Here is a 243793-nt window from a genome sequence, read left to right as displayed (position 1 = left end):
CAAAACACTCATGCCTACCCACTTTCACGCAGTTCCTAGGGTAATATAAAGAATTACAGTTAAATATACAAGAAAATAATTGCCATTTTCAATAGACAGCCCAATACAAAATACCAAAAATCAGTAATCAGTAATTGCAATAGGAAAAAATGTGACGTTACAAGAACTACTGACTAAGGACACCCTCTGGCAGAGTCATTATAGCGGCCTGCTGGTGTCTTTTGTTCAAACAAAGTAGTTTATTTACATTTCTTTATTGAAACATCAAGGTTGTCCTCAAGTATAGCATAAAATACTAATATAGTATGTTCTTCAACAAGACCATCATACTCAGTGAGATGGATTTACATGTAAACAATTATCAATGTGTGTGTTGTACTGATAAAACCGATTAATGTGACATAATGACATATTAACAATCACAGTCACTTTACGATACGCATTTAAAACAGTAATTTGGCCAGTTAATGTACACTACAAAAAATATTTTCTTAATCAGATTTTTTTTCTCTTGGTTTTCAGTCAAAATATCTAAATATTGTTAATAAGATGTATTTACTTGATAAACAACAAAAAAATACATATACAGAGAATGTTTAAAATGTATACACTACCGTTCAAGGTTTGAGGTCAGTAAGATATTTAGAAAAAAATCTGTAACACTTCACAATAAGATTTCATTAGTTAACATTGGTTAAAGGAACACACCGACTTTTTGGGACTTTAGCTTATTCACCGTATCCCCCAGAGCTAGATAAGGCCATATATACCATTCTTATCTCTGTGCATGCCATAATTGCCATAACTAGCCTACTGTTCCATAAGTGATAAAATAACGGCAACAAGCGCTGCATAATATCATTGCATCACTGGACCCATGGTACGGCAGCACAGTTCCTTGATTATTACACAGGAATGAGAATATAGTTACTAGTCTATATATATACTAGTCTATCGGTCTAGAAAATCACAATTTTTAATTTTCCGTCGTTCTTAGGGCACAATGTAACTATACACATCACAACATATAAACAGGAAAATGTTGGTGTTATTTTGTCACTTATTGAGCAGTAGGCTAGATCGAGCTGTTTACCTCTCGTCTTTGTGCAAAACTAGGCTAGCGGTGGGTGCATCAGACAGAGCTAGGGCACGCACAGAGATGAGAATGGTATGCATGGACTTATTTAACTCTAACTCTTATTTAACTCTAATGTCCCAAAAAGTTGGCAGGTTCCTTTAACTAACATGAACTAACAATGAGCAGTACATTTGTTACTTTATTTGTTAAAGGGTTAATAGTTCACCCAAAAATGAAAATGTGATGTTTATCTGCGCACCCCCAGGGCTTCCAAAATGTAGGCGTGTTTGTTTCTTTAGTAAAACACAAATGAAGATTTTTAACTCCAACCATTGCTCGTATAATGCATGTCAATGGGGCGTATTTCTATGAGAGCCACTATGAGAGTAAAAACACATAGACATATGAATCCATATTAAACACAGCGGTTTGTGGTGATATCTTGATGTCATATGACACGAAACGATCGGTTTGTGCGAGAAACCGAACAGTATAGTAACTAATATATTTACAGTAACTAATATATTTTTTTAGCTCAAATACAACACTTTGTACAAACGCACTTACATCACTTCCTGCAAGTGAGGTCAAATGTACAAAATACGGTGTATCTCAATGGCAAGCGGCGGAAGTTATCTCTTGCGAGTATCTACGCCATATTGTGTAATTTGACCTCACTTGCAGGCAGCAATGTCGTGGGGACAGCTGATTTACATAGTGTTGTATTTTAGGTAAAAAATTATATAAATACTGTTTGGTTTCTCGCACAAACCGATCGCTACGTGTCTTAAGACATCAATGTGTCATCACGAGCCGCAGGGTTTAATATGGATTCATATGTCTATGTGTTTTTTACTCTCATAGAGGCTCTCATAGAAAACATCCAATTGACATGCATTATACGAGCAACGGTTGGATTTAAAAATCTTCATTTGTGTTCTACTGAAGAAACAAACACGCCTACATCTTGAATGCCCTGGGGGTGCGCAGATAAACAACACATTTTCATTTTTAGGTGAACTATCACTTTAATCTTTGTTTACCTCTGATACACCCCTATGTCCAACAGACTTCAGTGCGCGAACATATATCAATATCGTGTACAGACCTTACATACTCGAAAAGTGATCGTGCATTGAAGGCTGTTGGACATAGTGGTGTATTGGAGGTAAAAATTATATAAATACTGTTCGGTTTCTCGCACAAACCGATCATTTCGTGTCTTAAGACAGCAATGTGTCACCACGAGCCGCAAGGTTTAATATGGATTTGTATGTGCATGTTTTTTTTTCCTCTCATGCGTTACCATTCATATTATTTGACTGACAGACTGCAGCGGTTCAATTAAAAATCTTCATTTGTGTTCTACTGAAGAAACAAAGTCACCTATATCTTGGATAACCTGGGGATAACATTTTCATTTTGGGGTGAACTATCCCTTTAATGTTAGTTAATATAAATCCAGCTGCTCATTGTTTATGTTACTTCACACTGCATTAACTTATGTTAACAAATACAACTTTTGATTTTAATAATATATTAGTAAATGCTTAAATTAACATTAACAAAGATTAATATATTCTGTAAAAGTGGAGTTCATTATTAGCTCATGTTAACTAATGAAACCTTAATTTAAAGTGTTACTGAAATCTCTAATGCTCACCAATGCTTGTAACTGATTTTTTTATATATTTTAAAGTGCAATTTATTCCTGTGGCATTAAAGCTGAATATTCAGCAGCCATTAATATTTTTATGGAAACATTGACTTTTTTAATATCATTTAATGAATAGAAATATAACTCTTTTGCAACCATGTCAAAGTCTTTACTATATTGCTTACATCCTTGCTAAATTTCTTTTCAAAATAATAAAAACTTTTGAATGGTAGGGTATGTTATTTAATGAAATTCACCATCCAAATTTTCAGTCAAATCGAACAATTTTTCATTTATTTATCTATTCCTTAGATATACTGTCCGAAAATAATTCTTACGCTTCAAGTAAATGTATCTTGTTTTAAGGATGTTTTAATATTTGTACTGGAAAAAGAGACAAAAATACTGGTTAAGAAAATGCTTTATTACAGTGTGAGCACTGCTGCAGTCAGCTATTGCCACTTTCATTTACATCAAACACATTATGTTCGTCTCAGTGCCACTTATATTTACAACACGGGTCAGAGACAGGCACAAGAAAAACCACGGCTGGTTATAAATATGCTTCTGCAGTGTACCAGAGAGCTGTGAGTTGTGGCGTGACCCGTCAGAGAAGTGGGCGGAGTTCAGCAGCAGCGGCCCTCACTGTCAGACTCTGTTCTGTTCTGGCTGAACAGAGCCTGGCCGACAACAGTTCGGACCAGGTCGCCACACTGGCACAAAAGGTTAATGTACAGTTTTGCAAGTCCGTCTGGCCACAAACGGGCTGTAGACAGCCGCCCAGAGAGCAGACAAATGCCTGCAATATTAAAACAGAGGGATTATTGCAAGAGTCAGCGCTGCCACCTGTCCGAACAGCGGGATACTTGCCCTCCCTTTTCCTCCGTATTGTTTAGGCATGAGGAAATTTGATGTTTCCAGATATCTTCTTTCTTCCTGATGGGGGATGTGAGGAATCCTTCGTAGGATGTTAAATAAATCCAGAAGCTCCCGACGTACAACTCCAAAGCATCACGGACGGATGAAACATGGACGTAATTGAATTCCTCTGCTGAAACAGAGCATCAGGACTCAAAGTTTGTGTGCTGCTGTGTCAGATCCATGCGGATGGCACTTCACTGAAGAGTGTTTATCAGCTCAGGTTGGATTTGTCTTATTATATGGTGTGTTATTTCAGCAGAAGTAGTAAAGATGCTGTTGGTTTGAGGGAGGAGAGAGATTGTGAATTAAGGTATGTTCACACAGCAGTCACGCTCCAATGAGCGCCCGAATAAATCTATTTCATTATGAAAATCATCAGAGAAAATTACAAATGATTCCCATTGAGCCTGACGCAGGCCACAGACAGTAACAATCCAATCATTATTTGGCAAAAAGGAAGAACGCTGTAGTCGGAACATGTCTGGGCACTCTATTTGCGGATCACTGGGCCCAGCAGAGAAGCCCCCCAGTTGCACATTTGCATTCAGATTTGCATGGCGAGATATGATATGAGGCAGTGGGAGGCCCAGGCTCTATTAATAATCCTTCAGCCTTTTCTACAGTCCTGATTATGAACGAACCAGAGCGGGAGGAAAACCCTCTGATTTAATGCAGAGGTTTGGAAGGATGTCGAGGCACTAGTACTGTCCCTAATCATTTTTTCCCCTATTTGACGGGATTAAGCCTCTAAATTATTCAAGGAGAAAACTGACACTGCTAGGGCCTGAATACAAATTTTGGGTTATTAATTCAGCAAAACTAACATTGCGTTTTGGAATATTTTACAGCACAATTGTGGTGCGATGAGAATATTAGATTTGTGCTCATTTGAAATTTTCATTTAAATCAAATTTAAAATATGAGCATGCTCCATTCTCATACAAAATCTCTGTATAATGATTAGAGGCGAAAATCTTTTTCTTTTTTCAAAATACATTTTTAATCACAAAAAGGAGTAAGTTTCAACCCAATATAAGGTAAATCCTCTTGATGCATTTTAATGTAGTATAAACATTTGTTTTTATATATAAAAAAGGAAGTATTAATAATTAAATCTAAATTTCAGTTTAGATCTTATTTTATAGCTTTTTTGTATATTTTAAATCTTTTTTTTTTTGTCATTTTAAATCATTTTAAACAATCTCGCTACCGAATGTGGCTTACCTAGGCCCTGTCCACCGAGAGATCAATCCCATTAGTCCTCTTTCCATCCCTCCAATGTTTCTCTTGGGTCAGGGAGTGGTGTCACCACGGAGCATGGACCCCCGTGCCCACATGGTATGGCCTGGACCACCCCCGTGGTCCTTGTCCGTCTCGGGTTGGCTCTGTGCTCGTTCTGGCTTAGGGTTGGGTGTCATTGGCGGCTCAGGCTGCTGCACCGACATCGTGCGACGAAGGTGTGTGCGCTTACACAAGAAGTCTGGTTTGGCCGAAAGACCAAACGAGCCCTTTCGAAGCACCATTCGCACTGAAGCCGTCTTCTTGGGCCGGGCTCTGTGACTGAACTGCAGGGAGGAGAGATGTACCGCATAGCCCTCGCTCAGGAACTGTGGTGGATCACAAGATTAAATTAGAAAATATTAGAGAAAACTTGATCATTTTTACCAGTTATGGAGGAAACTGAATGAAAGACAAGGAAGAATCAAAGTCAGTTAACCTGGCACTGATTCTGGTACTTCTTGGAGGGCCGTCCCACTATATATATCTGGTTGGGGCTGAGGCCCAGCATGCTATAGACGGAAATGTCCTTCATGGAGCCGTAGGCACAGTTGATTTTAATGTGACACTGCCAACATGAGAAAAGGGCAAAGTGTGATAGACGGCCTAAGGATACACTACGTAAACACCTAAGTTCCTGTGTGACTACTCATGCATGAGATGGGAAGTGAGCGTGAGAGAACTAGGCCAAGAGATGCGGAAATAAAGGAATAAAGAAAAGTGACTTACGTATGATACTTCCTACTATGTGGTCTTGTATGATAATTCCCATCATATATTTCTAATATACACTGCCATTTCAAAGTTTGGTGCTGGTAACATTTTGTGCAAGGAGTCTCTTATGTGCAATGTGGCATTAGATTTTGGCAATACATTTTAAAATGTAATTTATTCCTGTGATGGCAAAGCTGAATATTCAAGCAGCCATTATGCCTATTTTCAGTCACATTATCCTTTAGAAATCATTCTAATAGGCTGATTTGAGGCTTGAGAAAGATTTCTTATTATCATCGATGTTATTGCTGAATAAATGTATGAATTTATTTTGAAAAAATTAACTGATCCCAAACACAATTAACTGAAAATAAGGGTGAATTTTTGTTTACAATTCTTCCATATTCTCAGGTGCTTCTGACCTGAAAATCTGGCAATTTAATAAACAATTGAGGAATAAATTATAATATTTCAAAACAAAGCATGTTTTCTAAAAAAAAAAACTAAACAACAAAACCGTGTTTACTAGTAATTAATCTAAAATTATAGGTCATCAACTTTCATTTTCTATCAATTTATACTACTAAAAGGAAATTCCTCAATGACAGCATCCTCCAGCAAGTGACATAATTTTTTTTTATTGGGAAGACAACAGCAAGTTTTGCAATGGAAATCAATGGATAAGCAATAAATATGATGAAATCCGTGATGTTTTCTTGTATGGGATGGTAATATTTTTTACTCTTATTTTTTTAATCATAAATATCTATATGATAAATATTATTATTGAACAATAATCAAAATTAACACCCTCATCTTGATCCCTCACTGAGCAATGTTTAAATTCAGCTTGTGACTTCCATCCTATTCATTTTCCACTTTGCACATAAGAAGTTATGATTCATACAATTGAAGTGCCTGAGCTTGACTAAAGCATATTTCTGAAAGTCTAGGGTACCCTTTTGTAGAAACACTTCATTAAACTACAATGCAGCCATATTCAAATTTTACAAGTTACAGAGTTCAAAAAAGTCCTGCAGAACAGGAATGACCTATATATGCATGGACACGGTACCATACCGACTCACCTCTTGCACCAGGTTCCTGAGGAAGATGGTTTTCTGGCGAAGTGGGTCGTGCACCAACCCCTCCGAAAAGAAGATCATTCCCTGGGGGAAGTTGTGCTGAGAGAGCCAGGACACAACCCTCTGCTTCTGCATGTCTGGACGGCCAGTAATGTAAATGATCAGGTAGCCCAGGTCCTGCCAGTGTCTGCACGCAAAATACCATAATTTACCCTCAGCACAATCCCATGATTTGGGGACTGATTTCTGGATAGTCATGGCGCCTGGTCCTCCAACAACAGATTGCATTTGACAAAGCAGTAAATTTGCCCAAGGACAGTCTGGGAAACAACCCAAGATTGTCCATTTGTGAATCCCAAACCCCATCTGATTTCTGGTATCAGCACTTCCCTATCTCTCTATTAAATGAAATCCAATTGTGTTTCACTGGCGGGCCGGTTCTTTTCAATATTGCTATGGCATGAAATGAAAACATCGATTCTCTCTCACACACATTTACACACAAAACCACTCAGTGAATTTGTTACCTGACCACATCCACAGCTCCAGGCCGTACTTTAGGGTCACTGCCCATAATAGAGACGCTAGCGGCAAATGAACCATCGATGCTAAAGACAACACACTCCATCCCCCGTGGCAACACCGTCAGGAAGGCCTCTGCACTCGTCTGGTCACCCCTGCGAGGAAAGAGTGACATGAGGTGTGAGGAGAACAAAGATCCGGCTCTTGATCAAACTTGAGATCAATTTAACAACGAGAAGCCCTCAGGGTGAGAGTTTTACAAGTGCCAATTGAATGCTTCTTGGAATCCTCGCAAATGATCCCCGCTGAGACAACCTTGAAATGCAGCCCTTTGGATACATTACAAGTAATCTTCAGAGAATCTTCCCATTGACTTACTTGACAACCATTTTTATGGGATAGACTCCCACGGCTAGCTTTTTGCTTTTGGGGATGGTGTAGGTCACCCTGCCACTGCTGTTTGTCACCTCAGTGTCTAAGTGCACCCATCGACCCGACTGCGGCTGGGTCATCACATACACGTCGACCTAAAAGACAAAACAACAAAAAAACAGACAGTGAGGAGGAGCGAATGAGATTGAGGGAGATTATTGAGGCACACTAGGGTTGTCACGACACCAAAATTTCAATAGTCAAAATGTTAAATGTCAACGATACCCTTTATTAGAGTTAATTGACTTAAATATTGATATACAATACTGTTCAAAACTTTGGGGTCATTAAAAGTCCTGTTCTTCACGATTCCATCTTTTAAACTTAAGTTAGTGTGAAACGTTGCTGTTGGAGCATAAATAATACCTGTAAAATGATAAAGCTCAAAGTTCAATGCCAAGCGAGATATTTTTTTTTACGACGAAAAAACTGCGAACGGCCGGTTTGGACTACACCCCTGCACTTCCTTCAGGAATGACGTCACTAGAACCGTTTGTTGACTAACCCTCCGCCCACAAGAACACGCAAAATAGGGGGCGTGGTCTTATTGCTCTCCCACGTGGAGAAGAGCGCACATTCAGCGCTTGCATCTCCCCATTATGGTAAGAGGCGGGACCTTTCCGGGAAAAGTGTGCTAAGCTTCTGTCCAATCACAACACGGGAAGCGCTGGCCCAATCAGAACTCGTTACGTATTTCTGAAGGAGGGACTTCATAGAACAAGGAAATCGTCTGGCCGTTTTTAGGACAGAGGAAACAGCGCTGTACAGATAAGTAAATTGTGTGAAAAATACTGTGTTTTTTTACACGCGAAACATGAACTCATGTTATATTGCACACTGTAAACATAATCAAAGCTTCGAAAACACGTGAAGAATGGGACATTTAAGATGAATGAATACTTTTATTCAGCAAAGATGCATTGCATGGATTAAAAGTAACAGTAAAGACATTTATATTGTAACAAAAGATTTCTATTTCAGGCAAATGCTGTTCTTTAAAAAAGTTAAATTCATTAAAGAATCCTGAGCTCAAACCTTTGAATAGTAGTGTAAATATTAAGTTGTGCAAATATTGTTTTCATATGAATAATGTATAATATGTGATCATGGATCACAAAACAGTCATAAATCACATGGCTATATTTGTGGCAGTAGCCAACAATAAATTGTATGGGTCAAAATTATCAAATTTTCTTTTATGCCAAAAATCATTAGAAATTTAATTAAAGATCATGTTCCATGAAGATATTTTCTAAATTTCCTACAGTAAATATATTTAAAATGTATTATTATTAATAATATGTGTTTCTAAGGACTTCATTTTTTATACCCTCAGATTACAAATTTTCAAATAGTTTTTTCTTGGCCAAATATTGTCCTATCCTAACAAGCCATACATCAATGGAAAGTTTATTTATTATGAAAATTGACCCCATATGACTGGTTTTGTGGACCAGGGTCATATATGTTGTATATAATGTAATATATATTACATTATAACTTCCCCAAGATTGCCAATATATTGATTATTGAGTTCAATATGTAAATAATGAATAATTTCCTTATTGATACATCACTAATTCTAACTGTTTACTAATGCAGTAACATATTACCACAAGGTGCAAGAATTGGGAGTGGGTACTGATACTGTAAAAGATACTAGTAAGGGAACATAATTTTATACAGATTTGTTTGTTATTGCATACACATAGCTTGTTTAAATGCATAGTGAACCCCTGTTCTCTTACCTTTTCTCCAGTCAGGGTTACCATATCCAGAGGACCGTACATGAAACGACCAACAAGGGTCTGATACCCATCCTCGGTCGCAATGACATCATTGACTCTGTGGTTGCCAGTGACATTCTGCCGACGGAAAATGGAGATGTTAGGTTGTCTCTGCTTTTCAACTTGTTTATCTTTTGCCACAAGAGATCCTTTGCCACAATATGAGCAAATGACACTGATAATACACCATTACTGACAGATGGGGGGAAAAGAGAAAGGGGCAGTATCATAAGTATGCAGTACAAAGTCCTTCCAAAAGAGGGTGTCACACTCTAATCCTTCCCTCCTTCAATACATTTCATTTTAATGATATCGCTGTTTTGCACAGAGCCCAGTGAAGACAAAATCCTACAGCCCCTGCTGAGGCAGCTGTGTTTAAATGTGAAATTAAAGCAAGCAAAACACAGAGCTATGCAAATCCTGAAAATAACTGTCCGCAGTCACCTTCATGCCAGCAGAGGAAGCAGACAAACATAGAGAGGAAGATAAACACAAGAAGCTTTTATTCTGCCGCTTTATAGATCAAAGACAAGACTTTGAGACAGCGTCTGAATTCACAAAAGCTTCCACCATAAGCCCGACTCAAATGTCCCTAGCTATTATAGTTCAACTAATACTCCATGCATGACAAATCTTCATAGTAATACTTGAATTAGCAATCCCCACTCAAAAAAATCTCAGTTTAAGTTAAGTACTGTGACTTTGTTAATATTATGCTATCATGTTAGCATGGCATGAGCCCACACAGAGCTGTACAACCCCGTAAATCATTAGCCCACACAAGCTAATGAGACTGATTGTGCAGATTTGTCATTTAATGAAGCGGTTAAACATTACCCAGCTTGCAGCCATTTGCATATTGATTAAGTCAGTCAATAAATCATCTTGGCATGGGCCTATACATGATTGCCATATGATGGGCTATCTAAATAGACACGTACTGGTGCGATTTCCACACACAGCCAATAAGCAGCCGGTGATACACCTGAGTGGACCTTCAGACACAAGGCTGATCCAAAATAGGAGAATGCTGCTAAGTAAGAAAAACATGGATTCAGGTTGGCGCCGACTTTATGCCTTGCAAGCCGTTTACTGAGCCAAAATGATGCTGCATATATACACACATGCACAAGTGGATAAAGACATTCAGGGTCTCACAACAGAATCAGGAGAGTCTTTCGAAAACAACACGACTGCATAGAAAAGCCTTTGAAAGGCTAGCAAGAGCTCAGATCAAACTCTATTGAGGCCATCAGCGCATTGAGAAGGGCTCAGCGGGCGGAAGAAATAACCACGATTTCAGATCAAGGTCTTGAGTGATCAAAACACCATTCCCTGTGAAAAGAAAAGGTAGCGGTGATAACACACAGGAGTGTTTCTGTGAGCTATACTTAACCTCAGTGAAGGACTGGGAAGAATTGGTCTTTATTATGGCGGGTTCTTTTGAACGCGAGCCTAACACATACCCAAGTAAACCTTCTCAGGCTGTAGTTTTCAACAGCACTGTTAGGTAATTGTGTTGATGTACCTCCGAGCAGTATCAAGGTCGGCCGTGATGCTTATTTTCGTAAGGCGCAGATTTCTGCCCACACACACTGAGCTATTGTGCTGCATTTGAGAAACTCAAAGCATTGGCAGGGAATGGATATTTTTAGTTCTTCTACAATGTCAGGACTCTGCAACAGTCCACATTTTTACTTGAGTGATGTGTGTGTGTGTGTGTGTGTGTGTGTGTGTGTGTGTGTGTGTGTGTGTGTGTGTGTGTGTGTGTGTGTGTGTGTGTGTGTGTGTGTGTGTGTGTGTGTGTGTGTGTGTGTGTGTGTGTGTGTGTGTGTGTGTGTTTATACATCTGTCTGCAGACCAGAGGTTGAAATTAGTCAGGGCTCTGAGGGGGAAATGTCCTTAAAAGGGAGAAAGTGTATAAAAGTCCTGAATATTTAAGGCAATTACACCAAATCTACAGTGATACTGACAGTTTACTTTACAATCGGACATTGAGACCAGCCAATTATTTTCAATTAGGCACTGAAATTAAAATAGTGGCACATATTGATAAGCTGATTAATTATTATGTATGTTTCATGGCCGATAATATTCTAATAATAAAGTATTAAATATTAAACATATTATTCCAGAATATTTTATTTAAATTAATAAAAAATATAAAACAGACAGTTAAGAGAAATAATTTGAATGGAAATGTACTCTTTCTGTTTTCTAAATGTATCCTATTGATCTTATTGTGAACAATTCATCTTTATGTATAATGAGTGGATTATTCGGTGAAAATAATATATATACTATATAGACACTTTTTTGACTTTAAGGACAATAAAAAATAAAAACAATCAGCCGATAAGCCAAATAGTACCAATATGTCATGCAGTGCGATTTTTATTGCTAGAAAAACAATATTCCCACATATTAGCTGCTGAAAATCAATTCCAAGGGTCACATATTACCTCTTAATAAAAATCTGCTGCAGATGGATATTTCTATCACACTGACATCTAACTGATTACTCTGACTATGACTAACCTTACTCTGCAGATTTCATGCACAGAGGTCTACAATTAATTACAATGGACACTTATAAAGAGTAAGCTGAACGTCCATCACGTCAACTGCAGGCCTGGGTGAAAGCGCAAAGCTTAATGGTGTTTGGAGGTCTTCCAATGCATGTGAGAGCGTTTTTTTTTACCCTGAGCTTGACGTGTGTGCGTCTGCGTAGCCACTTTTCTCTTGGACTTGAAGGGGAGAAGGGGGCGGAGTCGGCGTTGTCTTTCTCTTGAGCTTTCACATAGTCGCAGTGCATCACCTGTCAATCAATCACAAAGATATTAGCAGCCATTCATTAATGTCATCAAGAGGCTGTTCAACCTCTAAAGGAGAATAAAGGTGAACTGTGTCATTTCAGCGGCACTAGAAACAGCATTGTTTTCCAATTGTTAACAAGTCAAACAACGTTTGTTGTTAACATCCTGTTTGCCCTTGGTTGGGCCAACATATAATCCTGCCCTAAATGTATGCCACTGGTTAAACCAGATCTAGAGATAATAGACAGCAAATTGCTTATGATAGCATCTACATATTATGGATATAAAGTATTCAAAAAGGACATGCTCATTTTTATTTTTAAAGCACTTTATACAATACAGATCACTCATAAACTTAAATTATGAGACATTCAAATTCTGCAGTAAAGTAGCTCTAAAAGGACAATAGTGTCATTCAACTCAAGCCAGTTCTGTGTTGGTTCAAAATGTAAACGTGAAACACACTGCACACATACACACTGCAATCCACGGACACACACACACACACACACACACCTGGAGCAGTGGGCAGCCATGGATTCAGCCATGGATGTCCTTTTTTCTTAAGGGATGAATAGTCAAGCTGTAATCGTTTTGCATCCAAGCACTGATAATAAGAAATGCTATTTTCCTCAAGGATAAACAGCAAAACATTTTTTAAATGCTGCAATTGTACAGGTCTGATTGAATCCGAATGCGGGTATAAAAACTTTTTTCATGTTTTTCTGTTTCCTGCAGCAATATAACTTGCTACTATGAGAAATATGCCAACAATCAAAAGCTTTTTTTATGACCTCTGGTATTTCAGAAATAAATCACTCAGTGGATTCAGGTGTAGATGAAACGTCTTTGTTGCTGACATTTGAGCCATATCAAGGGGATCATGTTTACTAGTGATTCGCATTACTCTTAAGGCTTGAAGATTTGCTGAATGTAAGACGATAGCTGCACTTGAGGACAGAAATCTCTGCAAAATTATGTAAATCTTTGACTTTGTGTTGAAGTTGTTTATATTGTATGCAGACTGTCAGTGAATGCTCTAACTGAATACAAGTAACCCATCATAAGACAAAATCCAAGTGACCAATTTTCTGTTCAAACTATACACTTTAATATACAGATGTGGTTGGAAAAATTTGATTTTAGTGATGCTACAGAAATAGAAATCACATAATGTCATTTTAAGTTTTTCTTGTTTATTGTTAACTAAATATAAATCTTTTTTTTTCTCTGACTGAAATTAAGCTGAAATAAAAATAAAAAGTTAATATTAGATTAAAAAAATTTAACTTGGAATTGTTGCCTTGCCAATTAACAGAAAATACATTTTAGTACTAAAACTGAATTAAATAGAAATAGAAATATACAAACCAGATTCCAAAAAAGTTAGGACATTGTACAAATTGTGAATAAAAACAGAATGCTTAGACTAAATGAGACAAGTTGCTCAAGTTAAGGAATAGGAATGTTGTCCCGTTCTTGTCTAATAAAGGCTTTTTAGTTGCTCAACTGTATAAGTTCTTCTTTGTCGCTACCTCTTTATGATGCGCCAAATGTTTTCTATGGGTGAAAGATCTGGACTGCAGGCTGGCCATTTTAGTACCCGGATCCTTCTTCTATGCAGTCATAATGTTGTAATTGATGCAGTATGTGGTCTGACTCTGGCATTGTCATGTTGGCAACTGAGCACTGATAACAACTTGGGTTGTCCTTGTCCTCTTTAGTCTGGACGACATGGAGTCCAATTTTTCCAAAAAGAACTTCAAATTTTTATTCGTCTGACCAAAGAACAGTTTTGCACTTTGCCACAGTCCTTTTTAAATGAGCCTTGGCCCAGAGAAAATGTGTTCTGGATCATGTTTAGATATGGCTTCTTTTGTGACCTATAGAGTTTAAGCCGGCAAAGGCGAATGGCATGGTGGTGTTTATCGACAATGTTTTCTGGAAGTATTCCTGAGCCCATGTTGTGATTTCCATTACAGTAGCATTGCTGTATGTGATGCAGTGGGCACTAAGGCCCCGAAGATCATGGGCATACAGTATGGTTCCCTTTCAGTCGGTCATGTTCGACGTACGTCGGACTTAGACCGACGAATTGGGATCACTTCTGGGAGCCCCTATCAGCTTCGAGATATAGAAAACGGGCGTGCGTGCTTTGCATATCGCATCCCGCCCCGCTGCGCGGGTATAAAGCGGAAGCGATCATCACGCACCGTTGTCATTCACTTCGGACTTTGGAGCCGAACGGCGTTGATGAAGCATCTGACTGCCTGCTATCTAGCAAGAGAGAGAGAGAAAGCATGTGCCGGGGGAAATCGCTCGTGTTGGCCAGACGGCACAAGACAGCGCGACTGCGATCTCACTGCTGCTGAGAGAGCTGCTGTTTTCACAGCAAACTGAGCAATTGCACTCCACACACACACACACACACCACACACAGTTGGTTCGGTGGGCTTGTTCCTTTTTCTGGTGAGAGCAGAAAACAGGCTGCACACAAAACTTTGGTTGTTCCCCGTCGCCCGCTGACGGTCACAAGCGCTGTATCATGTGACTGGGCTTAGAGCACGCTGAGGCGGCGTTTGTGGATAGTTTGTGTTCTCACTGCGGGAACATGACTATCTCGGCGCTTAGGTTGAGACTCGCCTACCTCCGGGAAGGTGGAGTCCCCCTACCCATAGCTCAATTTAGGTCTATTCCTGCCCAGCAGAATAGACCTACTTTGACGGATGGCCGGGGTGACCTGAGGATCACGGTTAGGGCAAACCCGTCGAGTGAGCCTCCGCGGGACCCTAATCCCTCACAAGCGCCGCAACTGGTGGTGCTTCCGGAGGACCCCGTCAGCCCCCCAGATGCACGGCCGACAGTGTCTTTTGGGGCACCCGCGGACAAGCAGATGTCGATCGCTGCATCGAAGGGGGGGTTTCAGTCCTCTGGGGGAGTGGCAACGGTCGAGTTGGACCCGGAGTTGATGGCTGTGCTTTCCCGGGCCGCCGAAAAAGTCGGGCTTGAGTGGAACCCTCCACCACGTCCCGAACCTTCTAGGTTGGACAATTGGTTTCTCGGGGTGGGCCGCGCTGGTTCTCAGCATCCCACCCCGGTGCCTTTCTTCCCGGAGGTGCATGAGGGGCTGACTAGGTCGTGGAAAGCACCGTTTAGCGCCCGTGGGTGACCTAGTGGCTCCTCCCTCCTCACTACCCTTGACGGCGGGCAGGCCAGGGGGTATGAGGGTCTCCCGCCGGTGGAGCGGGCCGTCGCGATGCAACTATGTTCGACTTCCGCCTCTAAATGGCGCGGGGACCCGAAGCTCCTGTCCTGTAGAGGTCTCTAGAGTCTCTTCCGGTCTGACCGCGAAGGCCTACAGGTCCTGTGGCCAGGCCGCGTCCACCCTGCATGCCATGGCGTTGCTTCAGGTGCATCAAGCACAGGCACTCATGGACATGCACGAGGGTAGTCCTGGCCCAGAGCTCCTCCGGGAGGGACAGACGGCAACGGACCTCGCCCTATGGGCGACGAAAACTGGGGGCCGTACTATTGGCAAGGCGATGTCCACTTTGGTGTTCCAGGAGCGGCATCTCTGGCTCAACCTGGCCGATATGAGGGAGACCGATAAGACCCGGTTCCTGGACTCCCCTATTTTGTCGGCAGTGTTGTTCAGCAACGCGGTCGAGAGCTTTGCCCAGCAGTTCTCGGCCGCCCAGAAGCAGATGGAGGCCATCCGGCACATCCTGCCCCGGCGGTCTGCTGCTGCCTCCACCCCGCCGCCGACGGCAGCACCTCCGCCTGCTCGTCGCCGAGGGCGTCCGCCTGCTGCCGCCCCCGCTCCCGTACGAGGTCCCACCCTTCGGGCTTATGGTGCTCAAGCACCTCAGCCAGTTGGGGCTTCGGGTCAACTGGGAGAAGAGCGAGCTCTGCCCGACGCAGAGGTCCCCTTTTCTCGGTTTGGAGCTGGATTCGGTCACCCTGACAGCGCACCTCAACGAGGAGCGCTTCCAGTCGGTGTTGAACTGCTTGAATTCATTCAAACGCAGGACGGCGGTCCTACTGAAACAATTTCAGAGGTTCCTGGGGTATATGGCTTCCATGGCGGCGGTCACACTGCTCGGGATGCTCCATATGAGACCGCTTCAATGCTGGCTACACGACCGAGTTCCGAGGTGGGCGTGGCACAGCGGGTCCCTCCGTGTCTTAGTTACACCGAGGTGCCGCCAAACCTTCAGCCCGTGGTCGGACCCTGTGTTTCTACAGGCGGGGGTGCCCCTAGAACAGGTATCCAGGCATCCGATTGTCTCCACAGATGCCTCATGGGGTATGGGATGCCACGTACAACGGGCTTGGGGTTTCAGGTCTGCGGACGGGGCCTAAACTGCAACGGCACATCAATTGCCTAGAGTTGTTAGCAGTTCGTCCTTCCCTGAGCCGCGTCAAGACTGGTCCGTACAGACAGTACTGCAGTTGTAGCGTACATCCACAAACAGGGTGGTCTACGCTCCCGTCGCATGTCACAATTCGCCCGCCACCTCCTGTTATGGAGTCTGAAGTATCTGAGGTCACTTCGTGCCACTCACCTTTCGGGCCGGCTCAATCATGTGGCAGACGAGCCCCCACGGCAGCCAGTGCTTCCGGGAGAGTGGAGACTCCATCCCCAGGTGGTCCAGCTGATTTGGGATCGCTTCGGGGCCGCACAGGTAGACCTGGTTGCCGCCGTGGACACGGCCCATTGCCAGTGGTTTTATTCCCTGAACGAGGGGACCCTCGGCACGGATGCGCTGGCACACAAACATGCGTTTTTCCCCAGTGAGCCTTCTTGCACAGACACTGTGCAAGGTCAGGGAGGATGAGGAGCAGGTCCTGTTGGGGCCCAACAGGACATGGTTCCCGGAACTAGTGCTCCTTGTGACAGCACCTCCTTGGCCCATTCCTCTGAGGAAGGACCCTCTGACTCAGAGACGGGGCACCCTCTGGCACCCGCGTCCAGACCTCTGGAAACTCCATGTCTGGTCCCTCTACGAGGCACCTCTATGCGTTGAAGTGGAACCTGTTCGTCGACTGGTGCTCTTCTCACCGAGAAGACCACCGAAGGTGTTCGGTCAGGGCCGTGCTTTCCTTCCTAGATGGGTTGGAGAGAAGGCTGTCTCCCTCCACCCTCAAGGTGTATGTGGCCGCAATTGCCGCCCATTACAAACTACTAGAAGGTAAGTCTTTGGGGAGGCAAGACCTGATGGTCAGGTTCCTGAGGGGCGCAAGGAAATTAAATCTCCTGAGGGGCGCGAGGAGATTTGGGCCGGACTACTCTCACGTAATCCTGAGACCCCGGCCTGGATATGTGCCTAAGGTTCCCACCACTCCCTTCCGGGACCAGGTGGTGAACCTGCAAGCGCTGCCTTCGGAGGAGGCAGACCCAGCCCTGGCTTTTCTCTGTCCTGTCCGAGCACTCAGATGTATGTGGACAGAACGCAAAGGTTTAGGACCTCAGAGCAGCTTTTCGTCTGTTACCGAGGACAGCAGAAGGGAAAGGCTGTCTCCAAGAAGAGGATGGCCCACTGGATAGTGGATGCCATTGTCTTGGTTTATAAGTCCCAAGAAGTGCCCTGCCCGCTCGGGATTAGAGCCCACTCCACCTGGGTGTAGCTTCTTCCTGGGCGCTGGCTCGTGGCGCCTCGCTGACAGATATTTGTAGAACTGCGGGATGGGCGACACCCAACACGTTCGCTAGATTTTATAGCCTACGTCTAGAACCGGTATCTTCCCGTGTACTCACTTCTCATAGTCGGTAGCACCGAAGTGCGTGTTCTAGTGCCGGCTTGCTGCGCCACTCCCTTCCTCATGGAACGGATAGTTGCGCTTATATGCTCCAGTCGAGTTCCCCAGAATGGCGAACCCTGTCGAGTCCTCCGCAACCCGCGGCAGTCAGACGTGGCGGAGCGTCTGACGCCAGGTCTAACACTCGTATGCAGTGTGGAACTTGTGTTAGGCTGGATTCCATATGTAGTGACCCCCACGGCGGTCCCATATGTGCATTCTCCACGGTACGGCTCCCTACGGCGAGCCCGTGTCTTTCCCTTGGCAGAGCCCGCTCTGCCGTCTCAGTGCGGTGACTGTCCCCCGCCCATCTGGGCCGGGGCCACCCCTGGGACTCCCGTATGTAGCACTGCCCACGGCCAGTCCATACGTGTAATTTCCACACGTTATCTCCTTCGGGGGAGTGTGGCTTCCGCAGCGGCCTCCAGGGGCACGCTTTCCCAGCGTTATCCAATAGTCCACTGTTTGGGTCTTGTGGGATAGCAGTAGGGCTCTCCCTACTGAGACGGGGTCCAAGGGACTCCGGCAGGGCGCTGGAAGTGGTAGTAACTGTGGTGTTTTTCATAGGGATCCCAATTCGTTGGTCTAAGTCCGACGTACGTTGAACGTGACCGACTGAAAGGGAACGTCTCGGTTACGTATGGTAACCCTCGTTCCCTGAAGGGAACGGAGATGTACGTCCCATCGCCACAGTTGCTGTACCATCACTGCAGTTCGAGCCTCGGTTCGGCTCCTCAGTGAAAAACAACGTTGTGTGGTGATCATTTCTGCCTAATACCCGCGCAGCAGGGCGGGGTGCGATATGCAAAGCACGCACGCCAATGTTCATTGGCCCATTTTCTATATCTCGAAGCTGATAGGGGCTCCCAGAAGTTATCCCAATTCGTTGATCTAAGTCTGACGTACGTCTCCATTCCGTCCTTCAGGGAACGAGGGTTACCATACGTAACAGAGACGTTTTCTGGCCTCTTATTGCTACCTGTCCCAACTTTTTTGGAATGTGTAGCTTTCATGAAATCCAAAATGAGCCAATATTTGGCATGACATTTTGAAATGTCTCACATTCAACATTTAATGTGTTATCTATATTCTATTGTGAATAAAATATAAGTTTAGAGATTTGTAAATTATTGCATTCCTTTTTGTATATATATATATATATATATATATATATATATATATATATATATATATATATATATATATATATCTCCTAGTTTCCCAAATTTCTGATTGACTCTACCCATTTCAATGAGACTCCATCCATTCACTTGACATTACAAAATGTATAAGTGGTGTGTAATGACTTGATCCTGACATAATTTTGTCTACAATGATAGCTTTCCATTTAGCAGGCCCTGAGGAACGCATAATACGCTAAGGAGAGTTTACACAAACAGATTAAACTAAATACATAAAACATGAAACCAAAGCACAAAATTTGCACATAGATAACAACACTATCTGGCATGACACCTAAACCGTACACTGCAGCTGTACCTATTGTCAACTCTGTCTCCCTTTCATGTATGCAAAGACAATTATGAAGTAACTGCATTCAGAAAGATAGATTGGTCTATGATTTGCCTAAATAGACTACTTCCTCCCCACCTGTGCCGAGACATCTTCTTAAGACTAAATTTAATAAGAGGTTCCATTTGCATTTGACACTCTTAAGTGAAGCCTGCGTACATCTGCATTGAGAAGTACATCAGTGATTTGATCTTCAAAAGTCTCTGAAAATGAAGGATGTGCCACATTTATTTGTCTCTCAGCCAGAGGTACGGCTGATATGGATAAAAAAGGCACATTAGAATAGGATACAGCCCTTCGGATGAATAAAAATTTCCAGCACAAAAGATCAAGAGGAAGTAAAGGGATGAGTTAGGGACATATCAAGAAGAGCAGACAAAGATACTCTTTTGACAGAGGACAGACTAACTGTAAGAACAGGGTTTCTAAAATCTTTTTTTCCTGCAGTCTTTTAATGTTGTAATGTGCTTTCTCTGGTATGAGAGCAATAGTCAGGGAGTTTGAAATGTTCTTTACATTTATTTGACCATAATCCTCATCCTTCCCTCGCACAATGGTATCAAATCCTTCCCTTGCGGGTCAAAATGACCCAATGCCCTAAAATGCAACTTTTTTTATTTTGATATTTGTTCAGTTTTTTATGAACAATAATTTTTACTAGATTGTATCAATAAATAAAAAATAAATCATAATTTAAGCACATTATTCACATTCTTTTAACTTAAATTCCAAATAACTCACAATTTCATGCATAACCCTTTTAATTCAGTTAAAAATATCTTGCATTGGGTGTCGTTGCCGACCTCTTGTTGAAAAAATATAACATGACTCTTGCCACTGGATGGCCTTATACCTCTATATGGAGAAAATAAGCTGTTCCGCTGGGTCCTAAAGTCTTTTCTCTTCAGGATGCATTCAGATATGGATGAAGACATCATAAAATAAAAAATTTTGGTAAAGTTTTTAGAAAGCATTCCTCACATTCCATTCATTCCTAGGGGGGTCAAATTGACCCGCGTGGGAAGGATTTCTTACTTTTAAAAATTTCTCCATGAATCCAGTCTTTTATTCACCATTCAAGAGTGACAAAAGTTCAAGGAAACTCTCAATGTAAAACAAAAACAATAAAAAAAACTTTCGGGTCAAAATGACCAGAGGGAAGGATGAGGGTTTTAATGATGCACAAAAAATTAAAAACAAAAACAAAATCTGTTTTACAAAATCTGTGTGGGGCTTGGCTGTGATTTGCTTTGAATGTACCTGTCGCAGAAGGAAGGCAACCACATCGGTGGATTCCCAGTAGGAAGCGTGGAACAGGTGAGGCAGAGCTACTGTGGGAAACGCCGTCAGGACATCCGGGCAATACAGAGCATAATCCAACCGCTTAGTCCCCCACCATGTGCTGGAGACTACACACGCACACGCACACGCGCACACGCACACACACACACACACACACACACACACACACACACACACACACACACACACACACACACACACACACACACACACACACACACACGCACACACACACACACACACACACACACAGTTTAGTTCAAAGGTTTGTGGTCAGTATGGCTTATTTATTGTTTTCCCACTTTTAAGACCATTTTTATAAATAATACTAAACATTATGGCACAATAGCCTCTATTGTACCATTATATATTTTTCATTAGCGACAGATAGATTCAGATAGATTGTGTAAGAATAAAGACGACCATGTTTTGGACTAATAACTCCCATTATGTCCTTTCTCTGCAGCTGAGATATGATCAGCTTGAACAGAGTTAAATACACTGCAGCAGGTCTTTTGGCAGCACAGTAAGCTCTTAACACTGCATTGCTTGGCTGGAGAGCAAAAAGCATCTCCAATTATGAGGCTTGTGCTGTACGGAGTAAAAAGCAGGTCTAACGAAAGATCAAGGAGCTTTAGATAAACTTAGCCAGAGTTTAATTTTGTGCCCAAAGCTTGCCCACCCGCTGCCCACTCACTGTTGGCGATGGTGCTGCTCAGCCTGCTTTCCCAGCAGCCTGATAACTGGCTGTCCATGCTGGTCAAACTGGACCTGCGGACCTCAACGCCCACCCGCCCACCTGTGCTGTGTTCCGTCTGGGGAGAGGAGGAGTGCGAAGCGCCCACCGGAACCGCACTACCGGGAAGGAACACGTCAGGGTAGCTGTGGATATCACTGACTAGAGGGAAAACAGATAATGATGGTGAAAGTTTGAAATGTAGACAGAGTAGGGTTGGAACTATATAAAAATGTTGTCTTCGGCGCAATATCAGCCTCTGGTACTAATCTCAAATCAATACCTTAGGCTGCAGAACAAACAATCTTGGGTGACTGATGGAATGAAACAAAAAGCTGCAATAATACCACAGTTCTCCATGTTACATGTTACAAATGCATACATTACACATTATATTAGGGCAGAATGACTCATCAGTTGGGCAATCGTTTTTAGATTATCTTTGATTCAATATGAATATGAATGTGTGTTCGCATGTGTGTGAGAGAAAGACAGAAAGAAAAAGACCTGAATTGATTATAGACAATTCCACATCATGACCTCAGAAGAGCCTGTTTAAATTGAATTTATAAAACCCACAGCCACTGCACAACCAAACAACAAAAGCCTCCCTTTCACTCTCAATATAACTCACCACAATGTCAAACTATGTTTGTGCAATGCTTCCAAAATGCTTCCTGACAGAGATCAAGCGCTCTCCTTTTCTCCCTCTTTGAGAATACAGAATGACATGCAGGCAGAAATTCTTTAAGTGACCGTCCTAGCTAATCTGTCCCTTTATATGCCTGCTGTCTCATGCACACATGGCCTGTTATTTCTGACAGGGGCAAATTGAATCTGTTTTCATTAGTCTAGCAGCCTGTGCAGAAAACATCCCATTAGGCTGGCCCACATCATTGGCGCAACCGCACGCATGTGTGAGTGTGAATATGTGTGTGTGACCTTGGCAGCTGTGTGCCACTGACCACTACAGGTGGTAAAGAGCACCTCTACTCTGTCATTCTAACAATTGGCTTCCTTCTCATTTGCCATTGCCACTGGCTCACAAATGGCCAGGACTTCAATTATGATGACAGTCACTGAAATGTGGGGGATGGGGATGGCTGGATGTCAGGAGCGTAGGAACAATTTGAAAAAGTGAGGGGTGGACACATTTAAAATCATATCGGACTCTTTTCACAAGTATAACCTGGTTTTAAATGCCTAGTTGCCACGGATACACTTATATAGAACATTTTAAAACAAAACTTGATACAAATGTAGCAAGCGTTATACACTGTAGTGAAAACTATAATAAAAGAGACATATCTATCTATCTATCTATCTATCTATCTATCTATCTATCTATCTATCTATCTATCTATCTATCTATCTATCTATCTATCTATCTATCTATCTATCTATCTATCTATCTATCTATCTATCTATCTATCTATCTATCTATCTATCTATCTATCTATCTATCTATCTATCTATATAAATAAAGAGGAATCAGAGGGCTGGGAGATGAGCAGGATGGAGGGCTGGTGGACAGGGAGCACAATCCTGAGGCTGTGTGTGAATTCTAAACAGGGGCAGCCCTATCAGTGCTGGTCATCAAAACGAGCTCCTGTGATTTTATTGCTTTCCAGTCATGCTGACATCTCTGAGAGCTGGCTAAGGCGTGTTCAGAATGTGCTTATGCCCGCTCCAACCGTAGCCACAAATCCGCAAAAAGCTGCAGAGAGCTGAACGTTCTTCTCTCCTATCTGGGTACGTTTTTGCAGAGTTAACCCCCACAGTCTCTCAGCTTGACCTTTTCCGAGGAGTTTTTGCCCGGCACAGGACGCATGGCTACGCTGCTTAATTTCTCATGTCACTAAAGGCACCAGAGCCAGACGGAGAATACAAATTCACAGGAGCTCTCGCTTCAGAAAGCATGGACTGGAATCAGACAGCACCATTACACTAATCCTGGATGAATACAGGAAAGAAGACTGCTCTTTATGCAGACACGAGGAACGGACAGGGAGACTGATCACATTTTCGATACGGAGTTCATTAGCGTTATCCCAAACCGTCATCTATTTAAGTGAGCGATGGGCTTTTTACAATAATCCTCCTCAGTCTTACCAAGATGAAGCTTATAAATGCTAGCAAACACATTCTGTTGTGATCACGACACTGACGAAAACCTTTTTGTGAGAGATTGGTTTGACAAATGAACAAAACCTTGACATGTACAGCAAGAGCACACAGATGCAGTGCGAATACATTAAGAAATATAACCGAAAATATATAATTAAATAGTCACTTCCTAAGTTCATGAGTCATCCATTCAATTATAATTGACAAGTGAGACATGAGCAACAGAGAGAATAGGAGATAAGAGATAAATGAAGACTGGGAAAGGGGAATAGAAGGTGAAATCGAGGCTGTAACAGTGCCAATGCTCCAGAATGTGACCAAAATGCTTGCAAACGCAAAGCAAAGTATACGTTATTCAAAATTATAGGTAAAATTTATCACCATCAACGTGTGGTCAGATGTCACTTGGTCATCCTTAGACAGCATGTACACCAACGGTTCCAAGTGAATGGGGATCGTTTTCACAATGTTGGAAAAAGCTTAAAAACTCATTGCTTAGTAAATTGTAAATGTAACCTTAGTGAATATAAAAGCTTCTTTCAAAAACAAAAATGTTTTAGAGAACTTTAAACAGTATTGTATGCGTTTCCTATTCTGTATCTTTCTGTTGCACTTGACTTAAATCAACAAACACAGTAGGACCTGACATATCTGAATTGCAAAAATTACTCTAATTAGCTGTTTTTTTTAAATAAATCAGATGTTTCTATAGTTATTGCTTTAAATCAGTCTAATGACTCCCCAAATCACTAAGTAGATTGAATCAGTAGCTGAGTAAACAATACATTACTGTGAATCATTTCCAGTATAGTTTGTTATATGAGCTTACTGAGACTTCTTTTACATCCCTTTATCCCATAACATGTCAGGGATTGCTGGTTAATGAGCTATACACTTAATTAACACTATACACCAGGGGTGCATATCTCAGCCCTTCCAACCCTACTAATTCCAATTCCATTGTTTCGTCTCAAGACACACACCAGATGTTTATAAAAACCTAATTGAACCTAAAAACCTTTAATGTCCTAATTGAACTACGGCCTTTTCCTGGCTTAATCTAAACCCTATCTGGGAATTTATGGGAGACCTAGCTGAAGGTCAAGGACATGGTGGGACATGGTGGAAGGTTTCAACTTTCATGGGAAAAAAAAGGAAAAATGAACTAGAGCGCAATAAGAGAGGCCAATTGAGCAAGAGGGCTTGCTCAAAATACAGGCTTATTGGTCTTCAAAATGATCTGCGACTCAGAGAAGATTGAAGACTAGAGCACAGCAGGATACAGCGCTTACTGCACTGTAAAATAACACAAGGGAGACCTTTGAGATGAGGGTGAGGTGGAATATGAGCTCTGGGCATGAGGGGCTGATGGCAATACGGAGAGGAATATGGGGTTCAGTGGAAAGAATCATGCTGTTCTTCAGCATAATGAGAAAAAGAACTCTGTGATGTTGCGCCACATACAGCTTTAGGATCTCATTCTCCAGTTTTCAACTACTTGAAATGAATGGCTCCGGATTTTCCTGCCGCCAAATGAAACGTATCAATCCAAATGCACAGGAACAGCATAAACACGAAAACAGATGGGTATCAGATACATTTCTCACATTAAATGCCCGCTGAGTAAATCTGTAATGATTCATAATGAAAGAACCTTACACATGGGAGGCCAATCCAGAGATACTCTATTAGGATGGCAATTATTAACTACTGCATTAAAACAGAGCATGTGTGAGTGGTGTGTGTGCGCATGCATTAAATTAGACACATCCACGCCTCGGTATCTAACAAATATTGTGACATTCTTCGCCTATGATCAGCAGAGTGAGACTTGATATAATTAAAAGTCAGTGTCACATTTCCTGTGAGACACAGACTCTTTCCTCGCAGTGTGGCTGATGCCTGTCTCAGTTGCATTGTGTTGATGAGGGTTATAATGCTTTCTTTTTTTTTAGGAAGAGATTTCAGGAAGCTTTCCTGTCAAATGATCTTTAAAACAGATTATATGACACATATTTGGTCATATTAGTACAGTTTTTATGTTTCTCAATGTTTCTTCAAGATTTTCAGATTTACTTTTTTTTAGGTTTACTTTTCATTATTTTTAATTTAAATTTTCATTTCATTTTAGTATGATTTTGTTACTCCTAGTTCTACAATATAGGACGAGCCTAAAATGGATGACATGCAAGTTAAATATGTCTGCAAAGCAGGATAAAATGTGCTCTAAATAAATCAGGACCTCATTACAGAGCGAGACACCAGTCTGCTGAACTTGGTAAAGCTCCAGGGAACCTGACACGGAGTAAAATAATGTAAGGCACAGCACTGCTCAGGTTAGCAGTTATCTGTCATGAAAAGGATGCATACAAAAAGGGAAGTCATCAAAAATATCCAATGAGAAAGACTGTAGCTTCTTCCTGAGAAACATTGTTAATAACCTCAAAATAGCACATAGAGATAATTGGGGAACCCAAGATAAGCGCATTACTGTGACAACGCAATTATGAAACATAATAAAAGGAACAAATGAGTGAATATTGTGTTTTATTTGTGCATGAGGTTTAGCGGTGAACAGTTTAATTGATTCTCAACGGGATATCTCACTCACCGATAAGGGCGGAGCGGCCGTCTCCCAGAGGGTAGCGCTGGTAGCGCGGCACAGGAAACGGAGGCAGTTTGTGGAATTGGGAGTGCAGCAAAGGCTCCAGTCTAGAGGCCGATGGATCGGAAGGGTAAAACAGGTTGAAGATCTGTGAACACGCAGGCCGCAGCTGACACACTGCAGGATAAAAACAAAAGATAGAAATGACTAAATGAATTGTAAATAAGACTAAAGAGGAAAATCTAATGGGAATGTCTGCCAGTGTTCAAGAGGACAATGCGTTCTGGTCTTTAATTGGAGAATTTCCACACCAACCCTGGACGGCGGGAAGCACAGTGCGTCTCATGGCTAGCACCAATCCAAGAGGACTGCCCAGCAGAAAACAATCCGACACCTCAAAGTCAAAGCGACCTGGATTCAACATTATACTGGTGCTGCTGCTGCTTGGTCTCAGGTCTGTTCCATCCTGTATCAAACTGAATACACACATAAAGATGACATTTACTTCAAAAGTTATGGCACAAAGTTTTTGCCTTTGGACGACTCTGAACATTCTGGGAGTTGTTTAAAAGTGCACTATGTAGGATTTTTGCAGTAAAATATCCAAAAACCACCAGGCCAGTGTTATATATTTTGTCAAGCAGAGTTCTTACAATATCCCAAATGTTTCCAACTATGAGAAAATTTCTATTTTAACCAAGGAACCGGAATGTCTGAGGTAGTCGCCTGTCAAATGCGTCATATCTGCGTTACCCTCGGTTTCCGGTTTTATTTGGCAGAAACGCTTTTCTCTTAGCAGTGCAACAAGTGTCACAGCAGCCGCTGAGCGAACGCACAAAGTAACATAATCCAGTCATTTTAAACACACTTAAATGTGTCTAATATGATAAACAGAGTTGTATTACCTCATACTCCTGACCGGAAAAGCGGAAATGGCGCCAGCGACTGTGTCTCGTTATAATAAAAGTCCTGCTGCTCGCGAGGCGTGTGTTGCGCAACAAACGCTCCAGCGGCCTTGCTCAGCTCCTCAACACTCAGTCCTGCTCTGCTTCATACTACAGTAACGTTAATAATTGCATCCATGAAGTTGATTTCTACCCGAGTCCTATCTCGATTCTTTTCCACCGGCTGTGAGGTGAAGACCACATGTCCCAAGAGTCTGTGCTCAAACTTGGCGTCATCAAGCTACGCCTTTGTATTGAATAGGCGACCTATAGCAGACGGAAAAGTTACATAGTGTAGTGCACAATAAACAGTTGTGCTCACAAATAGCTTATTTGCTACTAAGTGCTTCGACATAACTTCAGATTATCTGTTATCTGGCAACTTTGGCAAATTCAACAATTATTTCTTAATCGAATTGGAATCAGAACCAGTTTTCCTTAAAATTTTCCAGATAAAAAATGGGCATGTCCTGATATAAAATTGTATCTAACCCAAATGGATTACAGCAAGAATCTTTCTGTTAGACTGTCAACAACTATTAGTCTTTTCCTCACTCGCTTTTGCACATTGTTTGTCTTTATTACCATCACGCTATGAGGGATGGCAGAATAGCTCTTAAAGACTCTGACTGGCTATCTCACCTCAGACTGAGTGTGAAAAGGATGGGGTGTACAGAGCCCCGGGGACAGATGATTGGGAGTGAAATGTAGTAGAGCTGAGGGGTATGGTTGAGCTGAGTGATAAGTCTCCCTCAGGTCCAGCACTATCAGTCCTGGGTGAGAATCAGTGCTTTTGTCCGGCACTTCTCTAAGCGGCCCTATAGTGCCTGCACAAAGGCCCAAGATATAATAAATTATGGCAAGATAACGTGCAATGCAAGGGCCAGTAATGAGAAGGTCGATAGATCAATTGTCAATATCAATCACCAGCACCATGGAGCCCTTTATTGTTGCATATAAATATGCATTTTCTACATGGTAGATAAAATTAGTTTGATCAAGTTTATCAAAGAAACATGCATATAAATATACAAAAATAGGTTGCACATATCATGGTTTTGGTGAATTACCAATATAAAAAACTCTTTTGACAAAAGATTAGGCATGACACCTTTGGGGTAAAGTTAGCCAGATGCTTAAGGTTAAGCTGTGCAACTTGCTAAACTAATAGTGATAGCAAGCTTTGCATCCAGGAAATATTAAGTAAAAAGAAGTTTTAAAATGCCACTACAAAAAAATATACTTAATATTTAAAATAATATGTAATATTAAATATATATTTGTTATTTCTAAAATAATAATTATTCTAAAATAATAATAATAATAATAACATTATAAATTTCATACATACAATGTACAAAATAGCTTTACATCTTCAAAATACTGAGAATAATAGTACAATATCAATAATAAAATAGATAAATACATACATAAATAAAACAATTGTTAAAAAAAATCACAACTTTTTAGAAAAATATTCTATTTATAGTTTAATATTATAGGATCATAAAATATTAATATTGTCCTGACTGGCTTATGTGATTCAAGATTTTTAAAATAACGTATTTTTTCTTATCTGTGTTTAAATTGTATTTAAAACAGTTAAGGTATTCTACAACTTACCCCTTGACATGACAGCTTAGCCCTAACTCACATTATTTGATATGTAATTTTAAGCACAATAACATAACAAATAGCTAGCTCTAAAACAACTGAATGTTACTGTTCTACACAAAGATTTTAGAACAGGGGGGAAAAAAGAAGAAAAATAGCTGTGCTGCAGGTTTGTGACAACAGCAATGCTGAGAAATTTCTCTTGACACATCAATACCCTAAATAGGATCGTTTAGAAGATAAACAGTTGGATGTTGGGTCCTTTACTGCTGTGGCATTGAGCAACTTCTATTGAAAAGGCATCGTTCAGTCTGCGCCTCATTCCCTCATACAGTACTTCCACACTGACTGCAGCTGTGACTATTAATAGCACCGAAACACGCAACATGCCATCGAGCAGCCAATATTGATAAACAGAAATGGGGAAAAGAGTAACACATTTATGGATGGCTTGGCCAGGGGGACACATCTGGGTAATCTTGTTCTGATTTCTTATTACCAAAAAAGAAATATATTCATTGGTAATCCTAAAAATAGAGAATGACTTAGCATGATGATCTGCACGAAAAATAATTTTAAAAAAGAATACCAGTTTACTTCCCTTCTGCCACTGTTTGAATAAAATCATAGTCCCACCTCAAACTCACGCTATTGGTTAGGCCAATATCAACATGTTAGACTGAAAATGCCTCTCCAGGCATTGTCTCTGCATGGAGATAATATTGTGATAGAAACACTCACAGCATCATAAAACAGCACTTGGTTTCTGTTCTTGTATGCAGTACCTGCTGAGGAACGGGCGGTCTCCATCATATGAGTCACTCTGTTTGCGGCTGAGTGGAGTTTTCCTGTTGCGGGGCTCACTGGGGGCAGATAGATCGATGTTGCTCCTGCTAAGACGTTTGCTGGAGCTCAGGCTCGGACTGACCTCAGGGTTATCCTGAGTATGTGGAAAAAGTTAGTCAGTTGAATAGTCATTATTTATAAAAGTCCCTATTAACACCTGGAATTAGGATGTGTTTTGGTCAATCCGATGGACAACTCTAAATACAGGTGTAAATGGAGTCTAAAACATTTTGAGCTTAAACACTTTCGACCGCTTCCAGTGGTAGTCGAAAACGCATTCGACCATATTGCTTTCGGAGTGTAGACACTCATATGGTCAAATGCGTTCGAACAGCCACAAAAGAACGCATATTCTCCGCCTACTGATCTTATGCACAAACATTATGGAATGAGCAAAAAATATACCAAGCACAATGTTCTCTCACCATTCCTGATTTCTAACACGCACTTACAGTGTTCGGAGTCATCTTGTGACTGTCAGAGGAGAAACTAAAGCTCCTGCTCTCCATTTGTTTTTCCATTCTCTTCATGCACTACGTTTATTTTGTCCATTAGATTGAAAGATCTGGAAAAAATCCAAACATCCAACCCCCCACCCCCCAGCTAGCATGTGTTTCCCTCATCTACTTGTGATCCGATTAACCAAATCGCATCTTAAAAAGCACAGTAAAAAGGACCCAAATGAAAAAAAATATATATTATAAGTGAGTGCTGAAGTAGAGTGTGACAGATGTTCTGTCCTCGCTTAATATCACAGAAATGTAGTTGGAAAACCCTCAGGAATTTGCTCAGAAGTTGCTCTTTCATAGCTCAGAGGACTAAATTGAGTTGATAGTGATGTTTCTTTATCGACTTTGTCTCAGAGCGTTCAGAGATAGAAATAGACACCAATGAGATAACTGTCAACATTCAGAGTTAAAACTATAAGATAAATGCAGATAGAATAGCTCAGATTATTTTGCTATGAATTTTAATTAGACATTTTGTATACTGAGCAGAGTTTACAACATTGCTGGGATCTCATTTATAACTTTAAAGATGTGTTCTTCATTTGTTCTCCAATAATATATAATACAATATATATATATATATATATATATATATATATATATATATATATATATATATATATATATATATATATATATATATATTAATAATAAATACCAATAAATAAATAAATAAACTGTACATAATACATATATATATATATATATATATATATATATATATACATATATATATATATATATATATATATATATATATATATATATATATATAATGTATAGTTTATTTATTTATTGGCATTTATTGGTATCAGTTGATATAAGGCATTTCATTGTGTGTGAGCAATTTACCTGTTTGACCTTTTAAAAACTTATTTGAATGTTTTCCTTGTAATCTAAACTTTAAAAATGAAAATCATATATGTATACTCTATACTGTACATTATAAAGTTGGGATGCCCCACATGTATATTCCATTTTAACATTTAAAATGATTGATTTAATATATTTTTTTAGAAATTGTAAAAAAAAAAAAAATTACAGATCAACAGAGCTTTCCTACTAAAAGTGATTTAGAAGAACCACTTTAACACAAGAAAGAAAAGAATGCAAGAAGTTACAGATGTGTTTTCAGTGTTTAAGGATAACATACCTTTAAGCTCTCTGTGCTGTTATGTCGGGTACTGTGTCGTGGGCTGTTGCTGAAACAGAGAGCGTCGAAACACAGCACACCTCCTACACAGTCCCCCAACAAACACACCTGTAGAAAACACACACAAACACAAACTAATTCAGCCAGAATCAGTGCAGCGTTATTGCATGCAATCAGCACTGTCAGGCAAATCTCAGGATTGCATAATGACAGCTCAATCTACAGTGCAGCCTGACAATTTAATTAATCATACAGAAACAACACAGCTGCAACTCTAGCACTTTCCTATTTTATGTTGATGAGCACCTCTACGGTGAGCTCAAATAATGTATAGATGCTTCAAAAACAAACAAATCCACAAGTCTAATTATCAGTGGGTGCGTTTACACCCTTACGAAAGGAAAATATATTTACCAATATATTATTTTGACATATTATTAATACTTTGATAATATATTATTTTGATATATTATAATATATTGTAAATACATGGAATAATATATTGATGGTATTATGAAATATATATTCCTGTCATATATTGCAAAATATACAAATGATTAACGCTTTCATATATTGTAATATATTGGAGAATATAAAAATTAAATACCATATATGTGAATATATTGCCTAATGTATTACATGATGTTTTCCAATATACTGCAATATATTTTTGTTTCGTTAGGGCATGCACATTCTTAAGCCGATTATGCCCAATAAGCCGACAATGAACATGGTCACATAAACGCGGTAACCCGTTTTCTTTTATCGGAGAAAGGTCATAAACGGCGTAAGCAGAAACCGGTCGGGACAGGTAGTTCTTTGCCTCTTACCTCGATTTTGTGCTGCATGTAAACGCATTAACCTGCTTTCTGTCGGCTATTTGAAGTGTGCATGTGTGATGGGTGACAAAAACACAAACTTAGAGCAGATTTAAACACATCCAGACAGAGCGAGCTAGCGTTTTGCATGAAATAAGGACATATCACAAACGCAGACTCTTTTAAGACCCAGAAAATTGTAAAGATGTGTTCTCTTCTTCTCATGCAGCAGAAGTAGAAGAGGTTCAGTCAAATGGTGCACACTTTATTTAATATCACAATTGATGTAACATTTGAAAAACTCAGTCAGATACGGACATTATTATTTTTGACGTCACTACATGGAAATAACCCGGTTTATTAATAAAGTCATGTAAACGCGTTTTACTTGCATTGTCAGTTTACTGGTTTGCATGTAAACAGGGAAAACTGATTATTTCAGTAAGCTGATTTTTTGAGTTATCAGCTTACTGGTGTGCATGCAAATGCACCCAGTGTCACAAAAAGCACACCAATTTGTCTGCAAACCCAGAGGTCTAATATGCTATTTGAATAGTCCGGCTCCCTAGAAAGTCAACACTGCTGTCGCCACTTCAAAAAATCATTGTGACTCTTAAATTGACAGGAGTGTGTTATTGTATTAATCGTGAGATTATGGAGTAAGACGAGTGGAAAGACCCCCTCCTTTTCGTCTGTTTTGAATGACTCATTACTGATGAGTCACTATCCCTGCCACAGACTTACACACCCTTCTCACTGCTGCTCCACACAGCATTTCCCTTCCTAACACTGATCTGGGACCGCCTTCATCTGCCTGTGTGGCCAAAACTCGATTGTCATGGAAAAAACTGTCAGAAATGGTTTCAGGGTTGAGATGTGGTCACATTTTCAATTGATTTCGTGGACCAAATTCATCCATTGCCTGCCTACTTTTTTTGATGGCGGTCCCGAAAGTATTATTTCCATTCGCTTTTCCTATCGGGATTTTTGTTCAAATGTTATAAGCCATGGGCTGAACCAACTAGCTACAAGGTAACGTTAGGAAACTTTGATTTAAAGCAAAAAATTATTTGAAAATCTACAAAACACAAAAGGTACAAGATTGTGTATGTAACGGTTTGTAAATTTTTCTTCCACTTATGCATGTGCCACTCATGTTCAATCTATCACACGAATTGGCCGACAGAAAGCCGCTTGATTTAAAATGGACTTCTGTGTCAGCAATGCTTTATGCATGGACCTATTGCCCATGTCGAATAAGACCACACCTTAAGATAGTTGGGCACTCCTGAACTCACCTGTCCTGTGAACCCCTGTCCCTCTGGAGACTGCAGAAAGCTGTGGTACACCTGGTTGGCCCGGGCAATCACGGTTGCAACAGCGTCTTGGTAGTGTGGAGCAGCTATGGCGAGCAGCGGTAAAGCGGCCAGAGGTAGATGGTCTACACTGCTTGACACGCAACTCTCATCGTAGCTATACGGGTTCAGACTGTGGAAAAGAAAAGCATGTTAGAGTCCACACTTGTGGCCCTGTGACAAAGCAATTAACACATAAATCTCCTTTCTGAACTTTAAGAGATTTAGTTCCCAAAACACTACATCAGCAAGTTTTTAATAACGGCAGTTTGGCAGGTGCCCAAGTACTTACTCAAGTTGATGCCACTTATGTACGTCAAAGTCAATGTCTCTTTTTAAGGAAAATACATCTTATAGTTGCCAGTTTCTAGTCGGACTAAACCAAGCTAATCCAAACTGTTGTACATTAGCTGAATAACCAGCTACTATGTTACAAAAACCAGCCTGACTACTCTAAATTAGTAAGACCTGGTAATAGCTGGTTTGTTTTGCACCACAATAAGTGTACAACTGATGTATGCTCAACGGCTAGAGAATACCCATAATGCATTTTTGAGAGTCACAAGCTGAATCAATTCCCACGTCTCTCCAATCAATCATCATCTGTTTTTCTAACGCACTGGTCCATGGTAATATCATAAAGGTATACATTCCTTATTATCCATTATTAACGGTGTCATGAACTGGCTTTTTAATTTTTTTGTATACTGTTGTCTGAGGTCAGCTAATGATGTTCGTGTGGTTTTTACATTCAAAAACATCATAACTAATAAATAATAGGCTATTGTCTACACTGGAGACTAGGATAAGATTTGCATATTTAATGAGCTTAAGCTCCCCTGTCAGTGAGGAGAGATTGAGGGAGAAGCGGCAACCAGAATGATTCTCTCGACCACAGGGCTTGTAAACGTCTTTATCAAACAAAAACAATGATTTATTTCTCATCGACCCACGATTGATTGGACTATTATTTTTTTTATATTACACATAGCCCACAAAATCGGACGAGTCTGTGGGCGGAGATACTGAATTAGACGTTCTGTAGAGACGGTGTTTCGTCGAGTAGTGACATAAGTATGAAGCACAGGACCGTTTGCTGAGCCTGGTGTCTATAAAAGCTTTTCTTTGACTAACAAGGAAGTTTTCAGCTCTGAAACTCAGAGGATATTCTTATATTACCATGATACTTTTATATATCAAAAGCTCAAGGGAAAGTTGATTTCTCAATTCATCACCCCTTTTAACTGTTTCATTGCAGTCTATAAATGATAGTTTCCATGGCAGAGTTCAATATAAATATTTTCATTAGGCTGCTACTGGAGCTGCCAGTTTGGTACTTTCAAATATTTATTAAACAGCAAGCAGAAACTATGCAAAAGTGGCAGCCCTTTTCACACACTAAGTGTCAGAATTCACTCACTCGTTTTCATTAGTGGAGTAATGTAGGGAATAGTGAATGAGGATACGGGGGGAGGCTGGACCAGCTCATACTATGGCCTGCTTGGACTAACTAATGATCACCTTAGACCAACTTAGACCAGCTAGAAACCAATTCCTAGCCAATACACTGTAAACAGCAGCAGAAAAGTTGGATTTTTCTGCAGGGATGATTAAAAGTGTGACTCGGGTCAGAGAGATTACGATGACAGAACGCAAGAAGAGGAATTACGGAGCTTGTCCAAGTACCATTGAGCAGACCAAGGTCCTTTATCATGCTGCGCTGCATGAGTCTGCATGAGCCCACAGCATAAAAAAAGAAAAAAGTGCAAGACTGCCCTGCCCCAATGTTGTCACCTTGCACGGCTGTACTACCCCCAGAGCCATTGATCAAGCACAGCGATAAGAGACCTGAAGGCTCTGACAGAGAGAGAGCAGTGCTTGGGGTGTGATTACTGACTTGGGACTGGGGCAAGAGCTCCAAAATAACGTGAAGAAACCCAATCAGTGGTCTAACTGTTAGGATTGTGCAAAATGTAGAATTTAACAATTGGTGTACTCTCAGTTCAAGATTTGGAACTTGAATTAAATATCCATCCATCTATGCATCCATTCATCCATCCCTCCATCTATGCATTCATCCATTGTTCTTGGTTAGCAAGACCAATACATGTTCAAATGTCATGTTTGTTTGTTTTTTGCAAATAAGGCTTTATCAAACAAAGTTTGACAAACTCCCCTTCTAGTTTAAAAAAATATAGTTAGAATTTTAAATATTTACATTCAAATTCAAATTGCAATTCTGCATTCAGTACATTCAAGTACTGATTTGGAATTGAACAGGCATTCTCAATTCTAATCTAAAAGGTGCCAACCCCTGGCAACAAAATGGCAGTGACGTGCAGAGCAAAGATATGAAACTTCCCAGGTGTGTAGTTGTGATAGACTGTTACTTGGCGAAGTGTGGCTCAGGCTACTAGTGATAAATGACTGTTGAAGGTGATGCCTCCAAGTGGAAATGAACAAGTCCCAAATGGATCTGTCTGCTGGAGACCTGAAATAGTAGTCAAGCTCCTTTTATCATCCTGTTGTCTGGGGGAACTGTGAAGCTCAAGGAGGACTGTGAAGGAAGTCAAAGAGGAGTCACTTCTCTGATTATAATGACAACCTCATTGTAATCAGTCTTCGGTGAAATTGTCTTGTGTTTCACAAAAGCGGGTCCCATTTACATTGTACTGAGCAGAGAAAGTCTGCTTTTATTTTTTCCCCACTTTCTTTTGATCTACTGCTATATTTCTTGTAGTATTCTTCCTACAACATGCTGAAATTTCCTCAAAAACTATGCTCTGGCTGCTGATCTTTCCCCTGTCTTCTTACAAGGCTAAGCTAATGCGCAGTGTGACCCAATGTGAACAATAGTACCTGTCATGTTTACATGAACTCTCCTGGCTGGAGAAGGACACAGCCATTACAGTAGCAAGCCTGCAGACCAGGGGCCAGCCCTATTAGACACGCTCCACAGCAGGAGAGGGTTCAAAGAGCACCTCCAAACCACTCAGTATGCCCCCTAACCGATTTTATTATTTATTTACACAGTCTGTAATTAATGTTTGACCCACGCTAGCAGCTGGCATTGTTGCTGAGGTGCCATTTTACCTCACTAATAAGAATATGCCAGGCTGGCTGGGTAATGAAGTCTAACAACCTGTCATCTTTCTTTAAGGCTAATGACTGTCCGTTCTGAGACTACGTATCTCTCAAGTGTAGCTTTGTAGGCTGTCCTTTACAAATTCAAATTGCTCTAGTAACACAGAATAACAATAATAAACTGTAAAAACAAACCATGTTACAAAATGCCACTAAACCTAGGCTAAACTAACATGATACAGGAGTATTTTGTTGTTGTTGTATTAGAGTGTTAGCTATGCACTCGCTAATGTATTTTGAGTAATACATGCCAATGTTGTAGCTAGGGTTTGCTAGGTGGATACTAATGTTCTGTGTGGTTGCTAGGTGGTTACTTCAGTCAAAAGAGCCAATTAAGCCCAAGTGAGTCTCTGCTCCCTTCATCGCTAGGTGAGAATTTAAAGTCAGATTGCTTTGAAAAGTAATAGCACACCTCCTCTCAACAAGCCAAATGACTTGGCGTGTTATCCTGTCCACAGCAAAAACAGCATCCTGAGAACTGTTTTCTGTCAAAAAATGTCTTTATTGAGACTCCTACACCCTACCTGAAGGAACTAGAAAAAGAAAACAAATTGTGAGGAAGAGGCATAGAAATTCAGAGAGAAGAGGAAACAAGAGAACGAACACTGAACTTGCTGTTTGACATAAAAATATTGATTAAAAGATCTAGTTTCCCTCCCTTCAAATAATTGTCTTTCTTTTGAACTTTCTATTCAGATTCAAAATAAGAAAAAATGTATCATGGTTTTCAACATTTAATGTGATAATGAAAAAAAAAAACGTTTTCATCACATGTTTTTTTTTTTAAAAATTGTAAATATATTTTCCCAATATTTTAGTTTGATCTGTTTTTTAATCAAATAAATACAGCTTTGTTGAGCATAATAACTCATTTTGAATGGTAGTCTTGAGACTGTGATGAATATCATGTATTCATGTTATAAAAGCATAAATAAATAACACAAGCATTTATCCATCCATCAACATCTCACTAATCCTACCACCCTAATGAAGAAGTGAACCCTGTACTTTCAAAGACAAAACCTTTCAAGCCTACTCAGAACAAATGAAGACCCTTGTACTTCCTGCTAGGCTGCTCCACGGGCGATGGCTTCTGGGTCTCAAAATAACCCATCTCCAGCTGAGGGGGGTGAAAGGAAGGAGTTTTGATCAATAAACCACCTTTAGACTGCCAAAAAACCTCTTGCAAATACACAAGTGGGAGCTGAAATCTAACCAGACATTCACAAACACTGCTGCATGTAAGAAAGACATCTGTTTGAAGATCTAATTTGCAGGGTAGTCATAAGTCTCATTTCTGTTCATAAAGCATTATCTCTCATTAATGGGATCTCTCTTCCGACCATTAGGGCAATATGGCTCAGATAAAAGATATTTATCTCATAAATACATCTTTCTATCACTCAAGTGACATAAGTTTCCATAATGTTAGGGACCTAATTCATGAGGCACTAGCCACAAACAAATCCATTTGTTTACAACAATAGCTTATGGGTGGGCGATATGACCCAAAATATTATATCACAAGTAATTTTATTTCACCATAAAGATATATGTACATATCACCATATAGTTAATTTAGCTTTAAACAAGGTTATATTATCAACATTTTGATAACTATAATGAAATATCATTATTCTTTTCACCATTTTCAATATAATTTAAAAAACGAATACTAACCTCAAAAAACCGCAAGCTTACTGAAGACAAGTAAACAGTGATAAAGTAAGAGAAAAGAAAAAAAACGTAAAAAAAGACGTACCTGAAAAACTTCAAGCACAATACAACAGAAATAATCTTATTTAGTAATCCAAAAATATTATGTATAAAATGTATAAAAAACTAACCGTAAATGAACCGTTTCATGCAAGAATTATGATAACCTCAGTCAGTTTTTTGTTTTTATCTCTTAGGGCATGAAAAACAAGATTGATAATATATATTTTTTTTTTCATTAGAGTGGACAGAACAGACTACAAATGTGCAGTATATGGTTTACTTTTTCATACTATTATAGCGAAATGCAAAGCGAAAAAAGAATATATTCTTGAGGAAAAGAATGCAGCGACTGAAAGGAGCTCTTGCATTGATTTTCTCGTTATAACATGCGATGTATGTTAAAATACCAAGTGTTACGTTATTCTCATGATGTCTGAAAATAAAACAAGAAGGGAAATTCACAACACATTCAGTCAAACTGACAGATAAGATTTATTTGTAGGGCAACCTTATGGTTTGAAATTATTTGTTGCAGTCTTTTTTTAATGGAAGTTCCCCAAACCGTAAGTGCTGCCACCCACAACTCAAAACTTTAGTAGGCTCGTCAGGAATAGGATAGATTTGACAAAAATCTAAAGTATATTTTTACAGATCTGCCGAAAGCTTCAGAAAAGTGAATGAAATGGATAGATGAAGTTAAGCGCAAATTCTGCCAGGAAGACTCAATCGTTACGTCACTAATTACCTTCTCATCTATCCAATCACATCCTTTACCGGAACATATAAAGGTTGTACTTACTCATGTTTGAGTTCGCAGATACTACTGCTTCAGCACCACCACCATCCTCCCCACCACCACCAATATGGGACCTTTCCTCCATCCCCCCCTACACAACCAGCCAGGCTTTCATATCATCCTCAACACCACCAGACGGGATCTCCCCTCTACCCTGGAGACTTCAGGATGTCTCTCCCTCCATCCACCCCACCACCACCAGATGGCCCCCTTTCGTACTTCGCGGGGGGTGAGCTGCGCCCCTGCCTCTGTAATCAGGCAGGATACGCAGATTCCGTACCCTCGGAATGCGAATTACAAATGGGGCCTACGCCAAAGAACTTGATTGCTTGCTGAGCTCCTAAATAAATGTTATTGTTACAACATTAATTCTTCCGAGTCTTTCTGGCAGAACTGCAGTTCACAGAAACAACTGGACTCCAGTCAGCGAAACGTGGATCCATAGTTATCATTTTGTGTCAATATGTTTTGGGGTAAAATTATAATCTATATATTGTATTGTTATATGTTGGATTGACAACTCATCAATTAAATATTTCTCATCTTATATTCTGCATGATTGGATGTTTTTAAATAAGTAAAATGACAAAAACGATACAAGTTTTAGGGCTGGTCAAAATGACTAATATATTATATATATATGCACATTTGGTAATTTAATAAGGGAAACTGCGAAAATCCAAGCTAAAATTATTATCAGTTTAAACTAATATATATATATATATATATATATATATATATATATATATATATATATATATATATATATATATATATATATATATATATATATATATATATATATATATTAGTTTAAACTGATAATAATTTTAGCTTGGATTTTCGCAGTTTCCCTTATTAAATTACCAAATGTGTCTAGCAACTAGATTTACACTCAGAAAAATAAAAATGTCATAGTGATAGATTAGATGATATTTACACGAAGTGTAAATGCTAATAACTGTAGATGCTATTTACTAAGTGAACATAGTGATACATTCTATTTACACCTTATAAAGTAGCAGTTCTTTGCAACATAAATAGTAATTTCATGTAATTTACTTTATTTTGACAGATACAGACTATTTGCCCCTCAGCATTGTTGTACATTAACAGGATGCAATAATAACAGTGTAAATGATTATATTTATTTAAATTATTAAATGGATGCCATCTTCAAGGGAAAATAAATGCTCTCCCTACACCTATTCCTAACCCTACCCAATAAATGCTTTATGATTATTAAACATTTCGTTAGACACTTTATTTAAACATTTAGAAAAATGTCTTAATTTTTACTGAAAGTAAATGCTTTTCCAATGTGATTTGTGATGAGAAAAGAGAGAAGAGCAAGCTCTGCAAAAGGCGGATTCGAACCCGGGTTGATTGCGTTAAAACAATGATCCATTAGCCATATGCTTTATTGAGGCATTGTTAGGCAGAGCTAGCCAACTAGACACGCTATTTGCACTTGGTGTTAACAGACACTCTGTATCTTTTTTTTTTAAGAATATATACAAATATAATTAATGTCATAGTTTTTCAAGAGATTTAAAGCAGTTTTTGAAGAGTGCACACTCACACCAACATGGTTGAACAACAAATTTGTGACAATGCGGTTTCGGGAAACAGTTGAGACTAGCTATTTGATTTCTTCAATGATCCATCATACTATGTCAGACAAGCAGCGAGTTATTTAATTGTATGAGAAATGCACCCCTGGTTGAAGGAATGATTCAATGACTCACTATTGCCAGATTGAATCAGTATCTTTGAACGAATCAGTTTATCACTGACAGTAACCTGTTGGCAACTACTTATGCAACCATGTAAAAGCCAATCAAATCTCCACCACTAATGCGCAGACTGTTAAAAAAAATCATTTGAACAATATGTTGTAGAAATGTTGTATATCATATATAATTTATAACAAAAAACAAGTGAGGAGGAAATAATGCAAACTATGAAAGTGAAATGGCAGATTTTGATTTCATTATTGTCGGCCCTATTGTAAAATGTTTAAAGGGTAAGAGGAGTTGTTACAGGTTGTAATCGCAAAAACATGAGGAATACTGAGCAGAGTTGCACTATCAACACTCACAGGTGCAGTCCCAGAGAGACGAATCAGTGTGCACCTCCTCCTATCTGAGCTGTGACAGAGCCCCAAATTGTTTTACTCCAGGAATCACGTATTGAATTGTCTTGCACACCGTGCTTTGGTGAGAGAAAATCAATGCGGAAGCTTTTTTGCCCAGGTTTGCTAATTGGAAATACTGTGTGGAGGCGGCACAAAGCTCCATAACATTCTGCCCATCCTTTGCTTTTGTGTGCTTTTTTTCTCCACAAACACTAATGCATGTTTGAGTGTTTTCTGTGTATGAGAAGCTGCTTCATACACACACTTTAAAGCCGCATCTGCAAGCACACCTCATTAGGAGATGGAACTCATTACCACCCATGATGGCTTGGCAAGACTGCCACAGGTCTCAAAGACAATTCCCAAAGCTCTTAAACAGAGGAAATGAGAACATACATGCATGGCAGCTGTACTGACAGAAGATGTGTGTGCTATAAAAGGGGCTCAGGCAGTGAGCCGTTCACGTCTGGACTGTCTGTCAATGGGGAGAGGGCAGTGAGAGCAGTGAGCCTTGACTGACTGATTCTCACAAAAACACAAACACGCCAAGGTCATATTTTACCCTAATACCAATATAGATATATAATTGATTATATATATATATATATATATATATATATATATATATATATATATATATATATATATATATATATATATATATATATATATATATATATATATATATATATATATATATATATATATATATATATATATATATATATATATATATATATATATATATATATATATATATATATATATATATATATATATATATATATATACACACACACATACATATATAGGTTTTGTTTGATTCACCCCATTGTTTAGTTCTCACTGCTGCTGTCCAATGTCCAACAGGCTGCCAAGCCCCAGCAGAAGATAAAATCAGCCACACGTCTCTTCCTGGAGCAGGAAGCCTTCTGATGTTGTTTTGGCTGATCCTGGACTAAGTAACAGCATAAACTGCCCACCTAATACTTTCATTAACCATGTGTGAAGCAAAAAGGAAGTCGTGTCGATGAAAAGAAAACCCTATTGTATGATTCTGAAGCATGCACAAATGTGTGTTTATGTGTATTTTGTATCCATGGAGCACGATTATGACTTGCAACAATTACTCAGTCTCTCCCAGCAGGCTGATGTTCTTTATTATATCACTTTTACTAAATCCACTTTCTCAGTAGTGGACAAATGCAGACAGATCGGCATAAAACTGGTCATGGTTTCTGCATCTATTCCTTTGTCCTTTGCTCAGGTTGGGTAATATTCACTGCGTCTCCAGCCGCTCTGAGCACTGAACCATAAAATCATAGCAAAAGAGCAAATGCTGTTTGTATGTCACTCATGAACAGGGTTTATCATGTTAATCTCTGCGGTACCCCAGTGATTGACATTTTTTATAAGGCTGTGTGTGCGCCATGGGAGCGGGCAGAGATTGTGATCATGTGATCAAAGATCCTTTTCTGCTCTGTTTGTTCTTACTCTATGGAGCTCCTCCATTTTCACTGCTTCACCCAAGTGATGACAAAGACAGAACAAACTGTCACAAAAGGCCTAAAGCTATAGAAGAAATAACTCAGAAGGGCCCCGAGCCACTGAGCTCTTGAAGCGATGGATCTACTTTCACGGCTTAAAGGAACTCTGTTCATTTTAAAGGCCGATTCTCACAGAAAGCATTAGCGTTACATGCTTACTTAGGGCTGTCTTCTTACTTCTTACTTATCCCTTATAAATAAACAGCAGCAGAGGGCCTAAAAAAATTCATTATGTCTCGTCAAGCAAAAAAAATCATGCTAAGCCTAAGCTTTGTATCTTATCTGCACTCTTGTTCTACCGGCATGAGATAAAGAGATGCTGTGCAAAAGGCAATGCAATTAAAATGAATTATTATGAATTCTCCCTAACCTTGCAAATTTTCACAGAGAAAATCGACAAGAAAGATATAAAAATGTGTAATAAAAATACTGCATTCCCTTCTGGACTTTTAAGAGTGAAAATTAACAATTAATAAGCTCAGTGTCCATTATTAATTATTAATGTTCTTTATTAATAATGATAATAAAGAATGTTTCTTGAGCACCAAATCATGTGACAATGAAGCTGTTATTTTAAAGGTCCCGTTCTTCGCGTGTTTTCGAAGCTTTGAATATGTTTACAGTGTGCAAAATAACATGAGTTCATGTTTCGCGTGTAAAAAAAACAGTATTTTTCACACAATTTACTTATCTGTACAGCGCTGTTTTCTCTGTCCTAAAAACGGCCAGACGATTTCCTTGTTCTATGAAGTCCCTCCTTCAGAAATACGTAACGAGTTCTGATTGGGCCAGCGCTTCCCGTGTTGTGATTGGACAGCAGCTTAGCGCACTTTGCCCAGAAAGGTCCCGCCTCTTACCATAACGGGGAGATGCAAGCGTTGAATGTGCGCTCTTCTCCACGTGGGAGAGCAACAAGACCACGCCCCCTATTTTGCGTGTTCTTGTGGGCGGAGGGTTAGTCAACAAACGGTTCTAGTGACGTCATTCCTGAAGGAAGTGCAGGGGTGTAGTCCAAACCGGTCGTTCGCTGAAGGCTTTGAAAGGGAACTTCTGTTAAATAAAATATCTCACTTGGCATTGAACTTTGAGTTTTATAATTTTACAGGTATTATTTATGCTCCAACAGCAACATTTCACATTAACTAAAGTTTGAAAAATGGAATCGCGAAAAACGGGACCTTTAAATTGTAATTTGCAAAATGAATGTTTTCCAAAGGCCCTATTTTAACAATCTAAGCGCATGGTCTAAAGCGAATGGCGCAAATGCACTTAGCAGTTAGCACACCAGATGCATGGTCCAAAAGTGTTGTCCCTATTCTCTTAATGAGTAATGGGTGTGTTTTGGGCGTAACATGCAATAAACAAATCACTGTTTCATCTCCCATTTCCTTTAAAAGCCTGTTGCGCTCGTGGATTTGCTATTTACACAGTGAAATTTGCAAGCGGAAAAACTGCTTCTCTAGCGAGGAAACTAATCTAATCGTCCAATGACGCATGTGTGCTTGTCATTACTGCAATATGTAGGCTAATTCTGATACATCCAATAATATTCATTATGACATGTAGGCATTTTTATATTTATGCACACGATAAAAATCTTTTACATTTTAATCCTTTAATTTTAAATATTTAAAAATTACTTGTGGTGCCCCGTGTGTAATAAGCAGAGTGTATGTGGATGTGGACCCGCCTATATGCGCATGTTATGCGGGGTGTATGATAGGGCCCTAAACATTTGAGCCAAAGGGCTCTTACTTGAAATAACTCTGGCCAATTCACACTGTACCGACAAATGGTGACCAACAACAACAGACACTTTGTCTATTGTTGTTTTTGTTTTGTTTTTATCCGTCGGCATCTGATGACGTTTGTCAGCAATGTTTTCAACATGTTCAATCAGTGTTTGTCAGGTTGTGGAATGTTTCTGAAGTCTGTATTTGCAGACTGCATAAAAACGTATGAATTGAATGCAGACTTCCCACTCTAGTTGCCCACTGTCATATTCATGTCAATTTCACTGTGCACAAACTAACCAGATTACTGAGTGCCCTGTTGGTTACAGTGTTTCATTTCTTTGTATTAATATTTAAAGGTGCCCTAGAATGATTTGAAACAATTTGTTAAATTGTTCTCTGATATTTACATAGAGGGTATGTGGCTTATTTAAAGGAAAAAATTGTCCAGATACAGTGTCACAGGTCCATTTACAACCCTATAAATTGTCCCCAGGATGTAATGCTCTGTTTTTGCCTTTTTTGGAAGAGTCATGAATATTAATGTTGAGTTCTGCTCTGATTGGCTTATTTCAGCAGCTCACAAGTTCAGCTGTTCAGCTCGTGAGTCCTGACCGTCCTGACAGAAAACAGACCGACTAAATGAAACTTTAAGCAAAACATCTCAAATGGAGATTGATAAAATGCAGCTTACTTGTTTATTGGTGTTTTCAGATCATCCGCGCGCAAGAAAGAGCTCACATTCATGCAGTTGCCAGATTTCAGTAATTAAATCCCCCAAACAGAGCTTTTCTGTGAAAAGAAACCCGTGTACACTCCGATTTTTACCTAAACATCTCCAATCTGTCAACCATATGCACGCGAACTCAGTCTCTCGCGTGCCGGTTAACTGAAAACACCAATAAACAAGTAAGCTGCATTTTATCAATCTCCATTTGAGATGTTCTGCTTAAAGTGTGTCATTCAGACTACATTTTAGGATTGTCTTTTTTCATCAACGATATTGCATGTTTATATAACGTTAGTCACAAATGTACGCTAACGTTACACAGTGGCTGTGATGTAGCCTAATCTTAAATACAAATAGGCAAAAACATCATAGGAAACACCATACTTCAGTTCTCAACTTATATTTTCACAAAATGAATAGCCTTGTCAAATGATTATCGTTTTAAATTATATGGTGGAAAAGGTGACGTTTGCTAGAAGGATCGAGTGAACGATCTAAGCAAAGTATATACGGTTATTTTGTAATACAAAATAATATTACCCTTTGTCATTAGACACACTGTATTGTACTTGGTGTTTCCTATTGTTAACGTTACTGTACTAGCATCTTGCGTTATCTAGACAATGCTGTCTCTCTAAGAAACTTTCAATTTAATCAGAAATTGTTTTAACAGTCAATAAGTGGAAAAATCGCTATTACTGCTTGCAGGAATATATTTGCCACTTTCTTCAGTTTAAGACGCTGAGCAAAGCTTGCTTGAAATGGGCCGAACAAACGAACAATCTTGAATTAAATTGTTGTGGTGTCGGATTATAAACATCAACCATGACTGTTGACATTTTTTATCTGTGGGAAGGGTAGAAAAGTCCTCATAACAGCCTGGAACATGAAGTGTGTCCATGCGAGCAGCTTGTTTTGATAATTCTCTCCATTTCCGCCTGACAATGAACATGTTTGGACATGGTATTTTTTTACAGTCTATGGTTTGGACAGATGCAAATGTTGGGGGCGTGCATATAAATGATCCCCAACACTTGCGTCACTGTTGGGTTTATGTTGAGAAGCACTTTTTTTCCGTGGAGTTTTGGATTCATAAGAGTTTACATAAGAAGTAGGAGGCAAAGATGTTTGAGACTCACAGTATGTGATGTCCATGTACTGAACTCTTATAATTTCACTATGGCAAGGTTCATTCATTTTTTCATTCTAGGGCACCTTTAAAAAAAAATACTGAAATAGGTATACTGGCCGTCAACTACCCTGCTCTCTACAATATCAGCATTGGCGCCGGCCGTCAAAAACCAATATTGTATTAACACTGGCTCAAATATTCTTGAATCAAACTTGAGTTGCTCAGCGAGTTCACAAAAACAACTGTCAAGAACAACTGCAACTGAATCTGTTAGCATGTCCACATAAAATGAGTTCATGCATTCAGCCAGTTTCACCTAAGGGTGTTCCCATGACGTCAGCACAAAACTTCTATGCATGTGGCATCTCATTTCATAGTGTATTTGCACAATGGAGCAAAACACTCCATGCCAGAAAATGCAGTCAGTCCACTCCAACCAGTTACAAAACAGTACGGTTGAAAGGAAACAGTGATGATAGCATCAAAGAAGGATTTTTACTTCAAATATTACCATGGCACATTTCCAAAAAACAAACAAAACATGGTCATTAAAAGTTGCTTTCTGTAATATCTACTTACTTTGACACAAGACAGAAGGCCTCTGCGCATACGGCTGGGCACGGCACCAACTTGATGACGACATGCTGGGCTGCAGCTTGGAAATGAGCTTGAGATACTTTCTCCAGCACTGAGGATAGTGTGTTTACATCTGCGGCCTTTGCTCCTGGCTCTCCGCCCGCAGGGTCTAGTATGTTCCCCCCGTGAACCACCAGCACCAGCACATGTGTTTGACATTTCTTCTGGAGGACAAGGGACACGGAAAAGTCACAGCACAATTGTATAGAAAAGCGGCAGTAGAATGTCAAATACTCAAAAAAATAATCTTACCTCAGCTTCCTCTAGACCATCAATGCTAGTCTGAGGGACACATTTTGGCCTCCTTACATGGTACAGGCTCTCTGAGCCCATTAAGGAAAGAGCATGAGATGGATAGATGGGGATACATAGAAAAAAAAGAGAAAAAGGGTGATTATAGCCACTTTGCACAGATGCACAGCAAACAAAACAATGATTATCGATCCTTCAAAGCACACTTATTAATGCTTTTTTTTTAAAACCCATTTTACCTTCAATTTATTTTCTTCATAGTCTGACAGAAAATGCAGTGTCATCATCCAAACATCATACTGGTACCATCATATTTCAAAACAGGTCAATAAGAAACAGACCAGAAACAGATAAGTATCAGGCAACTCTTTCATTTTGATGTCAGCCGGTGTCACAAATTACACATAAGAGGAACTGAACAGGATTAACGCAATGTTTTTTGGTGTCTCCGAATCTCCAAATAAGACTGCTGGCCTTTAGCCAAAGTCATTATACCTTACCTTCACCATTGCATGCTCTATTTTTTTTCCATTTGTAGCTTCCCGCTCCGTTCTGCCATCTCATTCTCACACTCATGATCTAGCGCTCCTGATCTGGCTGGCCTCCAGTCATTCTGACAGCATGGAGCTTGCGCCCATGCCTTCTCCGTATATTCCAATTATATTCTATTCTATCTAGACTTCAAGGAATTCAAGACCCTTTACATTATAAATACAGCATTTCCTACATGCCTTCTAAAACCAATTGGATATTTGACAATGGCAAACTAATGAATAATGAATGATTGCTGGTGGTTTTCTTTTCTTTTCCCATATTATTCAGTGCTGGAATTTACACTATTATTAGTGTAAATTCCAGTTGTTTTTTCAATGATCTAACCTGCAACAGTTATTGAAGTCCAATCCCATTATTCTGTAATGAGAAAATATCATCTGAAAAAAAAAAGCCAGTTAAGAGTTTATACAAACAAAAACCGGATTGATTCATAATCCATCCTTTCGCAGACAAATGTGGGAAACCGCACGTATTTTGACCACCAAGATGATGTCATGACAACCCCGAGCTGCTATGAAATCAAACCGACGATAAACCAGACTACTTCTCTTAATGGCATTTCCATTCACTTTTAAATCACTAGGTCTCCAAGGAGCAATTGTGTTCATTGAAAAGCTGTACCCAACTGCAGAACACCCTTCCAATAGTGAGAGCCTGGGCTTAACCCAGCTGCAGGCTTTCATTCTCATCCGCGCCATAAGGAAAACAGCCGGGGTACAGAGATGAGTTCTCTCCTGTGTTTAACACTGTATACTGCCAATAAGCCGCAGCAATTTTCAGGCTAAGTGACACTTTCTTACCATAGCCTATCTGACTACATCCCCAGATGCATGTAAGACAAACAGATTCAGCTCAAATAATGAGCCATATGGATCATTAGAGAAACTGTGTAGATAGAATGATAAGACAGACAGACAGACAGACAGACAGACAGACAGACAGACAGATGGCTAGATACAGACAGACGGATGGACAGTGAGGTTTGTGTGTTAATGAAATTCCACAGCAGGACCTTAATGTTCGGCCAGAGCGGCAGAGCGGGAAACGCTGAGAACTCCCACAGTTTAGTTTCAATTGGGCTCAAAAGGTGAGAAACTGATAGCGAAGAGATGGGGAGAAAAGGAGAGCAAGCAATAAGGACAAGACAACGAAATGACAAGGTGGGTGCAGATCAAAATGAGAGACCGGAGTATTGATTCAGCTCACAGCCTCTGCTCCAGTATGCCACTTGTCCATAAATGCAATGGGGACATTTTGTTCTTATTCACTCTGCTCTGGAGTTGCCTGTGTCTCTCTTGCTTTAGCTCATGTCCTCTATTTCCCACAGCAGCCTAGTCACCCAGCACTACCCCTGCAGATTTATAGCATCCTGTAGAGAAACACAGTATCAGCAGACAGGGAAAGAGACAGAGCAATTACAGAGAGCTACGGACAGAGAGGGCATGTGAAAAATGTGATAGAGAAAGGAAGAAAAAAAGATAAAGGAAGAAAATCTGACCAGGGTGTATTGTGTATTGACTGAGTCCATTCCTCCTTTTGATTCCACAATCATATAGTTTAACAAAACGGCTCTCTGCCAGGCAAACCTGAGCCAGCATAACACTACAGTAAGGACATCCTCACTATAAAATTTTAATTTGTCTTTTTTGCAAGCAGCAATATTAAAGGAAGAGTGTGTAAGATTGTGGCCAAAACTGGTACTGCAGGTGTATCCCCTCTCCCCCTCCCCCCTGACTCGAGGTTGCCAGATTGGCTTCAGGATCCAACGGAAGGTTTGTAGCTGCAGCTGTAGTAAGAGCAGAGCTAGCAACCCGGATGCCCAAACACTACTGACTTCATGATTGGTCGATAGGTGGAGGGTGGAGCTTCAGGCCAAAACACAACATGTCAACGTCAACATCAGTTGAGGGCTGCAACAACAACTTTTAAATGACAGTACCCTGGCTGGACTACTGCTGTCAGTGATATAAGTATTTGAATTTAACATGATTTCTTAATGTCTACACTGTATAAAATTATTTAGAAAAAAAGTTACCTGGTTGCCTTAAAATTTTGAGTTTATTGAAATAAAATTTTTGAGTTAATACAATGAACTTTTTTTGAGATTCGACAATATATTAAAATATAATTCAAAGATTTTGTAATCATATTGGGTAATTGTGTGTGTTTTTATTTCTGATGATGCAGTAAAACATGCCAAATTGTGCTATTTTCATGATTTATCAATTTTTTTATGTGGTTCAGATACAATAATATTTTGAGATTCTATTTATTAAACTAATTTCCTTCATTGTATCAACTCAAAAAAATTTATTTCAATAAACTCAAAATTTTAAGGCAACCAGGTTACTTAGTTTTTTAAGTTAAACCAACAATTTCTTTTTACAGTGTAGTGACGTATCAGAGCCATTATATGATTAATTGAAATACATTTCTTACAGTTCCTTTAAAATGCACATGTGCAAGATTGAAAATAAATGATATTGAAATAGCATTATATTTTGATTAGTTAGTGAAAAGAATATTAAAATAAATAAAGGGGTCTGGATGATGCTAAAACAATTTGGATGGAAAAATTTGTATAGGAAAATAATGCCACTGTTATCTTGTGTTCACCAACGAGAACATTTTTCAATGAGGTAATTTTCTCAAGCTGAATAATAGTAGAACAGAATTTCTTCTCATTGGATCAAAACGCACAATAGCTAAGTCAAACATTTCATCCGTTACAATAAATAAAAGCTCTGTTCCTCTCTCTAATCCGGTTAAAAGTTTGGGTGTCATCCTTGACAGTACCCTGTCTTTTGAAGCCCATATGAACAGTTACTTGTTCTGCGTTCCATCAAATTAGGAATATCAATCGTCTGCGTCCTGTTCTTTCAATCAAGAGTACTGCTACTCTTGTGCATGCTCAACATAACAAATTGACTATTGTAATGCCTTGTTTTATGGGCTTCGTTTTAAATCTCTTTATTTCTCTATAAAATCTCTATATAAACATATTACTCCTGTTTTACAAAATTTGCATTGGCTTCCAGGTAAGTTTTGCGTAAATTTCCAAATATTACTTTTAACTTATAAAGCACTATTTTGGCTCCTTCGTATCTTCTTGATATATACACACCTTCCCACACTCTAAGATCAGCTTCTGCACTTACACTTGTTCTTTCACGCTTTAGGACCCCTTCCATGGGGTCACATTTGTACATAATAATAATTTAATAATAATGATCAATTCTGAAAATGTTAGTATAAAAGTTTCCAAACACAAAGGACTTCTGCGGACTCACACTAGAAAAGAGCAGAAACTAAGATAATGATAAAGTCTGATAAACTGATGGATGGCAACAACTGCTAAGGTAGGATTGGTCTATAACGTTTTAAAACACGACTCTGTAAAGTATCAAGACAGAGAGACATAAAGAAAAGGGATCAAGAAGAGAGAGAATGACTGAGCAAAACGAGAACAGATTGATTGAGATATTGAGATTGAAAGAGATAGAAAGAGGGCTGTTCAGAATGCAGATATGCATTTATAGAGGAGATAAACATGAAGTGTTGCCAAAAATATCTCTTAGGTTGACAGCGGCCGCAGGCTGCCTTTTAACTCAGTGATCGGATGAGCTCTCGCAGAGACTCAACAGAGAAGTGAAGAGTAAAACTCAACTGAAGAAAGCTGGAGATGATATCAAAGAAATGTTGCTCAGATCATATAGAGAACCAGAACTGCAAAAACAGATTTTAAAAATTGTATTGTAAATTTATACTTTATTTAATTCAGTTTTGTTTTTCAGTTATTTAAGTGAAGTTAATAAACGTAATTTCGGGAGGAGTACGCCCATCTAATCTTTCAATTAATACCAAGGTATAAAACCAGCAGCTTACCTCTTCCCCTTTTTGGTTCCTGGAGCATCCCTCCTCCTCCCCTGCTCCTCCTTTTGTACACCACATTGGTGGTGGTTGAGGAGAGATCCCTGACATGAGTGTAAAGCGCTTTGGGTGTACAGTAGTACATATGAAAGCGCTATATAAATGACTCATTCATTCATTCATTCATTATTTTATTCATTCAATTTGCCTGTTATAGGGGGGCAATCGGAGCTCGGGTAGAATATCCTCTCCGAGCCCCTCTATAGCAGACAGCAAGCCAAATCTGTTTACCACTTTCACTAAGATTATATGGGCACACAAACTCGTGAAATGCCCTTTGCATGCTTTCATTGTATCTTCTTCGAAAGAACTTCGAAAAACACTCAGAACATTTATAAATACACATCCCAAATCAGCAATGTATGGCATTCTGGGCGGTATTGAAGGGGCCATATGATGCGTTTTCATGTTTTCCTTTTCCTTTAGTGTGTTATAGCTGTTTGTGTATGTATAAGATCTGCAAAGTAACAAAGCTCAAATTCTCCTACAAATTCACCTTGCTAAAACATCTCAATTGAATTCTCCTTTGCTGACCTGTCATTAGGTGGAAATATTTGCATAATGCCACCCAAATACATATGCAAAGAAATAAGCCGTGGCTTCAGGTATCGTAGCAGTGTTGTCGGCGCCATGTTGTGGATGTGCTGTTTCTCAATGCGAAAGCAAAAGTAGCACTTTATTTATCCTTCCAAAAATGGATGCAATTAGGAATCAGTGGTTAAGATTTATTTACAACACTCTCAAAACAGTACAAAACAAATATTTTCCTCATTTCGTTCAATTATTTGCTATTGACTGTGTGCAGTGTAGAGTAAATGCATAGTATTTGTCGTTCTTACGATTAAAAGTGATTAAAAAATGGATTTATGTTTACAAACATGTATCTTCTGTTTTCCGCTTATAACTTGTGGTGAAATGACAAAAAAATGCACTACGTGTTCTGTTTCACACTGGTCTCTCAATCAGAGCTTTCATCTTACCACTGTGAAATGTTCTTCTGAAGTCACGGTTTCGAACGATCGGCTAGATCATCTGGATTTTCAGAATCCGACTCGGGCTGGAACTGATATAGTAAAACTGATGACATAATTAAGTGTCTTTATAATTGCTTTGGAAGCTGACGCTTGTTATTATGGTAAGGGCGATACAATTTCAGACACCCGCTTGAGCTGTTTGGCCAATCTCAAAGTACTGAGTCAACTCGCCAATCAGAGTACACTACGTTTTTCGGAATGAGGGGCTTTATAGAAATTTTGAAAGATGAGGCATAGAGGAGCTACAATAATGTACCGTATGTGAAAAATAATATATAACAATATTCTATGAAACCCAATACACAAAATAATGATCTTTGAAAATAGCATCATATGACCCCTTCAAATGCTTTGCTTCTGCATGGTGTGATGTTTACTCAAAGACTGATGCTTCACAGTGAGATACATCACAATGATTTTGGTGCCACTGCCACATGTGAAAAGTGCGATTTCAGGAAGAGCAGAGTGGACATTTCTGACCATCTGCTAGACAGGGAACACACCTGGCTGTACCAAATCCCAGATGCAGAATGTTAAAAATAACAGATTCCAGCTTCTCGTCAAATTTGCAATGGAAATACATTTAACAATCTTCCCCCAGCACTCTCAGATAAGAAAATATGAAGGAAAACATACAAACATACGCGCATACAGCTATATACTGTCACAAATTCACAGTGAAAAGCACATAAGCTGAATTCTACCCAAATACAAGTCTGTGTATGTGAGCATGTGATTGAAAACACTCCAGCGGAGCGTCTGTACCCTCTGCTGTGTGTATGTTGGCATGCTGTCACTGTGTGTAGACAAGTCTGGGCACCCTCGTTGCACAACTGACGAGTCCAGGTCTAACACCTGTCCACCAACACCATTCTAGACACATCAACCTGGGAGGACACATCATCACAACAGGTGTGTAGTGTTACCACTGAACAAGACCATTTATTCTGACTAGATGCATCAACAGCATTCATCATCCATTGTAGGATAGAAATGTGTCAGCCACTATAGATTCGGCTGTAACATTAGTACTGAGGTATATCTTCACAGTGTGATTGAAAAATATGTCAAAACTATTCTACTCTGCACTTTAAAGTATAAACAATTTTGTTGATTATAATGGGATTAAAGCAGTTTTACCAGCTATTATCCAGTGTAAGGATGGTACTGTAGGTTTTTAACTTAAAATTAAATTAAAAAGAACATTAATAGATTTTAGTCGTTTTTTAAATAGATTTTTTTGTGCAACTGTAGGGTTTTAAAATAAAATAATTACTGTAATTTTTTAACCAAAAACTAAATTAATTAATTAATTTAGTAAAAACATGAAAATATGATTTTGTTCAGCACTTTTTTGTTGTTGGCTGAAGCCCTATTCGGATGGGATTCGTTTTACAAGTAGATGGAGTAGTGTAATTTTACCACAGGACTTAATATGTAATATTAATATTCTGTGCATTTGCACAGGTTAAAAACCCAGTAAAACAAGCAGAAGTGGGGGAGGTAACTCAATTTATACACCGCCATCACCTTCATCATGTGCATATTAATTTGCGTCCTGATATCACATACGCAAACACATAATCTATATATATGATTAGATAATAGATTATTAGATTATCTAAATTTTAAAAAACAGCATCTTTTAAACAGGGATCGACTGAATATTTACGTACATATTCACAGCAGGTCTAATCGCACTGGATTAGTATTATTTGAGGTAATTTTTCCAGACTTTTTTCCAGAAAGTAAAAGTCGCCGTAATCTTTACTGACATAGTCCATAATGATTAGTAATGATTACTAAGATGGCACATTTGACGGGGCCTCATATCACTGGGAAGCTCGGTTAATAATTATTTTACCCCACCGTTTCATGCTTAACTAATCCAAATAGGGTTTTAATATAATAAATATTCCACATATGGTATAATATGTCACCACATGGAATTCTGGATAAAGAGGAAACTTTAGACATCCTTGATAAACGTATGGAAATGTTGTACTGATGACAAAGGCAATTGAGCCGCAACATATCGCAGGCATGACTAACATGAGGGAGGGCCATCATTTGTTCTATTCATCTTGCACGATGTAAGGTTGCACTCGTACCAGAATAAGACACTTTTTGCTTAGACTTAGTGTTTGGCAAGCGTTAATGTTGGACACCAAACACATCATTTTCTGAACAGTAGAATCTGTCACAGTCAGGAATCAGTGTCCTTCAGTGCTGGCAGATACATGCGAGTCAATATAGCAATCGTGAGCTTAGCCCTCCTCCTGTGCCAGTATGCTCCATCATCACCTTTCATTATGGTTCTTTTCCTCCCTTCTCTCTCATTCTTTCTCTCTGCGAAGTCATCCTATTGTTTCTAGCTTTGTGTCTTCAGTTTTCCCTGCTTGGGGCATTCTATGGTTAAATGGACAAAAGAAAAGGAAAGAAAAAGTAATTAAATGGGAATTAGCATGTGAGGGAGATATTGCCTACAAGAGGCATATGTTTAAAAACGACTTGGCAGAGGCTCATGTGGGGAAGAATACAGATGAGGCGTGTTCGAGTGTCTGGCTGCGGTGAGGCAAGGAGGGGCAGAGTCTGCGAGCAACCAGAAGCGACGTGAGCCTGTCAGATAAGCTGAGTAGATAACGTGTGTTTCGATCAGCCAACAGTGGCTGGGGCTCTTATTTTCTGCATTAATTCGTCATCTTTTTAAATGTGAGGTTGAGGTCTAATCAGAACCTGCACTGCACAGAGTTTGCTTTTGTCACAATGCTGCCAACTAGTTGATTAACACTTGAAAACTTGAGTAAAATAGTAAGGTGGTTTTTAAATGTTTTACATACCACAGCTTTAACTAAAACTAAAACCATAAAAAAAATGTATTTCATTTTACAGTGCATCCGAAAAGTATTTACAGTACTTAACTTTTTCAACATTGTTATGTTACAGCCTTATTCCAAAATAGATTTAATTCCTAATTTTTCCTCAAAATTCTACAAACAATACCCCATAATGACATTGTGAAAGAAGTTTATTTGAAATCTTTGCAAATGTACAAAAAAAAAAACGAAAAGCTTTACATGTACATAAGTATTGACAGCCTTAGCTCAATACTTTGTTGAAGCAGCTTTGACACCAATTACAGCCTCAAGTATTTTTAAGTGTGATGCTACAAGCTTGGCACACCCTATTCCTAGTTTTGGGCAGTTTCTCCCATTCTTCTTTGCAGGACCTCTCAAGCTCCATCAGGTTGAATGGGGAGCGTTGGTGTACAGCCATTTTCAGATCTCTCCAGAGATGTTCAATCGGTTTCAAGTCTAGCTGATGGCTGGGCAATTCAAGGTCAAGAACATTCACAGAGTTGTCCCGTAGCCACTCCTTTGTAATCTTAGCTGTGTGCTTAGAGTCGTTGTCCTGTTGTGAGATGAACCTTCGCCCCAGTCTGAGGTCAAGAGAGCACTGGAGCAGGTTTTCATCAAGGATGTCTCTGTACATTGCTACATTCATCTTTTACTCGATCCTAACTAGTCTACCAGTCCTTTCTGGAGAAAAACATCCCCACAGCATGATGCTGCCACCACCATGCTTCACTGTAGGGATAGTTTTGGCCAGGTTATGAGCGGTCTCCTCCAGACATAATGCTTGCCATTCAGGCCAAAGAGTTCAATCTTTGTTTCATCAGACCAGTTAACTTAGTTTCTCATGGTCTGAGAGTTCTTCAGGTGCCTTTTGGCAAACTCCAGATGGGCTGTCATGTGCCTTTTACTGAGGAGTGGCTTTTGTCTGGCCTCTCTACCATACAGGCCTGATTGGTGAAGTGCTGTAGAGATGGTTGCTCTTCTGGAAGGTTCTCCTCTCTTCACAGAGAAATGCTGGCGCTCTGTCAGAGTGACCATCAGGTTCTTGGTCACCTCCATGACTAAGGCCCATCTCCCCCCGATCGCACAGCTTTAGGTCCTGGTGGTTCCAAATTTCCATTTTTAATTTGTATTTATTTTCATTGGGACCTAGCCTGACAAGCCAGACCCACATCAAGATGTTTGGTCTGGAAACTCACCATTGACAGGGCTCAATCCGAGGGGCGGGATAAACGGTTGTCTTTTAAACTCCCTCTGCACGCGATAGGATAGCGCTACAACCAACCAGAGCAACGAAGGTGAAGCAGAGCTCGTTGATAGCATAGACGGTTAATAGATTAAACATTCGCCGTATCCGGTCGGCAAAACTCGAACACATCTTCCCTTTTTAAGAATGACTTCAGTGCCATTCTTTGTTTTTTTCTCAGAAAAAAGCTTAACCCCAAGTCTTCCAGAGTCGCGGTCAAAGCTGATTCGAAAGACTGCCGCCGTTCGCCAGTTTCTGTGTTTACTAGAAGCACGCAAACGCAACTCGGCTGTCGTCATTATGTTAAGCCCACCGACTCTATACACGATGTGATTGGCCCAATCAGAGTTTGGCGTTTACAGCTCAGACGTGTATTGAGAGTTGCTAGACGACACTCGCGGGGAGATTAGATTTGCTGCCGTTAGGGTGCGTCTAGATTTCTAGGCTAATTGGGACCTTCAATGCTGCAGAATTTTTTTGTAATTTTCCCCAGATCTGTGCCTTGATACAAACCTATCACGGAGGTCTACAAAAAAATTCTTGGACTTCATTGCTTGATTTGTGCGCTGACATAAATTGTGGGACCTTATATAGACCAGTGTGTGCCTTCCCATATCATGTCCAGTTAACTGAATTCACCACAGGTCAGGTCATCATCTCAAGGATGATCAGTGGAAACAGGATGCACCTGAGCTCAATTTTGAGTGCCAATTTTGAGTGCCATGGCAAAGACGTGAATACTTACATACCCGTGATTTCTTTCATTTTTTATTTTTAATAAATTTTCAAAGATTTCAAACAAACCTCTTTCATGTTGTCATTACGGGGTATTCTTTGTAGAATTTTAAGGAAATAAATAAATTGTGCTTTGAATACTTTTCAGATGCACTGTACATGAAATTTTAAAAATGAATGTCAAATGAACGGGCACACAGGCAAACATGAAACTGAACACTAAATCAAAACAGAACATAACCATTACAAAACTCCCCCCTTCCGGAAGGTGCAACCTTATTCTAAAATGAGTCTAACCGGGAGGGAGGGAGGGCATTTGTGGAGTTGTGGCATGTAACGAGGACAGTGCTAGCAGATTAGGGGACCTCCAGCACGACACAGGAAATACATGAGCCAGGGTAGCACCAGTAGCTCGGGGGGCCAGGGAGATGCCAGTAAAGCCAAGTGTGCCGGAAGCCAGGGAGCCAGGAAGCCAGGAACTGGACTCTGGAGCAGGCTCATGGGCTAGAGCAGGCTTAACGGGCTGGAATAGATTCTTGAGCAACCTCATGGGCTGGTGTCATCATAATGGACGAAAGGGACCAGATCCAAATACCTCTGTTTGTGGGCAAAACACTCAGGAACAAAAATCAAACACTCAGGAACAGAAGTTATGAGTTAATTGACAAGATACACCTGAACAGAATACTAAATCAATCAGTAACCATGGTGACAAACAGTTAGGGAACGGAGGATGACAGAAACATCAATAACAAATTTTAAACAAACTCAAAACTTGACAACAAGTAAATAGGGTTGATAGGTAAAATTATAAAAATATAACACAATAATATCAAAATGCAATAGAAATAAATATGATGCAATAAAATGCTAAAATTAATCAACTAAAACATAATAAAAACTATATATATTGCATCATTGCTCAAGACAAACTTTGTTGCATCATGCCCACCACAGCAGTCTCTGACAGTAATCGGATATTGAGAAAAAAGAGGTTCTGGTATAAAAATGGAAGTTTTGCCTGGTTTGGCCCCTCCTACCATTTCCAAAGCATGACAGGACTGTGGCAGGACTATGGGAGAGTGATTTCGCCAAGAGAAGCTTTGAGTTGTTCAGAGGTGGTTTTGGGGTGAGTGGCAATATTTGCCAGGATTTACCAGCTTATGGGACCCCCCTCACACCTGTTACATATCTGTGTTTCTGTTGTGATGTTTTCCATGTATTTCCTGTTTTGAGTTATCACATTTTTCTTTGTTCTCAGTTTCCCGCCACTTGTCTGTTCCTATAGTTACCCTCGTTAGTCTAGTTCTGTTCAGCTGTGTTAGTCATCTGTGTCACCTGTTCCCCTCATTAGTCTAGTCATCAGTGTATGTATTTAGTTCCCTCATGTTCATTCCTTCCTTTTCCGGTCTAATGTTAAGTTTATGGTGTTACATGTTCTGTTCTGAGTCTTATTTGAATAAAGCCCATTTTGTTTGGAAGTCCTGGATCTCCTCATCTCTGCTGCATCCGACACCCATAACAACACCATTATTAGCCAACATTTTGGTTAAATTCCCCTATTGTTTTTATACTGCATAATAAGCCAGTGATTATCAAAGACTTTTGACTTCCAAAGCCCCCCATTGTCCACAACAATATTAAGCCCCAGTTGTTCATAATTTATGGGATAAAGATAAAGACTTAGAATAAGAAATAAACAGTTCCAACCCAATTAAATATATTCATTATAAAAGTTGTAATACTATTTTATTCATTTAGTTTTCTAGGTTTAGAATTCACACTTTTAATATGGCAATTCCTCCTATTTTCAGATTTTTGAAGACCATTGGTTTTTCAAATAAATTAAACAGTTATTAAAGGATGATTTAAGGGAGTTGTTTAAGGGAGATTTTTAGTTGTTTTGTCTTATTTTGATGCTGTTTTGTCTTATTTTAAATTATTTAAGATGGAAGTGAAGTATGAGGAAAATTTGGAAAGCCAGAGAGAGAGGAGGTGTCTGGTTTCTGTCTGGTGCTTCTCTTTGAGGCATCATCAGGTTGTTTCTATGGTCTCTTCATCCAAGCTCTGTTAACTGTCACATAAACACAATGCTCTCACCTAGCTAATACACATGTAATCAAGAATATTAGGCAATGCCACTGACTGGAAAGTAATGACTAGAAATAGTAAATGAGCACAAACAAAACCTCAGCCCAGAGCTGCCGCATGAGGATGTACCTGGTTCCCAAGACACAAGTTTATAGTCGGAGGAGAGAGTGTCACAAAAGTCTCCAAATCCCTAAACTGTCTGGTGTGGCTCCAGCTATCAGTCACGCATGTGATTTCTTAAATAATCAGGTCGTCAATTAGATTGTCAATCAGGTAGCCCTTAGGGAAGGAATACCAAATCCTCTACATCAGAGATTGATGAGAATTTTACCTGTGAGAAACTGCAATTAACTAAGGTGTCTGCTTTAAAAGTCCTAATGAGCCCCCATTAAACTGATTTATAGAATCATTATCATCTTGCTATGAAAAGTAAAAATGGTAGCATGGATAATGCATAAGTCAGATTTTAAAAAGTACCTACTGCTTTCATATCAAGGGAAGCAGATGGAATAAAAGCAATCCCTCAACCTCTAAGAGTTTAGAAGCCAGTCAAGTACAGCAGGAAACAAAGAGCTTGTTTGACTGATGACAAGCCAGACTGTATTAAGAAACAAAGAATAAAAGCTACAGGTACTTCTAAGAAAGAAAGAAAAAAGACACGTCTCTTGATTTTACTAGACTTGACATCAATGGACTTGATATAAAGGACAATCAAAATAGCTCTAGCTCACCTTTAATGCAGAGAAAGAATATTTAAAAGGAATGTCCATCATTCTAGTCAAAGATATTGAACGCTCTACTGAGACAACGACTTTGTATGCCAAACAAATTATGCTCCACATAGGAGACTGACACAATTGATTTCACTAAAATTTGACATTAGGATGTTGCATGTAAGCATTCTAAAGCATTATGCATAGCATTTATAGATAATACAATTCTAAAATAAATAATAGTAAACTATAATTTAATAAAAAATCTAATTGAATTACATTATACCGTAATTAAAATAAAGTATACATGAATGAAATACAAGTTTACTTCTTAGGCCTCTTTTCATTGTGCTCGTTGTAATAAATGCATTCTGGAATCGTCATCTCCGTGAAGATTAATTGTGATGCTGGCTAAGAATGTGACAATTTTAATGAATAGAGCACGCATCTATGATGCCTCAAATTGCCTACATAGAAAGGTTAGCCAAATGTCAAATGCTCTGACAGGTAATTGTAATAGTTGAAGGATGGACACACAGGATGTCAATATTGGGCAGGAACATACTGCTGTCACTCAAGTTTTTTTCAGTACTGTACACAAATCACTCAAGAAACCCGCTACATTACTCCACGACAGGATCAGACAGCATCCAGACGGAATTGCTGAAATCAAGCTGGCTGGAACCTGGACAGGGAGGACCCCTGTTAGCAGCATCTGAAAGTAGATTCAGCGCTGTTTTCTAATTAACATCAGTCTTTAGCACACCAGGTAGAAATCCCCCTATTTGACAGGCTAATTCATCTGAAACCTTGATCGCCCACATTCTTCACTGTACCTTCAACACGTAATCCTGTCAATAAAATATCTCAACTGTAATGGACTATGGGGAAATAACTATTCATATAATTAATGCTAAGTTTAGAAACAGAAAATTCCCACATAAAGAAGAGGTTCGAGGTATTAGGGCTGAGAGTGATATAATGTCAATATTTTTCATTCTTATGATGAATCATCTATCATCTGAATCTATCTATCTACACACACACACACACACACACACACACACACACACACACACACACACACACACACACACACACACACACACACACACACACACACACACACACACACACACACACACACACACACACGCACGCACACATATACTGTTCAAAAGATTGTGGCCAGTAAGGGTTTTTTATTTTTTATAGAAATTAGTACTTCTATTCAGCAATAATTTATTAATTTAATTTTTAAATATAATGTAAATATATTGCTAATGCTATTCATCAAAGAATCCTGAGAAACAAAAAAACAAAACAGCATTGCTATTTTAACTTGTGCTGATAAGAAATGCTGAGCACCTAATCATTTATATTATGAAGTATTATGAATTTTATATTAAATATATTATTTAAATTACTGCAAAATATTTGATTAATAAAAAGTATTAATGAAAAAAGAGTGAACCAGACTCAATCAAACAGTCATTGTAGCCAAAAACGAAATATTTGTATGATTTCACCCTATATTTTACTAAAATCTCAATATTTATATTACCTAAATATATTTGTATTATTTCCCCACATATATTTTGACAAAAACATTTATAATGAATGAAAAATCCACAAAGAGATTTAATGGTGCATTTGAGTTCTCAAGTGACAAAACAAGTACAAGTTGCAAAACTAGTCTAATGGCATGATCTTTTAGAAACTTAATGGCCAAATAAAACATTTAACAATGTTGCTTAAATTTGTACTGCCAACTAAAAAGTCCAAAATATAGCCTAGTGAATATTCAAAATTTCACCCATTCAACACAGTCCTCAAGCAGCCCACATTTAGATAATATACAAGAATCAAAGAACACTTCAATAAAGCAATATTCAATAGAGCATTAACAAAATTGTTCTAATATCCTGTAGGCATGAACTTGCATGTTCAATTAATATTCCATTTTTAGGCATAATGAGAGCATTTATTTTGGACTGAGTCAAAGTATTAATCACAGCACTGGTCTTGAGAGGAGCATTTACGAACGACGAGCAATTTCACTAAAGGGACCGCCTAAAGCTAAAATCTCTTTCATCTCGCAGGAAGAAGCATTCTGTTGCAAGACACTTGAAAACTAAGCTGATAGGGGCCTGGTGGGTCAACGCCAGCCTCTCACTTAGCTCATTTATCGCTTGGTCGCTTCAGCAGAAGTCTCCATCCCCCTGGGTGCCGTCCAATAGACCAATCATATTTCACACAAGAGGTAAACAAAAATGTGAGAAAAGGTCACCTGAATAATTGAGGCGAAGAAGGGTGAATTATCTTGATGCAGTCTGAGGTAAAACGGCATTTTCTCTAACTGGTACAAAAAAATGTGGAATACAGGACAACAAACAGCTTAGAGAACGGCTCGGGTTATGTATATAACCCTTGTTCCCTGAGAGGGAACGAGCACTGCGTCGAAACGCTTTGGGGATGCTCCCTAAGCATCAGCGAATCTGAAGCCTGAATAAACACTAGTCCAATCCGATTGGTCGTGCGTGATGACGTCATTGTGACGGCGTACCCGGAAGTATAAAAGGGGAGCCGGCGCATAATGGCGGCAGTTCTTGCTCTGAAGCATGCGCTCCAGGCGTGCCGAGGTGTGGCGGTACGACGCAGTGCTCGTTCCCTCTCAGGGAACAAGGGTTATATACATAACCCGAGCCGTTCCCTTATCGAGGGAACTTCCCACTGCGTCGAAACGCTTTGGGGAACGAGTACCCACTAGGCCACACCGAGGGTAGCGCCTGTCCTAGTGTGAAGCCGGAAACCGGGCACAACTAGGGTTGGAGCACCCTCGCGCCAGGCGTCGCAGGGAGATCCAGGCTATAAAACCTGATAAAAGTGTGTGGAGTAGCCCACCCCGCCGCCTCGCAGATATCCTGCAGGGGGACCCCAGAAAGGAGGGCCACCGAAGAGGCCATGCCTCTGGTGGAATGTGCCCTCACGGCTACAGGTGAAGGCAAACTGCGCACCTGGTAAGCCATGGTTATTGCCTGGACTATCCAGTTACTGATAGTCTGGGTAGACGCAGGCAACCCCTTCTTGGGTGAGCCAAAACACACCAACAATTGTTGCGATCTCCTCCACTGTGCGGACTTCGCCAGATACACCCTGAGTGCCCTGACCGGGCAGAGTAGGTGAAGCCTCCCCTCTTCCGCCGTCACGTGAGGCGGAGGATGAAATGCCTGCAGAACCAAAGACCTGACCACCCTTGATGGGACCTTGGGCACATAGCCCGGCCTAGGGTGCAAGATGGCCTTTACTCCACCCGGGGCAAACTCCAGGCAAGTCGGCGTTACTGCCAAGGCCTGGAGATCCCCTACTCTCCTTAGAGAGGTAATGGCGAGTAGAAAGGCCACCTTAAGGGTCAGATTCTTAGGTTCTGCTGACTCTAGTGGCTCGAAGGGGGCCTCAGCCAATCCCTCGAGAACCACTGCCAGGTCCCAGGTTGGAACTCTGGACTGAGCCACAGGCCTCATCCTCCGAGCCCCACGGAGGAACTGTACAACCAGCTGGTGCCTACCCAAAGGCCCATCACCCAGAGGAGTGTGGAAAGCCGCAATGGCAGCCACGTACACCTTGAGTGTGGACGGGGTTAGGCCCGCAGAGAAGCGATCTTGGAGGAACTCCAGCACTGAAGCCACTGGGCAGTTAACTGGGTCCTCCTCACGCCTCCTGCACCAAGTGGAAAATACATTCCACTTGAGGCTGTACAGTCTCCTTGTGGACGGAGCCCTGGAGCTGAGTAAGGTCTCTACCACCTCTGCCGACAGGCCAGCCTCTAGGTACCTGGCCCCCTCAGGGGCCAAACCCAAAGGTTCCATATCTCCGGCCGGGGGTGGAAAATCGACCCCGCCGCCTGAGACAGGAGATCCCTCCTCAGAGGAATCTGCCATGGATGACCTGCCAGCAGGGCTATGATATCCGAGAACCAAACTCGCGTCGGCCAACGGGGTGCTACCAGAAGTAGACTGACCCCCTGCCGACGGACCCTCTCCAGGACTCCCGGGAGCAGAGCAATCGGGGGAAATGCGTACAGACGCAGCCTCGGCCACGTCTGCACCATGGCATCCAACCCCAACGGGGCTGGATGCGTGAGGGAGAACCACAGTGGACAGTGGGACGTCTCTTGAGACGCAAACAGATCCACTTCCACTGGGCCGAACCTCTCGCATATGGCCTCCACCACTTCGGGGTGGAGCCGCCACTCCCCGGGCCTCAGCCCCTGCCTCGACAGGATGTCTGCTCCCTGATTTTGAACCCCCGGGACATACATTGCCCTGATGGACAACAGTTTCCCCTGGGACCACAGGAGGATTAGATGCGCCAATCTGCACAGAGGGCGCGATCTTACCCCTCCCTGGCGATTGAGGTACGCTACGACAGCCGTATTGTCTGTCCGCACCAGGACATGTTGGCCGCGGAGGTCCGGGAAAAAACTCCTGAGAGCTTTGTAGACCGCCATCATCTCCAGGCAATTTATGTGCCAGGAGGAATGACGGCCCTCCCATGGGCCCCTCGCAAAGCGGCCGTCCATGACCGCGCCCCAACCAGTGAGGGAGGCGTCTGTTGAAACGGATTTCCGGCAACAGGACGCTCCCAACACTGGTCCCTGGGACAGAAACCAAGGTTTCTTCCATATGACTAGGGAACGAAGGCATCTGCGCGTTACCCTGATCATACGAAAAGGATTCCCTCTGGGGGAAAACCCCTTGGTTTTCAACCACCACTGGAGGGGTCTCATGTGTAGCAGGCCGAACGGTATCACGTTGGACGCTGCTGCCATGTGCCCCAGCACTCTCTGAAAGTGCTTCACAGTGATGGTGTGGCCTAGCCTTATTCCTGAGACCATCGCCAGTATGGTCTCGACGCGCGCGGGAGACAATTGTGCCCGCATCGTCGTCGAATCCCATACTACCCCTAGGAACGTAGTCCTCTGGGACGGCGTCAACACACTCTTGTTCGTGTTGAGTCTCAGCCCCAAGCACTTTATGTGGGCTAGAACGACATCTCGATGCCGAACCGCCATATCGTACGACTGGGCCAGTATGAGCCAGTCGTCGATATAATTCAGTACACGGATGCCCTGAAGCCTCATAGGAGCCAGGGCTGCATCCATGCACTTTGTGAATGTGCGTGGGGAGAGGGCTAGGCCGAAGGGAAGAACTCGATATTGGTACGCTTCGCCCCCGAAAGCGAACCTCAGGAACTTCCTGTGACATGGAAGGATGGAGATATGAAAGTATGCGTCCTTCAGATCTATCGTGACGAACCAGTCCTGGGACTGGATCTGACTCACGATCATGGGGATAGTGAGCATTTTGAATCTGAACCTCCTTAGAGACCGATTCAAATCCCTTAGATCTATAATCGGACGCAACCCTCCATCCTTTTTGGGAACTATAAAGTACCGGCTGTAGAAGCCGGACTCCCTCTCTGGCGGAGGAACATGTTCTATGGCCCCCTTTGCCAGTAAGGTCTTTACTTCTAGTTCCATTACCCGACCCCGCTCTGGTACCACTGTAGTCCAGGTCACCCCCCTGAACCCAGGGGGAGGCCGACCGAACTGCAGTCTGTACCCATTTTCTACAATGCGCAGGACCCATGTGGATACACTCGGAAGGCATTTCCATGCGCCGAGATAATCTACTAAGGGAACCAGCCTCTCGAGGCTGGCGTCGGGTGTTACACGAGCCTCGTCCCCGACCCCCTGAAGCGGTTGCCCGGCAGGAAGTGGTTGGGGACGAGTCTCTGTGTGCGGACGCGCCAGCTGCCCAGCCGCAGGTCTTTCCAGAGGCGGCTGGAGCAGCGTGCGTTCGCGGGAAATCGATGTGGCCCGAAGCGTCGTAGACGGCGGGATTACCACATCGATTTCCCCAGGGCGCCGCGAAGGAAGCAACCTCGGTTGCCCCCTCGCGGGAGGGACCGCCCTGAGAAGTCCTGCCGAGGCTAGGACTTCTTTGCGGCAGCCTTTCGCGCCTGAAGGACGTTCCTCAGATCGCCCTTCGGAGCGGAAGGCTGCTGTTGAGCGCGCCGCCTCTGTTGCCAAGCTCCCGGAGGAGGGGCTCTAGAGGCGACGCTCTCTTTTTGCATCTGACGATGCGAGGAGGAGCTGGTCGGCGGCTGAGGCTGCCCGCTAGGGCCAGCCTTCCCGGGCTTAGAGCGGCGAGGGAGGTACTGCTGGAAGGCCGCTGACTGTCTCTTCGCCTCCTGGTGTCTGGAGACGACGGAGTTAACCGCGTCCCCAAACAGACCAGAAGGCGAGATCGGGGAGTCCAGGAGGAAGGATCTGTCCTTCTCCTTTATCCCCGACAGATTCAGCCAGAGATGTCTCTCCGTTGTCACCATAGCTGCCATGGAGCGGCCGATGGCACGGGCCGTCTCCTTGGTAACACGGAGAGACAAATCCGCGACCTTCCTGAGTTCCAGTACGTCCTCCGGAGAGGGACCCTCGCCCTCATCCAGCTCTTTTAGAAGGTCAGCCTGGTAGGCCTGCAAGATCGACAGAGTGTGCAGCGCACTACCAGCCCGCCCAGCCGCCATATAAGCCTTGCCCACCAGCCCTGAGGTGTCCCGACAGGGTTTGGTGGGCAGCACCGGGGTTTTAAGGGACGATGCCGATTCGGGCGAAAGATAGCTCGCGAGAGCATCCTCCACCCGCGGCATCGCCCCATAGCCCGCCTCGCGTGCCCCCAGAACGTTGGAATAGTCCAACAGTGGGGGATTAGAGACACGCGAGGAATAGGGCTTCCTCCACGATCTACACACCTCGGTGTGCAGATCGGGGAAAAAAGGCAAACCCCGGCGCGGTGTTTGGACCCGGTGTGCGAGGAACCGGTCATCCAGCCTACTGGGTGGCCGAACTTCCTGTTCCTCCTGTGGCCACTCAATGTTGAGTTTAGCCACAGCCCGGGTCAACACCTCGACCAATTCCTCCTGGGCGGGCGGATGAGGCGATGGAAAAACCTCATCCCCCGCCCCGATGCCCGCGCCCTCCGGCTCCTCAGAACCGGAGAGAACGAGCATCGGACCCTCCGCCCCGGGGGAAGAAGCCGCAAAGCGGGCTTCCACACGGGGAGGAAGATCATCGGAACTGTCCGAGGAGGATTGGGAAAGTGCCGCAGCAGTCCCAAAGCCCTCGGACAGATCCCGCTGTGAGCCCCATGATCTGCGACGCCGCGACGCCTCAGCGACCGCGGGTCCAGAACCCTGGGGCTCACGAGGCTGGCCGGTCTCATCGAACACGGCCAGCCTAGAGCGGAGCAGCCTGAGTGTCAGCCGCTCACAGTGCTCACAGGCGGCTCCCTCGAGAGCCGCCCGAGCGTGCTGCACACCCAGACACTGCACACATAACAGGTGTGTATCCGATCCCGAGATGAAGCGGGGACACGGATGCACACACTGTCTAAATCCGCTCTTTCCTTCCATACTTTTACTATAAAGTTTTCACTCACACACACACTCGCAACTGGACAGACAACAGTAAATAGACAGACCAAACAGAGAGCGCTATGCTGAAGAGCAATAACTGCCGCCATTATGCGCCGGCTCCCCTTTTATACTTCCGGGTACGCCGTCACAATGACGTCATCACGCACGACCAATCGGATTGGACTAGTGTTTATTCAGGCTTCAGATTCGCTGATGCTTAGGGAGCATCCCCAAAGCGTTTCGACGCAGTGGGAAGTTCCCTCGATAAGGGAACTCAATAATATATGGGAATGTCATGTTTTTATGGAAATTGCCATCTGGTTGTTGTGTGTGGGGTTTTTATACGGTGGCTTTACACCACTGGTATCACTCAATATGGGCAAGTAAATCGATACGTAATTGCTGTGTAATTGCATATGCCACAGGCAATAAATCACCAGAGAGAGAAATATTTTGTACATCAATTCGATTTAGACGTATCAGCTACTTCACAAGCAATCCCAGCAGTAATGTACACTATCCTCCTTCCATGTTACACTGACCAATGTTGAATGCAAAGCTTTCAGAAACTTAATATAACACAAGAACAACATCGAACCAAACTCATCTCAGCAGTATTAGCGTGACGCTAATAAGACTTTTAAGTTTCACATATGGACCTTTGCATAATGAATATGAGCTATTAATAAATAGACCTGAGGCTACATTATAAAAACCAAGCCTGAAAGCAACTCCAAAAAGAGAATACCGAGAGAGCGAAGAATCCCGATGTTTGTTTCACTAATGACTCGCGCTAGCTAACTCTTATCATTACAAGAATAGACCGGAAAAGAACAAAGAGTCAGAAAAATCAATGGAGACAGCTGAGACATGATGCTGCTTAATGAAGCCTGACGTCTGTTTCCTCTGTTTTCATGGTGAAATGAAAAATTTACAGATTCGTTTGGCAAGCAGCTGTTGAACAATTTTTGTGACATGGGGTGGTTAATGTAAAACATAACGAGATGCGTTATAAAACGCCATTTCAGATTACAGTCTCCTTTGTTTTCGAGGATATGAGCTGGTGATGTGCATTTGGGTCATTTTGACTGCTAGGGGACTCGGACTGAGGTTGATGGGTAGCATTACATATAAAAATAAACCCTCACAGCTAATGATGTAAATATACAGGGCAGTGTTTCAAAAAGCACAGTAACTCATCTTTTTCCTTAATTCATTAAAATAACTGGCTTTAAGATTAATTTTTAAGAACTGCTACATTGGCTGCACTGTATACTTTGAGCCACAAAAAAAAGACTGGTCATTAAAGCGGGGGTGAAATGCTGTTTCCTGCATACTGAGCTTTTTACACTGTTAAAGACTTGGATTCCCATCCTAAACATAGACAAAGTTTCAAAAACTAATGTTGGACGTTTGATGGAGTATTTGTCACGGTTCATGAATTCACCTGTTCGCCCTGCACTGTGTTATGTGGTACGTGAGTGTTGGTGTATGTGTGTGGTGATGGGCGTGGCATCTGATTATTTCCCCGCTGATTACAGCACCAGCTGCCACTTGTTTCCTGGGTCTACTTATACCCATTGTCTAGCGTCTTGTGTTTGTCAGATCGTTGGTTTCGTTTCCCTGTGTTGGTGTGTGTGGTTGCGTAGGCATTCTCTCTCTCTCTCCAGCAGGATCGTTGGCGTTGCCTGAGTTTGGACTTTGCCTTTCTGTGTCACGGAGGATCGCTCTGCTTGCTTTCCAGAGGATCGCTCTGCTTGCTTTCCAGAGGATCGCTCTGCTCTACCCTCGAGGATTGTTCCCTGGCAGATCTCTGACCTTCTCTGCCTTCACTGTGGATCTTGCCGTCACCCTCTGCTGAGGGTTCATCACACACACACACGGGACATCGTCACACACGGGATTTCATCACTCTGCAGCGGTCATCACTCACGGTTGCACGGACCTGGGATCGGGATTGTCCATTAGGTTCCTGCGCTACCAGTGCTGTCTTCGTCATCACCCCATCAGACTCTGACACTCTTTACTTCTTGCATTATCTAATAAACGAGTTTGCACTTGCTTTTGAATCCTCTGCCTTTATTCCCGTGACAGAACGATCTGACCAGATATGGATTCAGCGAGTGCACCAGGATTATCTGAATTCGTGTCTCGATGCGTCACCCTCATGGATCAACAGGAGGAGCAGATGGCCGCGACTGGTCGGGCCATTCAAGCATTGGTAGCGCAGGTGTCCGGGCTCACCCAACAACTACAACAATCGCATGTGCCCGCTGCGCCACCCACGCCGCCTGCACCCCCCACTCCATCCTCCGGGGAGAGACCCCGCGAACCACGACTACCCACTCCAGAGCCCTATTCCGGTGAGCCCAATTTTTGCAGACCATTTCTGACGAAATGTTCACTGTTCTTCTCACTGCAGCCCATCACATTTGAGTCTGAAGCGTCTAAGGTGGCCTTCGTGCTGACATTACTCACTGGACGGGCGGCTCAGTGGGGTACGGCGGCGTGGGAGAACCAATTACCATGCTGTTCCTCGTTCCAAGACCTTCAAGAGGAGATGCGGCGAGTGTTCGACCGGGCGGTGAGCGGACGAGAGGCCGCTCGCGTGCTGGCTGATCTTCGCCAGGGGGCCGGATCCGTCTCGGACTACTCCATCGAATTCCGAACACTCGCTGCCGAATGCAACTGGAACGAGGAGGCGCAGTGGGACATGTTCCTGCATGGGTTGGCTGACCGTGTCCAGGCGGAGATTTACGCGCTGGACCTGCCTAAGACCCTAGAGGGACTCATCGACCTGGCCTTACGAGTGGATGCTCGTCTTCATCGTGCGGAGTCAAGAGTTCTACGGTCCAGAGTCCAGAGTCGGCAGGAACATCCACTGGCGATCGGCGATGACACGGTCAGTCCGGATTGCCATCACGAACCCATGCAGGTGGGTGGAGCCCGGCTCTCCCGGGAGGAGAGAGAACGCCGGAGGTCCCGGAGGCTGTGCATGTACTGTGGTGGCGACGGTCACTTTCTCAAGGACTGCCCGGTAAAAGATCGAGCCCGGTAGTAAGTAGGAGGCTACTATCGGGCGGAATCTCCAGGAAGAATGCCTCCTCATCAACTCTCCTCCCGGTGACACTCCAATGGGCAACCCGATCTCATCGCTGTCAAGCACTGTTGGACTCGGGGGCCGAGGGAAGCTTCATTGACACTAAGCTCGCTCACCAGCTGGGGATAACACTCACACCTCTCACCAACCCGATCCATGTCAACGCACTCAACGGTCAAGACTTACCCCGCATCACCCACCGCACGGAACCGTTACGCCTCACCATATCCGGGAATCACTCCGAGGAGATATCCCTGTTTGCCATGGACTCACCTCAGATTCCGGTGGTGTTGGGTCACCCCTGGCTGGTGAAGCACTGCCCGCAGGTGGATTGGGGTCGGAGCGCGATCCTGGCATGGAGTAAGGAGTGTTATGCCTCTTGTCTTGTCTCTGCCTGTTCGTCTGTTTCTAGTGTTGTTTTACAGGAGGAGCCGGTGAATTTGTCTAACGTGCCCGCTGAGTACCTCGATCTGAAGGAAGTGTTCAGTAAGTCCCGAGCTGCCTCTCTACCTCCGCACCGTCCCTACGACTGTGCTATAGATTTACTGCCAGGTACGTCTCCGCCTAAGGGCAAGTTATACTCTCTCTCGATTCCTGAGAGGGAGGCCATGGAGAAATACATTTCTGATTCACTAGCAGCTGGGTTCATTCGTCAATCTTCTTCTCCAGCGGGGGCGGGGTTCTTTTTCGTTGGTAAGAAGGATGGTTCTCTGCGACCTTGTATTGATTACCGAGGGCTGAACAACATTACGGTAAAGAATACCTATCCTTTGCCGTTAATGTCTTCAGCCTTCGAGAGGTTGCAGGGAGCATCTTTTTTCACGAAATTGGATTTACGTAATGCTTATCATTTGGTTCGCATAAGAGAGGGGGATGAATGGAAGACTGCGTTTAACACCCCTAGGGGCCATTTTGAATACTTGGTCATGCCCTTCGGGCTGTCCAACTCCCCTGCCGTTTTCCAAGCACTCGTCAATGACGTGCTGAGAGACATGGTAGATCAGTTCATTTATGTCTACCTGGACGACATACTGATATTTTCGTCGTCTCTCCAGGAACACGTTCAGCACGTCAGACGAGTGCTCCAGAGGTTGCTAGTGAATGGGCTTTTTGTCAAGGCGGAGAAATGCGATTTTCATGCACAGTCTGTTCCTTTCCTAGGTTACATCATCTCATCCGAGGGAATACGCATGGATCCCGAGAAGGTTAAGGCTGTGGTAGAGTGGCCAAGTCCAGATTCCCGTAAGGCCCTACAGCGGTTTCTGGGGTTCGCCAACTTCTACCGGCGTTTCATTCGCAATTTCAGCCAACTAGCCGCACCTCTGACTGCCTTGACCTCTCCCAAGACTACGTTCAGGTGGTCTAATGCTGCCGAGGCGGCATTTTCCAACCTGAAGAGCCGCTTCGTTTCGGCTCCCATCCTGATTACCCCTGATCCATCATGTCAGTTCGTGGTAGAGGTCGACGCGTCAGAGGTGGGGATAGGAGCGGTTCTTTCCCAACGTTCTTCCTCGGATGACAAGATGCACCCATGCGCGTTTCTTTCTCATCGTCTATCGCCGGCCGAACGCAATTATGACATTGGTAACAGAGAGTTGTTGGCAGTTAAGTTCGCGTTGGAAGAATGGCGTCACTGGTTAGAAGGGTCAGGGGTGCCTTTTATAGTCTGGACCGATCACAAGAATTTGGAATATATCAGAACTGCTAAAAGGCTTAACTCTAGGCAGGCTCGGTGGGCTCTATTTTTCGGTCGCTTCGATTTTTCGCTTTCATACCGGCCGGGTTCGAAAAACATCAAGCCCGACGCGTTGTCTCGTGTTTTTGACCGTTCCGAACGCCCGTCTACTCCCGAGTGTATTTTACCGGAGAACATCATTGTTTCCACACTCACATGGGAGATCGAGTCGAAGGTCCAAGCGGCCTTAGAAGGGGTAACGCCTCCGCCCGGTGGGCCACCGAGTCGTTTATTTGTGCCAGAGGGGCTACGTTCAGACGTTATCCGTTGGGGTCATTGTTCTAACGTAGCATGCCATCCAGGAGCTAATCGTACCAGTTTTTTGGTCAAGCAACGATTCTGGTGGCCAACTATGGCTCGTGACATCCGAGATTTTGTTTTGGCTTGTTCGGTCTGTGCCACAGGTAAGACTTCCAATCGCCCTCCAGATGGGTTACTCCAACCGCTGTCTGTTCCTTCGAGACCCTGGTCCCACATAGCGCTAGATTTTGTTACCGCCCTCCCACCCTCCCAGGGTAAGACGGTGGTTTTAACCGTCGTGGACCGGTTCTCGAAGGCAACTCATTTCATCCCCTTGGCCAAATTACCTTCTGCCAAGGAGACAGCGGTGGCTGTCATAGACCATGTCTTTCGCTTACATGGCCTCCCGATAGATGTGGTCTCTGACAGGGGGCCCCAATTTGTGTCCAAATTCTGGCGTGAGTTTTGTAGATTGCTGGGGGCGACGGTTAGTCTGTCTTCGGGTTTCCATCCCCAGAGCAATGGGCAGACGGAGCGAGCCAATCAGGATCTTGAGAGAGTGTTACGATGTATGGTTGCCAAGAATCCTTCCTCCTGGAGCCAACAACTCTCTATGGTGGAGTACGCACACAATTCGTTACCAGTGTCATCCACGGGCCTCACTCCGTTTGAAGCTAGTATAGGGTACCAGCCACCTATTTTTCCCAGTCTGGAATCCGAAGTCGCGGTCCCCTCCGCTCACGCCTTCGTCCAGAGGTGCCGCCGCACATGGACCAGAGCCCGCGAGACTCTGCTCCAAGTGGGAGCACGCACCAAGGCTAAGGCCGATCGCCACCGGTCGAAGCCACCCGTTTACGTCGTAGGCCAAAAAGTGTGGCTTTCTACCAAGAATATTCCGATCCGCGCCGTTAGCAATAAGTTAGCTCCCAAATTTATTGGCCCGTTCACTGTCACCAAGATCATTAATCCGGTGGCAGTCCGCCTCAAACTCCCTCCAGTGTACAGGAGGATCCATTCCGTATTCCATGTTTCCAAATTAAAACCAGTGTTTCATTCACCTATTAATCCGCCGGTCCCGGTTCCTCCACCGCCGCGTCTCGTAGATGGGGAACCAACATATTCGGTTAATCGTATCCTGGACTCGAGACGGAGGGGACGCGGATTTCAGTATTTGGTGGACTGGGAAGGTTACGGTCCGGAGGAGAGAAGTTGGGTTCCTGCTAGGGACATTCTGGATCACTCTCTTATCGATGATTTCAATCGACAGGTAGGTCCTCCTGGGAGCGCCAGGAGGCGCTCTTAGGGGGAGGGGTACTGTCACGGTTCATGAATTCACCTGTTCGCCCTGCACTGTGTTATGTGGTACGTGAGTGTTGGTGTATGTGTGTGGTGATGGGCGTGGCATCTGATTATTTCCCCGCTGATTACAGCACCAGCTGCCACTTGTTTCCTGGGTCTACTTATACCCATTGTCTAGCGTCTTGTGTTTGTCAGATCGTTGGTTTCGTTTCCCTGTGTTGGTGTGTGTGGTTGCGTAGGCATTCTCTCTCTCTCTCCAGCAGGATCGTTGGCGTTGCCTGAGTTTGGACTTTGCCTTTCTGTGTCACGGAGGATCGCTCTGCTTGCTTTCCAGAGGATCGCTCTGCTCTACCCTCGAGGATTGTTCCCTGGCAGATCTCTGACCTTCTCTGCCTTCACTGTGGATCTTGCCGTCACCCTCTGCTGAGGGTTCATCACACACACACACGGGACATTGTCACACACGGGATTTCATCACTCTGCAGCGGTCATCACTCACGGTTGCACGGACCTGGGATCGGGATTGTCCATTAGGTTCCTGCGCTACCAGTGCTGTCTTCGTCATCACCCCATCAGACTCTGACACTCTTTACTTCTTGCATTATCTAATAAACGAGTTTGCACTTGCTTTTGAATCCTCTGCCTTTATTCCCGTGACAGTATTTCTGTGTCAAAAATACTCCTTCCGGTTTCTCACAAGTTTCGGAGAGTTTTTTTTGAGTATGGGTCCGTTTGACGTCGACAGAGCGGAAGGTCCTTGTATGGGCCGTACGGGCTCTTTTCCCGGAAGGGTGCGCGCGTGACTAGAGCGAGAGAGAGTTTTTGATGGAGCGGTGACGATAAAGGTTCGGTCCTGCTTTGGAAACAGGCGGTGAGTAAAACTGCTTCAAATGTCTATGTTGTTGGCTATCGTCGCGTAAGTAAACATCAGTAAACAACACGATCGTTTATAACTTTAGTTAATGTATCAATGGAGCATGCGATATATGGTGTGTGTTTAAATACATTTGTTTAGCTGACCAATATAGGTGTCAGTTTGTTTATTGTAAAACCACCCAAACATAAACCTAGCCTTCTCACAAAGCGTGCTTCGTCATTCAAATGTGCACGGTTACTCCATTGTTGTTCTATGTATAACGTTACACTAGTCTGACGTGCAAAACCGTTTTGCTTGCTACGACTAATGTTTAGTCGCATACAATAGTCCATAAACCAAATCATGTCCTCATAAACTTCGAGTAAACACACACAAATGTTGACAGGCCACTAAATACAGTACATACCACATCCTGCTGTTGTTACTTCCCCTGTTCAATTTATTTCAGCCTCCGGATCTGATTCTGGATCATATATGTATTAATCTGTTGAATCTGATTTAGGGTAGAGTTTTCTTCTCCACGCTTGAGGACGTCACCGATTTGTGTGCGCTCGCCATTCTTTAGCTCCGCCCAGACGTTACGCCTCCAGCCAATCGTTTTTTTTTTTTCGGAAAGACTCGGTACAGACTATATTTCTTTTATAAATATAATAAAACTAAAGACTTTTCGGAGATATGAAGCATGCAATACTACTCTATAGGTCCTCAAGATTGACATGAGATTGACTGAAAAGGAGTGTTTCACTCCCCCTTTAAGAGAAATCCAAATTTTTCCATTTAAAGCACAAATACACATATATCAACAAACATAAAATGTAGAAAAAGTGCAACACTGCAAATTTCATTACCCGCTCCAAAACTCACATTAGATCCATGGCATCAGTCTCAGGTGTACGTGCACTCAGCTGTAAATGATTGAACTTTTTGCAAAACATTTGTAGCATCTTCATGTATCATATACGTACGATTGCTGACTGGAAGCATAACATTTCCATTTATGAGCTCTTACCCTGTGTCTGGTCAATGTGGCCCATGGTTTCGATCTGCTCAACCAGATCATTAGAGTTCCACTGACTCATCCCCAAAAGCATTGCCGTCTTCCCCTCCAGCACCTCTGAAAGACATCACACACAATCATACACTCAGTGAGGTTTTTGATCAGGATGAGACAATCAATCATTTAGCTCATCGTCAAAACAATACAGATAATGTTACGCTCCTTTCAGAATGCAGCAGTACATCAAAGACTATTAGTATTCATTGAATTATCTTTAAATACAGCTCAAGCCATAAAGTGATGTCTGACTAATGAGCACAGAGTGAGCGATCAGCCACTCCGTCGGTCCTTGTGAGACAGCCCGCGTGCTTGATGGAGGACCCGGCCGCGCGCTTCACAGCGTATGATAGCGAGCTGCAAGCCCAGTGCCGTGTCAGATCTCGCTGGGTGATATTTCAGTGTGGAAGAGAGGTTGTGACAGGACTCCGTCAGGCCTGCTCATCTGAATCACCCACTTGAGCCGATCGGTCGCCGTTTGTCACAAGCTATTTGCTTTACTGTCAAATTAACCGTTTTTTGACTTGGATCAAACAAGGGTAGACAAACACGTGCACACTCACAGAAACAATGCAAGGGAAGCTCAAAGTTGAGAGACGAAGGGCTTTAAATCATAATCCAAATACTGGCAGTTACTGAGTCGTGTCGAATGGAATGGTGCTTAGAGAGAGCAGGAAGAACATAAATCTTCTGAAGTGTGAAATGTGCTTAGCACAAAGAAGAGCAACGAAAGCAGCCCAGCTCCTAAAGGAGAGACAACCACCTATTTCACTAAATATAACAAATAAACTGTTAAAACACAAGGGTCTGCCAGCGAGGCTCACTGCGAAAGGATGACAGCGAAACGTGGGAGTTAAAAGGAGAAAAACAGAGAAAACCAACAATGTAAAAATGTGGGAACATTCTCTGAGTCAATGAGCTGAGCAGAATATTTCGTTTTAAAGTATTCAGTTTAATCTGCACCCAGGGCTCCAGTCTAACGTTTTTCACTAGGGGCACAGTGGCCCCCCAACTGAAAATTTTAGGGGCACAACCAGAAAATTTAGGGGCACACACCATAAATCAACATGCTAATTTCTACTGTATCACTAATAAATATTCAAAGAATGACAAAATCTCGAGCCAATTACATTACGAGTATGAGATGTGATGGAGCATGTGATTTGTAGAATTTAGTGAACGAATACGCCCTATACTGAACGAGATACTTTTGAGTCTGAACGAGAGATTGAATGAACTGGTACATGTCGTTCGTAAAGTTAACTTAATGAACCAGTTGTTGAACGATACTGATCGTGAACAGGTAGAGCTTTGGTCATGTAGTTTGGCATATTTGCAGCAAAGAAAGAAATGTACACTTTACCATTGTAATGACAACAGCGTAATAACGCAGGCTGATGGTTAAATGATTACTGTACAGAGTATAAGCACTGCTTCTGTGTTTGTATTATGTATGTTTGAACAGGTTTCTTCTTTTAAATAAAATGACTTCAATACCTTTAAGTCATGTACTTCTATACAAAACTGTAAAACAAATAAAAAATGTTAAAGTATTGGTTAAATAGATCTCATGTGTGTCACGTCAGCAAATATAGCATCTATTGAACAAACACGCCCAAATTTACTGGTTACACATGTGCAACAGGATGTAAAATTCAGTTGCACACTCTCAAATTTTGGTAGCAAAATGCAAACATTCGGCAGCAGTCTGGAGCCCTGTCCCCACCATTATGAAAAACGCTTGTGCAATCTGTATTACACTGTATACTAGTTCCTATGGAAGTTAGGAATGTGCAAAACAAAAACATTTCAAACAACCTTGTAAACGCCACTTTCCCCTAACACACCTCACAAAAAGAGCTCTTACGGTTGCTTGTGAAGGAATGTCTGAACAGGTAAAAGTAGGCTACTTTCAATAAAAGGTCCAAAACATTAGAACTACAGTGGGTGCATGCTGATGCTGTATGGTATTGAATCGTCTATTGTAGCGCATTGCACATTGCAATGCCCCATTTGCTTTAAAGTGATCGAGACCTGTATAATCTTTGAAGGTCTAAACGCAGCAAAATTTAGCTTGCAGTCATGTACCAATAGAGATGCACTGATCCAATATTCAGTATTGATATCAGCTTCGGTAAAACTCCAAGATGATTCAATGTTCCCATTATTATACTCAGTCTGTAGACAGTAGGTCTGTGGATTAGCATAAAAAGGCTTTATCTTACGGAAGTGTATTGCTGTTTTTAAAGGACGCTGTAGATTTGCTGGTGTGCTTGCGATCATTGTCTTGTTGCATGACCCAATTTCGGCCAAGCTTTAGCTGTCGGACAGATGGCCTCACATTTGACTCTAGAACATATACAGAGAAGTTCATGGTCGACGCAATGACTGCAAGGTGCCCAGGTCCTGTGGCTGCAAAACAAGCTAAAAACGGATGGACAGTTGGTATGAGGTGTCTTGTGTTTAGTTTTTGCCTAAATTGGTGCTGTGCATTATGGCCCTCTTTGGACTCACTTTGGTCCCATCGGTCCAATATTGTTCTAGAAGTCACGCTGCCATGTGTTTTTTTTAAACAGAAGTAGCTTTCTCTTTCCAACCAACACGCCATACTTTCCCCCGTTAGTTTTCTAATTGTACTGCAATGAACTTAAACAATTAACATGTTTACTGAGGGTTGTAGAGTCTTAGGTGTAGCTCTCTGTATTTTGTGAGCATTGCATGGTCTGACCTTGGGGTGAATTTGCTGGGATGTTCACTCCTGGGAATATTGGTAACTGTCTTGAATGTTTTTCATTATTCTTTTGAATCATGGACTTAAATAGTTTGGAAATGGCTGTAGAACCCTTCTCAGAATGATGGCAATAACAATCACTTCTCTAAGATCATTGCTGATGTCACACACCTGGATGCCCCAGACCAGCAAACTGTCACAACTTCTGATGATCAATTTAATAAAGACATTTGATTTGCAGCGCTTACTTAACCTCTTAATTCCTATGGAAGCAGTAAGGGTGTACTTACTTTGTCACAAATGGCTTCTCCATTTTGGCCTAGTTTTTGATAATAACACGATGTAACATGTCATGTGTTGTAGTTCATCTGAGGTTGTATTTACCTAATTTTAAGACCTGCCAAATCTATTTGTAGTCAAGTTTGGCTAAATGTACACATCACATTACATTTGTCCCCAAATGCTGTTACAGCTAAATCAATCTAAGAAATTGTTTCTTGATTCACACCCTTTTAAATTCACATTTGCAAGCAAAAAGGTTTTAAAAAATGTGTTAATAATTACTTACTAATCAAACATCCTGGCCCATCCTTAATGTTTGTGTATGAAAAATTCCCTGAACAATGGTGGAGCAGTTTTACTTTTTTATCTTCCCTGAGTGAAAATGCTTTCACAAAAAAAGTGCATGAAGCATTTATTGTATTTTGAATTAATGAAGAAATAAAAGCAACAAGGTGGAGAAACAAGTTTTTTTTAAAGAGGTACAATAATAAAAGGAGCTTAAAAGAAATCTGAAATGGAATTTATAGGATCCTAGAAAGGCCTATAAGTGCAATGAGGCACAGAGTTTACCCATTAACATATTCTTCATTTCATCTTTACACTTGAATAGAGTGGGCATAAAGACCCAAATAAAGAAAAAATAACAGGCATAAAGAAATAAATAGAGTCAAAGGACATGCCCGAGTGGGCTAAAAAAATACCTTCAGTATATGAACCAAATTTACAGCAGAGAGCATATTTTCTTTTCTCTATGCCTATAATGTTTTATATAGGTAATTTTTACACATAACATTTTTTTAACATCTCACAATTCTGACTTTTTTCTTGCAATTGTGAGTTGATATTGCAATTTCGAGGGGGGGGGGGGGGGGGGGAGTCAGAATTGGGGGATATAAACCAGCAATTCTGAGGGGGAAAAGGCAGAATATTGAGTTTATATTTTGCAATTCAGATATTTATTCTTAGAATTGTGAAATATAAGCTTGGAAATGTGAGAAAAAAGTCAAAATTGTGAGATATAACCTTGAAATGACATTTTATTGTTTTATTATGTGCTACTGTAGAACTGTCATTTTCTGCCACCAGGTACGCTCCGCCCACAAAACATGTCATTGATGTTAGCAAACACCTAAATGGTTTATAGTCAGCTTCATTAAAAGTTACAAGTAGAAAAAAAAGCATATTTTCTGTGTGCACAAACATAATTTTACACTTATTTTGTTTGGCTAATGCTTTTTCCATGACAAGAACATGACCATAGATGCCTGTGGCTGTGAAGAGGCAAAGAACATAAGACTGCGTTGTCTGACTGACACAGTTTCGGGAAAAAATGCTTCATGTAAAATCTCCCAAATGAAGGCCCATATTTGGTTATGAGAATCACACGTCTTGACCTTCTTGTTAACACAAGAGTTGAAACACTGGGATTTAAAACTTTAACTAGATTTAAAGAATAGGGATTTGAAACACAAACACTAAGAAGAAATGGATCTGACAGTCTTTAATAATAGGACATGTTTTTGTATGTCACAATTTAAGATATTATGCATTTAAATAGCCTAAATTAAAATGAAAGACAATCTGTAAGATGGCTTAATGATATTCATATAAGCTCTTATTGAAAATCATGCAACTAAGTCCTGATGCTAAAAAGTTATTTTCAAATAAACAGGGTCTTTATATTAAAAATCTAAGGCAACCAGATTTAAGAGATGCCTTTTAACCTGATAGACATTATAAATAGCCAATTTCTTAGTTGATTTGTCAGTGCAGATGAATCTTGTGTGTGAAGGGCCCAGGGCTACTCGATTGCAGAGAACAATCAATGCAACAGAAAAACACTTCAGCTCAAAAAGCAAAGCCTATGTAGGTAATGCTAATCAATTAGCATTAACAATAACAATGAATGAATGTAAATACGTACAGCAATCTGTCTCCAGCTAAAATTTACACCGTTTTAAACGAGTGTCCGGTTTTATTTCAGGTTGTACAAATGGGTTCTGTTTAGGCACACTCTGACAAATCTCATTACTCAAATGCACACGCTCCAATAACAGACCTGAATTAACCTCCTTAGACATTTGCCAACATATCAGTTAAAAATGATCCTAAATGCCCTCATTTATTATCAAGGGCCTTATTTTTAAAGACCCCATGACATCGCTTAACAAGCACAGTTTTCTCTGCTGTGTTGGCGTATTTCCAATTAAAATGTGACGTCTGGTCAGACCGACATGAACTCAGGTCGCCTAAAGCTCTACTGCGCTTTGAGTCCCGACTCGAGGTCCTTTCCTGATACTGTTCCCCGCTCTCCTCCCATTGCTTCCCATCTCCTCTAAACTGTTCAATTCAATAAAGAATATAATATAATATATATAATATAATCAATATAAAATGGATATATAATAAATAAATATATATATATATATATATATATATATATATATATATATATATATATATATATATATATATATATATATATAATCAATATAAAATGTATATATGTATATATATACATACACACTCACCTAAAGGATTATTAGGAACACCATACTTATAATGTGTCTGACCCCCTTTCACCTTTAGAACTGCTTAATTCTACGTGGCATTGATTCAACAAAGTGCTGAAAGCATTCTTTAGAAATGTTGGCCCATATTGATATGATAGCATCTTGCAGTTGATGGAGATTTGTGGGATGCACATCCCGGGCATGAAGCTCCCATTTCACCACATCCCAAATGTTCTATTGGGTTGAGATCTGGTGACTGTTGGGGCCATTTTAGTACAGTGAACTCATTGTCACGTTCAAGAAAACAATTTGAAATGATTCGAGCTTTGTGACATGGTGCATTATCCTGCTGGAAGTAGCCATCAGAGGATGGGTACATGGTGGTCATAAAGGGATGGACATGATGGATGATACCCCGTGCCATCTACTGCTGTTGTAGCCCCTCCGCCTCAAGGTTGTGTGTGTTGTGGCTTCACAAATGCTTTGCTGCATACCTCGGTTGTAATGAGTGGTTATTTCATTCAAAGTCGCTCTTCTATCAGCTTGAATCAGTCGACCCATTCTTCTCTGACCGTTAGCATCAACAAGGCATTTTTGCCCACAGGACTGCCGCATACTGGATGTTTTTCCCTTTTCACACCATTCTTTGTAAACCCTAGAAATGGTTGTGTGAAAATCCCAGTAACTGAGCAGATTGTGAAATACTCAGACCGGCCCGTCTGGCACCAACAATGCCACGCTCAAAATTGCTTAAATCACCTTTCTTTCCCATTCGGACATTCGGTTTGGAGTTCAGGAGATTGTCTTGATCAGGACCAGACCCCTAAATGCATTGAAGCAACTGCCATGTGATTGGTTGATTAGATAATTGCATTAATGAGAAATTGAACAGGTGTCCCTAGCCATTGTCCAGGTTAAGTAATTTTTTGATTGATTCATTTCTGTTGTAAAAATCATTAGTTAATTACTTAACGCTTTCACAGTGTTTTCAACTGAAAACAGAAAACTATTAATGCATTCTTGCCATTTCGATGAACAGTGGTGTAAAGTATTTAGTTACTGTACTTAAGTATATTTTTGGCTACCTTGTAGTTGTAGCTGAGTATCAAAGATATTAGCAATTTTTACTCTCTACTTGACTATATTTTTGAACAAGTAAATGTACATTTTAGTCTAATACATTTTTGTTGAGTAATGCAGTTACACATTACATTTTGCATGGCACTTAACTTTTTCTGCAGATGTTTGTTTCTGCTACAATGAAGCTATGTTTTCGCCATCTAAGGACATTGAAGGTACTATATATTATACATTTTGCCTTTACTCAGCCAAACATGTCAACAAGGCTATGTTTCATAAATACAAGTGCATTAGCAGGTAGTTGATTAATCGCAAGTGTTTGATTTATGAGAGGAGGTCATGACTGCAGCCGTTGATGAAGCTGAAACCAGCACATCTCAAGAAGGCTTTGACTGTTTAATTTTACTTAACATAATTTTTTTTATCTGCTATATTGATAAACTATTTTTGAAGAATATTTGTTTACTTATGGCCTTTTTGTGAACTTAAGCTTAATTCAACTTAGGGCTGCACGATTTGGGGAAAATATATAATTGCGATTATTCTGGGTAAAATTGTGATTGCGATTTAAAATGCGATTATTGTTATTATAATTTTTTACAAATGAAAAGTGTGTGTATATAACATTTTGTGTTTTTTATATTAATGTGACTATTAATAATTATTATGATTATTATTACTGCAAAAAATATTTTTAAAAATAAGAAATATTACCATTACAATAACATTTTCATAATTACAAATAAAAAAAGGGTATGTCAGAATAAATATAACAATATAATACTAATACTAATTATTATTTTTATAATATTTTACAGAAAACTTATTTTACAAAAAAAAAAAAAAAACTGCTGGGTTACCTATTAATATGCAGACAGCCTATGACTAAAAACATTAGAAAGGTCTAAACCTAAGGAGTTATTCTTAAAGTCTGTCTTTAATATGAAATATGAAATGGGGGGAGGGAACTCCTGTACATTGAAGAAAAACATGGATTGTCCAACAAATTTACATATTTTTTAAGTTTAGTAAGTTTTAAAATGTATTAAGCATTATTTTCTTATTATTGATTACCCAAAAGTTTTTGATTCATACTGAAAGCCAGAGGGCGCCCTCGAGCGGAAAACGCCACAGTTGCCTCAGAGAAGTAATTGACGTTAGTTTTCAGGAAATCCATGATGTGAAGCTAACGTGGTGTAAACAGAAGATAGAGACGCTTTGATTAAACATGACGACAATAAACACGACTGCAGCAAAATATGGTGTATTTGAGTTCTTCAAGACGTCAAGGGTATTTTCATAATAATAAAGTGTATTATAATGCAGTGCTGATTGACATAGAATGCTATAAAATAATGCATCGTCTGCCTCAATCTGATGAGAAGCCACATCAGCTCACACACTCGACTGACGATATGAAGTGAGGTAAACATGTTATTAAACGTTGTCTTTTGTTGAACAGGTTTATGAACGCTTCACTAGTTTGTGAAGATGTTTCACTCGTGTTGCTTTTTCAAACGCACGCTATAAGCGACTCAAACTCGCAGTCTTTCAGACGAAGCAGCTTTTATCACAGAGCCGCTCTTCGCTAACACACTGGGCATTTATTTATTTAATTCAAATCGCAGCCTTTGAGCTTTCATAATCGCACACAAGCCAAATCGTGATTGCGGTTCGATTTCGATTAATCGTGCAGCCCTAATTCAACTGAGACTTGAGAGTTTTGTAGACGTTGTTGTGTCGACGTTGATTTATTGCAATATTAAGGTGTTCAGTTTGAATTTAGAAAATAAACATGATTTCTTATCTTATCAATTGTTTCCTATTTTAACTGGTATGTCTCTCAGGTGTCGAGGACTAGTGCATCGTTGAGCCTATATTCAGTATGAATAAAATACTTAAGTACTGTTAAAATCAAATACTCTTAGACTTTTACTTAAGCTGTATTGGAATTGGTGACTTGTAACTTGTAATGGAGTCATTTTCGCTGTAAGGAATCTGTACTTTTACTCAAGTATGGTGTTCAGGTATTTGTTACACCACTGTCGATGAATGTATCCAAACAGTTGCTCAACTGTCTAATAAAAAACATAATATATTAAAGCATCTTTGGTGTTTCCATGGTTTTGCGGTCATCAAGGGTAACACCCATAGGATGTCATTGATAGGCAATGCACAGACACGGCCCATGTCCTCATTCAAATATCCGATTTCTCTGGATTTAAACATTATTCTAAACATTTAGGATAAGGCAAGTAAACAAGTCAACAAAATTTATAACACTGTTCTAGTTTTTTAAAGAGATTTATACATCATCTACTGAATAAATATAAAAGCATTCTATAGATGTGTTATTTTGCTAACTATTTGACGATCTGGTGCAAAAAAAAAAATCTAAATAATGAGAAATTTGCCTTCAAAGTGGTCCAAATTAAGTTCTTATACATACATATAATAATAATTATATTTACTGTAGGAAATTTACAAAATATCTTCATGGAACATGATCTTTACTTAATTGATTTTAGGCATTTAAGAAAAATCGATAACGTTGACCCATACAATGTTTTGTTGGCTTTTGTCACAAATATACCCGTGCGACTTATGACTGGTTTAGCGTTCCAGGTTCACATATCTTATGCTTTTTTTTAATCTGAAGAGTATCACAGTGTACTCACCAGTGTCAATTTTTACTTGCATTTGGCGCTTGGTGAGTGTTCGTTTTGGACACTGGTTGAGATGCTGTTCTGCACATATATGCTACATAGTGGCACTAGATTACACAGTGCTGTCAGAAGCTATAATTATCCATGCATTAATTTTAATTGTATTTGAAAATGCAGCAATTTTGAAATTCTTGATGATGATGATGATGATGATGATGATGATGATGATGATGATGATGCTTTATTTGTCCCCCTAAGGAAAATTACATCCATGCATCCTTTAGAGAGAAACTCTATGATGCGACTTGAAAGAGATCAACCCAGCGGATATGAGAGGCATGGAAAGGGCAAGTGAGAGTCTGACACACGTGAAAGGGGCTTATGTGTCATGGAGGTGAAGGCAGGCTGACAAAGCTGGAACCGTGATGAGCATCAATTTCCCTGCCGCTCACCGCTCTCATCATCTGTAGCATACACTGACTGACAGGGGTCAATCTCACAGGTCAGTGAAGAGAAGTCGTCAACAGCCAGTCACGGAGAGTATCCACACAGACCCATAAAGACACACAACCTCTGTGATTTCCCAAAAACACATTTGAGGTGTCACTCACACAAAAAGCCATTAAGTTCGCACTCAAAGTCTGAACTAAAACACTTGACTGTGGCTCTACTTACAAAAAAAGATGGCTAAACAAACACTCAGCCACAAGAAAACAACATTTAAGTGTGCACAACATTTCTTTTGTCATAACAGATAGAGTTCTCACAGGTGAAAACAAGTCTGAAAATGACAATTATCTGCAATTCTTTGAATCATGAAACTGACAGGTTTAATTATTTTATTAAAAGAAAACCAAATGTACTAAAAGAATAAACAATCTCAGCATTAAATTAGCACTAGAAAACTATAGAGCTGTATGATAATTTAATGTTAATTGCTTTGGATGGCCCTGCCCAAAGTGGATTCTCTTTGGACCAACTACACTACTGTTCAAACTACTGGTTGCTAACATGTTTTTAATGTTTTTCAAAGTCTTTAATGCTCACCAAGGCTGAATTTATTTGATCAAAAAATTATTAATACAGTTTTAAATAACTGTTTTCCACTTTAATACATTTTGAAAATGCAATTTATTCCTGTGATGGCAGATTGATTCATTCATCACTCCAGTCTTTGTCACATCAGAAATAATTATAATCTGCTGATTTGGTGTTTGGTGTTGCAGGTAAAATTTCTTATTATTATCCATGTTGAAAACAGCTGTCATACTTTTTGGATTATTTTATAAATATAGAATTTTAAACAAGAATTAAAATCTGCAAGCAGTGATTAAAGGGCCCTCGCACCCAGGGGTCACCACAGTGAATAATGGGTGACATGCATTTAAGCATGTAAAATTTGAAGAAATAAAGCAAAATTATTTTGATGTACCACACTTCTTGGTGCCAGCAGGTGGTTAGGACTATTATCAAACATGAAATTAAGGGCAGACTGGACATTGCATGCCTGAATTACAACAATTAATTTTTTCATGGTGTAAATCGCATACATTAGCACTTAGCCAAGTGTTGGTACTTTATGGCGTATTTAAATGTGTTTCAATGAGTGAATCAGTGTAAAGTAGGGGTGTCTCTGACTAAGGATTTACGCATTCAAATCAGAATTGTCGAATCTTTCTATGGTCGACTAATCATCTGTGTGTGTGTGAATGGGTTGGGAGGGGCACGACACTAGTCAGCAGGAGGGTAAAACTATTTTTATTTTCCTTTACACACTGCACAGCAGCAACTTTTAATAAAGCGATCAAAACCGCCTGCCAACTGACAGACGAACTGACAATGGCTTTCTTATGTAGATTGAAATAAAAGGTAATGTGGTGGATAAACATTCATAAAAAATTTCCTCATAAGATCACAGTGTAATCACAGTGTAAAACATGTCATGACTGTACCTGAATATTGTCATGTATGATGTCTTCAGGCCAGCACTCTTATAAAACACTGAACAAATATGATGTTGTTCTGGTTAACTCTAGGATGAGTTTGTTAAAGTACAACGTCTGGAAATGGCAAAAACCGCACACATTTTTCAGAAAATATGTCACTCCCTGTTGGGTTTTCAGATTTTGCTCCTAGGGACTTTTTTTGTAGATATTAGGCTGTTACATATGTCTACCAAATTGCATACTATACGTGAAAATTAGCATGAACTGCACTTAATTTAAAATTTGTAGGTTGTGCTATCGACCCATTTTGCCACACCTTATTCTGAAACCTATACCAGATGTAAAGTTTTCGAGCATGTTTAGGCCCTCAAAAATTAATTTCTGAGAAGAATATTAGACTCAGCAATTACAATGGGGTCCTCACACCATCGGTGCTCAGGCACTAAATATAAATATTTTGTAGTCAAAAGTTTTGCAATCATCGCCATAGTCCTTAACAAACAAGGCGATGGTCCTTCTGTGCCTCCAGCCTCGGTTTAAAAAAAATGCAACGTGGCAGTATAATTCTTAAGAAGTCCCTTCAGGGCAAGTTATTTCAGTCAACAGTCATCTTGGTAATGTACCCAGGCAGTTATTTTCTAAGTGGGAAACAATGTCACTACAGTGCTCTAAAGCAAACAAACTCTCCCATGATCATTCCCGAGTAATGCTAATGCTTCATGCTAACTCTTCTCTAAGTCTAGACAAAATGCTCAAGTAAGAAAACCCTTTACATCAATCAAGCTCATATATAGACTACCATTTAAATTTTTGGGATTGGTGATTTTTTTATTTTTATGCTTATCAAGGCTGCATTTAGTTGATCAAAAAACAGTCAAAACAGTAATATTGTGAAATATTATTAAAATTTAAAGTACCTGTTTTCTGTTTTAATATTTTACAATGTAATTTATTCCTGTAAAGCTGAATTTTCAACATCATTACTAAAGTCTTCAAGAAAATGTCTTATTATTATTATCAATAGCCACTTCTCACTGATAAACTGTTCCATTCCATGCCGATCCGACCCAGTCGTTATGGGTATGGTTTCATTTTCCACTGTGGGCCTGATAACATCCGCTCTTTGTGAATGTAATACAAATGTGTCAGTCAATCCTTGCCTTGGTAACGCAAGAGTTTACAGACATATGAGATGTAGATTGTTACAATTTATTTTATTGTCATTGTTACAGTGTAATTATGTATTTAAGTACTGAGTAATATAAATAAACTACATGTACTTACTATTAGGGCTGGGTATTGACAAAAAATTCATGATTCGATTCACAAGCTTGCAACTCGGTTCAATTATAATTTTTACTAAATATGATTCAATATTGATTATTGTGGATATTTATTAGATATAGTACATGGCAAATTATCTTTAGGACAAAACGTAAACTATACATGCTAGTCGGTTGGTACTATATTACTATAGGCTAATATTGAGGACTAAAATTTAAACATAAATTACACTCAAGGATTTTTTTAAAACATTTAAATGGTGGCTGCCATAAAAACTTTATGGATTTATTCTAAGATGCATTAATATAGCAGCCTATGTAATGTGGTGCATATATGCTCATAGCGTTTTTCTAGCTGACTAATGAGTTTATGGACACCGAGGTAAATGTTCCAAAATGTGACATATTGTTCACAAGCTGACGTCTTTCCCAGGGGTTAAATCATAGATTGAGCGACTACATGTGATGTGATTTCAGTAAGTTGTAGTCTATCTTTTAACATATCTTCAAACGTTCATTAATGTTTATTTTGCACTGTGAGGAGATCTGTTCATGTGAGCTGCGTGTTGCCGCTGCTCTTGAACCAAGGTGCTACTGTGATCAGTCACGCCACATTACACTCAAAAAAATGCTGGGTTAAAAACAACCCAAGTTGGGTTGGAAATGGACAAACCCAGAAATCGGGTTGTTTGAATGGTTCCATTCACTGGGTTCAAAAAACCCAATTTCTGGGTTTGTCCATTTCCAACCCAACTTGGGTTGTTTTTAACCCAGCATTTTTTTGAGTGTAAACAGTGCCAAAGCAATTTATTTTTTAAAAATCATAATAAAATAAGTGTAATTATAATTTTGTAACTGTAATTTTGTTGCATATCAAAAGTAACAAAGCACAAAGATGATTGTGATTTATTGGATGTGAGGGGCTTTACAAAGTTCCATTCAGAGTTCCAATGATAATCGATTAAAATCGAGAAATCAATATTTTTAACCAGCCCTACTTACTGTACAATAGGATTAGGGAAGGATTAGTGTTTGGTTGAAGGTTAGTTGCATGTAATTAAGCATAATTTAATGTTATTACTATGATAAGTACATGTAAAAGGTAGCAAGGACACTGTAAAATAAAGTGTTACCAATATTTATTTTAACTTTATTATTAACTTGTTTAATTTGTTCAAATAGCACTCTTAGCCAGCATTAACAGAGAACGCTTAGACAGAGAAACATATATTTCCAATATTAAAATGTCTTTACCGTCACTGTTGATCTAAAACATATATATATAATATAAAAAACCGCCAAAAACACATCAGGGAGCTATCTGGCATGTTCCCCAATCTATCCCACTGTAACATCTGGACTTTAACTGAGGTTCTGTTCTGTGTTGTTTTGGCAAAGAGGGGGCTCTTTAAGAATGAATGAGAAATGTGTCTCATGAAAGATAGATGTGGAAACATACAGGTTACCGATTACATTATACACTGCTACAACCCATTCTTTTACTATTTTTTTTTATTAATGTGTGGGAGACAACAGCTCATATAGATGTTTTTTAATTAATTATAGCATTGAATTTAGCATAAATCATAAAGCTAATTTTATTTGGAACACCAAAACAATCAAAGGAACCCATTTGGCGATGCGACTCAAGAGACAAAGTGAATTTTTTTCAACTCTCTTTACTTATAGATATGTATGTAGCTGCTACACTATACCCCTCCAGACACGTCAGCACCCACCATCTTTTAATGGCCAACGTGTCATCACTCACAGTAAGAATCAATGATGCCACATTATGCAGCTTTTGGTTGTAAAATTGCAGAGATGTTTGACCGTTCCAATATGGCAGATGATATGCGCATAATAAGAACTAGCAAAAATTATTCAGACACCAGATATAATTTTTTACTAGTCGGAGTGAGGATAGCAAAGTGAAGATAGCAAAATAAAATAAACTGAGACATATTATACCCTAAAATTCTTCATACAGTGGACTACCAGTAAAAGTAAAATTCTTCATACAGTGGACTACCAGTAAAAGTAAAATTCTTCATACAGTGGACTACCAGTAAAAGTGATAAAAAATTTGGGACCAAAATGATTCAGACACTTTGACCTGACCATGTTTTGCTGGTGTTTTTTTCTTTAATTGCTATGGCGACCTTTTACACTACATTCTGAACAAAATAAAGCACTGCTTGGTAATTGGATGATCAAAATTGGTATTACCTAATTGTTTACATGCGTAAATCTAACAGCTGACAGCTGATTGGTTGATTGTAATCCATTACACACCTTTCTATCAAAGTTATCTGACATTATCAAAATGAATTTGTTTAACTCTAGTTCTTGTCATATTTTATTACCATTTTCTAAACTATGGCAAATGAACTGTGATCATGTGAGAAAATGTTGAAGGTGTCTGAATACATTTTTGTTTGACTGTATTTGTGTCTATGTCTTCCCTGACCAAATGTAAGTGGCTGCTCTGGGACTTGGCTGCCACAGGTTTGAAAAGCACAGTATTGTGCTATAAACTAGCAGGAAACTCCCTGTATCTATTCATCTGCTTATTTACATGCTCCATTCAAAGCTGACCCTATTTGCCTAATACATGTTCCTCATGTTATTGAAAAAAAACTTCCTACCATACATTTGTTTTGTTAAACATCCAGTACGGAAATAAGTCACAAAAGGAAATAAAATGGGTTGCAATGGGTTGCTTGAGTACGATACATCCTTAAGTTGCTATACCTGCATGGTAAGTTGCTTTGAATATAGAAGTCAGCTAAATGTAAATTCTTCCTATGGAAAAAGATAATAGAAGTGTAATGCTGACAAAGGCAGAGTGAAGCCCAGTCCAAGATAGAGGATTTTGTTAAATCATGGCGTTTTGCTGAAAACGCAAATCTTGAGCTATATTGCATGGGCCTCGACTGGCTTGCTGGTGCAGGAGCACTTTTATGAGCTGACAAGCACATGGCTTTCATCATTCTGATTATAAAAGCGTGTTATTTGGACCCCATTACAAACAAAAGAAGGCTAATGTTAAATCAAGGATTGATACATGCTAATTTGGAGGACACACTACACTGTTCAGCCATGTCACATCACAATAAAAGAATGCCACGGTTTAGCATTAGTGTTCATCATGAAAAAGGCCCTCAAATATACTTTTTAGTGGATACTTTAGAGGAATACATATTTTCATGTTAATCCATAATGCAAGGAGACACCTGTAATAGACAGACTATATGATGGACATAAAAAAGAGAAAGAGATTAGGGCACAGATGCTGAAGAGCTGGAGCCATCAGGTTATTACAAAGGGTGGGGAATAAGTGACACTTACCTCGAGCATCAAAAAACTCATCATCCGAGCTGTCAACAGATTCCTGGGCGATGTTCTGCATGCGCCAGTGAGAAGCGCTGTGCTTGCGCAGGGTCGCTAAGGGGAGAACATGAAAAAGATATGATCAAACCAAAGGTCACAAGTTCTGCATGCAATTACTGAGCATTGTGTGACTAATTAATTAGACATGCATGACGATAGTGTTATTTAATATTAAGACGTGAAGGCGTCCAAAGCAATGGAGCGGTCGAAAATTAATTGAAAGTGTGTTTTTTAATTAGTTTTTAAGACTAATGTGTAAATCAAAGTGTAAAATTAAAAATAAATTGTGTAAACTTATACATAAGACCCATTTTATTTCTATTTTCACATATTCAACAAATTAATTAATTTACACAATTTACATATATACACATACTTAATATACTGATACTGTACACACACACACACACACACACACACACACACACACATATATATATATATATATATATATATATATATATATATATATATATACACACAAATACATAAATTAGATTAAAATATATATATACAAAATATCGCTACAAGCAGCCATTACCGGGGGCCAAGCACAACAACAGCAAACAAGGAAGATAGCAGCTGACCAACTGCAAAAATAAGTAAACATTTGGAGACAATTTTAAGCAAAAAAGTTAAAACCCCATGTTAATACATTGAGTTATATAGAGTTCATTTTTTGTTTAATTATGCCACCACCAAGAGGCACAATCCTACCAATTTTTTTGTGTGTCCTCGGAATGAGCCCATAGATGTGTGTGTGAATTTTGGTAAAAAAAATATAAAATTTTGTTTTGGAGTTGAGACATTTATGTCAAAAACACATACAAAATGACTGACACCTGACTTTGATTGGATTTTACTACCCCTTTCTATCATTATTTTGACATTTGGGCTTATACCTTTAGCTATCCGAACTTCTGATGCTGGTTTCGTCGAAGATATCTGCTAATGTTTTATAAGCGCTCAATAACAACGCTGCACAAACCATACATCGAAACCTGGCAAATGTTTTTTTTTTTTTTTTGCTTTAAGTTATAAGCAAAAAGCAAAAATAGCCATTTTTCGTATTTCCGGACCAGTAGATGGCGCTGCGCCGAAATGCTGCATGTTGCCTCATGTTGCCCCATGCTTGTGATGACATACCGAGTTTGGTTTGAAAACAATAAAGCCTTGCAGAGATATAGACTTTAGTGTGTTTTTGAAAATTTGTTCGCACGTTTATCAAAAACAGTTTGACAAATCATCTTGAATTCCATAACTTTTTTTCAACATGGTCTGAAGATGATCTAGTTACATGTTCATGTAAATTGGACCAACAGCCTAGGAGGAGTTAGGAAAGTTGGTTTTCAGGTAATTAAAAAAAGTGGGAAAATTAACATGACGGAAAATGACATCATAGGGTGACATAATCGAATCGGCTTGAGCTAAGGAATCAGAGGGAAAATGTTGTTCATACCTAGGGTTCAAATGTTATTAGCATAAACATGAGGGAAAAATTGGACAGTTGGTGGCTCTAAAGGGAATGATTTATCGACTCCAAATTTGGTGTGTTTACTATTGGTAATGACCTCCATCAGTGTACCAAATTGCATAACTTTCCTGCAAGTGGTTCTATTAGCCGCCATAGACTTCAACGGCAGAAGAAAAAGAAAAAGTAGCAGAATAATAATAGGAACGCTAACGATTTCAAGAGGGGCTTCACACCTTTGGAGCTTGGCCCCTAATAATTTGAGTAGGAGAGGACTTAGTTTTGATGACTAAAGTGAGGAAAATATTATTAGAATGATTATAGGTAGGTGTTAATGTTTGACTGGTAGTAAAGTGATTGCCACTTTTAGTTTAATATGAATCACCAGCATTATGGTGTTGAAAAGCACCTTGAGCTATATCATGCCTGATCTCCAAAAGCTTTAGACACAAAAATTATTTCTAGAAAGTCATCCATTCAATGGCTGAAGACAATCAAGTATATCAGTTTCGTAACCAAAAGTACAATTGCAGGGTATTTCTGTTACATAAATATGTAAATGTAATTGTAGTATAGTTATTTAGCATAGGATAAATGTATTTCAAATATATTTAGCTATATTTATTTTTCACTAGGGTACAGACAGCATGAAAGAAATCATCTTCAACAAATTATTTCTAACTAATGATGTGCTCACAAAGCATAGTCACAATAATCGGGGCCTTTTGGAACAACACATTCTAATAATCATTGGAGCCCTGGGCTGTTTAATTCTAAAGTTAATAACTTTCTAATCTAATGACAGATAGCAGCAATAATGCAAATTACAAATCAGTGTAAGTCAAACGAAAGTTATCCTCTCCCAATCATATTAAGTAGGCCATGATTTAATAATTATAGCTCTGCGTTATTGTGAGTGAACATATAGCAATGGGGATTTTGACGCTTTATAGCTCAAATTGCCTCTTTACTCAAAGCATTAAATCATTTTGCATAAGTAATGTAAATCTCGTAATTCACGCAGCCAGCGTGCATATGGCTTAAAATCAAAGCACACTGAAACAAAAACAACAAAGCAAACCAATGTAATCACTGAGAGAATTTCATTTATATTGATTCAGTAAGCAGATTCGACTTACAAACGAGGAAAAATACAATCACAAGAGATTAATAATGAAGAACTATTATCAGCAGGGCCACAGTAAATGGTTTTGCCAATTTGGTTGGTATTACTCAAAAAGTGTCACCTAAGCTGCCAAGCTGACAAATTCGTCCCCCTATACTGTCAGTGCCTGGACCTCCACATGATCCTGCTCACTCTGTTGAAACAATAACATCTCATCTTCCATTCCTGGGGCTATGAGTAGCTCAAAGGTTTTAATTTTCTTACTTTGACTGCTGAACCCCACATCACCATGCAGGATTTAATGAGCTTTTCATCTCTCCAACAAAGCCAGCAGGTCAAAAGTTGGCACTATTAACACGTTCAACGCGTTTGACAGCGGCATCAACAGCAATCGGCCTTTTCATTCCTGGGGCCTTTGTCTGGACCCTACTGAGACCGTATCACCTTCCAAATCCTGCCAGACATTGTCTAGAGATAAGCCACCAAATAAGCTACCACAGAATTTCATTAAGGCAAAGAGTTAAAAAAAATTAGCATTATACAGCGGCACCAAAAGTATTTAGATACTGTAACCACACTTAAAAATGTGTACTTCAACATAAAACAAATGGCCTCTTCTTAGCTCTATAAAAGGGTTAGTTCACCCAAAAAGGAAAATTCTGTCATCATTTACTCATCGTTAATGATGACTCAGTAATCGTTTACTTCAGGCGAAACATTGGTACATCTTTTGCCCACCACGGAACCGCCCACATCGTCGTTTTGATTTTTGTTAATAGAAATAAAATAATTTGGTTCAGTTAGAGAACAGACACTACAATTAAAAACTGAACGTGTCTGCTCAATACAGTGTGAGGCGAGAGTCGCAGCAAAACCTAGAAGCAGGAGACAGATTTCATTTATCACAAGAGCGAGGAGCTGACAGACATGATGATCGCGGAAGATTTGGTTTCAAAGCGAAATGTAAAAACACCTATTTCAGTGAGTTTGTCATTGTGCTGTTTTGTTGTTGTGTTTTTTTTATTAAGAATAATATGCTAATGAACCCACCATTCAAGCACATCGCCCCGAAATTGCAGTTAATTCTGAATCGAAAGTAAAGTGTGCAGGGCTGCACTGTCATTCATTTGCGGCCAAACAGTCATTCACGGTGCGTGTCCACTGATGTGTTTTCAGTTCATGCCTACGGAAGCTTAACTTCCATAGGAATTCATTGAAAACACTTACTTTGCTCCACTCTGTTATGAATGCCCAAGCAGCCGTGCGCATTCGGTTTAGAATAAGTTATTTAAAAGCCCCCACATGATGATACCGGTATTACCCGTGTTGTCACATGACGTCGATTAATCGGTGGGAAAATGTCCTCACAATGACATCCCTACGCAGCACAAATGAGGTTCGTTTTTGCGTGTCAGGCAGGTTCCGTTGAGCTTCTGTTTATGTTTGGTGATCAATGTTTATATGTAAATAAAAGCCTAAATTTAATCTGTTCATCATATAAAGTGATATTCTTTTCAAAGTCTCTTCAGGAAATTTGGACTAAACCGCTCAATTCATATGAATTAGTTTCACCATATCTTTATGAACTTTTGGTGTTCCCAAGATAGAAGAAAGTCTTACGGGTTTGGTATGACATGTAAATGATGAGAGAATTTTAAACATTTTTGGTTGAACTAACCAAACCTTTAATAATGTTGTTTTATCATTTAAAACCAAACATTTTTGTTCAAACAAATATTTTCTTATCTAATGCAATAATATGGTGTCCACATTCTTGAGGAAACCGCATATATAAGATTTATAATATATCATTGAAATTTAAGATGAAGATTACATATACATTAAATAATCGTTACTGTATAAATACTGAACCAATTATCTCAAATAAATGATGGTAATCGTAGAGCGAACAAAAACATACAATTTTAAATACTTTGATGGAGATTAAATGCTTTTCCCATTGGGATGCAGGAGGGCAGGGGGGACTGTTTCATTAATGCTTTCTAAACATTGAGAAATAGCTTTTAAAGCTTGGTAAATAGATTTACAGAGGAGATAAATAGGTGCAGATTAGTTTTGAATGAGAAAGTCCAGTGAGGCCTGTCTTCAAAGACAGGAGGGTGGATATAACCTCAGCTCTTGCACTAAAGCATTTCTAATTGACTCTATTCAGCGTTCCCATTTTCACATTTCTAATCACATTTGTCCATAATTCACCCTGGAATGAAAGGGAAAGGTTTACTTTTTTGGCAAAGGAAAAACGCATTAGAAAACATGAATAGCTTCGACCAGTAACAAAGGTGGTCATGGTTTTGCAAGCTATAATCAAAGTAATATTATAAACCACTCCATAGCAGAGCCGAGATGAATTTCATTACTAGTGGCATCGTTTGCCTAGCTTCAGTCTAGCAAGTCATGCAGGTGATGCTTTTGCACTAAAACAGCAACACAATAAATCTGGCTGAGACGAGAATGTACTTCAGCCATGAAATTAGTATGGTCTCATGAATGATACATTTATAGAAAACCAGATATATACAATGACAAATCATTTGTCCAGCTTCCTCAAGGTCAGTATAGCTGCATGTGTGCTCTTCTGTTTAATTCCATCTTCCTACAAGGGTATTAAATGAAACTGAATGCATGCTAATAAAATCCTTCCTTTAAAAATTAAAAACTAAATTAAACTAAAAGCTTGTCTCATTTGTGTTAGGACAAGTCATACTTTACCTTCAGCCATCTGCACTAGTAAATCGTAAGTGGTAATATTCAGGTAGCTAACTATAACAAATTAATGTGTTAGCTATCCCAAGATTTCTTATAAAGGGAGATTCTAATATTTATAAATGATATACTGGTCCCATACAAGACATAATCAACATATTTTAAGCCACTACACTCTCACCATGTATTTAATTGCACGCAGAAGCAATGCAAAAGCTTTGGCATAACAAATGTTTAAAAAAAAGCCCTTAAAACTGAAACCATAACTGAATCGTGCACTCAACCATTTCATTCAAAAGCACTGATTAATTCACGAATGAACACCACCGTTACTGTGGTTTGCTTGGAGACTTTTAATAGGTGGAACAAAAACGGTCAATTTTGTGTCTAAAATGTAATTTACTCAATATTAACTTCTTGTTTATTGAACTGTAGTAAACCCAATTCAAACAGATATGTTTGCTCCTAACCAGTGTAACTATACCTACTTACCTTATTTTATAGTTGTGAGTTATGAGTGCTGGGATAGGGATTGTGATTAGGGTTGTTGTCATTGTTGGATATGTCCCCTCTCCAAGGCAACACAGTACAAAAATGGCATTTTCTCCTGAGCACTCATGACACGAATCACTGAGAGACTTGCTCTTAATCAAAAACATAATAACTGCTAGATAGCAGCTGCTTTCCTCCAGCAATCTCTCGTTCCTCTCTTTCTTTAATCTTTATATCTCATACTCCCTTTTGCACTTTCTCCCTCTCTCTCCTAACCTTCAATTCCTTCCTCTTCCCCTCTTAAGCCTCACCCTGTCACCCACGCACTCAAAAAGCTCCTCCACTATTTCTACTAATTTGCTCATCTGCCTCAAGTTAAAGCTCTCTAGAGAAAAGTGCTGAGGTAAAGGCATCAGAAGGATCCCATAGGCTTACTGCACTGGTTTTAAGATTTTGTGTGTGTGTGTGTGTGTGTGTGTGTGTGTGTGTGTGTGTGTGTGTGTGTGTGTGTGTGTGTGTGTGTGTGTGTGTGTGTGTGTGTGTGTGTGTGTGTGTGTGTGTGTGTGTGTGAGCGTGCGCGTGTGTGTGTGTGTGTGTGTGTGTGTGTGTGTGTGTGTGTGTGTGTGTGTGTGACAAGACAATAAATGGCCATAATGGCATACTTGTTGGAAAATAATATGATTTTATTATTGCCAGGTTTGATTGGGGGTGGGGAGTGGTGGCATGGATCCATTCAATAAGTGATTTTTGATCAAACCATTTTTTCCCCTGTTTTATTTATGCATAATGAGAAGTATTTTAAGTGATACAGATATACAAACAATTTAATTTATATATCATGTTCCTGCAGCTGAAACTGAGTTTTAACTGCAGGAGCTGAAACAGAGGAGTGTTATACTAGCATTGCCAAAGTCACAGGTTCAAAGGGGTCATATGATGCAATTTCTTTTGTGTGTGTGTGTGTGTGATTTACAAAGCTCAAAGTCTCAAACCCAAAAATATATTTTTTGTAAAAGTTAAGGCTCAGCCCCGCCTTCCTAAAATGCTTCATTCAAACACGCCCCCACAAACACGCCCCCACAATTATGTCAGTCTGTGGGGGTAGAGTTTTATAGCACCGCCCAAATTTTATATGCGAAGAAAGAAGGTGTAACTTTTATTCTCGCTGTAGTATTGTTGCCGCCGGGACCGCCATGTCGTGGAAACTGTGTTTTTCTTTGCGAAAGCCAAACTACTTTGTTTGGCCTTCCAAAAGAGGACACAGTTAGGAAACAGTGGTTAAGCTTTATTTACAACACTGTTCTAGAACAGTACAACCCAAATATACTATATTCCAGAACCTGAGAAAGTACAAGGCCGGCTGTGCACAAAGGCAGTCTGGCGCTTCTGGCTCAGAGTATTAATGCAGTATTAATAGTGTTAATGTAATTCATGTTGTTCTTTCCCATTGCCCTCTTAAACACACAAACCGTAAACAGACATATACTTTTTTTTAAAAGAAACAAGCATAAAATAACACCAGTTCTTAATCAGTTGTTTCATGAAATTACTCAGAGGAATACGCTCATCTTTAAGCCTGAATTACCAAAGAAAGTGTGTGCGCTTGCAGCATATGTGCCGTGCGGCTTGTAAACACCTCCGTTTGGCAGCTCAAAGCAGCACCGCACACGCTGTGAAACGGCACATATGCCACACAAAAACACTAGTGTGATAAATAACTTAGCATTACGAAGCAGAACTGTGATACTAGCCTAAAAGACCACAAATGCAAAAGCTGATGCTGCCAGACAATACAAATACTGACAAAACTTGTATTTTCAGGCAGTTTAGGCTAAAGTCCACTGTTTTCAGTCCTTTACGGTTGTTGCTTGTCACATCTTGGGTAAAAGCCAAAGGAGACGTGCAAAATCCATGATCTTAGGACTTTGGATATGATTGACAATGCTGACTGGTCAATATTCCTGAAAATTTGTGTTAAGACGGCAAAATCATATCAACAGACCGCCTGCAAGAGGGAGCGTAAGCAGGGGAGAATACAGTGGGAATACCTCATCAGAGTCACAACATCAAGAAGGGATTGTGAGTAAACTGCAGGGAACAGAGCCACTTGATTGGGTTACGAGAGCTGCCTCCTCCACCAAAGCTCAGCTGAGGACTGAAGCTCGCTCTGATGGGCATTAATTGTGCCTTTACATAACCGGGGAATACAAACACAATCGAGACACTCTGTTAACAAGACAGTGCTGTCGTATCGCTTCCAATCTGTGATCAGTTTTTGCCACCTCAACTGTTCAACAGCTTTGAAAGGAAGGGTTTGTTGTCATGTGAAAAGGTGAAAATGTTAGGTATAAAGATCCAATTACGATGTACACAGTCATTATCTATATCCTTATTGATCATGTTGTTGTATTACATGAATGCGTGCTAATCACCAACACCTACATGGTATCAAAGGCATGCAATGTCTAGAATAATGATTTATTTTTGTTTACGCCCTCCTTTGAGCCACAAAAAAATCATGTTGTTACTGTCCTGTTAAACAATAAATAAAAAGTCATGTATATTGAAGAATGTAACTTTTTATTAATTGGGCGTATTGTACTATTTATACAATTTATAGTGCTTTCTTCTTGGTTTTCTTAGATAAGTCACAGCTGAAGGGTGTTGTTAGGCAAGACGTTAAGCGGTTTATCCACACAAATGGTTACCCCACAATACAAATATTAAAGCAAAAAAAATAAATTTATTTCATTGAGTAAAATCACCAAAATCCTTACTTCCACTGGAAAAATACCCCCTTATCATGAACAGCTACAGAAATTGCATTATTACGCCATTATATGCGGCAAAGACTGTCTAAATGAATGAATCACTCAGTAGCAAAGACTTTTATTTTGAAAGGACTGAAACTTGTGAACACGGAACAAGATGCAACAAGACAACTTTGCATATTTTGACTAGAGCTGTCAGTGTCAGGGCATGGGAAAACCCCTTAACTGTTAAAAGGACAAGATATATCACAGTGGACTAATTTCAAGCCGATTTTTTTATTATGAACATAAGACTGACCTGAAGGAAAATGCTAAATCTGAATGCAGTTAATACAATTGGTCACTATAGATATCTCTCACAAAAGTATTCTACATAATACACTAAGATTTAATGAACAATATCAATTGAGAAGAAACATAATGTTTGCATTGCTAAGAGCGGTTGCTAAGGGTGTTGTATACACAAGGCATTTCTCAATGTCAAGGAAGGATCCTCGGAAGCCAGAATTCCAAGGATGCTACGTCATCGACATCCGACGAAGGACTGTTCCAATGTCAAGGATCCTCGGAATTTCAACCAAGGACTGAGTCCTTCGTTCAAAAAATATGCCATATACAGGAAAGGATGCATATGAGTAGCCTTCGCGCTCTTCGCGCTCTCAAATCACCCACAATCCTCTGAGCGCAGCTTTGCTATCTTCAGACGTTGGCGGAGTGTTAACGGGGCAAATATGCTTGTATCGGGGTTCGTAGATGGGAAGGAAGGAGGCGGGAACCGGCGAACGTTCAACAACTTTATAATAAATAATAAACAAAACGAAAGTAACGCGGGCAGCCCCTCACAGATGACTGCCCGCACACATATCATAAAATATAAACAAACCATAACATAAAGTCCAGGCCTGGTCCGCTCTCATCTTCCACGCTCCTCCATTTATACCCCCGTCACTCTGCCGTGAGACGGGACCGGTGTGGTGCGCAGCTGCCGCTCATTATCACTCGCCACCGGCCCGCTCTCACGGTCCCTCGCCTCGCTGCTTGCCACAATGCTTTTATATTTAAGTATATTTACGTTACCAAACATTTGTTATAACCGTAGTAAAAGTCAAGTTTAACGTTTAAATGCCGGTACAAGTTACTGTATTGATATAAAAATATATATATATACAAATAACGTCACACATAACGTTATTGATGGCCAACGGACCTGTCATTTAACTAAGCTTGGTTGCCATCACCAGCATTTCTTTTATAAATAACTAGTTAAGTTGTAGGCCTACAAATTAATTTAACGTTAATATTATACTATTCACAGCATTATTAATAGCTTTCTTTGTCTTTTTAAACAGGGACCAAGGAACAAACGGAGGCGTTCATACCTTTTCACTGACACAATGCACTTGCTAGCCTGTTCCATTTAAGTGTTCTCCGAATACTTAAGAGGAGCCTCGCCTAGCCTCTGAAGGAAGTGACTTGGAAGGATCCGTCCTTCCAAGGAAGCATCCTTGGCATTGAAAAAAACCTACAGAATCGTTTGGTGAAGCGGTCATAGCCATAGATATGTATACATATCTGTGGTCATAGCTATGTTTTGTCGTGAATAAAAGCTGTTGAGCAATCAGAAACAAGGGCTGGAACTGTAAAAAAATTAAAATAATAATAATAAACTATTTAATATAATATATAACTGTTTATACAATACACAATATCTTGATTGAAAAAAATGTACTAAAATGTGTTTTTTCAATTATAAAGAATAAGTATACAAAAATATCCACCAATAAATAAATAATCCAATAATTATATAATAATTCACCACCAAAAGCAACACTGTTTGAAAATGAATTAAATAGAAAAGAGATTTATTTCTTTAATTTTATTAAAGCAGATGTTTTAAAATAGCCATCTGTCTACTGCAACAAAACTCAAACATTTACACCATAGTTGCACATTTTATCTCATCTAGTTAAAGCTATAGCCTCTGGTTAATGAAGCCAAACCATACTGTATTCTCATAGCTCATAGAATCATTGCATAAAAATAACAAAGAAAAAATAGAAACCTGGATTGCCTGTAAACACACAAAAACCAAACTGCAGCACTACATACGGTCATGAAAGGCTGTCATTCTCTTTCTCTCTCAGGACCACAGGGTAGCAGTGAGTCTGTCACTGCCTCTCGTGCAAGGCTATTTTTAGCACCGTGCTCTACCCAAATCGTTGTGCAAGTTCGCTAGAACACAATTATTACTGAGGAAACCTGAATCTGCCCTGAAATGTTCCAATTGTAATGAGGTGTCAGGTAGCTTCTAAGCATTTTATTAACAGCTAAAGAACATGAGAAAAATGGGACTGAGACATTTGGTTTTAGCAAGGGAAAGAATTTTTGCAGATATCAGGTAGGTTTAAGGTTTCTACATGTTGATACACGGTTTCTATAAGGCTCAAAATCTTTCATTTGACTGACCTGCCCAAGACGAACCTGCCATCACTTGTCGTAGTTTCACAACTTCCAACGAAGAGAACATGTACTGTACACCATGTCGTAACCAAAATACCAATTTCACTAACATTTAAAAAACGAATTGCTAAGTCGACATTTTGTCAACAGTGCTGATTACTCATTACTGTCAACAAAACTGATAAACATGGAGGTCATATACAATACCGCTCAAAAGTTTGGGGTTGGTAATTCTCCTATGCTTCCCATCCCCAAGGCTATATTACTATAGTTTAACATCAATTTAACTACTGTAATTTAAAGGTGTCATGAACTGGCTTTTTTTATTTTTTTATACTGTTGTCTGAAGTCAACTAATGATGTCTGTGTGGTTTTTATATTCAAAAACATCATAACCAATAAGTAATAGGCTATTTTCTACACTGGTTTTGAGACTCTCTCCTAAACGCTGGGTTTTGATGAGCTAGGCTAGCGCGAGCTGATAACCTCCATGAGTCGTTGGGCGGGGCTACTGGATTAGACGTTCTGTAGAGGTGTGTGTTTCGTAGTGCTATGACGTAAGAATGAAGCACAAGATCGTTTTCTGGGCCTGGTGTCTATAAAAAATTTTCTTTGACTAACAAGGAAGTTCCCTTTCAGTCGGTCACGTTCGACGTACGTCGGAACTGACCGACAAATTGAGATCACATCGACGTACGTACGTCTCCGTTCCTTCCTTCAGTGAGATGCTTTCAGCTCTAAAATGTAGAGGATATTCTTATATTACCATGACCTTTAATATATTAAAAGCTCAAGGGAAAGTTGATTTCTTTATAGCTTTACACACACACACACACACACACACACACACACACACACACACACACACACACACACACACACACACACACACACACACACACACACAAACACACACACACACACACACACACACACACACACACACACACACACACACACATATATATAATTATTTTAGTTTTTTCATCTCTACTGAAAAAAAATGTATAATGTAAATTGTTCCTGTGATGGCAAAGCTGAAATTTCAGAATCATTACTCTCAATACAGTCTTCAATGTTACACGATCCTTCAGAAATCATTCTCATTTGGTGCTCAAGAAACCAAAACTGCATCCTTACAGTTTAAAAAAAATCTTTCTGACCCCAAACTTTGGATGGTAGTTGTTTGTTTTGGGGTAGGACGTGATCTTCTGTCATGTGCATTGCATTTTTTGCTTGCGATATCAGACACATCTTACGATATCAGCATGATAGAGTACAGTTTGTGGCATTTACAGTGCTTGGATTATTTGAAATTAGCTGCATTTTGCGACTTACAGTCGAATAACATTTTTCAAGTTATATTTGGTAATTAGGGCCTGAGCCCCGATGGTGTGAGGAGGACCCTATTGGAATTGCTCTGTTTATTTCTTTAAATTTTCTTTAAAATGTAGTGTTAGTTAAATTATCGGTCTGCCAATTTTATCGGCCGATATGAGCCTGTCACAGATATATCCGCATCGGCATATATGCCGCAGATATGCCACCAATATGAACGTGCGAATATTCACACAAAATTATGTCAAAATGCCAGTCTTCTCAAGTATCATCATAAACAGTCTGTTATGTCTAAAAAAAAAGTTTTGATAATCCCGTCATTTTTCATAATTATCTGCATATAAGAGATCACTCTGTTCCTGTTTCTTCTTCGCCTGTGTTTTGATCAGATTCTGTACTTGTTCAGGAGAAGCGTAATAGTGCCAGTGGGGTATACCAGTGGACAAATCTCGTCAATGGCAGGGAAGTGTTTTCTCATAATAGACGCGGTAACAAAAGACAAGAAAATGGCTCTTAACTGAATAACTTTAACAGGGGTTAATATATATTTATACAGTGAAGATTATGAAGTGATATTTGACATTTGATTACTATTTCTGTACCTGAAAATCTAGATTAGACCTATAAAAAACCTGAAAACAACAGTTTATTTAATTTATGTTTTTTTCTGTTGTATCTATTAACTTAACATTGAGAAATCATATACAGTAGTCCCAGTCAAAAGTTTGGGCACTCCAATGGAAAAGTGGGTCCATACTTTTGACTGGTACTCTACCATAATGTACACATGAAAAATAGTGGCCGGTATATCGATATCAGACTTTTTTTTAATCGGTATCAGTACCCCAATCGCCTTGTGAGCTAAGTGTATCGTCATACCCATAATTGCAGTATATAGTAGAATATAGTACATAACAGTACAACACGGCAACCCTTTTTTCAATCCCTTGCAGATCTGAAGGACCCAAAAATCTGATCAGTAAAGGAAATAAGAGAGATTTAAACTAACATTTAAATCAAATTTAATTGCACATTTTCTTGTCATGCATCAATCCATGCATGGTCTCCCTATTTGGGAGCCACCGATCTAGAAGATGCTTGGTGATCTATTCTGCTTTGCTGGGTTACACAAATGCATGAGTTTTCATCAAGTATAAACGTCCTTGATGTTTTTAACGGGAATAACAGTGATTTCGCACTATACTGTGTGGGTGCAGCAAGTGCTGAATTATTGGGTGTGGATAAAAATAGAATTTCATTTTCTCAGTGACAAAAACCAAGCAACAAACAAAATAAACGTGAAACCAAAGTACATGCTGTTTGCTGTGAGATAATGCTAGATCATCTGAGACTCACGACCTGACAGCCACACTATTGGCTGAAATGCCATTACACAGATATAGTGTCGCAATGCGACACAATCAAAACAAAATTCAATTCAATCAAAAACCCAGTAAAAAATTAGCAGGAAACAAGAACAAACAAAACAGAAAAAAAAGAAACATAATGGTTCTCATTTGAATGTACATCACAGGACGCCACAGGACAGACAGCTCCCTTATTCAGGAGCACGTTAATTGGTTTAAACTTTGCAATTCAGTCTTACTACTGAAGAACACAATCAGTATTCCCAGTTTTTATTCTCAACCAAAGTCACGCAAAATGAGTTTTTGAGAACTAACACAGAAATGCTGCTTGCTTATCTGCCACTAAAAGGTCACTTCCTGAGTGGCTAAGATTAAATATATATATATATATCACTGGTGCACCCACTATGACCCTAAGGCTATATGTTTATATGAAACATGTAACAATACATTACTAGCTTTAATATTTCAAGAAATAATGTGAAGAAACAGCTACCTCTTACATCTGTAACTGTATTGTGAACCATTTCTACAGAGACCTTCACCAGCCTCAGCATGTAAATAAATTCCTAGTAGAGATGCGTTCTTAGATCTCTTTTTCCAGAAAGCCTTCTTTTTTTCCAAGAAAGGCAACATGGATGGATTGTGCGCACAATGAAATGAATTTTGTGCAGAGGGAAATCGTACCCCTTTGAAGCTTTGAGATCATGCAGAGCTAGAATTACAGACAAACATGACATGATGGTTTGACTTGCTGAAACCTCTTTTGATGCACTCTGGGGCTCTTCTGCTGAAAGAATATAGCTTTTAAATAACAGAATAAATGCTAATATTAATTTAAAGGTCTGTATCCTCCTGGCCGAAAGAGAAGGAGCATCAACAATAAAATATATAGCAGGTACACAATTAAAATTGGAAGAGGTCCGACCTCCAAATGTTCCTCCAAAGGTTTGAACAATCAAAGATTCCAAAATAATATATGCTGAAGTCAATGTTGACTAAGAAAGAAATTGATAATAAAAAATAAAAAACATTTTAGGATAATATTATGCAACTTTTTAATAAGATATAATAAAACCGATAGTCATAACTGCTAATTTGGTTAATATAAAAATCATATTTCATTTAAAAACATTTCATTTCAAATTCAAAGGTGACTAATTCCCTAAGATGATTAGAAATATATACTTTCTCATGGAAAAAAGTAATATTTTCTTCTTTTATGTAAGTGTTAAGGCAACCTTTCAAAATGTACCACAATGTGTTTATGCAAGTCACATGCAATTACAACTGTCCTGTTATTGGGTCTGAGCAGTTCCCTCTGCATTATCCATCAAGATGACTGAGAAGCTTGCACCCTGAGCTTATTGTGGCTTTATTTATAACTAGTGTTGGGGGGTAACACATTACAAGTTACTTGAGTTACGTAATCAGATTACTTTTTAAACATGATGGTTATTGTATTTCAAAGCTCAATGTGAGCGTGCATTTACTAAACTCATTTGCAAAAAAAAAAAAAAACAACAACAACGATTCAGTATTCCTCAAAATTAATAAAATCTATGAAATCAAAATCAGAATATCTCCAAACCTCCAATAATTAAATATTATTTAATTAATTACTCCCCCTAATGTCGTTGGACACCTGTAAGACCTTCGTTAATCTTTGTAACACAAATAAAGATATTTTAGTTGAAAGCTGATGGCTGAGAAAGGCTTCAGAAAGGCCTCCATTGGCATTCAGTACATTTCCACTGACCCACTCACAAGACCCATAAAAGGCACTAAAGACATCGTTACAAAGTCCATCTCACTACAGTGGCTGTACAATCATTTTAAAATGTGATGAACATAGTTATTGTGCCGCACAAAAATCAAAATAACGACTTTATCCACCAAGTTATTGACGTGAACTCAACGCATGCGCAAGAATATGACGCAGATCCGCCGTTCGTCATACATGACCCAGAAGAGAAGGGGCTCCGCTAAGTCATTATTTTGATGTTTTTTTGTGCACAAAAACTAGTCTCAGCTTTTTGTAAAATGATTGTACAGCCTCTGTAGTGAGATGGACTTTGTAACGACGTCTTTAGTGCCTTTTATGGGTCTTGTGAGTGGGTCAGTGGAAATGTACTGAATGCCAATGGAGGCCTTTCTGAAGCCTTTCTCAAACATCAGCTTTCAACTAAAATATCTTTATTTGTGTTCCGAAGATGAACAAAGGTGTTACGGGAGTCCAACGACATAAGGGTGAGTAATTAGTGAAATAATTTTCATTTGTGGGTGAACTAACCCTTTAAGGGAGTAACCCAATATTGTGATGCAATACTTTTCAAAGTAACTTTCCCCAACACTGTTTATAACTGTCGAGACACAAGCTAACACAATACGAATGTAGCCTTCATTTCCGCTGTTAAATTATACACTGCATTTACACAGCACAATTACACACCATTTTAAGGTGAATCAAGACACTACTGCTATTTATATAGCACATTTCTCTTTATGAATGTGGTTCATTGGTACATTGGGTCGGATTGCTTTCACACGTCAAGCAAACCATCCCAGAGGTCCTTTGCATTTTTCACAAATACAACCTTCATCAGCAGCTAGTTCTCCTCACCACAATCTGACACGCACATCTCAACAACTAACACCCACATGCTCCAATCCTTCTCTCTGCTTTCCGGGGCAGATATTTCCAAACTCATCCTTTCCAATCACCCTACTACCTGTCCACTTGATCCTATACCCTCCTTCAGGCCATTTCTTCTTCAATTACTCCTGCACTCACTCCCATTGTCAACACTTCTCTTCACACGGTAACCTTTCCCACAGCATTTAAGCAGGCTTGGGTAAACCCACTGCTTAAGAAACCCTCTCTGAATCCAGCACTTTTAGAAAACTACAGACCGGTATCTCTTCTGCCCTTCATTGCAAAGACACTTGAGCGAGTTGTGTTCAATCAACTCTCTATGTTTCTTGAACAGAGCAACCTCCTGGACTACAACCAATCCGTCTTCAAAAGCAGCCACTCGACTGAGACTGCCCTACTCTCGGTTACTGAGGCACTGAGACTGGCAAAAGCAGCTTCCAAATCCTCAGTGCTCATCCTGCTGGATCTGTCTGCTGCTTTTGACACAGTTAACCACCAGATCCTCCAGTCAACACTTAAGAAGATAGGTATCTCAGAAACTGCTCTCCAGTGGTTCAGGTCTTACCTCTCTGGTAGGTCCTACAGGGTGTCATGGAGAGGTGAAGTGTCTAAGTCACATAATCTAGCTACTGGGGTTCCCCAGGGCTCAGTGCTTGGACCACTTCTCTTCTCCATCTACATGTCATCATTAGGCTCTGTCATTAAGAAACACGGCTTCTCCTATCACTGCTATGCTGATGACACAACTCTACTTCTCATTTCAACCAGATGATCCTGCGGTCTGTGTTCATACCGCTGCCTGCCTGACTGACATTTCTGACTGGATGAAGGAGCATCACCTTCAACTCAATCTTGCAAAGAAAGAATTACTTGTTGTCTCAACCAACCCAGCACTTCAGCAGAATTTCTCCATTCGGCTTGGTTTATCAACCATAACTCCTTCCAGGACAGCGAGGAACCTTGGAGTTGTGATTGATGACCAGTTAAACTTCACTGACCACATTACTGCAACAGCCCGGTCCTGCAGATTTGCCTTATACAACATTAGAAAGATTAGACCCTTCCTATCAGAACAAGCTGCACAACTCCTGGTCCAAGCTCTTGTTCTCTCCAGACTGGACTATTGTAATGCTCTTCTAGCTGGGCTTCCAGCATGCAATATCAAAACCTTGCAACTGATCCAGAATGCAGCGGCAAGAGCGGTCTTTAACGAGTCAAAGAGAGCGCACATAACGCATCTCTTCATCAGACTGCACTGGTTGCCAATGGCCACTCGCATCAAATTCAAGGCAGTGGTGCTCGCCTATAAAGCAACCACTGGCTCTGCACGAATATACCTAAACTTGCTTGTTCGGACTTATACAACCTCCAGAAGCTTGCATTCTGAAAGTGAACGACACCTTATGGTTCCATCCCAAAGAGGCAAGAAATCACTCTCACGGACCTTTTCCTGGACTGTTCCCATCTAGTGGAATGACCTGCCGATCTCAATTTGTGCAGCTGAATCTGTAGCCATTTTCAAAAACCATCTTAAGACAAATCTTTTCCAACTGCACCTTACCAATAAATACTAGCACTTAACTATCCAATAAAATTTTCTGTTTGTTTGTCTGAAAAAAAAAGTGCACTGTGCTCGATGGCAATAACATGTACTCAACCAATCCACCATCCCATCCAACCCACAACAACATTGATTCAGTAACTAAGAATCGTGAAACTCCCAAACCAATGGAGTCTGTAAAACTACACATTCCCATTTTTAAAAAAAAACAAATACTGCCTTGACTTCCTATATAGCAGAGAGAGGATAACTTCTTGGCTGATTTAGAAACATGCCTGAGGTGTAATGCCTATGGCAGCTTATTAGTAGTCTACAGTTGTTATCGCTATCCAACTTATGGAAACTGTTCTACTTAAATGAAATACAACATGGATGACAGGCTGTCACACCAATATCCCAGAGAGCTTCACGTTCAAAACACATGACACATGCTGTGAGCTTCACGTCCTAACAAACCACTTAAAACTGTTAAAAAAAATGATCATAAGCTACAAAACATACTGACAGGATAACTCGAGGCTAAGATCTGACGTTCTCTTCACCGGTTTCCTGACCCCTAGAGACTGATCATTGATCTACATAATCATGTTTGAAAATTAGCATTTTTTTTCCTTGTAAAGGTGATTTTGATTAAGAGAAGTGTCATTTTGGACCACCAGCTTCACAAAAAAATAGCTAAAATGGTGATTGTTTTTAGATTGTTTTCTTGAACACTCCTCATTGGTTATAAAAAAAGATAGTCCCAAACTCACACCATTAATTGATGATATTAATAGTTGTGTCTGCATACTAAAGGTATAATTCAGCCCCCACCCCCTCAACAAAAAACAAAAAAAAACACATATGCCATGATTTACTGACCCTGAAGTCATTCCAAACCTGTGTGCCTTACTTTCTTCTGATGAACACAAAAGAAGATATTTTGAAATGTTGTTGTTCTTCTTTTTTATGTTTCACATATTTCATACAGTTTTGGAACAACATGAGGAAGAGTAAATGACATCCATTTTGATTTTTGAGTGTTCCATCCATAGATATGTGTACACGTATATGGTTCCATCCCTTTAGTTGCATTGGAAAAAAATAGAGTATCTAAAAGAATACAATCAATAGAGTCCTCAAAACAAATCTCTGCTTACATATGCCTCAGCAGTCAATGTGACTCACATAATCAATAAACTTATAGAAATACTGCAAGACACCACATTACCTGACATTTGAAATAATTTAGAATCATAAAATGTAAAGGGTAAGTTTCCTTCCAGATCAATAATTGCTCTGACATGCTGGACTGGATGTGCTGCTATAAACAGATTATGTATGCAGAGATGTTCAGAGCAACACTCAGCTCTAGACTCAAAGTAAACATATCAGTCTCCTACAGAATATATATCTTCCAGAGAGACCTTTCCATCTCTCCCATCAGCCGCTTTTAACATTTAAGGAGTCTTGAAATAAATAAAAAACATCTGACAATTTATGTCACTGGCCAATTCACCTTTAGGTAAGAAACTGAATACGTGATGCATACTACACAGGATGCACAGAGACAAGACAAAACTCTCTCTCAACCCCTTTCCATGTAGAACATTGTGAGTAGCTTGTGGGTTTTTGAAGACCACATTTTGTTTTCACACTATACTGTTCTTATTAAAAATACCCTGATTTAAGAATATCGGAGGAGGAAAAAGGCCGACCAATGGATCAACACTCTCCAGCTGGGCTCTTAAAATGTCAAAGATTAATTAAATGGACAGTAATATTCTACCACCATCTAGAAGAAACAAACATTCAAATGAGATTTATAACCACAACATTGGCTGCATTGTCAAGATGAATGAATAAAATGAATAAAACATTTATTCATGTCTTATAAACATATACACTATTTTATGACACTATTCATAAAAACGCTAATATATAATTTGCTAGATATTCTGCATGTGAGTCCATAAAGTTATTGCAGGGGCCTGTAAACTGAAATACAAAAAAAAAAAGACTTTAAATTTGACATTTGTCATTAATGAAAATTATTATAGTTGGCCCAAAGAGAATTTGATATATTTTTACTGATATTCCAATTTTTCTACTTAATTAATATCAGGTCTTCTAATAAATCAGTAGCCTATTTCTATAGCACCCAACATAATAACACTCCTGTGCCTTAACATGAAGCAATGGTGTTCACACAAAATAACTTTTTACCAATACATTTTTTTACCAATAAAAACTACCAATAAAACCTACAATCTATGTTGTATTAGGGCTCCCTGGATTGCCTTAAAGTCTGGGTAGAGGGTCCCTGCCTCAGATATTGGATGACAACTCCTGCCCTGGCTGGATCCTAAAAACATTCTACATTTTTAGAAAAAGACCACTTTTTTTGAGAGAACATGTTAAGACGAAGATTAGAAGAAGCCAACGACTGGACTGTTTCTCTGGAATGAGCCCATGACGCCCTAAAACGCTGTCTAGATAGGCAGCTCACTCGGTTTTGAGACACAGCCCTGGTTCATCACACGCATTCCAACAGATTGACGCTGAAAGTGAAGAAAGCAAACTGACTGTCCACTCTTTCTGCGGAGATACCGCAGCTGCACGTCAATCCAGGAGATGTCACATCACATACATACAACAACACAGACATCTCTCTCTCTCTCACCTTTCCCTCTGGTCTCTTTAGCCATCCTGCGTCTTTGCAGTTAGTTTGGACAGTACGCACGTCTCTCCCCTCTGTCCTTGTCTGCGCGCGGTAGAAGCGATTTAAAGTCTAGGCGCGTTTCATGTTTTAAGATGCAGTGGAAATGACACGCGGAGGTGGGATTATCCATTAACGCTGAGATAAATCCTTGTGTTGAAGTAAGCGCGGACTTGGGGCTGTTTGCATGTGTGCAGACTTTGCTGTTGTCCTCCTCTCCTCCTGTTGAGCTCGAGGTGTGATGTTCGACTGCCTCCAGTGGCTCTGCGCGAGCTGCAGTCAACTTGGAAACCGCCAAGCGCATTAATGCAGGCTTCAGACCACCCGCCGTCATTAGAAAGTTATTTATTCATATACGTAGCCTATTTAAATCAATAATATTACTCTAGCGCCTACTTAAGGACATTACACAGTTAAGATATCATGTATCAGTGCTGCACTGATAAATAATCAATTATGAACGTTTGAGCCTTACCTTTAACTTAAAATAATTGCATGCTGAAATCCATAAATGTGTGGATCCCTAAAAAAAGTCAATGATAGCTAGCTAATGAAAACTAGGTACTTTACTGATTAACTTTAACATTTGTAGCCATTTTTAAACTTTAAATAGCCTGCAATATTTTCTGTAATTTTGTCCAATATTGTATATCGTTACAAAAATACACTAGCCTAAATGAACTACCGATTTGTTTATTTCACGCAATGCGCCATTTTGTAGGTAATGAAACGAGGCTGAGGTTCAGGGACTCATAGGCTAATTCAATTTCTGTTCGTCAAATGTCTTTAAAATTTGTTCAGTTTATAGGCCTATCTGTGGATTGTGTGTGTGTGTGTGTGTGTGTGTGTGTGTGTGTGTGTGTGTGTGTGTGTGTGTGTGTGTGTGTGTGTGTTTGTGAAATATCAGGACACAAATGTGTAGCCTATAATGACATGGGTATGACATAGGTATTAAAAGGAGGGTGAAATATTTACATTATGTCCCCATTTTTCAAAAGTATGAGTTTTATTGAGAAAGTAAAAATGCAGAATGTTTCCTGTGATGGGTAGGTTAGGGGTAGGGGCAGTGTAGAGGGATAGAAAATACGGTTTGTACAGTATAAAAACCATTGTGCCAATGGAATGTCCCCACATTTCACAAAAAAAAGTGTGTGTGGTGGGGGGGGGGGAGGTGTTAAAACATATGGTGTCCTATAGGAGCTGAGTAAGTTGCAGGTCCTGTTTGTTTTTTGTTTTTTTTTACCATCTGAAAGTGAGTGACATGACAGAATCTGTCACCACAACTGAAGAACGATGAACGACTCTTCTGAGAGTTAAAATTGTTGATAAAGGAAACCACAGGAAAACTTTCAACAAGAGCCTTGCAACATTGACATGCACTCGGTTACTCCCATAAGTGCTTCAAAACTTCTGAAATAACTTTCAGCTAATACAAAACAACAGTTGTATAGTTGAGGGACCACAGTCCAGGCCTTCCGGCAAACTGAGTAACTGCATTGTGAAAGCTGAAGTGCAAAAGGGACTGTGCAGAAGAAAACAGAAATATAAATATCTTCCCCCTGCCAATGGCAGTATATCTCTGTAGTCCTATAGTAAGATGACTGTGCAAAATGTTAGCTTGTTCATAAATCATGGTGTCGCGATTCCTCCTCGGGCCTTTAAATAACCAACTCCGTCACAGTACATCCAACATCCTTTTGGCTGATTAATGTTGGGGTGTAATGACTATAAAAATAGTCTTGTGCTAGCTGTCAATAAAGGAAGAAAAAGTGGCAAAATCAAGGTCAAGTGTGGTGCACTTTCCATAAACATATGTAACAGATGTCTGTATGGAAATTGTGTTTGTATTGTCACGTAACTCCAGCTCATCCTATGGCATTTCTGCCCACCAGGGATCATAAATAACTGTTCACGAGTAGCTCTAAATGACTATTGATAAAGGTGAAGTCTATAGTTTTTCAATTCCAGGCAAAACTGCCCATGTTGCAATAGCCCACTCCTTTCGGGACTTGGCCTATTTGTAGCAGTCAGGAAACCCAATGACAAAACACTTTTGACTCCAAACATTGCATCGAGTTTCTGGTAAAAGCAGCAGCAGTGAAACAACCTGCACGCCAGACAAGCAGAAAGATAGACAACACTGATTACACCAGCTTGACACATGAAAAAAAAAAAAAAAAATTCAATAAATTTAAACCTTTTCTTTTAAAAGCAATTTTCTCTAGGGTACAAGGCAAGTGAGATTCTTAAAATTGACATTTATTTTCATTATAAATTAAATCATGAATATAATACAAATTCAACAGGTGTCTTAAAACAACCAAGCAAAAATGCATGCCAAACCGGTACCTGTTTTCCAGTAAAGTCACGGCATTCATAATATTCCATGGCACAATGCCTGGAATTTAATGGGAAATGCAGTTATTTGTGCTATTAGTTTGCTTTTGGCACTTTTCACAAAAAAAAGTATGTTGCTGAACAGAAATGGAAGAAACCTGTGACTCACATCTGGGGATTTAAACTGCAGCTTGACAGATTAAAAATGTTCCCTAAAATCTGCTCACTACATTACAATTAAACAGTAATAGGACAACCAATACTTTTAAAACCAAACAAAAGACACAGACCCTTATTTTAATGCCTTAACTCCACACTTTCTGATTATTATAGCCTTACTTGGTTATGTAAGAGATGTAGGGGTGTGTAATTTTTGCACACAGTCCCTATGGAAAGAATGTTTGTAAAGATTAGTAGTGCACTCAGGGCCTGTGTGTCCTGTCCGAGCACATTCCCAGCATACTGTACCTGCCTAACATCTGGACTCAACTGGAGGCCATTCTCCCCTCAGGCCCTGACACAAACTGTCACACTGGGGCTCACAGCCAACATACGGAAAGCTTAGTAAACTTAGACAATTAACATAGAGAAACGAAACATGGTTTAGAATGTGAAATCAGTCTACAATGCAACAAGTTTGTATCCTGATGTAGATAGCATTAATGCCTCCAATAATGCTCATTCAAGAGGAAGTGAGAGATCCTATAGTGTGAAGTATTTATGGATAACAGTGCAAGTCTTACAATTTGCAAGGCATTAATAATGTAGAGGTTATTTTGCTTATGCTGAATAGCAACTAACTACTGCATCGACTAATGCACAAAGAATGTTGCATGGATTATGACACATTGATGTGACATTTGTTAGCCGTGCGCTAAAAAGCATCTGTTTGCATTTAGAAGTCAGACCGCCCACTAAGGTTTCACATTACAGCTGAAATGCCTGTGTGAGTAAAAAACTGAGCTCTAACCAGTAGGTTGTATATTTAAAGCATGAAAACGTAATTCGTGGGGGAAAAAAACATACAAATATATAAACCTGGATATTACAATTTTGAATTCCAAATACATTAAAATGTCATTGCTTGTAAGATGTTTATGAGGAGCTTCTATGACACCGATGTAGTGGGCGACTGCACAGGCTGGAGGAACTCTGAAGTGAAAACGGCTTCTGCATACTCTTCGCACACATCCTGGAACTCTGCCGCCACATCAGCCAGTGCCTCTGCCATTAGCTCATCAGCCAGACTGAAGGAAACAAAGGAGAAGAAAGTTACAATCTCACAGCACTTATTGCTCAGTTTACATTAAAGGGGTAGTTCACTCCAAAAAATGGGGTGAACTTCACCTTAAAGGTAAAGTATGTCGTTTCTGCAACACTAGTGGCACCTAGAAGTATTACAAAAATACAGCATATTTGCAAACGCCCCTTTCCCGCGTCTCACATCGCCGACCCAAACATCCCAAACACAGCTCTTGCGGGTGGTACTTGAAGGCCTGTCTGAATGGGTAAAACTACATACACAGAAAGGTCAGACATATTAAGCCAGACTTTAAGCGCTGAGGACATATATAAAGCAAAATTGCCTTTTGAATGCTTTATATAAATACATTATAGGTAGGTATAAATCCGGGTGATCACTAATATCAATTTTATATATATTCATATTTAGCCCTAAAACTTGTATAGTTTTTGTCAGTGTTTATTTAAAAATCCAATTATGCAGAATATTTTCATGGGTGGCTCAATCAAAGAAGCTCATGAAGACGAAGAAATCCAGGAAATAGTACTTCACTGCAAACATGTAGAAACAGGGAGGTAAAAAAAATCAGGGAACAGGACAAAACACACCTCAACATTGACAAGATCAAACCCTGACTGACAGAAACAAGCCCTGCGTCCCAATTCGCATATCCATCCTAAATAGTATTCGAAAATAGAATTAGTATGTCCCAAATCGTAGTATGTTGAAAAGAGTATTCCAAAGATTCCCGGATGGTTTACTATTTCCGGTCCGAATTCGTAGTATGGATCGATGGGCACTCTAACGGCTGATATTGCCCACAACCCATTGCGAGTTGGACGAGGATTCAATTAGAACTACAAACGCGGATAAAAAACGTTAAAAAACTACAAACATGACGGCTGTGCGAGTTCGACGGTTAAGTAGAGAAGTTTAGATAAAGGGGTTTGAGTGACCAACTATCAATATTTTACCCGTCAAAAATATATTCATTCAGTGTTGTCCACATTATATTTTACCTGCAGCAGCATTGTGAACTTTTTTAATGACACGTTTGGCCATTAACTTTTAAATGCATCATTATATTTAAACTGCAAACACATGAGGAGAGTCTCTGACCCACAAAGACCCACACATGGAAGATCAACGAGCGGCTACATTTCTCTCCGATACGGTAGGAGATTCAACTGAATGTGGAGGATTTGAACTGTGACGAATCTGACGATGATTGACAGGGCAGATAAACGGTGACGGGATGCACGTAACTAAGCGACAGAGTCCGTTAAAGATGGCGAAGTAGTATGTCCCGAAGCTTGCATACTTTTCTGCTACACACTCAAAAGTATATACCTTTTCTTCACAAAAAGAGTACATACTTTTAGGACGTAGTATAAGTAGGCGAATTGGGACGCAGCAAAGGAGTATAAATACTGGAACCAGGGAAGGGACGTGCACAGGGGGGTTGCTCAGGTTGCCCGGGCAACTGCCCATATGCCCTTCTCGACTCACGTTGCCCTTCCGAGGTGAAAAAAAAAAAAATCGTACAATGGATGCAGAATTTCACGTAGGCCTAGATACAAAAAAAAAAAAAAAAAAAATCGCAAAGCCTCATTCACTTCCATATTCGGGTACCCGTCCGAAAGTGAAAGTCAAGCAATTGCTTGGGGCCCCGAGCTGGCCTGGGGCCTCAAGACAACGACAGGTTAAGAATAAAATGCAACGACAAACTGCTTGAGAGCCCCTTTCATAGTCAATGCAGTAAAGTGCAATGACACTGTTATCGGAATCCCCCTCAAGGGGGCCCTCTCAGTCATCGCTGACAGCAGCCACCCAACCACGCGAGCTCTGCTGCCGGCAAATACAAAACCTCCTCATGAAGCGGAATTATGCTTTAGGAATCCAGAAAAGAAAAAAGAGAAAAAACAAGATAGTGGTAAGTGATAAATTACACTATATAAAATAACTCTATTTGTACAAAAATGGTGTAATTTTGCAGCAGGTAGGCTAGCAAAAATATGTTTATGTTAGCTTACGTTACCTGTCTGATGGCAAATGCTGCTTGTAACCATAGACTGTAACCAACAGTAAGTGCAACTTTTTTTCCAAACGGACGGAATATGGTTACATTGTAATATGTTTTTTAACGGGATAAGGAAGACGCAGATCTGTTCCAGAATAACTGTTTATCGTTTTTAATGACCTAAAATTGCTATAGCTTTGTAATAGGTTTTGATGAAAGTGGCATAGCATGCTATAGGCTACTAACTATTTTTATGCTATGCATAAATAACCTGGAATAGTTAATATAGCATTAATTATTATTATAAACATTATTTAACCAGAAAGAGGCAGAGGAACATGATTTTTTTCCCATAACTTATCTTAATGTGCTAGTGTCGGGATATACTAAACAGTTTATGTAAATATGATATTATTTTTATAAGTTACCAATGGATCTTGAACAGTTACTTTATTCTGTGTGGAAATTTTTACACTGTTGCATTTTGAAGTACAGTATCAGGACAACCCACATGTTTTACTGTTACTGTTTATTAAATATTTAACAAGGTATTAGTCATCTGTTGCAACTTTATAATAGCCTAACCATCCAGATAATGTTTATAGACAGTTTGCAAACCAACTAGTAACCCTTAACAAAGTGTTAGGAATATTTGGTCTGTCTATCTATGTAATGTTTATAGATGTTTTAAAAATGGTTTCTTAAAATTTTACAATTTTTTTTTAATCATTAACCGTTTATCTATAGAAGGTTAGCCATTTTGCTTGGGGTCCCCAAAATCGATCTTAAACTGTTGATGGCAGTTAAATTAATATTGTCTTTTTTTATTAGACTATTGATATTGACTGGTTTGAGTTCTTTATTGGTATAGGCAAGGGAAATGGCCTCAAACGCACCATAATGCAGGAAATCACATCTACGAAATAAAAAAAATTCTTGGGGGAGAAACCCCCAGACCCCACTGCAAAAAAATAGCCCCACCTATTATATTTTTCCTGAGCAGAACATAAATACCACTAGGGGGCATTGAAATAATAATGATAATGGCAATAACAATAATATGTAAGTGGACAGATGGTGGGGGGGTGCCCTTTTTTAGGTCAGAGCAACTGCCCCTCAAAAATCCTGTGCACGTCCCTGACTGGAACACTTGAGGGAGCTAATTAACAGGGTACAGGTGAAAGACATGACTAATCAGGACTGACAGCGGAAAACTAGTTCACAATGAAAAACACAAAAACAGCAGACATGTAACAGTTTGCCCCCTCCCGGAAAGGCAAAATGTTCTTCTCCCCTTGTGCTGTAATAAACTCCAATAGAAGAGGGAAAGAGGGATAGAGGGAAGGAGGGAAGGAAGGAAGGGAAGGGAGGAAGGGAAGGAAGGGAAGGGAGGGAGGGTGTCTGGGAGGTGGGCATGGAGCAAACAACAGAAAAACAAAGGAAATGTGAAACAGTCCATGTAGACGTGGAAGGTGGGAGGAGCCATAAGCAGGAGAAGCCAGGTGGTGGACCAGGGACCAGCCAGGACAAGGCCCCAGGGTGGAGTTGAAGGAGGGATGAGCCTTGGTGGAGTCAACTTGATGGAAGAGAACTCTCTGGGGACAACCAACAGAGGTGTAGCCAAAGATGAAGACCCAGATGGAGCCGATGAACCCACATGTAGCTGATGATCCAGGAGACCGAGGAGGAGCCATAGAGATGACCATCCAAGGTGGAGGCGTGAGTCCAGAGGGCAGAGGCTGAGACAGTGGGATCAAGGACAGCGGCAAAGCTGGGGGCAAGGCGGAGCCAGAATGAGCCGAAGGCGCAGGCATGTCGATGGCTGACCAAGACGGAGCCAAAGAAAAACTGTTCAAACACAAAATTCTAAAGATGGCTGCACCCTTGTTTCTATGGTGCATAAGGTATATAAGCTGAGCTGGAAAGTGATTGACAGATCTGAACAGACCACTATCAATGTTTTAAAGGTGTCATGTACTGGCTTTTTTTAATGAAATTTTTTTATACTGTTGTCTGAGGCCAAATACCCTTTTACATTCAAAAGCATCATAGCTAATCAGTAATAGGCTATTTTCTACAGGGAAAGGGATTGTTTTAAAAACAGCAACCAGAATGATTCTCTGACAGGGCTCGTAAACGTCTTTATCAAACAAAAACAATGATTTATTTCTCATCCACCCGCGATTGATTGGAATATTATTTTTGTATTATCCGATCGGTGGATATCGGATAATACAAAATCTAGGGTGCAGAGATATCACACTGTTAGGCGATCGCAATGTGTTGCATGATACCTGTGCTTCCCCATAATATAGTCCCAAGTCAATATCTGCCTAGGAAATCGCCTAGTCTTAATCTGCATCTCTATTTGTACTTGTTGTGAATATGCAGGCCGCAAGAAGTTATTAGGTGGGTGTGTTTTTTTTTTTAGCAACATAGTATTCCATTCATTATGCTAAGCTAAGCTAGCGGCGACCCTGCCAAACTAAAACAATGCATGCAGAGACAAAAATGCATTTGACCAAATATCTAAATGTAGGAAAGAAGTTGAATAAGCCCTATTTCTAAAAATGGTGGAGTTATGTATTAAGATATATAAATATATAAAAAAGATAATAACAACTAATAAAAATAGGATAAAAAGCACATAAAATTACAAAAACTGAAATTAAAAAGAAAACAGAAAATCTAAAAATAAAAGGTATTAAAATAATATGAATAAATACAATACCACAGTATAAATGATAAAATGTTTTAAATAAAAAGTGTTTCAGTTTCATGTATTCAGTTTTTAACTACACGATGCATTTCAGTCTTCAGCCTTCCTCAGTGTGTCAGGTACAAAAAAAATTGCAAAAACTTCTTCCTATGTCTTTAGGACAGTGATAAGATCATCTAAATTCCTCCTCTCGGGCAAGTATTAAAATTCCTCAGTGTAAAGAGCAGAGCTAACCAGAGAGTCCAGACAGTCTATGCTCACTCAAGGCCTTGACTGCCTTCAAGGCTCTTATTACCCACAATGCACTGCAGACTGACAAGTGCCCGCACCCATTCCCAGCAGCAGCACTAATTGCCGTGACATTTCCCATCTTCTCTATTTCTCTGGAATAATAACCATTCAGTCTCTTCATTGCTACACTGACCTCTGCAAAAAAATAGACCCTCAATTTATTTATTTTATCCCTGCAATAATTCTTTTTTTTTTTCAAGCAGCAGCACACAGGTAAATATTTTCACTTTTCAATTCCTCGCTTTCTAGCTTCCGTAAATTATTTCTGCAACATTTCTTCTCACCACCCACACAGCCCATGGTGCGAGGATCAAGTCTGACAAATGAGACCTCAGCACTAGGATCAGATTCTAGTTTTTGTGTTGCTCTGCCCACCGCTGTTAAAAGTGTGCTCTCTGTGGACTATAAGGACTTAATAAATATCCACCGCATTGCACCAACTTAAAAATTCTGTTAAGTATGCTAATGGTGGGGTGGGCGTGCAGGAGCACTAGTGGAGCAACAAAGACGCTCATTTGCACAGGAGCACGCTCTATATTAGCACCCATCAAAAAACAGAGCTAATATTTACATTTAAAATGGCATCGTGTGCGAGGATCATTATAGCCAAGAGGCTGTAAACAATCTCAACTCCTACTAGCTGTGTCACTGTGGGAAAAACGCTGGGGCTTATGACTAATCTGCTGTTGCTCTGGGTGCAAATAGAAAAGCTGAGCTTTCAGTGTTTATACATCAAGGAACATGTCTTAAGCACAAGCAAAATCATAATGAAAATATGTCAGGAAATTGCAGATATCAGTGCTGAATGACTAAGAGCTAATTTAGGTTAGATGTCTATGGGCCACATGCACACTGCAGCTTCCATACACACAGAGTTCAGTTGTTTACTGAAGTCACTACTTAAAATAATAATGGCAAATAAATGTAAATTGTAAATAAATTTGGCAGCTAAATGACACAGTCATGCAAGATCCTTTTCCGACGCAGGCTTATTGGAAAAACATGCCTCTGGTGCAAAATATAAAATTACTTTCAGATTTCACAAGACTAAAGACTGAGTTGCAATACCCAAAATTAAGTTTCATAAGGTAACTACATGGGTTTTAGGGGTAGGGTCAGGGTTCGTACCAGTTACTTTAATGACAATAATAAGTACATAGTATGTACATAGGAAACAGGACTGTAAAATAAAGTGCTACCAAAAAACCTGAAATGTCAAGTAACCAGTATCCAATAGTTACAACAAGAGCAAACATGAGATGAAAATTCATTTTCTGAAGTAACAATGCCAATTTAGCTTGCATTTTATTGAATTACAAGTGCAATACCTGATGAGCTACAAAGCAAGTTTACACTGCAGAGAAAGCCATAAAATGTCAAAATGTTTTAGTTTAGAAACCATGCACTGTGGTAAATGTTTTGATGCCATAATACACAGATTAGGCATACCATTATGACCTATATTATAATATTGTGTTGCTCCCCATTTTGCTGCAAAAACAGACCTGACTTGTCGAGGCATGGACTCCACTAGACCCCTGCAGCTGTGCTGTGGTATCTGGCACCAAGATGTTAGCAGCAGATCCTTTAAGACCTAGCTGTGAGGTGGGGCCACCATGGATCAGACTTGTTTGCTCAGCACATCCCACAGATGCTCAATTGAATTGAGATCTGGGGAATTTGGAGGTCAAGTCAACACCTCAAACTCATGCTCCTCAAACCATTCCTGAACCATTTTTGCTTTGTTGCGGGGCGTATTATTCTGCTCAAAGAGGCCACAGTCACCTGGGATTACCATTTCCATGGTGGTTCGTGTCAAAGTAACATCCACATGGATGGCAGGACCCAAGGTTTCCCAGCAGAACATTGCCCTAAGCATCACACTGCCTCCACCGGCTTGCCTTCTTCCCATAGTGCATCCTGGTGCCATGTGTTTCCCAGGTAAGCAACGCACACGCAACCAGCCATCCACATGATGTAAAAGAAAACGTGATTAATCAGACCAGGCCACCTTCTTTAATTGATCCGTTGGTCCAGTTCTGATGATCACGTGCCCACTGTTGGCGCCCTCGGCGGTGGACGGGGTCATCATGGGTACCCTGACTGGTCTGCGGCTATGCAGCCACATACGCAACAAACTGCGATGCACTGTGTATTCGGACACCTTTCTATCAGAACCAGCATTAACTTCTTGAGCAATTTGAGCTTCAATAGCTTGTCTGTTTGATCTGACTACACAGGCCAGCCTTCACTCCCCACATGAATCAATAAGCTTTGGGCACCCATGACCCTGTCACCAGTCCACCACTGCTTCTTCCTTGGATACTGACCACTGCAGACCGGGAACACCCCATAAGAGCTGTAGATTTGGAGATGCTCTGACCCAGTCGACTGGCCATCACAATTTGGCCCTTGTCACACTCACTAAAATCCTTACGCTTGCCCATTTTTCTTGCTTCTAACACATCAACTTTAAGGACAAAATGTTCACTTGCTGCCTAATATATTCCACCCACTAACAGGTGAATGTTATGCCTCATCGGTATATATATAACTAAGGATGAGGATATAGGATTTAGCAGTTCATTCCACATTTTAGTGTTGATTGATATGTTTTATTAAAAAATAAATCCTTAGATTCAAACCTGTCTGCTATTGCCCAGGGATTGAAGCTCCCCAGAGCCTCATGTGATACCAGGCACAGGAAGGCATCATGGTTCTCCCTGTATTTCTGGATACTCCTCTGCATGCTGGGCGGCACAGTGAGGTATGCCCCTTGTGTCCTTTCTCCTGCAGCTGAGACTGGATGGCTAGGGTCATTTAGAGTTAAAGACTCCTCATCTAGCATCGAAGTGTCTGATGCAACCCTGTAAACAAAGAAATAATTTTTTATTATTATTTATTTATATATATATGTTTATATATATATTCTTTTTTGTGTGTGTCTGTATATATATATATATATATTGTGTGTGTCTGTATATATATAACAATTATTTTACACAGTAATTATTACTGTGATGACATTTCACTGTCACATGATCCTTGAGAAATTATACTAATATGCTGGGACTTCTTTCAAAAACATTTAAAAAAAACTAATTATTCCAAACATGGTCAAAATAGAATATTTCCAATCAGCTCATTATATCCAAAAAGAAGCATCAGTAAGATCTATTCATGCTTCAGACCACCATACTGTTAAGGGAATAAAAAGAGTGATCCAAGCACAGTCACAACAAATTAATACTCAACTAATAATATTCAAATTTGATTTAAGTGGTGCTAAATCTGGAATCAAAAGCACTCATGCAAGCATCTCAAGCCCTCCCTTAGTTCGCTCCCATGTAAGCTCAGCACACCAGCCATCTCATCTGGACCACACTGGGTACACTTGGTGTTAATCAGACCCTCTGAAGCACATTCTCCCTGGTCATATTTAGCAGGAGAAGTAAGAAACACCTCACAACTCCTAGGTTGCCTTTAATAGAAATATTGGACGCAAGCTCAGTCTAGACACTTAAAGCGCAAGGCCACCAAAAGCACACAAGGGCCATTTATTTTCTAATGGAACATTATGAGGGCCAGCGCTGCTATTGTGCAATCACTTCCCCTTTACCGTTCCCGCAAGGCGCCTCTTTGTGCGGCTAATAGAATACCGCTCTGGCTAACAGCTACCTTAAGCGCTTCAAGCCTGCTCTGGCACTCTAGAGAAGTGAGGAATTCACAGCGGCTGGGAGTATAATGTCAAACTTCGAGCAGTTGCACAGTGCGAACAAAAACGGCTGAAAGGACGGTCAAGGTAAGCACTTAATTTAGGCATTCAAATTAAAAGGCGTCCCTTCTGTTAATTTGGCTCTGAAGTCATTTAAGCGAGAAAGGTCATATGAGGTTCTGAAGGAAATGAGCACGCATGCAGTTATGTAAGATTTAAAAAACGAGTATGCACATGCACAGGGAAATGGGCAAAGGCTTTCCAGGCTTCTTCTGTCAAAACAAGCCTGGCAAGGCACAGTGGAGAGCCGAGAATAATGACCAACATTTCTCCCTTTCCTCCTTTCAACACAAGCTCCAGCAGTCACACACAAAAAACAAAACAAAAAAACCCTAAAAATATAAATAAATAAAAACACTGTCAGTGCTCCACATGTGATTTATACGAGCAGACACAATGCTGGGTTGACTTGTGAACACGCTCCAGTGTGTTTGGCAGATAGTATGAGACAAGAGCAATAGGAGAACTTTCTTTAGGGATGCTTAATCAACAATGAGGAAGCCAATAACGACAGGGTAGAAGTTGTTATAACCTATAAAAAAATAACATAGTAGTGAATTTTTCACTTCTCCAGTGCCACAGCATGCCTGAATGGCATTTAGCAGGTTAAAAGTAGGGTAAAGCACCATCTAGTGAAATTCTTCACAGAGAACGTGGACACATTTACAGAAATTAATATTTTCTATTTCTGTTGTGCAACCAGTGAAATCCGATTCACAAGTAAATTACTCTTCAGTTCTTTCAATGAAAAATTGACAAATTAAAATCCAACAGAATCCAAATAAAAACGGATTATTTATGATTATTATTATTAATGGTTATTAATGCATATAATTAATATGCATTTTTCAATTAATTATTTTCAATAAATAAATACCTTATACATAAATAGATACATTTTAATAATACATTCATTTTTTTATATTATCTATTATTTCTAACATAACATTGCATGTGTATGCTGTGCTTTAAATAAAATAAAAAAGTCACATCCAGTGTAGTCCAATTCACAAACAAAATGTCTGAAAATTCAGCACACTGGTTTGAATCAATCTCATAAATCATTCACTCAATAAAATCACTAAATCTAAAAAATACAGGTTGTTCAGTTAAAGATACACATTTGAAACAAGTATGCTTATTTATGGTAATAAATAAATGTTAATAAATTACGTTTTTACATTATATAAATAATGTACATTTTTCATACAAAACATTGCAGTTGTGTCATTCTTAGGTTGCACGATCAAAACATTATCAACATTTTAATAAATATTAAAGTTCTTTGGAAGGAATACAGAATGGACCAGAAAAGCAGCAGACCACAGGATAGACGAACACCGTTTGACTTCAACAGACAGGAGTGATATAATGGAGAAAGGCAGCTGTAATAAGACTGTGCAAACAGAAATGAGACGTGTAAAAGTCAGTGGATGAGATTCTGGACGACCAATGCTCTATCAATATTCAGAAGCCGGAGATCAAAACCAATAAAGCTAAAGGGCTCCAGTTTGCTGCTTTTCATCCAGTGAGAGGGCCATCACCAGGAGCAAGGTTACAATCGAGGAGCCGGACAGGGAGAGGGAGAAAAAGAAAGATGGCGGTATGAATTAAAAGGCTAGAGAACAGAGAATGAAGATCAAACCGAAAGAGGCAGCCTCACCATGAGCTCTGCATTGATCTCTTTGAGCTTTGAATGAGAAGTGGGGGATCAGACACTCTCTTAGATGTGTTGTCACACTATTGAGTTTTGGGCGGATGTAGACACAGGACATTATAAGATATCACCACTTATGAACTTATATCACTCCTTTATGATTCTGATCCTGATACTCCCCTTTTAGAAAACCTCATTCAGTGAGCGTTTGTGTTGCACAGTGTAAAAGATTCGATAGCACTATACTGCAAAAAAAAAAAAAAAATTAAAAAAGGAGGAAAATTGCATAAGATTATAAGACTTGTTTTCAAAGTTAACTGTACAGCAATCTATTTATGTTGTCTTTTTATGTTGTACTTATTGAAGAGTCTTCTTTCCTTGTCTTGGAATTAGCAGAATGGTTGTCAGTTAATATTGCTGATTGTATAGTCACTGGAATAGGACAGCATAAATACAGTATGTGACAACTCTCTTATTAATTATAGTAAATGTATCTACTGCTCAAATGTATGAAAGGGGGTAGTCAATCATATTAAAGGGATACTTCACCGCTTTTTCATATTAAACTGTTATTCCCTTAACTAAGCCCAGTTAATACACACCTCTCTTTTGTCTCAGTGCGTGCACTTCGCTCTGACGCGCGGTGACGATCTGATAGCATTTAGCTTAGCCCACTAAGCCCAGTTCATTCACTATGGTACCGAACAGAGATCAAGTTAGAAGCGACCAAACACCTTCAGGGTTTCCCAATTTAAATACAGTTACATAAATAGTTGAACGACCTTAGTATGGTGACACAAAATAAAATGTGGTGCTTTTCTTAGCGGGTTAAATAGGACAACTATAATGTATGGCGGAATAGCACTTCTGTGAGTACTTCGACTCAGTGCAGTAAAAAGTCATGCCTGAAAAATCCCCCCTCACATCTCTCTCTCCCGCTCTCATTTCCATCAATAGGGTGAGGAGGAGATGTGAGGGAGATCTTTTTATTTATTTATATATTTACATATATATACTTTATATATATATACACACACCATTTTAACTGCTTAATACTTTTATGGAAACCATGATGCATTTGTTTTCATGGTTCTTTAATGAAAATAAAGTTTTGTAACATTAGAAATGTTGTTACTCTCACTTCTGAACAATTTAATGTGTCCTTGCTGAATGCATACTTTATAAAAATAAAACAAAACAATTTTTGCCTATTTTCCAAAATGTAGTAACTCGCTACATCTCTCAAACGACTTCTTATTTTTCAACCTCTCCTCTACAACCACCAGTAATACTTGTAACACCCACTTTTACTCAATGTGGTAAAATCAAAAGCAGTTCGTCGCACTCGACATGAACGGCCATAGTAGTAGTAGTAGGTAAAATCAAATCCAGTGCAATGTTTCAAATGCCATTTTATGTTAAAATTAAATATCAACCTATATGGAAAAAAGTGGTGCAAAAATTGTCTTTTACATGAGAATCCACATTAGTGACATCCTCTCTGTCTGTGTATTTTTTTGAAGTATTGATGGTGAAGGAGCGCACTAGAATGGAAGAGGAGTGGCTGGTGATTTTAGTGCACAGATTTGTCTGTTGATGCTTTTACTGCTGCATCAAATGATACTTGACTCTACAATCCACTGATAGAAAAATCCAAATAAATCACAGGGAGAGAAAAAACGAGAAGCAAAAACATGTATTGAGTTTCATTATAAATCGGGCACGATGATTGATTATGTTCCAGCAGAGGGTTTTAGCTTCTCCCCCAGGTCCTCTAACACCCCGTTCCTCAAGCCAAAGTGATTCTTGGAATAATAATAATAATAATAAAGCTAAAAAGCAAAGCCACATGGACAGCACTCTATTGTGCTGGAGTAAAGAGACACATTGCATCTTTGCAACGAGTCTAGCAGTGATAAATGAACGGTGTGCAGCCTTCTGAATCAGAGTATAAATCCCAAATCAGTTTGTGCCATTTACAAACTCCACAGTGTTTCCGTTTCAAACAGTGTGTTGCCTTCACAGGTAATCAGAGATTAGACAACAAATAATAAGCTCTTCGTGCTAATCAACATCAAGGCCCAATATCCGCTCCTTAAATTACCTCCCATGAGCATCTGCTAAACCACCATAAAGCCCCCTCTAGTGGCACAATGCACACACAAATAACATTTACTGGTTTCACATCATAAATCCTTTGTTCGGCCTTGGCCTTTAGTTGCTGTACTAAAAGCAGAGTAATTACCATAATGCTCTGCATAATTCATTTTCCACTAGTTTTATCTTTCTCGGGCACATCCGCCTAATAACAGTCCATTCTGATGTAAATAAGCTGCAAAAAGGATGTTAAATGCTCACTGAGAGTTTGATTGAACCATTAAGTTGATTCCAGTATATAGAACTGTAATATCAGGAGAGAATTAACGACGGAGGCTGGAAGAATAAATGAGAATAAGAGACAGCTGATTAGTAGATTGACTGTAACTTTCTGGTCAAGAGTGTAATGTCCATTTTCGTTGCTTTTAAATGCGCAACAGCTGCCAAGTTTTCATTATACTGTGCGAGGATGACGAAGGCAGATATGGACACTTCTTTTGGATGGATTAGCCGAGAATAAGCTGCAAAAAGCTTTTAGTGACAGCAATTTTCTAAGTCAAAGAAATAAAATATTGCATTAGTTGGCCAGCTGGCAACTTTTCATGAGCAGACAAGGATCCTGAAGGGATGTCAAGATTTTGTCCTTTAAAGTAAGGTGATAGTAGTGAGTGTAATACAACTTGCTTTGTATACAAGCAACTGCTATGATTACTACAAACTATAGTGTTGTTGAAACAAAAATCAGACCTTACTCTAACTAGACTAGATAGAGGCAGATGATTCGCTGTGGCGACCCCTGAAGGGAACAAACGAAAGAAAAGGAAGAAGACTCTTGAATTTGGTTCAACAAATTTGTACTTGATCGTGTACTTGACATGAAGTGATGCACCTGATGTAGTGACTAAAGGACAGGTGTACTAACTTTTTCCATGCAAAATTGGGTATTTCTGTTAAGTTATACAAATCATTACAAAATTATCATTATGATCAAAATAGCAATATTACAAAATGAAAATGTATATTCCAAGTGTCCTTATACAACTTTTATCTAGGAACATGAAATTGAAATCCATTATGTTATAAAAAAGAAAATACATTACATACATTTTTATGTAGTGTGTGAATTTTTGCAATTACATAATGTATAGTACAATTCAAGAGCTTGAGCATGTACATATTGTGAAAATAAATTCTATGTTTTTATATCTAAACTACGTTCGTGTGAAAATGTTAGGACACCCTATTGAATTTCATGGTTTTCTGTATCAGGACATTAAAAAAAAATCATCTAGTGCTTGACAGGTCCTAAAATTTGGAAATTTTACACGGTGCCATTATTTATTTAGCAAAAATGAAGTCGAGATGGAAAAACCATGGGTGACAAAGCTAGTACACGGTATCATTCAGTTGCCTGTTGATCCACTTTTAGCGGCAATAACTTGAAGTAATCATTTCATGCGTGATTTATCAGTCTCTCACATCATTCTGGAGGGATTTTGGTCCGCTCTTCTTTACAACGCTGCTTCAGTTTATTGAGGTGTGAGGGCATTTGTTTATGCACAGCTCTTGTCGCAGCATTTCAGTCAGGATTAGGTCTGGACTTCGCCTGGGCTATTGCAACACCTTCATTATTTTCTTTTTCAACCAGTCTGTTGTAGATTTGCTGGTGAGCTTGGGATCATTGTCATGTTGCATGACCCAATTTCAGCCAGGCTTTAGCTGTCGGACAGATGGCCTCACATTTTACTCTAGAACACTTTGGTATACAGAGGAGTTCATGGTCGACTCAATGACTGTGAGGCGTCCATGTCCTGAGGCTACAAAACAAGCCCAAAATCATCACCCTCTCCACCAGCATGCTTGAGGTGTTTGTGCCAAACATCTCCACTTTGGTCTCGTCTGTCCAAAGGACATTGTTCTAGTAGTCTTAAGGTTTGTCCAGATGCAACTTTGCAAACCTAAGTCGTGCTGCCATGTTCATTTTTTTAGAGAGAAGAGACTTTCTTCTGGCAACCCTTCCAAACATGACAAACATGACCATCTTTTTCAAATTGTACTGTCATGAACTTTAACATTATTGAGAGTGTGAGGTGTAGTTCTTGGGTTGTTTGCAATTTTTCTGAGGATTACACAGTCTGATCTTAGGGTGAATTTGCTGGGACATTCACTAATTAGAAGATTGTGGTATGTTTTGAATGACTTCCACTTGTGAATAATCTTCCTCACTGTAGAATCATGGACTTTAATTTTGAAATGACCTTGTAACCCTCCGCAGATTAAGATCATAGCTGATGTCTTTCCAACTTGGCATTGTGTTAACACACACCTGAATGCTCCAGACCATCAAACTACCGGAACTTCAGCTTTTATAGAGCTGATTGCACTTGCTGGTGATCATTAAATCAAAGGTACTGTTACCTACCCTCTTAATTCCTATGCTAACAGTAAGAGTGTCCTAACATTGTCACCCATGGCTTTATCGTTTTGCCTTTATTTTTGCTAAAAAAAATAATGATACGCCGTGATGTCATGTGTTGTTGTTTCTCTGAGGTTTTAGTTTCCAAAATGTAAGACCTGCCAAGGACCAGAAGATTTTTTTATTACGCCCTGATACAGAAAATCCTGGAATTCAATAGGGTATCCTAACATTTTCACATTACTGTATATAACAAAATACATACTACATTTTACTGGTCAATAAATAATTAATAGTTTAGTTCGGCTAAAAATGAAAATACTGTCATTAATCACTTACCCTCCTGTCGTTCGACACCTGTAAGACCTCCGTTCATCTTTGGAACACAAATGAAGATATTTTTGTTGAAATCCGAAGACTCAGAAAGGCCTCCACTGGCAACAATCTTGTTTCCTCTCCCAAGATCCATAAAGGGTACTTAAGATGTTGTTAAAAAGTCCATCTCACTACAGTGGTTCGACAATAATTTTATGACGCAACAAGAATAGTTTTTGTGCACAAAAAAAACAACAACTAAATAACAACTTATGTAGTGATGGCCGATTTCGAACCACCGCTCCGTAAAGCTTCGTAGCTTTATTAATCAGCGTATTGATTAAGGATTCGGATCACTTAAGAGATTTCAGCAGTTTGGCGGTTTGACACGCGATCCGAATCATGAATCGATACACTGAGTCATTAAGCTCTGAGGCTTCAGGAAGACATGTGTACACAGTTTTGAATTCAGCCCATCACTATAGAAGTTGTTATTTAGGGTTTTTTGTGCACAAAAACTATTCTCTTCACTTCATAAAATGGTTGTAGAACTACTGTAGTGAGATGGGCTTTGAAACAATGTCTTGAGTGCCTTTTATGGGTCTTGAGAGAGGAAATGACATTGGTGTCAATGAAGGCCTTCCTGAGTTATCGGATTTCACCAAAAAATATCTTAATTTGTGTTCCAAAGATGAACAGAGGTCTTACTGGTCTGGAAGAGCATGAGGGTGAGTAATTAATGACAGAATTTTCATTTTTGGGTAACTAACCTTTTAAAATGAATACTTGTATTCAGCAAGGATGCATTCAATTGATCAAAACAGACAGTAGATATTTGTAATATTATAAAAGATTTCTATTTCAAATAAATGCTTTTCTTTCTGTTCATCAAAGAATCTTGAAAAATTGTATCACAGTTTCCTCAAACAATTTAAGCAGCACAACTGAAATGCAACTGAAATGTTTCTTGAGCACCAAATCAGCATATTAGAATGATTTCTGAAGGATCGTGTGACTGAAGACTGAAGTAATGAATGCTGAAAATTCAGCTAAAATACATTACAATAGTAAACAGTTATTTAAAATGGCAATACATTTAACAAAATGCCTTTTTTATCAAAAAAATGCAGCCTTCTTTCAAATATTCAAAAATCCTTTAATGTGATTTCTCTCCTAGACAACTGTCAGTATAACTGATAGACCCTTGATCCCTGTATCTCTTTCAGTCACTGCAGCTCACTGGATTTCTCCAGAGGGGTCTTAATCGCTGTCACAGACATTGCTCATGTTTCAACAGACACATAAAAAGAATAGCCTCCTCGTGCAGTGACATTTCAGAGCCAGTGTTTTCTGCCAGCATTAAGTGACTAGCTAAGGATAAATAAATCCAAATAAAGGTTCAGTCAGGGCAGTGGGGAGTACCCAAGACCCACGCAGTTTCAATTCTCAGCAGCCTGTGACATCCATTGCCCTAATACCCATAGCGAGTGCACTGGAATATAAGGAGAATAAACAAATCTCCAAGTGAGCCTAATCATTCCTTATGGCCACCATCTGGGATGGTAATTGGCTGTTTACATGTAGAGGTATTGTAACACAAATATTACTATAAAAGGACTACAGTGCCTTGTCCTCTCTATCTGTACCAGTTCCAGATTGAAGTTGGTGCCATTTTTTTGTTTTTGACAAAGAGTCAGTGAAGCATGATGCTCACTGACCTGAGACCAGTGAACAAATTCCCAACACTGCAGCACTGTATAGTAACAGAGAGGCAGCAAAAGGAGGCAGCCGTTTACCATATCTATCCATCCCTCCATATCAATATATAAGTATATAAGTATACAGTATATAGTATTGTATTTATTATTGTAATGTGCACTCTTTCTATGCTAAAGTAGCATTCTCCACTTTAGTATGGAGACACATATTCAGTTTTAAAGGTGCCCTGGAAGGAAAAATTGAATGAACCTTGCCATAGTGAAATAATAATAGTTCAGTACATGGACATCACGTACTGCGAGTCTCAAACACCATTGCCCCCTACTTCTTATGTAAATCTCGTGCATGAAAAACACCACGGAAAAATAATGGATTCACAACATAACGCCAACCGTGATGCAATCATTGGGGATCATTAATATGTACGCCCCCAGCATTTGCATCTGTCCAAACATGTTCATTGTCAGGCGCAACAGACGGAGCCGAATCATCGGGACTGCAGGTAAACAAACAGCACAGGAGGAAAGCAAAAACGGCAGCTCTCATGACACGTCATGTTCCAGGCTGTGCAGGGGCGTGAGGACTTTTCAACAGTCATGGTTGAGGTTTATTTTAATTGGATACCATAACAATTTAATTCAAAATCGTTCGTTTGTTCGGCCCATTTCAAGCAAGCTGCGCTCAGTGTCTTTAACTGAAGAAAGGGGCAACCATATTCCTGCAAGCAGTAAGTAGTGATTTATCCACTTATTGACTAGCTGTTTAAACAATTTCTAATTAAATTTAAAGTTTCTTATAGAGACCGCATTGTCGAGATGACGCAAGATGCTAGTACAGTAACAATAGGAAACTCCAAGTACCATACAAAACTAAATAGTGTGTCTAATGACAAAGGTTGACAACCGTAGATACGTTGCTTACAGATCGTTCACTCGATCCTTCTAGCAAACGTCACCTTTTCCACCATATAAGTTAAAACGAGACATTTGACAAGGCTTTTCAAGCACTAGAGCTCTTTCTCTTGCGCGGATGATCTGAAGATACCAATAAACAAGTAGGCTGCATTTTATTAATCTCCATTTGAGATGTGCTGCTTAAAGTGTCATTCAGTCGGTCTGTGTGCTGTCAGGATGGTCAGGACTCACGAGCCGCTTCACTGAACAGCTGAGAGCTGCTGAAATAAGCCAATCAGAGCAGAGCTCAACATTATTATTCATGACTTCCAAATAAGGCAAAACCAGAGCATTACATCCTAGGGACAATTTATAGGGTTGTAAATGGACCTGTAAAACTGTATCTGGACAATTTTTGCCCTTAAATAAGCCACATACCCTCTATGTAGATGGAATATTCAGGTGAGTGAGATCATTCAATGATTCAGAAACTCAAGAGTTTGAGTCGTTTTGAACAACTCAGCGATATATACTATTACACATACACATACTGCATGCTCTCTACTCTTCACTGTCACACTTGCACCTCTATACTAGTTTGTACATAATATTTTGTATTGCAGCACTCATAATGATTTGTTTGTTGTCGCTTTGATAAAAACTTTTGCTACATGAATAAATGCAAATATAAATTATTGAAATGTGAGCTGATCATTTTAGTCAATATGTAGCAGAGCGAATGCACACTTGAAAGCCTTGTAGACGCTGCTGTAATTCCCTGAGATTAGACATGAGATGGTGCTTTGAAGTTTGTTTAGACATTGTGCTCCTATGTTGAGAGAGGAAAAGAAAGTGGAGGCCGAATGTTTACACTGCGTTCACAGAGCTGAAGGGCCTCACTGTGAGCTGAAGCCGAAGAGGAGAAAGCATTTTAATCTTCTAATGCATCTATTGAACCTGTTCCACTAAATTTCCCATCTCACTCATTTTAGGCAACTCTCACGCCCTCAAGACTGTCCCTATTTATTCTTTTATTTTCCTCATTCATTTACTGAGCCACAGCTGCTGCCAAAGATTTGGGCAGAAAGAAGCGAGGCTCCCGCTCTCTCTTGGCAGAACTACAGAAGGAGGGGGTGGAGGGAGAGACAGTTTTAAGATTTTGATTTCCTTGTGGCTGTTATTGAATTCTCCCAAAACAGACAGATATTGCAGTGCAAAAAAAATTTGGTCAATGTGCTCTTCTGCAAATTCAAGTGAAGACTGGTTAAATTGTGACTGATTGAAATGTGCTTGGCGTATATGCAGTCAATCCACTCTAAAATCAGACGACAGTCACTCACCCAGTCTCCACTGGCTTTTGCAGGAGGATGTCGGCTGTGCCGGGTGCCTTCAGGACTGGTTTCGTCAGTCGGATTGGCTGAGGAGAGGTTGGCCTGGAGCTGGAAATATTCCTCGGAGTGTCTGCAACACACAGGACGTGTTACACTGCTGCCATCTGGTGGATACCACTGTCATGTCAGCCAAACACAATGCAGAGCACATACTTGTATCTCTCTCCAAGGACAAAGTGTAGAGACTGACCTTTTAACGCTCTCTAAAGGACAACTGATAACTAATTTTGTCAGTCTTAAGGACCGTTCACACCAAGTACGATAACTATAAATATAATCACAACTATAAAGATAACTATATTAAGCATCCACACCAACGGTATCGTTCTGTTTATTATAAGTGCATGCTTGTCTGCAGCTTTAAATGCTTGAGCTCATTAAAGCAGGCTGTCAATGTTTTTATCGTTCATCAGCTGGATAAAATTGTTCTGAAAGTGATTCCAATTACATCGTTTCACTGTGCTATTACCGTTATAGCTGTGGTGTGAACTCTGCTATTCTTTAATATTGAGAACGATTTTTAGAATTATACATGTATCGCTATCTTAATAGTTATTGTCTCTGTGTGTAAATGCCTTTACTATGTACTGTGAATGTGAGTGGCCTGTGGGGGTCCTGTGTCTCACCCGTACCTTTTTCCCAAATGAGAGGGTCCGAGTATGTGATCATAGCAAAGCGTCGACGCACATCTTCCTGGTCTCTCTGAGAAACAAAATAGAGCTTTGTGTGACACGCGAGTTAATACTCCAGTTTAATTTATTTATTTAACCAATCAAAGTGATGCAAAGAAAATATCCTCCAGGAAAAGAAAAACGAATAATAAAAATAAAATGCCAAATATAAATTACTATTTTAAATGTTAACAACATAATAATAATAATAATAATAATAATAATAATAATAATAAAACAATCTATAATCTACCAAATTCAGTCCATTACATTACAAAATGTGTGGCATCACTCTAAACTCACAGATCTTAAAATCAACAGTATCTTTAGCTCCTACACACTGACCTCCATCTCTTCCATCCTCAGCAACATGCTCTCTAATGTGGGCCCCCGCAGCTGCCTCTCAGCATCAGTCTCGGCCACCTGCTGCCTCTCAGTCACCCACAGAGCTTGAGCTGCGTCTTCTAGAAGATCATCCAGAAGAGCTTCGCTCAGGACATCTGCTCTGGCCCCAGGCTGCCAGCATTTACAACACAGCGTAGAACAGATATTATTATTTGTTAAGTATGTTCAAATAAATCCTTCTCACATTTTCTTTTTTATGTGAAATTTTGTAAAATGAATATGGATTGAAAAGTCAGTGCTCATCAAAACGAGAGTAAAAGTATGGGAGTTTCTCACCTTATCTGCAACCTTCGATTGCTCTCTGAGATTGTCACTTCCTGCTTCGATTACCTGCCGTACAAGTATGAGACAGAAATAAACAAATGACTGTCTATTCACATCAATGCCAACATGCAAGCACAACAGCTGTTCACAACATGCCTGAGGGGAAGAACATAAAAATATTGGCGGGGAATGGCACAATGGTAGACTTAAAACCTCTTGCTGAGACTCGCTGGACCCTATCATACACCCGGCACAATGCAATGCCAGGTGCAATGCAAGTGGTTTTTGCTAGTTTTGGCCTGACACTGTTATCATTTTCACATCCAGCGCTGCGTTGTTTAAATACCAAATGCATTCGTTGCTCATCTAAAAACTGTGTGTTCAGACACATTGTCGGTGCGTTGCTATTTTGAGGTAACTGAAAAATAATAATATTCAATATTCACAAATAACTTGTGCTATTTAAAGAGCACATTAGTAAAATGCACACAATGTGCACATATTATGTGCACAAATATGTGCAAAACTTGCTAACACTGCTTATTACACACACAGGGATGAGCAGCAGTACACTTTTTTTTTTAAATATTAAAAACAAAATGATTCCTGTCTGGAGAAGCGCTCAGTCTTTTCATGTCTCTTCAGACATTATTTTAAAAAAAGAAACAGAAAAAATAATGTGTTTACCTGTGCTCGATCCAACAAAGGTTGAATTCTCTCTTTAGCGGCCCGCTCAGCTTTTTCCGCCCATTGTGTCGGCGAGCCCACTGTGGTCCTACCATGGCCACATACACATAACATGCAATCAAAAATTTAGGGAAACTTTCCAAGGATTTTTTTTTTTTTTTACTAACATGTAGTTACAGTGCATCTGGAAAGTATTCACAGTGCTTCACTTTTTCCAAAAAAAATTGTGTTACAGCCTTATTCCAAAATGGATTAAATTCATATTTTTCCTTAGTTCTACAAACAATGTCCCATAATGACAACATGAAAGAAGTTTGTTTACAAAAATTTGCAAATTTGTAAAAATAAAAAAAATAAAACAGGATTTTTTTTTACACATGTAAATAAGTATTCACACTTAAAATTGAGCCCAGGTGCATCGTTTTACCACTGATCATCCTTAAGATGTTTCTGCAACTTGATTGGAGTCCACCTGTGGTAAATTCAGTTGATTAGACATGATTTGGAAAGGCACACACCTGTCTATATAAGGTCCCACAGTTAACAGTGCATGTCAGAGCACAAACCAAGCCATTAGGTCCAAGGAATTGTCTGTAGACCTCCGAGACAGGATTGTATCGAGGCATAGATCTTGGGAAGGGTACAGAAAGAATTCCGCAGTATTTGCAATCCAAACTGAGCAATCCTGGGGAGAATTACTTTAGTAAGGGAGGTGACCAAGAACCCGATTGTCACTCTGACAGTGCTCCAGCATTTCTCTGTGGAGAGAGGAGAACCTTCCAGGAGAACAACCATCTCTTCAGCACTCCACCAATATGGTGGCCAGAAGTCACATGTTAGCCAATCTGGAGTTCGCCAAAAGGCACCTAAAGGACTCGCAGACTATGAGAAACAAAATTCCCTGGACTGATAAAAAAAAGATTGAACTCTTTGGCCTGAATGGAAAGCGTCATATCTGGAAGAAACCAGGAACCACTCATCACCTGTCTAATACCATCCGTACAGTAAAGCATGGAGGTGGCAGCATCATGCTGTCATCCTTGATGAAAACCTGCTCCAGAGTCTGGACCTAACACTGTGGTTAAGGTTCACCTTCCAACAGGACAAGGACCCTAAGCACACAGCCAAGATATCAAAAAAATGGCTACAGGACAACTCTGTGAATGTCCTTTAGTGGCCCAGCCAGAGTCCAGACTTGAACCAGATTTAAGATCTTAAAATGGCTGTGCACTGATGCTCCTCATCCAACCTGATGGAGATTGAGAGGTCCTGCAAAGAATAATAGGAGAAACTGCCCAAAAATAAGTGTGCCAAGCTTGTAGCATCACACTCAAAAAGACTTGAGGCTGTAATTGGTGCCAAAGGTGTTTCAACAAAGTATTGACCAAAGGCTGTGAATACTTATGTACATGTCATTTTTTTTGTATTTTTATTTTAAATAAATTTGCTAGGTAAAAAAAAAAAAAACGTATTTAATGTTGTCATTATGGGGTATTGTTTGTAGAATTGAGTAACATAATAATGCATTTAATCCATTTTGGAATAAGGCTGTAACATAACAAAATGTGGGAAAAAGTGAAGTGCTGTGAATTCTTTCCGGATGCACTGCATTACATGCGATCCAACAAAGCAATCCAACATGTCTACTACATACAAAGGACTGACAGATTTTGGCCTACATATAAAAAAGTTAAATGTAGTGGTATATTTATTAAGTTAAATTAACTACACAGATGGATGACTTGAGACAAAAAAAAAACACAAATTAATTTCCAGCTAGTTTGTCTAGATCTGGATTTTCATAAATCATTATTCAAGTAGCCCCAAAGTAAATAGATTGTCAACTTCCATTTTGATTGCATCCAATTAAATTCTGCATGAGCTCATTTTAATTAACTAAATTAAACAAGAACAATAATTCATTTTTTGTGTGCACAGTTCATTGAACCACTGGTTAACTATAATAATGAATCAGCTGCTGTTGTACCGGAGTTTGTTAATGCGGTCAGTCTCTTCTTTACTCAGACGATTCAGTTCTCTCAGTCTGTCTGTAGTCACCCGGTCCAACCAGGCTTGCCTATTGCAAATAAACATACACAACCAAGAACATTTACTGCGGTCACATAAACAACAGCGAACATGGGCATCTCACAGTTGAGGATTTATAACGGAGTTATAAAGTTTATATAAACTGCGCACAGTCATAATTATTTAGAAATTATATTTTTATTTCTTTGGATATTATAAGAGAGGATTCCTGACATACCTGAGGGCTTCATTTTGGGCTTGTTTTCTATCATGTGATGAAGGGCTGAGCTGTGTACTGGTCTGTGGCTTCTGTTTTACTGGGCTCTTTTGAGGTGAGAACAGACATCTGGGCTCTGGTCGGCTGGACACAGCACTACACGTGTATATAAATACATTTTGAACACAAATGTTAAAGCATATCAAGTCTTGTGTGCAAGACAAATATAAATAAGTAATGCATAAAAGGGCTGGATGTGCAGACCGTGGGCGAGGAGGAGAGTGAGGAGATGTTGGCATCCAAGGCACAGTGGCCTCTTTCTGGGGTACCTGGTTTTCTCTCAGTCGGGATGAGACAGTGGGCTGCTGAAAGCTGACATCACGAAGATGACCCGCCTGCAGAATTTGAGGTATAGTGTCTTTTATCATTTAGATTTTTTTGAAAACTGTCATCGAAAATCATCAAAAAGCAGATATCTTTAAATATATGCTTTTGTTAACAAGTTTGGAGTTGTTTTGATTTTTTTTTGTTTATAAAAGAAGTCTCTCATGCTCATCAAGGCTGCATTTATTTGCAGAAATATTATGAAATATTATTCATTATTTAGTAATTTTAAGTTAAGTTCATTACTGTGATAGCAAAGCTGAATTTTCAGAATCATTACTCCAGTCTTCAGTCACATGATCCTTCAGAAATCATTCCAATATGCTGATTTGCTGCTCAAGAAATTATTTTCAATGTTGAAAACAGTTGTGCTGCTTAATATTTTTTGTGGAAACCATGGTTTTCATTTCATTTTATTCAGGATTATTTGACGTTCAAGAGAACAGTATTTATTTTAGATAAATCTTTTGTAACAATATAAATGTTTAACTGCTACTTTTGACCAATTTGTTGCCTGGTAAAATTGTGAATTAGTTTAAAAAAAAGAAAAAAAGAATGGTAATCACATTCAAATAAAATAAAAAAGCACTACAGTGGTAAAGTTCTACAAAACTTACTATAACTAAACTAACATCAATAATTGAAAAATAAAAGAAAAAACCTTAACATGGTCTGGGTTGATGGCACTGGTAGTTTTGTTGGGTTTCTGTGCTTCTGCCTCACTGAGTTTTTGATGATGCATGAGGCTCTCTAGTCCTGCCTTCAGAACTTCACTGCGCTCCTTCACCAAGGCCTGTGAAGTCTTGTGGGACTTCCCTGGCAGTCTGCTGCCTGCATACATTAACAAAAATCTCTGATTTTCTTTTGCAATACCCTGAAATCAAATACCTACACAGGGAACAACCAAAATCACTCTACAAATTGCTTTCACATGAAATAATAAATAGGCACAGACAAGTATTTGTACATTTTTAGACCATCTAGGTCACATATTAAAAGATATGTTAAAAATGTTTAAAAACATTTTTTTTAAATAAAAGCTGCTATAACTTTTGTAAGAAGAAGTGTGCATGTGCTTAAAATAAATGCCACTTGTTTTGATGTTTTTTATATAATAAAAAGACGTTCAGACTTTTAAGTGTGGCTTAAGTGTCCGAATACTTTTTGGGGGGCCCTGCGCATACAGATAAAACGCCACAAAGCTTTATGAAAAATGAACGCTTTGAAAAATGAACGCTGAAAAATGAAAAATTCTTCGTCATCATGACTCACCACCAGGCTTTTTTGCAGCAGCTGACTTTCGGGGTCTTCGTGAGGTCCTCTCAGCTGGGCGTCTGGCAGGACGGGGAGGGGACATGCTGTGGGCTCTGACCCGGCAAGAAGTCTTTTCCACTGGGTTGACAATATGCAAATCTACATCTCTTTTCCTGGGTTCTTCCTGCTTACTGAGTGCTGAGTCAAGCATCTGAGGAATAAAAAACAACACACCATTAAATAAGTGTTTTGAATACAGTTTTGCATTTATACAGTGTGTGTTGAATTCATCACCTCTAATTTCTGCAGGATGTCGAGGGCTGTCTCTGGTACGGCAGATCCTTGTCCCACCTGCACTTTGGCTGAGCAGAGAGAGAGTTGGCGAATCAGCTGTCCCAGCTCTTTACAGTGGGTGGGCACTCTGCTCTCCATAGGGTCCGACAGCTGGTTGATAAAAACCTGCATGGCTCTTACAGCTCCCCTGTGTGCAGCAGCCAGTCTGTCCATTGCTCTGGACTGAGAAGACAACCATAGAAACATTTAAAGCCCCCGTCTCATTTCTTGCACTTCAAAATCAAGCTAAAATGAAATCAACTGTTACCTTTTTTGTTTGTTTGACATTCTGGGAACGGAGCTCATCTAGATCCTGCTGTATCTCTTTAATCTTGAAAAGATTGACAAATCAGTCTCGTTGTAAATCTCAAAAGCCGCTTTTCATCTCTGACAAATGACAGACCAGAGTCATTCCTTTCCAAAGGAGAGTAGTACAGGAGCTGTGTAATTTGTTGTCTATATACAGTTGCAAGTAAAAGCATGCAAACCGCTTACAGAATCTGTGCAAATGTGAATAATTTTTTATAAATAAGAGAGATCCTACAAAATGCATGTTATTTTTTATTTATTACTGTCCTGAATAAGATATTTTACATTAAAATAATTTACATATAGAAAAAAAAGCTGAATTTATTAAAATGACCACATTCAAAAGTTTATGAACCATTGATTTTTAATACTGTGTGTTAAACTATTAAACACAACTATTAAAAAAGGTTCAAACATTCCCTGATGCTCCAGAAAGAAAACACAATGCATTAAGAGCCGAACATTTTTGTCTTGTGGACTATATGTAAACTTTTAAAATATCTTATTTAGTCCAGCACTAAATAAAAAATTACACATTTTGTACGATCTCTTTTATTTATTTAAAATTATTCACATTTTCAGATTCTGCAAGCGAATCATACTTTTTCTTGCAACTGTATGTATGCAGAATTTTCTGATACAATTTGAGCATCAGCTGCTTTGAAAAATTGTTACTTTTGTCACTGGATGTGATGTATTGTAATAAAAAACTATAAACTTGGTGTGTTTGTGTGGATATAAACATGTGAGGTTAGAATTACCAAGATTTTTGCACTAAAACGTTTTCTGAAATGAGCAGTCATGATTAATTATAATATATTATAAATAATATCTAAAATTATTACTTTATAATTATTACACAATTATTTACATTAATTAGCAGTAGAAAACCTTCTATGCGTTTCTTTCAATTGAATTGATGGTCATATTTTTTGCGTGGAACGGATATTTTTACACATTTATTATTCATTTATTTAAAAAAATGCTGAATAAGCAGAATATAAATATTGTGAATAATTAATAATAATGATAATAATACATTTTATTTATAACGCACTTTTCATTCCAAAGAATCTCAAAGTGCAACAAAGGGAAAAAAATATATAAAAAAATGAATAACAAGTAAAAAATATAGAATAATACAAAAAATCAACCAACACAGAAAACTAAACAGAAACAGCGTGTGTCTGATACAATTATTATTATTATATATTTAAAGTTATTTACATTATTAGTTCTAAAAAAACTACCATGCTTCTCTTTCAAATATACTGGCAGTCTTTTGTTTTTGTGTGCATTTATTCATAGCACATTCATTTATGTATTTATTTTACCATGGTGAATAAGAACAGAGTAACAGATGCTTCTCAACAAATTCAGTCTGACTGCCACTTGGGGTTGATTGTATTGCATGCACATATCAGAGATCGTGAAAAGACAGTTTAAATTCCTCTTTAGTAGTTTTAAATATTACTGTGCAGCCATTGTGTACATTGCAGTGCTTACAGACCTGCTGTTGTAACACATAGATGATACGTGCGGAACGGGTTGCCTGCTCCTGCCGCCGGATCTCCATCCTGTGTTTCTCATCAGGCTCTAGAACCTCCACCACACGTCCTGCAGAAAAACCCACATGCAAGTCTCTTAAAAAAGTAAAAAAAAGATAAGAAAAAAAAAACATTTGGGTGACTAGGAATATTAAGAATACCTTTATTAGCCAACTGCTCTATCCTTTGAATATATGTGCTCAGTTCCTTGTGTAATTTGCGTATCTCCTGGCTGAGCAGAGGTTCATTGCTATTGACTCTTGGGTGTGGGTCTTTGGTGGGTGTCTGGACCTGTTTAAGTTGGCTTTTGGGTTTCTGAGGAGTATAAACAAGCACCTGATCACTGTTTTTTGTTTGCTTCTTTGGACCTGACATCTTTGGGTAGACCACACGAGGAATGAAATCTGTGTTGCTTCTTTCGGGGCTGATAATCGGGGATCTTTCCACTGGTTCAAGTGAGGAACGGCTGATGGATTCCTGTCGTTTCCTGCGCAGATCTCTCCTGGCGAGTCTGACAGCAGCCTGCAGACGCTCTTCTGAGAGGACTGATAGGCGTAAGGAGCTGCTACAGCTCTCCATATCATCCTGCCTCTCTGTACGGGGTATAAGTTTCTCTATCAGGATGGGAGAGGGGGGTCCCACCCTGGTGCCTCGGTTAAGAACACTGGGTGCCGCTATGTTATTGAACTGAAGCTGTGATCAGAAGAATCAGAACCAATGAGAATCCAGTATAAGCTTGTTCATCAACATCAAAATCGAGTTTGTAAAAGAATACAACATGCAGGATTATTTCAGAGAATACACACACAAATTTTGTGTGTGTGTGTGTGTGTGTGTGTGTGTGTGTGTGTGTGTGTGTGTGTGTGTGTGTGTGTGTTACGTCAGTACCTGTGTTTGCAGACCAGCAATTTGAGACACAGAGGAGCCTTTTTTAATCCATTCACGGTTCACAGGGCTCAGATCGGCAATGGTCATAGCAGATCCCCTTTGGAAATCAGAAATCATCCTGATAAAATCTTATTTATAAACTGTTTTGATGAAAATAACAAATTAACCCAATCTGGCTTGACTAATCCTTCAGAACAACTAACGTTAACGTTAACGGTTATTCTCTACTGAATGTTCCGATCGATTACAAAAAAAGCGATTGGTTTAATCACACGAAAACACAGTAAATAAACAAGCCCATCCGTTGCGTTATGTTTTAACATGACAGCTAGTTAGTTGGTAAACAGCCGCTAAACTCAAGATTTGTTTATAGGAAGTGTCAGGCAGTTTAAAACACCGCCATGACAACAAAACACTTCTTCTTCGTGATTTTCTGTCAGCTGATATAATTGAGTTCGAGTATATTGTCGCCCCCTGCCGGCCTGAGTTACTGCTCTGCTCTATGGCTCTGCTACTGCTTTTACGGTCTATGGCCGTCTATGGCTCGCACTGCGGTCTAATGTGAACCGTCTAATCTATGATGTGAACCAAAAAGTTGAATTGATTGATTTTTTTAAAAATGATGTATATATTAAAATTATTATATTATAAAATTGGAAGTCCACTAAAAAAAGTTGAAAATATAGTTGTTGTTTTCTGTTTGTTTGTTTGTTTGTTTTGTGTGTGTGTGTGTGTGTGTGTGTGTGTGTGTGTGTGTGTGTGTGTGTGTGTGTGTGTGTGTGTGTGTGTGTGTGTGTGTGTGTGTGTGTGTGTGTGTGTGTGTGTGTGTGTGTGTGCACTTAATCACTTAGAAATTAGTTCTCATTGTAAGGCATTTTTTGTTTTTTGTTGTTTCTGTTGTAATTCCCACTATTCTCAATGGTGATTTTCATTAAATTTCACTCATTTCAACTAAACCTAGCCTATTGTAGTAAAAAATGCAATACATTCTGCAAACCTATTGCCTTTTGGCGAAATTTACCGTTTTGATTGCAGTTTTTTTAAATTTTTTAATTTTTTTAAATTTTTATTTTATTTATGTTATTTGTGCAGAAGGAGTGTTTTTTTTTGGATGGAGGGCAAGACCATTTTTTTATTATTATTATTTAGAATTTTTTTTAAATCTTTATTAGTCTATTATTCCACATAATGTTTTGTCTCTTACACACAATATTGAAATGTATTAAAAAAATCTTTAGTCCTGTAATTTTTTATAAACACAGTTTTAATAGTATAAAACTAACAATAATCAAATACGCATTCAATTAAAACTGGGAATCTAAAATGTAAATCAAGAATTTACTGGATAAATTAAATTAATTTCTTTAGAATTTAAAATATTCCATTAAAAATGTTGTATCCTAAGTGTGTTTGAATTTAGGCTGGCAAAGTTATGTATAGCCTATAATAAAACCTTTATTTATTTATTTCTATATTATATTTATAATATCTAAGGTTAGGCCATATATCTACTCTCCGCTACACAGCTGCTCTCTGCCCTCGGTAACTCTTCAGCTCATGTCTGACACCCCGTCACCATGGAAACATGGCTAACCTCACTCAAGCAGTAAGTCTCTGCCACAGAGAGAAGACAGTGCACCTGAAGAGATGAGAACCAGAGCACATGAAATATGGGACATATGAACAGAATAAACAGTGGTGATGGACTGCAGAACGAAATATCGAGCTGTTTATGGAAAAGAGGAAATCAGGGCAGGGAGGGACCAAGAGAGACAGGGGGAGAAACTCACCTGAGGGCCTGTTTCATAAATCAATTCGTTATTAAGCACACCGATCAGTCAAAAGCCCAGAAAGACACAACCCATATTGCATAAGGGTGGCACATTAATATTTTAATATATTTGATTATATTAATCATATGCATTCAGAAGACCACCCTGAGCTGTACGGAGCTGGGATATTTCTGCAGGCTATGAGGGAAGGGGAGGTTCAACTTGCCCATGTCATCCTTGTGGCCTTGGGAGATGACGCAGTAAATGCGTGTGTGGCGATGGCGATTGAAGGCGTAACCGGCCTCACTCTGTTAAAGGGGTAGCCTACTTCAGCGCTGGCAAGAGGAATCGTCTCTGGTTACTCAACGTAACCTTAGTTCCCTGAGAGGAGGGAACGAGACATTACGTATGGGGAAACCCTTTTCCTCGAAATGCTGAAGCCTGATTGAATCACTCTATTGCTTTGCAATAGCCAATGGCGTCCTGGCAATCGCCTGATTGGCTGGCCCAGCCACTATAAAAGCGATGTCAGGCGCCAAAAAACCTCAGAATCTTTCGACTGAACGAGAGCTATTGAGGCAATGAGGAGGCGTTTCACACGGCAGTTTACGTAATGTCTCGTTCCCTCCTCTCAGGGAACTAAGGTTACGTTGAGTAACCAGAGACGTTCCCTTATCGAGTCGGTTCCTCGACATTACGTATGGGGAACGTATAAAACCCCGCCGTGTGAAAAGAAAATAGAGTCGGCCCGGTACAACAGAGCCAATGGCGCTTTCGGCTGTAACCACTGGTATCAGCGCGTTCGCCCCTCCCCCTTCAGGTCAGGTATCGGACCTGGTTGAAAACCCTGGCAGAGAGCCAACTCTGCGTTGACACTGTCAGCGTCTCCCTTGTATACAGTCGAACTACGTTGGACTAGTGAATTACAGGGGGTGAATAAGGCAACAAGATGTTGGTGCTCGAATATATAGCCGGCGTGGATAAGCGGGCATAGATAATGGGGATAACACTGAAAATGTGGTTATGACTTAAAGGCGCTATAGAGTTAACTTGACTCTGTATTGTCCCGTGCTGCTTAGACGACCTAGTTGAAACCACGTCTGAAACACGCGCTGGGTTGGGGCGTGTCTTCAGGTGACTCAGTCGTCCAATGGCTGTTCAGCCTTCTCCTCCTGCACTGACAGAACGTGTGGTGCAAACGAGGGAATATCTAAGTTATAAAATTTCGCAAAAGTGTTGTGAGATGACCAGCCTGCCGCAAGGCAAATGTCTTGAATAGACATACCTTTAGCCCAGGCCCATGAAGATGCCAGACTCCTAGTAGAGTGGGCACGCACTCCTATCGGGCAGTCAAGTCCCTGGGAATGATAAGCTAGGCGCACAGCCTCCACAATCCAGTGAGACAGTCTCTGCTTCGACAGCGGGCCACCTTTCCTGGCGCCAGCGTAGCAGACGAAGAGCTGTTCTGAACTTCGAATCTGACTAGTTCTGTCTACATAAGCACGCAGCGCACGCACGGGGCACAAGGCGCACTTCTGTGACGCTGAATCTGAGGTTGGCTCTGTGGAACAAAAAGCTTGTATCGTGACAACCTGGGCCCTGAACGGGGTTGAGAGCACTTTAGGCGTGTAGCCGTGTCTGGGCGTGAGTCTGACCATACAATCGTCTGGACCAAACTGCATACAAGCATTACTAACTGAGAGGGCATGTAGATCACCTACCCGCTTCCCACACGCCAGCGCGAGCAGCAGCGCCGTCTTAAATGAGAGCACTTTCAGTTCGATAGACTCAGCTGGTTCGAACGGTGTGTCAGATAGCGCTCTGAGCACTAAGGCTAGGTCCCATACTGGCATTTGGCGAGGGCGGGGGGGATTCAGTCGCCTCGCTCCCCGAAGAAAGCTCGTTATTAAGGGGTGTTTACCCACTGAACGGCCATCCAGTATACTATGAGAGGCTGCGATAGCGGCCACATAGACCTTCAACGTAGAGGGAGAGCTGCCATTATCCAGACGTTCCTGTAGGAAGGTTAAAACTACGGGAATAGCACAAACCACAGGGTCTTCATTTTTGCTATCACACCAGTGCGCAAACACTCCCCATTTCAGTGCGTATAAGCGCCTCGTTGACGGTGCTCTGGACTCTGCTAGCGTGAGCCAGACTCGGTGTGAAGCATCCAACTGGTTCACTCCACACTGATTTTCCACACGTGTAGGTCCCACAATTCCGGCCTGGGGTGCCATATGGAGCCCCTCGCCTGGGACAACAGATCCCTCCTCAGTGGAATTCGCCACGGAGGAGTTGACGACATGTTCATCAACTCCGGGAACCACGGTTGGTTGGGCCACTTTGGCGCTACCAAAAGCAGAGCGTCCCTCTCCTCCCTGATCTTTTGCAGCACTAGCGGCATTATTTTGACTGGGGGGAACGCGTATTTCTGACCCGTGGGCCAACGGCTCGACAGCGCGTCCCCTTTCAGGGGAGCGGTCGTCAGCGAGAAGTATAGAGGGCAGTGAGTGTTCTCTTCCGACGCAAAGAGGTCTATTTCCGCTTCGCCAAAGATGCTCCAGATCATCTTTACTGTTTGGGGATGCAGTCTCCACTCCCCATGAACAATGCCCTCCCTGGACAGCATGTCGGCTCCGCGGTTCAAGCTGCCCGGTATATGTACTGCCCGGATCGAGAGAAGTGCCCGATCCGTCCACAACAGCAGGCGTCTCGCCAAGCCGTGTAGGGCGCGGGAGCGCATTCCTCCCTGGCGATTGATATACGCGATCACCGCCGTGTTGTCTGTTCTGATCAGAACATGACGGTCCTTCAGAAACGGAAGAAAAACCTGCAGCGACAGACGAACAGCCTCCATCTCCAAGCAGTTTATATGCCAGCGCTTTTGGTCTCCCGTCCACGTACCGAACGCTGGTCTGCCATCGCAGAGGGCTCCCCAGCCTGACAGCGATGCGTCTGTGGTCACCACTATCCTCCTGACCACCCTGCCCATAGCAGCACCCTGTTCGAACATAGCTGTGCCGAACCAGTGCGTCAAGGTCTCGAGACATGCTCGCGTTATGACAAGGCGTTCTGTCCCTGCCCTCCACGCGTGTGATGGGGCTCTGTTCTGTAGCCAGAGCTGCAGCGGTCTCATATGCAGTAAGCCCAGCCGACAGACGGAGGCTGCAGCCGCCATTAGACCCAGTAGTCTCTGGAACGTTTTTAAAGTGACTGCCCTGTCTCGCACAAACGAGGCCAGTGTATTGTGAATGGACTGGATTCTCTGTGTCGATAAGCGCGCGATCATCGTGCGCGAGTCCAAAACCATACCCAGAAAGGTAATGGATTGGCAGGGCTGAAGCGTGCTCTTCTGCATGTTCACAGACAAACCTAGGCGCGCTAAATGAGCGAGGAGCATCTGTTTGTGTTCCTCGAGCACACTTTTCGATTGAGCAAGGATCAGCCAGTCGTCGAGATAGTTTAGCACGCGCATTCCACTGAGTCTCAGGGGAGAAAGCGCCGCATTCATGCACATCGTAAATGTACGGGGGGCCAGTGCTAGGCCGAAGGGTAACACTTTGAACTGGAATGCAACACCTTCGAACGCAAATCGCAGAAAACGCCTGTGATGAGGGGCTACCTGGATGTGAAAATAAGCGTCTTTCAGATCCACCGCAATGAAATGATCCCCGGGCTGAATGTGCGCCAGGATCTGCTTCACTGTAATCATTTTGAACGATCGTTTCGCGAGCGCTTTGTTCAGCGGTCTTAGATCTAAAATGGGGCGCATGCCCCCGTCCTTTTTCGGAACAAGGAAGTAGCGGCTGTACAGCCCGCACTCCCTCTGTTCCTCGGGTACCATCTCTATCGCTTGCTTCGCTATGAGGGAGGAGATTTCTGCCCGTAACAGTGGGGCGCTCTCTTCCGGCACTTCTGTCATAATCACACCGTTGAAGCGGGGTGGTCTGCGAGCGAACTGTAGCGTGTAGCCGCGCTTTACAGTGTTGATCACCCACTCTGACGCCGCCGGTAGCTGTGCCCACGCGCTTAGGTGGTTCGACAATAGTGACGGCGGTGTTCGCTGCGGCGAGGGCGTCGTGCCAGTCGCCGGCAGAGCATCGCTGCTTACAATGACGGCAGGTGATGTGTCTGTGGTCTGACCCACGGAGACATTTAAAAACTCGGGTTGCGCCGAGCTTCCGCTCCGCCAAACATCTCCCGAGGGAGAGGTTTCGCTTATGTCGCGGACAGTAGTTAATGGAGGAAAAGAGCTCTTTTGGTGAGTCATGTAACGTTTTATTGCAACACAATACATTGTATTTGACACAACATTTGAATGCACATTGGGATTCTTTGTTGGCTGCTGAAAGAACTCTGAGCGGGAACGCGCTCTTTTGGCCGCCGGTCCGCTGTCGTGCGCGGGCCGCGCTCTTTTCCTCCTCACAGGAACATCAGGAGCGCTGCTCCTTTTTCTCCGCCTGCCGACCCTGATGATGAGGGGCCGACTTCGCCCCGAAACGGGGTTTCCTGAACTGCCTCTGACGGAGTGGCGGTTCCGGCTCGCGGCGCGGATTCCCGCCCTGGACAGGCGCGCGCCCAGCGTAACCTGCCTGACGTTGAGCCGATGACGATCTGGACCTCGCTCTGGGAGGCGCATTCGATCGTTTGGGGAGAAGATGCGGCAGCATCTTAGATTGCTTCAATGCCTCCGTGTACTTCTCTGAAAACGCCTCCACCGCGACGCCAAAGAGGCCCTGCGGGCTTACCGGCGCGTCGAGGAGTTGCTTCTTCTCCGCGTCCCGCATCTCCGTGAGTGTCAGCCACAGATGTCGATGCAGGACAACGAGGCTGCCCATGTTGCGGCCGATTCCCTGGGCCACCTTCTTAGAAGCGGCCAATCCGAGGTCCGCTGCTATGCGCAGCTTACGGACTGATTCTGGGTCCGGGCCTTCCTCGTCCAGGGACCGCAGGAGTCGCGTTTGGAAGACCTGCAGGATTGCCATCGTGTGGAGGGCAGATGCTGCATGTCCTGCTGAAATATATGCCTTTTCAGCGATGTGAGCAGTGGCTCGGCATGGCTTAGAAGGCAGTGAGGCGGCTTTCCAACCGCGGGACGGGCATAAGTGAGCCGCGACGGCGTCCTCGACGGGAGGCGGTCTGGCGTATCCTTTTTTCTCCGCCCCTTCCACTGTCGTGAGCAGTTGAGTCCCTTGAGCATGGGCCCGAGCTGAGTGAGGGGAGCGCCATGAACGAGTGAGCTCCTCGTGGAGCTCGGGAAAGAAGGGGGCGGGCCTCTGCGCGACGTCCGCCTGGTGGCTAGCGCCGAGGAAGGACCCGTCCATCCAGCGTTTGGACGGCTGTTCAGGTGCCGCCCAGTCCAGCTCCATAACCGCCACTGCCTCTGAAAGAATATTCATCAGTTCCGTATCCAGAGAGGTTGAGGTACAGCCAGCCTCTGAAGGAACTTCCGACCAGGCACCCGGATCGGAAGCACTCGTGGACATGGCGTCGTCCTCTCCGTATCCGAATGAGACCATTTCCCGCGCTTCGGCCGGAGGGCGGGAACTATCCTCAACATAGGTGAGTGGGGGTTCTGACACGCGAGGGCAACGTGGGGGATGGGCCGACGTCAAACCCCCCGCAGAGCCCCTTGAAGGGGTTACCTGCGATCTGCCGGCCCGCGGCTCGACGGCGGCGGGCTGAGGAGATGCAGGAGGCAGCGGGTCGTCGCCGCGAACGACGGCTAGCCGCGCACGAAGGATCCTGATTGGCAATTCCTCACAGGCTCGGCAATCTGATCCTTCCAATGCCGCCTCAGCATGGGCTAGGCCCAGACACAGCACACAATCCTCGTGTGCGTCCGGAAAATCGACGGGCCCGCCACACTCGCGACAAAGAGACATCTTGAAGTTAGTAATCCGCCGGAACGCAAGAGGGGATTCGCAATCCGCGTGGTCCACTCTCGTAGCGTAAATCAACGACGAAACCAGGCTCCAGGTGAAGAAGAAAGATTCTGAGGTTTTTTGGCGCCTGACATCGCTTTTATAGTGGCTGGGCCAGCCAATCAGGCGATTGCCAGGACGCCATTGGCTATTGCAAAGCAATAGTGATTCAATCAGGCTTCAGCATTTCGAGGAAAAGGGTTTCCCCATACGTAATGTCGAGGAACCGACTCGATAAGGGAACTGTATATAAGGCCATCCTTAAAAATATTCTTGTTTGCCGTAACCCGACCGACCCTGTCAATTTAGGGCCGACTCAAATTTTTTTTTTTTTTTTCCTTTTAGTCCGACCGACTTGCCGGTTGTAAATTTGCATTAAGACCGACCAATTTCTTTTTTTACTCTTCAAACAACTAATACAAAAGTAATAAAATAATATGAAATATATTTTAGTAAGTATTATAAATATATAAATTGCTTGGGTCTACATACGAAGGCTACGTTCTTTATTTTATAGAAAAACCCGTGACGTCATCTATGTTTACACTAAGGTTAACAGATTTCTATGGCCTGCACGTGCGTTCGTTTCGGCTCATTCTCTCATTCACTGTAACGTTATAGACTACTAAAGCCCTGTCGGAGATTTCGCCGCATTGTGTGACAGGAGTCAGGACCATGGACACGTTACACACACCAGGCAAGTGCACTGCAGAGGGGAGGGCTTTGGGGGTTCGAGCCCGTGCCCTTTTTGAAAATTAATCAAAAGTGCCCCTCTCAACATTCATCATTACTATATTGTGGCGAATAAAACAGAATTTGAATTATAATTAATATAACAACGTGTACAAAACAGTAACAAATGGCGGAAAAGCCATGTTTATCTTGTCTCTGTCAGTCTGAAATATCGTTGTCATAACGCGTTGCTATGGGTAGCGTGTGTTCTGCTCGACTACGCGCAGCGCGTGGTGGGAGCGGCGGCACTGGTTGTAACTTGAAAAATAATGCTTTATGTATGGTTCTGTCGATGGATACACGTGCACTACAACAGCGATAATAAAAGAAAAACGTGGGCAAAACGGTCTATCTTTGTAAACTGTGTTCATTGCATGCGAGTGCTGCCGTATGACCAGTCATTTTCGCCATTATCACCCATGGGTATATTATACCCATGCAGTATCATCCATGCAGTATATTCGCCAGAAGACGCGAATGAGAACTCTGCAGTGTGAGAAGCTGTCTCTGTGCGCTCGTCCAAAAGCGCGCGCACGTCTCACAGCGCGCAAATATTGAGCTCTTTTAAGTCTTGCGCTTGAACGGACAAACTCACACAAAAAGTATATCAACATGACGATCTTGATGAGTATCCAAGCAGACATAGTCTGATGCCTTAAGTGAACGGTATGCAGTCGAGAAAGACGAGCATATCCCTGTATAAGGTCTTAAAGGGTGTAACGGATTCACAGAGGCAGGATTCAATTGCAAGTAACTCAGTTTATTGACAGAATAGTGTCACAGAAGTCAAAACTCAGAACACTGAAGAAGTCCGGATAAGACAGAGCAGTGAGAGAGGCTCTGTTGGCGACACGGGCAGGCTGTGAGCAGCTGTGACTCGGGAGGTCGGTACAGGTATTCTGGGAAGGGATCCAGCGTTTCACGGAAGGGGGAAACGACAACCAACACGGAGACACAAGGGGAAACATCCAACAACGCTCTGACAAAGACAAGAGAGAAACAGAGAGACTAAATAGTGTGAAGGTGATGAGTTGCAGCTGGTGCAGGTGATCAGCCACAGGTGCGTGATGAGCCAATCCCAGGCTCCGCCCTCACCTACATTCAACACGCACCCAAGAGTGAGACAGGGAATCCATGAACCGTGACAGTACCCCTCCCCCTAGGAGCGTCCCCTGACGCTCCCAGCCGACCTTACCTGTTGATTGTAATCATCAATAAGGGAGTGATCCAGAATGTCCCTAGCAGGAACCCAACTTCTCTCCTCCGGACCGTAACCTTCCCAGTCCACCAAGTACTGGAAACCGCGTCCCCTCCGTCTAGAATCCAGAATGCGATTAACCGAATAAGTTGGTTCCCCATCTACGAGTCGCGGCGGTGGGGGAACCGGGACTGGCGGATTAAGGTGGGAGTGAAAAACAGGTTTGATTTTGGATACATGGAAGGCGGGATGAATCCTCCTGTACGCCGGAGGGAGTTTGAGGCGGACTGTCACCGGACTAATGATCTTGGTGACAGTGAACGGGCCGATAAATTTGGGAGCAAGTTTATTAGATACGGAGCGGAGAGGAATGTTCTTGGTAGAAAGCCACACTTTTTGACCGACGACGTAAACGGGAGGCTTAGACCGGTGGCGATCGGCTTTAGCCTTGGTGCGCGCTCCCACCTGGAGCAGAGTCTCACGGGCTCTGGTCCATGTGCGATGACACCTCTGGATAAAGGCGTGAACAGAGGGGACCGCGACCTCGGAATCCAGACTAGGAAAAATAGGTGGCTGGTAACCTACACTACACTCAAATGGCGAAAGGCCCGTAGATGACACTGGTAACGAGTTATGAGCGTACTCAACCATAGAGAGTTGCTGGCTCCAGGATGAAGGATTCTTGGATACCAAACATCGCAACACTCTTTCCAGATCCTGATTGGCTCTCTCGGTCTGACCGTTGCTTTGGGGGTGATAACCCGAAGACAGACTAACCGTGGCTCCTAGTAATTTACAAAACTCCTGCCAAAATTTGGACACAAATTGGGAACCTCTGTCGGAGACCACGTCCATCGGGAGGCCATGTAACCGAAAGACGTGGTCTACTACAGATACCGCTGTCTCCTTGGCTGAGGGTAATTTGGGCAAGGGAATGAAATGTGCTGCCTTCGAGAATCGGTCCACGACGGTCAAAACGACCGTCTTGCCCTGGGAGGGCGGGAGGGCGGTAACAAAATCTAGAGCGATGTGGGACCAGGGTCTCGAAGGAACAGACAACGGCTGAAGTAACCCATGGGGAGGTTGGTTAGATGTCTTACCAACCGCACAGACCGAGCAAGCCAAAACAAAACTGCGAATGTCGCGAGCCATAAGTGGCCACCAAAATCGTTGCTTTATTAAACTGCAAGTGCGGTTTACCCCTGGATGACAAGCAATGTTGGAGCAGTGACCCCATTTGAGGACCTCGGATCTTAACCCCTCCGGAACGAACAAACAACTCGGTGGGCCGCCGGGCGGGGGCGTTACCCCTTCTAAGGCCACTTTGACCTTCGATTCGATCTCCCATGTGAGTGTAGAGATAACTATCTTCTCTGGCAAAATACACTCGGGAGTAACCGGGCGTTCGGAAGCATCAAAAATACGAGATAAAGAGTCGGGTTTGATGTTTTTAGACCCGGGGCGGTACGAGAGAACAAAGTCAAAACGTCCGAAAAAAAGTGCCCACCGAGCCTGCCTGGAGTTGAGTCTTTTAGCAGATCTAATATATTCAAGGTTCTTATGATCCGTCCATACAATAAAAGGTACCCCCGACCCTTCAAGCCAATGACGCCACTCCTCCAACGCTAACTTGACGGCCAACAACTCTCTGTTACCAATGTCATAATTGCGTTCGGCAGGAGAAAGACGATGGGAGAAAAACGCGCACGGGTGCATCTTGTCATCTGAGGGAGAGCGCTGTGAAAGAACCGCTCCTACCCCCACCTCTGACGCGTCGACCTCTACCACGAACTGACGTGTGGAATCAGGGGCGACTAAGATGGGAGCCGAAACGAAGCGGCTTTTGAGTTTGGCGAATACAGCCTCGGCTGTATCGGACCACCTGAACGTCGTTCGGGGAGAGGTCAAGGCAGTCAGAGGTGCGGCTAGTTGGCTGAAATTGCGAATAAAACGCCGATAGAAATTGGCGAACCCCAGAAACCTCTGTAGGGCCTTACGGGAATCTGGACTTGGCCAATCCATCACAGCCTTAACCTTGTCGGGATCCATGCGCATTCCCTCCGATGACACGATGTACCCTAAAAAAGGAACAGACTGTGCATGAAAAGCGCATTTCTCCGCCTTGACAAAAAGCCCATTCTCTAGCAACCTCTGAAGCACTCGTCTGACGTGTCGAACATGTTCCTGGAGAGACGAAGAAAAAATCAAAATGTCATCCAGGTAGACATATATGAATTGGTCGACCATGTCTCTCAACACATCATTGACGAGTGCCTGGAAAACCGCTGGGGAGTTGGAAAGGCCGAAAGGCATGACCAAATATTCAAAATGCCCCCTGGGGGTGTTAAATGCGGTTTTCCATTCATCCCCCTCCCTGATGCGAACCAAATGATAAGCGTTACGTAAGTCCAACTTCGTGAAGACGGATGCTCCCTGTAACCTCTCGAAAGCTGAAGACATCAACGGCAAAGGATAGGTATTCTTTACCGTGATGTTATTCAGCCCTCGGTAATCAATGCAAGGTCGCAGAGAACCATCCTTCTTCCCCACGAAGAAGAACCCCGCCCCCGCTGGAGAAGAGGAAGGGCGGATGAATTTGGAGGCTAGAGAATCAGAAATATATTTCTCCATGGCCTCCCTCTCTGGAATAGAAAGAGAGTATAGTTTGCCCTTAGGCGGAGACTTACCTGGGAGTAAATCTATAGCACAGTCATAGGGACGATGCGGAGGAAGAGAAGCAGCTCGGGACTTACTGAACACTTCCTTCAGGTCGAGGTACTCCGGAGGCACGTTAGACAGATTCACCGTCTCACTCTGAAAAACAGAACGAGAAACAGACGAACAAGCAGACACCAAACAAGACTCATAACATTTATCACTCCACGCAGACACAGAGTTTTGTCCCCAGTCAACCCTTGGATTGTGTAACTCCAGCCAAGGGTGACCGAGGACAACGGGAGCCAAAGGGGAGTCCAGGATGAAAAATGAAATGCGTTCAGTGTGGTTGCCGGAAGTGATCAGTGTAAGTGGTTCAGTGGTGAATGAAATGTCAGGGAGAACTTGTCCGTTGAGTGCGTTGACAGAAATGGTGTTTTTAAGTGCAATGGTGGGTATGTTGAGTTTATGAGCGAGGGCAGAGTCAATGAAGTTACCTTCCGCTCCCGAGTCGAGGAGGGCGAGGCTGGAATAATCCTGAGCTGCCCACAGCAATCTCACCGGGAGGAGAGTGGAGGATGAGGTCTTTTCCACGGAGATCCCGCCCGACAGTAGCCTTCCTCTTACCGCCGGGCGTGGTCTTTTACCGGGCAGGAGTCTAGCAGGTGTCCGTTCCCGCCGCAGTACAGGCAAAGACCACGGGATCTCCGTCTTGCCTTCTCCTCCCGGGAGAGCCGAGCTCGACCCACCTGCATCTGTTGGGTCAGCTCGGCCACCCGTGCCACCAAGGTGTGTACTGCCTGTCCTGTGGCAGTTAAGTTCGCCTCCTGCTGGTCCAGTCTCTCGTTGCTGCTGGTCAGTAGGGCGTTGATACTTGCTGAATCCATGGTTGGTCAGAGCGTTCTGTAACGGATTCACAGAGGCAGGATTCAATTGCAAGTAACTCAGTTTATTGACAGAATAGTGTCACAGAAGTCAAAACTCAGAACACTGAAGAAGTCCGGATAAGACAGAGCAGTGAGAGAGGCTCTGTTGGCGACACGGGCAGGCTGTGAGCAGCTGTGACTCGGGAGGTCGGTACAGGTATTCTGGGAAGGGATCCAGCGTTTCACGGAAGGGGGAAACGACAACCAACACGGAGACACAAGGGGAAACATCCAACAACGCTCTGACAAAGACAAGAGAGAAACAGAGAGACTAAATAGTGTGAAGGTGATGAGTTGCAGCTGGTGCAGGTGATCAGCCACAGGTGCGTGATGAGCCAATCCCAGGCTCCGCCCTCACCTACATTCAACACGCACCCAAGAGTGAGACAGGGAATCCATGAACCGTGACAAAGGGGCAGTAGCCTTTACAGCTGTCTGTCAAACAAAAGATAAGGACATCACTCACTACTCTTGATTGAATAGCTTTTATAATTTTAAAAAGGATTGATCTTTAATTTAAACAGTTACATGTGCAGTTATTTTACATTTGATTAATTAATTCAATTTCTCTACCTAAAAACTAATGTTAGACTTACCTGAAAAAATCTGAAAAGCATTCTTTATTTTATTAGTATCTTTGCTCAATAGTATTTATTTGTGCTGCTGCTTGTATTTAAGTTTTTTGTTCTTATTTTCTTTATTTTTATTTGACCGTAGTTCTTTCTTTCCCTGAGCATGGCAAATAACAATAATTAATTACATTTTTATAGCGCTTTTCTAGACACCCAAAGCGTTTTACATGGAATCTTCTCAGCCACCACCACCAAATACCAAACCGTACTGAAACCGTGAACCTGAAACCGTGAACCTAAAACCGTGATACAAACCGAGCCGTGAGCAATTACACCCCTAGTGTAACATATGTATGGGGGTGTCACAAAATTAGAACATTTTCAAAGGGTGCCATGACTGAAAAAAGGTTGGTAAACACTGATTTAGTGAATGGCTGTGGCTCGACAGCAGGAAAAACAATCCAAACAATCACAATTTTTTAACCTTTTTCATCATTAATGTTAATCAAAGCTATTATTCTAAATGTAGGCTGTCAAAGGGGAGGAAAGAGGGGCAGTGTCTCTTCAAAAAAAACTGAGAGACAATACATAATATTACAAAAATAAAATAACGTCTGAAAAAAAATGGTCTGCCATTGTCTGTGATGTTTGTTTACTGTAATATTTACCAGTAAAGAGTAGGTTATAGCTACTTAATTAATTGAATTCATAAAAATAAAAAAAAATCTTTTTAATATTCAAATACACTAGTCTATATCACCATATGCGTTGGTTTAGCAACAAGTGCAAGCCACTTCAGAGACACAGATAGTTGTGTGTTCTGAGTTAACACAATCGAGCGTAAAAATACGAATACATATACATATCATATACAATACATATCACTGGAAAATACTAAAATGGGAAGACAGCGGGAAAAGAGCTAAGATACCTGAGAAACCCAGGAAAAAAGGGATGGTTGACAGCTATGAGTCAATGACAGCTAGTGGTGGTTGGAACCTTTTCTTAATGAATGCACCTGAAATTTATGCAATAAACATGTTTTTGACAAATATTTCAATTTGTTTGTGGTCTATATAGCCTGCAATTAGCCTATGCGCCCGAAGGCACGGCTTGAAGACCCAGTCAGTTTAAATTCATACCTACGTAATCACCATCACCAAAAATGTACTTTTTTTTTTTTACATTAAAATTTGGAAAAAAAAATGTTTTACCTACCTACCGACCCTTTTTAAAAAAATTTTTACTGTTACTGCAAACCAAAATATTTTTAAGGATGGCCTAAACTGGGTCATCAATGTAGTAGAAATGTGAAATTATTTTTGAATTTGGTGCTTTCTAGCCTGAGAAAAGACTAGCCTTTCTAGCCTTGTCTCATGGGGATGAAAGACTACAATTCCCAGAATGCTTCGCTGCCCTACGAGGCCACTCCCAAAGCCAACGCTACTGAAGCACTGTTCCCACCGTGTTCAAAAAAACTGAAGGAGTCTGTTCAATATAATGTGATTTAGCCACTGAGGGAATGTCACAGCACAAACGCAGCAGGAGTCAGGTTACATTCACCGTGATGAATGAGCTTGTGATGAGAGCTGAGGTAATCGTGTCCGTGCTCGCGGCAGTCGTTCACAGCGCGTGTTCAGTCTGGCACGTTTTCAGTTCATGCTTTTGGAAACTAGCCTGGATCCCAGCCGAACTCAGCCGCACAACATTTGTGCTCGGGCAGTTCTGTCTGGATTTGATCCATAGAGGAGTCATTATGCCCGAACAGAAACTGTTCCCACCAATGAAATCATCAGGGCGGGCTTTAGACGACGGACAGATAATAAACAGTAATGTAGCCTAATCATGCACGTCATCAAAGGTTTGGATTATATTTAATCCTAATAAATCCTAAACGGAGAGTTTGTTTGTATACGCATTCACCTTCACTATTTCTCTCTGAAATGATGATCATATTGGTAAGTACTGTGTATCCTTAAATTCTAATAAAAATAAAAACCCGCAAAGATCGTTTATTCCAGCGCACGTGCAGACAGGGTTGACAAATTTTTTACAACAAAACCCGCCAACTAAAGCCCAAAACAAGCCCAAATGCCCAGCTTTTCGGGGGAGTTCTCCAGAAAAAAATGGCTGTGGTGTGGCAAGCAGCGGGGCGAGGGACCGCGAGAGTGGGCCGGTGACGAGTGGTAATGAAAACCAGCTGCGTGACACACCGGTCTCGTCTCGCGGCCAAGTGACAGGAGCATACAAGGAGGAGCAAAGGCAGCGGAAGACGAGAGAGGACCAGGCCTGGACTTTATGTTGAGTTTTGTTATGTGTGTGTGGGCAGTCGTCCGTGAGGGGCTGCCCGCGGTTTACTTTCGTTTTGTTTATTTAATAAAAGTTGTTAAACGTTCGCCGGTTCCCGCTTCCATCCTGTCATCAAAGAACCCCGTTACAATGGCGTTTGGGGGTAAAAATTTTATTTTGGAAAGGTTGCCTGCTAAAATTTGCATTCCTGGGTCTATACATAATTGATTTGACTTGATATACATTATTGAGGTTGTTTCAACCCACGAAAATGGAAAACAACCCGTGGAAAAAAGGCAGATTTGGCAACTATTTGGCAGTTAAAGGGTTACTTTAAGGGTATACGTTATGTGTCATTTCGTTGCTCTGATTGGTAGGTCTATCTAATTGATGTCTTTCCTGATTTGGTTGAAACCTAAACGCCCCATAATTACAGCCCAAATGGAGCAGTATCAGACTCATATTCTGACTAGAACTGAGTATGACAACATCAGGCTATGTGGAGGCTTAACTTTTAATAGGAATTCATTTGATAAGTTGAAACACTTACTTTGCTCCGCCAGCCGCTCTGTTATGGATGCCTTCAGCGAGATAGCTGCGAGCTGAGCTGTGAGTGCGATCTCTCACCCCCCATGTGTGAAAACATGCGGCAATAGCTCCCTCTGCTGGATGTAGTCTTTAGCCTCTCAAAAATTTGGGGGGATCACGATCATTCGAATATACTCTAAGGTTTCTACGTTTCTACTGCTCTATAGCTTACAGAGACTTCCACCATCAGCTCTTTTTTCTGTTTAGAAAAGCTTTTAACTGTTATTTGTTGGTTGATTGTTTGTAATTTTTTTGTTTGTTTTGTGTGTGTTTTTCTTCATTTTTGCACTTTGAGATTCTTCGGAATGAAAAGTGCATTATTAATTAAAGGGGGGGTGAAACACTCAGTTTCTCAATGTCAATCTTGAGTACCTATAGAGTAGTATTGCATCCTTCATATCTCCGAAAAGTCTTTCGTTTTATCATATTTATAAAATAAATATGGGCTGTACCAGGGGCGATTCTAGGGTCAGAGCTTTAGGGGTGCTGAGCACCCAATGAGCCCCACTGCCACCAACCTAGAGACACACGTACCCTAGAGAAGAGGATGACACCTTTTGCTATGTGGGGATGTTTTAATTTTCCGCCTTAACACATACATTTTAAACCACAAACTACGGAGTATGTTTTGGACGTTATTTAACCGTGTAAAAGACTAAAATTTTAAATTTTTAAATAACACAATTTCTTACTCCAAGTTTTTACTTAAGCATCCCTATAAAAGGGGCTAGCCTCGCCCATGCCTACAAGGAAAGCAGAAAGCAGCATTTTGTCTAGCTGAGTATTCCAGCCATCTGAAACTTTTGAACCACTGTTCTTGAAAGGCTCTTTTTTGTGTGCAAAACGGAGTATGAGGGTATTGAGACAGCTTTAACTGTTTAGGACCAGTGTCCTTATCCCTAAGTCTGAACAGCTCTCTTCTGTCTCTGCTGCTTTGGCTTGGTGCTCTCTATGTTGCACTCCCTCTGTCCCTTCATTTCTTTCACTAGTCAATTTCCTCTCATCCCTTATGGACTCTCCCTGTTGTTTTCCTCCTCCTTTATTATGAAAAAATGTGGTGTAAAATAATGTTACAAAAAAAAAAAAATGTAATATAGGCTACTTAATGCCAATAAGTGAGTACACACACATAAACAGGAGTAGTTACTGTTTTGCTCGCCACTATTCACTATATGTCAATTTATTGTTGTTGTTTCCTCACCTGATTCTTCCTGCATGCTCTCCCTTTCCCTTTCCCTTTTTCCTTCGCCATCTCCCTTTCTTTCCCTTGGCACTGACAATCATACACAAATATATTGTAGGCAGAAGAGTTGAGGTCAGTTTGTCATGTCACAAAAATGAGACCATGAGACCATTTACAGATTCTAAGTATATGATCAAAAGGCACACACAGAGGCGTGTCATTTTAAATGTCTTTATTATTATTGGGCTTAGAAACGTTTTAAATGACAAATTCATTTCACAAGAGAAGCTTGAGTTTTTTCACTCCAAACACCAGGGCTTCATGTTTCCATGACGACTGACTAGAAAGGTCCTATTTCAAACTTAATTTAGGATCAATTCATATGTAATATATACATAATAAGGAAAATTAGTTTGTTTTAGCACTATTTTAAACGTTTCTATTTGAAACAGTCAAATTATGTGCTCACATTCATTAATATTCACTTGTGCTTATATAAGTATCATTATTCACTAAAAATATAAAAGTATATTAAGTACGTTTTAAAATTTCACATTTAAAGAAATCTAGTGTTTGATCATATCTAAATATTTATTTAAATGCAAGACTGATGCAAGATTAGATATATGTATAGGCTATTTATTCTAACATTATGTTCAATGATGTTCAACACACATACCTCTGTTAAAATCTCAAACATTTAGCTGTAGGGTTTCATGACCCTTTAAAGAGCCATAAGACACCTACTGGCATTACAAATTAACATTATTTTTTAAGCAACAAAATGACTCTAATTTACCTCTTTGAATTAGAATTCTCTATTTTAACCTTAATTACTACACAAATTGAAATATAAATAATAAAAATATTAGAAGAAATATATTTTAAGTGGTCATTAATTGACTATAATTATTGCACAACTAGTATTTAGTAGCCTACCAAAAGATCTCTTCAAAATATTAAATAAACATTATTGAGCTAAAATATAGAACACTTATTTGATTGAAAAATAGTTACGGTGTATGGTCACATTTGACCATCAATGAGTATTAGTTTGACCAATTAGTAAGGAATACCTGAGGGCTGAATACAAATTAATGTCAACAATTTTGCATCTCCATCACTCTCCATAATAAAACGATCCAGTGAATATGGCTGACTTAATAATCAATGCACAATAAGCTGTACTGTTTAACAAAACTTGCTGCAAACATCTGTAGAGTGAAACTGTTGTGTACCTTGTTGTGTGTTAAGCCATTCAAATGCATTGACACCGCGCTAGAAGTATTGAGCGCTCCAAATGACTGCGCGCGCCGCCGGTAGATGAGAGCATGTTGCCACTCTGCTTTTCAGCCTCTGACCTTAATTAGCGCCAAAACGCCATTTATTGTTTGAATTTCGCATTAAAACTTAATAATCATAATAATAATATTAATAAAATCTATAGGCCTAGCTTTGTTTAATATAAAAAGCAGGTTTGGCAATTTGGCGTGAGATTAAACTGGGCAGTGTGAGAGCGTGACACCGAGCCCAAAAGCGTGTGTGTCACGCCAAATGCGTGAGAGTTGGCAACCCTGCCCAGGTCCTGTGCTACTCCACAGCGGCGGCGACCCGCCGGACTAAAGTAGTCAGAGAATAATCTCTTATTATAGGTGTACCACCATGGTGATTCAGGATACTGACTCCAGTACTCACCGATATGGTTTTGAAATCGGAACAACTCTCTAGGTAAAAGGAAAGAAGTGTCAGACACAGCTTTCAACCGATCACAACACTAACGTTACATCACGGGTTCTCATCTGCGTGTGTTTCGGTTTCGCGCTGGATGACGGTCGTGCTTAGCGGTGCAGGTACAGAGAAGTAGAAGAAGAGAAGAGGATGACACCATTTGCTATGCGGAGATGTTTTCATTTTCCTCCTTAACACATACATTTTAAACCACAAACTACGGAGTATGTTTTAGACATTATTTAACCGTGTAAAAGACTAACAAAAATTTTAAATAACACAATTTTTTACTCCAAGTTTTAGGGGTGCTGAGCTCCTTTTTAGGGGTGCTGAAGCACCCCTAAAAAGGGGCTAGCCTCGCCCATGGGCTGTACCGAGTCTTTCCGGAAAAAACCGAGCGCCTGGAGGCGTATCGTGTGGGCGGAGCTAAAGAATGACGAAGGTGCACAAAGCGGTGATGTCCTCAAGCGTGGAGAAACCCATCTATCTCAGCTAATACAGATAATGATACAGAATCAAATCTGAGGCAGAAATAAATTGAACAGGAGAAACGGCAACATCAGGATGTCCGTCTCTGTGGTATGTACTGTATTTAGGGGCCTTTGTGTGCAGTTTATGAAGACATGATTCGGTTTATGGACTATTGTATGTGACTAGACCTTAGAGGTAGCAAGCAAAACGGGTTTGCACGTCAGAGTCAGACTAGTGTTATACAGAACAACAATGGAGTAACCGTTAGCGCATTTGAATGACGAAGCACGCGATCGTGTCGTTTACTGACGTTTACTCATGCGACGGTAGCCAATAGCAGAGACATTTGAAGTTGATTTACTCACCGGCTGCTTCCAAAGCAGGACCGAACTTTATCGCAGGGACCGCTCTGTCAAAAACACACTTCTTTGTAATGATTTGGTGAAGTCCTGTGACAGCAGTGACCGTGGAAATCCACTTTGCGACGCGACTGAAGCGATGCCTTGAAGCTTCCCGTCATTTCTGCGTTCAAATCGGTTCAAATGCAGCACTGCCTTCCCGGAATGCTGTGCTGAAGCGTTGAAGTCGCTCGACGTCACCCATAGGAATAAAGTGGAGCGCGGCGCGTCATAAGTGTTCACGGACGACTGGATCTGCACCTGAGAGACTGTTTACAGCGTGCATTTCCTCTCTCTCCCTCTAGTCACGCGCGCGCACCCTACCGGGAGAAGAGCCCATATGGCCCATACAAGGACCTTCCGATCTATTTAACGTCAAGTCGAGCCATACTCGAAAAAAACTCGCCGAAACTTGTGAGAAACCGGAAGGAGTATTTTTAACACAGAAATACTCCATCAAACGTCCAACATTAGTTTTTGAAACTTTGTCTATGTTTAGGATGGGAATCCAAGTCTTTAACAGTGTAAAAAGCTCAGTATGCATGAAACAGCATTTCACCCCCCCTTTAAAATCGATTATTATTATTATTATTATATGCTAATCGCTGAAGTAACCCTCTAATGCAGTGGTTCTCAAACTTGTCCTGGAGAACCACCAGCCCTGCAAACTTTTTATGTCTCCCTCATCTAACACACCTGAACTCAACTCATAAGTTCATTAGTAGAGACTGCAAGACCTGAAATGGGTGTGTCAGATATAGGGAGACATACTAAATGTGCAGGGCTCGTGGTCCTCCAGGACAGGTTTGAGAACCACTGCTTTAATGTGTGCCCAGTACGCGCGCTTGTTTCATGCAGCTGCTCCTGGGGCACGGGTCGGATATAAGAGCGACGGGACGAGGCGGGCCGGACGGACCGCACTGAGCCTGGATGCTGTAGCCTACATCTTCTGGTTCTCAACGGCACTCAAACAGACACCTCTGACAATGAGGGCAGACGCTCACTCGATTTGGCTGCTCAAGAACACAACAGTAATGTGGTTAAATTCCTGTTGAAAGCGTTAAGACGACGGTAGATAAAATATAAGCATGAAGATTTCACACATTCAGCGTTTGCTGTGCAAAAAAAGTGTGTGATTTGATTTTGACTGAACATGCGCAACCCTTATGCATTGGGACGTGATGAAGAGAAACGGCTCAAAGCACACAGAAAACGTCCCAGTGGCATCTTTCCGCCATCCGCTCAGCTGGCTATCCCTGACCAGGTCACTAAAAACCTAGTTTTTGCATCAACGGCTAGATTTTTCCTGCCTGGATGAGAAATGGACCACCACTTTGATTAAACCCTGAACACAAAAGCAGCTTCTGGAGATGGATGACGCATAAAATGTCCCCAAACTGCCCTTGCTTTGCCGTCTCTCCAACGAATTCCCAAATGAAATATGCTGGTCACAGATGAGGACAGGATGCTAAAAATCATTTCTTCAACAGCAGAAGAGGTGCCACTCACAGGCCTTTTTTTTTTGGAGTATTTTTGAAATGTATGTTAAAATAAACCAATATAAATATGCCAAATATTCTTTCACTATGAGTTTATTTGAACTAGCTATTTTTTGTGTGTATTACTTATGTATTAGGCTACTTTAAATTTGTTCAGGTAGGCCTTTAATAAGTCCTGTCTTTGGACCAAAGTGCTTTTTTGTACGTGTTTGTTCAGATAAAAGTATGAAGTTGGTTTTATTATGAAATATGCAAACAATATTGATATAACATTGATTGTGAATGAAATGAATAGCCTATTGTGTGGATTTTTTAATGCATTTTCCTTATGGTTTGTTTTGAATGTTATTAATTTCCTATTTGGAGGCCCTTAAAATGCATTATTCTCCTAAATTACGTTAATGTCAGAATCATAATATAGAAAGTTAAATATATGAAATTAATTGTTTACACCTTATTGTCTTTTTGAAACGCATTGAATCCCAGGTGGTATTATATGAGTATTATTGTTGCTTTATTCCAAACAGATAGCCTACATTGTTATCCACAAATAAATGTAAAATGATTCACACACAAAAATAATAATAATAATTTCACAATAGAATGAGATCAACAAATATATGCAGGAGTTTCACAAAAAGGAATTAGATTCACAAATAAATACAATGACGATGTGTGGATTTTTTTTGTTATTCACAAATGTCATTGTATTCATTTGTGAATCTAATTAATTTTTGTGAAACTCCTGCATATATTTGTTGATCCCATTCTATTGATTTGTGAAATTATTTATTTTTTGTGAATCGCTTTACATTTATTTGTGGATAACAATGTATCTGTTTGGAATAAAGCAACAATAATACCCCCATAGAATGACATTGCCCCCTTGTGGATTCAAGAAGGCATTAGATTAGCACAAATTGCTTGCCGCATAACTTCTGAATATGGCAGCCCATTTCCACCAGATGATTAAAAAAAACTTTGATAAATCACAATAAAGTCTTATTATGCAATACAAGTCAAAAAGTTGAAATTATAAGAAACAATAAGTCTAACCTACAAAAAAAAGTCAATCAGTACAAAATTTGTCATAATTGTTATATGCTGTATTGCTGTTATAACCATTTCTGATAAGTTTGACTTTTAACGTCCTCCATTTGATTTTGCATGTCATAATTATGATTTACCAAAGCATGATTTTTTATATATAGTGAAATTGGGCTTCCATATCTGAATGTAGCAAAGCAACCAAACTTTAGGTTTTATATCTCTGAGTAGATAATTAATATTTCATATTAGCCAAATGTAGGCTTTAAAGTGAACTCAGCAGCAGGAAATAAAACTAGTTTTCAAGTTTCCATCTCTCACTGTCTCTGTCTTTTCTTTCACTATTATCTGTCTCTCTATCGTGTATCTGTTGAATTCAGGCAAGACAACCAACCCCGTGACATCAGTGAATGTACATGTTGTTACAAAATGTATAACTATTTTTTTAAATGGTTACATCTAACATGTTTGTTAGTGAAAATCCATCTATTAATGTTAAAGGGTTATTTCAGCGATTAGCATATGGCGTTGTATCAGTAGAAACCCTGGAGTATATTCAAATGATTGTGCTTTCCCCCCTCATATCCCCTTGAGACAAGAGATTTATGCATTTTATTTCTGGAAAAATTCCTCCTATGATGCAAATTGAAGATATTTGCATCATAGGAGGAATGTTTGCCCAAAGGCTAAAGACTACAGCCAGCAGAGGGAGCCATTTCCACATGTTTTGAATCTGCGCATGGGGGATGGGCGGTCACACTCAGCTTGCAGGGAGAGCTCAGCACAGCTACAGGCACTCATTTAAACGGAGCTATGGTGAGCAATGTAAGTCTTCTAACTTCTCAAATTAATTTCTATGAAAGTTAAGCTTGCAAAGGCATGAACTGAAACACGCCAGACTGAACTCGCGTTGTGAATGCATGCCGCGAGTGTAGTCACGATTACCTCAGCTCTCATCACGAGAGCTCATCAGCTCATTTTTTTCACTCCTACAGTTAGTGCTCAGTGCTGTGATACTCGCGCGGTGACTCACTCATTATATTGCACAGACACGTTCAGTTTTTAATTGTAGTGTCTTCAACAACTCAGTCACTGTAATCAAGTTGGTGGCTTTGGGAATGGCCTCACAGAGCAGCGAAGCATTCTGGGAATTGTAGTCTTTCATCCCCATGAGACAAAAATAAATGTTTTGTCTTTTCTCAGTCTAGAAGGTACCAAATTAAAAAAATAATTTCACATTTCTTGACCCAGTTTAAATACAGATTCATCTTCCCAGCGCTGAAGTACCCCTTTAACTTGACTGACTGCTTTATTTCCACTTCAATATGCGTTTTATCTGTACTTTGGTTCTTGTGGACTTCTGAGACATCTTTAGTCCCTGCCCAATGTTCCACTTTAAAGTTCACATCTAGAAAAGTAAAGTTCAAATCCCTGGAAGTGTTTTTGCTCTACCCCTTTTATCTGGGATGGATCAAGAGGTGACTTGTGTGGACTTGAGAAGGCCATATGTCCCAGAAAGCATCTTGCACCAACCAACAAGCGGCAATGGTGGAGGAGAAAACCCTGAGAGTTTTTCCAGGTGAGATTGTAGTTTAAATTTCAAGTGTGGTTTACTTATAAAGATATTTGTATTTGTAAATTTGCTCCAAGATGTAAGATCGAAGAGGTTACAAGCGTTCAGCCCTAGGTGGATCCACATTGCACTGAGTAGGCAGCATAGGAGGAGACGAAGGGCTGATGAGAAACAGTAAAGACAAGGGGTTAATAAACGGCCTTCCTGGCCGATACTGGACACACAAAGTGTCTAAAAACAGCCTCGTTGGCCAATAGGCAGATTTCTAAAGAATGGCCTTTTTGGCAGATTTGGAACAGGCAGAAAACACTGAAGGCAGGATGGGAAAATCAAAGACGCCCAAAGAGACATGCATGGTGCTGGGTGACAAAACAGGTATGGTGCAATTATCCTACACCTCCTCAAACAATGAGTTCAGCGCATCCACATCCAACTTAGTCAAAGGGACAGGGCTCCATTCCATCCTCTCATATTACACTGGTATATTGAACAATGTTGCAGCTCACACACACCTGGTCAGACAGTTTTTTCAGGCTCAGGCTCTGCATCTGCAGTGGGCTCAGGCTTGTATTCCACTGGATGTGATAATCTTTTACCTTACTGCATAGTAAAGGGGGGGTCTGCAATAAAATAGGACCCAGTCCACAAACTTCTGGAAGGTCCCTCGAGATCCATCTCAGGGCAGAGCAAACTATTTAAAAAATAAAAAATAGATTACAATAAATAAATACAATTTAGATAAAAATGTATTACATGAAAATTAGATTAAAATTTAATGCATCTAACAGTAGTGCTATAATGATTAGAAAACATACAGGTCCTTCACAAAAAATTAGCATATTGTGATAAAGTACATTATTTTCCATAATGTAATGATACAAATTAAACTTTCATATATTTTAGAATCATTAATGCACACCAACTGAAATATTTCAGGTTTTTTATTGTTTTAATACTGATGATTTTGGCATACAGCTCATGAAAACCCAAAATTCCTATCTAAAAAAAAAAGCATATCATGAAAAGGTTCCCTAAACAAGCTATTAACCTAATCATCTGAATCAATTAATTAACTCTAAACACCTGCAAAAGATTCCTGAGGCTTTTAAAAACTCCCAGCCTGGTTCATTACTCAAAACCGCAATCACGGGTAAGACTGCCGACCCGACCCTGTCGAGAAGGCCATCATTGTCACCCTCAAGCGAGAGGGTAAGACACAGAAAGAAATTTCTAAACGAATAGGCTATTCCCAGAGTGCTGTATCAAGGCACCTCAGTGGGAAGTCTGTGGTAAGGAAAAAGTGTGGCAAAAAACGCTGCACAACGAGAAGAGGTGACCGGACCCTGAGGAAGATTGTGAAGAAGGACCGATTCCAGACCTTGGGGGAACTGCGGAAGCAGTGGACTGAGTCTGGAGTAGAAACATCCAGAGCCACCGTGCACAGGTGTGTGCAGGGAATGGGCTACAGGTGCCGCATTCCCCAGAAGCGCCTGACCTGGGCTACAGAGAAGCAGCACTGGACTGTTACTTAAATTTTGCATTTCATTCGGAAATCAAGGTGCCAGAGTCTGGAGGAAGACTGGGGAGAAGGAAATGCCAAAATGCCTGAAGTCCAGTGTCAAGTACCCACAGTCAGTGATGGTCTGGGGTGCCATGTCAGCTGCTGGTGTTGGTCCACTGTGTTTTATCAAGGGCAGGGTCAATGCAGCTAGCTATCAGGAGATTTTGGAGCACTTCATGCTTCCATCTGCTGAAAAGCTTTATGGAGATGAAGATTTTGTTTTTCAGCACGACCTGGCACCGGCTCACAGTGCCAAAACCACTGGTAAATGCTTTACTGACCATGGTATTACTGTGCTCAATTGGCCTGCCAACTCTCCTGACCTGAACCCCATAGAGAATCTGTGGGATATTGTGAAGAGAAAGTTGAGAGACGCAAGACCCAACACTCTGGATGAGCTTAAGGCCGCTATCGAAGCATCCTGGGCCTCCATAACACCTCAGCAGTGCCACAGGCTGATCGCCTCCACGCCACGCCGCATTGAAGCGGTCATTTCTGCAAAAGGATTCCTGACCAAATATTGAGTGCATAACTGAACATAATTATTTGAAGGTTGACTTTTTTTGTATTAAAAACACTTTTCTTTTATTGGCCGGATGAAATATGCACATTTTTTGAGATAGGAATTTTGGATTTTCATGAGCTGTATGCCAAAATCATCAGTATTAAAACAATAAAAGACCTGAAATATTTCAGTTGATGTGCAATGAATCTAAAATATATGAAAGTTTAATTTTTATCATTACATTATGGAAAATAACGAACTTTTTCTGAGAAGGACCTGTAATTATAATATTATAAAAAAAATTAACAATAAATTGGCCTTTATACAATAAACTAAATGCCTTTAAAATGTTGTCCCTCACATGAGGATGATCATAACTTGGGCATCTGTGGCATCTAAAAGATTGAAAATCTCACTCTTAAAAAATGCTGGGTTAAAAGAAATTGGGTTGTTTGAATGGGTTCATTCAATGGGTTCAAACAACCCAATTTCTGGGTTTGTCCATTTTCAACCCAACTTGGGTTGTTTTTAACCCAGCATTTTTTAGAGTGCTGTTATCACATTGTAGCTCTGAGCAGCAGACTGCAGGGGAAATGTCCCCCTTACTTTCCAGTGTTGGCAAGACCCCAAGCTAATCTCCCCACAGGACAATGCTGTGAAAATGGGCACAAAGTATGACTACTCTGGCTTCCTCTGCTTTTGACGACTAATTATTCTGAAAACAATTTAGGACAGCCAACAAATGTGCCACATAGGCAGAGGTGGCATGGAGGCAGAATAATAATAATAATTTTATCGACTCTTTGCAACACACCACCATTCTCATCCTTTCAGGTCTGAGTTTCTCATACAAATGACATTGTGGACTATGGCCATGGTGCTAATTGCAGTTCATCCTTGAGCTTGCTATTAAAAAAATAACAGGTGGGCAAACAGTTGTACCCCACAGTTGTTCATTTTTACTACGTTGAATGAATAATTTAAGGATGCACTGGAGGGCGCCTATTCTAAACGGCTTGCGAGTACTGGGACTTTTATTATGACGGGACGGGACACAGTCGCCGGGCGCACGCACTTCCGCTTTTTCCGGTCAGGTAAAAACAGCTATTTTTATTATATCAGATACATTTAAGGGGCTAAGGGCTTCGGCCATCCGTCCACTCTCTTCCCTGAACTGAAATGAAGTAGTGGGCTGTACTTTCCACACGATTGACATCAGGTTCAAGTACGCCAGGTTGGCTGGTGGTTATGTTGCCCGCATACCGCCTCCCATGGCCGAGACTGGTATTACGATACCTGTCGGGCCGGGGTTAGTAATGCTACTGCTAATTAAGGTTGATATCTGCAGCACTATAACTTGACATTTTTTTAAATGACATCATCGCCCTTATTTCTTCTCATTATTTTGATGCGTGTAGGTCATTTTTTGGATATTTTTACCTCAATTTTTACACATGGCACCTTTAAAGCTACACTGTGTGATTTTTTCCCCCCTCTAGCGATTTCCCCCAATCCAGTGAATATTAGTTTCTGTTCCTCTCAATTCCAATTTCGTTTGAACTCCTACGGTGGCCGATTTAGTCCAAGATTAACATGGCATCCAGTTCGGCCTCGTTCATGAGTGCCATCGAGTGTTAAAAAAAAAAAAAAGCGAAGCTTGAATTTACGGGTATGTCCCTCTTTGGCTCATGTACTTTCAAAATGGAGGGGCAACATGGCGACTGGCATTCGAACCCATAGACATAATATACGTAGACGCCTCATGACGTGCTGGAGCATGATCCAGCGTCGCCGCCATATTGGTTGGGTCTCTCCACTCAACGCTAGCATTCAGAATCAATCGGAGTCAATGGAGAGCGAGCAATTTCAGAGCGAGGGTGTGTGTGTGTGTGTGTGTGTGTGTGTGTGTGTGTGTAAAATAAATTAAAGTGAAAAATCAAACTTGTTTCTTTATTAAAATATAAAATTCATAAATGTATATGTAACAAGTTCGATATAGTGAGGAAGGAAGAGGACACGGGGGTCGGCAGGACTGTTGATGCTCTTTATTTTCTCAATAACTCAAATCACAACGTGCACGCTTCAGCGTGTGTTTGTCTCTGTATATGCTCAGTTTCGCTTCCGGGTCACGCACTTCCGGGTTCCGGATATCTCAGGGTCTCGCATCAACAGTCCGACTCTCTCTCTCCTCGGTCTCCGGTTCCGCTGGTGTTTTATCCCGTCTCCGCGCTCATTACTAGAACAAGAGACAGGTGTTATTAATCTGCGTCCAACCCACTCACTTACCGCTCGTCCCGCGGCCCTCTCTCCCGCTGCAGACCTCGCTGAACCACGCCCCCCTTGCCACATACCCCCACCGCCCGACTCAGGCCGGGGAGCCGTCCGGCCTGCAGCCCCCCCCCCCCATTTCTGGAGAGGAAATCGGCCACAGCCATCTGAGCACCCGGCCTGTGGACCACCTTGAACTTAAACGGCTGAAGAGCCAGATACCAACGGGTGATCCGCGCGTTGGTATCCTTCATGCGGTGGAGCCATTGGAGAGGAGCGTGGTCCGAACAGAGAGTGAACTCCCGCCCCAGGAGGTAATAGCGGAGGGTGAGCACGGCCCATCTGATGGCCAAACACTCCTTTTCTATGGTGCTGTACTTAGCTTCTCTCTTGGAGAGCTTACGGCTAATGTACAGCACCGGCCGCTCTCCCCCCTCCACCTCCTGGGCCAGGACTGCGCCCAGCCCCCTGTCCGACGCGTCAGTCTGCAACAAGAAAGGGAGAGAAAAGTCAGGGGAGTGTAACAGCGGCCCGCCACATAGGGCAGCCTTTACTTGGGTAAAAGCCTGTTGACACGGCTCCGTCCACTGGACCGTATCTGGTAGCCCCTTTCTAGTAAGATCAGTCAAAGGGCTGGTGAGGTCCGAATAATTTGGTATAAACCGTCTATAATATCCCGCCAGCCCCAAGAACTGTCTTACCTCCTTTTTGGTCTTGGGCCTCGGACAGGTTGCAATTGCGGCAGTCTTATCAATTTGGGGACGCACCTGCCCATGACCCAAGTGGAAGCCCAGATACCTTACTTCCACCCGCCCAATCGCACACTTCTTCGGATTGGCCGTGAGCCCCGCTCTCCTCAGCGACCTCAGGACCGCCCTCACATGCTGCATATGCCGCTGCCAGTCGTGACTATAAATCACTATGTCATCTAGGTACGCAGCAGCATATGCAGCATGGGGACGCAAAATCCTATCCATGAGTCGCTGGAAGGTTGCGGGCGCCCCGAACAAGCCGAAAGGAAGCGTGACAAATTGGTGTAATCCGAACGGCGTGGTGAAAGCTGTTTTTTCTTTGGACAATGGAGACAAGGGGATCTGCCAATAGCCCTTTGTTAAGTCCAGTGTCGAATAAAATCGAGCCGAGCCTAACCGATCAAGCAATTCGTCAACCCGTGGCATTGGATACGCGTCGAACTTCGACACAGCGTTCACCTTGCGGTAGTCCACACAGAACCTGACCGAGCCGTCCGTTTTGGGGACCAAAACTATCGGGCTCGCCCAGTCACTGTTGGACTCCTCGATTACTCCCATGTCGAGCATTGCGCCTAATTCGTCCTGAACTACTTTTTTCTTGTGTTCAGGCAAGCGATACGGCCGGCTGCGAACTACCACGCCCGGCTCGGTCTCGATATGGTGCTGAATCAAGTCGGTACGTCCCGGTAGGGGCGAGAACACGTCAGCGAACTCCGCTTGCAACTTCGATAAATCAGCGAGTTGTAACGGTGAGAGGTGGTCTCCCCCAGGGGCCAGCGCGACTGATTGCGCCTTAATGCTCGCCTCTGGCCCGAGATCATCCTCTCCCCCGATCACCGTTGCCAACAACCCCGATTCCACCTCATTCCATTTTTTCAGCAGATTGAGGTGGTATATTTGACGTGCCCCGTTCCTATCGGATCGTATCACTTCATAATCGAGCTCTCCTATCTGTCGTGCGACCTCAAACGGCCCCTGCCACTTCGACATTAATTTTGAGCTCGAGGTTGGGAGTAGAACGAGCACTTTCTCTCCCGGTGTGAATTTGCGCAGTTTAGTACCCCTGTTATATGACCGGCTCTGGCGGTCCTGGGCTTGCAACAAATTCTCCCTAGATAGCCGCCCCAATGTGTGGAGTTTTGTTCGCAAGTCCATGACGTACTGAATTTCGTTTTTGGCCAACGACGGCCCCTCCTCCCAAGTTTCTCGTAGGACGTCCAGCACCCCCCGTGGCTGACGCCCGTAGAGAAGCTCGAAGGGGGAAAACCCCGTGGAGGCTTGCGGGACCTCGCGCACAGCAAATAAGAGGGGTTCTAACCACCGATCCCAATTTTTGGCGTCTTCTTGTACGAATTTACGGATCATGGATTTAAGAGTGCGATTAAATCGTTCGACCAAACCGTCTGTTTGTGGGTGATAGACGCTGGTTCGAATGGATATAATGCCCAATAATCCATACAATTCGCTTAACGTGCGTGACATAAACGCCGTGCCTTGATCAGTGAGGATTTCTTTCGGAATCCCCACCCGGGAGATTAAACGAAACAGGGCGTCCGCAACACTCTTCGCCGAGATGTTGCGGAGAGCCACTGCTTCCGGGTATCGTGTTGCGTAGTCCACGATAACTAGCGCAAAACGATGCCCGCGTGCGGATCGTTCTAATGGCCCGATGAGGTCCATCGCAATTCTCTCGAAGGGGACCTGCATTAATGGAAGAGGGCGCAATGGCGCTTTTGGGGGCGGCCAGTGGGTTCACCAACTGACATTCAGGACAAGACGCGCACCACCTGCGCACATTGTCATAAATGCCTGGCCAAAAGAATCGGGTCATTAAACGATTCAGCGTGGCCGCCTGTCTCAGGTGGCCCGCCATCGGGTTAGAATGAGCCGCCTGGAAAAGCATTTCCCGGCGGCTCTTTGGTACTAACAATTGGGTTGTATCCATTTTTGTCTGAGCGTCTTGGGTCACTCGATACAACCTATCTTTAATTATGGCAAAATAAGGATACGTGACGGGCAATGCGGGTTGGAGGGACTGACCGTCGATAGTGCGGACCTGTTGAAACGCATGTTTTAGCGTCTCGTCTTGAGACTGCTCCAGAGGGAAGTCATCGCGGTCCGAGAGAATCAGTCTCTCAACCCCGCTCGGTTCCTCTGAAGCCGTTCCCAAGGGCCCCGTATCAGCCTCGCCAACCTGCACTCGCACCGCCCCGTTCCTAGCCTTGTTTTCCCAAGCGGCATCCGCGCACAACGACCCCAATAACGCCGAAAAGGCGGGCCAATTCGTCCCCAGAATTAGCGGATGCCGGAGGTGGGGACTAACCGCCACCTCAACACTATGCTTTTTTCCCCTAAACTGTATCGTGACTGGGACAACCGGATATTCCACCACATCCCCGTGCACACACCGCACCTTAACCACGCGGCTTGTATCCAACGCCCCAGGCTGAATCAGGCTTTGATGGATCGAGGTTTGGTTACATCCTGAATCCACCAAGGCCTGATATGTACCCCCCTTGATACTTACAGGAATTTGGTACTCTCCTGCTTGATCGGGGGTGGTCCGCTGGACGTCCGGGATCCGGATCATTGTTCCGATGTCCATCATCGGACATCGGTCCACAAAATGATCCGGATCACCGCACCGCCAGCAGGCCAGCCCAGGCCTACCCGCCGCCCCGGCGGCGGGGAGTGGGTTGGAGGCTGAGCGCGGATAGGGGGCGGAACCGGATCCATAGTCACTACCCGTCCCCAGCGGCCCCGCCCCCCTGGGCGGGGCCCGCGAACTCCCAGACGGTCCAAGGCCCATCCCACCCCGGCCTCTGGGGGGAACGCGAGGAGGGCCTGGAGGGCGGGACCTGGGGAGAGGGACAGGAGGAGAGAGAGAAGGGGGAGAGAGAGAGGGAGAAGTTAGTGGGGGTGCGCCGACCCCCGGGCACGCCACCAGGTGGTCCTCCGCCAAATTGATGGCCGTCTCCAGCGACGTGGGCCGGTGGCACTGGACCCACTCGGCGGTCTTCCTGGGGAGCCGAGTGATAAACTGCTCCAGCACCACCAGATCGACGACATGGTCCACGTCGCTGCCGCCGGCCAGCAGCCATCTGCGGCACTCGTCCCGGAGCTGTTGGGCCAATGCGAAGGGTCGACCGGACTCGCCCCACTCCAGGGAGCGGAAACGCTGGCGGTGTTGTTCTGGGGTCCGGCCGACCCGCTGAAGGATGGCCCGCTTCAGATCGTCGTAGTCCAGGAGGTTCGCAACCGGTAGATGTTGCGCGGCCGCCTGGGCTTCGCCTGATAGAAGAGGGATGAGGCGCACCGGCCACTGTGCCCGGGGCCACCCGCAGGCCTCCGCGGCTTTTTGGAAGAGATCCACGAAGGCCTCGGGGTCGTCTTCCGGCCCCATCTTCTGTAGGGGCACGTGCACCGGTGCGCTGGCCCGCCCAGCGGCCTCGGCGCGAACCTCCTGGTCCATCCAGCTCCGGAACTGCTCGCGGTCCTCTTGCTGGCCTTGGACTATGGCCCCGAAGCGGCGCTCCTGTTCAGTCCGAAGGTCCAGCAACGCCTTATGATGTTCCTGGTGGAGGGCCGCGAGCGAGGTGATGATCTCCGCAAATGGCGAGGCGGAGGGCGTTGTCATGGCGGCGGCTCTGTCCTGCTTCCTTCCCGGGTTTCGGCACCAGTGTAACAAGTTCGATATAGTGAGGAAGGAAGAGGACACGGGGGTCGGCAGGACTGTTGATGCTCTTTATTTTCTCAATAACTCAAATCACAACGTGCACGCTTCAGCGTGTGTTTGTCTCTGTATATGCTCAGTTTCGCTTCCGGGTCACGCACTTCCGGGTTCCGGATATCTCAGGGTCTCGCATCAACAGTCCGACTCTCTCTCTCCTCGGTCTCCGGTTCCGCTGGTGTTTTATCCCGTCTCCGCGCTCATTACTAGAACAAGAGACAGGTGTTATTAATCTGCGTCCAACCCACTCACTTACCGCTCGTCCCGCGGCCCTCTCTCCCGCTGCAGACCTCGCTGAACCACGCCCCCCTTGCCACAGTATACATTTATCAATATGAGTGTGAGAGAAATACATTCAAATCAACAATCAAACTTGTTTCTTTATTAAAATATAAAATTCATTCATTTATCAATATGTCATAGTCTACCATGTCTTAGTTAAAGCTCGTAATACAAAGTCTTTCTATATGAAAGCAGAATTTTTCAATGTGTGACAGCATCCTGTATCATAACTAAGTCTCTGCAGTTTGTAACAAACCAAACCGTGTGAAAATCTGGGAAAAACTCGGGGAGTTATCTTCATTGTAGTTGAGAATACATCTTCCTCAGTAGAAATAAATGCGGGGGGGGGGGGGGGGGGGGCATTGGGGACCCATCCAAGATGGCGCCGCGCTGATACCCTCCAATAGGCAGCGTCAGTCTATGAGGCGTCTACGTATATTATATTATCTGTGTTCGAAACCCTCACCCGTATGTATTTTCAATGGCATATTATAAACTTACGATAATACTTTATTATTTGAAAGAAGTAAATATAAATTAATGAGCACATATATTTTTGAAAGAACTAAGTGTTTTTAGCTAAGAATAAACTAAAAAAGTTACACAGTGTAGCTTTAAAGGTGCCGAGAATGATTTGAAACAATATGTTAAATTGTTCTCTGACAGCTACATAGAGGGTATGTGGCTTATTTAAGGAAAAAAAATTGTCCAGATACAGTTTAACAAGTCCATTTACAACCCTATAAATTGACCCTAGGATGTAATGCTGTTTTTGCCTTATTTGGAAGAGTCATGAATATTAATATTGAGCTCTGCTCTGATTGGTTTATTTCAGCAGCTCACAGCAGTTCAGTGCAGAGCCGTTGAAAAACAGAGTTGCGACACTCCCAGACTTCCATAGGAACTGAGGAATGCGGAAGTAACGCGTGTCGTGGAGCAGCCGATAGTTCCAAACACTGATAGTTCCAGCACTGAGCCCCATTCATTTTCAGTTTCCGAAATTCATTGGTAAGTTGACCAAATTTTTGACCATTTAAAGCATTATCTAAGCATTAGATAGTTTCTCCATCACCCACCAGATAGAATAGAATAGTAGTCAATGTAATAACCAATGTACATTATGCGTTAATATTTACCGAAAATTTGCAAATAGTCGTTGCTGTAAATGTGCTATAGGAGCAGCCCTCTTCCCTCCAAAATTAAAAATAACGTTAATGCTGTTTCCGTTATTCCCCAGAAAAAAAAATGTAGATAGCCTATCTGTATTTTAGGTGTCAACTTTATAATCAATGAACATTATCGTCAATTACCGGAAATTGTGGCAAATATAGTCATTGCTGTAAAATATAAATGTATTATAACGTTATGTTATGGGAGCAGCCCCGCCTTTTCCCTCCAAAATTAAACACAAAAAAACTGATTAATGCTGTTTCCGCCACCCCCCCCCCCCATTTAAATTTTTTATTTTTATTTAACATAAATATCAACGTAATAATACATGTACATTATGCGTCAATATTTACCAATAATTGCTGCAAACGGCAGCGAGATCAAAGAGTGTCGCAACTCTCTTTTTCTATGGCCCTGGTTCAGTGAAGCCACTGAAGCGGCTCGTGAGTCCTGACCGTCCTGACAACAACACAGACCGACTAAATGAAACTTTAAGCAAAACATCTCAAATGGAGATTGATAAAATGCAGCTTACTTGTTTATTGGTGTTTTCAGATCATCCACGCGCTTCATGCGGTTGCCAGATTTCAAATAGAGCTTTTCTGTGAAAAGAAACTCGTATACACCCCGGTTTTTACCTAAACATGTCCAATCTGTCAACCATATGCACGCGAGCTCTCTCTCGCGCACAGACGATCTGAAAACACCAATAAACAAGTAATTGCTGCATTTTATCAATCTCCATTTGAGATGTTCTGCTTAAAGTGTGTCATTCAAAATTAGCCTACATTTTAGACTTGTCTTTTTTCGTCAACGATATATGTTTATATAACGTTAGTCACAATGTAGGCTAACCCGCAGTGGCTGTGATGTAGCCTAATCTGAAATACAAATAGGCAAAAACATAATAGGAAACACCATACTTCAGTTCTCAAAAATATAAATATATAACTTATATTTTTACAAAATGAATAGCCTTGTCAAATGACTATCGTTTTAAATTATATGGTGGAAAAGGTGACGTTTGCTAGAAGGATCGAGTGAACGATCTAAGCAAAGTATCTACGGTTGTATTTTGTAATACAAAATAATATTACCCTTTGTCATTAGACACACTATTTAGTTTGGTATACTTGTTTCCCATTGTTACTGTACTAGCATCTTGCGTTATCTAGACAATGCTGTCTCTCTAAGAAACTTTCAAATTAATCAGAAATTGTTTAAACAGTCAATGAGTGGATAAAATCGCTATTACTGCTTGCAGGAATATATTTGCCATTTTCTTCAGTTTAAGACGCTGAGCTAAGCTTGCTTGAAATGGGCCAAACAAACGAACGATCTTGAATTAAATTGTTGTGGTATCGGATTATAAACATCAACCATGACTGTTGACATTTTTTTTTTATCTGTGGGAGGGATATGTAAAGACCTCTGGTCTCCTGAACAGCCTGAAACATGTCCATGCGAGCAACTTGTACCTGATGATTTGCTCCATTTCCGCCTGACAATGAACCAGATTGGACAGATGCAATTGTTGGGGGCGTGCATATAAATGATCCCCAATGCTTGCCTCACGGTTGGCGTTATGTTGAGAAGCACTTTTTTTTCCCATGGAGTTTTGGATTCACGAGATTTACATAAGATGAGCCAATGATGTTTGAGACTCACAGTATGTGATGTCCATGTACTGAACTCTTATTATTTCACCAAGGCAAGGTTAATTCAATTTTTCATTCTAGGGCACCTTTAATCAGAAAATGATGCACAAGGTCAATGTTTTCTACAACTGGCAGCTGTTGTGTTGAAAATAATGTGATATCTGTCCCATTTCACAAGTCTTTATTTAGCATTATCTAACAATACCTCTGTTGAAAGTATGAATGGAGGGAGAACAAATGCATCCTGACAACTTTCAGTTCAGTTTAATTATTGAGCAAGTGAAGAGACACAGTGTCTCCAGTAGATTCACTCATCAAGCAAATGCACACAGTCCTAAGATACACTGACAGAGACTAACAATGGGAAGAGACATGATCGAGAAGATAAATCAATTTCTGATTTATGTGTTAAAATACTGTCATGTCTTCTTGCTGGAATCATTACATCCAATCAGATAATAAGAAAAAACAGAGCATAATAAAGTCATAATGATCATAACAGTGCATTACAGAAAGCTTAGATGGGCATATTTAACATAATAAACTGTTGTTATGACAAATTAGGTGAGTATATATGTGAATTCACATAAAGCTTAGCAGTTTAATTGCACAAAGATGATGTAAATGAAACAAACAAATAAACAGCAGGGAGACAAAGTTAATCCAGTCATGCATAAACTTTCAGGTTATAATGTACACTTAAATGAAATAGACCTCCACTTTTACAATCAAAGCAGATAAAATAATAATTCTAGTGACTTTGGTTTAGTAGTGCAGTCAGCAAGAACAATGATCTAATGTAGCCAATCAGGGCTTGTAAAGGGAAATATCCATGGGGCTCCATAACAGTTTTTCACATTTGTTTTTTTTAAAGTTTTTTTTTATGTAAGTGTTCCAGTTTTCCTGAATGGAGATTATATATACAAACATTAACATCCCATATAGATAAAGGCTTATATTCCATTATAAAAAAGGAAAACATTGATGTATACAGAATTGTTCTAGAAACAGAAAAAAAATGTAGTAAACATTAACTGAACAATAAAATGTATCATACAACACCGTAATGATAACTAATCTTAGCAAATGTAATTATTTAAATTCACTTTGATCAGATATGATGGGATGCAGGGATTCTGGGAAGTCCTTTTTCTGTCACTCTTTAGAATAGGATCCAATTCCAACTATAAACTAACTAGGCATATTAAATATGACTCAATAAGCTACTAATTACTGTTTATTAATAGTTAGTAAGGTAGTTGTTAAGTTTAGGTATTGGGTAAGATTTAGGGATGTAGAATATGGTCATGCAGAATAAGGCATTACATTATTTTTAAGTAGGCTATTAATAAACAACCAATACAGTATAATATACATGCTAGTTAATAGTGAGAATTGGACCATAAACTAAACTGTTACCATATTTTGCTTTAAAAGTAAATTGTGTTGTTATAATATAGATTTCAAATATTTATATACCTCTTAAACATTTTACAGTATAATGTGCTGTTTATGTAAACGTATAGTTTGACTATATTGTAAAGTAACTTAATGCGTTTAGGCTACTATAGCATTTTAACCATTTCCCCCGTGTAAATAAGAAAATTATTTGATTCTTAAGACAAAAGTCATTATAGCATGTGTAGACTCTTAAATTGTGCACAAAATACCATAACACAATAATAAATATTATATTCTTATTGCCATTTACATAAGGTGCAGGACAGGGAAAAATAATCACAACTTAATATAAAAATATAAATTATATAATTATATAATAGTAGTCTACTATAAAACATAAGTCACTCAGTCATCCATTTTAAATATGTGAAGTAAGAGAGTAGAGGAAGGATATCCGCTCAGATAAATGTGCTGGGACAGTTTGCATAGTGCATTAGAAATAGCTGTGGCAGCTCGAGTGAATCCAGCCCGGGCGTCTCGCTCCATCTAAACTATCCCTGACTGCATGAGCCGTTTGTTGTCTTCGTGGTGTTGCTGTGAGCGTTCGGTTTAGTGGTCCAGAAGAACACATAGTAGATGGCTAAGATGAAAGCTGCGACGGAAACGCACAGAAAGTAAGCGATACCCATCGCCACTTTGACCCAGATCTTAGTGGCTCTTTTGGCGTGTTTCACCCTCTGGTCCCCGGGGTAACTCGGTCTCCGAGTCTCCGCTCCTCCGTTTGTCCGGACGGGTTTGCCTCCTCTCATTCTGACTGATATTCGTGATAATTCCAGCGGTCAGCGTTTGCTCTTCAGAGGCTTTGAGAAATCTGCCGTGAATCCCGATTCAGGTGAACAGATTCGCGCACTTCTTCTCTGAGGGACGAGTGTCCTCTGACTGCACCATCAGAGGGTTTCAGGTGCACACTAGTTTTAAATGAACACTGGGCGGAGTTAGTTTACTGGGCTTCATCTCTTAGGATAACATTCTTTAATTATCCACAAATTACCTTATTAGCTAATGGAATAAAAGGTAATTAGGAAATAAATATTATACAACACGACTTATAATTAAATAATTATTTTGGGTTAATAAGCGTGTTTAAATGCATTATAGGATATTTTATGAAATGTTTAGCTATATTTCTTTAGGCTATATCGAATAGAACACCACAATAGTACATTCAATTGCTGAGTGATTTAATTATTTATTTTCCAATAACGGCTACACTGGAAAAAGATTAGCATTAGAGACAATTCTCTCAAAATGCGTCAACCATAACTTACCTTACATAATTATACAATTGTTAACATTTAAGTACTAATATTAACTAGATGTACTTATATGGCTATGGTAGGATTAGGGTTTGTTTGAGGGCTAGTTGCATGCAATTATGCATAATCTACTGTGTTAGGGGTTAACAGCTTATGACCCAGGACCAGTAGTGAAGAAATGAAGACAGAGTCAGGATTCCAATTAAATAAAAGAAAAATTTACTTAAGAATAGTTTGCAGTTTCAAAAGCAGAAGCCAGCTTCATGTCTCACAAGGAGTTCGTAGGCCGCGCTCCCTCTCTCACCGTCTCGTTGCCTCGCCCTATCGTACATACAATTGTCCCAACAGTTATACCATTTTCAAGGTCTTATCCACGTCATTACTGCGATGTGGATGGTTCTGATTGGCTCAGAGACAATGCACAGTCATGGTAAATTTCCACTCGAGTCAGTTAATCTGATGCACGTTTCCACTGACGTGTCACTTGTTGATGCTTTCAACCAGAATTAGGCCCGTAGTGACCTTCCAGATCTGGAGCAGGCGCCAGCTTGCCCAGAACAACAAGTCCACCCATCTCTTAGGGTGCCCATTGAACACCATTCTGATCTGTAACACAGAATATTGCGCACATACACAGATACACAGTCTCTCCAAGGTTGGAGCTGATTAAGCTCCAGTTCTAACTAGTTCTTACCAAAACATACTGATAACATGTGCTTTCTTTTAGTGAGAGGGACACACAATAGTACAGGCAATATTCATCTTGAGTCTTTAGTGTTTCAGTAAAAGGAAATATAAAAGGAATAAAACATAATAAATTAAATGAAAGACAAATCCATATTTCATATCTGGAAGCCGGGCTAAGTGAGCAAACCCTGTTACTGCACTCCTGACATGTTAGGGGTGTGTGATACCTCAAATCCAAACACACGACCTTGTTGCCAGTGTTTAGTGACACATCACACATCTCTAGGCCAGACCCTCAGTCACTCCTCAGAGACCAAATACACACTTTAGAAAACAAGAAACTAAAACAAAATCATAACTGGATAGAATCATTATAATAATATAGGTAAAATATTGATTAAAGTTTTGATTATGAAGTTAATTAGGATATAAATATATACAGGTATATTGAAGCGGCAGTGGATTTCAAAATCCCCCCTTCAACTGCTAATACATAACATATAACAAGGACACTGTAAAATAAAGTGTTACCCAATATTTCAGCTAATGAAGTGCATAACTGACCTGATTTTACTAAAGACATCTTGAGCCAAATATGAATTATAAGGCAAATATATCATTTATTTGATATGACAGCTTACAAATTACAGAAACATTTGCACTGCTTGCTTACGGTTCACACATCATAATACGGTGATAAAAGCAACCAAAAATACTTCCAGTAAACTAAAACAATTTTTAAAAAAAATTGATTGCATGTAGTCTTAAAAGAAAATTTAGAAGGGAAACCCTACAAACAATTCAGTATCATGCTACGTGCACATCTGAAAAAGCAAAACCAAACCTTCTACAAGAGGCAAACAAAATTATATATAATTACCCTAAACAGGAAGACATTTCGTCTGCAGGGATATGCAGCAGGTACGATACAATCACAAATGTCATGATTCTTTCTGCTCCATGAGCTCAATTGAAAAACAAGGATATACAACGCACATGTAAAGAGAGAAACAAGCACTCACACAAAGCATTGGAATGTCTGACAGTTTAACAGCTCCTGCTCAATTCATTCAAATTCAGGAACACACAAATACACCAGTGATAAATGTATACGAATACTAAACAAACATGATGAAAAAAATAAACTAATATTTAAAAAAACTTGTCAAACTAATATTAGATTTGATAGCAATGAGGTACACATTATCTTATGTCCCAATTGTCTAGTTCTCCTCGTTCAAACGTTTTACAATTTACCATGATTTTATCTTTGGTCAGTGTGCACAATGTCTAGTGCACCAATTGTTAATAGTAAACTTAAAACCCGCAGCTCTACATCTACATGAAAATAATATTAAAATACCATTTGAGGAATCTGTCTTTGTAATAGTTTCAAAAGTAGCCCTGACAAAAAAAGAAAAGTAATGCCCTAGTTTACAAAAGGGATTACACACACACACGCACCACTCTCAGCAATAAATACACTTTATGTTCCTTATCGACCCTCAAATGTAAATCTGAACTCAGATATCATGTACAGTTGCAAGAAAAATTAACCATTTGCAGAATGTGTGAAAGTGGGAATAATTTTAACTAAATAACAGGGATCATACATAATGCATGTTATTTTTTTATTTAGTACTGTCCCGAATAAGATATTTTACATAAAGTTTACATTTAGCCCATAAGACAAAAAATCCTTAATTTATAAAAATAACCCGTTCAAAAGTTTATGAACTATTGATTCTTAATACTGCGTGTTGTTCCCTGGATGATCCACGGCTGTTTTTTTATTTTGTGATGTTTGTTGAGTCTCTTGTTTGTCTTGAGCAGTTAAACTGCCCAATGTTCTTCAGAAAAATCAGTTTTCCAGCATCTTTTGCATATTTGAACCCTCTCCAGCAGTGACTAGGATTTTGAGATCCATCTTTTCACACTGAAGACAATTGAGGGACTCAACCACAACTATTAAAAAAAGATTTAAACATTCACTGATGCTCCAAAAGGAAACATTGATGCATTAAGAGATGGGGGTGAACACTTTGAATTAACTTATTTTGACTTCCTCAAATAAATAAAACGATATAGTAAAGAAATAAGAATAATTTGGACATCATCCTTTTCAAAGTTCACTCCCTGTCCTTCTGGAGCATCAGTGAATGTTTGAACCTTTTTTAATATCCTCAGTGGGGAAATATGGATCTCAAAATCATAGTCACTGCTGAGGGTTCAAATATTCAAAAGATGCTGGAAAACTGAAGAATTTGCAAGACCTGGAGGATTTTTCTGAAGAACATTGGGCAGTTTTAACTGCTCAGGACAAACAAGAGACTCAAGAACAAGCATCACAAAAAAACCCACCGTGGATCATCCAGGGAATGACAGTATTAAGAATCAATGGATAATAAAGTTTTGAACGGGTCATTTTGATAAATTCTGCATTTGTAAACTTTTTTATATGTAAAATATATTTTTCAGGACAGTACTAAATAAAAAATAACGCATTTTGTATGATCTCTTACATTGTTTCTTTCACAATTATTCACATTTTCACATATTCTGCAAGCAGTTCACATACTTTTTTTGCAACTGTATCTTGAGTGCTGTTGTGGCAAAATTTTTCGTCTTTTAGTGGCTTAGGGTAGATCAAACAATATTGGGGAACAGGCACTTGCACCGCTCCATCATAAAACATAATATGGTGTGGTTTGAGTATGACATGCTTTACTGTTTAATCCCAGCGTAAACGTGAGTAAAGAGCAGCAACATAGTTCAACAACAGCATAGAGTCCCAACCAATGAGGAATAATTAAACAGTGCAGTGAGCTGTTTGGATGAAGCATTGCCAGAGATCCAAAAACGCTCCCTCGACCCCTTAAATTTACAGTCAAGAGTCATCCATTACACCTGAAGTCTTGTCTTTCCTCAGCTTACTCTTCTCTCAGTCTGTGGACCACTGAGTTCACCTACTGCATTTAGTCCTCAGCCTGTTAACATACATAAAGTAGTAAGGATAAAAGATTTAACACGAAAACACCTTGTATGTGATGTAATAAGAATAAGATGGAGCTAAACCACTATTTCAGTTGGTTTATCATTTCATTATAGTGCCTCCTAAAAGTACATTTGGTTGTCTTAGGGTTTCATTACTGCTCTTATCTGAAAGTCGACTGCAGTTTCCTCATAAAAGCTTTTTAGCAATTGTTTTCTTTCTTTTCCTCCAGTTAAACATGCTAAATGTAGTATAGTAATTAAATTACAGGAAATACAAGAAGCTTGTTATTGAGCCATTAGCGTTTGTGTTGATTTCCAGCATGCATGTGGACAATAGAAACCTGAAAGAGGGAATTAGCCAGAAATCACATCCACTCATTAGTTGCTAATGAGCAGTTAGTCACATAATAAACTGGTATGATGTAATGACAAAAAGCAGGAGCGGGTGGAGAGGACACTGATCCCAAATGACTGAGTGACAGGGTTGAGCCGGTGGCATTGGGAGGATATGACATCAAACATTCACAAAACACTCGATTCAAAGGGGAAGGGAAGACAATCAGAAGTAACAAGCAGCACAACATTTATTTGCCATTCCAGCATCATGCCAAATGTCAACAGTATAAACTACAAATTCATCACGTGTGTAAGCAGTAAAACATCCTACAGACACAGAATACTACCTAAAGCTAAGATGTGGCCACATTAGCGAAATTTCAGCGAAATTTTGCAGGCAAAAAAGCTTCATTGTCAATAGTTTAGCAAGCTACTTTAAAACCAAGGAGATTTCTGTTGGTCAATGCTGCAAATTTGCGTAAACCAACTAGCAAATTCTGTGAGATAAAATTAGCTGAATAATGGTGAATGTGACCACACCTTATAAAAGCAATAAAAGGAGAATTCATATTTCAGATAAAAAAATAAAATAAAAAAAAACAATCACATAAAAAATAAAGGATAAAGGCCACCAGTTTCATTTCTTTCAGAATTTCATTATTTCTGCCTAGATTTATTTAACTGTTTTGTGCAAGATTTATATTTGTTTTCCAAATATACATTGAATAAATATATATTTAATTTATATTTTTCAAAACCCTGTTTCCTTTTTGCTGTTATAAAACCAGGAATCAAGTGTGATCCTGGGTTCCCATTCCTTTCGAGCAATGAATTCCAATGTTTCCAGTTGCTCACAATTACTGGATAAGCAATCGTAATTTCTTTTTATTGAGATTACTGGGGCAAATTTAAATGTATGTCAGATTAAAACAATAATGTGTTCTGAGCACAAGCAAGGGAGCAGGGGCGGTGTTTACGTATGGCAGAGTAGTGTAAGGATACTCTGGCATTCAGACAAGCAGGGAAAATCAATTTAAACAGCTTGACGCAGTGTCCTAACTAGACGCGATGCGACGATTTTCAGCGGCAAACCACGACACGAGATCAAGTAATCAAATCACAGCCAATCAGAAGAGTGTGTGGGGTGGCCTCTCTCTTTAAGAGCACTGACTGCTTTCACAAACGACAAATGTCGACTTTCTAAATCTTACACCATTTTAGCATGATTAAAAATACATACCGAGGGACTGAATTTTTTATCATCATCATCATCATCATCATAGAATACACAGACAACTTGAACATAGCTGTTTCCTTTCATTTATTTTCAAGATCTGAGGTGAATTATTCATTATTGCTTTCAGTAAGGCTGTCTGTGAAAATAACGAAAAATTATATTTAATCTCTAAATTCTTTTTACATTAAATAAATCACAATCTGCACTTGTCATACCAAGTTGGTATGACAAGTTAAGAAACGTTCATTTTTCTCAAGCATCACGTTTGGTTAGGACTCATTGAAGGATTTTAGAGCTGTTTCAGTATTTGCATTGTTTTTGTATTGTTAAGTCTGTTGTTAAGTTCTTTTAGTGGATTTTTGTCCACATTTTGTTTAGATATAATGTGATTATTTTGGAATGTTAGCGTGACATGGCCAGAAAGACTCATGTCATGCCTTAGGTTTTTGTAAAACGCCATCACTGCGAGCGAGTGAAAGAATAAATCACTAGAAGATTACTCACGAATTTCCAAGATTTAATTGAGTTTTTAATTTTCTACCCCGGGAAAGCATCATTTAAAAAAAAGATTGACAATTCAATGTTTTCTAAGACTGTGGGAACCCTGATCACCCTGAGGACTTATTATTTTACAGTCTATATGAATAAGAAAAGGATTTTATTGTAAAAATGACTGTGATTTGCTCTCTGTTGAACTTAGTACATTCATTCTGTGTGGCTTGATAGACATTCATACATGATAAACATTAAAATGACAAGAAATCTAATAAGATGCCATACAGACATTTATAATTAATCTGCAAGCTGCTCTGGGAGAAAAGCCAAACAGCTTTCCCCTCAATGATAATGATCCTAAACAGCCATCAAATGGGATCCTGTTGGGATGACATTATAGATCATTCCCGGTTGCAGCCCACACACTCACACATATGCTTTTGCAAAAATGGAATAAAAATCAAAAGTGTTTTTTGCTCAAGCAGTTTGTGACATGCATGAAAGGGGAAAAAGCCAGAACCCATATCCAAACATGTCATCCAGGGAGAGGTGCAAAAATCAAAGAGGTGCATGAACGACAATGAGAGGGATCCGGGAGCACAGTAATTGTGGGATATTAGTCGTGCTGGAAGAGGTGTGCAAGGTTCACAGTGGAAAAATGACAGCCAGTGTGAAGCTGCAGAAAGAAGCAGTCTGTCCCAGAGGAGGGGAGGACTGCCACAGCCTGAGGAGGTGCATTCCCATTTTTAAAAGTCGATAGAGACAAGCCCAATAGCAGACACCATCTCATGCCATGAGACAGATTGATATAGGGACATAAAGGAGACATGAAGTGAACAGGGAGGGAGAGACTAAGAGAGACCAGAAAGACTGAAGACTGAAAAAAGGAGGACGTTGATTAGTTGTTAGAAGTCAGCTGAGGTAAGGGACTTCTTTCGAAAAGCCACAGTCTCAAAGCTGGTAATAAGAACAGCACCTGAGGACGGTTGCTCTGAAGAATCCACTGCCGTTTCCTCCCCAGCATTTGTTTCAGTCTCACTCTGATCTGGCTCTAAAATTGGAACATCGCCGTCCTCTGCATCAGAGGATAAGTAGGATATTACAATTAATGCTTCATATGGAGAAAATCCTATTTTGAATTTGCGTGTTAATGAAATGTTTTGACTTACTGCTCTGGTTGGTAATGTCTGGGGTGGGCGGCTCAGCAGATTCTGCTGTGTCATAGCTGCTCGCGGTGGTAGTGTCGGCAGATTCATCTGGGACCGACTCTTGCGTGTCACAGGAAGCTGACTCCACCACTGAATGTGAAAAGACACTTAAGTTTCACCACAGAAACTCTGACAATACAGATTTTTTTTTTTTAAAGATAGTGGGTTTCAGCTTTATTTCAGTTAAATACAATTTTAATAGTTTTAGTTACAGTCGATTGAGATTTGTTGTTTCGATTGAGAGTTGCTATGTGGTTGTTAGTCATTTTAGTGTGTTACTATTCATGTTCTAGGTGGTTGCTTAAACCCTAGAATATGCTTCATTTTCTCTTTGCCATTACATCTTTGCTTGCATTATGCAAAGTTTCGTTGTCAGCAGCTTTAGCTAAAAAAAACAAAAATGAAATTTTGGGACATGAAATCAAGTTTAAATGTTCTGAACCGAAACACTTATTTAAAAATAATCATCAACCTGTTACATTAATAACATTAAAATCGTTCTGTTCATTTTAATTTGGCAGTCAACTAATCATGAATTCAAATAGTACAGTCTATGCAAATGTAACATTGACGCATCTTATGTGAGTGAAATACAACTTACAAAATACAAATTCAAGTCAAGTATGTTGCAAGGCAAAGTTATGGCATTAGCTGTTGGATCTCAGGAGTTTATCAGTGGATATGTTACCATGGCACGTTATATATCCTGCGTGTTGTTTTGAAATCAGTGAAAATTGCAGGTTGTAGAACCGGTACTATTCAGGAAATAAAAATAAATGTATTTTTTTAATGATTAAACACCTTGCTGTCAAAGTTAATATTGTTGCTGTTTATTTGGTCAGACACTTGCGTGCATCGTTATATTATTAAAGGGGTCATGAACTGGCTTTTTTAATGTTTTATACTGTGGTCTGAGGTCAACTTATGATGTTTGCGTGGTTTTTACATTCAAAAACATCATATTGAATAAGTAATAGGCTATTTTCTACCCTGGTTTTGAGACTCTCCTGGAATGCTCGGTTTTTATGGGTGTGCTGCACTAAGGACTAGGATCGGATAAGATTTGCATATGTATTGAGCTTCGGCTCCCCTGTCAGTACACGTGAGGGATTGTTTTAAAAGCATGTGGGAAAACGGTAACTGGAATGATTACCTCACAGGGCTCACAATCCTTTATCAAACAAACACAATGATTTATCTCTCATCCACCCTCGATTGATTGGAATGCTTTTTTTATTACTTGCCCCCCCAATCCGTGGATATAACAGCAAACCGCACACACACTAATGCAGTCAGACAAATCAGCATGATCAAATCTTCCGCGATTGTATTTTTTCTTTCAAATATCAGGGGCCCATGCTTCGTACGTCGCTAACTCAGTTAGCTGGATTTGATTCTTGACTATTTGACATGATCTCAGATTGTTTGGTTCTTCAAAGCTCATCCTGGACTTGCTGTCATAGCAACAGCTCGGTTAGCTTAAACCTGCTCGGGAGCAGCCTTATTTCATGTAAACAGGATTAGATTGCCTCTTGAGGTGATACTTAAAATCTGTCCCAGCCACTGCGACATTGTTGAACCAGGGGCAATAATACTTTTAAATGGTAATAAAAATAAAAGTTTATTTGAAAATAATATTTTAATGTTGTGTAAAATTCGCATATAATACTATAGACACAGTCACTTGATTGAAAGATTTTTAAGTGAATTGTGATGGAATAATGACTTTATAGTTGTATTGGAGGTTTACACACATTGTGCAGTTAATCTTCGTCGTGCATTAATTTGATGACGGATAATATGGGAGTGGCTTGATGCAGCTCAAGAGATGCAGACAATTTGATCTTGACTGTTAAAAAACTTTAATACTGTCACATAAATCTGCTTCAAATTAAAAAATGAAATTACAACATTGAAATAAAAATATAAAGTGTGTACAAATATTATAAAACCGTGAATATGAATAATTGGGAATCCAGTTCATTAAAACGGTGTACATTTTTTGATCTAACTTATATTGGTTTGGTCGTTTGTCTGTTTCCTTATAAAGGTCCAGAAATTTGTGTTTTTTCTGTTTTTTTTTTCTTTGACAAGTTTTGCCAGGTGGCTTTTTTAATTATATGATGTCATTACGTTGTCTTGACGGCAGCCAATCGCTGCATTGCTGATCGTGGTTTCGAGTATCGATGCATCTGCCCTCTTCAGTGAACACAGGCACGATCAGTGATCTCGGATCATTTAATCCAGATATTTTAATCCAATCTGCAAATGCGTTTGAAGAACCAAATTAGCCAGAGATCAGTTATCATGATTAAAAGATCTGGGATCTGTCAAATCATCTCAGATGTATTAAGCGAGGTACAAAGAATGGGCCCCTGGTCAAAAGATTGAACAAAGCACATCCAGGAAGGAATGTTATTTTACTATTTAAGACAGCCCGTCGGCAAGCCAGGCTTACGTTTTGGTAGCCCGGCTCTAGGCCTATGTCATGTCAGGCACGAGTCGGTGGGCGGGGCTACAGAAACAGGCGTTGTTCTTCTTCTGTTGAGGCGGCATTTCACCACACAATGACGTGAAGGTGTGGCATATTCTGAGATTGATCGTTTGCTGGGCCTGGTGTCAATGAAAGCTTTTCTTTGACTAACAAGGAATTTTTCAGCTCTGAAACTTACAGGATATTCTTATATTACCATGACCTTTAATATATCAAAAGCTTTTTACTGTCGTTTTATATATATTTTGCAAAAAGGTTTATGCTATAAAAGAAGTGTTACGCACAGGCTGTATTGGGTATTATTAGCTCTGGTAAGAAGCAAATAAATAAATAAATAAATAATAATAAAAAATAATGTTGTTAACTGGTATTTTTTCTAATTAAACCCTTTTCGGGATGTTAATGTTACAGAAGGAACGCATGGACAAAAATGTTAAATCACTAACTCTGCTCGGAGTAAACTGATTTTTTTAAGCCTTGGTCCCCAGGATAAGTTTGAGAAGCACTGCGCTGGGGGCAAAACTAACGGTTGGGCTGTTGCTAGGAAGAACTAGTTGAAGTAGATCGGACAATGGAAGTAAAAAGAAAGGAATGTGAAGGTGTAGCAACAACAATGGATATGCAAGAAAGTCAAAAAGTACCCATGTTTGTACAACTTATAAAGAGAAACTAAAATGCTTGACCATGTGAGAGATGTAATGGCAGGTGCAATAACAAAACATACCCCAGGCTTTGTCTTAGCAAGCACCGCTAAAAAGAGAAACTGTGATGTACTAAATAAAGACCAAGATCATCCACCTGTAGATGTATTATCTTTTCTTTCTGGTTCCTCTGGATGGCTGGGGGAGGTGGATGTGTTATTTTCGGCCTGGTTGCTCTTGGGTTGGGCTGGACTGCTTTCATTGCTGCTGGGCCTCAGAGGGCTCTCGTCCAGACTGCTCTTAGGAGAAAGCATCTCCATTTCTTCACCCCAATCTGACACAGGCTGGTGGCCGTCCAGTGGGGTGAAAGGGCTAAGGGGTTTAGTCGCTTCTGGTGTACTGAGTGTTTCCTGCGGAGATGGGATGTGGACTTTGGGTCTTGGGGTACGTCGCTCTTTTGGGCTGGGAGTAGAGGGTGCAGGCGAGGAAGTGGTCTTTTCCTTTGGTTTAACGTTTTTTGAGTCTTTCTCATGATCTGCTTTTTCATCCTCCTCCACATCATCCTCTTCCCCATCGCTGGCATCCTCCCACTCATCTTCATCCTCGTCAGCAAGGCCTCCTTCATCACTCTTCTGCACAGCAGGAGAAGGTCAGGAACAAATGAAACACTAATTAAAAACCACCCTTCATTCAAAAAGAACTCTAGGCACCACACTCAAAAAGATGACTCTTTGAATGAACATAAAAAAATCATGGCAAGTATTTCCACATGATTAACTTGCTTTATTTCAGCATTACGCAATTCTGTTATTCCAATTTAATGTACTTACGTTGGGTCAACTTAATTTATTAAGGTTGATTCAACTTATTTACTATGGTTGGGCACAGCTTAATTTAATAGTGTCAGCTCAACACACAAATTTGTTGTAATCTTGTTGTATTAACTTAATTTTTTTTTGTAGTTTTGACTAAATTATTTTATGTCAATCTGTTTAGATAAAGTAGGATAGAGAGGGATAGAACTGATGGCCATATGTATTCTATGGGAGCTGCGTCACATGAATTAGTTTTCTTTATTTCTATAAAAACTATTAGTCAACAACACTTGATCAATTGCTAACAGTAACATGCAAGTATATAATCAAGTAAAGCATCTCATATCACTGGCATTAGCAGAGTTTCAGAACAGCATAGCTTAACCACAAGATCTACACTTCACGATAATGGTAACCTCAAAAAAAAATTTAAACAACATAACTTTTTAATGTCAAATATAACTGTCAAATATAACATAAAACATTAACAGGTTTTTCCCTTCACTAAAAAACACATTAAACAGCACTTCATTTCAACATTTACTCCCCTGAGGCATCCCTATGCAAAGTATGCTGGGAAATAGAAATACACTGCCCAGTTCAGTCAGCGCAACATAAATGATTCATGTAGTCTCCACACAAATGGTTTAGGTTAACTTAACATTTAACACATTTTATTTCATTTAACCTAATAAAATCAGGTAAAATGACACTTACGTAAAAAACTAAAGATTTGTGTTGTTTCAACTTATTTTATTTAAATAAACTCAGCAAACAGCTAGAATCATTTTTTTGAGTGCAGTACCTATTAAGTGTAGCAGGACCTCTTACCTTGTGTGACAATGAAGCCTTGAGGGTGCTGTCCTCGATCTCGTTTTCTTTCCCTTTGTCCGTTTCATCTTTCTCCTTCTCTTGCTCCTCCTTTCTTCCCTTCTCCTCTTCATTTTCTCCTTCCCACCGATTATCATGCATGCTATAAGAAAGAATTATGTTATTCAATGAAAATTGATTAAGGAAATGCTCTCTAGAACATTCTACCCATAATGCCACCTTCCTCCAAATAGCAATTGCATGTAGCAAATAATGGGCCCTGTTACAACCTGGTATTTGTTATTTGATCAAGTGGTCAAGCTAAATTTTGGCACTGTGATCAGATCACAGAAACCACATATGGAGTCATACAAAAACACGTGACCACATTACATTTGTAGTGGAAATGCTATCAGTCCTGAATGACATCGAAGCACATTGCCGCCCACCCACCTAACACGTGATCGTTCTTGGACAGAATGTGAGAGTGCACCAAAAAATCAATTCAAACTTTTCTGCATTGTACCAAACACATGGATTACAGTGGAAATCACAACATCCTTCCGTATCCTTTTTATTAAATTTCTTTCATTTCCTTTCCTATAAGCCAACAGTAGACGCATTCTAAACACGTTAATACCAGGTGAAACGCATCTCAGCTGGACACTTGGGATCAGGTCGCTGAAAATGCATCTTAATACCAGGTGTAAATGAGAACAAGATTCAGATGACAACAAAATCCTATTGGCTACTTTAAAAAAAAAAGACGAACCCTTTAATGGCTTTGTCCCAAATGGTACACTAGATGGGCACTTGGTGTCTAACTGTCTCGGAACGGTCACTTTGATGTTTGCCCATTAATCTTATGAGGCAATAATGTCTGATTTGTTATTTTAAATTTTAAAATGGTGTTCATGAGCAAATTCCTTGATGTGTACTTTTCAACAGCAAACTTCTACTTAAGGGTGAAAAGTTTGGGACATGATCTAGGGGTGTCCATTCCTGCTCCTGGATGGTGCGTTTACCTTGCTACCTTGATTAGCTGGTTTAGGTCTGTTTAATTAGGATTGAAGCTAAACTTTGGAGGAAAGTGGATCTCTAGGAGCAGGATTGGACATACCCTGCTCTTAAAGAAATTCTGGTGCAACCTAAAAAATTGATTATTATCCGCAATGAGAAGAACTGTTGCATACCTGTAGCTTTTGGCTTGACCGCGGCCCATCCCTCGCCCACGGCCTCCCTGTCTGGGTTTGCCCTGTCCCAAGAACTCCCCAAAGGTTGGTGCCTTGGGCGGCCTCTTGCTGTCTTCTGCATAACAGAGATTAGAGCAACATTTATCCTTGAAGGATGTCATGTGGCTAAACAAGACCTTGGAAAAAATTCTGCACATGAAATCTGGTGAGAGAGATGACCCTGGGCTCACAGTAACAGATGGCCACCTGTCATCTTGATGGATTGCCCCTCTACGCATCACTCTTCAGGATGAGAGGAGGGGAACGGATGAGAAAAACATGCAAATGTGCCCTTGATTTGACAGCACTGTGATGAGACTTGACTTGATGTTGTGAGGTAGGTACTGGGTTTGTGAAGCAGTCAAAGCCAACATATCCGCAAATGAGCACGCGTCAGAAGCAGCAAGACTTTCTTCAGTCAAGAGAGGTACTTTGGTATGTTGTGAGTGACAGCTTTTGAATATCAATATCCAGGAGACGGTGTGAGAATGACAATGTTAGAGCAAGAGTGATGTTAGTTAGAAGACTCATCAGAGGAAATGTACCTTGAGTTATATAATTATGAGTTAAATAACCTTGAGTAATGTCATTGGTATTATGCTACAATCCTTAACATAATTTATCAGCAGAGCAGATCTAAAAATGTAAACACTGATATAAATAAAGTTGTTTTTGTTTTAGACAACAGTTTTGCTGGATGACACTGAAGTACTCTAGTACTACGCTAGTTCCAAAAAGCTCCAGTTCCAATGTAAAAAAATGCATTTTATTTTAGGTGTTGTGCTGATGGCCTCATTTAAAACATCTCCAGAGAATGCAGGGCCTACATAGTATCTCCAATTTGTTAAGAGTGCATGTTTAAGTAAAGGAAATGTAAGTTTTTACTGCAAATGTTTAAAAATCAAAGACCAATTCTGTAATAAAAAAGCCTAAACTAAGCCTATAATAATATGTTTAAATAGCGTAAAAATAAATATTAAATAAACATTAAAACACCTATAAAGTATTATATGAATATAAAAAGTCACATCATAAATCTAAAAAAAAAAAAAAAAAAAATTATATATGATAAGGCAGGTAGAACAAATCCTTAGCCCTGAAGCATCTCTTGTCTTTCCAAAAATGAAAAACCTATGCAAATAACTTAAAAACATACTTTAAGATATTTTATGGTCTTAAATTTTGTGAGTACATTTGAGTTATGTTAATGCTTTTTTTAGGATCCACAAAACACCTGGGAGGTAAGAGACTGGCAATGCTTAGGGATAATTAAGATGAGGAAATGTTTACAGACTTTTTTACCCGTCAAAACTAAAATCACCATTAGTTTTAGAATTTACACTTAATTTTCAGGAACACAATTTACAGTGTTGCCACTTGTGTTAATGATTATGACAGAATAAGCTAAGCTTTTACTGTGAATTTTTAAGGAGGAAAAGGTCAATCAATTCAGGAACACAAGGAGTGGTCGGGTGCATGTTTTCTGCTCAGCAAAATGACCAGGAAGCAAATTTGAAATCATGGCAAGGCAACTGGCAGAAAGCAATTATGAGCTATCCAGAGAGCTGCATCTTAAGACAATAGATAATCCAATCAGATACACACCCAACCACTGTAACTTATTATGAAGGAATGGAATGCAATTAGAAACTATAAGTGCAGGAACAGCTGTTTGCTTGCATCAGACTAGGGCCAATGTGAAGCGGGGTAAAGAGACATTCACCACACACACACAGACCCATGCCTTAAGCTGACCTGAAGGTCCACTGCGTTGCTGTACATGGGCATTGCGCCCCCTAGCTGCTGAGAGACCACAGCACAAAGCATCACCAAACAACCAAAAATACAAGTTTCAAATATCAGAAATGTAATAACATGTACATATAACTACTCTACACTTATGTTGCTGTATTACAGTCTATTAATTGGCTGTATAAAATGCAAGACATTCTAAAAAATGTGGGGTGACATTCATGGTTCATGCAGAACATGTATTGCGGTGTGTGTGTGTGTGATTTACCTCTCCTGTTGCCTTGCTCTTGTGTGCCCTCTCCAGCCACAGCCGAGTCCTCCTTGAACCTGTGAAAACGCCTCAGGGTTACTGGCTGTCTTATTCTCACCCTGTCAGCATGCATTACCTCTATCCAGAGTCTTTCTCTGTCTCTCTTCTTAACACTCTGACAGAAATAAAATCGTCAGAGCTGAAATTAAAGGGACAATTCACCGCAAAAGAATTCTGTCATAATTTGAAATTTGGCAGCATTTATTTCTACTTTTGTATTCTACAGAAAAAAGTAAGACATGGGTGTGGAACAAAATTAATGTGAGTAAAACACAACAGGAATTATTTTGAGTGAACTGGCCCTTTAGGAGATCAATGGCTCTATAGCATATTCATATATATATAATACTCAGCATTTATGTCTTTGATACTCACATTGTATCCGTTTTCTGCGCATCCCACTCTCGCCTCCATTGGCCGGTGGCGTTACGATGACGAGCCAGTCGTTCTTCGTCAATCTGCTCTCGCTCCTTTTTCCAGCGAAGATACTCGGCTCTCTCTCGACCCGTCATGGATAATGTCATATCCACTGAGCCTTTACCACTTGGCCTGCGATTCTGTTGTGAGATATAAAAAAAAAGAGAAGGAGAGTTTGAAAATGAAAAAAGCAGTGAGATGAGAAAATTAAAGCAAGATTTTTACAGTTTGCCGACACAATGTTACTGGGCTCTACGCTAACTTTTTTCTTGAGGAGCACTTGTGCTCCTAATAAAAATTTTTTAGGAGCACAGTCAACAATTTAGGAGTACTTTCTAATCCATCAAACGCATTCCAATTATAACTTTCCCATTACAGGGCGTAATGTGTCCCTTTAAGCTGATGTCCAGGGGCATTTTTTACCATTATAAGAGCAATGTTTTGTAATTTAATTAAATGTATGCATCATCTGTCAATTTCTTAAAATAAAATAGAAAAGTTGTTTTTAAAATGTTAATTTAAACAATAAATTCAGTTAGAACAATTAGACACAATCAGACTGTTTCCAATCAAATGAGTTATGCATCAAAAGATCAACTTTTGCACTGCAGAAGTGGCACAGAAGCTCTATCTGAAGTGGGATTGAGACACATTTACATGTGTAAATGTTGTATGAATTTTTAACATGTAAGCTTTTGAATTTAGAAATATGTACAAATTAAACTTTAAAAGTTTAATATTTTAAATATAAAGTCCATGCAAAGTATAAATATGAAAATAAAACCAGAAAGTTCAGCATAGGTGGCGGGAATTCATTCAGTCAATAGTTCAAAACACAGGTTCATTGGAATTGCTTGGAGATGCGAGTTCTGGACTGGTGTGGCTTTGATTTTCACCAAATAGACAGCGTTGTGTTGTGGCTAAAACGTTGTTACTTAATATCAACTTGTCTATTGGACTTTTGTACAAAATAAGTATCACATTTGCAATCATACCAATACTCGGAGCAAAAGCTATTAAGCCGTGACTTTTAGCGCTCTGGCGCTTCATAAACAGAACCGCATGCGTAACATTGCAGCCGGATCTACTTCTCTCTGTTTGTATCTATGGGGAGTCGCGCAGATACGGTGCTAATCCGTAGCGGGAATATAAACACTTGTTTTAGGTGTGGCCTACTATATAATTTTTTTACTTTTGGAAAAAAATCTTTCTGATATAGGCTTCTCGCTCATTTTATACATTTAGTAATTTTTTAAACAGCATGTGTGATAAAGATTAAACTCAAGAACTCAAGGGCGTTCTGAATGTATTATTAATACATTATTTTTTGAAGGCATTTTTGCTCCAAGCATCCGTTCATTTCTGAGCTTTTTTATGATAATCCAAATGTGGTATTTCCAGTTAATTTTGATTTGGCTGTAAATCATCAGCGCGAGGTGTCTGGTAGCTAACGTGCGCATGGCTGCCCGTTTCACTTTGTAAACAATCGTTGTTTGAAGTGTAGTCCGTCCGTCGTAGACGTTTTTGCACTTATTCTGCTGACTGAAGGCATGAAAAGCAGTTGATTGCAGTAGGAAACGTAGCCTAACAGTTTCTCAGTGTTGATGCACTTTGGGAGTTGTAGTTTTTATTCTAATTGTACACACATCCATTCATGAGAATCGATCGGGTCACTTGCACCGGTGCGCCTAAATATTTTTTCAGTCGCACGCAGTAATTTTCAGGCGCAAATGCGCCCAAAATGGGTGCTATAGAGCCCTTTGTTAGGGTATTGTGGGTGGTTGCCATGGTGTTTCTATTCTAGGGGTGTTGCTAAGGGGGCCGGAGTGTGGTGCTATGTCGTTGACTCGTTGCTAGGGTGTTTTGAGTGAATGCTTACCACCAAGTAGAAATTATATTATGGTCTCTATAAACTACTGCTAAAAAGGCTGCATTTATTTTAATTCAAATATACTGTAAAAACAGTAATATTATTAAAATTTTAAATAACTTTTTTTCTATTGGAATATATTTTAAAATAAAACAAATTCCTGTGATGGCAAAACTTCTTTACTCCAGTCTTCAGTATCACCTGATTCTTTAGAAATCCTACTAATATGCTGATTTGCTGCTCAACAAACATTTACCACTATTCAATATCAATGATGAAACAGTTGTACAATTTATGTAGGCTGTTTTAGGCATTTGTTTTAGGTAGTTGTGTGGAATAGAACATTTAAAAGATCTTATTGTAATAATGTTGTAAAAAACTTTTTTAACAGTTTTGATCAGTTTAATGCATCCTTGCTAAGTAAAAGTATTAATGTAGTCTTACTGACCACAAACCTTTGAACGATAGTGTATGTGTCTAAACAAAACCACTAAAAATGTTCATTACCGTCCATTCTTTCTCAACCTCTGGACCGGTCTTCACATTGTCAAAGTCAACTCCACCCCAGTTGCGCACGTGTCGTCTGCTTCCCTCCTTGCGGTCAATGTCTGGGATTGGCCCACTGCGCCGTGGGTCATCAAGGAAGTTTCTGATGGGGTTCTTCTCTCCATCAGCCTGCAAATGATAAATATATGTGAATAGGTCACATAGATAATGACCGATAGATTAATAGGAGAAAGTTGGGCTGATCGAAACACACCTTTTGACCTCTCTCATATTCAGCAATCTTTTCCATCTCCTCATTCATCTTCTCTATATTCTGCCTTCGTTTCTCCTCCCACTCCTAAAGAGAAATTGGATATCAACAGGATATCGACTCATTAAAAATGCTTGTAGATTATGATGTTATTGTCCAGATGCTAAATGTTTTTTTTTTACTGTTTTCAAAGATTTAAAATATTCAAAAAGAACATTCATAAAGAATACTTCCTGTCAGTGCTCGAAAATTACTTATATTTATTTAAACAGCAATGTTTCACCTTAAAACAATATAATATGCTTGAAGAAGCACCGCTGTGTATAAATAATGAATTTTGCAAACAACAGCAGTATAGGACTTGCATTCTCTTGTCTGTACATTTTACAGACCTCCAAATGACTTTGTAAGTAAATTAATGCGCCACAACAATGTTTTAAAATACAACCTCAAAATGATTTAAAACAAGTCAATGGTGACCTTTGATTTCCTGTCTGGTCCTGATCCTCCTTGCATTCCACCTTGCATTCCACCTTGCATTCCTCCTTGCATTCCTCCTCTTCCTCCCCCTCGCCGCCCTCCTCTAGAGGAGCGTTCAGTACGAGCAGGACCCTCTCCACCTTCAGAATCCTGAGGTTGCCTGTCTGGCCACGGTTCTCCTTTATTTGGACGAGGCTCTCTTCTTCCCCCGCGGTAGCCAGCTCTGCTCAGGCGGCCTGATCCGGTTCTGTTGGGGGGGCTGTCACAGCGAGGCCGACCAGTCTCTTCTTCATCTGGACCCTGGACAGCATGATTGCCAGCTGGTTTCTTGTCATTCACTACACGCTTCTCCTAGAAAGGCAGCATAACATTTTTGTGGTTTTTAGTCCAAGTATTAAACTCATGGCCTGTTAATTCAGTTAAGATAATTCATAAGAGTGTTATTTTACCATTATTTATATACACTGCCATTCAAAAGTTTTTGATTGGCAAGATTTAAGAAGAAGTCTCTTATGCTCAAGGTTGCATTTATTTGATTAAAAATACAACAAAACAAAAAAACACAACAAAAAAAACGGTAATATTGTGAAATATTAAAATGTAAAATTACTTTTCTATTTTAGAATTTATTTCTGTGATGCAAAGATGACTTTTTTCAGCATCACTACCACAGTCTTCTGTCACATGATATGTAATATAATATCTAATATGGTCATGAGTCTTTGATGAATAGAAAGTTCAAAAGAACAGCATTTATTTTTAATAGAAACTTTTGCAACATTATAAATGGCTTTACTATCACTTTTGATCTATTTAATGCATCCTTGCTTAATAAATGTATTAATTTCTTTAAGTTCTTTCTCAAAAAATAAAAATAATAATCTTGCCGACACAAAACTTTTGAACGGTAGAATGTTGCAAAATCTTTATTTCAGATAACTCCTGTTCTTTTGAACTTTCTATCCAAAGTTGTCTAATATTTATATTTTGTTTCAAATGTATTTCAATAAAAAACACAACAGCATATTACATGTTACCATGCACAATATCTGTGAATCAGATTCTTTAAAAGTGCAGCGATTCCCGTGTCCATCTGTCTAGTCTAACAACGTTATTTCAAAAAAATGGTCTTATCCCTCACTTTGAAAGGCATGACCTTCACAGACCACGATAGGAGGCTGCACGGGCCATCTGTGACCCACTGAAACTCTACAGGTATTGATTAAAATGCTCTACAGCTTGTCTCAGCCTTCCCCAGGTGGGGAATTAAAATCCTCAGCTGTGAGGAACGGGAGAAGCAATTAACAGGCTCTAGTTCTCTACTGAAGCCAACCATTAGCAGTCTTCACAATCAAGCTTGGATTAACAAACATAGGTACTTAATCCAATACATACTTGTGTATCCAGTTTCCATTAATTATTTTAGTTTTAAAGAGCTATCTCTCTGACAAACTATGGACTTTAGGACTGTGAAGCTATACTACACAGTTCTTTGTAGGGGTGTGCAATATGTATTGTCCATGTCGATGATAAAAATATATAAGTCAGTGATTTAAAACCCATTCATCAACAGTCACTTGCTATTTTCCTAAATGAATCAGCCGTTTGTGCAAACTGGTTGATTAAATGAGCCAATTTCTCACTCTTTAAGACGGTGACTTGTCATCACTTACTGGTGCTTTTAGTTTCATATTTTAAAGTTGTTGTTTTTTTGTTATTCCACATTTCAATATTCAATTTCTCATAGCATTATGATTGCCAATTAAACTGCAGTATAAATACATTCATGCTACCTCTGAGCTGTTTTAAACTCTAAGTACATTTAAAGCCCGGGTTTTTGAGGGTCAGCCGACTTTGTTTTTTCTTGTGTTCCACACTTTTGGCTCTAGTCGGACGCCGTCAGGGTTTTCTGGGCAGATTCAAAATATAGAATCGACATCGGGCCGTTGGTGAGAGAGACAGCCGTTGGCTGTTCAGCTTTGTAAATAAGTTAAGTGAATAATAGCAAAAAAGGGAGCAAAGAAGTCAAAGCGGTACTTTATTTATGGTTTGCTGTTTATTTTGCTGTTTTTCAGCATTTTAAATTTGCCTTTGAAATAACTGAAATATTTTGGCAATATGGAATTGTAATGTGGTCAAGACCTGCCTGGAACTACTTTAGCTGTGCGTTTCCCTGAAAATAATAGAAGATCTTAGCACATTCATCAACCAGTTAGATTCAAGCATTCAACTGCCCCATGGTATAATATTAGATAAAACACAATTTTGCATCTGATCCTGCAGACATTGTTTTTTTTTGGAGAAGTATTGACAATGTACTTAGTGGTCAATGGTTATTCTATAACATCATTCTGCCGTCTGTCTTTACCCCAGCTGGTTTCGACAAGTCGACTGTCACAGTGAAGTTCTCCTTCTCCGCCTTTCTCCTTTCTGACTCAGGCTCATGAGGGCGGGGTTTGCGAGTTGTTGTCACAGCGATGCCCTCCTGTTCAGCCTTTTTCTTGTCTTCCTGTATTTCCTGATGACATAAGAGAAAGAAAAGTAAACTAGATGAATTTATAAAATCTTATCAAGTTAAAAGGCTTGAATCTGAGCATCTAAAGTCCTCAATGCACATACAATGAATTACAACCAAAGCCAATTCTTTAAGTCAAAATAAATAATTATTAGTACACAAAATAAACTAATTGGCAGAGTGGCAGAAGGCTATCAAATTTCAGTATCCCCATTCACCTGATATCTCTTAACCAGAGCCTCATTCTTCTTCCTTAGAGCTTCAATCCTTTTGTCTAGCTCAGCATCTTTCTCCTCCTTTGTCTTTAGATCCACCACAGCAGACTGACCAAGAAAGAAGAGAGATGATACAACTGCAGCAAATTCATGAGATGGAGGAAACAACTATGTGATTACGTTTTTTGGGTTAAAATATTTACACACTGGGTTGACATGTTCAACATATTTAGACCAGATCTGAACTGTATGGGAATATTTTTTCAAGGAATGAGGATATGATTGATTATATGATTAGGAAAATATTAACCCTTCTGATCAGATCAACAAACATTTCAAGAACATGTATGATGGAATGATGATAGTGAGCCTCACCATGGCAGGAAGCCTGTCCTAAAACAAAAGATAGAGCTGAAGAAACTCCTATACCTAAGAGACAAAGAAAAATGATTATGCAATGGGGGCAACAATTTTTTTTATTAAATTTTACAAATGTAATTGCACGCGTGATCACACAACCCTATTCAAAACACACACTATTTGGAGAGGTTGGCATCATCATAAACCCTCTTATGAACACAGACTATATAAAGCCCCACTTAAGCGTATTAGTGAGAACACAACACTACAAACAAGCGAGTAAAATGTCTGTATACATTGGCGGTTTGCTTACAGCAAACTATGTATCTGAATAGAGTGTGCGGACTATAAAAATGTATCAATATCACCAAAGAAGCCGCCAAGTGTCTATGTGCTAAATTCAGCAGCCGTGCTCAAATCGTTTTTTTTATTTGTTCAGTGAAACAAAAGGCAGCTGAAAATTACATACACACATACTCCAGCATATTTACATTTATGTATAAGAGCTTTACAAGTTCACATATTTTTACCTCTAACAAGCGCAGCGCCCCTAAAAGTAGCTTGTAAAGTGCACTAGATCAACGGAGCCCGACTAGCACTCAATATACTTCCGCTAACATTAGCTTCCACTTCCAGATGAGATGTGAAAGAAGCGGAATTGCAAAATAAAAGTCTTTTAGTATATGGCTTTAACAATTTGAAATAAATGTGCTGGTCCATTAGATTTTCATCAGAAAGTTGATTTATTTCACTAATTCCATTCAAAAAGTGAAACGTATCCATTCATTAAAGACTGGTATATTTCTGAGGTTTATTTTGTTTACTTTGACGATTAGGCTAACTGACAGCTAAGGAAAATCCCAAATTTAGTATCTCAGAAAATGTAAGACTTAAGACCAATACAAAGGATTTTTAGAAATCTTGGCCAACTGAAAAGTATGAACATGAAAAGTATGAGCATGTACTGCACTCAATACTGGGGCTCCTTTTGCCTGAATTACTGCATCAGTGTGGCATGATTGATCACTCTGTGGCACTGCTCAGGTGTTATGAGAGCCCAGGTTGCCCTGATAGAGGCCTTCAGCTCTTATGCATTGTTGTTTTTGGCATATTGCATCTTCCTCTTCACAATACTCCATGGATTTTCTATGGGATTAAGGTCAGGTAAGTTTGCTGGCCAATTAAGAACAGGGATACCACGGTCCTTAAACCAGGTTGGTTTGGCACTGTGTGCAGGTGCCAAGTCCTGTTGGAAAATTAAATCTACATCTCCATAAAGTTGGTCAGCAACAGGAAGCATGAAGTGCACTGAAACTTCCTGGTATACGGCTGGATTGACCTTGGACCTCAGAAGAAAAACAGTGGACCAACACCAGCAGATGATGGCATCCCAAACCATCACTGACTGTGGAAACTTTACACTGGACCTCAAGCAACGTGGATTGTGTGCCTCTCTTCTCTTCCTCCGAAGACTCTGGGACCCTGATTTCCAAAGGAAATGCAAAATTGACTTTCATCAGAGAACATAACTTTGGACCACTCAGCAGCAGTCCAGTCCTTTTTGTCTTTAGCCCAGGCGTTCAAGAGTGGCTTGACACAAGGAATGTGACAGCTGAAACCCATGTCGTGTATACGTCTATGCGTAGTGGTTCTCGAAGCACTGACTACAGCAGCAGTCCACTCTTTGTGAATCTCCCCCACATTTTTTAACGTTTTTTTTGTTTTGTTCACAATCCTCTCCAGGGTTATCCCTATTGGTTGTACACTTTTTTTATACCACATATTTCCCTTCCCTTCACCTCTCTATTAAGGTGCTTGGACACAGAGCTCTGTGAACAGCCAGTCTCTTTTGCAATGACCTTTTGTGCCCTTGTGTAAGGTGTCAATGGTCGTCTTTTGGACAACTGTAAAATCAGTACTCTTCCCCATAATTGCGTAGCCTACAGAACTGGACTGAGAGACCATTTAAAGGGCTTTGCAGGTGTTTTTAGTTAATTAGCTTATTAGAGTGTGGCACCAGGTGTCTTCAATATTGAACCTTTTCTCAATATTCTAATTTTCTGAGATACTGAATTTGGGATTTTCCTTAGTTGTCAGTTATAATCATCAAAATTAAAAGGAATAAACATTTGAAATATATCAGTCTGTGTGTAATGATTGAATATAATATACAAGTTTCCCTTTTTTAATGGAATTAGTGAAATAAATCAACTTTCTGATGATATTCTAATTATATGACCAGCACCTGCTAGAAGATAAAAACAATTAAACAAAGCCTGCGTCTCAATCAGTTCCCTAGTTCAGTAGTCAGGGCACTGATCAGGACATAAGTCAGTACTGACTCCCCTATCAGTGCCCTGACTACTGAATTAGGGAGCTGATTGAGACGCACCCAAAGAGAGGAGTATAATTAATTAACTAAATCTGCACTGTCAAATACTAAAGTAGTTGTGAATATAGAAATTAACTGTACTAATTCTGAATAAAGAAACATAAAAAGGGTCGCAAAGTAAGCCTAGTGGAGAATGAGGTAATGTACACCCCCTGTATTTAGTATTCCTGTCATGTGACCATTATGTTTTCAAGCCCCTCCCATTTCCCCGTTTTTTTCATGTAAAAGTACATTTTCTTCCTGTCAACTTAATCAACTGTTGTACCAAAGCAAATTGATTCCGGTAGAAAAACTTATATCATACACATTGGTTTGGTTTTGTCAACTTAAAACTAATCCTTGTAACTTGTTAAACTACCATCATGGTACAGGGCCCTGGAGCAAATGGGTTAGGTTAGGGTTATGATTTCTGATTGCCCTTTGCTCTGACCCCCAGATAGCTGGCTCTTCGCATCAAGTGTGCGACCCCCTTAAGAGTTTTCTGACCCCCAGTCTGTGTTCTAATCTAACTGGATCTTGTCATTCGAATGTTAATTACAACATTTTTAATTATATTATGTTGTATTTGATTTTTTTTCAGAGTTGGCCTACTTTAAAGTGTTCAGAAAGTTTTTTTTGGCTAATTGACCAATCCCCATGATTCTGTTACTAGTCGAAAATTAGTCCTGGATTGTATGCACTCTAAAAAATAATTCAGTGGCTTAGTAAATATCACAGTAATAATTAACTTTATTAACTTAATAAAATCTCTCAATATCATTTACTTGATGGTTTTAGTTAAACATACCAAAATAATTGACTAAAAATCCAACAGTTAATTTTGTCTAAAATGTATAGTTATATTGAAGTTATTTTCACTAAAATAATTTAGTATTCAAATAACCAATTATTTATTTTAAATATACTTAATACATTTGTGAAATTTATTTCAAAATATTTGAGAATGGAGAATTAAACCGATCTGTTTCAAGAACCACAAATATTACTTAATTAAAATCAAGATTATTAATATTTAACACACACTGAAGAAATTGAGTAAGTTTACTCGATTAAAACAATGCGCCCCTCCCCCACCCTCTGACGCGCCGACAGCTCGACAGTTGAGTGAGTGCGGATATTTGAATTCTCCTCAGTCACCAGAGCAGTTTCTTCTTCTCAGCGTCGCAGAATTGGGGCATTTCTTCTGTGAAATTCAGGTTTGTATGTTTTGTTTTAATCTATATAATCATTACTGTGCTAAAAGGCATTTTATTTAATTCAAAACAATATACTGGGACAGTGTGAGTCACCTTAAGTTAACGTGTGGCATTGGTCTTTGAAACGGCTGCTGTGTTGCTCAAAACACACAACTTTATTCGTAAAGATAATGAATATAATGAATTTGGATGATGAAATCTTATTGAAACTGGGCACTGTTTGTTTATTGTCAGGTTTGGAGTCTGGCGCCTCGCAGCATCTTTCAGCTACAAATGAAACGCAGGACAGCGGTCTCAAGTTCAAAGTCCACCCGCAGACTGCTAACGTTAGTCCATCTCTGGCTCGAGAAACAGCGCTGATACGGTGGAAATGGGATAACAGACCGGTTGATTACACTTGAATTACTTTTAAATGTTTAATTTTTACTTCTAAAATGTTTGTTACATGAGTTTAAATGTTGTAAAATAACTGCTATTCTTTACATGTCAAAACAGTAATATATGCTGTAACGTTATTGCTGTACTCGTCGACAATAAAGGCCATGTCATGTTTAAGTGTGTTTGTGTGCACTGTGGAGTATTTTACAAAGGTTTAGAGGAAATTAAAGTTATACTATACAAGTTAGTAATACTCATAAATAAAAACAGTTCATATTAGTCATAAATATTGTTTTTTAAAATGCTTTTTACCCAATTTTTTTCTACTCAATTGAATTTGTTAATGCAACAAATGCAGTTACTCAGATCTACTTAATTTTTTTACTTACATTTACTCAGTTCTTATGGTGTCTATAATTGATTTCACTGCTCTAAAATTTACTCAATTTTTTTAGTGTAAAAATGTTTCACCAAAAAAATTGAGTAAATCATAGTATTAGTTTTTAGAGTGTGGTTGCCAAGATAGCTGTCAGGATTCTAACAGTACAACATTGTTATGGTTGATTCAGTGTAGAGTTTACCCAGAGCTGGTTCACATTACCCCCTTGATTTCTCTGGTCTGTCTCAGTTTACCCCTAAGCTGGGGTAAAATGAGACACAAGACGATACATTCTGACAATTTCCATTTAAAAAGGAAACATCCTGAATTAATGGTAATTTAGTACATTTTACTGATGTATAATTGTATTTAATTATAAATAAATTATAGTGTATAATGTTCCTCCCCTACTGATTCTTTTAGGCTGACAGCACCATCTGCTGGAAACAGCTTAACATAAGGATTCTCAAAGTCTGTCTGTCTATCTATCTATCTATCCATCCATCCATCCATCCATCCAGAAATAACTATTCTATGATGGATGCATTCAATCCACTAAAAGGACTGCATATAGGCTATCGCAAAAAGCTCTGATATCCAAGACAAATTACAGTAAAGATAGATATAGATAGATAGATAGATAGATAGATAGATAGATAGATAGATAGATAGATAGATGTTAATAGGACTCAATGGTTCTTCATCAAATCAAAGGTCAAAATATGTTAATTGTTATATTTGTTAATGTATACCTTTATTATATTATAGCCCTCTCAATGCAATGGTTCTTCGTCAAATCAAAGGTCAAAATAAAGGCTTCCAGTGACCCGTGAATTGCCATGTGGTTCTGCGCATGCCCACAACATCGAAGGTAAACAAAGAGGAAAGCGCGTACCCGGCCCGAGCCTCCCCAAACATTAAACGCTGCTATTCTAAAGGCCTTTATGTCCGATCAAAACATGGATGGGATATTTTCATCTCGAGCTAGTATTTATTATGATCAAGGCGGTAGGAAATACATGGAGGACTTGGTCACGATGAAGCAGGAGGATGAGCCGAGTGAGGATGAACTGGACGCCGCCGAACGTGGCGAGATCGCGGCATTAGCAAAAGACCAAAACCACGACGCTTCAATCCAAGACTCCATCCCTGGATCTATCACTGTTACCTATGTTCAAGATGATGAGCCTAGCTCTACTCTTCAGCAGGCGTCGATGCCCTCGTCTTTCTCGTCCAAAAACACCCGTGGTCCCCGGGCTGTGGCTATGTTCGCGGTTTTCGACGGACACGGGGGTCCGGACGCCGCGCGCTTTGCTCGCGACCATTTGTGGAACCACATCAAAAAACAAAGAGGCTTTTGGTCCAAAGACGACGACGAGGTGTGCGCAGCTTTGCGAAAGGGATTCATCTCTTGTCACCATGCTATGTGGAAGAAATTACGTAAGTTATGAAAAACATAGGATATGTTCTCGTTTAACGCTAGTCCCTGTCATTTTATGGACGTGCAATGGAGGGTCAGAGATGATCATTTTGAATGAGGGTTGCAACATCAGATGCATCCCGCCAAAAGAAGTTGCACAACCCCTGCAGGCCACACCGAACAATTAATCCACATCTGAATTTGAGTGACAGCACATCATAATAGTATTATGCTTGCATAAATCACAGCACAACACTTCTGACTCCGCAATATGAGTTGGTTTTCTAGCTGCACGTAGCAATTTCTGCTAATTTAAAGTTTTTGTTTTTTTTACTGAAATAAATGAACATGTAAGAAATCTATTTAAAAAAAAAAATATTCACACCATGACATGAAGACTAGTTTTATCAGTCTTCCAAAAAAAGAAGAAGCTGTACCCCTCATGGGGGCACAGCGCGTAGACACGTGACTAGCGTGTATAAAAAAAACAATGATGTGTTTACTTATTATATACCTATTTATAATATAAGCACACCTAGAAAGTGCAACAAAACCTAACAATATAACAACAACAGTATATGTGTTAAAGCCACAACAAGCAGTGGAGCCAAGTTAATGGGATAGTTTACCCAAAAAGGGAAATTTTGTTACCTATTGACTAACATAGTATTTTTTTTCTTCATACTATCATTGTCACTCGGGCCCTTCAACTGTGTGGTTACCCAAAATATATTCTTTTGTGTTCAGGAGAAGAAAAATTCATACAGGTTTGGAACAACTTGATGGTGAGTAAATGATGACTTTTATTTTTGGGTGACCTATCCCTTTAAAAGCAGAGTTCAGAGTTATTATATGAGCTCAATTCTTTTGACAAGTAAAACCGATTAATATGTCCTTGATTCTGCGTAAAAAGGATAATTCAACAAAATTTTCATCATTTATTTCACCATTCACCCATCATTCCAAACCTGAGTGATTTTCTTACATGGGGCATGAAGAGTTGAAACCGAATGTCTAGCATGGCTGTCTCTGGTTTCCATACACTTTTTCATGCATTAAAAAAAACTGTTTTTTTTCCCCCTTCCCCATCTACAACAGATTTTTTTTGCATCTGTTTTAAACAGAATGATTAAATCATAACTGATATGTTTAGAAATCTAATCTGTTTAATATAATCTGCTTTTTTATAGCGGAATGGCCAAAGACGGTTACAGGACTTCCTAGCACATCAGGCACAACTGCAAGTATCGTCGTAATACGACGCGACCGTATGTTTGTTGCCCACGTTGGGGACTCAGCAGTAGTGTTGGGGGTGCAGGATGACCCCTCTGACGAGTTCATTAGAGCGGTGGAAATTACGCAGGACCACAAACCTGACCTCCCAAAAGAAAGGGAGAGAATAGAGGGGCTTGGTGGCAGGTGATTTGTTCATTCAAACAGTTAGTCAGTAGTCACACCTTCTGCTTCTGATAAAAGATGTGTTGAGGCATGTGTTAGCTACAGAGCTGATGGTCGACTTTCACGTTGTCCTCTTTTTGGGTTCATCTTAACACGTAACCATCATCATCCTTTTGTTTTATGTCCACACTCATCAGGAAAACATAAACTTCAACCCTGTGTGTCTGCAGTGGTCTGACTGGTTTTTGTTTATGCACCCAGAGCTTTAAAAATTGGTTTAAAAGTTGTTTTAGGTAGAGGTGTGGATATTTTTGGTCAGCAGTTTTTTTGTGTATTAAAGTTTAACTATGATGAGACACATAACTGATCATTTTCACATCTTTCCTCTAGTGTCATTAAAAAGTCTGGAGTCAATAGGGTCGTGTGGAAGAGACCCAGACTCACCCACAATGGGCCAGTGAGAAGGAGCACCGTCATCGATCAGATCCCATTTTTGGCTGTGGCTCGAGCTCTTGGTAGGGTTCACAAGATTTTATAACATGAGGTCATCTTTGGAAAAACAGTGACAATGTTGAGAGTGTTTCTTAACAGTCTGACATGTCAGCAGAGATTGGGCATTGCAAATTGCAACATGTCACCATGATAAACTCTGTTCTTTAGCAACAACAAACAGAATGTAGAATTGCAACACTGGTTGACTTGAGGTTTAGCAAGGTTGTCAGGGCTTGAAAATAAGGACTGTAATGGCCTGGGGTCAGCATAAAAAATGTTTGGGACAATTGAAGTTGCCGTCATAACGCACAAATACACACAATTGTATCATCAATATGCCTGTAAATATTTTGAGAAAAAATAATGTCTCACATTAGATTGCTGCATTAGGTTTTAAAGTTACAGGAGATTAATATACCTTCTGCTATATCTGTTCATTATGTTAATCAAACAACAAAAGAACCTGAATAACACTACAGTTTGACCTACCTAGGTTTTATCGACCTTATAATGCAAATCAAAACTTAACTGAATATGTCCAATTGTAACTGATTTTTGTACATAAATGTAATTTTTTATGTTGTACATATCCAGTAATGTAATGTACATGAATATGTCTTCAGGTGATCTGTGGAGTTACGACTTCTACAGCGGAGAGTTTGTAGTGTCACCAGAGCCTGATACTGCTGTTATCAAGCTAGATTTGAAGCAGCACCGTTACATCATTTTAGGCAGTGATGGGTTATGGAACATGGTATCGCCTCAGGAGGCTGTGTCTATTTGTCAGGACAATGACAATGCCAAGGTGAATAATGTGAAATGATACTTCAAGAAAGGTTGTAAATGTCTTCTGGAAACGTTTGCTCACCTTAATGTTTACTCCAACAGGCGAAGAACCAAAAGGATAATGTTTCAAATGCCGTTCTGCTTGTGAACCATGCCTTACTGAGATGGCGTCAACGCATGCTCCGTGCTGATAATACTAGTGCCATTGTTATCAGTTTGGAGCCGTTCGGGACATCCAGTGAGTGCTTGCCACCTTATGAGATTGTGTATAATCTACAGGGACCAAAGTGTGGCTCCGTTCCCGAATCTTGCACTGACTCTTTGCCGACTCAGGTTAGGAACGTTTATGATTTTCTATTTTACAATACAACAGCAGTGTAGATTAAGATTAAAAATAACACCACACTCAAGCTTCACATGTAGTTCTTTCTTTTTTTAGGTTCCTGACACTCAGCACATCCCAGAGACGAAAAATGGCAGCTGTGATACAAGCACGATATTTGAATCATCTCCTGAAAGCCTTACAAACTATGAGGACCTGCCTTGTAATGACTCACTGGAAAATGAGGCCAATTGTGATAGAGTGCCTACAGGCAAACGGGTGCTAGAGGATTCCTCATTGCCTGTGCTGAAGAAACCCCGTCAAAGCTTGTCCCAGTCCCCTCTTAAAGAGTCCTCATGTACATCCTCTCAGACACAGAGCATACAGTCCTCTGCGAGGAGCGATGGGGGAGACAATGGTCAGAAACAGTCTGAAAATGTCCAGACACTGCTTCAGCAACATGGGAAGACTACTGTATGGGTTTGCTGACATTGGTGGTCCTATTACAATCCAATCTGTACATTCAAACTGGGCCTGGGCAGTCAGACTTTCTTCATATAGTTCATATAAGCTACTGAAAGAAACCAAATCCTGAAGCAAGTAACATTGTCAAAAGAAAAATCACTCGCTTCCATTCACAACACTCATATTTTAGTGTATTTTATTATGTTTTACTTACTTGTTAGATTTTAAATTAGTTTTAGGTTTTCCTCAATTGTGTGTCCTCTATTTTGTTATGCTTCAGGTCTATCAGGTCGGCATGATTGGTCAACTAGGGATTTTTGCACTTTAAGTTAAATTTGTGCAGTCTTTGTTGAAAATGGGAAGATTGTGGGGAAAATGACCAAAAAAAAGAAAGAAAAAGTATCTTCTGAGAAGATATTTCCCAGCAGCTTATGTCACCCGTTTCAAAAAAAAATTCATCTACTTGGGATCAATGCTATAGTTTTTTTTTTTTTTGTACATGGTTTTACTGAATAAGGAGAATGGTATATCGTGTGTAGTGTTCACTGATGTCTTAACCCTCTGTCATAAGGTTTAATATTAATATGATATGCAAGCATGAACGTTATGAATTATGCATTATGGATTTTAAACATGCTTATTTTAATGTTACCAAGTATTTCATTAGTGTTGTTTTTTTCCTCTGATGGGAGAAATTGTCATTCTAAACTGAAGGTGCTGCTATGCTAAACAGGTCAATAAAATTATAACATTTTTTACAACAAATCTTTGTTATATAATGAAAACATTGCACATTGTTGTTGATGTGACAAGTGAAAACAAAAAATAGTATTTCAGTTAGCATGATGGAATCCTGGCTTCACAGAGGGTTTATATTACGGCATGATTAAACCGTAGTTTAATTAGACACATTCAATTCGTTTTTATTAACATGCTTTAGAAAGAAAAGAAAAAAACATTACTGTTTTTATGTTTTTTTTTTTGGTTTCAGTTAAAATAGATCAAAAAACATTTTATTCTAGGACTAGCTTAAGCCTTATCTGTGAAACCGGGGTCAATCATTTGAAGTTAAATGCTTTGAAGTTGAGAACATAGACCGTAAAAAAAAGTTGAGAACCGCTACATAGATTTTTCCGAAGAAAGCCGAGGTTGAGCGAAGTATCTCGGCTGCTGATCATCACGCGATACTTCGATGTAAATAAACAGAGCAGCGTGACGTGATGTAACCTTACGGTCTATGGATGTAACATGCATGTTTATCCAGGCAGCTGTGCGCATTTTAAAACGTGGAAATGTTCGTAATATCACGAACCAAATAAACCTTGCTTTATATAACACTGTACCGTGTTGCGAAGGTTAATTTTAACGACGCGTTTGAAGCGTTTAGCGAACAAAAAAAACCTAAACAGGTCTTGCCATCCCCGATTCGTCAGAAATGACTTAATGCCCGCCTTTATCCTAAATCTATTGGCTACTCGTCTATGTTGCTCACCTCTGATTGGCTGAAGCATCTGTTGTTTCCGCTGCATGTCAGCTTTACTGTGGCGTTTTGTGAGGACCTCTGTTGATCCAAATTCAAAACACAAAACCTCGGGTAAGTACAAATGTCTCTTCATTAATATTCACCTGCACATTTCTGTCATGCCTTATATATGTGTTACTTTCAGGAAGCATTATAAATCACTGTCATTGCTCAGTTTATTGTCTTTGAAGCTTAAATATGACAGATAGCGGTACTGGCTAAGCTAACAGACAAACTGGAGATGGTTGATATGATGAAATGTCTTGTACTGACTAAACTCACAGTTTTCATTTCTCTGACACGCTCTTGACCTCTCTTTGGACATCGTCTCACAATAAATGATGTTAAACTTATTGTAAAATGTAACTAAATCAAGAGCTACTCTATTTTTATGGTGGTAAGAAAGGCATTTGCATCCTATAGTTTGTTACTAGTAAATCTTGCTTCAGTTTTTTCTTTTGTTTATCTGTTGTTGTAACTAGTATGTGTTATAGATCATTTACAGGATCAATACTTGAATGTGCCTATGATGCAAATCAAACTGTTCCAGGCACATCCTTGCCTTATTTGTTTTTCATCCATCTGCAGTGATGCAGTTATCCTTTGTAGCCTATTACTTCTGTTGAATAGTAATATAGAGATCTGTTGATAATAGAGATCAGAATGATCAATGATAAGTTGTAGGCATCTCTGCAGGGTTGTTTAGAGTAAAGATTATGTGAAAATCATGACCTTATCTTCTCATACTCTGGTCCAGCAGGATACTGAGTGGTCAGCCATGGCGTCTGACTCCCCGCGCAGACCGAGCCGCTGTGCTGGTGGGGTTGTGGTTCGAGCACAGGCTGCAACGTAAGAGCCTAATACATTTTGTGGATAATATTTCAGTGTTTTTGAATTTGTAAAGCCAGTCAAATGTTCAGTATTGTAAATATTAAGATGTCACAAACAAAAAAGCGGCAAATGCTGATCAAGCTTTTCTGTCTGGTCTCTTCTCTTGTGTGTGTGTGTGTGTGTGTGTGTGTGTGTGTGTGTGTGTGTGTGTGTGTGTGTGTGTGTTTCTTGACATTTGGGTTTACTCTTTTGCAGAGAACAGTCATACATGGAGAGCGTAGTTACATTCTTGCAGGATGTAGTCCCTCAGGTAAATGCTTTGTTTTGGTCTTTTTTTTTGTGTATGAAATCTGGCGATTAACGTTATTTCACGTTATTTCTTGTTGTAATTTAATGTACATGACATGTTGATCTATGGACCATTATATTTTTGTTGTAAAACTGTTTAGAGAATTTATGTAAGTTTAGATATAAAATTGATTGATATTTCTTTCTATCGCCATTGTTAAAATTTCAGGCGTACACTGGGACACCTCCAAATGATGAAAAAGAAAAGATAGTTTGGGTCCGTTTTGAAAAAACAGACATCAATGGTAAGTTCATTTTTATTATTGTTTTAGATATTGTGGAAAAAATAATAGTCATATTAAATTGATGCTTTTGGCATTTTAAAACACATTGAGTCTTAGGACCCAAATATTGTGATTTAATATTTATTTTTAAAGGGGGGGTGAAATGCTGTTTCATGCATACTGAGCTTTTTACACCTTTAAAGACTTGGATTCCCATCCTAAACATAGACAAAGTTTCAAAAACTAATGTTGGACGTTTGATGGAGTATTTCTGTGTTAAAAATACTCCTTCCGGTTTCTCACAAGTTTCGGCGAGTTTTTTTCGAGTATGGGTCTACTTGACGTTAAATAGAGCGGAAGGTCCTTGTATGGGCCATATGGGCTCTTCTCCCGGTAGGGTGCGCGCGCGCGTGACTAGAGGGAGAGAGAGGAAATGCACGCCGTAACAGTCTCTCAGGTGCAGATCCAGTCGTCCGTGAACACTTATGTCGCGCCGCGCTCCACTTTATTCCTATGGGTGACGTCGAACGACTTCAACGCTTCAGCACAGCATTCCGGGAAGGCAGCGCTGCATTTGAACCGATTTGAACGCAGAAATGACGGGAAGCTTCAAGGCATCGCTTCAGTCGCGTCGCAAAGTGGATTTCCACGGTCACTGCTGTCACAGGACTTCACCAAATCATACCAAAGAAGTGTGTTTTTGACAGAGTGGTCCTGCTTTGGAAGATGCCGGTGAGTAAATCAACTTCAAATGTCTCTGCTATTGGCTACCGTCGCATGAGTAAACATCAGTAAACGATACGATCGCGTGCTTCGTCATTCAAATGCGCTAACGGTTACTCCATTGTTGTTCTGTATAACGTTACACTATTCTGACTCTGACGTGCAAAACCGTTTTGCTTGCTACCTCTAAGGTCTAGTCACATACAATAGTCCATAAACCGAATCATGTCCTCATAAACTGCACACAAAGGCCCCTAAATACAGTACATACCACAGAGACGGACATCCTGATGTTGCCGTTTCTCCTGTTCAATTTATTTCAGCCTCAGATTTGATTGTGGATCATTATCTGTATTAGCTGAGATAGATGGGTTTCTCCACGCTTGAGGACGTCACCGCTTTGCGCGCTTGTCATTCTTTAGCTCCGCCCACACGATACGCCTCCAGGCGCTCGTTTTTTTCCGGAAAGACTCGGTACAGCCCATATTTCTTTTATAAATATGATAAAACTAAAGACTTTTCGGAGATATGAAGGATGCAATACTACTCTATAGGTACTCAAGATTGACATGAGATTGACTGAAACTGAGTGTTTCACCCCCCCTTTAAGGTAAGCCACCAAAGTTTGATATTGTGTTTTTACACAGTAGAAGAAACTTAAAAAATGTACATTACCGTTTAAAAAGCTTCAGGATATTAAATGTGTTTACTTCATTGTCACTTTTTTGCTGAATAATAGTATCGATTTCTTTAAAAAAAAAATCTTAGTCATCCCAAACTTTTGAATGGTAGTGTAACAAGCAGTCAGATCCTAAATCCTAAATATAGCTAGTACAGTAGTTCATATTTATCTTGTCATATTGAGCTAACAAAGTTTTTGATTGCACCAATGTTGGGTCAGCCAAACACTGAGTCTGCTCCTCATTCCAACAAACATGTCATGGAGGCAATCAGATGACTGTCAGAAGTTTAGACATCCTTTTATCTCTTAGCGACTACTCTTTACTCTATTAACATCCCCAGCTTTAATCACTGTGCCCTAGCCTAGTGCACTACAGCATAATGATCGAACTACTGACACATCTTGTTCTGCTGTATAAGACTAATATTGACAACCCAGCCATGAGCTTTGCTTTTCGTATTATCAGAGAAATTAACAGTGGCAGTCAGAAAGGTGAGATCGGTAAATTCCGATCATATGCGTCGTGTTTGTTTATTGTGTTGTTTAACACTTATGCTAAGACTTTGTGGTTTACTTGCTGTTTTACTTCTGTTCCATGTCTGTTACAATGACAATGAGTGTTTCTTGCCCTGTGTCCAGATGTGGCCCGCCTACCAGAGTTCCTAGAGATGCACGGCAGCGGCACTGACCCGCCTCTCTGCTTGATGATTGGCTACACTGATGGAATGCAGATTTGGAGCATATCAGTGAGTGCATTGGAATAGTACAGTAAAGGAATTTGAAAAGAGTAGTATGTCCGAATTCACAGTTTTTGAACTGTTGGCCAAAAAGTACCCAGGTGACTTGTTGGTGAGATTCTGAACACATACAGGTCCTTTAAAAAAAATTAGCATATTGTGATAAAGTTCATTATTTTCCATAATGTAATGATAAAAATTAAACTTTCATATATTTTAGATTTCATTGCACACCAACTGAAATATTTCAGGTCTTTTATTGTTTTAATACTGATGATTTTGGCATACAGCTCATGAAAACCCAAAATTCCTATCTCAGAAATTTAGCATATCATGAAAAGGTTCTCTAAACGAGCTATTAACCTAATCATCTGACCTATTAACCTAATGCCGACCCTGTCCAGAAGGCCATCATTGTCAAGCGAGAGGGTAAGACACAGAAAGAAATTTCTGAAAGAATAGGCTGTTCCCAGAGTGCTGTATCAAGGCACCTCAGCGGGAAGTCTGTGGGAAGGAAAAAGTGTGGCAAAAAATGCTGCACAACGAGAAGAAGTGACCGGACCCTGAGGAAGATTGTGGAGAAGGACCGATTCCAGACCTTGGGGGACCTGCGGAAGCAGTGGACTGAGTCTGGAGTAGACACATCCAGAGCCACCGTGCACAGGCCTGTGCAGGAAATGGGCTACAGGTGCCGCATTCCCCAGGTCAAGCCACTTTGGGGCTACAGAGAAGCAGCACTGGACTGTTGCTCAGTGGTCCAAAGTACTTTTTTCGGATGAAAGCAAATTTTGCATGTCATTGGGAAATCAAGGTGCCAGAGTCTGGAGGAAGACTGGGGAGAAGGAAATGCCAAAATGCCTGAAGTCCAGTGTCAAGTACCCACAGTCAGTGATGGTCTGGGGTGCCATTGTCCACTGTGTTTTATCAAGGGCAGGGTCAATGCAGCTAGCTATCAGAAGATTTTGGAGCACTTCATGCTTCCATCTGCTGAAAAGCTTTATGGAGATGAAGATTTGGTTTTTCAGCACGACCTGGCACCTGCTCACAGTGCCAAAACCACTGGTAAATGGTTTACTGACCATGGTATTACTGTGCTCAATTGGCCTGCCAACTCTCCTGACCTGAACCCCATAGAGAATCTGTGGGATATTGTGAAGAGAAAGTTGAGAGACACAAGACCCAACACTCTGGATGAGCTTAAGGCCGCTATTGAAGCATCCTGGGCCTCCATAACACCTCAGCAGTGCCACAGGCTGATCGCCTCCATGCCACGCCGCATTGAAGCAGTCATTTCTGCAAAAGAATTCCCGACCAAGTATTGAGTGCATAACTGAACATAATTATTTGAAGGTTGACTTTTTTTTTGCATTAAAAACACTTTTCTTTTATTGGTTTTTTAGATTTTCTTTTATTGGTTTATTAGATTTTTTCATGAGCTGTATGCCAAAATCATCAGTATTAAAAGAATACAAGATCTGAAATATTTCAGTTGGTGTGCAATCAATGAATCTAAAATATATGAAAGTTAAAATTGTATCATTACATTATGGAAAATAATGAACTTTTATCACATATGCTAATTTGTTAAGAAGGACCTGTACAATGGACGCTTTATTATCCCCTGAGGTTACTAGAGAGTTGTCGTGAATGACAGTGAAGTGATGCAACTGACACTGTCTGTCATACTACGAATGTATTATATTCACATTGCATTCATACTACACACATTCCAACTAAATAAAACATACTTTTTCAAAAGATGTACCTACTCAGAGACACAGCTTATTTTTCTCGAGGCTAGTCTTTCTGCATGGCTGCTATAAGGAGATGTTCATACTGACATTGTTCTGCATTGACAAACCAACCACAAATCATTGATTTTGGTGACAATGATAGTGTAGACTGTGTAAGTTAGCTGACTGCCTATGCCATACTGCCTGGTGTAAACTGTATTATTTGTCCTTCATTTTGGAAGTGAATAGAGAAGTTTAGCATCTTTTATCCAATTTTGTATTCAAATATAATGTCCACTCAAATTTGAGTTTTAAAGGACCCTAAGATTGATTGCCGTTTTTTAGTTTCTGTGTAATGTTATTACTCTTTTTCACCACTTGGTGCCGCCATAGACAAAGGTAAGGCTGTGTCCTAGAAGACTAGAGGTTTTATTATTGAAGTTGGGTTAATTTTGTGAACACACATGATGATATGCTCTGAATCAAATGTAATAATAATAATAATAATAATAATGGTAACTAAAATTATATCACTTCCCTTATAAAATAGTGAAAATGCAGCATTTCGATCTTGGAGGTTTCTCATATGGTAATAGAGATCAAGATGTGTTAAATGTTTTTAAGTCATGAATGCATAATTGGATGCAGTTGAGCAACATCACAGACATGAGCTCACTATTCAGTGCATGACTGAATATTACACTTTTTTTGAAAGTGTTGAAAGCGTCACACTGTCTAGTTTTGAGTTGCCTGCTAAGTGTTTGTGACAGTTGCTGAGATGACACCTTCTGTAATGGTGCTGAAGGGAGGAGCAGGAATGCCACTAGCTGTGGTGCGTTTCTGCATTCCTGTACATTAGCATCTCTGTGGAGCGGAATCTTTGATGGAGGTGTTGCTGGCTTGCAGGAGATAGCAGGGAGATTATGGGGCTAATTGAAGTGGTGTTGGAGGAGTAAAGGGCTGACATGCAGTACATTGGAGGTGTCTGCGCTGCTGTTATTATTAAAGCAGCCCCATTTTTTATTTGTAATATTTAGGTGTTTAAATACTTCTATCCAAGTTCAATGTGTGTTTAACAAGATTCTAATTTTAAATATATATTGGCATCAGTCGATACTAGGTATTTAATTGTTTTGTTTTTTTAATGTATATTTTAGATTTAGATTATCTGTGGCATAATTTAAATTCGATCTTTACAATCACTAAATCATTTAACAATACTGTTAAACATAATCTTTAGAAAATAAGTATCTGTATGCTCTGTCTGAATTTACCTGCATCTTTAATATGATTGATTAGGTTTTAGTGTTTCTTTTGCTTTATTTTGAATTTATTCAGGGAACAAAGTATAAATGATATACATTTTTAAAAGTTATTTGTCATAGTATGAAAAGTAATTATCTGCTTATTAGTATAGGTTCACGTTTTAATGTATAATACAATATTATGCCATTTAGATATTATTGTATTATCCAAGTTGCACTTTTGCTTTAGTATTAGCTTTTGTTTTTAAATATAAGCCCATTTTGTTTGTCTAAGAACTGTTTTTTTTTTAAACTATAAAATGCATTATGTCAGGCACCTGCTCTCTATATATTGAATTGGATACTGGAATATTGGATAAGCTTTATTAGGGTCTCTTATTCTCAGATGAAATATTCCATTGCATTTATTGAAACAAATGATAATTGTGTTGAACATTTTATAGTCTGAAGACCATTCCAAAATACTTTAGTTGTTGCAGTGTATTAGGAAAGAGATCAGAAGTTCATATCTATTATTTCTATCATATGGAGAGCCCTGCAGGCCAGGAGACAGACGTCACCAATCATTCTTGCCTAATGTGGGGTATTGTCCTCTGTCTGCTCTGCTTTCAGATACTCTCCGCTTTCTAAGAATACTAACAGAGCTTCCGTTTCTCTCAGCTCCAGATGCTGTTGATTCACTCTGATTCGCTGAAATCCATCACACAGAGTGGCTGGAGATTAACAAAACTCATTCTACACTGTATCCATGTGAATGAAATTAAAAAACTACAAGAGGGAAAAACAACCAAGAAGCCTCAATTTTGCATATTGCTGTGATAAATAGTAATGTAATAGCTGAGAGATTGGTGATGGATGCCATCACTTAAGCCACGTCAAGCGAGGATGAGCAGTCTGGTAATGCACAATGACAGTCGCATTAATGTAAACCTCACAATCCGCTAAATTCCATTATTCCTCTGCCCCATTTGCCAGCCGGGGGTTTTGTTTTGTGGTGGCCCGCGTGCATTACCTCTCTTGTTTTCTCCCCTTCTGTCTCTCTCGCTCTCACATCAAATGTTACAGTGCTGTAGATGCCATATTAATCTCCCACTTTGGCAGCTCCAAAGTCTGCACCGAGCTCTTTTAATAAAAACATGACTGATCCTGCATTCGAAAAAGCTACTAATTGTGCAAAAGGGCGATCATCTTCTGTGGGCTTATCTGCTTGAGACACATCACATGGATTATGTCCAGTAATGTGATAAAGGACGCTTCTGTAATTTAACGCACCGAGAGAGACGCACATTCAGGGCTTAATTCTTAAAACAAAAAGCTTGAATAAAAGGCTGTAGGATTTGGGGCGGCAATCAAAATATTTCCGCCCTTGCGATGTGATATGCCACTCCCTTTGGTTTCACAGATCTGGATTTCCAGCAGCTTATTACAGTGTCGGTATGAGAATGAAGTGATTAACACTAATAATTTTTTTTGTTTGTATTGCTGATATTACAACCTATCAAATGTAGCTGTTTTAAGTGCTGGATATCAGCCTGGGCCAGTTATGTCCTTGTTGTTTTTTTTGGGAGCATGTTAACGGAGTACAGCTTTAGTTTTGTCGTTTAGTTATTGGCTCACCCACCATCCTTCATGAGAAGTTTGTTTCTGTCAGTTTTCCTTGATTTGTCCTACTCTGTGAACAAATCTCTCTTTGTTTCTCCCCATTGTTCTTTGATTTCTTGCAACCACATTTTTCAGAGTAGCCTAGTCTATAACAGGCATATGGGCCCAGAACGCTAGGGGGCCCCAAATTATGACTGAATTGTTTTGTGTGCACGTGAATATTTTTGCCTGCATAGACAAATACTTTAGCTAGTAATATTGTAGTAAAATAAAATTAAAATCTGTAAATTATAGAGTAAGTAAGTCTGTAGAGTCTGTAAGTAAGATGTGAACATGAGCACACTCTTTCGTCACTTCAAAATACAGCAGATGACGTGTTAACTGCACAAGAAAAAGAAAGAACACGGTGGATGGAAAGAAGCACCTGTCAGGAGTGCGAAAACATAAAGTAGGGATGAAGACGTTAAAAAGGATGGAAGTTTCTCTTACGAATTGGATCCTTTCTAATCAGAATAGGCTAAACATAATGTGATGAGATGATTGTTGATCGCGGATGTGTCAAAAAACATTATTCAAGAAGTCTGTAGTGCAAGCGGTCGTCTGTTTGTGCATGCAAAACTGCAATTAAAAAGCTTAACTTTATTCTACAGAGAAACATTGAATCATTATTATTATTCCCTCATTTGCTGAGTTTTGTGAGGCGACTTGTTTTAGAACGTTTTATATTTCCTTGGCGTCGTGTTATGCAGCCACACAGACAAAATGTATTGTGCTTATTTTTCTCTTTTTATTCAAAATATAACTTGTTTACTATATCATTAAAGGAACACTCCACCGTTTTTAGAAATAGGGCTTATTCAACTTCTTTCTTATATTTAGATATTTGGGCAAATGCTTTTTTAGCTTAGCTTAGCATAATGAATGGAATCCTATGTTTCCAGCTAGCATGTCCTGAGTAAAAGTGATCCAAAAAAAAAAAGAGAAAACCCACCTAATTACTTCTTGTGGCCTGCATATTCACAACGAGTAGAAATAGCAATGCAGATTAAGACTAAGCAATTTCCTAGGCAGATATTGACTTATATTATGGGGAAGCACAGGCGAAGCACTGCTACATGGGCGCAGAGATGTCTATATAATTTTTTTATTTAAATGTATTTATTTTTTACGGTACTTTATTTAAATCTCTGGAACCTTAAATAAACATTATTTGTTTGAAAACACTGAATAGTTGTGATATATAAAAAGTGTGAAAAATATAAGATGCCAGCCAATGTCCAAAAGCATGTTTAAATATCAGTGGCGCATTGAACGTTCCAATCACACTGGTGTGTTCATATGTCAATGGATTCAAATCAATCTTGTTGTTGAGGTGGAGGGGGGATTAACTGAAATTTTTGTTACTTGAAATAATATTAATGTTAACTAATAAATTATTAAAATTTCTTATTAAACTTCAAAAGAAAAACATATTAATCTTCTGGAAGAAGGGGGCCCTTGCATACCACCCTTAAAACTCTCCATGGTGCACCTGTTTCTATGTTGGAGATATTAAATCAAGGCCCTGTTTTGTAAGAGAAAGCATTTTGATTAGAAATCCCATAACACTTTTATGAAATGTTGATTTATGATGAAAAAATAGAAATTTGTCAGATTTGAATGATTTGTGAATTTCCACAAGAGTGCTAAATTTAACTTAATTAATGTCAGTCATTTTTAAAGACCAAAGAGAAGTTGTTGTCCTCATGAAACCTCTAAACATTTTATATCACTGAAAAGCACCGAATGTGATCTTTACAAAACATCCAGACTTAAAACATGTTTGCTGTCTGTCAAATTCACTGAAATATAACTGAAAAGTCTTTCCTGGGTCCCAGGAGGATATAGGGTTTGCAACAACATGAGGGGAAAATATTCACCTATAATTTTCATTTTTAGGTGAACTGTTCCATTAAACGGGGATGGGATACCTACTAAAAAAAACCAATTCAACTTTAAAAACAAGTGTCATTCAAGAGCATGTTTGTCAACGAAAGTTATTGTGCTGTGTCTTTCATCCATTTTCCATTTAAATCTGAAGGCCAGATAACATCACACGGCAGTGTTTTTTTTTTAAAGTGTCTTGCTTTTGATTTGTCCACAGATGCCTGATGTTTATCTTCTAGTTGTTAGTGACTTATTATCAAACCACATCACAGCCGCTGCAGACCAAACAGAACATTGTGTGATTTCCAGTCAAGTATTTTATGTCTGTTAATGTTCCAGAAGGATGCCACAGTATTTAGGCCATTCGTCATGGGTGTTTCTCAGTCAGACACTCAGTGTCAACGCTTTCTAACAGAATGTGTTAGCTGATGTACAAATAAAAGATAAAATGTTGGAGCCTCATCAACTCTGTAGTGTAATTTTATGGATGCCTATTTGTCTCTGACCTGATAACCTTTGTGATGTGGCTCTGGTACAAACCCATATGCACCTTCAGAGTTTATGCATCACCATATTCACACGCCCACCATCCTTTTTTCTGTGTCTTTGAACTGAGTTTATCTTTCTAAAATCACTGTCCGGTGTCTTTTAAGGTTTCCTGTTTGTTTCTTTTCTCTGCAGCTAAACGGGGAGGCGCAGGAGTTGTTCTCGGTGCGACACGGACCTGTGCGAACGGCTAGGATCCTGCCTGCTCCACATATCAGTCAGTATCAGACACTGCCTTCGTCTCTTTCTTTCTACAGAGCCACCCATAGCCACATACATGCATTACTTGTATTTTATAGTGTCTCCTTAAAACATTTTGGATACTTCAGCTCTGCATCTCTTCCCACCCCATCAACCCAGCCATGGGTCCAATATTATTATCATAATCATTTAAAAAAAATCTATAACTCGAGCAGCAAAAAACTAGACATATATGGTATAATTTGAAAGTTTGGAACCTCTGCTTTCTTGATAACCCAATCACTTCTGCATTTATGTTACATAGAAGAAATAATATGGTGTAAATTCAATCCCCCTACAATGACCCCTCTTGAGAAAATCATACAAATAATATACAATTTCATAATGTTATCACAAACTCACCAAAAATAGACAAGTCATATATCAAATGAAAGCTTACACCTTCAAGAATATCACTGTGCTGTTTATTTCACGAACTAATAATTTACAGTAACGTTGACTCCTGTAAAAATGACTCCTTTGAACAAGCAAAACATATGATGTCATATTCCTTTTCGGATCACAAACTCGTTGTGGAGCTACTAGCCTTATACACTATATTGGCACGTTCCTTAGGTTGTTTGCTTCAAAATGAGACTATTTTCATACAAATACTCATATTATCGTTAGTTTTGATCATCTATGTTAGCCGCAATTTTTGATGACGTCATGTATTAAATACGTCCAAAAAAGCAGAGAATCTCAGCTCTTTATAGACATGTCATAATGCTTCTAGACCAATCAGAGCCCGAGATCTCCCTTTACAAAGTTAAAGAGGCGGAGCCTTCTTTTCAATTTCCCAGTGGCAGGCTTATGTCAATGCAGATGAGTAGGAGTTATTAGATAGTTTTTGACAGATACATCTCAATAACTTTTTTTTGGAAGGAGATATCAAGAAAATATTTTTTCCCCCTGTTTAATGCAAACTAGTAGAATCAACAGAAACTTTCTGAAAGGATGTAGACCAAACAGATACAAAATTCTAGATTTTTAAATAAAAAAATTAATTAAAATATAAATCAAAATATTTATTTTATATATAACTTTATCATAAAATTGTGAATAGATACAATAGAATATATGCAATATTACACCACTGTTGACAATTTAGAGTGTTTTCTGTAAAATGAGACCATTTTTTTTATCAATTTACTCCAATGTGGTTAGGGTGCTCTTTTAAATTCAGATATGCCTTATTCTCTGCAAAATGTGCTGCAGAGCTGAAGTGGTTAAAATCCTTCAATAATGCCCTCCATATAGTTTAAGACTGTGGTTTTGATTATCCACTCAGATTGTGTCCTTGAAAAAAGTTATATTTATTAAAGCTTTATAAGCCCATCAATATGCAAAATTTGTTAACTTGACATATACAACCATTTAAAATTGTGGCCAATAAGGTTATTTTTGAAAGAAATTATTACTTTTATTCAACAAGGATGCTTTAAATTGATTAAAATTGAATACAATTAAAAATAAAATATTTATCTTTTTTTATTTACTTATCTATTGAAATGCATTAAAAATACCCCCAAAAACCTGTATCACTTTAATAGTTTTCTTCAAAATTATTATGCATTTTTTTTTTTACATTGATGATAATAAATAAGAAATGTTTCTGAGCACCAAATCAGCATATTGGAATGATTTTTGAAGGATAATGTGACATCGAAGACTGGAGTATTAATGCTGAAAATTCAATAAAATAAATTACATTTTAAAATATAGGTTTTTTTATTAAATATTATATATTTAATTTAAGAAAATATATGCCATTTTAAAATATTTACTTGATTTTAATGTTAATATTCCCAATAGTTCTGTTTTTAACTGTATTTTTGATCCATAGGCGTAAGAGACTTCTTTGAGAAACACTAAAAACACTAAAACAGTCTTACCGACACCAAACTGTTGAACGGGAGTATTGACTGAATTGCAAGAATTTAATTAAATTATTTATGTACTGTTTTTTTCTGTCTTATAAAAGTTGGTAAGCCGTTTAATTTTGCCATCCTAAGTATGCACAAAAACAAAGTTAAATAAAAACATTTTTCATCACTGCATGCAAAACTGCTGCTTTGACATATTACAAATTCTACATTCCAGTGATATCTTAATTTTCAGCTTGTCAAGAACAAGCGTCCACCCCCAAAATGAAATATGTGTTGACAGAGCATGATCTCCCGCTATGCTTAGATTTATTTCACATGTCATATGTTACATAAATAGCACGTCATGTTTGTCACTGTTATTTGTAGAATTATAGAAAGTAAAATCAGTTTTCGGCAGTTACATGCTTTTTCGAATCAAGTTAAACCGAGATGTGGCAATTTATAAAGTTCCACGTCTCTCTTCCTTACTGGCTTTTCCATATATCATGTTTAAATTAAAGACTACCTTCTGTTTCTTAATAGTGCAGAGCGCTTGCCAGAGCCCCGCTGTTTTCCCATCATAATATTAAAATCAGTCCTTCACGATTATGTTGGCGTGCTGTCAGCTGGCTGCCTGGACTTTTACCGCCGCTCTGGCAGAGAGGAACTGCAGACTTCTGAGATTTTCCTTCTCTTTCATCACGGCTCACTCATTGGCCATCGCATGCCTGCGTTCATTCCATTTGTTAAAGGATGAAAATGAATACTCTGACAAAAGAATGCACGCTACATCTTATTGAACTAAAATGCATGCAACCTGATTAGGTGTGATTTATATATTGATGTTTTGTCAAACTGTCTTTCGTTATTTTTTTCTTCCCGTTTTATGATACATACTTTCAGCATGCTTTCTGTGATTAAAACAGTGTATTATTTTATTTGTATCTGAAAATTCTGAAATCAGTCTAAATTATTTTATGCCTGGCTAAATAAGTGTCGTGGGCATAATCAAATGTAAAAACAAAAGGAATGGGAAATGCACTGAGTCATATTGTAGTGTGACATTTATGTGCAGAATTTGCGTTCTGTCATTTCTGCAGATTTAAACAATGCACAATAAAGGCATTGAACGCCGGCTGGATTTGGATAAAAGAGAATTGTCATAATAAGAAGCAGCAGACGGCCAACACACGAGGAGAGCGCTTCTCAGCTAAATCAAATGAATTGTACAAGTGGGGAAACTGATTGTGATCTGTTTGGCGCAAACAGTGTCATACTGTAGTGGGATTAAAAAAGAGTAATTGTTTTAGCTGGGTGGGCGGATTTGGAAAGTCCTGAAAATAGGTGTCAATTTTAATAAGAGAAGGTCTTTCCCAGAATAAAGGAGGAAGTGCTGCTTTCTCTAAAGGGGCAAACTAACTTTTTTTCCGCATCCGTTCTGTTTTTAACTTGTGTGTGCAATGATTCATTTTCAGGTGATGGCTACGGACGATCGTATCCACAGCTGACCCAAAAAAATCTGCCATTTCCTCCTCTCCACTTAAATTGTTCCCACTGTTGAATCCACCTTCGCAAATGGCCCTCCTATAAATGTGTTATTTACTAAAATGCAGGAAATTTGTTATGTCTTCCAGAAAACAATCCCCTCAATAATTCTCAGCATGAATTGAAAGCAGGCATTGGAAAATACAAATGAAAACCACTTGTTTCAAAGTCCACCCGTTTTTGAGGCACACAGCTACAGGCAGAGAGGAGCACGGCTTGGTTTTCTGCCCCTTAATTGTTCTTTCAAATAGAAGGCAGCTGTTGTCTTTTAGAGGCCTGTTGTATTTGCATTATGATTGGATATCGTGACCAGTCACAATGTCTGATGACAGAGACGTGAAGATGGAGGAGAGGACCTTTAAAGTGTTAAGGTTTGAGAATGACACATTTGCTCTCACACGCCATGCCACAGGGACCGTATTTTTCTGGAGCTGATTAGTGTCATGGCATGGCTGCACAAATTACAGCTCCACAAAGGCTAACATCTTCTTCTATCCGGACATGAATGAAAATCAAGAGAATTAGATAAATATGGGATCTGTAAACTTACAGCGACATGTTTTCTCCACCCAAAATATGCCTACCGGCCTTTTGCCATTCTATAATTCCTCCGAAGCCTCGAAATTAAAGCCAGTCAGACAGAAGACTCCTAAAGCTTTGAAGGCTTTCTCCATTGGAGTCGGAGGAGAAATGGTTTGCGTTCCACACTTTGCGCTGAGTGCCGTTTCTGTTCTGTCTCCATTTAATGCCTTGCATGCTGGTATTTTAATTTCATTGATCTTCAAGTCTCTGTGAGGACAAGAGCATTATTTTTTGGTGTTGAGAGTATGAGGTGCCCGCTTTTTATTTATTTTTATTTTTGAGGACGGTTTCAAGGCATAATTTTGATTACAGATCTCTTGTAATGCAATCAGCGCGCTTCCTGTTGCGGTATTTTTTTGTTAAAGCTTGAGTTTGGTCGGTGGGTGGGTGGCTTTGGCAGAGAGACAACGGGCCTCATATGCGTGTGGCTAATGAATGTCCCTCTTTATGTGGGTCAGTGGTTAATTTTCCCCTTTCTGTCCCTCCGGCTGCAGGTTCCCTCAACACTGACAGCTTCGCTGAGAAACGGCCCCTCCTCGGCGTGTGCAAGAGCACAGGCTCTTCAGGGTGAGTGCACAACGACGATGTCACTTCCACTGTCAGCTTGGCCTAGTGTTTTGCATGGTGCCAGAGCTTTCATATTCGCAGGTCTCTCCTGGTTGTTTTTCAGCTACACACAAGCACAGCACAAGCTAGGATTGATGCCACAATAATAGAAGGATTTTATCAAAAGCAGAGTTTTCTTTTTGTACTTTGATAATAAAAAAATGCTCTATGTTTATATATATATATATATATATATATATATATATATATATATATATATATATATATATATATATATATATATATATATATATATATATATATATATATAATATTGTTCTGCCCCCGCTTCTGTGTGTGTATGGCGCAGTCTAGCCTTTTACATCAGCTCGGCAGATAGTTAACAGTTTCCCCAAGACAAAGAATGAAGCTCGTTTATCCTTTCCAAACTTTACTCAGGAAGCACTGTAAAACTGCAAAGAACAATACATTTCAGTATTCCATTCAAATACAGAAGTTGTTTATGAAAAATATTGAAATTGAATCTGAAAAACACATACAAATAAATATGCCAACTTAATGCTAACTTCTATGGGAATTTACATTACAAAGCTAACATTTAGCATATGCGATCAAAATACACATTTTAAATGAACTAAACTTAATTCACAAAGGATCTCATTACTATTATTCTTAGTGCTAGATGATGAGATAACTATATGACTTCGTACTTACAGGCAAACGTGTTTTCTGGCCAAAATAAATCAAGAGTGAAAAACATGAGATCGCCCTTCACAGAGAGACATTGAACTGACGCGAGACTGCTTGTAAATGTAAACAACATGCTAGGTTAGAAATCACCACAAGAGGTCTCTCTTTGACCAGAAAAACGTCAGAACATAACACTCCCTGCTTGTTATAATGTATTATAACACTATTCCCTTTTTACAAGTAGAATAACTTCTGAGACTGGTCTAGAATACACCCTCTGAGTATCCTTTCTGCCCACCCTCACATCCACTTTGCGAACTTTAGAATCTTTGCTGGGAATTGCGTTCACCACCACTCCGACAGGCCATTCATTCCGCTTGACCTGAGCATCCTTGAGCAGCACAACATCTCCTTCACTCAGGTTTGGCTTGTCCACGTGCCACTTTTTCCTTGGTTGAAGTAACACCAGGTATTCTTGACGCCAGCGCTTCCAGAATGAGTCGGCCAATGCCTGTACTTGCTTCCACTGCTTGCTGTATAGGTCTTTAAGGTCATACTGTCCCGCTGGTGGCAGCACTTGGTCGACTTTTTGTGTCAGCAGCATGGCAGGAGTGAACACTGTGGGCATATCTGGGTCGGATGACACAGCAACAAGGGGTCTGGCATTCATGATGGCCATAACTTCAGCCATGAGTGTGACCAAAACTTCATGAGACAGGTGGGCAGTGTTTGTCTGTAACAACAGAGCATCCAGTATCCTACGGGCAATACCTATCATACGCTCCCACACTCCACCCATATGGGAAGAGTGTGGAGGATTAAAGGTCCAGGTGCAGCTTTGATTGTGAAGGTAAGCATTTAGTTCCTGGTCATCAGATTTGATCTGAAGTTCCTTGCATGCCCCAATGAAGTTTGTTCCCTGGTCAGAACGAAACAAACGGACAGGACCACGGACAGCTGTGAATCTCCTTAATGAATTAACAAAGCTTGAGGAGGACAGAGACTCAAGAACTTCAATATGCACAGCTCTTGTTACCATACAAGTAAAGATGACTGCCCAGCGTTTGTTCTCTGCAATGCCGCCTCGAGTTCGTCTTGAGCTTATGGTCCATGGGCCAAACACGTCGACACCTACATTTGTGAACGGAGGACCTGGGTTGAGTCGTTCAGCAGGTAGGCTTGACATTTTTTGTTCTTCCATTCTTCCTCTCAGCTTATTACAGGTCACACATTTATGTATGATGCTTGACACCAGTCTCTTGCCTCCAATCAGCCACAGTCCAGCAGAGCGAACAGCACCCTCTGTCAGATGTCTTCCCTGATGAGCGACCTTTGCATGGTAATGTCTCACCAATAAGGTTGCTACGTGGTGTTTTCCGGGGACAATGATTGGATGTCTTTCTTCCCAGGGTATGTCAGCCAAATGAATGCGTCCTCCGACTCTCAGCAGGCTGTCCTTATCCACAATTGGATTCAGTTTCCTTAGAGGACTTGACTTTGGAACGACTTCGCCTCTGGAAAGGCATTTCATCTCCTCAGCAAATGTATCGTGTTGAGCGTTTCTGATGACTATTAGCCTTGCTTGTGTCGGCTCATCCGTATTGCCGATTGAGCCCTTTGTACAAGACCTGGCCTTGTGTATGAGTTTGGTAATGGCTCGAATAAGTGACTTCCAGTTGGAGAAGCGTTCAAATCGGTTTGATCCCAGCTCTCTTTCAAAGGTCTTGGTAATGAAAGCTTGGATCTGTGGGCGTATGTCTTCGTCTGCCTCAGGGTCAATGAGCTCAAACTCCTCTGGCGATGAGGTGTCTTTGGCTAAGAAGGCTGGACCTTTGAACCAGTTGGTGTCTTTTAACATGGCAGCTGGCACTGAGCGAGTCCCATGGTCTGCAGGGTTGTGTTCTGTGCTGACAAAGTGCCATTGTTCCGGGCTTGAAGACTTTCTGATGCGTGTGACTCTATTGGCAACATAAACATAGAATCTTCTACTTGTGTTGTTGATGTAGCCCAATACAATCCGACTGTCTGTGTAGAATGTGACCTTGTCAATGCCTACGTCAAGCTCTTCTTTAATTAAGTCTGCCAATTCAACAGCCAAGACAGCAGCACAAAGCTCGAGACGTGGAACGGTGTGTGGGGGATGAGGAGCCAGCTTTGCCTTGCCAATGAGGAATCCAATGTGAGTGTTTCCATTTTTATCTGTTGCTTTGAGATAAGCCACTGCTGATATGGCCATAGTGGAGGCGTCAGAGAAGATGCAGAGTTCTCTGTGTTTTGTGGAGCACAAGGAAACTGGCACATAGGGTCTGTCAATTTGAAGCTGCTCAAGCTCACAGAGTGAATCCGTCCACATTCTCCACTGTTCCTCTTTCGCCGCTGGCAGAGGAGCGTCCCAATCAGCTTGCTCAACAGACAGCTCCCTGACTAAGACCTTTCCTTTGATTGTGACAGGTGCTACGAACCCCAGGGGGTCGTAAAGTCCATTGACCGTAGACAGGATTCCCCTTCTAGTAAATGGCTTCTTTTCTCTAGATACACAGAACGTGAACGTGTCAGACTGCAAGTTCCAGGTGAGTCCCAAACTCCGCTGCAGTGGCAAGGGGTCAACATTTAGCTCTAGATCCACCAAGTCTTTGGCCCGCTCCTCAGGGGGAAAGGCATCCATCACAGTACGACTGTTAGAGGCTATTTTGTGTAACTTAATGCTTGACTCTGCTAATATCTCTTTTGTGTTTTTCAGTACAGCAATGGCCTTTTCGTCTGTGGGGAATGAGGAGAGCCCATCATCAACGTAGAAATTTCTCATGATGAACTGTGTAGCATCACTGTCCTGTTCCTTTACTCCATGCAAGGCTGCTCTTCTCAGGCCGTAGATGGCTACTGCAGGGGAAGGAGAATTGCCAAAAACGTGCACTTTCATGCGATACTCAGTGATGTGTTTGTTTGGGTCATTGTCTTTGAACCACAAAAATCGGAGAAAATCACGATGATCTTCATGGACAATGAAGCAGTAGAACATCTGCTGGACATCTGCAGTTACTGCTACAGGCTCTCTGCGGAAACGCATGAGGACCCCCAGTAGGGTGTTGTTCATGTCGGGTCCACTGAGAAGAACGTCATTAAGGGAGGTGCCTTCGTGCTTCGCACTGGAATCAAACACTACACGTATCTGGTCTTTTTTCTGGGGGTGATAAACACCGAATAATGGTAGGTACCAGCATTCTTGTTGTGGCCTCAGTGCTGGGGCAAGCTCCGCTTGATCAGCATCAAACATTGCTTGCATGAAGTTGAAGAAGTGTTCTTTCATTCCATGTTTCTTTTCCAGCATGCGACGGAGGGAGGTGAGACGATTGACAGCATGTTGTCTGTTGTTGGGCAGACGCGGCCTGTTTGGCTTAAATGGCAGCGGTGCTACCCAGCAGTTTGCTTCGTCTATGTAGACTTCCTTATCCATGAGGTTAAGGAACAACTGATCTTCGATGGACAGCCCAAGCTGATCGTCGTGCCGTGTTCTTTGAAACACGTCTCTGCTCATGCTATCTGCTTTATTGGCTGCATGAGACACACATGGAAAGGTGTGGGGTTGTACAGCGCTGTCAATCTTCTCTCTGACCATTAAGTTGCTGGTGCATGGGTAAAGGATGGAGTGGCGTCCGCTTGTCAGCACACTAGTTCTGAAGACGCTGACAGTAGTGGTTTTATGAGTTCTACCCAGACACACATCTCCGATTATGACCCATCCAAGGTCGAGTCGCTGAGCAAACGGTGCATTGTGTGGCCCATTACACTGTTCACGCACTTTGTGCAGCCGTATTATGTCTCGCCCAAGTAGGAGGAGGATGGACGCGTTGGGATCCAGGACTGGGATTTTGTCTGCCAAGTGTTTGAGGTGCGGATGATGTCTGGCTACCTCTGGTGATGGTATTTCGGACCTGTCATCTGGCAGCATGTCACACTCAATAAGAGTAGGCAAGGGAATGTGGATGTTACCGTCTACTGATTCCACTATGAAGTTGCTGGCACGTCGCCCTGCTGTATCCACTACTCCTGAGCATGTCTTTAGAGTGTACCTCGACCCTGTGCCTTGAATTCCAAAATGTTCAAAGAATTCTGTTCTTCCAAGGGACTTATTACTCTGTTCGTCAAGAACAATGTAGGTCTTCATGGCTTTGTCTCTTTGGCCAACAGGATACACTAAGGCAAGACATATTTTGGAACAGGATTTTGACGTGTTCACACTCCCACAGATTTCTGTGCATTTGGACGTCACGGACGGAATGGCCTCCTGCGGCTGCTGCTCCCCGCTGTGATCCACAGTACTCACATGTACATCAGTTTTCCATGGGGCGGGCCCTGGATGTAGCGCTGACAGGTGTTTGTCACTGTTGCACTCCTGGCACAGCAGAGGCCTGTTACAATCTTTAGCAACATGAGTGGATGAAGCACAGCACTTGAAACAGATGCGTTTTTCTTTCAGATATGCTTTCCTTTCCTCAAGAGTTTTGTTTCTGAAGCCACGACATTTTCTCAATGGATGAGGCTTGTTATGTAGTGGGCACTGTTTGTCAGGATCCTCTTGTTTCTTAACTATTGTTGTAGTATCTCTGTCGCTGCCACTTGTTGAGATTTCAGTCCTCCTCACAGCAACTGATGTTCTCACGTGATGACTGGTTGGCTGATAAACACTCTTTTCTGTCTTTGATGCACACCATGCTCCTGTAATGTAGGCAAAGCTAGGATCGTTGAGTATTTTTGCCTGTTCACAAACAAAGTTGACAAAGACTCCAAAGGGAGGATATGTTACCCTGTGTTGATCTTTGTAACGTGACCCTACAGTAATCCACCTCTCTTGTAGGCTGGGAGGGAGTTTCTGAACTATTGGGCTTACTCCACGGGAGGTGTTGAGATATGAGAGACCAGGTAAGTATCCCTCTGCTCGGGCTGCTTCAAGTTCCATGAGAATATCTCCCAATTCTCTTAACTTGTGGTTTTCTTTGATTGAGATCTTAGGAAATTCCTCAACTTTTCTTAGAAGAGCATTTTCAATCACCTCAGGTGAGCCATAAACATCCTCCAGTCTTTGCCATAACATCCTGAGGCCTGTGGGTGCATTGTGAATGTGTACCGCTCTGATCCTTCTAGCTTGCTCAGATGACGAGGGCCCGAGCCATTTGCACAGCAAATCAAGTTCCTCTCTAGCAGAGAGTTTCAGGTCATTAGTAGAGCTGATAAAAGATGTCTTCCAGGCCCAGTAATTCTCCGGCTTATCGTCGAACTTCAGTAGGCCAGAGCTCACTAGCTCTCGTCGCATCAGGTACTTCCCTAGGTCTGTTGCAGCACTGGGTGGGCTTGTGTTGTACGTAGGGAGTGGCTGTGTGTAGTAAAACTGGGGAGGCTTGAAATCGTCACTGGTTTGTTTCACATTGTGGGAGAGCTCACTGTATGGTTGTCTCTGTGCAGTGCTGGATATCTGATTTGGTGTCCAGATTGGTTCTCTTTTGTACGAGTGATGTTGAGTTTGCTCAAGAAACTTGTGTTCACTGATTTTACTTGGTGACGCGTTGACCTGGTTGTCCACTTCACTGCTGTCCATGAAAAGCTGGCGCACTGGTGAAGTCGCCTGTGGTCTTGTATCTGATTGTGAAACTGCAACTAAATTTACTGTATTGGCTGCTTGTGTACTCTGATAAGGTTGGTGACCTGGATGTATGATAGGAATCTGCATTGCAGCATTTCCACAATGAATTTCGACTGGAGTTAGAGGCATTGTGTTTTTTTCTATTTGCTGAAGTGGATTTAACAGTTCATATTCCTCCTCAGCAGCTGCTTCAAGGCTTTCGGCTTCAGCGTTAGCAGCAGCCGCCGCCCGTTCTAATTTCAGTTCATACAAACTAGCGTTTAGAATGGCTTGTTGTTTTATTAGCTCTGCCTCTTTCCTAGCAAATGCAAGCTCAGCACGTGCGGCTTCTGCTTTAGCCCGTGCTTTCAATGCCATAGAATTAGCCACAGATTGTCTGCTGGTTCTTGAGCAGTTAGATTGTCTGCTGGTTCTTGAGCAGTTAGATATTTGTGATCTGGTTTCTAATCCATCCAAATCTTCTTCTTCTATTCTGTGAGTCATGATGATTGCTTTGAGTGATTTTCTACTTACAGATCGACAAAACGCTGGCCGTTAGAAGAGTTATGCCTTTTTACTGTTCTGCCCCCGCTTCTGTGTGTGTATGGCGCAGTCTAGCCTTTTACATCAGCTCGGCAGATAGTTAACAGTTTCCCCAAGACAAAGAATGAAGCTCGTTTATCCTTTCCAAACTTTACTCAGGAAGCACTGTAAAACTGCAAAGAACAATACATTTCAGTATTCCATTCAAATACAGAAGTTGTTTATGAAAAATATTGAAATTGAATCTGAAAAACACATACAAATAAATATGCCAACTTAATGCTAACTTCTATGGGAATTTACATTACAAAGCTAACATTTAGCATATGCGATCAAAATACACATTTTAAATGAACTAAACTTAATTCACAAAGGATCTCATTACTATTATTCTTAGTGCTAGATGATGAGATAACTATATGACTTCGTACTTACAGGCAAACGTGTTTTCTGGCCAAAATAAATCAAGAGTGAAAAACATGAGATCGCCCTTCACAGAGAGACATTGAACTGACGCGAGACTGCTTGTAAATGTAAACAACATGCTAGGTTAGAAATCACCACAAGAGGTCTCTCTTTGACCAGAAAAACGTCAGAACATAACAAATATTATAATACATTCCATACACACATAAACATACAAATACATATATACATTAAATTGCCAAAAGTATTTGGACACCCCTCTAAATCATTTAATTCAGATGTTCCAATCACTTCCATTGCCACGGGTGTATAAAATCAAGCACTAGGCATGCAGACGCTTCTACAAACATTTGTGAAAGAATGGGTCACTCTTAGGAGCTCAGTGAATTCAAGCAAGGTATTGTGATAGGTTGCCATCTGTGCAATAAGTCCATTCATGAAATTTCCTCACTACTAAATATTCCACTGTCACTGTCAACTGTTAGTGGTATTATAACAAAGTGAGCAATTGGGAACAACAGCAACTCAGCCACGAAGTGGTAGGACACACAATATATATATTTCCCAAAAGTTTTGGGACGCCTGCTTTTACTAGCCTGCTTGGGAGCCGAACTCAGCTCCACCCACAACTTTTGAGCTTGGGCAGTTTGGTCTGGACAGGGTCCTTAGAGGAGTAATTATGCCTGAACAGAAACTGTTCGGACCAAGGAAATTGTCAGGGTGGGTTTTATACGATGATGGACAGATGATAAAGAGTAACATAATAATCCACGTTAAGGTGTTTGGGTTGAATTTGTTCAATTCCTAAACAGAGAGCTTGTTTGTATATGCATTCACCTTCACTATTTCTCTCCAAAATGATGATAGTGTTGGTCAGTACTCTGTGTATCCTTGAATTCTTTTTTTTTACAACACCGCTTAAGATCGTTTACACTCATCTTTTTTTTTTGACGTTATTTATTCCAGCGCGCGTGCAGACAGGGTTGGCAAGTTTTTACAACAAAACCCACCAACTAGCCCAAAACAAGCTTAATAGTTTTTCGGGGGGGTTCTCCGGACAAAAAAAATGGCGTTTGGTGGGTAAAATGTGTGTTATTTTGGCAAGGTTGCCAGCTAAAATTTGCATTCCTGGGTCTGTATATCACATAATTAAGGTCGCTTCAACCCGCGGACATGGAAAACAACCCACGGGAAAACTGCCGACTTGGCAAGACAGTGCAGTTGAGTTCTGTTGACGTTTGATAACTAATGTAATGCGTCGCTCCGTTGCTCTGATTTTTTTGTAGGTCTATCTAACTGAGGTCTTTCCTGGTTCAGTTGAAACACGCCCCATAATTACAGCCCAATGGAGCAGAATCAGACATATCAGGAGTATGACGACGTCAGGCTATGCTTTTGCATGCACGTTAACTTTAATGACATTCCATTCTTAATCCTTAGAGATTAATTTGGAGTTTGCCCACCCTTTGCACCTATAACAGCTTGGGCAGTGTTTCCACAAATTTTACAAGCATGTTGTTGAGATTGTTGACCATTCTTCTAGAAGTGTATTTGTGAGGTTAGGCACTGATGTTGGACGAGAAGGCCTGGCCTACAGTCTCTGCTGTAATTCATCCCAAGGGTGTTCTATTGTGTTAAGGTCTGGACTTTATGCAGGCCAGTCAAGTTCCTCCACACCAAACTCGTTCATCCATGTCTTTATAGACCTTGCTTTGTGTACTGGTGTGCAGTCATGTTGGAACAGGAAGAGGGCATCCCCAAACTGTTCTCACAAAGTTAAGAGCGTGAAATTGTCCAAAATGTCTTGGTATGATGAAGCATTAAGAGTTCCTTTTACTGGAACTAAGGGGCCAAGCCCAATTCCTGACAAACAACCCCACATCATAATCCTCCCTCCACCAAACTTTACACTTGGCACAATGCAGTTAGAAAAAGATTGTTTTCCTGGCAACTGCCAAACCCAAACTCATCCATTGGATTACCAGTCAAAGAAGCATGATTAGTCACTCCAGAGAACACGTCTCCACTGCTCTAGAGTCCTGTGGCAGCATGCTTTACACCACTGCATAAAATGTTTTGCATTTTACTTGGTGGTGTAAGGTTTTGATGCTGCTATGGTCAATACCAAATTTTGTACGTTTTTTTTTATTTTAAATTAGCTCTTTTGTGCATTTTAAAATATTATTTTAGACTTTTGTCAGCGTTGTTTATTTTTCTGTTCGTTTGAGAGGCCCGTTGAGGTTGAATGCAGGTCAAGGGCATTTTAAGAGTTTTTTTTCTTTTTTTTTCAAGTGACGTTTTATGGATATAATAAGCTTATATTCATATCCTGTTGTGTGCGACAGAAGTGGAGACATGTAAAAATCTTCATGAGATGAAGCCCGTGTGCTAATGGAATGTTTCGTCAGTGTCCAGTTAATGGCTTTTCCCCGTTTTAAAGCATGGTAGTATCTGAGCCACATCCCTCTGTGTGCAACATTTAGATATTATGAGCTAAATATCCTAAGTGCATTTGAAAACCTGTAATTTGTTACACATAATAACCTGCATCAAAGGTCTGATGGGGCTAGGGAGTGGTCTGGATAGAAACGGCCCTGCTGACTGACTGACCAACCCGGTCAGCTCCACATAGCCAGATCTGCAACTTTGGACTCCTGACAGAGTCAGACCGCGATCTGTGAGAAATATGGCCCCTTAGGGAGTGAGAGGGAGCAGGGTGCATCAGTTATTGGCTCCTCTCCTCCCCTCAGCTACGTCTGCCACCTCTTAAAACGAACTCCTCCGCTGCTGCTGCAAATCTTAACTCAATATTTCCTCCCGAGGAAATAGAATAAGGAAGTCTGTCTTCAGCACACTTTGTTGGAGACCACCGTCCCAGCAGTTCCAAGACTTGAGCTTTTCTCTGCCGGCGCTTATGCAGCCAAACGCGCCGTGTCCGCCCCGACATGGAGACAGGCTCTGGCGGTTTGGCTTTGTACTCCAGCAACGGTTGGTCTAATGCTGAAAACATGCCTCGTGTTGAAAACCATAACCCTCTCCCTCCGGGTGAATGGTGTTGCCGCTGCTACGTTCCAGTAGAAGTGTTTGGTAAATAGCCTTGCTCTGTGTTTTTCTTTTTTTGAAAGGCTGCACTGTGCTCGGTTCTTTCCCCTTTACTGAAATAGTTCATAAACTTACCAAAGTCCTCACACGATTTTTAGTATATAATCATTTTGAAATAACAGCTTTTGTCAACCACCAGTGTGGATGCTGTCTTGACACTCAAATGGAAAACAGATTGCAGTCTTGGCCGATACAGCACTGCTGGTTTAGAAGTTGGTTCACTCAGCTTTAGGCTTAGATTACAAGATTTGCAAATTAAAGGAAAACCAGAAAGAGGAAAAAGCATGTGTGCTAAATCCTTCGTTGCAGAACTCCAGCCAGACACATTCAACATAATTTTATCAATGGAGGGGATTATGTCTTAAGTCCAAACAACGTATGGATCTGGTGAATTTCCTGACAGCAAAGTACACATGCAGCCCTTCGTGCTGTTCTATAGTGCTTGTAGGGTTTGCAAATTAGCAAAGAATGTATGTGCTATTCAATCCGCCATTGGACCCCACTTGTATCTGGAAAGGATTTGATTTTCCACAGTACGGTGTTTTCTTTTTCTTTTAATTAGGTATTACAGTGACCAGGTTGAGCCTGCGTTTTCTCATGCCAAGTACACATTGTAGTGTCAAGTCATATCTATTTAAAACAAACAACAATAACCAAAAAATATGTAAATTGATTTTAGTATGAATTTGGCAAGAGTAGTAATAATACATAGAATTACTTATTCTCATTGAAGAAAGCGTATGTAGATAGATAGATAGATAGATAGATAGATAGATAGATAGATAGATAGATAGATAGATAGATAGATAGATAGATAGATAGATAGATAGATAGATAGATAGATAGATAGATAGATAGATAGATAGAACATGAGAAAATAAATGGTTAATAATCAACAACTGTTTGCTTGCAGAACATTTGGTGTAACCTCAGTATCAGAACCTAAGAAATAAAGATGGGTCTTTAAACTTGGATTTAAAAGCATGCCATTTTACCATTTGTGGCCTCTGCAGTGAGTATGTTTGGAAGGGGTAAAAGTTCACTGTCTCAAGAGGCCTGCTTTTGTTCTCTGGATTATGGAGAAATTAAGTCGTTGGGGCAGGCAGAAAACAGTGCCCTCTCTTCCTTCCCCTCAAATTTCCAGATCTCCATGGAGAGGATGTGAATGTTTTTTTTGTTTTTGTTTTTTTCCAATCCTCTAATGCAATCCTCTGTCATTTTGGAGATTACAGCTGGAGCACATGGAGGTTCGGAAGAAGGTCCAGTCCTCACAGGGATAGAGCCATGACTTTTGACTCCACAGTGGCCATGCGGTGCCTTGCCCCGGGAATCGGGATGGTGGCAGAGGTCCAGTGACGCTCCTAATGTATGGCTCTGAACAGCAGAGCATCAGCCCACTGTCTGCACAGTATTATCAATGAAATCTCTTTTTTCTTTGACCTTGGGCCTAATTGTCCTTACCCAAAGCTGTATCCATGCAATGTCCTGCTGGCACACACTGCCTGCTTATTAATTACACAATGGCTTTGAGGAGCGGAAAGCCAGTGTTGTCCACTTACTATTTTTAAATCGACTTAGCTAAAGCCTACTGTGCTATTAAGCTGT

The 243793-nt window shown here is 40.3% G+C and overlaps 7 protein-coding genes across 19 annotated transcripts in view; 2 read left to right on the top strand and 5 right to left on the bottom strand.

Moving 5' to 3' along the window:
* Positions 1–3091: 3091 nt before the first annotated feature.
* pitpnm3 (PITPNM family member 3) lies at positions 3092–113216 on the bottom strand. 2 transcript variants are annotated; one of them, XM_067450590.1, is made up of 20 exons: positions 112920–113216; positions 92250–92345; positions 76353–76457; positions 47458–47528; positions 47149–47369; positions 33575–33764; positions 31459–31566; positions 29736–29890; positions 26708–26868; positions 26399–26569; positions 21622–21822; positions 20883–21031; positions 12176–12292; positions 9436–9552; positions 7634–7782; positions 7261–7410; positions 6737–6920; positions 5374–5502; positions 4881–5263; positions 3092–3929 (listed from the first exon to the last, which is right to left on the bottom strand). In XM_067450590.1, exons 1-19 carry the CDS (start codon positions 112942–112944, stop codon positions 4949–4951), a joined length of 2814 nt encoding a protein of 937 aa, XP_067306691.1. In that variant the 5' UTR covers positions 112945–113216; the 3' UTR covers positions 3092–3929; positions 4881–4948. The 2 variants fall into 2 exon arrangements, with proteins under 2 accessions (XP_067306691.1, XP_067306692.1); XM_067450591.1 differs by having other exon boundaries at positions 47149–47366.
* A 1992-nt stretch (positions 113217–115208) lies between these two features.
* Positions 115209–145242, bottom strand: kiaa0753 (KIAA0753 ortholog). Of its 2 annotated transcripts, none has more exons than XM_067450589.1 (17): positions 144816–145242; positions 144089–144620; positions 143891–143997; positions 142340–142402; positions 142033–142254; positions 141757–141949; positions 141152–141315; positions 140365–140495; positions 140122–140256; positions 139843–139932; positions 137856–137943; positions 137181–137234; positions 136845–137015; positions 136461–136530; positions 135778–135898; positions 124211–124432; positions 115209–116539 (listed from the first exon to the last, which is right to left on the bottom strand). In XM_067450589.1, exons 1-17 carry the CDS (start codon positions 144930–144932, stop codon positions 116401–116403), a joined length of 2619 nt encoding a protein of 872 aa, XP_067306690.1. In that variant the 5' UTR covers positions 144933–145242; the 3' UTR covers positions 115209–116400. The 2 variants fall into 2 exon arrangements, with proteins under 2 accessions (XP_067306690.1, XP_067306689.1); XM_067450588.1 differs by having other exon boundaries at positions 115210–116539; positions 141146–141315.
* A 28187-nt stretch (positions 145243–173429) lies between these two features.
* LOC137085174 (zinc finger protein with KRAB and SCAN domains 7-like) lies at positions 173430–177916 on the bottom strand. 2 transcript variants are annotated; one of them, XM_067451729.1, is made up of 2 exons: positions 176987–177916; positions 173430–173675 (listed from the first exon to the last, which is right to left on the bottom strand). In XM_067451729.1, exons 1-2 carry the CDS (start codon positions 177860–177862, stop codon positions 173673–173675), a joined length of 879 nt encoding a protein of 292 aa, XP_067307830.1. In that variant the 5' UTR covers positions 177863–177916; the 3' UTR covers positions 173430–173672. The 2 variants fall into 2 exon arrangements, with proteins under 2 accessions (XP_067307830.1, XP_067307831.1); XM_067451730.1 differs by having other exon boundaries at positions 177205–177916.
* Positions 177917–185299: 7383 nt separating this feature from the next.
* ccdc9 (coiled-coil domain containing 9) lies at positions 185300–206271 on the bottom strand. 4 transcript variants are annotated; one of them, XM_067450584.1, is made up of 16 exons: positions 206172–206271; positions 205657–205710; positions 205285–205389; positions 204920–205069; positions 202552–202902; positions 202075–202158; positions 201822–201989; positions 199403–199587; positions 198986–199044; positions 198721–198768; positions 196927–197041; positions 195755–195896; positions 194266–194740; positions 190935–191063; positions 190742–190840; positions 185300–187690 (listed from the first exon to the last, which is right to left on the bottom strand). In XM_067450584.1, the coding sequence occupies exons 2-16, from the start codon at positions 205657–205659 to the stop codon at positions 187686–187688; spliced, it is 2118 nt and encodes a 705-aa protein (XP_067306685.1). In that variant the 5' UTR covers positions 205660–205710; positions 206172–206271; the 3' UTR covers positions 185300–187685. The 4 variants fall into 4 exon arrangements, with proteins under 4 accessions (XP_067306685.1, XP_067306686.1, XP_067306687.1 ...); XM_067450585.1 differs by having other exon boundaries at positions 199403–199584; XM_067450586.1 differs by lacking the exon at positions 198721–198768.
* A 4540-nt stretch (positions 206272–210811) lies between these two features.
* Positions 210812–215817, top strand: ppm1da (protein phosphatase, Mg2+/Mn2+ dependent, 1Da). The gene is made up of 6 exons (XM_067450583.1): positions 210812–211426; positions 212597–212825; positions 213195–213319; positions 213920–214101; positions 214185–214415; positions 214522–215817. Exons 1-6 carry the CDS (start codon positions 210931–210933, stop codon positions 214891–214893), a joined length of 1635 nt encoding a protein of 544 aa, XP_067306684.1. The 5' UTR covers positions 210812–210930; the 3' UTR covers positions 214894–215817.
* A 229-nt stretch (positions 215818–216046) lies between these two features.
* The window catches only part of bcas3 (BCAS3 microtubule associated cell migration factor), a 268620-nt gene continuing 240873 nt past the window's right edge, over positions 216047–243793 (top strand). The window contains exons 1-7 of one of the 6 annotated variants that reach the window (XM_067450582.1): positions 216047–216463; positions 217152–217240; positions 217478–217532; positions 217740–217815; positions 219839–219945; positions 227144–227225; positions 231738–231810. In XM_067450582.1, coding sequence (XP_067306683.1) covers positions 217170–217240; positions 217478–217532; positions 217740–217815; positions 219839–219945; positions 227144–227225; positions 231738–231810 — 464 coding nt within the window. In that variant the 5' untranslated portion in view covers positions 216047–216463; positions 217152–217169. Of the gene's footprint in view, positions 216464–217148; positions 217241–217477; positions 217533–217739; positions 217816–219838; positions 219946–227143; positions 227226–231737; positions 231811–243793 lie in introns of all 6 variants that reach the window. The other 5 variants (XM_067450579.1, XM_067450578.1, XM_067450577.1 and 2 more) reach the window with 5 other exon arrangements.
* LOC137084365 (uncharacterized) lies at positions 232133–239249 on the bottom strand. Of its 2 annotated transcripts, XR_010906752.1 has the most exons (3): positions 239096–239249; positions 232525–238833; positions 232133–232262 (listed from the first exon to the last, which is right to left on the bottom strand). XR_010906752.1 is itself a non-coding variant. In XM_067450576.1 (2 exons), the coding sequence occupies exon 2, from the start codon at positions 238619–238621 to the stop codon at positions 232724–232726; it is 5898 nt and encodes a 1965-aa protein (XP_067306677.1). In that variant the 5' UTR covers positions 238622–238833; positions 239096–239249; the 3' UTR covers positions 232141–232723. The 2 variants fall into 2 exon arrangements, 1 of the variants encoding a protein (XP_067306677.1); XM_067450576.1 differs by having other exon boundaries at positions 232141–238833.

This window comes from Pseudorasbora parva, chromosome 8 (genome assembly GCF_024679245.1).
Source record: "Pseudorasbora parva isolate DD20220531a chromosome 8, ASM2467924v1, whole genome shotgun sequence".
Classification (NCBI taxonomy): Eukaryota; Metazoa; Chordata; class Actinopteri; order Cypriniformes; family Gobionidae; genus Pseudorasbora; species Pseudorasbora parva.
This window is presented reverse-complemented; position numbering and strand designations above follow the sequence as displayed.

What these genes read in the sequence shown, in the direction of transcription:
- ccdc9 (XM_067450584.1), bottom strand. An exon ending in AATATGAGAGAGGTCAAAAG is followed by an intron (nt 201,990 to 202,074) that starts GTGTGTTTCGAT and finishes TATCATTTGCAG; the next exon opens with GCTGATGGAGAGAAGAACCC. An exon ending in AGGCTTCATTGTCACACAAG is followed by an intron (nt 194,741 to 195,754) that starts GTAAGAGGTCCT and finishes CCTGCTGTGCAG; the next exon opens with AAGAGTGATGAAGGAGGCCT.
- ppm1da (XM_067450583.1), top strand. Translation starts at nt 210,931, where the DNA reads ATGTCCGATCAAAACATGGATGGGATATTTTCATCTCGAGCTAGTATT. An exon ending in ATAGAGGGGCTTGGTGGCAG is followed by an intron (nt 212,826 to 213,194) that starts GTGATTTGTTCA and finishes TCTTTCCTCTAG; the next exon opens with TGTCATTAAAAAGTCTGGAG. An exon ending in GGCTGTGGCTCGAGCTCTTG is followed by an intron (nt 213,320 to 213,919) that starts GTAGGGTTCACA and finishes ATATGTCTTCAG; the next exon opens with GTGATCTGTGGAGTTACGAC.
- pitpnm3 (XM_067450590.1), bottom strand. Translation starts at nt 112,944, where the DNA reads ATGGCTAAAGAGACCAGAGGGAAAG. An exon ending in TAAAGAGACCAGAGGGAAAG is followed by an intron (nt 92,346 to 112,919) that starts GTGAGAGAGAGA and finishes TTCTCCCCTTAG; the next exon opens with CGACCCTGCGCAAGCACAGC. An exon ending in GACAGGGGTTCACAGGACAG is followed by an intron (nt 31,567 to 33,574) that starts GTGAGTTCAGGA and finishes TGTTTTCTACAG; the next exon opens with GTGTGTTTGTTGGGGGACTG.
- LOC137084365 (XM_067450576.1), bottom strand. Translation starts at nt 238,621, where the DNA reads ATGACTCACAGAATAGAAGAAGAAGATTTGGATGGATTAGAAACCAGA.
- LOC137085174 (XM_067451729.1), bottom strand. Translation starts at nt 177,862, where the DNA reads ATGGGGCCGGAAGACGACCCCGAGGCCTTCGTGGATCTCTTCCAAAAA.
- kiaa0753 (XM_067450588.1), bottom strand. Translation starts at nt 144,932, where the DNA reads ATGATTTCTGATTTCCAAAGGGGATCTGCTATGACCATTGCCGATCTG. An exon ending in AGAGCAGTTGGCTAATAAAG is followed by an intron (nt 143,998 to 144,088) that starts GTATTCTTAATA and finishes GTTTTTCTGCAG; the next exon opens with GACGTGTGGTGGAGGTTCTA. An exon ending in ATGTCAAACAAACAAAAAAG is followed by an intron (nt 142,255 to 142,339) that starts GTAACAGTTGAT and finishes TTGTCTTCTCAG; the next exon opens with TCCAGAGCAATGGACAGACT.